This window comes from Rhinatrema bivittatum, chromosome 1 (assembly GCF_901001135.1).
Source record: "Rhinatrema bivittatum chromosome 1, aRhiBiv1.1, whole genome shotgun sequence".
Lineage (NCBI taxonomy): Eukaryota > Metazoa > Chordata > Amphibia > Gymnophiona > Rhinatrematidae > Rhinatrema > Rhinatrema bivittatum.
Window position 1 is genome coordinate 618,172,834 of NC_042615.1, and position 288,358 is coordinate 618,461,191.

Here is a 288,358-nt window from a genome sequence, read left to right on the forward strand (position 1 = left end):
TCCATCAACTGTTAAATATTAGGGACGTGCATTAATTTAAAATGAAACTGCAAAATGTGATGAATAAGGCTAATTCATTTCATTTGGGGGCCCCTGAAATGAATCGAGGGCTCCCAAATGAAACAAACCTTATTCGTTGGTTTCATTTTAAACTAATGATTTGGGCCTAGGGCCATGGCCTTTGCCTGATGATGACATCGGTGTCTCAGCATAGGAAAGAAGCCGAGGCCTTGCTTAGGGCATTAGCCAAGGGCCGAGAGCGACGCCGGGGTCTCAGCAGAGGCATGGGCCAACACCGGGGCCTCAGCCAAAACCCTCCAAAAATGAAACAAATAAAAAAAAACTTACCTTATCCATTGAGTATCCAATGAAGGCTGGGTCCCGATGCTGGGGCCTCGGCACGGACCCAGACCTGATGCTGCAACCTGACCCAGAGGCTGGGTCTGAATGATGGGGCCTGGCCCAGACTTAGGCCGGACCCTGCAACCTGACCCGAAGGTCAGGTCCAAATGCCATGGTCTCAGCTTGGACCCGGGTCTGATGCCGTAACCTGACCCAGAGGCCGGATCCTAATGCCAGACCCTAGGCACAGACCAGGCCCGATGCCGGGTCTTTGGCCAGGAGGCCAGGTCCCGATGCCTTGGCCTCAGCTCAGGCCCATGCCTCAGAGCCTCTTCTTAGACCTCTTCATTCTTTGGCACTTGCAAGCCAATGCCATACACATTGCCGTACATTATAATGGCTCCATCTGCTGGGGTGAATTTGCCAGAGAATGGCATCATTTGGCCTCGGGACCCAGCCTCTGGCCAGGTTGTGGCATTGGGCCTGGGTCCAGGCCTTGGCCATGGCATTGGGACCCGGTCTATGGGTGAGTTTGCGACATCAAGTCTGGGTCTGGGCCCCAGCCTAGGCTGAGGCCCCTGCATTGGGACCCAGCCTCTGGATCGGGTCGCTGTGTTGGGCCTGGGTGCAGACCAAGGCCCCAGCATTGGGTTCTGGCCTCTGGTCTGGGTTGCGGCCTTGGGCCTTGGGCCTGTGTCCTGGCTGAGACTCAAGCATCAGGTCCTGGTCCGAAGCCTTTGCCTTGAGTAGGCCGAGGTAACGGCATCCTACTTCTCCCTCAGCCTACACAAGGCTGAGGCTTCGGTCTGGGACTAGGCCAAAGCCAGTGGATCCCCACCAGACTGGGCTGGGGGGGTGGGGGGGATCCTGGCCCTGGCATGTTTTGGGCGGGCAGGAAGCCCCATGAGACCTTGCTTTCATTTCTTGGTAGATTTTTATTTTTTAATTGTTTGATTCATTTTTTTCTCATGAATGAAAGCTAATCAAACAATTTACAAACTGAAATTCATGGAAATAAAACCTCCCAAAAACAAAACGAAAACAAAAATGAATTTTTTTCTTCTGCACATCTCTATTAAATATGTAATCTGAATAAGCTAGGGCTTTCCTTTTTTGTATAGGTTTTAAAATACAGAATCCTCAATAACCCCATCTTTCCCTTCCCTTATAAAGTAACCACCAATACCTCTTCTAGTAGCTTGCATTGGGTAACCAACAAGGCATGATGGTTTGTATTCATCAACCGCATAAAGAGATTTTTGTGTATGTTTCAAGCCCACAATGTTGTTGTTATACCCACTTTTCCCCAACTAGAGGGACCCGCTAGTGCTTGAGGGGTGGTTGACGCTGACTAGTGAGCAAGCCCACTAGGCACACCTCATTGACTGGCAGAGAAACCCTGTGGTGGGACCAACTGGAGCTTCACCTATACCAGCCCCATTCTCTCAGGATAAGCCTTGGGTTCCAGTGGCCAGCAGAACTTAGATGGATCTCCAGGGCAATCCAAGAGAAGAGTCTAGGCAAATGTGGGTCAAGGTAGGTGGCTGACAGCAGAAAGGGTAACAAGCCAGAGGTCAGGGCTGGCAGCAGACTGCAGAAGGACGGATGCCAGGCCAGGTAGTCAATCTGAAACAAACAGGTCAGACAAGACCAACAGGCAAGCAAGGAAAGGGATAAGCAGGACCTGGAATAAGTGCATATGGGCAAGGAATTGGAAAAAGGACAGAACACAGAGGCACTAGGAATAAGGCAAGGGACTATGACAAGAAACACAGAACAAGGTACAAGGCAGGAACAAGCCAAGTATAGCAATATGCACTAGAACACAAGGAAACCAGGGGACCTGTTGCTGGGACACTGGCTGGTTGCAAGAGACTTCCTTATATACTCCACTAGGATGTGACATCATCAGCCAGTGCCACAGAAAATCCCGGCTAGGGGATCTATAAAGGCAGACCAGAGTTAGAGGAAGTTGTATCCTGGCTTCTTGAAACAGCATGCTACCAGAGTACCAGAAGCTATGCCGGAGTCACTTTGGATCAGAGGTGGGGGAGTAACATAATCATTATACAGTTTTTCTCACTTGGCAGTTGATACGAGAGGTTGTCTGTAGTTTTTAATCTTTTATCCCATATATTTTCATTAGGCTACTAGATGGCTTCATGTAAACTGCAGCTCTCATTATACTTGCCAGTGAGGTATAATTCTCAGAAGTAGTTGTGGAATCATACCATGTAGCAAGATGAAAGGGTTTTTTTTCTTTGTCAAAATGATGCCACTGTCCTTCCTCCCACTTCTGAACCTATTCAGAATTGTGTGACCCTTTTTCCCCTTTTGATAAGCGGCACAAGGTGACAGGCAGCTGTATCTCCTGCCTCTTTGGAAGAACACTTACAAGAGGCAGGAGTGCCTGGTGAAGATGCATTGGAAATAAGTGACTGAGAGATGCTGGTCTACACCAGACAGATATCTGAGGATGTCAAGGGGATGCAGGCAGCAATGGAGTAGCAAAGTCAATATCTGGGGTCCATAGCGAAATAACTTCAGCTATTGACACAGCAACTGGCCCACAGAGCTGAGTGGCAGCTGCTCATCTGCAGTAATGCCCCACTTCTGATGCCTCTCATCTAACAACAACAACCATAGAGTCTGCCTTCAGAACTGAGGCCCTCAGTGGATATTCTTAAAGCACTGGGATTGCTGATGAAGGGCTTGAAGAGAGCACCATCTTGAAGGCTGACTTTACATAGAAGCACAAGAACTATATGAAGGAGTTACCTGGAGGGTGGTAATGGGAGAAGATTTAAAAAATAGTTGGCATCTAATAATGTATATCCTTATTTAGAACTGGTAATGAATATGCTGTAGTCACCTCAAAGTGTTCTTGATTCAATGATGTTTTCAGAGAGAGAGCTCCAGCTGGTGATTGTGTCAGAAAGTCAGTAACTTCTGAATCAGAATCACTATATGACTGAGTCTCCCCTTCGGGTGATGCAATGCCTCATACTGTAACTATGTTTTGGAGAACACAGAAGGCCATGAAGATCTGACAGACTTTGAAGATGTCCTCAGTCTTCTCCAAATATCTAAACTGGGATTGCAAAATGCCAAAGGTTTATTCTATGACAGACCTTGTGCGCAGGTGAGACCTAATATTTATTTATTTATCATTTATTAATCGCTTTCCAGATAAGAATCTTATCGCCCAATGCGATGTACAAAATAAAACAAATAATACAAAAATAATCAAAACATAAAATACATGAAATCACAAACAGTAAAGCAATACAACCACAATAGGCAGCAATTTAAAAATTTATATCCATCCTGAAAAGAAAGACAATTTCTTGAAAGAGTGAACCAACACACCCTGTCCCCTATAAATATTTAAAACAGCCTAGTTGACATAAACCAAGTTTTTATTTTTTTATGAAATCTTAACAAATTGTCCTCCCCTTTCACTTCCACTGGCAAACTATTCCATATATTTGGGATGGCATTTACACAAATGACCTGAGGCCCAAACATGAATGTTTAAATTTTCTCACTGAAGGAAGTTGTAAATATCGTCCTCCTGAGGAACGTAAATTTCTTTTAGGGACATTCCATTCCAAAGTACCCCTTAAAGAAGGAGAGCCCAAGCCATTTAAGACTTTAAATGCCATCACCAAATTCTTAAACACGGATCTATCCATAATAGGTAACCAATGTAAATTGTATAACAAGGTTTGGCAGAACTCTACGAGATTTGCCTAGAATGATTCTTGCCACAGTATTCTTGATCACTTGTAGTTTACAAATTAATTTACCTTGTAAAGAATTGCATTGCAATAATCCAGAGATGAAAGGATCAAAACACAGGCAACCACCTTAAGATCTGTCAACCCCAGCTATGGTTTCAATTGTCTCAACATTTTCAATTTGGAGTAGGCATTATGTACCAAATATGCGACATGTTTTTCAAAAGAAAATCTGCATTAGAGATGTGAATCGTGTGATCGATCGTCTTAACGATCGATTTCGGCTGGGAGGGGGAGGGAATCGGTTCGTCACCGTTTGGGTTTTTTAAATATCGTGAAAATCGTGTAAATCGAAAACCGGCACACTAAAACATCCCTAAAACCCACCCTGACCCTTTAAAATAAATCCCCCACCCTCCCGAACCCCCCCCAAATGCCTTAAATTACCTGGGGTCCAGTGGGGGGGAGGGTGGGAAAACCGGCACACTAAAACAACCCTAAAACCCACCCCGACCCTTTAAAATAAATTCCCCACCCTTCCAAACCCCCCAAAATGCCTTAAATTACCTTGGGTCCAGAGGAAGGGTCCCGGTGTGATCTTTTACTCTCGGACCTCCGGTGCTTGTAGAAATGGCGCCGGCGCTACCTTTGCCTTGTCATATGACAGGTCAAAGGTAGCGCCGGCGCCATTTTGTTTTTTGTCCCCCGAGGTCAGGAGCATAGGAGATCGCTCCCGGACCCCCGCTGGACCCCCAGGAACTTTTGGCCAGCTTGGGGGGGCCTCCTGACCCCCACAAGACTTGCCAAAAGTCCAGTGGGGGTCCGGGAGTGATCTCCTGCCGCAAATCGTTTTTCCGTATGGAAAAACGATTCGCATGCAGGAAGTCATTCCCGGACCCCCGCTGGACTTTTGGCAAGTCTTGTGGGGGTCAGGAGGCCCCCCCAAGCTGGCTCGAATCGTGTTGTCTACGGCCGGCGCCATTTTGCGCAAAATGGCGCCGGCCGTAGACAACACGATTCGACTGCAGGAGGTCATTCTGGACCCCCGCTGGACTTTTGGCAAGTCTTGTGGGGGTCAGGAGGCCCCCCCAAGCTGGCCAAAAGTCCCTGGGGGTCCAGCGGGGGACCGGGAGCAATCTCCTGCCGTGAATCGTTTTTCCGTATGGAAAAACCAAAGGTAGCGCCGGCGCCATTTCTACAAGCACCGGAGGTCCGAGAGTAAAAGATCACTCCGGGACCCTTCCTCTGGACCCCAGGTAATTTAAGGCATTTTGGGGGAGTTCGGGAGGGTGGGGGATTTATTTTAAAGGGTCGGGGTGGGTTTTAGGGTTGTTTTAGTGTGCCGGTTTTCCCGCCCTCCCCCTTCCCCTCCCCTTTCCCCCGATTTACGATTTTTTGATGATAAATCGGGGGAATTGTTATTGTATCGTGGCTCTAACGATTTTTGACAATTTAAAATATATCGGACGATATTTTAAATCGTCAAAAAACGATTCACATCCCTAATCTGCATCAAGGATTACCCCTAAAAGGTGGGCCCGGCGCCGATGTACGGAGCACACCTTTAACGGCAGCCCGCCCATCGACGCCGGAGGCCAGGAATGGGGGAGGGGAGAGGGGCCGCGCGCAGGGACTCATTTTTCTTCCCCCTCTTCCTAGGGTAAGCACACACACCTACCTGACCGAGCGCGGCCCGCTCGAGCGCAGCCATGGCGACGTCAGCGGGAGCGTCGTCAGCAGGAGTGCCGGCGGCGCGACCCAGTGACGTCAGCGCACCAGTTATAAGGACACAGCGAGAGGAGCACGCTCTTTTCGAGAGCGCCCGCAGCACCGGACCCACCCACCCACCCATGGAAAGTGGGTGGGTGGGTGGGTCCAAGAGCAATTGGGACATTTGTTTGGATCAATAATAGTCAGTTTACGATGTTAGTTAGCTACGAGGATGATTGAATAATGTTAACACGTTTGTCGCAGCAGTGAGGCATGCGGGCACCCGGGCCGGTTGGACAAGAATTGGAAGTGGTGCTGGTGACACCACAGAATGGCATTGTAGCCGGTGGCGCCAAAAAGGCGGATAAGCGATGGCCCCCTTGCTAGGAGTACGGCGGGGGGCTGACAGAGACAGGCTGCCCTGCTTGGTTTACGGTGGCGGGCAGCGATACAGGGAAGCCACCGGCTCGGGTAGCCGAGAGAGTTATCTTGCTATAAGTTCAAATAAAAGCTGCGGCCATTTATTTACCAAAAATGGAATTAGACTGAGTTATTACACAAGGGGCAAGGGTAAATTGGCATGCGAGGGGGGATACTATGAAGTGGATGGAGGACGTCGGAGCAAGTGGCCGATGCAACGTTAAAGATTTAACATGGTCTTTTGGCACTAACTGGGGTCCATTCAAAGTAAGACCCATTGGAATCTCCCCTAATCCAATTTTCAACAATTCTGTCTTTTCTGAATTGAGAACCAATTTATTTTCTACAAACCACTGAGCTGTAGTTTGAAGACATAAATTTAAATTATTTATAACATCTATAGGTAAATTTCCTAAATGAGCCAAAATTTGGATGTCATCAGCATAAATAAATGGAATAAATCCAAATGACCTTATTATATTCCTTAGCGGTACAATAAACAAATTAAAAAGAAGAGGGGAGAGGGGAGAGGGTCGAACCTTGAGGGACCCTCAACCTTGTTTTGTATGAGGAGGAAGACCTGCCTCGAAAAGCAACTAATTGTTCTCTAGTTTGAAATTTGATAAGCATTTTAAAACCTGGCCTTTGATTCCCACAAGTTTACAATAATGCAATATAAAATCAAATGATCAACAAGATCAAATGCACTGGACAAAGCAATCAAAACTAACAAAGATGTTTCACCCCATCTAAAGCAGAAAGAAGTCTTTCTCCCAAAGAGAACAATATTATAAGTGTCTTCAGCACGTGTCAGTGGCTGTCTTACATGGGGTTAATAGCCATGTTTCAATGGGTATCCTCTATCACCTGTAAGAGGGAGAGAGAGTGAAAGGGTGGAGAATAGCAGTATCTAGGATGCCAGGAGAAAGCATGGTCACAAGTATAGCAGCATGAATGTGAGTCCCAAGAATGTAGTGTGTGAGTGTATAGGTAGGTACCAATGTTATTGGAAAGGTAAATAACGTAATACAGCATAAAGGTTGTCCAATAAATGGATGCTCATTAAGATCTGCAGCAACTTATATCAGTGAGGGTGAGAAGCTTTCTGCACAGATGGCCTTGAAGGTCACCTATTCAAATTAGGAAGTTTATGTCATTGAAATAGCAATCCATATATGAAGTCTGGCAGCTGAGACTTATCTAGGAGCCAGACCCTGGATAAAATCCTCAGCCAGTCCAGACTATGAGAGAATATATGCATCATGGCAGGATCCTGGATACTTAGCAAGGACATCTGTGATGATGCCCCGGTCATTACAAATAACCTGCATATTCATAGAGTCACAACTTTTCTTGATCCTATTTGCTCTTTCTTCCTGCATTGGAGGCCTTACAGCCACATATGTGCAATCAATTGCCCCAATCACAGAAGGTAGATCCTCCTTGTTAAAGAAGCCCCTAATAGTTTCTTCTCTCTGCTGTCTTGTAAGTGGAAAGGATATAAAGTCATTTGTTCTTTTCACAGAGCTGTAATAAATTGATGTATTCAATGGGATGTAGCAGACTAAGTAATGGGAGCAGTGTTGACTACAGTAGTTTGGAAATTGCCAGTGGCTAAAATGGCCAAGGCAGTGGTGACTTTTATGTGTTCTGGCAAAGCATGGCTTCTCGGCGTGGTTTTCTCAAGATCCTCTTTCACCAAAATACAAAGATTCAATATAATTTGCTTATTGAAGTGATTCCCGGTGAACACTTCCTTTTCAGATAGGTCAAACTACTTTATTCTGGTTCTTGTACCCTTTGTGGGTGATATCTCCTTCTTAACTGGTGCCTCTGCTGCTGAGTCTGTCTCTTTCGCTGCCACTGGTGCCACTGCCACAGAATGGGAAGCATGCCGCGTCTTTGAAAGTGTATTATATCAGATATAATAGTTGTCACAGCTGTTTAAAACGGTATCCGGACAAAGTTACTTGGATATTGTGAAAGGGCCACTGTTTCAGCCATCTAAATAGCTCTCCTAAGTTTAGCTGGATACACATCATGAGTTATGTGCCTCTGAGAAGCTTAAAATTTGACTTATCTGGCTATGTTCTGGACACCTCCCCCCGAAACACCCTTTTTTTCTATCCAGCTAACTGGTGCAGTTCATCTACTATATTCGAATAGCCGCTGATAATCTTCTATAGCCAGATAAGAACAGTGAGGTCCACATTCCACTGCTGTGTATCTCGGCTAGTTAGACGGATTAACTTATCCGGCTAACTTAGCCTATATAGTCAGCATTGTGGCCATGCCACTGAATATATCCAGTTATCTTAAAGTTAGCCGGATAAGTTTATCAGGCTAACTTTAGGACAGGTGTGCAAGTTGACAAGAGCTAGCAGGATATGTTATCAGGCTAACAGCTCCTCCCAGTTACACCCCCAGAATGCCCCTGACTTATCCGGCCAAATTTTAGTTGGATAAAAAGTTATCCAGCTAGAATTTATCCAGATAAGTTCCCAAATATAAATTTAGCCAGATAACATCTGAGTTATCTGGTTCTGAATATGGACCTCTATATAGCCGGCTAAGTGCCTTTTTTTATCCAGATAAGTGGTGCTTAAGTTTTTGAAAATGGATCTCCATATGTGGGGGTTTTTTTCCACTTTATTTTTCTAAAACTTCCGCTAATACAAATGAGTTTATATGCATGGTTCAATACTTTGGTGCTGCTATACTTTTGTAGTCTTTTTTTTATGCTGCACTTTCTCCATTGCTTGCTATACAAGTGGTTCAGAGCATATTTAAATGAGAACAAGCAATGGCTGCAGCGTGAGAAAGCATTTTTATTTCTTGCCCTCAAGATGGCACCAATGTCATGCAGTGAGCATACTCTGTGCACGTCTTATACCCTATTTCAGATTTTGTTGCCATCACCAGAGCAACTTTCATATCCAGAAAGGAATAATGAGCCTGATCCATATTATAATGACATTCATAATATAGTCCTCGCCAAGGAGCAGGGCAAGTCTAAAAACCTGCATAATGGGGTTTTACTTTGGTTTGTGCAGTCGCAGAGGGCCTCTCAGTTGCTATCCTCATGCTCAGGATATGATATGGACGAGGCAGGGTCAGAAGCCAGAAGTCAGAAGTCCAAAGCCAAAACCAAGGGCGGAAGCTGAAGTCGGAGTCGATGGACGAAGCAGGATCCAGAATGCACCAAAATACTTTCAATACTTTTCAGGATCACACATCAGATCTTTCAAGGCATGGTTTGGCTACTCATTGTTAAGGAAGTCTACTTCCATCAGCCATCTTCAATTATATAGCACTATGAGTAGTCATGAATTTCTGTTCCAGTCAGGGTCACCAAGTGCATGTGAGGGGCTTGTGCTCTGAACTAAACTAATCATAGCAAACAGTACTTTAAACACACCCTCTCTACTCTCTGTACGCTTATACTGATCTTCCTCTACAAACGGTTCCTGGGGCTCTATGGATTTACTTGTTTGCCTTGCAACTACAAGAAATGTAATATATGAAAAAGCTACAAAGAGCACAAATGAGTTGTCACTCCTGCTCCTAACTTGGGTAAATTCATTGAAAAAAAATGCATTTGAAATTTGCCCTGCACCGTGCAATGAAGGAACTAATGAGCCACTCTGTGCACTGACTGTCAATGTCTGTGCACTTCCTAAAGCACCTGCAAAAAATAAGACAAGAACAGCTGATTTTTTTAATTGCAGGAAAAAAGGATTGCCCTGGAGTTTTTATAAACAAGCTGAGATAAGCTTCTTCATTTGCATTTTAGTCTCTAGCAGTTGTCTGCATGCATCCTAAATGTCAAGATATCATGATGACATATGCCAAGCCTGGGGAAATACAAACAACTGATACTATGGCTTATTACTAATCACAGTTTAAAGACAGCATTTTAAAATGCTCTCAGGATATTTTCACATTCAAAAATCACTGTCTTTGATATTTGTAATGACATTTATATAGGAAATATGAAGAAGGTAACATTTTTGCAGGAAGCAGGATTGCAATTATTTAAAAAAAATATATGAGATCAATATTCACAGCTGGCCATTTAAGTAACTTGGCCGGATATAACTTATCTGGTGAAGTTACAAGGTATATTCAGTGGCACGGCTATGTTGCAGAATATACGTGTATATACTCACACTTAATCATATAACTTATAACCAGCTAAGTTTATACCAGCTCTATGGCACGTCTGACTTAGGGGGTCATTTAATCAAAATGCGATAAGGTGTTTTTGCATGCGTTAAGGGTTTATCGCATGCAATTGCACCATATCGTATGGTGTGATGCAAATTCAGAAAATAGGAGGAGTGTGGGCTAGCCTGTTTGCGAAGAGCTATCGCACGGCCATAATGCCAATTTTAACTACACCTCTTTGGATTGCGTTAGGCTGTGCAATAGCTGCCATGATTGTGTGGTAAGTCCTATTTCAGGTGAATTGACAGGTGTAGAGAGAGAGAGAGAGAGAGAGAGAGAGAGAGAGAGAGAGAGAGAGAGAGAGAGAGAGAGACTGGCCATAATACCATGGCCCATAGGTAGGTATTTCTATCCCTTTGGTAGGCCCACCTAGTAACTCGAGGTGGGGTTTAGGTAAGAGTGTAGGGGCCACTTTGACGTACTACGTGACACCTACGAACAAAACAGTGGTCTCTTGTGAAGATTTGCTGGCCTTCGGAGTGAGGAAACTCACTCCAAGATGAGATTTGGGCAATGTTCTCTCAACCTAGCTTGATGTTACCCAGGTAGAGAGTCCATCAAGCTAGGTTGAGAGAACACTGTGTATAGGGATACAAATACCTACCTATGGGCCATGATATTATGGCCAGGCTTGCTCTCTCTCTCTCTCTCTCTCTCACCATTAACAATGGTCCCCTGGTGGTTGAATGACAGAAATACAACAGGTCTGGCACTTATCGCAGAATCTGAAATGGTATCACAATTTGCGCTAACTTAGCTCTTCGCACAGGTAATTAGCACAAATTGCTATAAATGCTGTGTCTTTCTATATGTTCTGTGATTTTGATGTTTAGAATACTTTCCACTATTTTTCCTGGCACTGAAGTCAGGCTAACCGGTCTGTAGTTTCCTGGATTGCCCCTGGAGCCCTTTTTAAATATAGGGGTTACATTAGCTATCCTCCAGTCTTCAGGTACAATGGATGATTTTAATGACAGGTTACAAATTTTTACTAATAGGTCTGAAATTTCATTTTTTAGTTCCTTCAGAACTCTGGGGTGTATACCATCAGGTCCAGGTGATTTACTACTCTTAGGTTTGTCAATCAGGTCTACCACATCTTCTAGGTTCACCGTGATTTGGTTCAGTCCATCTGAATCATTACCCATGAAAAACTTCTCCAGTAAGGGTACCTCCCCAACATCCTCTTCAGTAAACACCAAAGAAAAGAAATCATTTAATCTTTCCGCGATGGCCTTATCTTCTCTAAGTGCCCCTTTAACCCATCGATTATCTAATGGTCCAACTGACTCCCTCAGAGGCTTTCTGCTTCGGATATATTTTAAAAAGTTTTTACTGTGAGTTTTTGCCTCTACGGCCAACTTCTTTTCAAATTCTCCCTTAGCCTGTCTTATCAAAGTCTTACATTTAACTTGCCAATGTTTATGCATTATCCTATTTTCTTCTGTTGGATCCTTCTTCCAATTTTTGAATGAAGATCTTTTGGCTAAAATAGCTTCTTTCACCTTCCCTTTTAACCATGCCTGTAATTGTTTTGCCTTCTTTCCACCTTTCTTAATGTGTGGAATACATCTGGATTGTGCTTCTAGGATGGTATTTTTTAACAATGACCACGCCTCTTGCACACTTTTTACTTTTGTAGCTGCTCCTTTCAGTTTTTTTCTAACTATTTTTCTCATTTTATCAAAGTTTCCCTTTTGAAAGTTTAACACGAGAGCCGTGGATTTGCTTACTGTCCCCCTTCCACTCATTAAATCAAATTTGATCATATTATGATCACTATTGCCAAGCAGCCCCCACCCCCATTACCTCTCTCACCAAATCCTGTTCTCCACTGAGAATTAGATCTAAAATTGATCACTCTCTCGTTAGTTCCTGAGCCAATTGCTCCAAAAAGCTATCATTTATTCCATCCAGGAACTTTATCTCTCTAGCGTGTCCCGATGATACATTTACCCAGTCAATATTGGGGTAATTGAAGTCTCACACACTAGAAACAGTTATGATCAAACACAACGAATACAAATCTTCACTAAAAAGACGTCATGTAAATATGATTTTGCTTAATGTGCTGTTTACTTACAGAGCCATCATAACACCTGCAGGCATACCAGCGTTTTTTGCTTTGAGGTCTTGCCACTTCAGGTCACATTTAATCATTGGCTCTAGTCCTTTATTCTACTACTTGTATTTTTTAGGTTTTTGAATTTTTCCATAAAATTCTGTGTCGGGGTTAAATCTTCCTTGAAGTGACTCTAAATGTCAGAATTACAAATCAGTCCGACGCGCGTTTCGCATCGCTGCATCAGGGACTGAAACACACTCCGCTTCAGTTTTTTACGGATTGCCCCGTTACTCAGATTACTTGCTTGGCTATTATTTTTCTGCAAAGGACAAACAACTTGTAGTTACTTAATGGAGCACATTATATTAATGTAAAAATTGTTTGGCACATACCTTGGTGATGCTGAATAAAGGCAACAATAAACTCACCCAACCTTGCCGCCGTTTCCTCTTACCGGCGTCTGAGCAAAGTTGCCGCGAGAAGTCCACTGAATTTAAATGATTTTTCAGCTGTGTGAAATCAGTTCAATTCAGCTGTGTGTGGAATCAGTGCAATTCAGCTGTAAAGATGACGTTTACATAAAATGGACCCACTCAATTTCTTTATTGAGTCTGTGAGGATGCACTGTATTTAATGTGAAAATCCATCGTTGCTCACTTTGGCGAAGACGCTGTACTCTGTCACCCCGCCTCCAGTGTTGAGGTATAATTTCCAAGACTGTCCATTTGATCTCTGTGAACACATGTTTATGTTCCAAAAAGTGTGTGACCAGTGGTTCCTCGGTTCTTCCTGTTTTTAGACAGCACTTGTGTTCTGTTAAGCGGGTACGAACGGGGAGCTTTGTCATGCCCACATAGATTAAAGGACAAGGGCAGAATATGGCATAGACAACATGTGATGTTCTACATGATAATTGGGGTAACAGCATAGTACGTCCTGTTGCAGTGCAAATTGTAGTCTGAGATGATTTGAGAGTACAAAACATACAACCAGTACAACTAGTTGCTGTGGTGTGAGAAATTGATAATTCACGTAGGCTTGAATGCACCACCTGATCCTTAATGTTCATGCCTCTAGAGTAGGCTATTCGTATGGGTTCATTAAACATGGGATGAAGATCCTGCAAGATTGACCAATGTGTCTTGATGGCTCTGCTAATAGAAGGAGACGCCAATGAGTGTCTCATAACCAAGGTTTGCGGGTTCGAATCTGACAACCTCCTAGGAAGGAACAAATAGTCTCGATTGGAATATAATGTGCGTCGATACGCCTTCTTCACGCAAGACAGTGGGTACCCCCGTTGCAAAAATCGTTTTGCTAAATGTTCAGCCTGTGATTTGAATTCTTCCTCTTCAGTACATAAACGTCGAATGCGCATAAATTGTCCCACAGGAAGGTTGGATTTGAAAATATGCGGATGGAAGCTGTCAAATCTTAAAAAATTGTTGCGCTCATTCTGCTCCCGGTAGAGCGTAGTGATAACGATGTTTGCCCTTCTGGTTATAAGAATATCCAGAAAAGCCACTTGATGTTGATCGTAATTGATTGTGAATTTTAGACATGAATTCAAATTATTTAGCCACGAATGAAACTCTAGTAGAGATTCAACAGAGCCTTGCCAAATTATGAACACATCGTCTATATATCGTTTCCAGTGTTTAATCTGAGCAACCCACTGGTTATGATGTATGTACTGTAACTCGAATGCAGTGACAAATAAATTAGCCACATCCGGCGCCATGGCTGCGCCCATGGCGGTGCCACAGATTTGTAAGTAAAATTTGTCCTGAAACATAAAGTAATTCTTACTTAATGCTAAATGTAACAGTTCAATCACAAATGATGTTGGAATGTGTTGTGAAGGGGTGCGATTATTTAATACTGTGGAGATTACTGTCAACAGCTCTTCTTGTGGTATGACTGTGTAGAGAGATTCTATGTCCATGGTGACGAGGATACTATCATTAGTCAATGTGACTGTAGAAAGAAATTGCAACATTTCAGACGTGTCTTTAATATATGAGTCAGCTTGGGAAACATAAGGCTGTAACAATTTATCTAAAAAAATTGAAATTGGTTCCAACACTGATTGTTTGGCAGAGACGATGGGTCTACCAGGAGGTTTATCTACATTTTTATGAATTTTGGGAACGATGTATATCACCGGAATGGTGGGTTGTTTGTTGATGAGGAAGTCTCGCTCACTGCTGGTCAAAAATCTTGAGTCATGTCCCCTGTTCACCACTTGGGTAACTTCCGCAAGTATTTCATCAGTTGGATCTGATTGCAACTCCTGATAAAACGATGTATTTGAAAGTTGCCTCTGTATTTCCTCAATGTATGAGGTATAACTCATGATAACCACTGCACCCCCCTTATCTGCCGGTTTAATGACAATGTCCTGTCGGTCACGTAGATGTTGAAGTGCCTGATGTTCTTCTTTGGTCAAATTATAGTAACTATGTTTTCTTGTTTTTTCAATTTGTTCCACTTCGTGCATCACGAGTTGTTGGAACGTAGTAATAGCTGCGTCCCTGGGAGGCGGTGGACTCCACTTTGATTTATTTTTGACAATGGACGTAATAGATGTCGGGGGGAGTCTCGAAGGGACTAAGTGACAGATAAACTTTATGCTGTAATTGCCTGATAAACTTGTAAAAATCACAACGGAACTGAAAAGGATCATGACGTTGGGTAGGTACAAAATTTAGTCCTTTATTTAAGACACTCTCTTCAATGGCTGTAATGGAGCATCCTGATATGTTGATGACAGCAGATCTTATTTCCATCCTTTTTGGGTCACCAAGGGAGGATTGTTTGGTTGGTACTGGGACCTTGTTCTTGGGCGATTCCAATCTGTGTTGTGGTAATTTCGGGACCCCCGTCTTCTGCCTCTGCCTGTTTGTCCACGTTGGGGGTCTTGTTTGAAACCGTCCCCCGATGATGTCTCTTCTTCACTACCTGAGGACTGGTCAGATGTATTAAAAGTGACTTGTCTTGGTTTTGCAGTACGGTTGAGCCACGTGTAAATGGGACCTTCTTTATAATCGCCCTCATCTCGTTGAAATTTGCTGATCTTGGCTAACTTAGCATCAGATTTAAATTTTTCCATGTTGCGTTTAAACTCCTGATGGGCATTATCAAAAGCCTCTAAGGCTGCGTCTTGCTTCAAGGATTCCAACATGGCCGTCGATTGGTCTTGTAATTCTTGCATAATCGTATGGGTTTGTTTAACAATTAGCAACATTAAGTCCATACTGCATTTGTTCAAGATGAAAGACCATTGTTCCAGGAACTCAGGATATTCTGTATAAATTTTAGGTTCCTTAACCATCCTGAGTCCTCTGGGAATACGATGATGTTTTAAGTATTCCACCATAGTGGCTCCATGAAGTTCCGTACGGATCAATCTTTTATTTAACATAGTAATTTCAGACCAACTGGAGACTGATGGAACGGGTTGATCATCAGAAAACAAAGATTCACCTCGTAGTGCATCGTTGAGTTGGTCCTGAGAAAAACTCAGGATGTTGACCCAAGGTGTATGTGCCATATTGTAACACTGTAATTTTCGTGGAAACCACACACTATAAACAGTTATGATCAAACACAAGTCTCCCATTATTACCACACTACCAATTTGGTTAGCTTCCCTAATTTCTCTTAGCATTTCACTGTCAGTCTCACCATCTTGACCAGGTGGACGGTAGTATACTCCTATCACTATAGTCTTCCCCGACACACAAGGGATTTCTACCCAGATTCAATTGTGCATTTAGTCTCATGCAGGATGTTTATCCTGTTGGACTCTATGCCTTCCCAGACATAAAGCACCACACCGCCTCCCGGGTGCTCCTCTCTGTCATTGCGATATAATTTGTACACCGGTATAGCACTGTCCCATTGGTTGTCCTCCTTCCACCATGTCTCTGAGATGCCAATTAAGTCTATGTCATCTTTCACTGTTATACATTCTAATTCTCCCATCTTACTTCTTAGACTTCTGGCAACATTTGTAACCTATCATTAAAATCATCCATTGTACCTGAAGACTGGAGGATAGCTAATGTAACCCCCATATTTAAAAAGGGCTCCAGGGGCGATCCAGGAAACTACAGACCAGTTAGCCTGACTTCAGTGCCAGGAAAAATAGTGGAAATTGTTCTAAACATCAAAATCACAGAACATATAGAAAGACATGGTTTAATGGAACAAAGTCAGCATGGATTTACCCAAGGCAAGTCTTGCCTCACAAATCTGCTTCACTTTTTTGAAGGAGTTAATAAACATGTGGATAACGGTGAACCGGTAGATGCAGTGTACTTGGATTTTCAGAAGGCATTTGACAAAGTTCCTCATGAGAGACTTCTAGGAAAAATAAAAAGTCATGGGATAGGTGGCGATGTCCTTTCGTAGATTACAAACTGGCTAAAAGACAGGAAACAGAGAGTAGGATTAAATGGACAATTTTCTCAGTGGAAGGGAGTGGGCAGTGGAGTGCCTCAGGGATCTGTATTGGGACTCTTACTTTTCAATATATTTATAAATGATCTGGAAAGAACTACGACAAGTGAGGTAATCAAATTTGCAGATGATATAAAATTGTTCAGAGCAGTTAAATCACAAGCAGATTGTGATAAATTGCAGGAAGAACTTGTGAGGCTGGAAAATTAGGCATCAAAATAGCAGATGAAATTTAATGTGGACAATTGCAAGATAATGCATATAGGGAAAAAAAACCTTGCTATAGTTACACAATGTTAGGTTCCATACTAGGTGCTACTACCTAAGGAAGAGATCTAGGCATCATAGTGGATAGCATGTTGAAATCATCGGTTCAGTGTGCTGCGGCAGTCAAAAAAGCAAATAGAATGTTGGGAATTATTAGAAAGGGAATGGTGAATAAAATGGAAAATGTCTCAATGCCTCTGTATCGCTCCATGTGAGACTGCACCTTGAATACTGTGTACAATTCTGGTCACCGCATCTCAAAAAATATATAATTGCGATGGAGAAGGTACAGAGAAGGGCTACCAAAATGATAAGGGGTATGGAACAGCGCCCCTATGAGGAAAGACTAAAGAAGTTAGGACTTTTCAGCTTGGAGAAGAGACGGCTGAAGGGGTATATGATAGAAGTGTTTAAAATCATTAGAGGTCTAGAATGGGTAGATGTGAATTGGTTATTTACTCTTTCGGATAATAGAAAGACTAGGGGGCACTCCATGAAGTTAGCATGTGGCACATTTAAAACTAATCGGAGAAAGTTCTTTTTCACTCAACGCACAATTAAACTCTGGAATTTGTTGCCAGAAGATGTGGTTAGTGCAGTTAGTATAGCTGTGTTTTAAAAAGGATTGGATAAGTTCTTGGAGGAGAAGTCCATTACCTCCTATTAATTAAGTTGACTTAGATAATAACCACCGCTATTACTAGCAACGGTAACATGGAATAAACTTAGTTTTTGGGTACTTGCCAGATTCTTATGGCCTGGATTGGCCACTGTTGGAAACAGGAGGCTGGGCTTGATGGATCCTTGGTCTGACTTAGTATGGCATGTTCTTATGTTCTTATATGCCATATTCATTGTATTCGTGGGGGTCACGAAACATATGGCAAACCCACACGAATACAACATACCACTAATGAATAAACCCCCCACCCTCCTGACCCTCCCTAAGACTTGCCAAAAGTCTCTGGTGCTCCAGCGAGGGTCCCTGAGTGATCTCCTGCACTCGGGCTGTCGGCTGCCGGTATTCAAAATGGCGCCGATAACCTTTGCCCTTACTATATCATAGGGGCTACCGGTGCCATTGGTCGGCCCCTGTCACATGGTAGGAGCACAAGATTGTGCCGTCTGTCCATTGCTCCTACCATGTGACAGGGGCCGACCAATGGCACGGTAGCCCCTGTGACATAGTAAGGACAAAGGCTATCGGCGCCATTTTGAATACCGGCAGCCGACAGCCCGAGTGCAGGAGATCGCTCCGGGACCCCCGCTGGACCACCAGGAACTTTTGGCAAGTCTTGGGGGGGGGGGGGCAGGAGGGTGAGGGGTTAAAGTTATTAAATTTAAAGGGTTTGGATGGGGTTTTTTTGGGGAAATGAATACATATGTAACTAATGAACGAATTGGGGTCCCCCGAGAACGGATGGAACAGATTTGGGTCCCGACGAATACCGAATGGGACGAATCCGTCCCTGCTGCACCTCCCTACTACAAGCCTTTGCACCTGTTCTTTCTGTGGGTACTTTCTGAATGGCAAATAATGCCTGTAGATTTGAAAATACAATCATCATGCATCATTTTCCTCCCTCAACATAACCACGCCAACAGGAATGCCTCCTTCTAAGGAAGCTAAAAGTGCCCACGTTGTGGAACCCCATGCATGCTGTTAGCTGGTTTAAGAGTGGGGCTTTTCCAGATAGATATTTTACCTTGCTAAATCAGTATCCACCGAGGCAAACTGCATTTGAAAATTGCCCTCTTATTTATTTATTTATTTTAAACTTTTTTATACCGACATTCATGTGCAAAAGAACATATCAGATCGGTTTACAGCGAAACGGGAAACAGCATTAAACGTGCATATGTGGGGAGATGGGGGTGGGGGGGATTTCCATGGTGATAAGTTTTTAAAAGAAGTGACTCCACAGATAAACTCATGTTTACCCCCAGAAAAACCTTTGGAAAGGTGCTCTCCCATTTTTATCCTTAAGGCGGAAATCACGCTATGTTACGAGTTGGTGTTTCCATCCAACCTATAGCCACATCCCTCGTTTTCCCACAGCAGATTTTTCAAGATTCTGTGGCAATAATTAAATTCTGTGGCAGATGTTTCTAAGTTCTGCAGCAATTATATGCTTATTTATTGTATTTATTTAAAAAAATGTATGTATAGCAAATTTGCAGAATTTTTCATATTGTTTTACTATGCAAGAAAATCCTAATTTCTACAGGAAACCTTTCACATTGTTTTTAAACAATATTTTAATTATATACAAATACAAAATTTACCATGTACATAAATCAACTATTTATCAAGTATTTAGTTCTGTTGATGCTATTAAATATGCCTTAAGGTCTATTATAGCAAGTCTTTATGTGTAATCTATTTCTATATGGTTGATACTGCCTTCGCCTCTTTGTATATACAATATTGGCATACCCTGGTTCATATAGATTACCTGGAGGGCATTCAAACGTTTTCTTATTATATCCAAGTATTCAAGATCTTTTTAGAGCCTATGGTTCCAAAACTGAAGGAGAGTGCAGGGATTGCAAATTGATTGATACTTAATAGTTTTTATTCTATTATTCTGTTAATGCACTTTCCATTATCACTTTCAGTCTCCTATAGTAGTCTTGGCTGTCTTTTCTCTCAGTAATTTATGCTGGATTGTTGCATCTTTCTCTGCCCCTAGATATTTAGGAGGTAATTTTCAAAGGAGTTACACGAGTAAATGTACCATATTGTCATAGCAACCTTCAAAAGCCATTTACTCCAGTAATGTGCACTTACACGAGTAAGTCCTATTGACAATTCAATGGCCTATATTGTAGCAATTTTCAAAAGCCCATTTACTCGAGCAAAGTCCATTTACATGGGTAAAACCCAGTTTTAAGCATGTAAATGCTTTAAAAATCAGGCCCTTATAGTACATACATCTTCCTGGCATCGGACCTGGATCTGGGCCTAGGCCCTGGTGTCAGGACCCGGTCTCCAGGTCAGGTCACGATGTTGAGCCTGGGCTTGGGCTCTGGCCTAGGCCGAGGCCCCAACATCAGGATCCAACCTCTATGGCAGGTTGCAGCATCAAGCTCGGGTCTGTGCTGATGGCCCAGCATCGGGTCCCGGCTTCCAGTCCATGCCATGGCATCGGGCCTGGATCCAGGCTGAGCTATGACCTATCGCAGCCTTGGCCTATGCAAGTCTGAGGGTTTGGCCTAGTTCTAGCCGATGGATCCCCACTAGACCAAAGTAAGTGGGGGCCAGGGGGGATCCTGGCCGAGACATTTTTCGCAGAGGGTGGGAGGGAGGCTTGGTTTTCATTTTTTGACCATTTTTATTTTTTGAAATTGTTTGATTCATTTTTTCACGCAAATGAAACAAATCAAGCATCCACGAACTGAAATTCATGGGAAAAAAAAACTCCCAAAAATGAAAACAAATTTTTTCCCCTGCATATCCCTATTACACAGTAAGGTCACCACAAGTAGGCACTTAGAGTAAATTTCTTTCACCAAGTTCTACTATTTTCTCCCCATTGTACATGCATAGCAATTGTTAATCACTGACATCACTGCAGACTCTTCCTGTGTAGAATCTTCAAGAGACCATCTAATTTACCCTTCTGCCTCCAGGAAGGATCAAAATGACACGACAGAGATGGAATTCAAACCCATTCAAATACTAAAACATCCAGTGCTGGGAAGAGAAAGTACCCTAAAGCAGGGGTGGGAATCCTTTTATCCTCGAGAGCCATAAATTGATCAGGTTTTCAGGTTATCCCTAATGAATAATCATGAGAGAGATTTGCATTCAATGGAGTCTGCATACATGCAAATCTCTCTCATGCATATTCATTAGTGATATCCTGAAAAGCCAATGGGTTTATGTCCCTCGAAGACCAGAGATTCCCCTCCTCTGCCCTAGAGAACTTAACTAACTTAGCAGGGCATTTTCAAAATGTCCCTTTTTGAGTGCGATCGCTAAATGGGGGCAGAGTCAGGATGGCGTCGGCACCAGAAGAGGAGGAGTCGGGACAGCACCAGGGTGGACGCCGCGAATACATCGCAGATGGCAAAAAGGTAGGAACCCTTTTCGCTGCCACTAGCGCGCCCAATAGCACCACCTTTTACGATGGCGCTATTGGGTGCGAAAGCCAGCAGCGATTGCACCGCGGAAGTGCGATCGCTGCCGGCTTTCACAGGCCCACCTCCCGCTTCACCACCCAGCCTCCCGTTATCGCCGGATTTTCTAAGGTCTGTGACCTTAGAAAATCCAGGCCTTATTTATTTATTTAGTTAATTATTATGATTTGTTAACTGCTTTTTAAAAAATAGATTCACCCAAGGCAGTATACAGCAGTTTAAATTAGTAAGTACAATAGCTTAAAATAGCTTAAAATGTCACATTTTTAAATCATGCAAAACTAGCATCTAATATATAGATATACAAAATAAGTGGAAACTCCATTAGGGGTAATTTTGTTACTTTCTCTGCTTCTCTCCATTTCACTCCTCTTCAAAAGAAGGGCAGTGTCTCACTGTCATGCTAGACTGCGGGCCTAACATGTAGAGCACACCGAACAGCTCCTTCTCCTTTGAAATCCAAAATATCCTGTCACTATCTAGTCTGGATTCGCCCCTCCTTCTTCCTCAAAGACTCCCAAATCCAGTCTACTACTGGGGAGGTGCCATAGAGAAGGGTATGCCCCTTTATAGCTCTGTGCCCGAGTGCTAGGTACTAAGACCATCTAGTGGAGATCACTGGGGATATGTATATAAGGAGAACACATATATAATGACATTGTTTGGCATTTACCTATTTCATTTTGTAGGGGAGCATGCTGAGGAATGTGCTGGTCCTGCACCTAGGGGTCCACAAAGGCCATACCATCATTTTCAAGTCATGTGTGACACCTCTGATGAAGAGAGTGAGGAAGAGGGAGTCCCTGTGGTGCAGCAATGGCCCATGGTGTTGGAGAATGAGGAGAAGCATCTGGAGTAGGAGGATGAGCAGCCAGAGGAGGAGGAGCAGGAGGACCCAATGGCTGATTTCATAAGACATAAGAACATAAGATATGCCATACTGGTCAGACCAAGGGTCCATCAAACCCAGTATCCTATCTGAAATAGTGGCCAATGCAAGTCACAAGTAAGAACAAGTACCCAAACATTAAATATATCCCATGCTACTAATGCCAGCAACAAGCAGTGGCTATTTCCTATTAATTAAAAGCAGTTTATGGACGTCTCCTCCAGGAACTTATCCAAACCTTTTTTAAAACCAGCTATACTAGCTGCCATAACTACATCCTCTGGCAACAAATTCCAGAGCTTAACTGTGCATTGCGTGAAAAAGAATTTTCTCTGATTTGCTTTAAATATGCTACTTGCTATCTTCATGGAGTGCCTTCTAGTCCTTATATTATCCAAAAGAGTAAATAACCATTTCACATTTACCCATTCAAGTCCTTTCATGATTTTGTAGACCTCTATCATATCCCTCCTCGACCATCTTTTTCCCAAGCTGAACAGCTGTTCCATACCCTTCTCTGTACTTTGTCCAGTGCAACTATATCTTCTTTGAGATGTGGCGACCAGAACTGCACACAATATTCAAAGTTTAATTCTGCTCTCACCATGGAGCAATACAGAGGCATTATGACATCCTCTGTTTTATTTGTCATTCCCTTCCTAATAATTACTCACATTCTGTTTGGTTTTTGACTGCCACAGCACACTGAGCCAACAATTTCAATGTAATATTAACTATGATGCCCAGATCTTTTTCCTGGGTAGTAACTTATTCTGTGTTACAAAAAGGTGTATCACTTGTTACAGCAAAATCTTATGTTCCTTTTCAAATGAGGATAGATTTAGCAGTTTATCAGGTTTACAGTTGAAATTATTTTTTGAGAAAAATGTCACTCGACAGAGAACCATCCCTTGTTCGACCAAAATCAACTTGGATACCAGCAAGAGTGGTTGAACCTATTTTGCATACCTATAAAGAATTAGTAATGAGAGATATATACATCATGGAGAGTAAGAAGAGATATTTACCTTACAACTTGACAAAAGCTGAGAATGCCGCTATTAGAGATCTACAACAATATACATCTATTATCATCAAGCCGGTTGATAAGGTAGGTGGGGTAGTCATAATGAACAGTGAGGATTACATACAAGAAGTATTGAGCTAATTGTCTGATAAAGATTGTTATAAACCTTTGGCTCTTGAGCCGACCAGAAGATTGCAATCTACAATTAAACGGATTACAAGTACAGCATTGGAAGCCAATTTTCTGACCCAAAAGGAGTATAGATGTTTGAATGTTTAACATCCACATATGGCTACAATATATGGGCCGGATTTTAAGAGCTACGCTTGATTTTATAACATGCGCGCGCAGCCGCGCGCATGTTATAAAATCGGGGGTCGGCGCACACGAGGGGGTGCACACTTGTTCACATTGCATGCGCCGAGCCCTAGGGGAGCCCCGATGGCTTTCCCCGTTCCCTCCGAGGCCACTCCAAAATTGGAGCGGTCTTGGAGGGAACTTTCCTTCCGCTTCTCCCCACCTTCCCCTCCCTTCCCCTATCTAACCCGCCCCCCAGCCCTACCTAAATCCCCCCCCTTCCTTTATTTTTTAAAAGTTGTGCCTGCATCTGGGCAGGTGTAGGTTGCATGCACCAGCTGAGTGCCGGTGCGCGATCCCCTGGCACGGCCGCTGTGCCAGAGGCCTCGGTCCTGCCCCCGCCCCCGGACTTCCCCACCCCGCCCACTCCCTGCCCCTTTTTTCAAGCCCCGGGACATACGCGCTTCCTGGGGCTTGTGCACATCACCGGGCCTATGCAAAATAGGCTTGGCGCGTGCAGGAGCGGGTTTTAAAATCCGCCCTTTTTAAAATCCTCCCCTATATGTTACCCTAAATACGTAAAACATTAGTAAGTCCTCTAGGGAGACTGATAGTCTCTGAAAAGAAATCCATATTAGAATCATTGTCTACATATGTAGACATATTTCTCAAACCTTTTGTGACTCAGATGCCGACCTACGTGATAGATAACAATGCTCCAAAAATGCATTGTAATTCAATGAAGATTGATGTTCATGACATTATACTAGTCACATTGGATGTGTGTTCTTTATATAAGAGCATTCCACAGAGGCATTGGCAGTAATAGCAACAGTATTAAAAGAACGCACTCGATCACACACAGTTCCTATATCCTTCATTTTAAAATTGGCAGGTATTATACTACAAGATAATTTTTTTTTTCAAAGACAAATATATTTACAAACAAGAGGTACAGCAATGGGTTCAATGATGGCACAATCGTTGGTGAATCCGTACATGTCCAATTTTGAAAGAAATTGGATTGATGCTTCTCCTTTTTCTTACAAAATAAAACTGTAGGTAAGATATATAGATGATGTATTTATGCTGTGGACTGGGTCATTAGAAGATCTATATAGTTTTTTTTTTATCATTGGTTAAATACCTGCATTGATAATATAAAATTCACCATGGAACATAGTTTCATGCAGCTAGAATTTCTAAATGTTATGGTACATGTGGGAAACAATGGAGAATTTTCCACGTCTCTGTGTAAGAAATCAATGGATCATAATACATCTTTATATTATGATAGTTTTCATCTACAGCTACTTAGGAATAATCAGTTTCTGAGAGTTGAAAGAGCATGCACATCTGTGAAAATTAGGCTGAGTCATTGTATATTACGTCATATAACTCTCAATCTGGTAAAGCAAAATTTAGGGCCTTATTTTCTAAAGGTATCGCACGCGGTAAGGGACGTTTCGCAGGCGAAATGTCCCTTTTCGCGTGCGATACCAAAATGGGGGTGGAGTAGGCCCTGGAAGAGGAGAAGTCAGGGCGTCACCGGGGCCGACTCTGTGAAGACACTGCAGATGACAAAAAGGTAAGGCCGTTTTTGCGTCCGCGTTCGCTCCCAATAGCTACACCTCCTATGGTGGCGCTATCGGGTGCGAAACCGGCAGCGATCGCATCGCGACGGTGCAATCGCTGCCGGCTAGTGCAGGCCTGACCCCCGTTTCGGACCCCCGCCCCTCATTTCCTAAAGTATCGCAGGCCTGCGATACTTTAGAAAATGAGGCCCTTAGTTTGCTAAATGTAAATATATGGTAAGAAATCAGCAAAGAGAAACAATATCATAATGAATATCAATATAAGCACACAACACAGTAGGCATTACATAGATTAATCAAGTAAATAAGATTTCAATCACAGAGATAAGAATAAAGAAAAGGTATTATACAAAGAATACTCTACTCATAGGACCTCCCTGATATGGAATTATGTATTCTCAAAATCAAAAGACTATACGATGCTGGGAACTCCACATATTTATTTATTTAATTTATTTAGGTTTTTTTATATACTGGCATTCATGATACAATCACATCATGCTGGTTTACATATGAACAGGGGTGCATAATAACTTCAAACTTTAACTAAAGTACAGAGAAAAACAGTTACAAATAACAAGGCATATTGAACTGGGCGAAGAGAGAAATGAAAGGAAAGAATAACGTCAGTAAGGATGATTATACATTCCTGGAACTAGGATGACTGAGCTAGATATGATGATATGACGAGAGATTAAGTAGGGTCCGGGAATGCTTGCTTAAAGAGACAGGTCTTAAGTCTTTTCCTGAAGGTTGGGAGGCAGGGCTCCTGTCTCACATCTGGGGGGATGGAGTTCCATAAGTGGGGACCAGCTGTTGAGAGGGCTCGATTCCTTAAAGTGATGTGTTTGGTGGTTTTGATGGAAGGGACCTGGAGTGATCCTTTGTATGTGTCTCTTGTCGGTCTTGAGGAGTTATGTAATCGGAGAGGGATTTGTAGGTCAATTGGAGCATGTTGGTGGATGATTTTGTATATAATGGAAATGGACTTGTAGATGATTCTGAAATGTATTGGCAGCCAATGGAGGTTTTTTAGGATTGGAGTGATGTGGTCTCTCCTCCTGGTGTTTGTTAGAATTCGTGCTGCCGCATTTTGTACCATCTGAAGCGGTTTGGTGTAAGAGGAAGGGAGACCTAGAAAGATTGAATTACAATAATCTAACTTTGAGAAGGTAATTGCTTGAAGAATTGTTCTGAAATCTTGAGTGTGGAAGAGGGGTCTTATCCTTTTCAGCACTTGGAGTTTGTGGAAACAGTCTTTGGTAGTTCTGTTGATGGTAGCTTTCAAATTCATGCGATTGTCAATAATCATTCCTAAGTCTCTCACTTGTGTGGTTGGTGGAATGGTATGCTGAGTAGTGGGGGTGCAGCTGTTCTCAAATAGAAGCTATTTGCTCTCTTGTTCGAAGATCATTCAATGACTCACTATTGCACACAGCTTTATATATCTTATTCTCTCTGACTTTAGTCTGGTGTCTGCAAGTTAGGTGTTCTGTTGCACTTTGACTAAAGATTTACAACCACCTTATTAGGAAGGTATTTCAGTACTAGTCTCTGACCTTCCTCTGCTTTATTTCTTTACAAAACAGTTGTTAAGAGACACCAGATGTCTTTTGAGTTTCTTAACTCATAATCAGATCATCGGTGCCAGGGAGTCTCAGGAATGAAGGGAAAACAAAGACGGTGACAATGTCCTTGTTCTTAAATCATATGTAATATATATATATTTGGGTCCTGTTCTTATCCATAGCTCTCTTCACATCACAAAGTCTTCCGGGGATCTAGCTATGCTGCCTAACATTATCTTCTTACAGTATCCATTTCTGATTTTAAAAGACATTTGAAGAAAATATCTGATTATTTTTTACAGTATGAATATCCATTCAATATAGTGCGTAGAGCATATAAGCGCACATTATATTATCCTAGAGTCAGTTTACTGTAGGAACATTGAAGAAGGTGACTATAATGAGAAGGATGAGGAAGCCATAGCTTGTATTATGTGATATAACTCAGAATCTGGAGAAATTAGGACAATTAAAAAAAAATTCAATATTTTGCAATTGCACAAACAATTTGATAACAAAGGCTTACACCGGAGGAAGGAATTTGAAGGAGTTTATATTTCCAACTTTTTATCAACTACAAAAGAAAAGATAACTTCTTTACACGGTCATTTCAAATGTGGACATTGTCAAGTATGCCAAATTACCATCAACTTATCTGAATTTATGCATCTGAGTATCAACAAATGTTATAAGTTGAAATATTTTACGACCTGTGTTTCCTCTTTTATAGTATATGTTGCTCTCTGTCCATGTGGTTATATATATGTAGGTAAAACCACTAGGAGTCTGAGGATTAGGATATCTGAACACCGCAATTGTTTAAAGAAGAGAAGACTAGAGGCACCCTTGTGTTAATCTTGGCCATACATTTGAACAATTGAAGTTTTTTGCTTTAGAAATGGTCTCATCATCCATGCATGGGCAACAGAAATAAGCATCTTACACAGCAAGAATAATGATGTATTTTTGAATTTGTGAGTGTGGAATCACAAGGCTTGAATATTAATATAGAATGGGGACAATTTTTATGATTGCATTACATTGCATTATATGCAGTAGTGAAGATCATATGCAATATTAGTGGGACATAACTTGGGAGGTTCAAAGTTTCAGTGTGAATAATATCTTGAGCAAAAATTGTTAAAGTTTAGTTCATTGGGGCATTTTTACAGATAACCATACAGAGTCATTCATAAAAATGTGTTAAGCAACAACATCTGTGATGTTTATTGCAATGTATTCAAAAGGATGTGAGAGAAAGAGTGAGAGAGAGAAAGAGAGACTCTTTATAAGGCTTTCATAGTAGTCAACTATTTATACCACTATAGGAGAGTCATCTAGTAACTCGAGGTGACATTTTGGTGGTGTTTAGAGTTTTGGTGCCAGTTTTATATGCACAGTGAGACGTACAAACAGCACAGTACATATCAGTGAAGATTTGATGTGATTTGGAGTGAGGAAAGTCACACAAAGATGAGATTTCTACAATGTCCTCTCACCCTAGCTTGATAGACTCTCTACCAAGGTACTATCAAGCTCACATAGGAAGTTAATAAATAAAGTGAGAAGCTTAGGAGTGGTTGCCAAGGTGGTGGAGTGGATTACAAACTGGTTGACTGATAGGAGACAGCATATAATGGTAAATGGAACCTACACTGAAAAGAGAATGGTGTCAAGTGGAGTGCCACAAGGATCGATTTTAGGACCGATTCTGTTCAATAAATTCATGGGTGACATTGCGGAAGGGATAGAAGACAAAGTATCTATTTGCTAGGGGTGAGAAGGGAGAAAATTTCATTTCATTTTTCTCCCAAGAATTTTGTTTTGTGGAATGTTTATTTTGTTTCTTTTTTAGTTTTAAAAAAAAAGAAATAAACATTGAACTTCCCCAAAAAATGGGAAAAAAAAGAAATGAGGTCTCCCAAGGCCTTTTGTGCCCCTTACCTATTCCTCCCAAATGGAAAAATCCCGGTGCTGGGATATGACCTGTACCCCACTTACCCGGTCTGGGGGGAATCCGTAAATGAGGCCTAGGCTCCCACCTACCATGGCCTAAGCCTATGGAAGGCTGAAGCTTTGGCTTGGGCCTAGGCATTGGGGCCAGCTGGTCCCAAAGTCTCAAGCTTGTGTAGGCCTAGGCAGCGGTAGGTCATCATGACCTAGATCTAGCTCCTATGCAAGACGCAGGCTTGGAGACCTGGACCCGATGCCTGGACCTCAGCCAATGCCATGGCCCAGTCCAGAGTCTGGGTTCCAATGCCTGGGCCTCAGCATAGGATAGGACCCAGACCCAGGCCCGACGCTGCGGCCTGGCCTGTAAGCCGAGTACCGAGCCTGGGGCCTTGGCCCAGAATCAGGTTAGATGCTGGGGTCCAGCCCAGAGGCCAAGACTATTTGGATAATAATTTGAATTCTAATATTCAATGGTCTTACAAAGTCGGCCAACAGGATTTTACCCTTACGAATACTGCTCGTGACCTAGAGATTATTATTGATACTGAATTGAACTTTAAGAAAAATATTAATATGATAATTAGAGATGTTTTTTATAAATTGCATGTGTTGAAGAAATTAAAACTGCTACTATCATTTGGAGACTTTAGAACAATTCTACAGGCCCTACTTTTTTCCAAAATAAATAAAACAATTAAGACAAACAAATAATACAAATAACTCAATTTAACATGAAAAGATGAAGACCAGCATTAGTTCAATTCCCACATTTTGGCTTTAACAGCATGCTCTCAAAATATGCCAGCTGAAAGAGATGGGTTTTTAATTGTTTCTTAAAAGTTTTACACCAAACCTGTTTGCGTAAAGCTGCAGATAACGTTTATTGTAATTAACTTAACACAATTGCTCTGATATAACAGAATATAACATTTTTTAAAATAAATATACAGCCATGCAATAAGTATATGGTTTCAGGCTTATACAAATATTTGCATGGGTGTATGTGTGTGTTTGGCAACAAGCATGGATCCATGTGCTATCAGCTTTGCTCTCAAGCCAATCTGCTGTGGGTAAGTGAGAAGTTTTCCTTTCAGAAACGGATGGAATATTGTAAGTATGATAGATATAGTTAAATGTGTTGCTTTCAGTCATAAATTTTTAAATAGAGACACAGATGTTTCCATGAGAATGTTTTCAAAGCCGAAGCAAGTAATTTAAGACTTCAGTTATCTAATCAATATATAAAAGTGAACTCTTGGGATTTTAATATGTCTTCTCTATAATACCTTGAATGTAGCTCTATATCAGAGGTTCTCAACCTTTTAGGGAGTGTGGATTCCTTTTCAGTCTCCAAAACTTTTGTGGATCCTTGCATGCATCTCTTTAATTTTTAACTACAGTTAAATGCCATATGGAAAACTGATTAATATAATAATAACAATCATGTCAGAATGATTTGTAATGTATTAAAATGAATATTAAATAAAGAAGAGTTGCTAAAATAACTGTGCTCTCCCTTCTGCCCTCCCCTTACGGGCCCCTTCATAAATATTTCTCTCTACCTCCACCATAGCCCCTTCCCAAGTGCCTTCCCTCCACCTTCCCAAGTGCCTTCCCTCCACCTTCCCAAGTACCTTCCCTCCACCTCTACCTCCACCATAGCCCCTTCCCAAGTGCCTTCCCTCCACCTTCCTGAGTGCTCTCCCTCCTGCTCTTTCCTCTCTGCAGCCCCTTCTCTGGTTCTGACCCACCTGCCTTTCTCCTGTGACCCCCTTCCTCAATGCTCACCCTCCTGCCCTTTCCCTTCCACAAGTGCTTTGCCTTCCGCCCTGCTTGCTCCTACCCATTGCGTCTTCCCTTCTCTTCTCTCCTCCTGTGTGCCTTCCCTGGTTCTACCCCTCAAGGCCTGAATGTTTTCTTTCCTGTGCTTATTCCTCCCTCCTGCTCTTCCTCCACGGCCTCTTTGAATGCTGCATCCCCCAAGGCTCCATCCTTCCTCCTTGACTCATTCCTGAGTGCCTTGCCTCTTGTCCTTTCCCCCCTATGGTCCCTTCCCTGGCCCTCCTTCCCTCTCCCCATGGCCCCATGCTAAATGTTCACTCATTTATTTATTTGGATTTATTACCAGCCTTTATGAATAATAAATTCACCCAAAGCAGGGTACAACATATTTGGAAGGTAACATACAGTCTGAAGGAGACTAAATAGTTCTAATCTGAAGGAGACTTCAGTAAGGAGGACTAATCTAAATATCCATCAATGACAGGACCAAACTAGGTAAAATGTAGAATAGGACGAAACTCAAAATAAATCAACAGGATTAATAATACAGCACATCTCAGTAAAATCAACACAAGACTAATTAAGTAATACAAACATCTCAGCACAATAGGTTGTAGCAGCATTTTCAAGGCACTCCTATAAGGTGCCAAGCAGTTTATAACACTCCCCCTTCCCTCTTAAGGCCATTTCCAAATGTTTTCATTCCTGTTCTGTCCCTCTTGTCCTCTCCTCCCCGTGACCCCCTTCTCCACATCTTTCTGAGTACAGACTCCACTATGGCCGCTTCTCTCCTACCCTCTCGCTCCTACAATAGCAGCTTTTTTTCCCTGTTTGCCAGGCCAGCAGGATAGCCAGAGCACGTGCAGCAGTGGCTAGAAATGCTCCTTAGGGTTATCACCATGCTTGCTGCTGCCTCTGGTTATGTGGAACAGCAGCTGGTGAAGGCTCAGGTGGCAGCAGCATGCTTCCCCTCTCCCTCTTGGCATCGGTTGGTGACAAGCAGTCTTCCCCGCCTCCTCTCCGCACCAGTTTGAAATTCTTAAGGCTGTGATTTTCCTCTCCTCAGCGATGGGATCAGGAGCCTTACAAGAGAGCTCCTCAGAGATGAGGTCAGCCTGCTCTGTTTCTCAGTGGTTGCACTTTGGTTACCTCCCTTCTGACAGACTACCCCGCCCCCCCCCTCGAGATGGTCTCATGGAATCCTAGGGGTCCCCAGAGCCCAGGTTAGAAATCAATGCTCAATATACTGTATTTGTATTCATCAAAGCATTGCAGTATGCACAATTCCAGGTACTGAGAAATACAATTATGCATTTTTGCTTGTAGTATAATACATTTCTTTGGTTGATTAATAGGCAGTGGAATGGGGTGGACCACTAGGGCCATGGTCTGACCAACTTTTTGCACACATGGCATCAGCAACTGAGGAACTTGGGGGGGGGGGGGGGCAGAGGTTTGGTCCCCCCCAACCACAAAGATTTTCTACTGCCCCTGGGTTGAGTCACTAGTTATTTGAGGGAGGGGAATTTAACATGTGATGACTCATTAAAGAAAAATTACACTTGTGCCCAATACATCTGATATAATTATATGTAGGTACAGGATATTTTTCAATACCCTATTCTATCTTTAGCTCCCAAGATTAGTGTACTTGATGATTTTTGTCTGTTACAGAATTCAGAGTAAATCTGAATCATTGGCCCAAAGATCAGAACAAAATCTCAGTCAAACAAGGGATCCCTCCAGCTTGTTCCAGTCATAATGCTCATTTCTCCTTGAGTTTTATTTCTCTTGTGCATTTTGGCTTCTATTGCTGTCAGCTCTCTGTGCTTCTCCGAGTCATATTATCACACAGGATTCTATTCTTACAGAGAGCAGGTGTCTGGCAAAGTCTAACATGAGTATTTATTTTTCACGCAACTACATTAAAACCATTTTAGAATGCATGGAGCCAGTGATGCGCTGCCAATTTTGTATCAGGGAGCCCTAGCCAACTTTGTTGTACTTGATGAGTTGCCTTTGTTTCTCATAAAATAATTTAACAAGGGGGTCCCAAGAGTTCCCTGCAACACAGCATTTTTTTGAACTACAGATGCAAACTGAATTGCTAGTGAGGAGATAATCCCTTCATAATGACTTCATGTGAAGGTTGCCTCTCTGCGTGGTCTGTCAGTTTAAGAGTAGAATGACATCATCAGTAAACTTGCCAACCTTTTAAAAATACATCCTGGCAGCAAAGGTGAAGGTTCTAAGCTTATAAGGCTGGACAAAAGGAAGGATTTTCTGTTTATAATCCTCCCAGTTTCTAATATTGTATCTCCATGAAATGGACAGCAAAATACTTTATTTGAGCCAGGACTATATAGATTTGTTACCCTAGCATTGAATATAGATGCACTATTGCTGAATTCATAGATAGCAAGCTTAATTTTCTTCTTTAGCTTTTCAGCAATTAGTTTACGCTTGAAAAGTATTTTTGGCATTAATAATATGCTGTGTTAGGAGACGTAATTTACATTGTTATGACAGGATATTTTGTATATTAATGCCTACTGTTGCTGAAAACTAACACTTCACACTGGGCTAGTACTATGGGCATGCACAATTAACATTCACTGACAAGCAAATATAACACAACATATTCTTATGCATCTTTGAAATAACATCTATTGATAGAGAAATATATATCTTGCACTCAGAAATAAATTGCACCTGGTACACATTTCATCTGCTGCTGACAGCAACACTTCTGGCTTTTTTCTTTTTAAGGCAGCTCATTTTACAAGATTGGATAACATTAATTTATTTTATTTATTAATACAATTCTTATAAGTCGCATATTCCATAACAGTTCACAGTGGTTTACAAAGCATACATACCTAAATTAAATGTTAAAAAAATACAAATTAAAAACATGCAAAGGCAATAGAAAGAACATCCAGATCTAAGTTTGAATTTTCCCAGAACCAATCTCTAGTATCTGCTATATGCAGTATGTGCTACAACCTTCATGTAACACCTGTGCATTTCTTCAGAGTTGGGAAAGCCCAGTGCCACCCTGTAAGTAAAAGTCTTGAATTTGCAAGCTATTGATATGACAATATAGCCTGGCTGGTTTCAAGTGAGGTAGTTCCAATGAATTATCTCTTCATAAGAAGAAGCCCAGAGGCTTTTAGAGTGAAGATAGTTAAGGATGTACTTTCTGAAACTTTCATTTAAATACACTTCATTCTGAATTAAAGTTGCAGGGGCTACTGACAAGATTCTCCTACCACAGGATTTCAAAGATGGATTTGCAAAGGAGTTTTCCTGCAAAGCCAGAAAGACCATATAAATAACTAAAGAGAAAAAAGAGAATCTGGAAAATTCAAGTCAGTTTTCTGACCATAAGGAGATTAGTAACAGCATGGATATAAAAATGTGACTTATGTAAAAATAGAAATTCTTACTTTGGGAAAAGTAACTAATCTCTATGAGTGTGTTACTATGATGGTATATCTCTGTTCAAAATCACACTCAACATCCAAATTGAGTTGTCATTCCTGGGATATTGAGCAATGGCAGATCTTAAAGACTATTAGGGTCTCTAAGGTGAAGAAAGATGAACCAAATATAGAGATCCACTCATCTCCACTAGATGGCCCTATATTCCTGCCCTGGGTTTTTCCAGCTCAGTGGAAGATGCCATTTATGAACAGCACCTCCCCTTGAGGTTGGCTGTAAAAGGTAGCTCCTTAGTTCACTCGGGAGGGGGGGGGGGGGGCGGGTGAGGCTAGTGACTTACAGAATGTGGTCATTTTGAGTTGGCTTCTGGAGAGTAAAGAGCTGGTTTAGTGAGCTGAAAGATTGGTTTGAGGAGATTTCTTCAGTTCACCCCTAGTCTGTGAGGGTATATCTCCAGTTGAAAGAGAGAGAGACTTACATTTTGGGGAGGTTTGTCTGAGTTTTCTGAGGTGATACACTGATCCAGTTTGGTGAGGGAAAAGCCCTGAATCCAGCAACCAGAAGGAAAGAAGACCTTTGGGCCATTTCCTCTGAAAAGGAAGGGAAGTAGTGACTCTTCATCTCCAGAGAGTTTTGGACTATGAAATGCTTTTGCTCCTTTTTGGGTATTGAGGAGGTTTATATGTGTCATGCCTCTTCACAATTGAAGGTGGGCTATATTAACCTGATTTTCCAGTACAGACCTTTCCTACAAAGAGGATTCCGAGGAGCAGAGGAGACAGGGCCTTTGGAAACCCAGAATGTGATCTTTACTTTTGGAACACAAGACACAGGCTGGGGAAGGACCGGACTCGCAAGGATCTCAGATATGATCTTGAGAAGACAGGAAGCAGAGCCCACTCTTGTAAATAAACTAGTGAAATCACAGATGTAAGAGAACATTATTGTTATGATTAGACATTGATTTCATTTTTGAAGAATCATCAATAAATTATTTTCAACACCCAACACTATTTGATCCCTGAAGTACCATGACAGAGAGAGAGAGAGAGAGGGAGAGAGAGAGAGAGAGAGCGAGACAGACATCATACACATCCAGGAAGAAACAAATATCACACCATTGCCAGGAGCTACCTTCGGGAAACAGTAACTTCCTCTGAAGAGGGTTACACAAATATTTGGCTTAAGTCCAAAATTCAAGGTACAATGTGATTGGTATTTATTTGTAAGGCTTACTTAAGAAGAAAAAGACTTTATATGCCTGAAATATTTACAGCATAAAAAAATACAAATCAACAAATATGATTAAAAAATATATGTAGGGAGTTTCTTATTTTTGCCTTTTTCCCCCCAAAATCTGGGAACATATTATAAACCAGATTGATGTAAAGTACAGTTGGAGGAGTTAGGAGGAACGATGTAGTGTTTGGAGGGAATCCTGAGTGTTGCTTGGAGATGCAAAAGAAAGCAGTCTGGTCTGTGGAAAGATCTGCTCTTTTAACACAAATTTGTTGTTAATCCAGACTGGAACCCATTAGCAGGCAAAGAAAACCTATCTCAGTGCTTCTGACACAGCTAACAATAGGAACCCATTTTCTTGACAGGATCAAGACTAAAGATTCTGGAAATAATGAGCTTTTACTTCTATCAGCCTGCAAAACAACCATCCAATGGGCTCATCAGCAAAATCTAGTAAAGGGATGGGTCTGAATAATATTTACTTACAAAATTACTCCCACTACTAAGTCAGAAAAAATGTATGATGCACTTCTTCAACTACGTAACCCAACAGTATTTGCATAAAGTTTATATATGTCACATTAATCTTATATTGGCAAATTGAAACCAGAAGAAATTGAGATTATGTGGCAAACTGCTAATAATACCCGTGCATTAATTTAGCGCGAAATTGCTGAATATGGGTTTGGTCACTCTTAATCATAACATTTCTGCTACGATTTCACATAAGAACATAGGAACATAAGAAATTGCTTATTGGGTCAGACCAAGGGTCCATCAAGCCCAGTATCCTGTTTCCAACAGTGGCCAATCCAGGCAAGTACCCAAACACTAAGTAGATTCCATGCTACTGATGCCAGTAATAGCAGTGGCTATTCCCTAAGTCAACTTGATTAATACAGTTAATGGAATTCTCCAAGAACTTATCCAAGCCTTTTTTAAACCCATCTACACTAATTGCACTAACTGCATCCTCTGGCAACAAATTCCAGAGCCTAATTGTGCATTGAGTGTAAAAGAATTTTCTCTGATTAGTTTTAAATGTGTTACTTGCTAACTTCATGGCATGCCCCCTAGTCCTTCCATTATCCAAAAGAGTAAATAACTGATTCACATCTATTCGTTCTAGACCTCTCATGATTTTAAAGACCTCTATCATATCCCCCCTCAGCCGTCTCTTCTCCAAGCTGAACAGCCCTAACCTCTTAAGGCTTTCCTAATAGGGGTGCTATTCCATTGCATTTATCATTTTGGTTGCCCTTCTCTGTACCTTCTCCAGTGCAACTATATCTATTTTGAGATGCGGCAACCAGAATTGTACACATTCCTCAAGGACTTACCATGGACCAATATAGAGGCATTATGACATTTTCTGTTTTATTCACCATTCCCTTCCTAATAATTCCTAACATTCTGTTTGCTTGACTGTCACAGCACACTGAGCCAATGAATTCAATGTATTATCCACTATGACGCCTAGATCTTTTTCCTGGGTGGTAACTCCTAATATGGAACCTAACATCATATAACTGCAGCATGGGCTAGTTTTCCCTATATGCAACATCTTGCACTTGTCTTTATTAAATTTCAACTGCCATTTGGATGCCCAATCTTCCAGTCTTGCAAAGTCTTCCTGCAATTTATCACAATCCGCTTGTGATTTAACTACTCTGAATAATTTTGTATCATCTGCAAATTTGATAACCTCACTCATCATATTCCTTTCCAGATCATTTATAAATATATTGAAAAGCACCGGTCCAAGTACAAATCCCTGAGGCACTCCACTGTTTACCCTTTTCCACTGAGAAAATTGACCATTTAATCCTACTCTCTGTTTCCTGTCTTTTAACCAGTTTGTAATCCATGAAAGGATATCACCACCTATCCCATGACTTTAAAAAAAAAATAAAAATAAAAAAAATAATTAGAGTTATTGCAAATAAAACCAGGGTAGAAAAACATTACTTATCTCTGCATAATTATGAAACGAAGAGCTCAGTTCAACATGACACTATGTTTAGCTTATTGCTGGTTCAGGGGAATCTGGTAAAATGTGCTGCTTGACTTTCAAGTGAATGTAATTAAAGTTGAACAGACATGCATAAGTAAGGGACTGTTACATAAGATAATTATCTTCAAGTATTTCCAGTAAATGCCAAAAATACCCTTGACCCCAATTGTAATGGTGAACAAGCATCAATATGCTCCACCATCACAATTGAATGAATGACAGTGTTCTATGATTGGGCTGTGCTTTTATGTCATTTGAAAAGTGATGAATCTCAAAATAATTTGTGGCACTACAATATAAACTGTTCAATACATATATCTATTGCTTTATTTGTTTAAAGGCCAACAGGAAAGGACACTTGTTTGAACAATATACTCTTATTCTGAAAAGATACAGACACCCCGACATGGCCGTGTTTCACACTAAGGCTGCTTCAGGGAGAGCAATGAGTATTCATATCAATTAAAGACAAAAAGCATTTTCTGGGCCACCACAGTAACTCTGCACTATGAGAACTGTATATGGTTTCTTGAGTGGAGACAGCATTATGGAAGAAGCTTCCAACAAAGGGGGACCACAAGGGGTCAGGGATTGATATCATTTGAATACAGCGTTCCAAAAGTAGATTAATGTTGCAGGAACCAGCATAGGAACTGTGGAATCTCAAGGATGTGGTATCTTAACAAGATACAATACAATTTACTCTGAGCTGGTCCGTCAGTGAATTCTCTTTGCAGGAGGCAAATTGAACATCTAAGAGCAAGCGGGAACCAGCAAATATGTATTTTACTTGTAAGGAATTAATGCTGGCAGTATTTCCTGCAGCAGTGTGCAGAATGGGCTCAAAGGTACTTCTGGTGTTTACTGTAAATACTTGAAGGTAATTATCCCATGTAACAGTCCCTTACTTACATGTGTCTGTTTATCTTTAGTATAATTCACTGGAAAGTCAAGAAGCAACTTTGACCAAATGCCCCTGAAGCAGCAATGAGTGAAACATGGTGCCATATTGGGATGAGCTCTTCATTCATAATTATGCAGAGGGAAGTAATGTTTTTCTCCCCTGATTTTATTTTCAATAATTCTAAAAAAAAAATGTTTTTCAAAAAATATTGAACAATAATATAGTGGCACAATGTTATGATTAAGAGTGACCTGAAGAATATTCAGTAGTTAAGCACTAAGTTAATGCATGGGTGTTATGAACAGTCTTGTTATAATTAGTGAGGTTTGGGTGGACCCTTGGACATTGTGGCAGCTGACCACGCCCACAGGGGGCAGTCCCATGAGGGGCCACAGGTCAGGCTCAGCTGAGGACACACAAACACAGAGATTGATTTTTATTTAAACAATGTTGTGTAGCCACCAGAGGTGGCGGTGATTAGTAGTTGAAGTAGCCCGGCTGGGCTAGTATCCCTCAGGTGCTGGAAAAGCGACTCCTCTGGTAGCAGTGCTGTAGTTGTTAAAGACCAGCTCCCGGGTCTTGAGGAGTCAAGATGGCCGCACGGAGTGAACCTTAAGCTGGAGGTCTTGTGCAGACTTTGCTTTTTTTCCTTCTTTTGAAAATGCCTGCTAAGAGGAAGGGGAAAGTTTGGACTTATCCGTCCGTGATGACCCCTTCAGCAAGCTTTCAGCCAGAGATAACCGGCTTTATGTGTCCAGCAGTTCAGAAGGAGAGAACCAAAGAAACTGGTGAGCATGGCAGCGTGGGAGAGCTGAACATGCCTGCAGGGGAGGTGTCTCTAAGTCCCGAGCAGAGGCAACCGCCTGTTCAGAAGGCAGAGGAGGAATTACGGAAAGTGGAACCGGTAGTGTTTCAAGCCGGTTCCAATCCGGAGAATACCTCATGGACTCCTGCTAGCACAGAACCGGGACCCTCTACATCGAGTCCGGTGGAAGGACAATGGTCTGCGGGGTCACCAGGCACCAGTATATTGCTGGAAAGAGGAATGAACGTAGAAGTTGCTAATAGCAGAGAGTTGTTCGTTATTCCAACGCGGCCCACACAGGTGACGCTTGACTCTTTATGGGATTTCAAGGCTGGGATGGTTGCTGCTATAAACTCTCTGAATAGCAAAATGGATCACTCTAGTTCACAATGTTTGCAAAAATCTGCAGATTTACAAAACCAAGTCGATTCCTTAAGGAGTAAAGTTTCCGGATTGGAGAAAAAAGGGGAAGAGCTTCAGCAGTTTAAGATAGCTGCAATTAAAGACAGTGAAGTTTTGTCCCGATGTATGGAATTTAAATCTGCGCTTGATAAATTTTCCGAAAGTAGCTGGGGAAATTCCCTATACTACTTTAAAGAAATTCTTATTGGAAAAACTGGAAATAAGCGAAGGGAACTTTCCATCTATTAAACTCCTGCTTCTTTCTCCCTCCATCAAGAAGAATGGGGAATGCCAGTAATGTTCCTTTTCAAGGAAATTTAACTGGTTTCCTAGAGGATTCTACATTAGAAGTAATTAATAGAGGAACACTTCTGGTTTCATTTATTACCACTAAGGATATCCGATTAATTTTTATGAAGTTGCGGTGAAAAGTTTTCCTGATTTGGCCCCAGCCACCCAGGCCAGGCATCGGGGTTTTTTAAACCTCAGGCAAGAGGCAGTGGGGCTGGGCTATACTGTAAAAATGTTATTTCCTTATCTAAAGGAGTTGAACGTAGATAGTGAATCCTTCCAGGCAGAGAGTCAGGGCCCCCGTTAGCATTAAGAGTCCAAGATAACCTGAAAGGAGCAATAATTAAACCTTATTATTGCTCCTTTCAGGTTATCTGGTAGGGATCCTTCCTCTAAGGATAGGTTTATGATCTTTGTTAATGTGGGGGAGACTATGAGGCTTTTTTTGTGCAGCAGGGAAACTTCACATGCTGAGAGAGAGAGAGAGAGAGAGAGAGAGAGAGAGAGAGAGAGAGAGAGAGAGAGAGAGAGAGAGAGAGAGAGAGAGAGAGAGACTTGCTATAATGTCTACTCCCTAGACAGGTATTTGTATCCCTATGGGAGGCCCACCTAGTAACTCGAGGTGGGGATTAGGTATGAGTGTAGGGGGTTGGGGCCACTTTCACATTCAACATGAGACATACGAACAGAACAGTGGTCTCTTGTGAAGATTTGATGGCCTTCGGAGTAAGGAAACTCACTCCAAGATGAGATTTGGGCAATGGTCTCTCAAACTAGCTTGATGGACACTCTACCTGGGCAACAACTAGCTAGGTGGAGAGAACATTGCCCAAATCTCATCTTGGAGTGAGTTTCCTTACTCCGAAGGCCATCAAATCTTCACAAGAGACCACTGTTCTGTTCGTATGTCTCATGTTGAATGTGAAAGTGGCCCCAACCCCCTACACTCATACCTAATCCCCACCTCAAGTTACTAGGTGGGCCTCCCATAACTCTCTCTCTCTCTCTCTCTCTCTTGTTGTGAACTGTGATAAACCTTTACTGGCCTCTAGCACACATGATAACTTTACATATACTCTGCCCCCTGAATTACAAATTTGCAAATCGTGTTAGTGCAATATGTGGACTTATCTCCTGCGGTAATGTTTGCTAATTTTTTAATGTTGTTTATTGGTAGGGTGTCAATTATATGTGGAGCTGTGTTTATCTTTTTTAGCATAGCTTCTACTTCACTTTTGTGTATTTTAATTTCTTGTTTTGTTGTATTTGGAATTTTGGTTTTTAGGTTTCTAATTTTGTCATGGAAGAACTGTGCTATTTCATTACATTTATTTTCAGGTAAGTCTGTGGGAGCTTCTGTTCTATCGTTTGCTAGTTTTTTGACTATGGTGAATGACGCTCTAGGATTATTTGAAAAATTTTCAATTTTTGATCTATAGTATTGTTTTTTTGCATCAAGGATTATTTGCTTGTAGTAAGCTAGGTGTTTTCTGTATCTAGTTAGGTTTTCATTTGTTTTGTGTTTTTTCCAATCTTTTTCTTTTTTTCTCAGATTTTTCTTGGTTTCTTTTATCTTTTGGTTGTACCATAGATTTGTTTGTTTTGGTTCTCTGATGAGAGTGTGTTTCATTGGGTTAATTTCGTCTGCTAGTTTGTTCGTTGTTTCTATCCATGTTTTTGTTGCTGAGTGGCAATCCTAGCAGATAGTGGAACTCAATCAGCTGTTGAAAGAGATGCATCGATCACATCTTCCTTGTATGAAAGGGCTGCAGGCATCGTTGAAGAAATTTCATGAGTGGTTAAATCATCTGGATACTCTGCTGAGATTCTCTCTTTCATCTCACCAGGAAGATATTTCATTTCTAGACAAATTTATTCAAAAAAACATCATCAAGTAATAATAATATCATTGTATTGAAAGCCAAAAGAAAGAAATAATCTCATTTTTTCTAGCTTTCACCCAAATCATTTAAAGAGGAATTTATTGGTGGGCCAATTCCTCCACTTGAGATGGTTATGCTCTGATATCAGCGATTTTAAAGTCCAAGCCAAGATTATGGCTCATCAATTTTTGTAATGGGGATATTCGAAGTCATGTATTAAGCAAGCATTTCATCGGGCCTTATTTAGCAATCGCAATTTTTTTAGGTCATCCATTGAAAGGCAAAAACCTGATTGCCAGATTTGTGAACATAGACATACAACTGTATTCCTCAGATATGTGAAATTAAGAAACATTGCCCTATTTTACGAAACCATTCAATGTCAGGAGAAGGTCCCATGCTTGCTTTTTCACAGGGATGAAACATCATGGAACAGGTGATTTGAGCATTTCCAAATTGCACTGGCAACAGTTGTGAAGTAGAATTTCTTACATGCAGACAATTTTTGTAAACAGATCTAACAGTCAAAGCACATCTGCAATAGATCAAAGGATTGAGGTTCTACAAAAGGAAACCTGTCAAACTACATTTGTTATTTACATGATCATATGTCCCTGTAATCTGTTGTACCTTGATAAGACAAAAAGAAAAATCAAGACCAGACTCATTGAACATATAAGTTGTTTATACACACGTCACTTGAACGCCCCTTTGGTTCCACATTGTTGCAAAAGCAACATAACTTCAGTGAACTTAAATGGTACATATTGGATGATATGCATAGATTGCTGGGGAAGAGATAGGTGAAGGCTTTAAGTAACAAAAATACAATCATGGATCTTTCTTTGGAACACTACACAACCTGGTTGGTTAAAATTAGATATTGAATGGCATCTGTTTTAAAGAACATACTTTACCTTCAATATCCAACTATTGGCATGCTGGATATGATTGCATGATGACATTAAACATAGAAACATAGAAAATAGAAATGACGGCAGAAGAAGACCAAATGGTCCATCCAGTCTGCCCAGCAAGCTTCGCACTTTTTTTTTTCTCATACTTATCTGTTACTCTTGGCTCTTAGTAACCTTTTGGTTCTATTTCCCTTCCACCCCCTCCATTAATGCAGAGAGCAGTGTTGGAGCTGCATCTAAGTGAAATATCTAGCTTAATTAGTTAGGGGGTAGTAACCGCCGCAATAAGCAAGCTACACCCATGCTTATTTGTTTACCCAGACTATGTAATTCAGTCCTTGTTGATTGTTGTCTGTATATAGATCCACTTTTCTTCATTCCTCCTGCCACTGAAGCAGAGAGTTATGTTGGATATGCATTGCAAGTGAAGTATCAGACTTTCTCCCCTGCCATTGAAGCAGAGAGCTATGCTGGATATGCATGAAGTATCAGTCTTTCTCCCCTGCCGTTGAAGCAGAGAGCTATGCTGGATATGCATTGAAAGTGAAGTATCAGGCTTATTTGGTTTGGAGTAGTAAGCGCCGTAACAAGCAAGCTACTCCCCGCTTTTTTGTGAATGCAAATCCTTTTTTCCACATTCATTCACATCCTCTAGACTTTAAGGATCCACAGTGTTTATCCCATGCCCCTTTGAAGTCCTTCACAATTCTGGTCTTTACCACTTCCTCCGGAAGGGCATTCCAGGCATCCACTACCCTCTCCGTGAAGAAATACTTCCTGACATTGGTTCTGAGTCTTCCTCCCTGGAGCTTCAAATCGTGACCCCTAGTTCTGCTGATTTTTTCCGACAGAAAAGGTTTGTCGTTGTCTTTGAATCATTAAAATCTTTCAAGTATTTGAAAGTCTGTATCATATCACCTCTGCTCCTCCTTTCCTCCAGGGTGTACATATTTAGATTCGCCAATCTCTCCTCATAAGTCATTCGATGAAGACCTTCCACCTTTTTGGTCGCCCTTCTCTGGACCGCCTCCATCTTGTCTCTGTCTCTTTGGATATATGGTCTCCAGAACTGAACAGAGTACTCCAGGTGAGGCCTCACCAAGGACCTATACAAGGGGATAATCACTTCCCTTTTCTTACTCGATATTCCTCTCTGTATGCAGCCCAGCATTCTTCTGGCTTTAGCTATCGCCTTGTCACATTGTTTCGCCTCCTTCAGATCATTAGACATTATCACCCCAAGGTCTCTCTCTTGCTCCGTGCTCATCATCCTTTCTCTCCCATCGAATACAGTTCATTCGGATTTCCACTCCCCATATGCATGACTCTGCACTTCTTGGCATTGAATCTCAGCTGCCATATCTTCGACCACTCTTCCAGTTTCCTTAAATCCTGTCTCATTCTCTCCACTCCTTCTGGCGTGTCCACTCTGTTGTAGATCTTAGTGTCATCCGCAAAAAGACAAACCTTACCTTCTATCCCGTCCGCAATGTCGCTCACAAAGATATTGAACAGGACCGGTCCCAACACCGATCCTTGCGGTACACCGCTTAACACCACTCTCTCTTCAGAGAGAGTTCCATTTACCATCACACATTGTCTTCTGTCTGTCAACCAGTTTGCAATCCAGGCCACCACCTTGGCACTCACTCCTAAGCTTCTCATTTTATTCACCAGTCTCCTGTGCGGGACCATATCAAAAGCTTTGCTGAAATCCAAGTAGATGACATCGAGTGCTCTTCCTTGATCCAATTCCTTGGTTACCCAGTCAAAAAAGTCAATCAGATTTATCTGATAGGATCTTCCCCTGGTGAATCAATGCTGCCTCTGGTCCAGCAATTCTCCCGACTGTAGATAGTTCACTATTCTCTCTTTCAACAGTGGCTCCATTACTTTTCCCACCACCGAAGTGAGGCTAACTGGTCTGTAGTTACCAGCCTCTTCTCTGTTCCCACTCTTGTGAAACGGGACCACCACCGCTCTTCTCCAATCACTCGGCACCACTCCCGTTTCTAGGGATCTATTGAACAGGTCACACAGCGGACCCGCCAGCACATCTCTGAGCTCTCTCAGTATCCTGGGATGAACTTCATCAGGCTCCATGGCTTTGTCCACTTTCAGTTTCTCCAGCTTCCCATATAGTTTCTACTGTGAATGGAGTTATATCTACTCCACTCCCCTCCAGTTTCTTGTTAACTAGTGATGGTCCTTCTTCAGGGTCCTCTTTAGTGAACACAGAACTGAAGTATTCATTTAATATTTCTGCCATTTCTTCGTCTCTCTCCACACATTGATCCTTTCCACCTTTCAATTTCACTATACCACTTTGAACTTTTCTCTTTTCACTGATGTATCTGAAAAATGTTTTGTCACTTCTCTTTACCTCCTTGGCAATCCTCTCTTCCGCTTGACATTTTGCCGTCTTGATTAATTTCTTCATCTCCCTCAGTTCTACCAGATATTCTTCTTTGTGCTCCTCCTTTTGGGATCTTTTATATTTCTTGAATGCTGTTCTTTTAGCCTTTATTTTGTCAGCCACCTCCTTTGAGAACCAGATAGGTTTCATTTTTCTTTTGCTTTTCTTTACTTTTCTAACATATAGATTAGTTGCCTTGGTAATTGCTCCTTTTAAATTGGTCCACTGTTGATCCACATCTCTCTCATTCTCCCAGCCTTTTATTTCTTCCTCCAGGTACTTCCCCATTTCATCAAAGTCCGTGTTTTTGAACTGTAAAACTTGGGTCTTTGTGCTTCTATTCCATATCCTTTTTGTGATATTAAACCATACTGTTTGATGATCACTGGTGCTGAGGTGGGCGCCCACCTGGACATCAGAGACATTATCTCCATTAATGAGCACTAAGTTGAGTATAGTTCCTTCTCTCGTGATTTCCATAACCATTTTTTGATCAAAGCTACTTGCAGGGCATCCACTATTTCTCTACTATTATTAGATTCTGCAGATGGGATTCTCCAGTCTACATCTGGCATATTAAAGTCTTTAACGATCACCACTTCTCCCTTCTTTCCTATCTTTTGAATGTCTTCAACCAGATCTCTGTTCAGCTCTTCCTTTTGATTTGGATGCCTGTAAACCACTCCAATAAAAATGGATGTCCCATCTTTTTTTAGGTCGGCCCATAGTGCTTCTTCATTGCCCCATCTTCCTTGCAGCTCACATGCTTGGATATTGTTTCGGACATAAAGAGCCACTCCTCCCCCTTTCCTATCCTCTTTGTCCTTCCTTAACAAGTTATAGCCTGGTATTGCCGTATCTCAGTCATGAGATTCCATAAACCACGTTTCCATGACAGCAACAACATCCAAGTCTGCCTCCACCATTAGGGCTTGCAGATCTGGGATTTTATTGCCCAAACTATGAGCATTTGTGCTCATAGCTTTCCAGCTTTCTTCATTCAGGTTTCTGCTGTTCCTGGACTCCTTTTGTGACCTCTTTAGTTGAGTTTTGTTATCCACTTTTCCCTTTGTATTTGTGCAAGGAAAAAGATTAGTGCTTCTGATGACAGAGTCATCCATCACAGTGAGCTTTTTTCTTCGGTTTCTGATCTGGAATTTCTGTATGCATTGGGTTTCTTCTCTCTTTTCAGATAACACTTCAATCTTTTTCTCAAGAACTTCTTCAGTATTTAATACAGAGAAAGCATTTTGTACTTGTTGCACTTGATACAATGTGTGTCTGCGGATCACAAGTCTAATTCTACCAGAACCCTCCTTAATGCCCTGTGTGAGTGTGTGTGTGTGTGTGGGGGGGGGGGGGGGGGGGGGGAGGGGGTACAGTTGTGGGCTGCACAGCTGTCAATAATAGGTGTCTGTGGGTCACAGGTCTTATCCTACCTGAGCCCACAGTAAATCTCTTTTTCCTTGACTTTTGGTTATTCTGTGGTAATGGGAAATTAATTCCTGAATAATGTAAAGTGACTGAGACTTTCTTTATTGAAGTTAATTCAGCTTTAACTTCAGCCAGCTCCTTTTCCAAGGTAGAAATTTCTGAACAAATGGGGCAAGTCTTAAGTTTCCATATGATTGCCCTCAATATAAAGGCTCCACAACAATTGCATTGGATAGTCCTCATTTTGGTAATTTGTTTGATGGATAGCAATTAGGGAAATACTAATTTACCTTGTTGCCAATTATGAATTTAGGCAGACTATATTAGAAACACAAACCTAGGGGTGGGTGTTAAACAGTTAAACCTTGGTCAAGCTAGTTACAACCGGACCTTTCTGGAATTTAGTTGGTCCTTTGTTTTAATTTGATAGCCTGCTCTTTATGCTACAATGTTCTTATCTAAACAGAGATTATATGTGACACTAAATCTAACTAAGAAATAGATTCTAACAGATAAAAAAAAGCTGTAATGTTTTCTTTTTGTTTAAATCTTGAACATAGCAGAGATACCCAAAAAAACAGCTCAATATACACTTTTTATATCTGACTATAATGAAAAGAAAGCAATTATACTTATCACATAAAGAAAAATTCAATATTATAATATAGACACTAATAATTTAAATGTAATTATATCAAATATAATAATTCTTGTGGACTGCAATCTATAGGCTTTTCCCTGTAATGGGCTTCAATCAGTATCATATATCAAGCGATTATTCATATCATGTACCTTTCCCAAAATATTCCTAAAACCTCAATAAACTTATTAACTTTTACAACATTAAAAAAAACCTATTTAGCTTATTATCCCTCTCTCTTCATGAAAAATTAAATCCCATTAGGTCCTGGCACTGCCAATGTTTCAGCATCCTATGATGCCTGCATCAGGGGATATCATTCAAAAATCCTGCAACAAAGAAAGAAATACACCATTAAACATATACAAAAACATCATAAACAACCAAATGATAAAATAAGACAACTACCTAGAGGAAATCCATCTCCAGAAAATGGCTGCACAGGCACAAAATAATTCAAATAATGGCAGATTGCTCAAACACCACTACTGTCAGTAATTGAAAGAATGTCTTGGTTTCAAATTGAGCCAACCACATTCTGCCACGTCAACATGTGCTAAAGAAATAAGGACCAGTCCACTTCTTTATTTAAGCCAAAAGGGGCAATAGTATTTGACATAAAAGTCTAGGTTTTTTCACATTGGAGAAGGCTCTGTCCAAAATTGCCTCCAGATACATTCATTCTTAGTTCTTCAAATTCTGTAAAAAAGAGATCTTCAAAACATTGATTAAACTGCAAGCAATGCTCTACTAGTGACGCCTCCTGACTTTGGAACTTTAAAGCACTACGATGTTCTACCATAAGTGTTTTTACCATCCAGACAGTTTTCCCAATATATAACAAACTGTAAGGGCACCAAATTAGATACACAACTTTGCTGATATTACAAGAAGTTCTGGCTTTAGGTTTGTATGTGTGGAGCTTTTCGAAAGGAAGATTAACATTTGTATGAGCTTGCGCACACAAGGAACAGCCCTCTCATGCAAAGTGACCCTTCCCAATAACAGAGGTATCCTCACTTGGCTCAGCAGAGTATTTAAACTGGGATCTAACAGTTTGATCTCTTATATTCGTCCCTCTGTGATATGCTATTAAGAGTCTTTCTTGGAATATTGAATGTAACTGCAAAACATGCCAGTATCTATTAATGCTGTTAGCAACTTTATAAATAGACTAGGAAAATGGAAGAACACAGGTTTTGCATGAAGGACCATCTCGTGGTCTAGAGTGTAATAAGGCATCCCTATCATTCCACCATGAACAATTTAAAGCTATATTAATGCAGACACTGGATACCCTCATGCTATGAACCTGTTTCACATTTCACGAGCTCTCAGTTTGTATTCATCAGTTGCTGAACAGAGCCTACGTAATCTTAAAAACTGACCAAAGGGTAAATATCCTGGAGCCAAATCAGATGACAACTTTTATATCTTTGAAGTGTATTCCGATCATTGGGGTTTTGAAAGATAAAGAAAAAAACTCTTCTTCACATTTTGTAATAGTGATATCAAAAAAAGAAACAGTTCTCTCATTATGGGGTGTGGCACCTGCCGACAGCCTGCCGGCATGCAATCCCCTGGCAGAGCGGCAAATGGCCACTGTGCCGGCAGCCTCTGACTCTGCCCCACCCTGCCCCCTGGACCACCCCACCCCGCCCCCATCCCGCCCCTTTTTCAAAGCCCTGGGACATACGCGCATCTCTCCGATCAAAAAGGGAGAAACTGCAGACGCTGGCAACCTTTTAACCACTGAAAAAAAGGCACCAAAGAAGTTGTCCATCAAGAGAAGAGGCGTGGATTCGAAAATGCCCGTATGTACATAGTGAATGAGTGGCTAAGGCTTGCCATTGTAACAACTCATCGCGTTTTAAAAGGGCAAACGGGTACATATTAACTAACAGAGACTAAACTTTAAAAAAAGGAAAAAATGGGGTTAAGAAAGTGAGAAAAAAGATACTGAAATAAAAAATAAAAAATGAACACGGGGTGAACAAAACATGAATAAAATAAAATAAAACCTCATCTGGAAAATAAGCTAAAACTCAGCCTGAGTCAGGCTAGTCTAAAGATATTTGTCTCTGTCCAATAAAGAATCCAGATCAGACATTTGGCTTCTAATTCTGTACTGTTGCCTCTATGATATAGTTGGTACTTCTATCAAAGCCTCTCAAGATCGTTCTTAGAAGCCCTGCTGCTGTTAAGGCTGCCCAGCTGGTTGTTTATAGTCATAACTGCTACTGCATGCTGGTTACCCCCATGCTTTCTGGTTCAGGTTGTAACTGGCAGAGTGCACCAGAGATCTGTATTGGAACCAGTGTTGTTTATCATATTTATTAATGATCTGGAAAAATGAGCAATGAGTGAGGTGATTTTTGCAGATGACATAAAATTATTCAAAGTAGTTATAACAGGCACAGATGGGGAGAAATTGCAGGAGGATCTTGTGAGACTTGGGACCTGGGCATCTCAACAGCAAATGAAATTATAATGTGGACATGTGCAAAGTGATGCACATGGGAAAAAATAATCCTAAATATACTGTATGTACACAAGGTTGGGTTCCACATTAGGCGTTACCGTTCAGGAAAAGGACCTGGGAGTCTTTTGGACAATATATTGAAATCCTCAACTCAAAGTGCAGCAGTGGCCAAAAAATAGCAAATAGAATGGGAATAGGGAATAAAACTGAAAATATTATAATGCCTCTTTGAAAATATATACTGCAGTCACACCTTGAATATTATATGTAGTTCTGGTCATCTCATTTCAAAAAAAGATATAGCTGAACTAGGAAAGGTACAAAAATGATAAAGTGGATGGAATGGCTCCTTTATGAAGAAAGGCTAAATAGGTTAGGGCTCTTCAGTTTGACAAGAAGATTGGGAAGAAATATTATAGATGTTGATAATATCATGAGTGGTATGTAATGAGTTAATAGAGTATAGATATTTACTTTTTCAAACAGCACTAGGCAGGGCCGACAGAAGGGGAGGGTAAGACGACCACCTGGGTTAACAGGTCTGTAGGGCAACAACGCTCCTTGTCGGGGTGGGGCACTGGTGCTCTATGCTGCTGCTGTTATAATGCCTTTAAGTCCTAGCACACTAGTGGTCACATCATCGAAGGATGACGCCCTTCCCCTATGGCCAGCTGAAACGTTGGAGGTAGAACCCCCACCCACCCTGGACTGCTCTGGGTGCTGGTTAATCCGCCAGGTTTGGCACTAGAATTAGGCAACACTCCATGAATATAAAAGCAAATACAAAAACAAATTTAAGAAGGTATTTTTCAGTCAGCCCACAATGAAGCTGTTGATTTTGTTGCTGGAGGATGTGGTCAAGGCTAGTATTACAGTAAGATGTGAAAATAGTTTAGGCATTTTCTGGTGGTGAGGTCCATTAAAAGTAAAGTATGAGCTTGGGGAACACATTTGTTTACTTACTTATTAAAATCTGATATTCCGCCTTTTCCCAAAGTTGTTCTCAAGGCAGATTACAATGAATTTAAATGAACAGAGGCATTAGAACACCTTACAATTGAATCAGAATTTGCAATTAACGTAACTTTGGGATCCAGCATAGGAAAATCCATTTGTAAATAGTTTCAAGACCCAGTTCTGTCCCTTATCAGAAGTTCAGGAAGTTGGGCTGAAGACATGGGTCTTAAGGGAAGGCCTGGCTGAAAAGCCATACCATAGCTTTTTCCTGAACTTAAGGTAGTTTGACTCTGGCCACAGGATTAATGGTACTTTGTTCCAAATATTTAGTGCATGACAGCTGAAAGTACGGAGTCTCATGCAAAACAAACTGGCAGCGGTGAGTGGAGAAGACGAAGGAAGAGTCATTTTGGTGGACCTTTGTTCCCTGGAGGGCATGTGAGGGGAAAGAATTTGTGAGAGGTATTGAAGGACCTATTTATTCAAGCATTTGAAGACAAAGCCTTCTGACAGGAGTCCCCACTCTGTTGAAATCTTAATGTCTTCCACTAAAAGATAAACTTTTCCTTCTAACCCCTCTGCAATATCTGCAGCAGAGTTAAGAAGCCAAGGGTTCTGTAGACATTCAGAATCCTTGGCTGCAGTATTGCACATCTTTATGAGCATTGTTGTTGAGCGTGAGCCAGAGCAGGCAACTTTCTTAATTAGATATTTGAATGCAATAATGAAAGCACACAAGCATTATGGTGGTTGGGCTTAGCTTAACTATGATGCAAAGTTTAGGAGAAGCATGGTGGAGAACAGCACAATATTGTGGCAGCATCAAGCAGAGCTGTAGGCATGCCTATGGCCAATATGGACTTGGCCATAGGCACCGCTATCCAAAGGGTGAAATAGCACCGCCAGTGCAGAAGGGAAGATGTTGCATGTTGCAGCCGTCAAAAGCAGCTTGGTCCCACCAGAACTGAAACATGGACAGTGAGGCCTAGGATGAAGATTAAATGCGCACCAGCAGGGCTTAGAAAGAGGAGGAGCTGCACTGCATTGTGCTGCCCAACCGGAAGTGGCCACATCGACAGCAGGGCCTAAGAAGAGCAGGAGCTGCACTGTGTTGTGCTGCCCCACCATAAGCGGCAGTATTGCTGGCAGAACCTAAGAAGAACAGGAGCTGCAGCCTTGCTGACAGGGCTTAGGAAGAGGAGGAGATGCGCTGAATCCCCTGCAGGAAAGAACACACAGACACAGAAAGGTTGGCCCTTGTGGCCCAAAGAAGTGGTCCTGTTGGCCACAGGGGAGGGGGGTTTTGAAGAAGAAGACTACTGCTGCTGCTTCGAGTGAATGAAAGAATGGAGGGGGTGAGCATGGTGGTGTGAGAAAGAGCATCTGCATGAGTATATGTGTGTGTGAGAGTAAGAGAGTGCCTGTGTGTGGGAGTGAGGGAGAGCACATGTATGACAGCATGTGTTTGTAGGTGAGAGTAAAAGCTTGTGTGTGTGAGAGAGCATGCATATTTTATATGTGTGCGAGAGTGAGAGAGCACATGTGTGTATGTATGAGTGATAAATGCGAGTGTGTATGCGAGACCGCATGTGTATGCGTGTGAGGCCAGGCACCTGTGCATGAGAGAGAACACGTCTGTATGTGAGAGAAAGAGGGAGAGTGTGTGCGCATGTGAGTGAGAAAGAGAAAAGAACATCTATACAAAACAACCTCTCTTCCCCCTGCCTGCTAATCCATGACAATCTCAAGGCATCTGGAAATCAAGAGTTCCCAGGTATGGAGAGTGGGGTATTTTTTAAAATTCTTATTAGTATTATTTATTAGGTGTATCTGTTTTGAAATATTTTATTGGTGTTTGAAAAATGTTAATATGAGTTTTTAATTTTTGAATATTATTCTGTACCTTATCTGTTTTTAATTATTCTTTTTATTAGTATGGCTTTACTACTGTTCATTATAATTATATTTCTTAATTTTATTGTTTTATGAGGAATGGTGATGTTTCTGTTTTTCCATTGTTGCACTGCATACGGAATTTGGCTTGTAGTTTCCAGTTCAATTTTTGTCTGCATATTTCTATTTCTATTTTATGATCTCTTTATTCTGTATTTGAGGGTCTATCTGTGTTTTGCATGTGCGACTAAAGTGAGGTATTCCAATAGAGGCCAATTTTTAATTCTACGCGCGCGGGGTACATTTGTGCGCGCTACCCGGCGCGCACAAATGTACACCCGATTTTATAACATGCGCGCGCTGCCACGCGCATGTTATAAAATCCGGGGTCGGCGCATGCAAAGGGGTGCCCACTTGTGCACCTTGCGCTCGCTGAGCCCTAGGGGAGGCGCGATGACTTTCCCCGTTCCCTCCAAGGCCGCTCCGAAATCAGAGTGGCCTTGGAGGGAACTTTTCTTTTGCTCCCCCCAACCTTCCTCTCCCTTCCCCTATCTAACCCACCCCCTAGCCCTACCTAAATCCCCCCTACCTTATTTTATTTTTTACGCCTGCCTCTTGCAGGAGTATCTTGTGTGCGCCGGCCGGCTGCCGGGTGCCATCCCCCGGCACAGCCATTGTGCCGGACAACTCGGGGCCACTCTCGGCCCTGCCCCCTTCCCGCCCCTTTTTCAAAGCCCTGGGACATGCGCGTGTCCCGAGGCTTGCGTGCGCCGCCGAGCCTATGCAAAATAGGCTCGGCGCACCCAGGGGTAGGTTTTTGGGGTTACGCACGTATATTACGTGCGTAACCCTTTGAAAATAGTGTATAGTTTCTATTTAGGTACCTATGGCAGCTTGACTTGTTCTGTTTTCCTAACAGGGAGTGTATTGGTGTAATACTTGCAGTGTTGCTTTTTGATTGGTAGGGTTGTTGCTCTTTGAGTGCTGGGAGTTAGTGCTATTTTGATATAGAAAGTTTATTGCTGTTCTGGGACCACTGCTTTTTAATATATTTATAAATGACCTGGAAGTGGGGACAATGAGTGAGATGATCAAATTTGACAATGACATCAAATTAATCAAAGTTGTTAAATCACAAAAGAATTGTGAGAAATTGCAAGAGGTCCTTGTAAACTGTGAGACTGGGCAGGCAAATAGCAAATGAAATTTAATGTGGACAAGTACAAAGTGATGCACATAGGGAAGAGTAACCCAGATTATAGCTACATTATGCAAGGTTCCACATTAGGAATCACTATTCAAGAAAAGGATCTAGGCATCATTATTGATAATAAGATGGAATATTCTGCTCAGGCTGCAACAGCAGCCATGAAAACAACTAGAATACTAGGGCTTATTAGGAAAGAAATGGAGAATAAAACAGAGAATATCATAATGCTTCTTTATCGCTCCATGGTGCAACCTCATCTTGAGTATTGTGTGCAATTCTAGTCACCACAACTTAGAAAAGATATAGCAGAATTAGAAAAGGTACAGAGAAGGGTAACCAAAATAATAAAGGGGATGGAATGATTCCCCTATGAGGAAAGGCTAAAAAGGTTAAGACTATTCAACTTAGAGAAGAGACGGCTGAGGGGAGATATGATAGAATTTAAAAAAATAATGAGTGGAATAGAATGAGTAAATATTAATCAGTTGTTTATCTTTCAAAGAGTACAAAGACCAGGTGTACAGACAATGAGGTTACTAGTTGGCACATTTAAAACTCATAAGAGAAAACCTTTTTTACTCACTGTATAATTGAGCTCTGAAATTCATTGCCAGAGGATATGGTAAAATGTGTTTGTGTATCTATATTTAAAAAAAAAAAAAGATTTGGAAAAAGTTTCTGGAAGAAAAGTCCACTGCTTATTCTTGGGATAAGCAGCTTGGAATCTACCTGCCTCCATCACATGCAAATTTTCTTTCATGCATATTCATTGTGGATATCCTGAAAACCCGACTGGCTGGGGGGTCCCCAGGACAGGGTTGGGAACCACTGATCTACCCCTTGGGATCCTGCCAGGTGCTTGTGACCTGGATTGGCCACTGGTTGGAAACAGGATACTGGGCTTGATGGACCTTTGGTCTGACCCAGTATGGCAAAGTCTTATCTTCTTATTGTATTATAACTCTGTTTTCTCGTTGCTTTCTGACGGCCAAGCACATGCCCAAGATGTGTCAAAGTTCCTAGTAACATTTAATTTTTTGCAGGGTTTTCTGGTTGGCTCCACAGCAGTGCCTATCAATATAATATTCATATTGTAAATGATATATTTTTGTTTTTTTCAAAACTATTTTTATTGACAGCAAGAATATGCTTCCATGCGCTAGACAAGGCAGTAACATGCAGCCAGCGCCAACATGGCACGGCACATGCATGTATAATAGATTTTACATGAACAATTATATTTAAAATAGTCTTCTGAGGTAAAAACATCACTTATTCAATATCTATATAAGTAAGTGATGTTTTTACCTCAGAACTGTATTTTGAATATCATTTTTCATGTAAAATCTATTATAAATGCATCATTTTTAATTGTGTGCGAGGAGAACATAACGGGGATGAGGCACAAAGTTGTAAGATTCACCTAGGGCACCTAATACCTTTGCACCGGCCTTGGACATTGCTGTACAAACATTTTCTAGAGTCTCCCAACTTGTGGTGTCATTTTGTGTGTAATGGATGAGGGTGCATTTTTTCCCTTGGCCATAGTTGTTATGGGAGTCTCTGTTTAGTGGACCCTTGGGCCGACCTGCTGGAGACTGGGAAATATGGTCAATGTCTCTAGTGAATAGCAGGCCGGGAGGCAGATGTTCAGGCAGGACGTAGATGCTCTTCACCCTGGAAGCTGGTACTCCTCCGGGAGGAGCCCGTAGGAGCCCAACTGCTGGGACTTAGGTGGCTTCACCCTTGGAAGCCGAAGCCCCCCCGGGAGGAGCCCGTAGGGGCCCGGCCGCTGGGACTTAGGCGGGTTGTGGATCAGGACAGGTAACAGGAACCAGACTAGGACAGTAGCAATACTGTAACTGGGCTCGGGTTCTGGAACCAGGCAGGAACTGTAGCGAGACTCGGGTACTGGAACCAGGCAAGAACTGTAGCAGGATTCGGGTACTGGAACCAGGCAGGATTTGAGTACTGGAACCAGGCAGGAACTGTAGCAGGCAGGCTGGAACCAAGCAGGTACTGAGGCAGGCAGGCAGGAACCAGCAGGTACTGTAGCAAGCAAGCAGGAACCAAGCAGGTACTGTAGCAGGAACAGAGCGACGAAGCAAAGCGAGTCACTCCGGGGCACAGTGCAACAGGAAACCGGGAGGCTAACCCGTTGCAAGGCAAAGGCTGGATGGCCGCGGCCGGCTTATCAAGGCCGCGGCGTCTGACGTCAGGAGTTGGGCGGAGTCACCACTGGCGGGAAATGGTCTAGAAAGCGCCCAAATGGCGCGTGCGCACACGCCTAGGAGCCAGGCGTCCATGGGAGAGCTTGCAGCGGCGCAGCCCCAGCGGGGACGCCGCCAACCAGGCCGCCAACCAGGCCTCTGGAAGTGGGAGCAGGTCTGGGAGCCCGGAGGTAAGGGCCTGGCCGCGGTGCTCGCGGCCAGAACCACAACAATAGTTGCCAAATTGCCTGGCTATGACTGACATCAAGTGATAGTCCTGTGGCTTGATGAGATGACAATGCAAAGACCTTTCTCCTCAGATAGGTCCAGCAGTTTCCTGCAGAGGGTGGCTAGGGTCAGGGGAACAAACATTTCTGGGGGGAGGAGTGACAGCCACAGGCAACATAACGTAGGATGCTGCATCTGGGCACACTTTAAATTTAGGCACAGCTACTCTGTGTGTGGCGCAGGGCATCCAGTGACCCAGTGTACTTCCCCAAAAGAAAGACACCAACGGGCTATACAGTTCCCATGGGGCAATGATGGAGTGAGCCCCTACCCCAGTCAGCACTGAGGTTATGACCCCTTGGTTAGAACAATACCCAATGCAGGTACCAGGACAGAGAGATAAAAATGGGCTTCACTGAAGGTTATATCATACCATGCAATAGGCCCCATGACATCAAATCAAGCCCCGTTCACAATGCAATGTCTCTAGAAAAGCACAGAGAGATAGCTAGGGAAAAAAGATTAGACAGGAGGTCACTCTAGGTAGGAGAGCTGGCCCTTTTCAAAACCCACTAATCCTGAATTTGACCATATCCCCACTAGGGCTGGACCCCAAAAAAAGAACCAGGGAAATGTAGATTAATCTACAGTTAATCCTACCCGGAAGTCCAGTCAGGCAATGACTAGATAGAGCCTCACTGGTATGCTGTTACTTGTGCAACGTTTGATCAGGCATTAGACTTCATTCGCAGCCTTGACCGGCGGGCACGCTTGCCAAAGACCGATATTGAATTGGCTTTCCGTTTGCTCCCAGTGCATTCTGCTTCCATTCATTTGCTCAGTTTTAGTTCCTAGGGGAGTATTATGTGAATTGGGTAAATTAAAAAAAAAAGTAGTTTAATTACCTGTCCTCTGGATGTCGCTGGGTTACTGGGAGCTGTGCCCGCTGCAGTGAGGGATTGGGATGTCCAAGTAGACTGGCCCCTTTTTTTTTTTTTAAATCAGGAGGTCCAAGGGGATTGGGGCTGTTTGACAGCACAGCTGCAAAGTTTTTTTTTCTTAGTTTTTTTCTTTCCCAAGAAGAGTAGGAGCCGGGTTCTGATTCAGCGACGTCAACCATGTTTAAACTGAAAGCAGCAGAGTGCCGCAAGAGGGAAGGAGGTGGCCGGGCATCAGGGAATTCAGAGCAATGATTGAGCTGATCACTGCTGCTCTGGGCTTCCCCGATGCCATCGCTGCCTTGTGGGGGATGGGCCCTTGCACCGCAGGAGCCTGGGGAGCTCCCGGTGGCACTAACTGAAAGGCCCTCATGACTTGGGACAGGAGCGGAATAGCAGCTGAGACTGCCGTGACTGCTCCGGATCCCGGGTGGGCCACAGAAATGACAGTGAACAAATAAATAAACAAAAGATGGAAGCGGTGGGGATACTGCTGTTGCGACAACTGGGGAAATTGCGGCGGAAAGTCCCAGTGCAATACAGGTGGCAGAAGACCTGCTGATGACGTCATCAGTAACATCAATGAGTGGGTGAGCAGCACAATCCTGAAGGCCCAGTTTTAAGTAAAAAAAAAAAAAATAAAGTTAAGGGGGGGGGGGGGGCAATGGCCATGTGTGTGAGGGAGGTCCGAAGAAGGAGGAAATGTTTGTGTGTGTGTGTGTGGGGGGGGGGGGGGGGGGGGGGCTGCGACTCAAGTTGGGCCGGCAAGAACTTCAAAAGGAGAGGTAGGGATCAGGAATCCCTCCTTTCCTCCAGTGGCCTGATCTGAAAAGGCCCCCACTCGTTCCCCTCCACGGTAAGGGGTTAGATGACAGGATTCCAGATTTGTGGCAGTACTAATGGGCATGGCAAATGCCCGCAGCCGCTTGTCAGCCCGCTAGGAGCGGAGCTCATTAGACTTGTTCAACATGCACTCAACTGCTTCGATTTGTAATCTCACTTTTTCTTAGGGAATGCACTTGGGAAATGAAAACAAGTCCCTGCATGCAACAAGACTGGATCAACCTATCCTGAAAATCTGGAGCCAGTTGACAAGCCTATGCATGCACCTGCAGCAGAGAAAGTTAACAGAGTGTGGTGTGGCTTGGTGCCTGGTGAAAGGAACGTTGCTGCCATTGTGAATGCGGAACGGATTACAACTGATTTAGATAGATAGGCTTCTGATAGTGAGGAGGACGAGGAAGGTCTTTTCTGCCTCCATCCTCTACATTATGCTGAGCTGATAACTTACTTCCAATTCCAGAATAATGTATGGAATGTGGGAGGGTCTCCCTCTTGGGAAGAGGTTTCTTGCCCCTGGCATCAGAAGGCATTGCTGTCCATAACTATTTCTCAAGATCAGGGGAAACAGTGTTGGACTGGCTGAGGTTGGTGGAAAGCGAGGTAGGAGGCATGCTTTTTGATACTTGTGAGGTTAATCAACTGGGGACCTTGTGTGAGGACCATAGATTAGATTCTCAGCTAAAGAATGAAACTGTTGAGGCAGGTGCAACTGGAGCCATAGCCTCATTTTCCCATATCCTACACACCTGTGGTTTTGCATACCTTGAACCTTCCTTGTGGCCACCCTATCCTTGCTGAAACATTGGTCCTCCTTGGCAGAAGCTATCAGAACATTAAAGATTTTGGCTCTGATGGATCATGGTTCCCTTGGCAGTGATTTGACCACAGCATGTACTCACCCGGTTGACTGCAACTTATTACACTGTCTTAACCAAGTGCTACACCCCCTATGTATGATGGGCATCATGCAAGTCCTTGGTACCACTGCCCCAACTAATCTTATGACATGATTGATGCTTTGATGTGCTGGCAGGAGGTGGAAGCCCCTCCCCAGTAGATTTCCCCTGAAGGGTATCACCCACCTATACAGCACCAGGTCATTATTGCCCTGCAGAAGGAGATTATATTAGGAAATGACCTTCTTAAGCATTTCACAATGACTCTCAGTCAGGGTGCCGGGAATTGGCCACAGAGGACTATAGAATATTTCCTAGCCCCCCACCTACAGAGATTGTTCATATGCCCCAACATAAGACCTGTGGTGGTCAGGGGGAGATTCAGGCAGTGGTGGATGACTTTCTGGCTCAGGGGACGATACAGCCTGCTTTCCTCCCCTTTCAATAGCCTGGTTTGGCTGGTGAAGAAGTCAGATAGAAGCTGGTGAATGAAATTGATTACAGACAGCTGAACAAAGCTGCACTGCCACTTCATTCTGCGGTCCTAGATGTCCCTCATCAGCCAGATCCAGGGACATCAGGGCATTTTTTATGCTGCATTGGAGTTAGAGGTCTCCTGCACACCAGACTCTGCTGAGTGGAGTCTGTGGCTACGCAAGAATTAGCATTGACTTCCCATTGGGTTTTGATGTTGCAAATGGACCCCTATGGCTACCTCCTACATACCATTTGAATAAAAGCTCCTGAATTCTTACTGAGCCCTAGTGGAAACTAACCAAATGACCAGCAACAAGCCTGTACAGCTTGACCCAAATACCTACCAAGTCATGGGTTAACAGCAAGGCTGCTGTGGCCCAAAGCAGCTCTGCCCTCCATTCCTCAATGTCTCCATTTTGAAATGGAAATGGTACATTGCTGCCTGGGTCTAGTCGGCCCTTGGTGCTCCCTCTCGCTTGTATGAGTTGATGATGGACAGCCCGACTGACAGAATCTTGGCCCCCGAATCAATAGAGCCCTTGAGACAGATGTCTTTGAAGGTGGACTATTTGATGCATTCTGTTCTCACCTGCAACAGTTTGCCTGGTTCACCGATGGTTCCTGTCACTATGTACAAGGCCAATGTGGATGGAAAGCAGCTACCTATAACCCCCAGGAAGATGTCCTCCTCGTGGATGAGGGGCTAGGTAGGAGTGGTCAGTATGATGAACTCTGGGCGGTGCATCTGGCCACCTCTCAGGCCAAAGAGCATCAGTTTCCTTATTGCATCATCTACATGGACTGCTGGTCCGTCTATAAGGTCCTGGTGGATTGGATGACCTGATGGCAGAAGGTTGCCTGGCAAATACAGGGAAAGCCTCTCTTGGAAAGAGATCTGGGTTCTCACACAGGTTCTTCGTACACAGTCCCATCATGTGGATGCTCATTCATCACCCGCTATGGAAGAAGCACATCATAACACTATCTTGGACCAAGCAGCACAGATTTATTCTGTTTCTCTTGCCTTAGAACTGTGGATACATCAGACCTCAGTACATTTAGGGGTGGAGGGATATCAGAATTGGGCTTGACAATGATGCCTGCCAGTCAGCAGTGATTCCCTGTTGCTCTCCTGTCAGCAGGTCAAACACTATGCCCTGCCCCCTTTGGAAGACCCTGGGAAAATAAAGAGTGTGACTATCCCATGGCAAGTTCTCCAGCTTGATTACATTGGCTCTTTACCTTCAGGCCCTGGAGGAATCCGGTACATGCTGTTCACAGTTGACACCTTTTCTGGAGAGCTCCATTGTTTTCCCTATAAGACTGCAAACCAGATGCCACCATAAAGGCCCTTAAGCAAGCAGTTCACTTTCATCGGGTTTGCAAAGAGATACAAGCAAATAATGGAACACACGTTACTAGGTGTTGGGTTAAGTAGTGTGAGAAGAGCATGAAATACTTTGATTGTATGGATGTTTTAGATAGCAGTGGTACTGATGTTTGTCACAATGGTGAAACTAACCTGTTTGATACTGCTTCTCCAGTCTATTCACATTTCCCAAGACTGAAAATTTGGGCATTTTACCTGCAACCAACATTCCCCCCATTACTTGCTGAAGTTATTGCTTTGGGACAAGGTCATACTGTGCTGGTGGCCTTCCGATCATGTCTGTTGACCACGTATTTGCCTCTCATGAGACACATCCACCATGAGCAATGACTGCACAGACTGTTGGATGGAAACTTGCTACACATAGGGGTCAATTTTTAAAGCAGCACACGCCCCACCATGTACGCATGGTTCCCGGCCCGTACACAAGGACTCACCAATTTTATACATAGACCATATGAGAGGTTACAAATCTTTATTATCAAAACTTTTTACCAAATCACATAAAAAGTATGTCATAAAACTCACTCACTCATTCACACACATTCACACTATTAAAATTGAAACATAAAATCTGATGGACACGTGCACGTGCAGGGGAGGCAAATTTTCGCTAAATATGAGCGGCGACACAATCAGGCCTCTTCCAGTTCCCTCTCAGTCCACGCCAATTAAGGAGCGCACTGGGAGGGAACTTCCTTACTCCCCCTACCTAAACTTCCTCCCTCTTCCCCTCTCCTAAACTAACCTAATTTTCCCCAAATTTTTTATTTTATTACTTACTGCTCCTCTGTGGCTGCTGACATGCGCTTCCCCGGGACAGCATCGAATGGTGCTGTCCCAGCCCGCCCCCCCAGCCAGCCCCTTTGGAGAGGCCCGGCACTTGTGCACGTAAACCCCGGTATTTGTGAGCACAGGCCTTTGAAAATTTACATGATATTTGTTTATAGCTTTCTGTATTTTCATTGCCTTTGTCTTGTTCATTGTTTTGCCATATTTTTGTTGCTTATCAAGCTTTTACTCATCAGACTTTTTGCTTCAGCTGCCTTTCGCATTACAATAGTTTGTGTTCCACTTTCCATAGAAAATGGGGATGGAGTATATTAGGATCAGGGAGAGCAGACAGGAAAAGATCTAGATATACATGTAGGGACAGAATAGCCCTCCTGAAAACTGAAAAACTGACAGCAGGAAATATAATTTATAACTTAGCTTGGGACAAACAAATCTGAGCTGCAATGGCTGTGACTGCACACAGTATAAAGACTTTGTTCCCTGCTTTGACTGTTGAGACAGATGGAAGACAGCTAAAAAGCAAGATTTGTTCTCCTGCACAGTTTCATCCTCATACCTTGGGGGAGAATTTCTTAAACTTTATGCCAACTCCTTGGAAGGACAAGACTGGAATTCTACTACTTATCTTGCAGGGACAAGATAAGGGAAGTAAACTTATGATTTAGTATGTTATCTTATCTTTCTGTTTTTCTATTCAGTACATAAGTGCGTTATTAGAAATAGTTTTGTTTTTACTCTATTTTCTTATATGCACATATGCTGTAGACTGTGTCACTTACTAGTGTGATTTCCACCATCCTGATATCTAGCATATATTTTTATATTACAATACTGTTTAATAAAGTAACTTTTCTACTGATCTCCTGTATCCGTGTTTTCTTCTCCACATGATTTATGATCATTACATTATTGTCCTTCTCAGCTATGTGATATGACATTTTCATTTGCTGTTTTTGTCTGCAAACTCTGGCATAGTGATTTTTCTTACCACAGTTTCAACATGTTGTTTCATAGAGTGGGTATTCGTCAGCTTCATGTTGGGCTACACACTAGCCACAGCTTTCAGAGCAAGGCATACTGTCTCTCTCACTATGTTGCTTTTATGCTTTCTGCATTATTGGTAGACTCCTGCAGTTGTGTTTGCTCAGATGATGCACCATTTCAGGATCTGATGTGCTCTGCATTTGAATCACAGTGAATGCTCTTTTACTTGCTTTGAACATATCTAAAGTCTATTGCAAGGTTATGATAGGAGTTCTGAGCATTTGCATCTAAACTCCCTTGTCTTTGATGCCTATGACTAACTGGTCATGGGGCTCAAGTCCACTTTTAAAATCACATTCTTCAGTCATTTTTTGCAGTATATTGCTCTACTGTTTCTGCAGATGTCTGCACACATTTGTAGAAGAGGAAGCATTCATATATCATATTTCTGATGGGCTGAAAATACTTCTGAAGTGCATCTAAAATGTTGCAGGGATCTTTGCTGTCTGATGGTGGCATGTAGAGTTTCTTCTGCAGCATATGACAGTCTTAGGTCTTTACTCATTACTGCTAGCAGGGTCAGAACCCTTATTTTCTTATCTTTTTCAGTGCAATTATATCATTCTCCGACTGTTCTCTGAAAAACAGTCAGTTGTTGAAGATGTCACCTACCATGTACATGGGCCCAGGGATAAAAATCAGATTTGCAGTCATGTTTATTAAATTATGCTGCTTCTTTGTTTAAAGTAGTACACGGACTTCTGCAGAATCCAAACAGACTCATCGGCTTTTTGACAACTTAAATTGTTCTTTTCAGGTTCTATAAATAAGGCCTGCAACTGTGGTTGCTCACTAGCACTGACTGCTTTCTGTAGCTTGTCCTTTGACCTAATGCTGGTCTATTGGAGGACTGCTGTAGAGGCTATTACATTGCTATGTTCTCTGCAAGTCATTACTGCATTTACGCTTAGAGGAGGGGAGACTATCCTAAAAGTAGTCACACATGTGGCTATTGTGTTGCACTATCACATGATTTTCCTCATTGCCTAACTGATTCTGCAAACATTGCATTCCTGATTATATAGGTGCCAAGGCTGCCTCTCCTTTCTCCAGCTGCTGCTTAGAGATCAGTACTGGTATCAAGTGAGTCATTACCCCTATTACATGGAGGGGAAATGACCCACCACACACCACATGGTAGAGAAAAGGGCCATTTTGAAATATGGCACCAACCAGGCCCAGAGCTAGACTCTGTGCCCCCACTGAACACCAATGATGAATTTGAGTTATGGGAGAATTCAGGGAGTGGGGTGAGGGTCTGACTGCCCCCACTAGACCACCATACCTTTTTTCAATTTGAGGGTGTAGGAGGGGCTGGGGACCATTTGACCCCAGAATATGAATTTATTTGGACCAGGGGGTGCTGAGGTGGGATGATGCTGGGGTGGGATGTCATTTAATTGTGGGGGTTCACATTGCATCTACAGGCGGCAGGGGTGGGGTGGCCATAACACAATTCGTGATCAATTTTTGGAATTGCATTTTGTAGAGAGAGAAAGGGAGAAATCGATATCTCCCTGGATCACATATCACCAGTAAAACTGAGGCAAAAATATCTCCAACACAAAACATCTGATGAAAACTCCCATTAGTTAAAAAATGTTATAAATTTCCCCAAATACCAATAAAATATTTCAAAAATACAAGAAACATCAAATAACATTCAATAATTAAAAGTGATAAGGATTATACAAATCTCCTGCTCTCCATTCCTGGGATCTTTTGATTTCCAGTCACCCAAAGATTGTTGTGGACTAAGGGAGGTGGGCTGCACAAACTTTATCTTTTCTCTCTCACACAATCCTTCGCTTATGTTAGGCTGGTGGATCCTTGGCTGAGACAAGGTTGATGCTACCCATGGGGGGAAGCCCCCAGAGGTCCTTGTCATCGGCAGGCGGTGGTGGTTGATATGGACACCCAACAGGACTTTCACCAAATACCAGCCCTCGTGCCCCGCAGATTGAGCCCTTGGGTACTGGAGCCAGATGGACTTAGGCGGGGGTCTCTGTTGATGACAAATCCCATGACGAGTAGCAAGGACATAGTTGGGCAGGCCACAGTCGAGACAGGTGGCAGTCAGTGGAAGTCCAAGTCGTTCCAAGGTCGTGACCTTTGCCTGTTTACCACCTGCCCCAAGGCGTTCCGAGGTTAGGGCAGGCAGATGACAAGCTAAGATCCAAGAGATGAGCCGGGGTCAGAAGCCAGAGGACAATCCAAGGGGGTCGAGGCAGGAGCATGGAGGCAGGAGCACGGCAACCAGCAGCTCCAACAGAGTTCGACCAGTTGCTGAGGAGTCTTCAGATTGCCAGGGCCGGGATTAAATAGGCCCCTTGCTCTGACATCATCACTGAGGGCCACGGGCATTTTCCCGCTGCTGGCCCTTGAAACATAGGGAAGCGGCACGCATGTGCCCATGGGACCAGGTGCAGGCCGTGCGGACAATGTCCTTGCCATGCGGTGGAACTGGAGCTGGAGGAGGCCCCCCCGAAGACGCTGGTGGGGATTCCCCACCTCCAGGAGAGATCCCCCAGGAGGTCACTGGTGTGGTGATAAGTGGCGCCGGCCTTTTAAGCCTCCCTCCTGAGGGTCTATGTTTCTGAGGGTGGGTGGCATGAAACTGTCGTAGGAGATCCTTGTCCAAAAAATGGGACATGGACTCCCATGTGTTCTCCTCCGGACCGAAGCCTTGCCAGGAGATGAGGTATTACCAATGCCCATGTCTTTGTCAGACTTCTAGAATCTCTTCAACTTGGAAGATCTGGTCTGCTTCTGCTGAAATCTTTGAGAGCTCAGGGATCTTACGGGATGGCCATGAAAGTATGAAGGGTTTAAGTAAGGAAATGTGGAATACATTGCCAGCGTCTCTCAAGATTCACAATCGCAATTGGTAGGATACCAGGCCCACCTGTCGCGCGACTGTGAAGGGACCAATGTAGCGCGGTGCTAGCCTCATGGAGGGGACTCTGAGGTAGATATGCCGTGTGCTCAGCCAGACTTTTTCCCCTGGTTTGAATTGGGGGGCTGCTCATCTGAGGCAGTTGGTTACCTTCTTTGCACAGAGACCTGCTTTCTGGATTAGACTTTCGATCTGCTGTCAGAGGTTGTGTAGTTCCATGGCCATTAACTGGGCAGCTGGGGAGCCAACTGAGAGAGGTAAGGGAAGCGGTGGTGCTGGTTGTCTTCCATAGACCAACAGAAAGGGAGAGGAACCAGTGACCAAGTTAATATGCAAATTGTGAGAGAACTAGGGCCATGGGAGTAATTCTGCCCAGTTATCTTGATGGGCATTGACGAAGGCTCGTAAGAAGGTCTTGAGTGTGCGATTGGTCCTCTCGACTTGTCCATTCACCTGGTTTTGATACACACTGGTGAACCCCAGGCAGACATTGAATTTTTGGCAGAGGGAATGCCAGTGCTTTGCTGTAAACTATACTCCACGGTCAGAGACAATGTGGTGCGAGAGACCATGTAACCGGAAAATGTGGGTGGTAAAGAGGCGGGCAAGTTCCAGTGCAGAGAGGAGACCCGGAAGCACCACAAAGTGGGCCATTTTTGAGAATCTGTCTATTATCACCCAAATGATACTGCAGCTATTAGAACTCGGAAGGTCCACCATAAAGTTGGTGGGCAGGTGAGTCCATGGTTGTTTGGGGGCTGGCAATGGCTGTAACAGTCCCTAAGGTCATCCCACCACTGACTTGTGTTGGGCACAGGTGGGACAAGATTCCACATAAGCCTTGATGTCGTGTGCCAAACGAAGCAACCAGCAGTACTGCTTGAGAAGATTCAAGGTATGGTAATGAGTCCCCTCTAACCAGTGTCACCATTCTTCAGGATCCAACTTTATGACAAGTAGTTCTTTGTCCCCGATACTATAATTTCATTTGGCAGGAGTGAATTTGTGTGGGAAGAACGAACAGGGATGGAGAGTTCCGGAGTCAGCTACTTGACTTAACACTGCTCCTACACCTATGGATGAGGCGTCGACCTCAAGGATGAAGGGGTGATTCAGGTCCAGGTGTTGTAGGCAGGGGTCCCGGAGGAAAGTTTGTTTGAGGTTGGAAAAGGCTGAAACCACTTCAGGTGACCAATTCCTGGTGTCGGCCCCGTTCTAAGTGAGCGTGGTTAGAGGAGCCATGAGCTGAGAATAGTGCGGGATGAACTGGAGATAAAAATTCACAAAACCAAGAAACCTCTGGAGTCTGCGGAAGGTTGAGCCCATTCCTGGATGCTTCAAACCTTTTCAGAATACAATGTACCCTAAAAAGGGTAAACCTCCTTGCTCGAATGAGCATTTTCAAGTTTCGCGTACAGTCAGTGATTGCGGAGACGTTGCAGGACTACCTGCACATGTTGGTGATGGGTCCAGATGTTTTGGGAAAACACAAGAATGTCATCCAGGTAGACTACCACTGAGACATATAGGAGGTCATGGAAGATCTCGTTCATCATGTGCTGGAACAATGCAGGAGCATTACAGAGACCAAACGGCTTCACGAGATACTTGTAATGGCTGTCCCGGGTGTTAAAGGCAGTCTTTCACTCATCTCCCGGCCAGATACGGATGAGGTTGTAAACTCACGCAGGTCCAGCTTTGAGAAGACCTTGGAACTCCTGATGTGATTGAATAGCTCCAAGACAAGTGGCAGGGGATATCTGTCTTTCTTTGTGATAGCATTTAAGCCTTGGTAATCTATATACAGGGGCATAAGATCCTGTCCTTTTTGGCCACAAAGAAAAACCCCACTCCTGCCGGTGAGGTAGAAGGTCGAATAAAGCCTTTGGCAAGTTTCTCCTGAATGTATTGTGACATCGCTGCACATTCTGGAGGAGAAAGAGGGTATACCCTGCCCCATGGGGGGATGGCTCTGGGAAGAAGGTTGATGGTGCAGTTGATGCGCTGATGCTCTGGCAAAATTTCCTCCTTGCTTTTAGAAAAGACTCCATGAAGTCTTGGTATTGAGGTGGAAGGCCCAAGGGAGTGGTAGCCAGAGGAATGGTGGTCGCAGGCTGGACCCGTCATAGGCAATCTTTGAAACAGTGAGGACCCCAACTGATGAGCTAGCAGGTATTACGCTCTCCTCCTCCAGAGGGGAGGAGTTAGCAATCTGTTATCACTCACCCCGCCAGGAGGGCGGGGTTAGCAATCTGTTCTGCTTTTCTCCTGAAAAGGGGAGGAGTAGCAATCTGTCATGATCTGCTCCTCCAGAGGGGAGGAGTTAGCTATCTGTAGTGCTTTACCCCGCCAAGAGAGCGGAGTTAGTAATCTGTTAGTGAACTGCTGTTAGATGCTCCTGTAAGGAAGGAGGTAGCAATCTGTTATGGATCAACTCCCCAGGGAAGAGGAGTTGGCAATCTGTTCAATGATACTCTTCTGAGGAGAAGAGCTAACAACAGGTATATTGTACTTCGCTACTGAGATAGCAATCTATCATGCCTCCGCTACGGAGTAGCAATCTGTTATATATAGGCTGCTGGCAAGTCCCATAGAAAGAGAAGGTAGCTATCTATATAATACTTCTGTAAGCGGAGTTAGTGGTCGGTAGTGGTTAGCTCCCACAGAGTGATAGTAGTGTAAGGAATGACCACTTGGAGGAAATGGTGAATCCCTGGGCCGATGGCAGATGACAGCGCCCTCAGGAAGAGATCCTGAGAGGAACCACCGGCTAGGCTTGAATATGAAATAAACGCAAATAATTCTTTATTAGGCTGGAAGCTGAACCACCAGTGGTGGCAGTAGTGAATCGATGTGTCTGGTAGAGCTGAAGTCCTTCTAATACTGGAATATAATCTCTGGGTCGCTGAGCTGTAGAGAGAGACTAGAAGTAGTGAGTAGACAGGATATACTGGATACAAGGTGGTACACTCACAATAGTAGATGTCTGCAATGGTCTCTATGCCACCAAGAGTCTTCAGTATATTCAGTAACAGGAGCCGTAGGCGAGCACTGGTTCCTCTAAACGGTCTGTAATAAGAACTCACAATAGCTGTATATGAAATGGCTTCTAGAGTAGAAGAGAGTCTGTAAAGGATTCTAGGAACATGGGCCCTCATGGAGTGAGTACCGGTTCCTATCTGCAATCTTGCCAATATAACTCTCAATCTCCGTTACCTGCGATAGCGTCTTGTTCGGAAGGGAGTCTTCAGAGCTATAGGAATGTAGGCCCTCGTGGAGCGAGTACCGATTCCTATCTACAATAGAACTCACTGTATTCACGTCTGTGATTGCTTCCAGGCAATGAGGAGTCTTCTGAGTATTCAGGGACGTAGGCCTTCGAGGAGCGAGTACCGGATCCCATCTTGGCAATCTGAAATCAAGAAGAGAGAGTGGAGCCCCCGTGGAGCAGGTACTCCTGATAAGTTTGAAAAGGCCGAGCAGTGGAGAAGGATTCCCCTCGCTGACTCGGAGCGTTGTTGCAAGTATCGTGGACTGCCGAAGCAAATCCTGTTGGAGTTCCTTGCTAACTCGTTCGTTGTTAGCAAACAAAGGCCTTTTAAAGTGAAAATGGATGACATCACTATGGTGGGGACGTCCCCGAGGTTCGCGCCCTTGCTGGTACAAAGACTGGAGCACGCGCGCCCTTACGTCATCAGGAACATGGCAGATCCGTAGCGTCAAGCCAGCACGGGGACATCGGAATCAAGAGGCAGGGAGAAGCCGCGGCTGCATGTGTCTGTCAGAGCCTAAGGGAGTTGCTCCCAAGGTAGAGAGGGTGGAGCAAGGGGAGAGAAGAGGCACTAATGCAACAGCAAGTTCCCCCGTCAAACTGGGGCAAATGTAACTGGAGCCAGGGCAACCTCAGGCGTATGAGGTGCACAACCTTCTCTAGAACATAAAAAGGTGATGTGTTCCTCATGCAGAAGGCCTGTACGGAGTTGTAGAGGGTTAGTCATATACCCGATGTGTCCCAGCAAGGGTTATCCATAGATGGAAGAAATATACCGTGGCTTGGCCGATCTCAGGCATTCATGGGCAGTTGCAGTTCCTTTACTAATGCGCGGGTAATAATGTTCCCACCAGCCCCTGAGTCCACAAGGGCAAGTGTAGAGAACTATCAGCCCTCTTCCCCAATGGATACTGGAAGCATCAGTGGGGCTGTGTTGGTACTGCCTAGGATCGTATCCACTTCAGCTCCTAGGCTGGTTCATTTCCTGGCTTCTGTGGGCAATGATCCACCAGATGTCCCCTCTCGGTGCAGAAGAAGCAGAGGCTGAGGTGGCGGTGGCAGTGGTGAAGTTTCTTCTCAGCTGAAATATGAGTTCAGCCCAGCTGCTTAGGTTCTTCAGGATGTCCCATGGTGGCGACTTCATGAGCCATTGGGAGGAGAGGTTGGGAAAATGTGGATGCTAGGGGTATGTGCCTGTGAGGACCCCGAAGTTCCTGGGCTCGTTGTTGGAGACTCTGGTCAATCTGACCAGAGCCTCTAGGGACTCTGGTAGTTCTTTTGCAGCAAGTTCGTCCTTAGCCCTAGTAAATTTTTAAAAGAGCCAATTTAGGAGCCTAAACCCTTTAAAAATTGGCCCCATGCATATAGGTAATATGAACACTGAAATAACTAAATGCAAATTAATTGAAAATAAACTGTATTTTCCTCATGGTGCTATTCTCTCCTTTTTGTCTCTTATGACTCTTTTTTTCTTGCTTTTCTTTACGTATGTCTGTCAGTTCTCCCTTTCTCCCTCTTTGACATCTTTCTTTTTTAAGCTACTTCGTTCCCTCTCCCTTTCTTAATCTTTCGTCCTTCTGTCGATCACCACCTTTTCACTTTTTTCCTCTCCATTTATTATTTGTTTTATTTGATTTGTAGACCAGCATTCCAGCAAAGGTTCTGGGGGGGGGGGGGGGGGGGGGTGTAACAGAACATTCAACAGAAATATGTAATATAATAAAGGCACATACAAATAATCACATCATTATAAAACATACTATACTTTACAGAATAAAAATAAATTAATATTAGCCAAAAAGGAATACAATGAAAGCAAATATGAATATGAACATTATGTAAACAATAGATTAAACAATATTAAAAAACTATTGATTATAGTCAGTCAAATGCAGATACCAGCAGCCATGCTTTACATGCGTTCCTGAAGTTAAGATAATTTCCAATAGCACAAATATCAATGGGCAAGGAGTTTGAGATAAAAAGCTCCATGCAAGAGAAAGCCTTCATTGTGCTTTCAACCAGTTTTGTCTCCTTTAATGCAGCTATCACTTCTTGAGAAGAATGAAAACTACATTTGGGGACATACCGTAGCAAGCGATCTCTAATATACTGACAACCTTGATTCTGTAAAAATTTAAAGATAGTGGCAGTATCTTGAATCCTAAATGAAATTGGCAATTCATACACAGAACTCAGAGCTGATGAAATATGGAAAGGAAGTCTGAGATTTAATAAGATATGGGTTGCGATATTCTTGACTAATTGTAACCTATGAAGTTGGAATAAATTTAAGCGAATTGCAATAATCCAAATGTCTTGTAATCAGCACATGAATTACTGTCCTAGATTATCATAGGAAAGATAGGGATGCAGTCTGCATATCACATGTAATTGGGCAAAGCAAGCTCTGATTATGTTTGTCTGTGAAAAGACAGCTCAGAGTTTAAAATTACCCCTAAAATTAGTGTTTCTGATTTCAGAGGCAACCTAGGATTAAATGTGGTACAGAAAAAGGAATTGTTTCTTGATCCAAATGTAGTCCCTCTTTTGATATTATCCTGGAAGGCAGGGGTCATTCTCAGTCCTGGGCTAAGTCCCTGCACCGCAGTCCCTAAATCTGTACAACCCTGGGATATGGATTCTCCGATAGAAGGGAAGGACAAACCAACGGGGCCCAAAGCTCAGGGGGTGACTCTGTGGGTGCAACCTGGATGAGGGTAGGTACACAAATATAAAGCCAGATACTCTGGCTGGATGTTCGGACTTTCCTATAAATCTTACAAGGCACAGATCGGCACGAGACATACTTGATTCTAGTTACATCCATATCCAAACATTATTCCAATCTCAACTCTTCCTCTAAGTGTCCCTCAAGGCTGGGTCCTAAGATCGTCTTACCATCCAGGGCTTGGAATGATAATAAGTATCTCAAGTGGGGCAAGGTAACTGAGATGTGGCAGAATCCCTTCCCAAACAATACCCGAGGTCCAGCTGTGCTTCATATTCTCCAGAATCCTCATTTTCTTCTTCTCTTTCAGGGCGGATACTCTGGTGCATGTCTCTAGATGAAAAAAAAACCCCCTCTCTCTCACAGTTCTCCTTTCCAGATGGTACATTTAGATCTTTCAGACTAAAAGGTGCAAGCAGTAAGGAAAGGGTCAGCTCTTCTCCTTTCCCCAGCTCTTGGACAGGAAGAGTGGCAGCAAAACCTTCCTCCCTAACCAAAAAAATCTTCCAAAAAAAAAAAAAATGGGGCTACTTTGCAGCAAGTCACCACAGTTCCATCCAGTGGATATGAGATAGAATCAGCAGGTTTTCTCTACTCCTATTCTTTCCAGGGCAGGGACTTTCTCTCCCTGATTCATAAGAAAGCTCCAAAAATAAATTCCAAAATAATCTCTTAATTAAGCTTTGAGACAACCCTATCAGACAGGTTGTATATTGGAAAGGTATCTGCTTCCCTCCTATTCTGTATTATTGGGGAAATGAGGCTTAGCAGCACCCAGGAAGAGGGGAAAACACAGAAACAGATTAGAATAGCCCCTACCCCTTCAAACGCCAATTCAAAATGCCTCACAGTTCTCTCTGCCTGCCTTTGTGCAGGCAGGAGCTCATCATGCCATAATCTTGTAAGAGGTACTACTACGAGATGGTACTCTCCTCTCTTAACTCCATGTCTTAAACTAAGGTAATCTAGTAGTGATCCCAAGGGATCATCACACAAAGTATGCTTGTTTTCTGTGGGAGTGGACTGACAGTGAACCAGATCCTCAGGCGATAAGGGTCGTTGACTCCTCATTGGCCTCTAACCACCCATCCGAGGCTAGGGGAGAGTGCTGTAGGCCCTTGGACACTGTTCTATTGCACATAAGGTCAGTGTGTGATGCCACCCTGGGGTTCACTGCCTGTCCCTGTCTTCTGGAAGTGTGGCCTAGGGGTGCCACAGGTAATAATTTACTTGTCCAGGGTAAGTCTCAAATGTCCTCCTGACCAGGTCATTATTGAGAAGTGAATAGGATTTGAAAACAGACGCTGCGAGAACATCAGCCTACAGCCCCTCCCTCCCCTCTCCTCATGGTAGCCTTCAGTGCTGCTGTCAGACCAACGCCACAAGCAAAGTAGCCTCTACCACCTCTATCTTCTTGGTCTTGGGGGCTTTGGGGAGGGGGGGGGTTTCAGGTGAATCAGAATGGTGGAGATGAGGGCAGAGGAGAGCCTGGAGCCATGGTCTTTTATTCAAATATATTGGGGAGGGAGGGGGCAGGATTAGGAAGGTAAACTGGGGAAGAACCTTTTTCTCTAGCATTGAAAGGGTGAGTGAGGGGGAAGGAGCCATGATGTCTCACATTTTCATGTATTGTTTGGCCATAAAGAAGTGGTAATCCCATGGAAACGGTTGTCAGGCTCCCTGCATTACCAGCTAAACTTGGTGGCAGGGAGGGGGATCCCACAAGGAGATGCTGGACTTCCCCCATGCTACTTTCTAAATTTGGCAGAATGGAGGGAGATCTCACAGGTGCTTTCTGATCCCTCGTAGTGTCTTTGAAAATGAGGGCAAGATTCAAGAAGGTGGTGAGCCGGTTAAGTGGTTTAACTGCTTAACTTTAGGCCTGCAATTTCTTTGACCAGACATAATCGGGCAAGTTTATTTGGCTAGCTCTGAATATCAGGGCTAGCTGGATAAACATAAGCCCTGCCCCCAGAATACCCACCCACACCACCTCCTTTTTATCTAGTTTAATTTTAAATGGGTAATGACTCACCCGATTAAAATGTAACTGTAGAGAGAGATGGGAAATTCAGAACTCTGGGTTTGTCTTGCTGATTTCAAAGTTAGCCAAACAAATCCTTTTGTATATTGACTTCTGAGTGCTTATCTTAAGCTTTTTTTCTAAAGTATTCAATAACTAATTGAAAGCCTACTTATAATGTATCAATCAAGTGAATAAAGAGCCCAGTTTGCAAGTGCACATCTTTTACATAGGAGAGAAATTTAAGGCCAGATCCCCTAATCACTTAACCCAGATACTAAATAAAATAGGGGAAAGTGCAGATCGTTTGGAAACACCATATTTTAATTCTCAGGCAGGGGAAAGGGTGCATCTCTCCTTAACCCAGATAGGGCACTTAGAAAAGAATGAGGCAAACCAGGCTAGCATAGTGCTCTCGATACCAAGGACCCCCAGACACTGTAAGCAAATGTCAGGATTCCGGGTATCAAAAGACTACCGCTAAATCTACAGTCTGTCAAGGCTCCTTTGCAAATCATCAGACATGGCCAGAAGAGAGGCCTCGGTGGAAAATCCATTCCATAAACTAGACTGAGCAGGGTCCAGAAAAGATTACGTCAGCCAAGTCAACAGAAAGTAAATGAAACTCCAGGGAGGACGACTCAGAACCAACGTCAGGAAATATTATCTACCCGGAGAGGGTGGTGGAGGCCTGGAATGCCCTTCTGGAAGAGGTAGTGACGACGATAACAATGAAAGAATTCAAAGGGGCATGGGTTAAACACTGTGGATCCCTAAAGGTTAGAGGATGAAAATGAGATAAGCGTTCAGGGGGGTAACTTGCTGAGCCTGCTGTTACTACCCTTAACCAATAAGCCTGATACTTTTGATCCAACTCCAATATTGCTTTCTGCTTCAATGGCAAGAGGTAACGGGAATTGGACTCAGACAGCAACCAACAAGGTCCCTGACTTTTATGGTCTGGGAAACTGATAAGTATGGGGGTGACCTGTACAGCGCCAGCAGATACCACCATAAGCTTGCTGGGCAGACTGGACGGACCGTTTGGTCCTTTTCTGCCATCATCTCTATGTTTCTATGTTTATGTTTCCAGTCATCATGGTCACCTGGGATTTAAGTAGCCCTTGTCTGTGGTGCCTTCTCTTCTTGCATGCTTTGAATCTTTTTTTTTTTCAAGCCATGATATTTATTTAATTTTTTGCAAAATATCTCCAAAGAACCAGTTTTTATGGCAATTCCTATATGGAGTTTTGGTTTTCTTTTTCTGCTAGAGGCTAAAAAGAGTTTAGATGAATGAGCCCAGGGTGCTGAACTGCCGCAACAAGAAGAAAAGCCAAAAATCAACTCCCTCCCCCCCCCCCAAAAAAAAAAAGAAAGAAAAAGAAAAACAAAGACAGAATTGTTCTGCAAAGACTTCACGGTGTTATCAGCTAGTAGACAAAAATCCTGTTATAAATCAGGAAATGAAAGCACATTTAATTACAGTGCACCAATCTTAGGCCTGGAAAAGAAACAGTAAGGCTGGTGAAGATCTGTGAGGAAAGAGGGGGTGATTTAACAGCTGTACTGTACGTGTCCCCAAGGAGTTTCCCACACACACCGCAGGTGCTTTTATTGCTGGGATAGTCCTCATCACTTGCTGCCAAGCTCCAAAAACTGCACAGCTTCCAGCATGATGCTGTATTCTGCTGCACAGCACTCTGCTTCAGAAACAGCTTGATTAAACTACACGGGTAATGATTGCAGGACTGGAGGTCAAACACAACTCTGAATAGCTTTTCTTCATACAGGCACAATTCTGAAAACAATGGAGTTGACTCACCCATCTTTTGTTTGGCCTCTGGTAGGTAAATGAAGTCAAAAAGCCATATAGCAAACTTTCCTAAAAGTAGATGGTCAGGAGGTATTGACAGAAGTATTTATTTATTTATTATTTTTATATACCAACATTCAATCTCAATATCACACTGGTTTACATTCAGGTACTGTAGGTATTTCCCTATCTCCAGAGGGCTTTCAATTGAAGTTTTGTACCTGAGGCAATGGAGAGTAAAGTGACTTGCCCAAGGTCACAAGGAGTGATAGTGGGACTCAAACGCTGGTCTCCTGGTTCATAGTCCACTGCTCTAACCACTAGGCTGTTCCTCCTCTGAATGCTGACCTGGCTGCACTGCTCCTATTGCTTTCTTTCGATGCTAGTTTGGCACTCAATATTTTCTTATGCTTAAGTTAAAAATAGGAAACTAGCTGAATCGAACCCTCTTCTTTCATCTTCTCACATAACACTGCTAGAAAAATGTTAACATCATTCCCTTAGTTTTATTTATGAAGTTTTAATTTCAAAAGGCCAGTGCCACTTTTCCTGCTGGGGATTGTGGTGTTAAACTTTTGAAAATATCTTTAGTCAGCTCTAACATCTGGAACACATTCTGCAATATACACGTCATCTTTTTTATCCTACTCAAATCTTTAACGAACATAGTAACATATATTGGCAGCAGTGGCCATGGATGAGCCTCTGAGGCCTATGCTCCCTCACTTTTGGATCAAGCCCCTACCCTGGGCTTCTTTGTTTCTGCATTCCCTGGTGGGCCGGTCAGCCAGACAAGGTGTGAGAGGCAAGACAATGCAGCCGTAGCATTAGAGTCATGTTCTGTCTGAGTCAGTCTCTTAAAGGTGCAGAAGTTAAGAGAGCCAAGAGGCATTGAAATCCCTGCCAGTCCATGATCATTGTATAATTTTATGTTTATTTTATTGTGCATGTTTTATTGTACACTGCTTAGTATGGAAGCTCCAATATAAGTGATATATAAAAACCTTTAAATAAATACATGTAAAGCCCCATTGGGATCTCTACTAGTGAATTTGGCCCAGTGGTTAGGAGCAAGCAGTGTAGGGAACTGGAGTTATTTGAAACTGTTTGAGCAGATGGTGTAGTGGACCAGGCTCAGAGAGTGAACTTAACTGGACAGGGAATCCTTTCCCTAAAGTGGATAAATGGATTTCCTCTGCGTGTATGGTGTCCCTTTACCAATGAAGAGACTTCCAGAGGAGATTTTGGCCTAGTGGTTAGAGGAATGTACCACCTTGCCACAGAACCCCCTCTGGATGTCGTTGCAAAGATAGCTTCCTGCCTGCACATAATCAGGTGATCCCCAGAGTCAGTGTGGCATTTTGTTTTGGAGTCTGAAGGAAAAGGCCTGATTTTTATAGTTACCCTACTCTTTGTCAGTATTGGCTCAACCCCTTTGGTGGAAACATAGTCAAAACCCACCCCTCTTGTGATAGTGACCCTCCTGCTATGGTGAGTGAGGTGGCTATATGTAATGGGGTTTCTGATGATTACAATAGAGTCACGAGATGTTATTGCCAATAGTTGGAGCTAGAAATGAGAACTCTCCTTCCTACTGGGCCTCCTAAAATAGGAGATAAGAAAAAAAAACAAACTAGCAGCAAGTGATCACATGAGATAAGTTTGTATTAATAACAAGTAATAAAAAAAACTCTGAATCAGAGTCCTTTAATTTTCTTTCTAGTTTCTTTGAAAAAGCATAACTGGTTCTGTATCTTTTTGGATGGCAATCTCAGATAAGTATACCAGTTTTTTACTTTTGACATTAATATCGCAATATGATGTTTATGTAAAATGTTATAAAATAATTTGATTATGTCTGAGCTCTTATCCACAGGTGTTATTGCAGGAGTCAAATGTTGCTGGACTGTACCAGATACACAAAAACCCAAACCCTAAAAAGAATGGTAAGTATAAACAGCACTGAGTTTTATGTTTCTCCTTTTCTTTTCATTGGTTTAAGTTTATTTATTTTCTTTGGTAATATCTGATTCTTTTCCCGTTTTCTTTTCCTCTGTATGTTTTGTCCTATTGTTTCTGTCCTGTGTTTTTTACGATTCACATATTTCTACCTGGAACATTGTTGAAAAAGCAGTCTATATATAGAAGAATTAAATGTAAAATTGAAATTGAAATTTAAAAGGTAGTGAGCCACATAATTAGTCTAGGCACTGCTCAAAGAACAATTAGATGCAGTTGCTCCATTAGGAACAGAAAACACAATGTAGCTGATGCTGGTCTCAGCACCTGACATGGCTCCGAGATCCTTAACTAATATGATCTTCAGTTTTTAACTCACTGCTCAGGGTAGTCTTCCGTTGTATTTTTTTTTATTTTTTATATTTATTGAATTATTAATTTAATAACTCAAGACATTACATCTCAGTTAGAAAAAGACAAACAGATCCAGGGTAATAAAGTAGAATAATAAAGAATACAAGGCATAGGAAAATAAAACATATAGGCCTATATCTTTATTTTATATTTGTAGAACCCTTCTGGGTCTCTACTAAGAAGAGTGTACTATATCTGCAGGGGGAACAGAAGCAGATTTGAGTGGGTATAGCTATCCCATGTGGAAAAGCTTCTATAAAAACTACTGACAGCATTTTAAAGTGTGGATTTTTTGTTAGCCCTTAGAGGGGTAGGCTGTCCCTATTCCTGCTTCTGGGTTTGTTGTGTTTTCCTTTGGGAAAGGATCTTTATGCCTCATGGACGGAGACCACGAACTGGAATAGGAGAAAAGTTGCTTTTTCCCACATTCAAGGATACCTGTTTTTGCCCTTTTCTTTAATTGGGTGAAGGAAGTTTTACCCACCCTTTCTCAAAGTGGTAGACCCTTGTGTTAGAGTGAGGTTGACACCACCTACTGGGAAGGCCCAGTAGGTCCTCACTGCCAATGGGCAGAAAATGTGCTGAGATTTTACTGGAGCTTCATCTATACCAGCCCTTTTCCCATGGGTTGAGCCTTTGGGTTCTGGGGGTTGGTAGATCTTAAGTGAATGTCTCTGGTGAAAGTGAAGAGAGGTTCTGTAATCAAGCTGTGGTCAAGGCAGGTGGAAGAGAAGGATGGTTAGGTCTCAGGCTATGGTCAATACTGTGGGCCAGTCCAAAGGGGGGGGGGGGGAGCATGGCAAGACTGGAGCTGTGAAGGCAAGGTAAGACTGGAGACAAGGAGGCAAGGTAAGGCTGGGCAAGGCTGAGGATGAAGAGGCAAAGCAAGGCTGGATGAGGCTGAAGACAAAGAGGCAAGCCAAGGCTGGATGAGGCTGAAGACAAAGAGGCAAAGCAAGGCACCAAAGCAGTAACTCGCACCACCTGGATGGTAGTCAACCCATTACTGAGCAGGGAGGAAGAGGCAGAGAGAGCCCTTTATAGGCTAGGCATATGATGTTATCTGAATGCAACATCATACGTGGGTGCTTTAAATTTCCCTGAGTTCGGCATGCACACACCTGGTGTGCATCAGAAAGCTGCAGGAGCAGTGACATTCTACCGTGCTTCAGGGAGGTCCTCATTGAGATGAGCGAGCTGGCTTGTGGCCTGTCCCACACACCAGCAATTGTAACACTACTCCCCTCTTAAGCCCCCTCCTCATGGTCTGAGGCTATGGTTTTGAGGGAATTTGTCTATGGAAGTCCCTTGTCAGATGCAGTGCTTGAAGGTTGGTGGCAGGTTCCCCAGTGATTTCTTCTGGGCCAAAGTTTTTCCTAGTGATAAGTTACTTGAATTTGCCCTTCCACCTATGGAAGTCCAGAATTTCTTCCACTTCGAAAACATCCCACTACATACATGGCAGTGGGATGTTTTCTGGAAGGCGAGGAGAGGATTAATGATTTCATCAAGGACATGTGGAACACATCATGGATTCCGAGGGTTTTGGGGAGCTTTAGTTGAAAAGTGATGGGACCCATATATTTTCAAATAGGGTATGGAACAATGAAATGTGGGGCCAGGAGAAGGGAAGTAACCTTGAGACATAAATGTTGAGGGTTCAGCCACACCAAATCACCCTCCTTGAGTTGTGGTGCTGGACGGCATTTGGCATAATCATATTTTTTAGTCATGCAGCAGCCTGTGATATTAGCAGGTGGTCTAAATCCAGAGGGCATGGAGTTCCTGAGCAGTGAGATGGGCTGCTGGGCAATCGACAGCAAGAGGTAGTGGGAATGGTATCCACGGATGTTTTCTGTTCACGATCTGAAAGGTTGAAGAATGGTGGCACTATTGACATGATTGTGGGAGAATTCTGCCCAGAGTATCAAGGAGGCCCAATCAACCTTCCTTTTGTTGACATATGCTCTGAGAAAGGTTTTGAGGCTCTGATTAGTTCTTTTAGTCTGTCCATTCCCTTGGGGGTGATAGGCCATGGTGAAGTTCAGAGAGATGCCGAACTTACAGCAGAGGGCTTTCCAATTATGGGCAGTAAATTGAACCCCTCTGTTGGAGAGGATATGAGACAGCAAGCCATGTAGCTGGATGACATGTTGTACAAAGAGATGGGTTAGTTCAGGAGCAGAAGGGAGCCCAGTAAGAAGTATGAAGTAAGCCATTTTTGAGAATCTGTCCATGATGACCTACTTCACCATGGAGCCATGTGAGAGGGTAAAATCCACCTCAAGGTCAGTTGATATATAGGTCCAGGGTTCCCTGGGGGCTGGCAATGGCTGTAACAGTCCCCAGGGTCAGGCATAAATCATTTTGTTCTGTGTGAAGGTTGGGCAGGATCTTTCATAGTCTTCTACATCTTGCTTGAAGTGCAGCCACCAGTAGTGGCTGCAGGAGTTCAAGGGGTCTAGATACTCCTAGGTGCCCTGCTATATGGGAGTTGTATGTCCATTTCAACACTTTTTCCTGGAGTTTGTTAGGAACAAAAAGTCTTCCTTGCTGAGACAGAGGTGGTGGAGGCAAGAAGGACCCTTGCTGGATCGATGATGTGTTGCAGTGCTTCTGTGATATCTTCAGAAAGGAATAAGATAAGACAATTACTTAGAAGTTCTTCTTGGCAGGACAGAAGCTGAGCTCAAAGTAAAACTGAGAGACCAGCAGGTCTGCTGAAAATAGAGACATTGCGCCTGTGGAAGGTATTCCAGGTTTTTTTGATCAGTGTAGATGTTGAGTTTGTGTTGGGAGCCTTCCAGAAGCTGCTGTCACTCCTCCAGGGCAAGTTCTATATTTCTGATAATATAATTATTCTCAGCTGGAGAAAATTTTTGAGAATAGAATGAACAAGAGAGAAGTTTCCCTTCTATGATGTGTTGAGTGAGGACAGCCCCAACCCCAAAGGAAGAGGCATCCATCTCAAGCACAAAAGGACGAGAAGTGGAGACAGGGTCCTTGAGTGCAAGCTCTTTGAAGACAGAGTCCTTGAGTGCAAGCTTGTTTGAGCTTCTGAAAGACTTTAATTGCTTTTGGTGGACTGTTTCTGGTATTCACACCCTTTCAGGTCAAGACCTGAGTGGAGTGGCCAGAATGAAGTATCCATGGATAAATTGCTGGTAGTAATTGATGAATCCAAGAAATCTTTGTACGGCCCGCAAGCCCACAGACTGGGGTCATTCCAGGGTGGCCTTTTGTTTTGCAGGGTCCATGTTGAGTCTGGTAGTGAAGATGATGTACCCAGGAGAGCAGGCTCTCTTGTTTGCAAAGACATTTCTCCAACTTGGTGTAAAGATGATTTTCACATAAGCATTGGAGAACCTGTTTTACCTGGGTCCTATGAGCATACAGAGAATGAGAAAAGATGAGAATGTCATTGAGGTATACTACCACAGAACAGTATAACAGGTCCCAGAAAATGTTGTTCACCATTTTTTGGAAGACTGCCAGGGCGTTGCACAAGCTGAGGAGCATGACTAAATATTCATAGTGTCCATCCCTTTTATTAAGGCAGTCTTCCATTCATCCCCATGTTTGATTCAGATGAAATTGTATGAGCTCAGAAGATCTAGCTTAGTGAAGACTCCTGTAGTCAGTCGAACAGCTTGGATATCAATGGCAAGGGAGAGAGATCCTTTTGGTGATAGCATTCAGGCCTCTGTAATCAATACAGGGTCACAGTGTTCCATCTTTCTTCACCACAAAGAAGAACCCTACATAAGAACATAAGAAGATACCATACGGGGTCAGACCACCAGCAGGTGAGGAAGATGGGCGAATAAAGCCCCTGGCAAGATTTTCTTGGATGTAGTTGGTCATGGTCTTGGTTTCCAGTCCTGAGAACAGGTACACTCTGTCTTGTGGAGAGTCCTTGCCTGGGAGGAGCTCAATCCTACAGCTGTAAGAGCAGTAAAGAGGCAATGTCTCAGCTCTCTGTTTGGAGAACATTTCCCCAAATTCCCCAAATTCTGAATATTGTGGCAGTAGCCTAGTCTGGGTATCAGCAATGGTGAGGGCAGCTGGAGGAGCAACTGGGGCAAACGAGAAACACCAGGGCAGCTCCTGGTGGGCTAGTTCCAGTGTGGACCAATTAATGATGGGTTGGTGTTTTTCCAGCCAAGGAAGACCCAGGACAATTGGATGGATCACTAGCAGTAGGACATTGAGAGTGATCGACTCTGAATGAAGTACGCCGATGTGGAGGGTGAGTGGAACCATGTGTTGTGTGATCCTACCTATTAAGGGGTCTCTGTAGATGGAGGAAACAATAAGTCGTTGCTCCAAGGAAAATGTAGGTAAATGGCAGTGTTTCACCAAGGTTTGATCTATGAAATTTCCCCCTGTACTGGAATCCAAAAACACCTGGGAGAAGAAATGGGTCTTGTCTTGAGTGATTGCTATAGGAACTAGAAGTTGGAGAGCAGAGGAAGTCTGGCCTAGGGTTATCTCTCCAGTTAATCCTAGGCATGGAAGTTTCCTGATTTCTCTGGCAGTGGGCCATCAGGTGCCCTGGAGCAGTATAGTACATGCACAGGCCCTGTTTTCTATGGTGTGCCCTGGGCTTTGGGCTCAAAGGATTGAATCACTGGTGAAGAGAGAGGCTGCTGGAAGTTGTGTGGCAAGGGGATGGTGCATCAAAACTTGTACTCATACATCCTCTCTTGGAGTCTGTAGTCTAGAGACCTGACCAGGGTGATGAGACCATCTAGTGAAGTAGGAAGTTCCAGGACTGCAAGCTCGTCTTTTATGTGGTTTGCCAGATCTTACAGAAAGATGGCTGTGAGGCTGTCTTTGCCCCAATTCAGTTCCAAGATGAGCATCCTATACTCAATGGTGTACTCTGAGAGGGTCCAAGAGTCATAGTGGATCTGTAGTATGTCAGTGGCTCTGGTGATATCCTTTTCTGGCTAGTCAAAACTGAGGTGGAACTCCAGGAGAAAGCTAGCCAGGTTCTGGAGTTTGTGATCCTCATGCTTCCAAAGAGGGGAAGCCTACACCAAGGCTGTGCTGACCAAGAGAGAGAACATAGGTAATTTTGATCCAGACATCAGGGAACATTGCAATCTGTAGCTGGAAGTGCATCTGGCACTGGTTTATAAACCACAGCATTGTCTGGGATCCCCCATGAAATGTTGGGGTGGTGGTAGCTGAGGTAAGGATTGGGTGGTTGTCAGTGGTACCTAAGGAGGAGGAGTCGTTGGTTTTGATGTGGGTTCTTGTCTCAGGGTGCCAACTTTTCCAGGGCTGCAGGGCCCATATTGAGCAACTATTGCTGCTCCAGCAGGCGCTGTGCCAAGGATGGACAAGGCTGAAAACTAAGAAGCAAGGCAAGGCTAAATGAGGCTGAAGATGGAGAGGCAAGGCAAGGCACCGAAGCAGTAACTCACACTACCTGGATGGTAATCAACCCGTTGGTGAGGCAGTGAGGAAGAGGAAGAGCGAGCCCTTTATAGGACTAGGTATGTGATGTCATCTGAGGGCGATGCGGGTCTTTTCCTGCCTTGGGCCTTTTAAATGTGCCTGAGTTTGGCACATCAGAAGGCTGCAGGAGCGGCAGCATCTGGCTGCACATCTGCAATGTCCTGCCATGCTTCAAGGTCTGTCATGTGAGCCAGCAAATGTAACATCTTTCCTTCCTTATTTTGGGTTGCATTGTGAAATTGATTTTACTTTTATCACCTGTCTGTGTTCTCTAAGGATCTAGGGACTCAGTGTGCAACATCATGAAGGAGTTTAGAGGACTCTTAGCCAAAGAGATTCACTGACCTTTGGAAGTTCAGTTTCATAGAAGACCAGTGGCATCCATCCAGTGTTAATCATGAAAATATTATCTGGATATTGAGGAAAGGAGTGGGAAGGTAACCTCCAGGTACAAGCAAGGATAGCGACGAGGATGGATAAGAAGTCAGAAATAAATTCTGCATATCCAGATAAAGGTATGCAACATGGAACTGTAATTTATGTCATCTAAATTGGTTTCATGAATCCTATCCATCAAATCTTGGGAGGCAGCTTTAAAACTACACCTACAATTGGAAAGGATCAGAAATGAAGGAACATATTAAATCAACTTAAAGAGTCACAGATGTTTTGCAAAAGCTATAAGTGTAAATGAACTGTACTGGAGTGAACAAGGATTTGTAAATGAACATTTTCATCAACTCTCAATTAATTATCATTAAAATAAAGTTGAAACTACTATCAGTTTTCTGTAGGATTATTACTGTGAGGTTTAAAGATTGGTTTAACAATGCTCCAGTCCTTGGAAAGAAACCTCCTCTCCTCCTCCTCCCCCTCCTCTCCCCCCCCTTGGAAATAAGTGGGCTTAAAGAAAGTACAAGTAGTTAGCAGTGTGAGTCCTCGATTTCAAAGGTGAACTTTGGGGTCATGTATTTAGGACATCAGCCTGGGGGTTACACGTTTGGAGCCCAAACAGGAACTCCGAGGCACTGGAAATGTGACTTTATGTGAAAAATCACATTTGAAATTGTTTAAGACATTTTTGCTATGATCAGAGTTGAAACCATGATGTGTATTAAGAACTGTGACATAGATTTAAGATGCCCAACGTATCCTGCCAGAAGAGCATAGCAAAGCAAAAGGGCACAAAATGTAGTCAAAGAGGGCAAGTTAATGTGCATGTCATATCATCATCACTGAACGTAGTTATTCTGCCACCCAATGCAAGCAAGACTGTAGGGAGCAATGCCATCACTTAATCTATGCATCTGATGCCTCATGCAGCATGTGGAAGGCATGAGACAGGGTGTGGTGCTGGCATGTGTGATAGTTCTCTGTGTTGTTCTTGGCATTGCAAAGACAAAAACAAGCTACCATTAATCTGACTGCCGCCACTAATCAATGTCCTAAAACCATGATCCCAGCAAGGGGCTGCTTAGAACTGAGAGACTGCAGCCGTGCTGATCTGGGAAGGGAGGCACCATTGGGTACCACATTCTGAAGGCAAGTAAAGACCTGCAAGAAGCAGAATGCCTGAATGGCGAACCATCAGGAAGCTCCCATCCTGTACCGTGTCTGCAACCACGTACGGTTGGGGCTGGAAGATACCTTACCCTGCATTAGCTATGAATAAGTACCGATTATTCTCCAGTGTGAGGCTTGCCGTGAGAAACTGTTTGCCAAAGAGTTGGTAGAAGATTTTTTGCCACCCCCAGCACATTCATTACTCTGGAGGAGACTAGACAACCACCCGTGGATGCACCTGGGGCTAGAGTGCTGTTTCTGAGCAGGACCTCTGGATCCTCAGAGAGTGCAGCCTGCTCAGTAAACATGAAAGTGGTCACGTCAGCCCTAAAGAGCTCAGTGGGACTGCTGCTGGCAACATGAATACAAGACCTGTTCCTTGTGAGCTGAAAGCTGCAGGCTCCTTACTAGGGGAACCTGAAAGAATGTCAGTTTGGGACACGACCTGAACCTCATGGAGAAGTGAGGTCTTTGTATGCATAACAGTCACTGAACCTTATAAAGCCAGTAGCTGAGACAGATAAGTATATTTGTCATCTACAAGAAGTACCTCAACTCAAACCAAGTCAAATGAACTAAATTAAGAAATAGTGTATGGTTTAAGAAGGAGAACATCTAAGCATGACAAGATATTTGGAGCTCTGGTGAGGAATCATGTTCTGAAGCGTTACCTGTTACTTGCCATGACAGGAAACTGTTCTATTCAGCTCAATGCTATTTTTTTTCTTTCTTCCCTTTGTTAGGAAAAAGATGAAATGATAAGGAGGCAATGGAAAACCTTGAATAAGACCCACAAAGAAAAGTGAAGATGCTCCATAAGACCAAGTATTTACCAGTACTTTCTTTCACAAGCTAAATATTTCTTAAACATGTCTTTAGCAAAGAATTTCCCAAAGTTTCCAGTTTATTCAAAACTACTTGATTTAATTATTTTATTTATTTTTATTATGAAGTTCAAGAGTTTGTTCATCTTCCTGAAGCTGATCCACCCTCTTTTCCAGTGTATCCAGACAGGTCCTATCAGCCTGGGAGTCTTCCTTAATTTTCTGAGTCTTAGGTGATAAATCTGGTATAGTCATAGTCAGTTTTGAAACGTGGGTAACCAAATACAAAAGGAACGTTAAAATATCGTTCAGCTTAACTTCTTGGGGTGTGATGGGTGGTGGTGATTTTGGGGCACCTCACACACGAATCCAAGAATGGCAAAATGAAGGACTCTTGGCACTATTCATGAAATCAAGTTTACCCATTCTCATAGCCAAAGACAGTGTTGCAACCCCAAGCCCTACTTCTGCTATACCTTCAGTCTTAGTGGAGGGAGGAAAAGATCATTCTCCTTTCTAATCAGCTACACCAAAACTCAGCTTTCCTGTCACTGCTCCCACCATCGTACCAGGGTCCTTCCCTTGCTGATCAAGTCGAGACTACTGTATTATAGAGATGTGAATCGTGTCCTCGATCGTCTTAACGATCGATTTCGGCTGGGAGGGGGAGTGAATCGTATCGTCGCCGTTTGGGTTTTTAAAATATCGTTAAAATCGTTAAAATCGTGAACCGGCACACTAAAACACCCTAAAACCCACCCCGACCCTTTAAAATAAATCCCCCGCCCTCCCGAACCCCCCCCAAAATGCCTTAAATTACCTGGGGGTCCAGCGGGGGTCCGGAACGACCTCCTGCAATCGAATCGTGTTGTCTTCGGCCGGCGCCATTTTGCGCCGCCATTTTGCAAAATGGCGGCGCAAAATGGCGCCGGCTGAAGACAACACGATTCGATTGCAGGAGGTCATTCCGGACCCCCGCTGGACCCCCAGGTAATTTAAGGCATTTTGGGGGGGTTCGGGAGGGTGGGGGATTTATTTTAAAGGGTCGGGGTGGGTTTTAGGGTGTTTTAGTGTGCCGGTTTTCCCGCCCTCCCCCTTCCCCTCCCCCTTCCCCTCCCCCTTCCCCTGATTTACAATTTTTTGACGATAAATCGGGGGAATTGTTATTGTATCGTGGCTCTAACGATTTTTGACGATTTAAAATATATCGGACGATATTTTAAATCGTCAAAAAACTATTCACATCCCTACTGTATTATGGCCTCTGTGGCTGGAAAAAAATCACTGGGAGAAGGTAGTGGTAGTGTGTGATCCCCCAGAGCTTAGAGTGATCTTGTTGGAAGACAGACACGGCTCCACATGGCCCAATTCCATCACCATGGGTGTTTTCTTGGGGGCAAAAGCACTTGCTGGAGAAATGGTAAATTTATCAATGAGACCTGAAATGTTATTGGTGCAGAAGGGAACACACATGACTTGCCCCTTTGCTTCACCATGGCTTGAAGCATAATTCCCTCTAAGATAAGAGTGTGAGCAATTGCTCATACATTTTAGTGTAGCTCACAGGTTTTACATGATTGCTCACATGCTTATTTGTAGCTTCCGGTCTGAGGTTGAGTCTTATCATACTGTGCTGTGCCTGCTGTCTATTATCTGTGTCTCACCCTCAATATGGTAGGTAGGGTTGTCCGTAGCATTGGGTTGAGACTGGAGTGGCAGGCATAGGCGTAAGAACTGGGGGAGGGGGGTCCGCAGGGGCCATGGTATTATTTCCTTTCTGCTGCAGCCTCCTCACTGCTGCAGGGTTGCCATGGTCCCCATACTCATGCCACCCTGCTCATAGGAATTGAAGGATTGCAGCCTTGCAGTGTGGGCTGCTTACTCCTTCATGGCTGATGGCACCTGAAAGATGTCATCAGGTGCTGACAGCCGAGGAAGAAGAGGATGCAATGCTGCAAGGCCATGATCCTCTGACCGAAGTATGGAGAGTGAGTGAGAGGGGATTATATCAGCACTGGGATGAGATGGACCTACTGTGAGTGAGGGCTTTGTGGGGGAGCATGAATAGTGACTTAGTGAGGAAGTGTGGAAGAGAACACTAGATTGCTGGGGACTGGTAAGGGAGAGGGGACTGGGAACATGATTTCTGGGAAGTAGAGATTCTGGGAGGGGAAAAAGGACTGGGAAGCAAGACTGCTGGGGAATGGGAGGTCTGGGATGGGAGAGGGGGTTTGGGAGCAAGACTGCTGGGGAGTTTGTGCATGTGTATGAGAGCCAGAGAGCCTGTGCATGAATGCATGCATATGAGAGCCAGAGAGCCTGTGCATATGTGTGTGTATGAGAGCCAGAGAGCCTGTACATGCATGTGTATGCTATGAGAGCCAGAGAGCCTGTGTGTCTGTCTGTGTGGGTGTGTGTGTGTGCATGAGAGCCAAAGAGCCTATTGTGTGAGAGAGAGAGGTTATGTGTGTGAAACAGAGCCTGTGTGTGTATGTGAGAAAGAGAGAGAGAAGGGGTATGTATGAGAGTCTGTGTGTGAGAGAAATGTGTGTGTGTGTGTGTGTGTGTGTGTGTATGTGTGAGAGAGAGAGAGAGAGAGAAAGAGAGTATCATATTAGTCCTCTTAAATTTTCGATACTTAACATTAAATATACAATACACAAATAATCAATAATGCATTTTTCTTTGTGCTACATACAGAAATGTATTGCTAATATTGGCATTCAAGAATTCTTGGTCTAAACATTTGTTGCTCATACGAAAAACATTTGCATACACCTTAGTCACTCTTTGGAAGGAAACATTGTCAACCAGGTAAGGAAAAAGAAAGATTTTGCAGGGAAAAAAAAATAGCCCCTTTAGGATACTATTTTGGCAACCCCACCCCATTTTTGCACAAAGAATGAGGTTCCAAAGCTATTTAACCTTATTAACTACATTCGCAGACTCAAGGTCCATAGAAAAACAGTGGGTGGTTACTTTTGATTTTAAAATGGATAACATCCTTGAACTGATTAAATTCACTTATACAAATGACAAGAATCCTTTCTGTACATTGTACCAGTACTCAAATTCCAACTCTCACATCCTTATTGGAAGGACCCCGTGGCACTCACTCAATGAAGCACCATTATTAGAATGGAGAGTCCAGAAGGTGGTGTGCATGTACCTGAATAGGGACTTTAAAGCTGCCCACTAAGGAACGGGAACTTTTGTGCTGTCTTCAAGTTGGCGGCTGCTATTGACAGACTGCTGCAACCACGCCGACTCTCTGGCTAGTGTACACTGTCTGATTCTTGGACCATGCCCAGATCATCCCAGACGGACCATTTATAGTCCCAACCCAGGATTTACAGGAAGATACGAGTGCAATTAGTGACACGAGTTTATAGTCCGGTATAAAATGAAATTCTACAGCACACACCAACATGGGGCATTGAACCATAAAATGCATAGTATTGCTTGGGTATTCTGTATGTGGAACCAGTACGACCCACAGGAACTAGCTGACCTTCTTGCAACACTCCTGCCTTTTTATTATTGTGTGGTAGACAAAATCATTTTATTGGACATGTGCTCCATCTTGACCTCTGTTATTTTTTCCCCTTTTGTCTGAAACGTTATACAGTTTTCTGTGCATGCAGCAACTCTAAAGAATATGCCACCCTCAAAAGTACAAGTTCCAATTTCAGATTTTCAAGGCAACAATGTTCTTTGCCAAAGTGACAAGAAATCAAAAGCATGACTTGTGATTCCTCATGGAGTTACCTTCCCACACATTGTTGCATTCATTATCTTGCCTAATTATGATTTCAGTTCAGGAGCAAGTAACTTGAGTATAGCAGCAGCACACAGCTTTCCTGCTTCCTGTGGATCCACACTGCACAGTGAATTACATTGTTAGAAGAGTTAAAGATGAGGTCATAGCTCAATGTTGCCTTGCACAAAAGCAGTAAATTACAGATGCTGGTTTTTGAGGGTCGCAGCTGTGCTCTATAATTTATGCACCGGGAAAGGGAAAGCCTTTGCACCTCTGGTGCTTTCTCTGATTGCTAGTGTTCCACTTATAGCACATTCCCTGAGAGCAGCAGCTTCTAAGAGAGAAAAATGAACTGGAACATTAAGAACAATTATTTAAAATGAGGAACAACAGAGTCTTGGAATGCAAAGGAATGAAAAAAAGCTTGTGCAAAGACACTTATTTCAGGGCGCTATTTGATTTTCATGAACTGAGGAGAGAACTGTGCATTAATAGATTTTCAGTTCCAGGGATAGGTCAGAAACAATCTTACTTAACAACCACAATGAAAGCTTGGACTGTTGGGGACGAGCACTGGCATCTGCTGATATACAAGTATGTGTGCTCAAGTAAATAATGATTTACCATTTGTATTTTTTAAATCAGCAAAAAAGAGCCAGCCTGAGGGCTCAGTGGCAGCTGTGCAGTATGCTGCCTAAACCAATGTTTGATTGCCAAGCCTGACTTTTGTACCTTGGGCCAGTTAAGACTGGGGATGCTGCCAAGGCAGTGTTCACGGCTCCTGCTGCGGGGAGGGGACGGGGTTATCTCAGTCATGCACACTAGTGACACCTAGTGGACAGATTCCTCTGGCTGAGGACTATCACTGTGATGCATGAGCTAGCTGGAAGGCATAAGAACATTAAAAGGAGGGGAAACCTCCAGGGTAGTACAGAAGGAAAGCTACTGGCACCAGTAATAATAGATGGCAGGTCCTATTGATCTGGAAGCCAAAAGGAGTAGAAGAAATCTGGCCAAAACATAACGATTACGTATATTTTTGGAAGATATTAGGGATAAAATAATAATCAAGGAATAAACAGATTCTTGCTGCAGGTTGGGGGTGGGGGTGGGGGGGGGAAACACTAGTCAAAACATTTTAATAGTTTATAATAGGGCTAACTTGTATGCACTTCTGTGAACTTTGGAATCTAACTCTGCTGAGCCTAGGTATCAAGGTATCAACAAGACAGACTATAAGATAATGTCATTGCTTGGGTACTTTTATGTACTAGATTAAGGAAACCTCCCCCTGCCTCCCCCACCACACACTGAGTCTATTTTGCATAGGCTCGGTGGCGCGCGCAAGCCCCAGGATGTCCCGGGGCTTGCAAAAAGGGGCGGGTCGTGGCGGGGCGTGGCCTGGACCTCCAGGCACAGGGGCCATTTGCCGCTGTGCCCGGGATCGCGGGCCGGCCGTCGGCTAGTGTGCGTAAGTTACGCCTGCCGGGAGGCAGGCGCAACTTCTTCAACAAAGTTAAGGCGGGGTTCTAGGTAGGGCCGGGGGGCGGGTTAGGTAGGGGAATGGAGGGGAAGGTGCGGGGTGCGGAGGGAACGGAGGCAGGCTGCGCAACTCGGCGTGCGTAAGTTGCACAATTGTGCACACCCTTGCACGCGCCGACCCTGGATTTTATACCATGCGCACGCATGTTATAAAATCGGACGTAGATTTGTTCACGCCGGGTTGTGCAAACAAATCTGCGCCCGCGCACAGGTTTTAAAATCTGCCCCTAAATGTGTTAATCCATATTTAACTTGCTTATTAGCTTTGCAACACTAACTTCAGTTTAAATTTTGTTCATGCTGCATTAAAAGACTTTAATAAGCTACAGAAGAATGTGAATTTGTCATAACTTGGGCACGCCGTAGCTTACGGATGCCCGCCCCTCCCACCCTTGACCACACGACAGCAGAGTAAGGTAAACCATGATATCTTTTATTGAGTGGAAGAAAACGGCCACAGCCAAAATAACATTATAACATTATTACTTTATATTGCAGCAGCTTAAACGCAATTGGCATTAACTAAAGCCAACGCCCTCACCGGTACCTTCCTTGTTCTTCCCCACCCCTCTGTTTTATGGAGACAGCAGCCCTCCATCCTTCCGCTCCGTGAAGGTGGTACACCATTGGCACCCCGCTCCGTGAATGCCAATCCGCCTTCCGCTCCGTGAAGGGGAACACCCGCCACTGGCATCCCGCACAGGTTTTAAAATCTGCCCCTAAATGTGTTAATCCATATTTAACTTGCTTATTAGCTTTGCAACACTAACTTCAGTTTAAATTTTGTTCATGCTGCATTAAAAGACTTTAATAAGCTACAGAAGAATGTGAATTTGTCATTATTTTCACAGTGAATTAAGTCATAGGGGTTTCAGACTAACTCTGCCAATAATATAATGTGATAAAAAACATGAACCCTGCAACGCATCCTCTTGATAAAATTCCCATTCCAGCACTAAAAGCAACTGTACATTTGATTTTCACTCCCATAGTAAAAATAATCAATCTTCCCCTTCAGGAAGGTCATTACCCCCAAATACTCAAAAGTGCAATAATTAAACCAATTCTAAAAAAAACCCCCTTGCTTGATCCTTTACTACTAAACAAATACCGTCCAATCTCAAACTTATCTTTCTTAGCAAAATTATTAGAAAAAGTAGTACAAAAACCAACTTACAGATCATCTTGAAAGCAATAATATATTATTTCCCTCACAAATCGGCTTCAGAAAACACCACAGCACTGAAACACTACTGCTTGCACTCACTGATACAATTCTCAGAGGATTCAACAGCGGACAAAAATATTTCCTTATATTGTTGTTATGATTTTGAAGAATTAGTGAATCCCGGGCCGAGGAGAGAGGTGTCTCCGCCTACAGGGAGGAGCCCCGTGGGCCTCACCGTTGGTAGGCGTGGTCTCAGCGAATTAGGAAACAGCTATGAGAGAGACTTTATTAAGGAGAGAATAATGTACATAACCCAAGGAACAGGAAATGTAATAAAACACAGTCTTACTGTTACGAGCACGCGCGGGCGCGGTCGTCGTAAGCGGGTGGTGAGCCCTTGGGCCACGGCAGGACTCAAGGAGGAGTCCCAAGCCACACCGTGGGAGGTGAGCTGAGCAGGCATGGAGAGCCAGGCAGGCAGGAACAGAAGCAGGGAGTCTGACCCTCAGCCGGACCTGCACGCCCATGGTAGCCAACACGGGGAAGTTGACTAATGAACGGTCCTCCGACTGTTCCTGGCCCTTTTGGACCTGCCGCTGGGAACGGCAATGGGCAGCAGGCCGGACAGAGGCGAGGGCAGACAGAGTCCTTATACAGAAGGCGTCAGACGGGGGCTGAAGCAGACATCCAAGACAGGCTGAAGCAAGACACTGAAGACATCAGGGCAAGGGCTGAAGCAAGAAGGAAAGGTCCAGGCGAGCAGGAACTCCGATGCTGGGATACTCACATCCGAAGCCCCTTCGGCTGGCAGAAGCTCAAGAGCCCATGGGACGAATCCCTCCTGTTGGCCACTCCAGGGCCCAACAGGACTGAAGGCTCAGGAACCAGACGAGGACGTAGGTCAAGGCAGAGACAGGAAGACATCCGGGCAAGGGCTGAAGCAAGACACTGTAGACAAGGCTGGACGGAAACATTGCACTGTCCATCAGGGCGCCCTACTCAGCCCACCTGTGGGACTGAGTCGCGGACCACCCTGTCCCAGACGCGCCCTACACAGCCCAGGAAGGCTGGTCGCGGACCACGCTGAGAAGGAGGGTGCGGGGAAGACCCAGGCAAACAGGAACTCCGATGCTGGGATACTGACATCCGAAGCCCTACGGCTGGCAGGAACAGGATCAGACATCAAGGCAGAGACACTGGACAGGGATCCATCAAGCAAAAGAGATCACGGAAGACCTGGATCAGCACGGTTACAGACGACTGTAGGACCTGATCCGAAGGCCAACAGGAACTAACAAGCAAGTCCTTATATACTGGAGGTTGAGGCAACTCCCTGGGCGGAGTTAGACAGGACCGCCCCTTGCTGGCCCTATAACTGGGGAAGAGAGCTGCGGGCCAGCCCCTAGAGAAACGGGCGTGGCTGGAAGCAGGAAGTCCAAACACAGGCACGACGCCACAGGAACAGCTAGGCCTCTCAGGCCCTGGAGCAAGTCCCGGATGGAACACAGGCGAGGCCCTGGCTTCAAAGCGGCCTCTGGAGGAAGGTAAGATACCTCCTGTAGCGCAGCAACAGGGGGGATCGCAACACTTTAAGTAAATGCTGTAGTCAGGGTGATGATGTAGATACAAGGGTCCTGTAGTGACCCGCAGCATGGGGTACACCCGGGCATTCCTGTAGGCTGATGTAGATACCTCTGAGCACAGATCCGGTAGTGGCCCGCAGCGCGGGATATGCCATGGAAGCTGAACTAGATGACAGAGGTCAGTGATACAGGAATCAGGTCGCAGATCCCGTAGAGATGGTAATATCCCGAAGTACAGATAGAGTAGTGAGAACAGACTGAAGAATGGTAGTGGCCCGAGGAACGGGGTACACCATGGAATCTTCAGTAAGGTTGATAGAAGTTGAAGAATGTACTCACACAAGGAAGTCCCAGCAGAGATACCTGAGGAGCGGGTAAAGAAGTCCCAGGCAGGAGGGCCCTCCGAGGAGGGGATAGCCAAGATGTGAGAGAGCCCCCGAGGAGCGGGTATTCAGTGCGTCCGAATGCCAGGAGTAGAGTCTGGAACAGAAGATTCAAGTTAGAGCGGATTTAACAAGCGAGGTAACTCCTTGCTAACTTGTCTTCGCAATGGGCCAGTCAGTATGAGTACACAGCGGTGTTGACGTCATCGGGAGGGGATGCCCCCGAGGTTCTCGCCATGACGTATTCATAAGGAGACCCTGTGCACGCACACCTAAGTGATGCCATAAGAAAGATGGCGGTTGGCAGCGCCCAAACTGTCTCAGGGACGCTGGAGGAGTCGGTGTTGATTGGCAGACGCTTGCATTCTCCCAATGATTGATGGTGCAGGGAAAAAAGAGGTGAGCATGAGAGGTCGCAGCCATCTGCGACCGACAGGCGCAACAATTGTTAGACCTCTCTGCAGCTTTTGATACAGTGAATCATTCAGTACTTATTGAAAGATTAACTGAAATAGGGTTGACTGACTTCACAATCAAATGGTTCTCTTCTTACATTAAAAATAGTTATTTTCAAGTTAAAATTAAAAATACACTCTCAGATAAAAAAGAACTGAATACAGGAGTCCCACATGGATCTTCCCTATCAGCCACCTGTTGCACTCCTCTCCATTGTTCCGGTCCTGATGTCTCTATTGTTCCAGTCCTGATGTCTTCATCTCGTCGTAGGTCCTGAGTACCTGTGTCTCTGGAGGATCCTTGCCTTTACCTGATCTGAGATTCCGGTTCCAAGTTCCATGGTTTTAAGACTGTTTCCTGTACCTGTCTCCGGAGGATCCAAAGGGTAACTTGTCCTGATCTGTCCCTTCGTCCAGAACTTGCCCACTCCTCTCTTGGTCCGCGACCGGCCTTCTGGCTGGTAGGGCGCGGTGAGGACAGAGTGCTCCATGACCAGCCTATGGACTGTGTAGGGCGCCTGAGGGACGTTGCTCGCCCTGTCTCGTCCGCTATGTTCCAAGCTCCACGTCTTGTCTTCAGAGTTCCAAGCCCCAGTCCCAGACTAGGCTTAGTCCTACCGCATGGGCACACTTCCCTCATCCCACGCTGGGGAGTGCTCCTAGCGCTCTCCACCACCGCAGCGCAACAGATTCGCCACGGCCTCCAAGCGTCCCATGCTCAAGGCCACCCGCAGGGCAACAGAATTGCCAGGCCATGTGTCCAGTGGGACTATCCTGGTCCCGGGTCTTATTTATTTGTTTATTTGCAGTTTTTATATACCGACATTTGTTTAGTAACCTCACATCTGTTCACAATTAACAGAAACATTGCAGCTGTGCCAACTAGAACGAACATGTGCAACAGTGCTTTACAATAAACAATAAACATTTGGGGAGGAGAAATAGCCTAGTGGTTAGAGCAGTGGACTGTGAACCTGTAGTCCAGAGGTCAAGTCCTGCTGTCACTCCTTGTGACCTTGGGCAAGTCACTTTACCCTCCATTGCCTCAGGTACAAAAACTTAGCTTGTAAGCCCTCTGGGGATAGAGAAATACTTACAGTATCTGAATGTAAACCAGTGTGATTTCTTAATTGTCAGTATATAAAAATAAATAAACTTGTTAACAAACATATGTAATAGTGCTTTACAATAAACTTGTTAAGCAGGGGAGAGAACAGGGGAAAAATAAAATAAAATTATATTCCAAATAACAGAATATAAAATTTTATAAATAAATAAATAAAATAAATATTATTCCACTAAGATACAGAGCACTATAGGACAGGAACATGAAGGACATATTACTCTAGAAAGAGAGCCAAAAATATATTTTGTCAAACATGTAAAGGAATAAATTAAGGGGTAGATTTTCAAATAGCGCGATTTGGCGTACTTTTGTTGGCACATCAGGCGCAAACAAAAGTATGCTGGATTTTAGTAGATACGCGCGTAGCCGCGCAAATCCGGGATCAGCGCGCGCAAGGCTATCGATTCCGTATAGCCGGCACGCGCCGAGCCGCGCAGCCTACCTCCTCCGAGGCCGCTCCGAAATCGGAGCGGCCTCGGAGGGAACTTTCTTTTGCCCTCCCCTCACCTTCCCCTCCCTTCCCCTACCTAACCCACCCGCCTGGCCCTGTCTAAACCCCCCCCTTACCTTTGTCGGGGGATTTACGCCTCCCGGAGGGAGACGTAAATCCCCGCGCACCAGCGGGCCGCTAGCGCGCCGTGACGCAACCTGGGGGTGGGTCTGGAGGGCGCGGCCATGCCCCCGGACCACCCCGGGCTGTAACCACGCCCCCGGGCCCGCCCCCGAAACGCTACGTCCCACCCCGAAAACGCTGCGCGGATCGGGCCCGCCCCCCGACACGCCCCCCTCGGAAAACCCCGGGACTTACGCGAGTCCCGGGGTCTGCGCGCGCCGGTAGGCCTATTGAACCGGATTTAGGCGAGCAGGGCTCTGAAAATCCGCCCCTAAGTGTATCATTGCTCATGTGCCAATATGTGTACACTTTTTAGGTTAGGGAGTACCTGGGAAAGATACAATTACCTAGGAACTCTGATAAGCAAAACAAATGGCTGAGGGCACCTCTCACTCTAGAGGAGATGCAAAGATCAGTGAAATCACTTCTGCTGATCAAGAGCCCAAGGTTGGATGGATTTCTGCTTGATTTCTAAGATATTTTTCTCAGATATCACTTTGCCAATGGATAGAGCATTTGACCACAATGTCAACACAGACTAACAGAGGCTTCTATTGTGTTGATTCATAAAAATGGCAGAGAGAAGATAGATCTGGGGTCTTACAGACCCATTTCATTGCTGAGCATGGATAGCAAAGTGCTAGCAAAGGTGTTGAAGTTAAGACTAGAAAATATTATCCCTCAGTTAGTGAAGAACGATCAAATAGGGTTTGTTAAGGGATAACTATCCACTGCTAACACCAGGAGGGCTTTTCAAATCATTTCACTTGCTCATACACAGAAGATTTCAGGACTGGTTATGAAGATGGACACTGAAAAGGCCTTTGATAGGCTACATTGGTCTTTCTTTTTTGAGGTGTTGCATACCTTTAACCTCGATCCGGTGTTCGTGGAATGGATTCCAGCTCTATACGCACATGCAGCGGCTTGGGTTTTGAATATTGGCAATAGTGAGGGCAAAGGTAGCGCCGGCGCCATTTTGAATATTGGCAATATGGCGCAAGTGCAGGAGGTCGCTCCCGGACCGCGCTGGACTTTTGGCAAGTCTTGTGGGGGTCAGGAGGCCCCCCCCAAGCTGGCCAAAAGTCCCTGGGGGTCCAGCGGCGGTCTGGGAGCGATCTCCTGCACTCGTGACGTCAGGTGACAGGAATCAAAATGGCGCCAGCGCTACCTTTGCCCTGTCATATGGTAATGGCAAAGGGCCACCGGCGCCATTTCTATTAACGCAGCCGTGGCCCGATCGCGGGAGATCATGCCGGGACCCCCCCACTGGACCTCAGGTAATTTAAAACATTTTGGGGGGGTTCGGGAGGGTGGTGGATTTGTTTTAAAGGGTTGGGGTGGGTTTTAGGGTTGTTTTGGTGTGCCGGTTTTCCCGCCCTCCCCCGATTTACGATTTTTTGACGATAAATCGGGGGAATTGTTATTGTATCGCGGCTCTAACAATTTTTGACGATTTAAAATATATCTGACGATTAATTTAAATCGTCAAAAAACGATTCACATCCCTAAGAATTTCAGGAAGCTCGTCAAAACCTCTCTCTTTAACTTAGGTTATTTTTAGAAGCCTAGAGCGTTTTAAACTTTTGATTTGTTTTAATTAGTTTGTTTTTTTTCTTTTACTCTTTGTTAATTTTAATGTTGATGATATTAGTTTTTATTTTTGATTTATTAATATTATTTTGAGTTATTTTATACTGTTTTATACTGTTATTTTACTTATTTTCCTGTTTGGTTTTCTCTAGTTAACTAGTTTGTTGATTTCCATGATTATGTGTGTTTACTTGTTCATTGCCTAGGTCTTATGTGTTAGGCGATTCATAAATTTTAATAAATGTAAATGTAAGGGCCTTACAAAGGCTTCTCCATGGCCTCCCTGAGGTCTCCTCTGGGCATTCCTTGGGGTTCCCCCTAAAAAATACTTGCCGAGGCTTGAGACCTCCCCAGCTATGCGCCTCTCTGATCCTCTATCCCCTCTCCTTCCCCTCCCACCCTTATGAAGAAAAAGGTTAAGAACCATCCAGGCCCCCACTTAACCCTTCTCTGGATGTCCTATTAATGAAAAAGGCAGGAAGAATGCCCACTCAACTCCTGCCCTTAGGATGTCCATTTAAAAATGGCACTTGCTATCTCTTGCTCTTATGAGAAATTTGACACCTCCTGAACTTTTACTTCTGTATTTTTCTGTTTCAATAAAAAGATTTGAACTGAAAAAAAAATGGAACCTGACAGCTCTGACACCGAAACCAGTGACTTCAAAATGGCACATGTCTCAGGACCAGCCAGCACCATTTTCTTATCTGGCTATACAAACATATTGCTGGACAACTCAGAGATCATCTGCATTTTGATGTTGCTATAGTGCCAGTCTCAGGACTGGCCAGTGCCATTTTGAAGCCACATCCAGGGGGGCAGGTGGTGAGTGGGCATTTTCCTGCTCCTTTCACTAATAAGATCTCCTCAGAAAGAGTAAGGGAGACCCAGGGTGTTTCCTGGTCTCAGCAACTTTTTCAGGGAGAAAGGAGGGAGAGGTTTCAGAGGGACCCGGAGAGGGCCTGTTTTACTTTTTTATTTTGTTTTTTTTATTTAATGTTTATTTCATTTCAGCTAATGACCTGAATCAAAATAAACATTAAATGAACCAACCTCCCCCCCCCCTGTAATAAAGGGGAAAAAACTGTAGGGAAAATTTAGTGGAAGTAGAAGAGCAGTGAGCAAAATTAACAAATTCACTGACAAAAATGAGTGAATGTCTTCTTACTCTCAATTCCTAGATGACTACAATTAGATTAGCCTTAAAAATGGACAAAACAGAATTAATATATGTTTCTCATTTTCAATGCTTGATTTGCCATTTTTTTATAGTGAATGATGCTAAGATACCCATCTCTAATCAAGCTAAGAGTTTTGGAGTAATTATTCACTCTTCTCTATCTTTCTGCCCATAAGTAAGATTGGTCGTGAAAACTTCATTTTTCAAGCTATGTTTTTTACATAAATTGAAATTTCTTCTTTCTAGAGAAAATTCTCATACTGTTCTTCAAACTCTCATGTTGACAGGTTTAGATTATTGTAATATGCTCTATCTTGGACTCCCTGCATTGACACTAAAAGCTCTGCAAGTACGGTGGTCCAAAATACAGCCACTCAGATCTTGACAGAGTTTCCTTTGAGGGAGCATATTAATCTTGTGTTAATTAGGCTACATTGGCTTCCAATGGCAGCAAGGATAACATTTAAGGTTTTTTCCCTTGGTGCATAAAGCCTTGAATAACAGACTGCCTGTTTCTCTAAGCATGATATTAAAATCATATAAGCCTATTTGATTATTGAGGTCTGCAGGGCATAATCTTTTAGATGTTTATTCATCAAAGACAATTTAGTGAGTCAAGTCTCGCAATAGAATGTTTTCTGTAGCTGGCCCTGTGTGGTGGACCATCCTTCCAGAAGAATTAAGAGCTGAGTTTTCAGTTTAATGATTCCATTTTAACACCACCTCATTGTGCATATCATTACTTCCATATATCCTGCATTAAAGTGGGATATAATGCCCATGTTAGAACCAGTGAGTATCATGCAAGCATTACCTGTCGTTTCTAAAGCAGATTAATATATAGATGATCCCTTGTGATGCTCTCAAACATTGTGATTGCTGCCTTGCCATTGGATGGTTTTGACTATCACCTAGCATTTTATTGTCATTTCTTACCACACTATCATTCCTGCTGCTGCTGCTACTTCCTACCTGGGGATTCCCTTCCCGAATCCCACTCCAATCCACCAAGGGAAAAAATAGCCTTTAAAACACATCTATTATACTGGTTGTTTCATTGACTCTGCAGCCATGTGTCTCAGATAGATGATGCATTCCTAAAGAGGTGAAGCACACAGGTTAGAGTCCCATGCCATTATGCTCCTAAAGGCCTGTCTTACTAAGGTTTTTCTCCTTTTCTTTGTCTTATGTGTGTGGGGGTGGGGGTGGGGGAGGGAGAGTTTGCTAGATTGCAATTATTGACTAAGACCAAGAGGCTTTTTGATGTACCATGCATTCATTCCTTGGCAGTAATTACTTAATCATTAGGGACCAGTTTCTTCAAGAAATATTGAAATTAAATATTTTCATCCTATCAGCAATTTCTTTAAAGATTATAGGTCAATGTAGTTTTATGTTGACATAAAAAGAAACACTATTAGCTAAATACAATAGCACTTCAGCCTAACTAGCACATTGAGCAATTAACAAATAACTACACTGTAATTCTAATGTCAGCTGTGTGGACTGACACAGTAACTTCTAGATGAGTCAACACTTTGATATCTGAATGGCTGTGTAGTTTATATTTTAATCAAAATCTGTGTTAACTGTTCTGCTATGATCAATTGTGTATGCTATTCTTATTTTCTTAAAGATCGATTCCCCAAAATATTTTTGGCCTCTGAAGGGGTGAATATTGGAAAATTGCAGTTGTAAAAGGGGATAGTTGTCTGATAATCAACTGAAAAAAATAATTAAGTGATGAAAAATTGTATTCAACTCATGAAGTAGGAAGAGACATCACAGACACTGTTAATGCCTTCCACTCTGCCTACTGACCTTCTCACAAGGATTGATTCACACAAATGCATGCACACCTTTTATCTATTTCCAAGAGTCCTCAGACAGAAAGAATACCAGCCCATACAACCACATTCATTTCCATGAGTGCTCTTTTAATACTTTAAAATCTTGGTTTCTATTTTTCACAAACATTTACAATAGTGCAACATTTGTATAGATCTTAATGTTCACAGACAGAAGTTTCTCAAGTTTGTCATTCCCTCTGAATTTATAAATTGTCCTCCATTCTTGTTGTGTATGGGTGGTTTTCGTGTGCCCATGGGCCTCAGCCCAACCCCGGCCATCCAGGGCCGAACCAAGGGTTGACGGTGGCTCCGCATGGCTGGACGCTCTACCCTCTGCCAGGCCGGCAAGCTCCCATGGCCAAACATCCGAGGATGTTGGAAGGTGAATGGTCCTCCGACCATTCCGGGTCCTTTCGGACCTGCTGCGAGCAGCATGGAGCAGCAGGCCTGGCCTGAGGTTGAGGGCAGACGGGCCTTGGCATAGAAACACTGGAGTTGATGCAACGGCATCACATGACACGAAGACACTTGGCAGAAGACGTGACACCAGGGCTGTGGATACAAGACACCAGGATCGATGCGGACGGCATCGCAGACGAGACACTTGACGAGGTTGATGCAGACGGCATCCAAGACGAGGATTCATGGCTGGGATGATGCGAACGGCATCCGAGGCAAGACACATGGCTGGACAAGGCAGACGAAGACACATGGCATCAAGGCAAGACACAAGGCAAGGACATTGGCACTGTCTCTCAGGGCGCCCTACTCAGGCCACCCGCGGGACTGAGTCGTGGACCACCCTGTCCGTTACGCGCCCTACACAGCCCCAAGTCTGGTCACGGATCACGACAGGAGCGGGACAGCGCAGGAACACACATCAGGCTTCACGGCTCAGGAGCACAGGATGACCGTCCACCGGCAGGCTAGTCCACCCAGGAATACTGCATCTGAGGGACCCCCGGCCTACCGGACCAGAAGGCTCCAGAGCGAGGACGAGGCGGAGTGAAGGCAAGAACATCAGGAAGGCAGGAACACCAGGATGAAGACGAAGAAACCTGGACATGGACCTCAGGCGAAGACGTGGAACATAAAACAAGACATCAAGGTGCGGCGCTCCGAAAAGAAGACCTTACATGGGCCCTGGCAGGCGGGAGCCTCCAGGGTGAAAACCAACGACGATGCAAGGCAACGAAGAACTGACGGAGCAGCCCCTTTATAGGGCTGGAACCAGGAAACAGTCATTAGGTGGGGCCCAGACACTTCCTGTGTCTGGCCCTTTAAATCTTGTAGAGAGTCGCGGCCGCGACTCTCTACAAGAGTTATCTTCGCCGAGGCGGCTTCCTGCCGCCTCGGCGAAGATAACGCTGCGAGGTGAGTCCGTGCCTGCTCGCGGGGGGGGGGGGGGCCCGCGGGCAGTGCATTCATAACAATTCTCTTCTAATATTCTTACTCTGACCTTTGTGTTTGGGAGTTTCATCATATTTATGATACTATCACATCATCATAATTTCTTCTCCATTCTCTGCCAAAACAAGACACCTATCTTCTATCCAAGCTTCCCGAGGTTCATTGGCTATCCTGCTTACCTAGGAAATAAGATACTCTTGCAGTCATAAAGCATTCAGTCACAAAACATTCAAAAATATACAAACAGAATACATATTCTTAAATTCTCTGCCTTGGGCTAATGCAATAGTGCAGGCAAATAACCCTGCAAGAATTTTACGGTCTTCTCAGAGGACACTGCTTGATGTTCCTCGCACCAATCAGGCAAAGCTATCTGCAAACAGATAATGTGCATTTTACATCATAGAATAATACCCTTCCTCTGGAAATTATGGTAATAGGATGCCCAAAGATGTTTAAATCTGTTTTAAAAACATATTTTTTAAGCAGGCTTTTAATTTATCTTAGCCAGGATCAGATCCTATCTTAGTTGATGACTTTGTCTCAATTTTTGAAATGCTATTTTTGTTTTGCTTTTTAAGACTTTGCCCAGTTTTGATTTTATGTTTTATTTATTGTGAGAAATGTTATTATTTTAGCTGGATGTCTTGTTTTATATTGCACGATGTATGTTGACCTGTAAGCTGCTTCAGGCCAAGGCATTAGTGGCCTATAAGCGCCAGTAAATAAATATTGAGGGAAATTTGCAAAAGGAGTTTGGTGGGTAAAACATTGTTTTGTATGCATAATTGGCCTTTTAAAATATTGCCCACCAGCTATGCAGGTAAACATGAGCATATGTTATGTCTGCACTTAATAAGAACATAAGAAATTGCCATGCTGGGTCAGACCAAGGGTCCATCAAGCCCAGCATCCTGTTTCCAACAGAGGCCAAACCAGGCCACAAGAACCTGGCAAGTACCCAAACACCAAGAAGATCTCATCTTTACTCAGACTGACTAGAAGCATTCCTAGAGGAGGGATTTGCATTTCTAAGCATTCTTTTGGAATTTAAAAAGCATGTACATACATTTTTCCAAACATTCTACACACATTTTAGCAGGATAAAGTATCTACAAGTAGATTTGATGGGATAATTTTCAAAGTAGGCTTGGAAATTGGGGCAACTTATTTATTTATTTACTAGCTGTGCCCGGCCACGCGTTGCAGTGGCAGAGTCAGGTTCTTTTCCCCCCTTCCCCTTGCTCATATACCTCAGTCACACATCGTCTTCCCCCTTGGTCACTCATCCCCCCTTTCCTCCCCTGTCCCCACTCCAGCTCTCTCCCCTCACACTCACCCCTCCCCTTTCGGTCAATAACCCCCCCTTCACTCCCCTGTCCCAACTCCAACTCTCACCCCTCACACTCACCTCTCCCCTCTGTGTCTCTCCACTGACACTCACTGCCCCCTTCATTCACCCTCCCCTCACTGTCACCTCTCCCTGCCTACTCCCTACCCTTTTGTCAGTGACACCGCACCCTCTCTCAATCTCCTTCCCTGATTCTGATCCCCTCCGGCTCGCAATGCCCTCCCAGCTGCCCCCCCCCCCCGTCCCCCTCCCTTGTGTGCGGTTCTGAGTGGACCGCTCCCGAGATCGCGAGGTCAGCGAGGATCCCTCCCTGTCGTGCACGTGAGCCGTACCAGATCGCCGCCGCAGCTCCTCCCAGGTGTCGAATTTCGGCCGGCCGACACCACCACGCCCGATATTGCCGCTGGTCCGTCGCTGCTGCTCCTCCCAGCGCCATGTTGGTCCCGCTGTGCGCGACGTGCACCGCTGCTGCCCCTCCCAGCACCATGTTGGTCCCGCTGTGCCCGACATGTGCTCCCGCCCGCACATGCGCAGTACAGCAGCTTCATTTCCCAAGGTAGATAGCGTGTGTTGCATGTCTGTCCAACAGATGTCGCTGTTTTCCCCACACACATGTAAAAACATGTTTTTTTCTGTAACTGTGTGACATCTATGTAATCTAGATAGAGAAGAACCTTGCCGAAAGTGAAAGCAAGATTGTGTCCAAATTTGAAAGCAATTGGTGCAGTAGCTGAGCCTGGTTAAGTTGTAAAAACAGAACTGAGCAGTAAAGGTTAAAGTTTGTGGTTTTTTTTTGTTTTTTTTAACCCCAAATGAACAGCACCAGCAAAGAATAGTTTAAATATGCAAGCACGCCTTCCTGACCCCCCCCCCCCCCCAACCCGGTGAAATAGAGCAACCCACGCTACAGCTTCCCTCTCGGGAGATATGGAGAATCAGTGGCCCCCCCTGTGAAAAACGCGCGGCGGAAAATAAGAACGGTCCCCCACCGTGCTCCTCCCCGGCTACCTGTGTAAACTGCCAGCCGGTGGCGAGGGTGTGTGCTAGGGTTTGTTCCACCGGCTGCCATGTCGCAAAACTTCACCGGTGAAAGGGATGCGTCATGATTCCTGACCTAGTAAAGGCAAATGTCCGCTGAGGATATGGCGCTGATGGGCTGTTGCCCTTACTATGTCACATGGTGTACCGACGTCATTGTTGTCTCCGTATAGCATAGTAAGAGCAAGGTCCACCGGCGCCATTTTGGTTGCTGGCATCCGACGGCCCTACTGAATGCGATGTGTCCCAGACCGTTCCTGTGGTGCCAGCGGAGAAGCACGGACTTGTATCAGGTGTAGTGTGTGATCGGAGTGCAGTGTGAGGGTGGGTGGAAGAGGGTACTTTAATTTAAATTCGGAGGGTGTGTGAAATGCGTGGCTTCCCAATGTAGCAGGCAGGAATTCGTGTTTTGGTGTGTTTTGGGAGGGTGAATGAAGTAAATGACATTGGCAGGCATGTGGGTGGGGGTGTGTGGTGTGATGAGTGTGGATTTCTGTGTGTTATGAGGGAGTGTGAATGAAAGACAATAGCCCTGTGTGGGGGTGGGGTGTGGTGTGTGAGTGTGTGTGAAAGGTGTAAAAGGTTGCGCTTGCGCTGACGGCCACCAGATGTCGCTGTTTTGTGTAAGCAATTTTTAAACTTGTATTACCTGTCACAGGTGTGACCTATATGTAATGTAAGTGTATAAGATCCTTCCCATATGGGAAGTGAATGTTGTGTGCAAATTTGAACGCATTCGGTTAAGCGGTTGGCGAGATTAGCGACGACGTACAAACTATTTAACATTTTTATTTATATAGATTAGCATTCTTACATTCCACAAAATCCAAACATTTTGTACAATACAGATTACAATTTTAGCAATCACATTTTAACACAATGATAAAATGATAAAAATCCAACCTGCAAATTAATAACTTTTTCTCTTTACAGCAAGAAATAGCCTAATTTCATGCTTGTCAAAACAGCATTGTCTTTACTAATTTTCTAAAGGTTAAGTAATCAACTTCAACTCTCATCTGTGCTGGTACTGTGTGTGTTCCACAAACTTGGGGATGCTACTGAAAATGACTTTAAGATTTTTTCTTCCAATCTTAAATCACTGTGAGGAAATGTGCATACTTGCTAACTAATTCATCCGCAATGTTACATACTTACCCAATTATGTTTAACTTGCCCATCATTTCTATATAAACTCATTCCGGTTTCTTCCACATAAAGTCTTCTTAATGATATTGACAAGAAACTAGCTATTATGGACTGTTTCCATGTACTTGTAGATCAATAGGTTATAGGAGTGAGCACCCAGTATCAATAGTTTTCCCTCACATTTATTTATTTATTTATTTATTTATTTATTTATTTCGAATTTTTCTATACCGACATTCTTGAACAAAATATCAAATCATATCGGTTTCCATAGAACAGAACAGTCGCGGCTATGGCGTTACATAGAACATTTGAGCAATTGAACATTTGTGCAATGCACATAGAACAAGTCAACAATAACAAGTCAACAATAACAGGCAACAGTAAAATAATTTGTCAGAGAATCTAACTAGATAAACGAAGCTTGACCGACGTGCCGCAAATGCGCAGTAGAGAGCAGCTCTACTGCGCATGTGCGGCACAGAGAGCTCAGGCAGGGCTCATCAGACAAAATCTCTCATCGCGCGAGGCAGCAGAATAACTCAGGAAGAGTCAGAGGAGGGAGAAATCGAACGCGCGACGCGGGCACAGAGTCAGAGCAGGGAGAAATTCTTCTGAGACCTAATCCACAACCCCTTCCCGCTTTCTCAACCCTTCTAAACTGTTTTTGTTTTGACTATCACCCAGGGGCATGCGCGGGGGGGGGGGGGGGAGGGGACTAAAGCAGTGCATAAACTTACTTACTTGCAGGGATCCTGGTTCTCGCAGGGAGAAATTCCTGCTCTGACTCTGTGCCCGCGTCGCGCGTTCAATTTCTCCCTGCTCTGACTCTTCCTGAGTTATGCTGCCGCCTCGCGCGATGAGAGACCTCTGGCTGACGTACCCTGCCGCATCGCTTTCTCCCTGCTTTGACTGCATGAGTTACCGGGCTGCCTCGCGCGATCTGTTTCTGCATTCTGTGGCCCTAAATGACACCGCCGCCGCCAGTACACGCATCAGAAGGCTGGAAAAAAAATGACAGCCACAGCGAGAACCGGGATCCCTGCAAGTAATTAAGTTTATGCACTGCTTTAGTCCCCTCCCCCCCCCCCCCCGCGCATGCCCCTGGGTGATAGTCAAAACAAAAACAGTTTAGAAGGGTTGAGAAAGCAGGAAGGGGTTGTGGATTAGGTCTCAGAGGAAAGAAACAGAAGATGACGGTGAATGGAAGTGGAATGACTCAGAAGTTTTGCTGAAGAAAAAAAAAGGAAGAGGAGTAGGACTGAGGGAGACGGAAGTAGATGTGGATAAGGTGAAAAGGAAAGGGAAGATAAGAGGGAATCAACCTAATAATTGAAGGTTGACCGACGTGCCGCAAATGCGCAGTAGAGACCAGCTCTACCGCGCATGTGCGGGCGAGCACATCGGTCTCAGCCAGCATCAGAAAAAAAAAACATGGCGGCGTCAAGTGGCAGCGGCGGCGGGTGGCAGCGGCGGCAGCGGGTGGCGGCCAGTATCGAGGGAGGGAGGAGAGAGAGAGGGAGGGACGGAGTGGGAGGGAGTGACTGAGTGAGAGGGAGGGACTGAGTGAGGGGGGAGGGAGGGACTGAGTGAGAGGGAGGGAGGGATTGAGTGAGGGGGAGGACTGAGTGGGAGGGAGGGACTGAGAGAGAGAGACTGAGGGAGGGACTGAGTGAGAGGGAGGGAGGGGGAGGGACTGAGTGAGAGGGAGGGAGGAGTGGGTGAGTGTGTGGGAGGGAGGGAGGTAGGGGGTGGGGAAGAGTGAGGGGAGAGGGAGAATGAGGGAGAGGTGAGAGACAGGGATGTGAGTAAGTGGAAGGGTAAGAAGTTGTGGAGCAGAGAAAAAGGGAGTGGAGGAGGGCTGAGGGGGAGGGGATGGGATTGAGAGAGGGTGGGAGTGACTGAGGGAAGGGGAGAGAGGTGGGAGTGACTGAGGGAAGGGGAGAGAGGTGAGAGTGAGGGGAAGGAGGCAGTGGGAGACAGGGTGAGTAAGACTGAGTGGAGGAAAGGGGAGGAGTGAACGAGGGGAAGGGGGAGAGAGGGAGAAAAAGTGTAGAAGGGTGCTGTGTTAGAAAATGGACTGAAAAAAAAATGTAATGTAGCCCGTTTTAACGGGCTTAACGGCTTGTAATATAATAAATAGAGCCACATAATAACATAACATATAGAGCCGCAGCAACTGGGGCGGCTGTGGGCGTAACATACAATAATACGTTTAATGGAGTATCATTATGGGACTGCATCATGGGTAGGGCGTGGCAGGGGCTTTAAGGTATGGGGTAGCAATTAGAATTTGGCTAGAGGATGGCGGGAAGGGGGAGGAGGGAGGAGGAAGGAAGTGGGGCATAGAGTCATGATCGGAGGACTATGTTAAGGAAGTAATGGATGGGCAAGTATCTCTTTAGAGTCCTGATGTGTCTTAAGTCTGGAGGTTCCCTGGTAGCCTGTTTTTGGATGTAGCATGTAAAACCATTTGGATGTAGCATGTAAAACCTTCCAATTTCCATAAGACTTTGGCAAACAGTCCTCTATTAGCAATATTGCATACAATGTCAGCCATTTTTCATGGGGTCTTTGTTAACAGTAGGGGTGTGAATTTATTTTGAAATGACATGAAAACACAATGAAATGCTCTATTTTATTTCATATCATATCATTCCAAAATGAAATGAAAAGAAAAACCCAACCATATTCATTGAGTTTTATCCTTTCCTTTCAGTAGGCCTGGGTTCTGATGTCGGTGAGGGATGGGGGTGTCAGAGTTGCCTGGAAAGGTTCCAACTGGGCTTGGCTGTGCCTGGCTGAGTAGTCCTTGGTCCTGCCATTATAGTGGTTTTTAAAAATTTCTCAGCAAATACTGTGTGCTATTTACTAATAGGAAAACTATTTGTAGAAATAAAAGCCACCAAAAATTTTCAGGTTTTTCATGGTCCTGTGCATTCAGTTTAGGTAAAATTAATTGAAAGAAAAATGGGCCATTTTGGTTCAGATTACTCATTTGGTTTAAAAGAATGCACATTCCTAATGAACTAAAATTCCAATGTTTTAAAAAAATTCCATCAAGAAGATATTTTTTATTGTCTCAAATGAATACAAATATCAAGTCCTTATGGTTTAAATTCTTATTTTCAGCAGATATCCTCCACATATGACAGAAAATAAAAATAAACAGCCAATGTGGCTATTCAGCTCTCTCCAATTTGTATTTTCCCCCATAAGCAGGACATGGGTAGGTATGTTGCATGCAGTAAAGTCCTCATTTAACGGTGTCTTGAAAGGGTTTAAAATCCATTTCTAGTCGAGTATGAAAGTCATTTGAGGTGAATTACAAAATGCTTTTCTCTCTCATTGAACAACTCACTTCTAATGTTTATGAATCTCAATGGAAAATGCAAACGAACCTTTTTTAAGAGAAAGATAATTGAGAATGAAAAAATAAATGGAATGCATTTCAAGACTCACTGTATGGAAAGTTAAATGAAGACTATTTTGTAGTGACAAGTTCATCTTTTTCATGAAAGGTTGTGTGCAACTGGATACTGAATGGATACAATATTTATGATCTATGATCTAAGCACAAATGAACACTGTTAACCCATGATTGGACGCACGTTTTGGACGCGCTAGCTTTACCCCTTATTCAGTAAGGGGTAATAGCGTGTCCAAAATGCGCGTCCAACCCCCCCGAACCTAATAGCGCCATCAACATGCAAATGCATGTTGATGGCGCTATTAGGTATTCCCTCGTGATACAGAAAGTAAAATGTGCGAGCACCACAGCCAGGCCCTTACCTCTTGATTCCCGGACCTGCTCCCGCCTCCGGAGTCCTGGCTTGCGGCCTGTTTGGTGGCGTCCCCGCTGGGGCAGCGCCGCCGTGAAGGTTCCGGGGGATGCTCTGTTCCTAGGCGCGCGCGCGCCACTTGGGCGCCTTTGTAGTCTGTTTCCCGCCAGTACTGACTCCATCCAATTCCTGACATCAGACGCCGCGGCCTTGATAAGCCGGCCGCGGCAATCCAGCCTTTGCCTTGCAACGGGTTAGAATTCTGGTTTCCTGTTGCGTTGCGCCCCGGAGTGACCTGCTTGGCTACGTCGCTCCGTTCTTGTTACAGTACCTGCTTGGTTCCTGCCTGGTTCCAGTACCTGAGTCTCGCTACAGTTCCTGCCTGGTTCCAGTACCCGAGTCTCGCTACAGTTCCTGCCTGGTTCTAGTACCCGAGCCTGCTACAGTTCCTGCCTGGTTCCAGTACCCGAGTCTCGCTACAGTTCCTGCCTGGTTCCAGAACCCGTACCCAGTTACAGTATCACTACTGTCCTAGTCTGATTCCAGTTACCTACAACGCACCGCAGGCCCGAGAGTAAAAGATCACACCGGGACCCCCGCTCTGGACCCCAGGTAATTTAAGGCATTTTGGGGGGGTTCGGGAGGGTGGGGGATTTATTTTAAAGGGTCGGGTGGGTTTTAGGGTTATTTTAGTGTGCCAGTTTTTCCGCCCTCCCCCTCCCCCTTCCCCCGATTTACGATTTTTGACGATAAATCGGGGGAATTCCTATTGTATCGCGCTTCTAACTATTTTTGACAATTTAAAATATATCGTACGATATTTTAAATCGTCAAAAAACAATTCACATCCCTAGTGGATAGAATACCCGGGCAAACTGAATGGTCCAGTGTCTTTTTTCTGTAGCCATCTGCTATGTTCAACGGTATAAATCTAATGATGTTATAGGCCTTACATTAACAGTAAACATTTTGCAAACATTTTTTTTAATGTCTTGACTAAATGTTAGAAGACACAGGCTTTGTTTTCAATTGGGTCCTGAAGGCACAGGTAGATAAAGGGACCTGCCCATGACAAAGGTGACTACTGAAGATGTGTCAGAGAAACTGTTCTGATTCATTCAATTCTTTAACCAATTGATCACTCAACTTTTCTCATAATAACATCATTAAGTTCATCAAGAAGATGGATTTGATGTATAAGAATTCATTGGATAGGCTTGGATTGTTTTCCTTGAAAGAATAATTTTAGAGGAAACAGGATCTCGTTCTGTTGATATTGATTTATTCAAAGATCTATCAATGTACTATTCATTACTGTTAGGATTTTTGTAGGTATGTGGGCCCTGGGCCGAGATGAGAGATGGTACTGCCCACAGGGAGGAGCCCTGTGAGCCTTATCGTCCGGAGGTGAGATCTCAGCTGACATCAGACACAGCTATGGAATAGAGTCTTTATTAGAGAAATAGAGAAGCACTGCCCATGGAGCGTGGAGTGCCAGAGAAAGTCACAGAGTTTGTGAGGTGGGGTATACCCAAGGAGAATACCTCTGTAGTGAAGATACGGCAATGGTCCACAGAGTGGGGTACACCAATGAGGCTCCTCAGTAGAGGTGATACGGTAGTGGTCCGTGAAGCAGGGCACACAGGTGAGAGGTCCTCAGAAGAGATGATTATGGTAGTGGTCCGCAGCACGGGGTACACCGATTAGGGTTCCTCACTAGAGATGGTACTGTAGTGGCCCGCAGCGTGGGGTACATTGAAGAGGTTACACACTAGAGATGGTACGGTAGCGGAGGTACTCACAGTAGATGAAGGTTCCAGGAGAAGCCCCAGGAGATGGGGCAAGCGATAGTCCAAGGCAATAGGCCCTCTGAGGATTGGATAGCCAGAGATGAGGGAAGGGCCCCTGTGGAACGGATACCCAGAGCATCTCACGCCAACGAAGCAGGAACGGGAGATCCGTAGTGAGCAAAGCAGATTTGGCAATGAGGGAACTTGTTGCCAAATCATTGGTAGGCAGGGCCAGCCGGCATATCGAAGAGGAATGTCGTCATCAGGAAGGGATGCCCCCGAGGTTCCCGCCATGATGTGCTTAAGACTGGCCCATGCGAGCATGCGCCTAAGGGATTCCAAGGGCAAGATGGCGGTTGGCAGCATCCGCGGCATCCAGGGAGGCCTGGGAGTGGTAGCCTGGCCAGCGATAGCTGACTGAGGCCGCAAGTCTTCCCAAAGGAGTCAAAGCTGCAAAGAAGGAGGTGAGCAACAGTGGTCGCAGCCATCTGCGACCAACGGGTGTAACAATTAGAACAGTAGTTCCCAACCTTTTTCGTTTCTTGGCACACCTAGTAGAGGGGTCAATTCATTGTTGCACACCACTCACTTCCCCATCATCACTTTCTCTTCTCGCCCCTCTCCCCCTGTTGTGATTCTGCTCGCAGGCCTAGCCGCGAGCAGTCTCTCACCTTCGTGGCCTGGACGCCGCCGACGCCATTGCCCTGTGTGGCCCAGTGCCGCCGTCCTCTCTCTGCGGCAGGCAGAGCCGCTGCCACCTGCTCTTCACGGCAGGCAGAGCCGGCGTCGCCGTGCTTCCTCATGACGGGAGGCTGCCGCTTACCTCCTTATGTTTCACGGCCTTGTGCCGCCTCCAGCCCTCTTCTTCGCCGCAAGGATGCCGCCACCGCTGTCCCTGGTACTGGCCTCTCTCTAGGTGCATGGCCGTGCCTCTTCTGATTATTTAAAGGGCCCGCGGCAGGAAAGGCCCCGTGGCCCCACCTGATGACCACATCTTGGCTTCTCCTCTTCAGCTCTATAAAAGGCCCCTTGCTAGTTCCTTGTCGCCTTCGTAAGGAGCCAGTTCGCTCCTGAATTCCTCGTTTGTTCCAGCTCTTCATTTCAGGAGGCTCTGAAGTCCATCTTCGCTTCTTCAAGGCCTTCTGTTCTTCGTGGGAGCTCCCTTGTCTTTGTCCATGGTTCCTAGTCTCTCGTCAGATCCTGCATCCTCATCCGTCCTGCCTTCAGATGTTCCTGTCTCCAGATGTTCTAGTCCTCTCCGGTTCCTCTTTGGATGTTTTTGACCTCGGATGTTCCAGCCCTTCAGTTCCCGTCTCCAGTTATTCCAGTACTTCTGACCCTGTGCCCAGTGGTCCCTGATCCTTTAGTTCCTGGCTCCGGGTTTTAAGCCTAGCTTCTCTAGCCGGACTCAGTCTCCAGATGACCATCCTGTGAGTAATTCCGTATCTGATCCGGTGTCTATTCCCAGTCATTGGAGCCCCGTTCTGGTTGGATCCTTCTGCGAGTGCTGCCTGGATCCCTCCTTCATCCTGAGCTTCAGTCCTGCCTATGTCTCGTCCTAGTCTCCAAGTGCCTCGTCTCATCCAAGTCTCCAAGTGCCTTCATCTCTTCTAAATTTCCTAGTGCTTATGTTTTGTCCTTGTTCCAGTGTCACCGCCTGTCCTTGACCTCTGTCCATCCTGTCACGCCTGCAGTTCCAAGGCAGCGGGTCCAAAAGGGCTATCGAGTGGCCGGAGGGCTACCCCAGAGTTGCTGGGTCTCTTCTGGTGTATCGGGTTCAGCAGAGGTAAGGGTCCTGAGTCTCTAGCCTGACTGCCCATGCTCGGATGCATCTCGCCTGCCTCGGAACTTCTCCAGAGTCCTCCTCTGGGGTTGTGCCATGGCCCAAAGGCACACTTTTTCTTTTGAATCAGGACCGCTCCTTAGCACTCCTGCAACACCCCCCACCCCTTGCCATAATCACCCTCTCCCTTCCTTCTTCCCCCAACATCATTATCATGCCTCTCCCCTGGCATCATCATCTTCTTATCTTCCCTATCCCCCATGCCCCTGGCATCATCACCATCACCTTCCTTCTGCCACCATCTTTTTCCCTCTCCCTCACACCCTGGCATCAACTTTACCTTCTCTCCCCACTTCCTTACCCCTGGCATCATCACCACCACTTCCCTTTCCTTCTACCTCTCTCTCCCACCTCCTGGCATCATCACCTTCCTTCTTCCTCCCCTCTCCCTCACCCCCTAACATCATCAATTTCTCCCTCTCTCCATCCCCTGGCATCATCACTTTCTCTTCATCTCCCTCCAATCTCCATGCCAATCACCTTCTCTTCCCTTTCTCTTCACCCCCTGGCATCACTTGCCCTCTCCCTGGCATCTTCATCATCTTCACTCTTCCTCACCCCATCACCTTCTCTCGCCACTCCTTTCCCCCACTGACATCATCAATCTTACATCTCCTGCATTTCCTGGCATCACCTTCCCTCAACCTCACTCCCTGGCACAATTATCACCTTCCCTCTCCTTCCGCCTTTCCTCCCTACCTCCTTGAATCATCATCAACTTCCCTCTCCCTCCACCTTCCACCCTTCTCTCCCTACCCCTGGCGTCAACACTTTCCCTGCCCCTCATCTCCTGGCATCATCACCTTTCCTTCTCTCTCCTCCCCCCATACCATGTGACACATTCATCCCTTTCCCCACTCCACCCCCAATCCTTGAACAGCAAAATTCTGGGAGCAGGCTTACCGAGTGCTGCTTTTTCCTCCTTTTCCAGCTTCCCTCTGCAATCTGAACTGCATGGGGACAGCAAGTCTCACAAGTCTACATAGCCCCATTCAGTTTCTGTTGCTGGGGAGAGCCAGCAAAGGGGAAAGCAAGAACAGCTGCAGATAAGTGCTGCTCTTCCATGTTCCCTGCTGGTTGGGAGGACATCCTGCAGGCCAGGAGTGAAAGAGAAAAGGAGAATGAAACTGCAGCACACCTGCCACTTCATCCAGGGCACACTAGTGTGCTACGGCATGCCAGTTGGGAAATACTGCATTAGAATACAATAGATAAAGTTAGCTAGTATGAAAAAAATGTAGTATCTGGTGCATGTACTCTAGGACGTCGGCACCTCAACATTTTATTTTGTTTTTTGTCCTGGGGAAAGGGGAATAGTTTTTTTGGTTTGTTTTAATGTTTATTTTAGTTTGATTTGTTTGCTGAACCAAAATAAACATTTTTTAAAAATCAAAATGAAATAGGACTCACTAAACCCCTAGGTATCTGCTTCCACTTTCCAGGGCCTCTCAGGGCCTTCAGACTCCTCACCCCCCCTGTCAATATGTTGGGGCCTAGAACTACTCAGATAGATTGAGCCAAGCCAAGCCCAACTGAGGCCATCTCAAGTCCATCTGAATTCCTCCCTACCCTCCTTAAATGAATCACACAGAAAAATGACACCAGCTGGCCCTGAGACTGCCGATCAGCCAGCTGTTACGTTAGGAAAGGAGCAAATGGGTATTGCTCCTGCCCCTTTCTTGTTGCAGGACCCCCACAGAAGATGTAAGTGGGGCCAGGGAGGTCCCCAGCCCTGGTTCATTTAAGGGACCTGGATAGAGGGGAAGACTTGTTGAGGTCCTGGGAGGCCCTGGCTTAGTGGAGAGTCTGCATTTTTTGCTTGGCAAATAGTGTGCATTATTTGTTAATAGCATGTACTAGTTCCTGAAATAAAAACACTAGAAATTTTTCAAGGCTTTCAGAGGTATGTGGGGTTTGTTTTGTTTGAAATGATCTGAATCAACAATGGCCATATTGGGTTTGGATTCTTTGTTTGTTTCAATTAAGTGTACTTCCCTATTGACTATCAATTTGTAGTTTTTCCTTTTGCTCCTCATCTCACAACATATACCCCCCAAACCCGCCCTTGCAAACGATTCTGCCTGTAACGCCTTTCCCATGCAGCCTTGTGCACAAAACCTCGGGGTTCAGATTGACCAGCAATTGAACCTAAAAAAGCATATCAACACAATCCTCAAGGAAGGTTTCTACAAACTCAATGTAATGAAAAAATTAAAACCCTTACTTCATTCCAGTGACTTCCGCACCGTCATCCAAGCCACCTTCTCAACAAAAATGGACTATTGTAACTCCCTCTTCCTAGGCCTCCCTTACTCTTCTTTAAAACCTCTCCAAATGCTGCAGAATGCAGTAGCGAGAACCATTTCTAACGCCCGTAAATATGACTACATCACTCCTATCCTTAAAGACTTGCACTGGCTCCCGATCCCTTCTCGCATCCTCTATAAAACCCTTACCATGATCCACAAAGCCATAATAACTCATAACTCTAACTGGCTTGATGAGCCATTCCGCCCCATATGCTCCAACCGCCCCACCAGAGCCTCCAATAATGGGACCCTTCATGTGCCTTCCCTAAAGAAAGCATACCTGACCTCCACGAGGGAACGAGCCCTTTCCATTGCTGGGCCTACACACTGGAACTCTTTACCTACCAACCTCTGGCTTGAGACATGCACTTCTAAATTCAGAGCTAACTTAAAGAGTTGGCTCTTCAAACAAGCTTACCCTCAATACCCCCTCTGCCCCCCTTTTCTCTCCTGTCCCCCTTCTGCCTCCCCTTTTCTCTCCTGCCCCCTTTCTCTCCTGCCATTCCAGCATATAACTGAATCCATGCACATAGTTTTGTCACAATTGTTATACAATTATTTTGCTGTTTATGGGGTCTCACTTGTTTTCCAAGCAGCCCGACGCGTTTGTACTCTTACATTTCATTGCTACTTCTCTGTTCCTATGTAATCCCTCCCCCGATACCTGTTTATTGCAATTTCCACCCTATAGTTCTGCTGTAAACCAATATGATGTCACCACTAATATCGGTATAGAAAAGTTTATAAATAAATTTCATATTCTGCTTTTCACACTTTTAATTCAGGTACTGTATTTCCCTATCCCCAGGGGGTTTACAATCTAAGGGGGTCATTTATCAAACTGCACTAAGGCATTTTTGCATGTGTTACAGTTGTATCACATTGTCTCCTACAAAGCCTGTTTTAGTTGATTTGAAGCTCCCAGAGCACCAGGCTAGCTGAGTGAGAGAGAGAGAGAGAGAGAAGCCATGATGTCCTCTCCCTAGACAGGTATTTGTATCCCTATGGTAGGCCCACCTACTAACTCGAGGTGAGGTTTAGGTATTAGTGTAGGGGGTTAGGGGCCACTTTGACATTCAATTTGAGACATACGAACAGAACAGTGCTCTCTTGTGAAGATTTGATGGCCTTCGGAGTGAGGAAAGTCACCCAAAGATGAGATTTGTGCAATGTTCTCTCAACCTAGCTTGATGGACTCTCTAGAGTATTTTTATATTCCTTTACCTTAGCTGCAGCAGCTTGCAGACTCTGTAGGGTTCAAAACCGCTTTTTGACAGGTCAAAAACATATCACTCAGAACCCATGCAGCTTGGTCTACATTGTAAGGCTCCAACACATAATAAGCTCATGGAGGCATGAACCTGGTTTATAGTAGCTTGCTATACACAACAAACAAGAACATAAATCATAAACTAAAATTGATAACTGTGAAATCAATAAAACTAAAAACAAGTTCTGTTTCAACCTCCAAAGGTTTAGGTAAAATAAAAAGCTTGAAGCTAAAAGTATAATAATAATCATCGATTTCATGAATCACAATAGGTAATGTATTTTACAGCACATCACAAGAAAGTCACCTTCCACCATGGGAGGAAGTAGCTGCAAGCTTGCAGCTTGGGCAGTGCTTCATTGGAGAGTGCATCATCGGAATGTGGCTGCCAGAAAATGACCATCATTGGAGGCTGTGCAAATAGAAACCCCTCTGTTACTTATTATTTATTTGTTACCAAATTTATTTCCTGCATTCTCCCAATGATCAAGGTGGGTTACAAGAGAACATCCATAAGCTAAAAAAAATATTAAAGATACAAACATTATTCAAACAGAGAAAAAAACCACACAAATTAAATATCTACAAAAGAGCAATACTACCACTTGAATCTTTAACTGAAAGTCTCACAAAAGATGTATGTTTTTAAATCTTTTTAAAATTGTTTAACATGTGTAAGAAGACAAAGGTGTACTTGTCTGCTTATCCTACTTTTTTGTCCCACCACTGCTGCCACTACGCATTCTAACTAGATAGAATTGACTGCATCTTGGAAAAATGCATGGAGAATATATCCGGTGGGAATATAGATGATCGAGGGGTTAAAGGGGCACTTAGAGAAGGGGAATATAGATGATCGAGGGGTTAAAGGGGCACTTAGAGAAGATAAAGCCATCACGGAAAGATTAAATGATTTCTTTGCTTCGGTGTTTACTGAAGAGGATGTTGGGGAGGTACCCGTAATGGAGAAGGTTTTCATGGGCAATGATTCAGATGGACTGAATCAAATCACGGTGAACCTAGAAGATGTGGTAGGCCTGATTGACAAATTGAAGAGTAGTAAATCACCTGTAGCGGATGGTATACACCCCAGAGTTCTGAAGGAACTAAAAAATGAAATTTCAGACCTATTAGTAAAAATTTGTAACCTATCATTAAAATCATCCATTGTACCTGAAGACTGGAGGATAGCAAATGTAACCCCAATATTTAAAAAGGGCTCCAGGGGCGATCCAGGAAACTACAGACCGGTTAGCCTGACTTCAGTGCCAGGAAATATAGTGGAAAGTGTTCTAAAACATCAAAATCACAGAACATATAGAAAGACATGGTTTAATGGAACAAAGTCAGCATGGCTTTACCCAGGGCAAGTCTTGCCTTGCAAATCTGCTTCACTTTTTTGAAGGAGTTAATAAACACGTGGATAAAGGTGAACCGGTAGATGTAGTATACTTGGATTTTCAGAAGGCGTTTACAAAGTTCCTCATGAGAGGCTTCTAGGAAAAGTAAAAATTCATGGGATAGGTGATGATGTCCTTTCGTGGATTGCAAACTGGTTAAAAGACAGGAAACAGAGAGTAGGATTAAATGGACAATTTTCTCAGTGGAAGGGAGTGGACAGTGGAGTGCCTCAGGGATCTGTATTGGGACCTTTACTTTTCAGTATATTTATAAATGATCTGGAAAGAAATACGACGAGTGAGATAATCAAATTTGCAGATGACACAAAATTGTTCAGAGTAGTTAAATCACAAGCAGATTGTGATAAATTGCAGGAAGACCTTGTGAGACTGGAAAATTGGGCATCCAAATGGCAGATGAAATTTAATGTGGATAAGTGCAAGGTGATACATATAGGTAAAAATAACCCATGCTATAATTACACAATGTTGGGTTCCATATTAGGTGCTACAACCCAAGAAAGAGATCTAGGCGTCATAGTGGATAACACATTGAAATCGTCAGTTCAGTGTGCTGCGGCAGTCAAAAAAGCAAATAGAATGTTGGGAATTATTAGAAAGAGAATGGTGAATAAAACAGAAAATGTCATAATGCCTCTGTATCGTTCCATGGTGAGACCACACCTTGAATACTGTGTACAATTCTGGTCGCCGCATCTCAAAAAAGATATAATTGCGATGGAGAAGGTACAGAGAAGGGCTACCAAAATGATAAGGGGAATGGAACAGCTCCCCTATGAGGAAAGACTAAAGAGGTTAGGACTTTTCAGCTTGGAGAAGAGACTGCTGAGGGGGGATATGATAGAGATGTTTAAAATTATGAGAGGTCTAGAACGGGTAGATGTGAATCGGTTATTTACTCTTTCGAATAGTAGAAAGACTAGGGGGCACTCCATGAAGTTAGCAAGGGGTACATTTAAAACTAATCGGAGAAAGTTCTTTTTTACTCAACGCACAATTAAACTCTGTAATTTGTTGCCAGAGGATGTGGTTAGTGCAGTTAGTATAGCTGTGTTTAAAAAAGGATTGGATGAGTTCTTAGAGGAGAAGTCCATTACCTGCTATTAAGTTCACTTAGAGAATAGCCACTGCCATTAGCAATGGTAACATGGAATAGACTTAGTTTTTGGGTACTTGCCAGGTTCTTATGGCCTGGATTGGCCTCTGTTGAAAACAGGATGCTGGGCTTGATGGACCCTTGGTCTGACCCAGTATGGCATTTTCTTATGTTCTTATGTTCTTAACTGCAACAAATACAAAGAGGATGAAGACAGGTGAGGAAAGGGGGGGAGGGAGAGGAGACATACTGCAAGGAAGGCATGATACTGGCGGAAGGGGAAAGCAGATGTATGAGAAATAAAAAAAAAAGAAATAATTTCTTGCATAACTAGGGGAGATGCTGTTTATTTATTTTATTTTTTTATAAGCATTTATATCCACTGATGTGCAAAATTCTGTGGGTTACAACATAACATACATAAATGAAATGAAAATTTATTACCAGAGGATGTGGTTAAGGCAGTTGGTATAGCTGGGTTTAAAAAAGAGTTCGATAAGTTCCTGGAGGAGAAATCTATAAACTGCTGTTAATTAATAGGGAATAGTCACTGCTTATTGCCAGCATTAGTTGTCTGGGATTTATTTAATGTTTGGGTGTTTGCCAGGTACTTGTGACTTGGATTGGCCACTGTTGGAGACAGGATACTGGGTTTGATGGACCCTTGGCCTGACCTAGTATGGCATATCTTATGTTCTTATAAAAGGACGACACCACAACAAACAAAATATAGACATTAAAGTGTCAACAAAGAGAACTAGTTAGCCCTTGAGATCTGCTGTCCTACCTCTCTCTTTGGGATGCTAACCCTGTATCATTACTAATAAATGTGGCAGAAAACAAAAGAGAGACAAATTTAGAAAAATAATTTTTTTTTTTTTGCAAAGCCAAAATTTTTGCAAAACAGAAATAACTGATCATTAATTTCAGAGGGAATTCCGCCCTCCCCCACTCAGCAAGCTCTGAGGGGTTCCCTTCCATTTCATTTTATGGTTTGAAATATTGTGTGTCCCTTTTCTGAGAGGTCTGTCGGTCTTACTGACCGGCAGGCCAAAGTAATGCAGGCCCAGGCTCGCTCGGGGAGCTGGCCTGGTCCGCGGGGTGTGCACCCCTGGGGGGGGGGGGAAGTGAGGTTAGATTAGGGTCAGGAGGTTGGAGGGAAGTCAGGGCTAGGTGGGGACAAAGGTGATTGGTCGGCAAGCAGAGAACTCCTACTGTGCTGGCCGGTCAGGATTGGTCGGCCAGCAGCAGTGGGCAGTCTCTGGGCAGTCTCGGAGCGGTGTGACGCGGCCGGCATTTTCGGCACGCCTGCTCCGGGAGCGTAGACGGCCGTTTTCCCTCCCACCCGCCCTTATTGCTTCTGTTATTGTTGTGTGTGCGAGTTATTTGTCGCAGCGGATGGCCCGAGCCTGTTCTGCTTAATACACTGGTTACCTGTTAAGAGGGATATACCTGGCAATTGGAAATGTTGGACAACTGGAAGTTGTTGGTTGCGGGCTCCCTGCTGGCAGGTGAAGGTAGTCATTTGGCAGGCCTGGTTTCTTGCTGGTTGGCGGCGGAGGCCCACTGGGTTGGCTCCTTTGCTGGCAGGCGGTGGGAGTCTGAACTCGGTGCGGAGGCCAAAGGGCGAGCCGTGAGGCTGGAATGAATCGTCTTGCTGGCGAAGCGGCGGATTGTTCGGAAAGTTGTTGATTGAAATTGTAATGTTAATAAAAGGGGCCTCCGGCCTCCAGGTTATTAAAGCTGCGGCCCTGTTAACCCAAACTTCTTGTCTGTTGGATTATTTGTATTGTGAAAGGACAGATGCGAGCGAGTGATGTCCTGGATGCCTGTATTACTGAAACTTTAGAGGATTCCTGAATTAACATTTAATTGTTCCTGCTATATTCTTTAATTTCTTTTTTAAATGTACAATTTTGCATGGAGAAAATGGAACAGTGATTCATGTTATTGCTATTTACTGGCCTCTGGAGCAAACAAGTTAGAGTGTGTGCCTCACTTGCAGCAGGCTATGGCAAAGTTTCCTGTGCAATGATGCTTTCAATATCTCTTGAGATCAAAGCTCTCGTGTGTTTAACCAAGAATGATTTTAATATGCTCTCCTATCTCTGCCACCTATTAATTAATCTCTAAGGGAAAATACGCACAGCTAACTGAGTGATCTAAACAAATGCTGATCCTCAGTGTTATAAGTATAGTTTTACTATGACAATTTTGTTTAATAGATCTGGTTTTCCTAAGACAGAAAAAACAATGTTTTCCAAATAAAATATTATCTGAAACAGCTTTAAATTCACTTGTCTCTGAAACAAAAAATTCTGCTTAAGCAAAATAATTTGTGGACATTAAAATGATCACAGACATTAAGAGGACAATTTTCAAAGGTGCTTACCCACGTAAAAATGTTCTGACTGAAAATAACCTTCAACTGAAAAGTACATACAAGTAATGTAGTGTGACACTGTCAAGAAAGTGGACCCTTGTGGCTGCAGCGTGGTTGGCGCCACCTAGTGAATGAACTCACTGGGCACACGCCGGCAGCTTGCAGAGAATCCCATAGGCAGGACTGGCTGGAGCTTCGCCTACACCAGTCTCCTCCTCCACAGGTTGAGCCCTTGGGTTCTGGCAGCCAGCTGGACTTAGGTGGATCATTGGGACTAAGCTGAATGAGAGTCCGATCTGAGCAAGGGTCATGGCAGGCAGCAGACAGCAGAATGGATAACAGGTCAGAGATCAGGGCAGGCAGCAGACAGTGGAAGGTCAGGGGCCAGGCCAGAGTCAGGATCCAGGTAGTCAGTCCAAGGCAAACAGGATAGACAAGACAGACAAGGCCAACAGTACAAGCAAGGAAGGGCAACACAAGGAAACAAAGCAGAAACACAGAACAAGGCACAAGGCAAAAGCAAGACAAGGACAGCAACACACCCTGGAACACAAGTGCACCAGGAGACCTGTTGCTGAGGCACTGGCTGGTAGCAAGAGACTTTCTTATAAACTCCTGGAGGTTGTGACATCATCAGCAAGTGCCACACGAAGTCCTGGCTAGGGGACCTATAAAGGCAGTCCAGAGTTGGAGAAAGTTCCATCTGGGTCCTTTGAAAAGCATGCTGACGGAGGCTTTGCGGGAGTCACTTTGAGTCAGAGGTGAGGAGCTTAACAGTACCCCTCCTCCAAAGCCCCTCCCCCCCAGTGTTCTGGGCATGGGCTTCAAGGAGAACCTGTGGTGGAATTCTGCCACCAGCTGGGGAGCCTGAAAATTGGTGGCAGGTTCCCATGATTTCTCCTCAGGGCCGTAGTTCTTCCAGGTGATGAGATACTGCAACTTGTTTCAGATTCTGCGGAAATCAAGAAGTTCTTCTACTTCAAATTGGTTGTCCTCTTCCAGAGTGAGTTCAGGCTTTTGGGATGGAGTTCTGCCTGGCCAGGAGAGGATGGCAAGTTTTAATAAGGAGACATGAGAGACGTCATGTATTTGTAGGGAAGCAGGAAGCTTGAGTTTATAGGCAACTGGGCTTAACTGTCACTCAATGGGAAAAGGTGTCATGAATCAGGGTGTAAATTCTTTGGATGGCATTTTAAGCCTCAAATTTTTGCTACTGAGCCACACTAATATAATAGGCTGGAGAGTGGGCACAGGGCGCTATTTCTTATCAGTTTGGGCTTTAGCACAACGTGCAACGTGGTCAATGAGTTGGAAAGTTTTTTCCCATAGACTCTTGAGTTCTTGTCCTACTAGGGTGGCATCTGGGCAGGTTTCAGGCATAGGAACTGTTGCGTCTGAGGTGGACCCTTGGGCCGAGGTGGGGTTGACGCAACCTGTAGGTAAGGACCTACGTGTCCCCACCGTCGGCAGGCAGAGTGGGCTGATAGACAGAGGCCACTGGAGCTTCACCTATACCAGCCCTTGTTCCCCGCGGGTTGAGCCTTTGGGTGCCAGGGCCGCAGGACTTAGGTGGGCCTCTGTTTGTAGTTGCAGTAGGAGTTGGTTCATCCCAGAGACGGCAGGTGAGAGATGGTACAGTCTTACTCCGGACTGGGTGATATCCTGGAAACTCAAGCACCAATGGAACAAAGGCAGACAGGGGGCGCTCGAGCAAAAGCAGGCCGAAGCCTGAAGAAACCACGTCCAGGGAGTAAGCTGAAGAGGCATCCAATGGTAGGCTTGAGTCAGGGCTGGCAGCGATCCGAAGGCAGTGGCAAGCAAGGCTGAGGTCTGATCACGGAGATAGTCTAGAGCATAGTCAAGCAAGGCAGAGGTCTGATCATGGAGATGGTCAAAGCGTAGTCAGGCAAAGAGGAGTTTTGGGTCTGGAGATAGGCAATATGAAGTCAGACAAAGCAGAGGTCTGGGTCTGAAGATAGGAAATGCGTAGTCGGACAAAGCAGATGTCTGGGTCTGGAGATAGGCAGTAGCGTAGTCAAGCGAAGCAGAGGTCTGGGTTTGGAGATGATCAATGGCAAGGTCAGGCAAAGCAAAGTCAAAATCCGTGTAGTCAATCCGAAGCATAAGGCAGGGTAGGAACGAAGAGGCAGGAACCAGGAACAACGAGGAACAGGAACGCAGGGAACCAGAGGCTGGAGTCACTATAGAAAGGTGAGGAGGCCGTGCTGCGGGTCTGCCGCGGATGGCACATGTAACAGGAACAGGTCATGGGGTCTGTGGGTAGTGGTAAAATAGTGACAATCAAGTGGAGCTGTTGAGATTGTTGTTATGGGCAAATTCGGCCCATGGAAGCAAGGAAGTCCAGTTGTCTTGTCTCTTACATTTGAGCGCAGAAAAGTTTTGAGGCTTTGGTTGACTCACTTGGTCTGACCATTGCTCTGTGGGTAGTAGGCTGAGGTGAAGTCTAGGACAATCCCAAATTACTGACATAGACTTCTCCAGTACTTCACAGTGAATTAGATCTCCCCCCCCCCCAATCTGAAAGAATGTGGAGAAGAAGTCCATGGATTCTGAGTATGTGCTGAGTGAAGAGTAGAGCAAGTTTGGGTGAGGATGGGAGTCCAAGGGGGAGGAACAAAATGTGGCATGTTCAAACACCTTTCCGCAACCACACATATGGTGATGTGGCCATTCGAAGGAGGGAGATCACAGATAAACCTGGTGGTCACATGAGTCCATGGAAGCCGGCAGCAGCTGTAAGAGCCCCCACAGTCGGGTTTGGTCACTCTTCTGAATGGTATAAGTAGGGAAGGATACCACATAACATCGAATGTCATTCCTCATTTGGGGCCACCAGTAATGGTGTACAATGAGTTCCAGGGTGCAGGTGATGCCGGGATGCCCCAAGAGATGGGAATCATGGACCCATTCTAGAACCTTTTCTGTAAAACGCCAGGGAACCACAGACTTACAAGGAGGAACTGTGAAAGCTGCCATGAGTATAGTCTTGCCTGGGTTGAGGATGGGCTGAAGCAGCTCCAGTGCACCTTCTGCATCAAAGGAGTGGGATAGTGCATCAACTCGAAGGTTCTTCTCAGCAAGGTGGTAGCACAGCTCAAATTTGAAGCTGTTAAAAAATAGACCAGCAGGGTTGTCTTGGGTTCAGTCTCTGAACTTGCGCCAGGTGTTCGAGATTCTTATGGCCTGTATAAATGTTTATAGGATGCTTGGCTCCTTCCAGCAAGAGCTGCCATTCTTCCAGTACAAATTTGACTGCAAGCAGGCTCAAGCTACATTTCATGCATTAAAAGAGGCTTTCTGTTCTGGTCCCTGTCTGCGACATCCAGACCCAAACTGCCTATTCGTCATTGAGGTCGATGCATCCTCCATCGGAACCGGGGGTACATTGGTACCATGCTCATTTTATTCCCACAAATTTTCACTAGCGGAGCAAAATTACACAATTGGAGATCGTGAACTTCTCGCTGTCAAGCTAGCACTCCAAGAGTGGTGTCTATGGCTGGAAGGAGCAAAACACAGGTTTACCATATTCACAGATCATAAAAATCTTGACCATCTAAAAAAAGCACAATTGTTGAACCCAAGACAAGCCCAATGGGCATTGTTCTTCAAACGAATCAATTTCAAGCTGCGCTACCGGCCAGCGTCGAAGAACATCCGCACAGATGAATTTTCGCGTTCCCTCGAACCAGAAGATACACCAGACTCCTGTTTTATTATTTTTTTGTGCCATTAGCTGTTTCAATAACTCCCCAAGACACATAATCAATCCAGCCTGTGTGTCCCTCGTGGTTACTACCACGGTACCCGCCGGAAAGACAGTCATCCCACGCTGACTACGTGAGCGCGTACTCCGCTGGGCCCACGACTCAAAGCTAGCCGGACACCCTGGCCAAGCTAGAACCCTCGAGATGCTGAGGAGGTTCTACTAGTGGCCCAGTATGGTAAAAGTTTCACGCAACTATGTTGATTCTTGTCCTATATGTGCTCAATAGAAGCCCCCAACTGGTCGACCATGGGGACTTCTCCAACCGCTTCCAGCACCCACCGAACCCTGGTCTAGTATATCAACTGATTTCATTACTGACCTACCTCCGTCTCAAGATAACACTGTCATCTGGGTCATCATCAACCGCTTCTCTAAGATGGGTCATTTTATTCCTCTGCGAAGTCTTCCATCAGCTCCACAACTCGCCAAGCTGTTCTTGAAACACATCTTCCGCTTGCATGGCCTGCCCAAGGAAATAATTTCAGACTGAGGGCTGCAATTTGCCACTAAGTATTGGCGATCACTATGCCAAAAGTTTAACATCAACCTGAACTTCACATCGGCCTATCACCCTCAGGCAAACGGCCAAGCGGAGAGAACCAATCGTATGCTGAAAACCTTCCTATGGTCATATGCAAATGACCAGCAGGATATCTGGGTAGACCTGTTACCCTGGGCCAAGTTGTCACACAACACACACATTGCCGCTGCCACTGATGTCTCTCCATCTCAGTGATGTTTGGCTGCCAGCCATGCTTGCCTCTGCCTGTGCCTCTCTCCGTGCCTTTGCCAGCGGCTCAGTTCACAGCACAAACCATCAGATGCATATGGAATTAAGTCAAAGAGTGTCTAGCTCAGGCCACTGAATGGTCCAAGAGAGTAGTAGATACTCACCGACAGTTGGCCCCACTCTTCCGACCAGGACAGGTTGAGTACCAAACATATCAGGTTGCGATTACCCTCTCAGCGCCTGGCACCTAAATTTATTGGGCCATTCCCAATTCTCCGCCGTGTCGGAGCAGTAATGTACTAACTCCAGCTACCTAGATCCATGGGTATCCACAATACCTTCCATAGGGGAGGAGGAATAGCCTAGTGGTTAGAGCAGTGGACTGTGAACCAGGAGACCAGGGTTTGAGTCCTGCTGTCCCTCCTTGGGCAAGTCACTTTACCCTTCATTGCCTCAGGTACAAAAACTTAGATTGTAAGCCCTCTGGGGATAGAGAAATACCTACAGTACCTGAATGTAAACTGGTGTGATATCTCAATTGAGATCGAATGTCGGTATATAAAAATAATAAAAAATAAATAAATAAAATATTTCCTTATTGAAATCTCTCGTACTATCGTGGCCATCTCACAGGACTCCTCCTCCTCCTCAAGTCTCCGCAGAACCAGAAGAAACCTTACAGGTACGAGAGGTCTTAGATGTCTGCAAGAGCCATGGCCATTGGGAATAGCTCCTGTCATGGGAGCCCTCCCACCACATCTATGACAAACAACTCCTCCAGGACTTCCACAGAGGCCACCCTGACAAACCAAGGCCAGTAAGGGGGAGGCCTAGAAAGGGGGGGGGGTGTTACTGTTGCGCTTCCCGGCTGCGTATGCTCCGTGGCCGGGACTGCTCACCTCGCTAAGCCTTCCACCAGCTCCAAGCACATCCCCTCCACAGCCTCTCCCAGCTCACAGCGTCTCTGGTCTCCCTACACTCCCACTCCTGACCAGACCTCATGGCGGGGCTCGGTGTCCTCTGTAGCATCGGCCCCGCCCCTAGGCACTCACACGCAGACCGCCCGGCCTCTTAAAGGGCCAGGGCGGGATCCAGCTCTGCAGCGTACCCTGATTGATCTCTGCCTTGGCAATCGGGTCGATCACATTGCGATAGCTAGTTTGCCTTCATGATCCAGCATCCTGTTCCAGTCTCCTGTTCCAGCATCCACCCAGGTAGTATCATTCAGACTGTCTTCTCGGTACTGACCTCTGCCTGTTACTTTGACTACATTTGATCGCCGCCTGGATTTGACCTTTGCCTTTCTATTGACCACATCTGCATGCTGCCTGTACCCAACCTCTGCCTGATCACTGACCACATCTGACCACCGCCTGGAACCTGACCTTCGCCTGACTGACTATCCTCAGACTGACCACTTGTATTGACCCCTGCTTTGGCTGATCACGCTATCCTTGACTCTGGCCTTGATCCTCGCTCTTCATTCAGAGACTCTGTTCTGGCCTTCTCTGGCTCCTGGACTCCCTGAGCTGAACATCGACCACACACCCTTGTTCGTGGTGGGCAAACTCTTGAACTTTATCTCTTGAAGATCCTGCGAGGCCCACCTAAGACCAGGCAGCCCAGGTACCAAGGGCTCAACCTGAGGGAATCCCGGGTTGCTATTGGTGAAACTCCAGCTAGCCTCTGTCTCCTCCTGTGCTCCGCCTCCTGGTGGCAGGTGCTCTCTGGGTCTGACCAGGTTGCCTACCAATCCTGCACCAGGCCAAGGGTCCACCTCCCAGTGCATCAACAGCAGCATTATGGTGCAGCTACAATTACAAACCATATACATAAACTTACTAATCTTAGCTCAAATACCAACCTCACAAAGCATCTGAATAAAAAACTACTCACATGGATAGTATCTAAATCCAAGCTCTCTTCCATTATAGCTTCACAAAATTAATTTTGTCATGGCAGTCTGGCTCCAACCGATGCTTCTACGGTGTCTAAGTACATGAGTCTCAAAATGTCATCCTTATATTATCCAAATCAACCTATCTGCGAATGCCAAGACACATTCCTTACTCATCTCTTTCAATAGCAGGCAAGAGTTACAAAACCAACCATGGACGTATGATTCAACATCCAAACGCGTATCAAATATACAGCAAAAGGGCTTCTCAAAATCATTCTCTCCCTCAATACCTCTAAACCACCCATTTCAAAACCAAAAATCCCTTCAACACCAACCTCTATCCTTGATATCTCAAAACCCACCAACGTTGCCACGAGAGCCTATTATTTGCCCTCCATAACATCCATATTAACTTCCAATAGCCATCCAAATTCACGATCAAGTATACAGATATAAACTATATCTTCAATGTCCATCACATGTGTATTGACCCCATTGTCTACTGGCTGGCTATGTCTCTGTAGTGTACCACGGTTATAGAGTATAATAGTTCTTCCAGCAACCTCTCACAGTGTGTGAAAAAATGTCTTACATATACTCACAAACTGAGAAAGAGAAAAAAAACAGATAAGACTCAGGATGGTGTTCACTGCAATTTATCTCTGGGGATAATAGTAACTAGGGGTGGGTATTCATTTGCAACAAAATAGGAAATACAAATGATATTTCCTATTTCATTGCATTTTGGGAATTTAAAAACCATGAAATTTTGTGTGGTTATTCCTATTCTTTTCTTTTTTTTTTTGGAGGGGGGGGGGTAAAATCATGTTTACAAAACAAACAACCTCAGAACCCCTACAACCCTTCCCATTTATTAAAAGACGAAGCCCCCTCCCCCCTCAACCCATCTTCCTGACCAGACCAGGACTCACCCAAAATCCATAGCTGTCTAACAGGGAGTCTGGGAGTGACCTCCTGTCATGTGGTAGGGGCAATGGACAGCCCACACCATTTTTCAAAAGGCAAAGGAAGGGAAAGTGGCAGCCACACAGAGGTATAAGCCATAACAAGCATGTAAGTACTGTTTTCCATCAGAACTTTCAGTCTCTCTTGCACCTGTTGCTGTAAATAGTGCACAGACTGTAACATTTCTGCTTTCAGTCCCTTCTGATCATGAAAACCTCTAATTTCTTCTTCAGAATATTTACCATGGGGATGACCTCCACCCAGGGGAGGTGCTTCAGGAACTCATATCTTCTGTGGCAACCCTGAAGGGCTGCAGGATTTGTATCAACTGCCTGATCACTACGAAATCATGATGAACCAGAGGGCGATACCCACCTATATCTGTTTCTAGAGACAGATCATGAAGGGATGTCTGCTGCTCCACTAACCTCTGCAGCATCAAACAGGAGGAATTCCATCAGGTGCCAACATCTTGAATCATAGCCCAGAAAACATCATATGTGGAAACTGATTTTATATTCTTATTCTTTTGTGAGTGGAAACATCATAAACATTGAGAGCTTTCTCCGTTTGGTTTTTTGTTTTTTTTTTACAAAAAAGCTCCCGTACTGCTTCTTTGCAATTCTCAATTTGCTTTTTTTGCAGTCAAAATTCTATTATATGACTGTGATAATGTTTTAATCATTGGTCTCCAAGCACACACACACACTCAAGAATGCCGATATTTATAGGTTTTTTTGAAATTTTTAATTTTTTGTAATTAGCCAAAGGACACATCATTTCAGTGTTGCAGAACATTGGAGAGTCTTAGGAACAACCCGACATGGCTCGTGTTTCATTTACTTCTTCAGGGGTAGTCAGTATAATTTTTCAAATATCTAAGAGACAAAGATACAAATATTTTGCTTATTTTGGAGATCTATATAAGTCTTGAATCAGCCATTTATGAGGTATCCCATCTTCTTCCTGCTTCTCATAGAGAAGCTGACTACCCTTCACGCTATGATGAAAATGCTCCACTGTTTTTCTCTTTATCAGGACCTCCCTATCGGGTTCTTAAGGACTGGAATCACATTTTCCATGGGCCCCAGTCCCAGGGTATCCTTTATTGCCAGGTTCAGCAAGTGTACAAAACAATGGATCTAGTGAGAGCTCCCATTTTCCAGTTCTCTTTTTATATTTGCACCACTGTCTGTCACAAAAAAAAAAAAAAGAACATTCCTGCCTCCCTTGTCTAGCTGCCAGCTATCCAGCATCTTTCTTATTGCCGTTAGAATATTGTATGATGTTTAAGTGGTATCTATTGCCTAGGTGCACTATGCAGCACAGCCCACCTCCACTCTGATTCTTGGTCCCTGATAGAGTTACTATGTGTCCCTGCCTCAGCCAGCTCCCGCCAATGTACCATCAGGGAGAGGTAGACTTACATAGCATTTGTACTGCTCCAGATGTTGCTGGTGAATTGCATTACTCCCCTCTGCCTTGGCCAGCTGCACCTGCATGCGACTACAGAACTGATTATACAGGGTGTAGATTACCTGTCTACTGAATGTAGTTCAGGAGGGCAATTTGTAATTGAGGCAAGATGTGCAGCAGACACTTAAAGCCCAAGGTCTTCACTACTTGCAGAGTCTGGCCATCCAGGAAAGTCATTTGCCCAATGCACCTCATCACAACTTTTGATGCTGCCTGCTTCTTGCCGAAGGACAAACATATAGAACTCTACCTCATCTGCTCTATGATGGCTTGCCACTACTGATGTCCTGCCACCTGCCTGGTGGAAAGGGATGTGAAGATAGCTTGGAAAAGGCTTCCCTTTTTCATCCCCTTTTTCTACTGCTTCTACCTTGAGTAGCAAAGTGGCTCCCCAGGCTAGTACTGCTGTCTTCCTCTAATGCCAATTTTAGTGGGTGCTGCCTAGACCTAGGCTAGGCAGCACCCACTGGGATGAATGCACCATAGTTTATTAACCCTGTTACAATGCCAGTGGATGGTATCAGACAAGTACAACAAAATGGAAACAGATACAAAGCCTGGGCTCTGGGCTTGGGCCTGGACTGAAGCCATGGTGTCGGGACCCAGCCTCCAGGTAAGGTCATGATATCAGCTTGGGTCAGGTCCGATGCCCCAGCAATGGGACCTGGCCTCCAGTATGGGTCACAGCATTGGGCCTAGGTCTGGCCAATTCCCCAGCATCAGGATCTAGCCTCCATGCAGGTTACAGCATCAAGCCTATGTCTGGTCTCTGGCCTAGGCTGAGGCCCAGGTGTCAGAACCTGGCATCTGGATCAGGTTGTGTATTTGGGCCTGGGTCCAGGCTGAGGCACTGGTGTCAGGACCCAGCCTTTGTGCTGGGTCACAGTTGTGGGTCTGAGTCTGGGCTCCAGCCTAGACCAAGGCCCAGGCATCGGGACTCAACCTCCAGATTGGGTCACAGCATCTAGCCTGGGTCAGGGCGGAGGCCCGGCCTTGCCTTTGGATACCTGATGGATCAGGTAAGAACTTATTCAGGTCTCGGCTGAGGCCCTGGCATTGGGCTGGGCCTAGGACAACACCCCGGAATCGTGCTTGGGCCTAGATTGCGACCCCCTACTTTGGACCTCAGCCTATGCCCTAGGCAAGGCCCCTGCTTCGGGCCTAGGCTTAAGTCGAGGCATCAGTGTCATGCTAGGGTGTAGGCCATGGCTCCTGCTTTAGGCCTCAGCCGATGCCTTAGCCGAAGCCCTGGCTTTGGGCCTAGGCTTAGGCCCAATGTATTCTTTTCAAACAAATGCAACAAATAAGGTTTGGGGCCCTCAAATGAATAGAATAGCCCTGATTTATCATGTTTTTGAAATTCATTTGAAATGAATGTATATTCCCACTGGCAATTACCTAAACATTAAATAGATCCCATGCTACTAATGCTGTTAATATGCAGTGGCTCTTTCCTAAGTTAACTTGACTAATAGTTTATAGATTTCTCCACCAGGAACTTGTCCAAACCTTTTTTAAACCCAGATAAGCTGTCTGCCTTTACCACATACTCTGGCAATGAATTCAGAGATTTTTCTTTGTCTATAATCCTCAAAGGAAAAGGTATGCAGTCAATGCACCTTTATATCATGGGGAGCTTTGGCATGGAAATCTGACTAATAATAATTGTAAATTAATTTTGACATACCTGTTTTCAACAAATTAAAAATGGTATACAATTAAATATAATTATTAAAATAACAATAGTTAAATAATACACAATAAAACTATAACACAAACAAATCTAAGATAAATACATATAAATATAAAGGAGACAGAATAGCTTCTCAGGCAGATTAGTTAATTGTCATACTAAATCACCTTTCAAGAACAAAATCAAAGTGATATGCAAAACAAAACTATTACACATAATAAAATAACAGATGTAGCAACAAAGATCAGCTTATAAAACATCATAATAAACATCTTAATAAATAAACTTTTTAAAACAACAAGGTCACATCTTCCTTATAAAATATAAGCCTAATAATGAAAATAAAACTAGCAATGGAGAGAAAATATAATAATGATATCACAATTAAAATTATAAAACTTGATACACCTATTGAGAAAGTCAGATTTTTCACTTTTCCTATGTTTTGGGTAAGTCATTTCTTGGCATATGTCTAATGATAAAGTTTTCCAGAGCAAAACAATGTTGTAATGTTCCAGTCTAATTCCTACTGGAGATGGATTTTGCAGCAAAGCTAACTGAGAAGATCAATGTGTTCTGGCTAGTTTATAGTAACTGAGCAAGTTGAAAAATAAGTGAGATGGCCCCAATGAATAGTTTTAAAAGCTATTCATTGGGTTAGGGTTAGGGTTGGGTTAGGGTTAAGGATAGGGTTAGACTTCACTCTGCACCCAATTGGCAACCACTGGAGTCAAAGATTAATTTAGCCATTATATTTTATAAAAGTTGCAATCTAATAGTAGTCAGAGACAGTCACTGAAAAAGAGTACTGCAATAATCTAAATGACTAAGCACTACAGCATGTACAAAAGTATGAAGATCCCAATAATCTAAAAATGATCTTAAATGGCATATATTACAGAGCTAATAAAACAAATGCTGGACTAACATAGAAATGTGGCTCCTAAAAGTGAGATTTTCATCCATTTTAATACCCAAAGTGGTAGCTGCCTCTTTAGGTAATATGTTAGTCCCCACTCATCTCTGGAGAAGACTTGAGGATTCAGTCTTCCTTGTCAACCATAATATTTTGGACTTTCTAGGGTTAACTTTCAACGTGAAAATGAAGCTATGCAACAATCAGGTTGAGGCATTCATTGAATTTAAATAATTATTCAGGGCATTCAGCATCTAAGTATACAGTGTCCTGAACATCATCTATGTATAAAAAATAAGTAAAACCAAGATCCTCAATTAAAATTACCAAGGGATTAAATAGAGATTAAATAAAGCAGAAGAAAAAACAGAATTTTGGAATTCTCCACATAATAATGGATGAGAATAAGACAATTCCATATTCTAATTTACTTGGTATGAACATCTCAAAAAGGAGATAAACCAGTCTAAAACAGTTCTCTGGACTCTACGTTCCTTAAATCTTTGAATCAATAGCAAATGACAGAGTGTATCAAAGGCTGCACATGCCTAAAAAGACAATGAGCTCAGCTTTTTTTATGTCACTTTTGGATCGTACCTCGTTCATCAAGGCAAACAGGGCAGATTCTACAACTTAGCCTTGACAAAAACCTGATTGCCTAGGATGGTATGCCAAAGTCTTGTCTAAAAAAATTTTGAAAGTTGACTAAGCACTACTTTTTCCAGAGCTTTCAAAAGAAGTGACAAATTAGAAACTGGCCTAAAATTGTTAATATCTGCTGTGTTCAGGGATTGCTTCTTCAAAAGAGTATGCACTTTCACTTTTTTCAACACTTCAGGAACATTCCCCTTCTTTAGGCTTGAATTCACTGTTGATGCTGCAATATAACCAACTTTGGTTGTACAATGAATTTAGAGGATAGTGGAGGATCAAGATGTGAAATACTGGTATTCATCAGACTCAAAGTTTTAGTGATTCCCAACGGTCAAAAATTTACTTTATATAGAGAATGTATCAGTGGATCATTTTTATCATCTTCAGAACTAAAAGGCTGGGAGAATGTGAGAGATATGGATCAACAGTGGACCAATTTAAAAGGAGCAATTGCCAAGTCAACTAATCTATATGTTAGAAAAGTAAAGAAAAGCAAAAGAAAAATGAAACCTATCTGGTTCTCAAAGGAGGTGGCTGACAAAATAAAGGCTAAAAGAACAGCGTTCAAGAAATACAAAAGATCCCAAAGAGAGGAGCACAAAGAAGAATATCTGGTAGAACTGAGGGAGACGAAGAAATTAATCAAGAGAGCAAAAAGTCAAGCAGAAGAGAGGATTGCCAAAGAAGTAAAGAGAGGTGACAAAACATTTTTCAGATACATCAGTGAAAAGAGAAAAGTTCAAAGTAGTATAGTGAAATTGAAAGGTGGACAGGATCAATGTGTGGAGAGAGACGAAGAAATGGCAGAAATATTAAACGAATACTTCTGTTCTGTGTTCACTATGGAGGACCCTGGAGAAGGACCGTCCCTAGTTAACAAGATACTGGAGGGGAGTGGAGTAGATGTAACTCCATTTACAGTAGAAAATGTATGGGAAGAGCTGGGGAAACTGAAAGTAGACAAAGCCATGGGACCTGATGAGGTTCATCCCAGGATACTGAGGGAGCTCAGAGATGGGCTGGCGGGTCCGCTGTGTGACCTGTTCAATAGATCCCTAGAAACGGGATTGGTGCCGAGTGATTGGAGAAGAACTGTGGTGGTTCCACTTCACAAGAGTGGGAACAGAGAGGAGGCTGGTAACTACAGACCGGTTAGCCTCACTTCAGTGGTGGGAAAAGTAATGGAGTCACTGTTGAAAGAGAGAATAGTGAACTATCTACAGTCAGGAGAATTGCTGGACCAGAGGCAGCATGGATTCACCAGGGGAAGATCCTGTCAGACAAATCTGATTGACTTTTTTGACTGGGTAACTAAGGAATTGGATCAAGGAAGAGCACTCGATGTCATCTACTTGGATTTCAGCAAAGCTTTTGATACGGTCCCACACAGGAGACTGGTGAATAAAATGAGAAGCTTAGGAGTGAGTGCCGAGGTGGTGACCTGGATTGCAAACTGGTTGACGGACAGAAGACAATGTGTGATGGTAAATGGAGCTCTCTCTGAAGAGAGGGAGGTTTTAAGTGGTGTACCACAAGGATCGGTGTTGGGACCGGTCCTGTTCAATATATTTGTGAGCAACATTGCGGACAGGATAGAAGGTAAGGTTTGTCTTTTTGCGGATGACACTAAGATCTACAACAGAGTGGACACGCCGGAAGGAGTGGAGAGAATGAGACGGGATTTAAGGAAGCTGGAAGAGAGGTCGAAGATATGGCAGCTGAGATTCAATGCCAAGAAGTGCAGAGTCATGCATATGGGGAGTGGAAATCCGAATGAACTGTATTCGATGGGGGGAGAAGGGCTGATGTGCATGGAGCAGGAGAGAGACCTTGGGGTGATAGTGTCTAATGATATGAAGTCTGCGAAACAATGCGACAAGGCGATAGGAAAAGCCATAAGAACGCTGGGCTGCATAGAGAGAGGAATATTGAGTAAGAAAAGGGAAGTGATTATCCCCTTGTACAGGTCCTTGGTGAGGCCTCACCTGGAGTACTGTGTTCAGTTCTGGAGACCGTATCTACAAAAAGACAAGGACAAGATGGAAGCGGTACAGAGAAGGGCGACCAGGAAGGTGGAGGGTCTTCATCGGATGACATACGAGGAGAGATTGAATAATCTAAATATGTACTCCCTGGAGGAAAGGAGGAGCAGGGTGATATGATTCAGACTTTCAGATACTTGAAAAACTTTAATGATCCAAAGACAACGACAAACCTTTTCCGTCAGAAATAAATCAGCAGAACCAGAGGTCACGAGCTGAGGCTCCAGGGAGGAAGACTAAGAACCAATGTCAGGAAGTATTTCTTCACGGAAAGGGTGGTGGATGCCTGGAATACCCTTCCGGAGGAAGTGGTGAAGTCTAAAACTGTGATCGACTTCAAAGGGGCGTGGGATAAACACTGTGGATCCATCAAGTCTAGAGGGCGTGAATAAAGAGGAGGCATTCAAACACTGCACGGAGCGGCAGTAGCCACAGAGGCATTCACGGAGTGGGATGCCAGTGGCCAGTAGTTGGTGTTCCACCTTCACGGAGCGGAAGGATGGAGGGCTGCTATCTCCAAAAACAAAACAAAACAAAAAAAAAACAAACAAAAAAATAAAAACAGGGGTGGGTAAGAGTATGGGGTAAGGGTGTGGCCTGCTTGTGACAGCGGTTGCTACCCCTAATTGAGCTGGACGTTCACTTGGATGCAGATACGGCACTGCTCTCTAAATTGGTGCTGGGGTGGAGGGGAATTAGGGCTGGAGGGTACTGGAAGCCAATAGTAACAGGTGGGAGAGAAAAAAAAAAGGGAAAAAAATGGATAAAGTGCGTAGCTTGCTGGGCAGACTAGATGGGCCGTTTGGTCTTCTTCTGCCGTCATTTCTATGTTTCTATGTTTCAGATATTAGAAAGGATTAAGGAGAAAATCCAGCCTGAGATTTTTTAATTTTAAGATCAAAAGCATTGGCATATGCTTCTGCAGAAAAAGGAATGATCTCTGAATTGAGCTTCATATACTTATTGGAAAATCAAAGAATAGGTCTGAAAAGTTGCCTTGGTCTATTTCCAGCCAATTTGAGATTCTTGTATAGATGTTCTTTCTTAGCACATTGAATCTCTTTTTGAAAAAATGCAGTGCTGGATCTGCAAAGGGCTTTATTTGATTTAGACTCATGATAGTGCCATAGTCTCTCATAGTGTCTGACTTTTCTTTTGAGCAGCTTTAAACCAGGGTTGCCCACTTATCTCTCTCACTGGATGAAGGACACTAGAGGCAGGTTTTTCAAAAGCTGATTTCAGAATATTATCTCAACTACTAATTTGAAGATCAAGAAGCAGTTCATCAAAGTCCCCCTGAAACTGGTCCAGGTCAACTGCCAAGGCTATGAGATCAATAGCTTTGCAGTTTCATAACTCCACTAACAGCTTGAACTTAAATGAAGAGGGGGTAACTGAACTCTTAAGAGAGAAAGTTAATAAAATATGATCTGTCCATGATAGAGGAAAATAGTAAAGAGAGTTATGCATAAATTAGTCTTTTTCTAATGAAATATTTGGATCCCAGGAATGGCCAATTTGATGAGTGGGCTTGTAGATTCATTGGGTCAGATTGAGGTCAGTCATTGATTAGCAGCTATCTTAGTAAGGTTCTCAGCATGTACATTAAAATTCCCCATGATGAATAACTGAGAACTCCTGACTGTATATGCTCTGTAGATTCTAAACGCCACTAAATAAATCAGGAGGGTTACAGATTAGTTGAAGGTTGAGATCTAAATATGGATCAATATGAAGCAAAAGTGCCTCAATACCAAAACATGGTTTAAGACACAACTCTTTGATTTTCAAAGCCTTCTGGAAAAAGAATACCCCACCTCTACCTGTTTTAGAAATCCTTAGCTTGTAGAAAACCAAGAAGTTTGGTGAGCATGCTTGAATAAGACATAAGAGAATTACCTGGTTTAAGCCAGGTTTCTGGGTTACACAAATTCTGGATTTTTTGGAAATAAAAATCTAATCATAGATGAAGAGATATTTGGTAGTAATAAAGCATACATTAACTAAACCAGACTTTATAGACAACAGAGATAAATTAGTATTAGAATGTTTAAATTAGGATAAATCAGGCTAAATTATTTTAAAATATCTTGGTCTAAACATTTGGTCAAGTTGTGTTTTCTTAGTTAAGAGGCCATATCTTCCACTGCCTGTACAAACTGAAATGTGCTGTTCCTTTCCCCTAAGCGACATAAATCAGCTAACATATTTTGGAGGGGGGGGGGGGGGGGAAGCAAACAGGCTTTTCTTATTATTCTGATTGTCTTTCCAAAGTTCATTGGAAGGTAACATAGAAATGACAGCAGAAAAGGACCAAAGGTCCATCCAGTCTGCCCAGCAAGCTTATAGTAGCATAAAAAGTATCAATATTGGAGATATATCAACAGTACAAAGGCTTATTGTTTAAGGGTAGTAACCACCACACCAGCAAGTTACTCCCATGCACTTTTTTCTTCATTTCCATTCTTTAGTCTTTAGGGATCCACAGTATTTATCCCATGCCCCTTTAAAATCTTTCACCACCTCTTCCGGAAGGGTATTCCAGGTGTCCACAACCCTCTCCATGAAGAAATATTTCCTGATGTTGGTTCTGAGCCTTCCTCCCTTGAGTTTCATTTCATGAACCCTAGTTCTACTAATTTCTTTCCAATGGAGAAGGTTTGTTGATTGTGCATCATTAAAACCTTTCAGGTATCTGAAGGTCTGTATTGTATCCCCCTGCACCTCCTCTCCTCCAGGATATACATATTTAGGTCCTTCAACCTCTCCTCATAAGTCATTTGATGGAGATCCCCCACCTTTATTGTTGCCCTTCTCTGGACCACCTTCATCCTGTCTCTGACCCTTTGAGACATGGTCTCCAGAACTGAACACAATACTCCAGACAGCAAATCTGTATATTTAAATATTACAGACAAAATGGAAGACCCCATAAAGGGTCAAGTCAAACATGACTTACCTATATTTTTCTGAGTGACATTCATTAATTTAGGCATGTTTAGAATAAATAGGGCCGGCTGTTCTCAAGTGAACACATATACAGAAACACACATCATTTTATATACATTACATGAAAGACTCGTAGTAAAAGCCCATCCAAGGATGGGGCAAGTACTGCTACCCTGTTCCTGTATATTTCCCCTCCCCTGACCACCTTAACTAATGTACATGTCTTTCGCTAAAATGTATGACATATGAATGCATCAATTGAATGTAATTGGCTACCTATAATATTTGAGTCATGATGTAAACTGTTGTGATCTTCACTTGGAATGACAGTATATAAAATGGCTAAATAAATAAAACAAATAAATAAGTGTAGGAAGTGCATAATTGAGATGTGTGGTAGTAGAGAGTAGAGATGTGAATCGTGTCCTCGATCGTCTTAACGATCGATTTCGGCTGGGAGGGGGAGGGAATCGTATCGTTGCCGTTTGGGTGTTTAGAATATCGTGAAAATCGTTAAAATCGTGAACCGGCACACTAAAACACCCTAAAACCCACCCCGACCCTTTAAATTAAATCCCCCACCCCAAAATGCCTTAAATTACCCTGGGATCCAGCGGCGGTCCATAGCTAAATCGGGGGAAGGGGGAGGGCAGGAAAACCGGCACACTAAATCCACCTAAAACCCACCCCCGACCCTTTAAATTAAATCCCCCCCTCCCGAACCCCCCCCAAATGCCGCGAATCGTTTTCCGTACGGAAAATGGCGCCGGCAGGAGATCGACTGCAGGAGGTCGTTCAGCGAGGGTTCCGGACCTCCGCTGAACGACCTCCTGCAGTCGATCTCCTGCCGGCGCCATTTTCCGTACGGAAAACGATTCGCGGCAGGAGATCGCTCCCGGACGCCCGCTGGACCCCCAGAGACTTTTGGCCAGCTTGGGGGGCCTCCTGACCCTCACAAGACTTGCCAAAAGTCCAGCGGGGGTCCGGAAGCGACCTCCTGCGGTCGAATCGTGTTGGTCTATGGCCGCCGCCATTTTGCGGTGGCCATTTTGCAAAATGGCGCCAGCTGAAGACAACACGCTTCAACAGCAGGAGCCCGTTTCGGACCGCCGCTGGACCCCAGGGTACTTTAAGGCATTGGGGGGGGGGGTTCGGGAGGGGGGGGATTTAATTTAAAGGGTCGGGGGTGGGTTTTAGGGGGATTTAGTGTGCCGGTTTTTGGCCCGTTTCGGACCGCCGCTGGACCCCAGGGTACTTTAAGGCATTTGGGGGGGGGGGATTTAATTTAAAGGGTCGGGGTGGGTTTTAGGGGGATTTAGTGTGCCGGTTTTCCTGCCCTCCCCTTCCCCCGATTTAGCTATGGACCGCCGCTGGACCCCAGGGTAATTTAAGGCATTTGGGGGGGGGGGTTCGGGAGGGTGGGGGATTTAATTTAAAGGGTCGGGGGTGGGTTTTAGGGGGTTTTAGTGTGCCGGTTTTCCTGCCCTCCCCCTTCCCCCGATTTACGATTTTTTGATGATAAATCGGGGGAATTGGTATTGTATCGTGGCCCTAACGATTTTTGACGATTTAAAATATATCGGATGATATTTTAAATCGTCAAAAAAACGATTCACATCCCTAGTAGAGAGTGCAGACTGAAAGAGAGAGAGAGAAACTCAATTTCAATATGTGATAGTAGAGAGTGGATTGGACAATACAAAGAGGGTTGGGCAGAACTGGAAAGTACAGGTAGAAAGAGGAGAGAAGCTCAATTTCCAACAGAGATGGAGAGGGGTGGAGCTGGAGAGTACAGGGTAGGATGGGCAGAGCTCAATTTGTATACTGGTGATGCACACGCAGGGCACCTTTCCACTTTATTATAGTTAGATATTACTACACAGTTTAAGTAGTCTTTTCTAATACTGGGCAATACAACACACAAAGATCATCATAGCTTGACAACACTAAAAAAACATCAAATTGGAATTCTTCCACTGAACATAAGGCAAAACTGGATTAATATATTGATTACTTACATGAAAGAGTAAAATTTCAGTAAACAATAACAAAACTCATAGTAACATAGTAACATGGGGTAGATTTTCAAAGAAGTGATAAATTTAACCAGTTAATTTTAACCGGTTAACTTTTTCTGGATATTTAGTCACAGCTGACTGTTTAAAGTTGCTACTGAATAGCCAGTTAAATCTAACTGTTCATAACTTGTATGGCTAAATTTAGGGCAGTCATTTGAGAGGACATTCTTAGGGGGACAAATTTAGCTGAATATTGTGCTAACTGCTAAACTTGCAAACTCCATCCATGGAACACTCCAACCTAGGTTCTATTTTGCACCTCTAAATCTGTGTACACAGATCTCTTACTTGCTTGATTCCCATCTCACTCACCATCATGTATTCTTCCCTTGGATTTCTGCATTTCGAATGTTTGCACTGAATAATAACTCTAAGCATATAATCACTTCTCACTTTTCTTATATATTTCCTCTTATTGTTTACTGTCTCTGGAATGTCTACTGTTTTACAGTTTTTAGCATCCTCTTCAAAAAGACAAACCTTTCCCTCTGTAATATCATTCATAATATATTGAACAGAATCAATCCTAGGACCTAATTCCTAGGCTCTCCACTAACAGTTCATCTTTTCTCAGAGTGATCTCCATTTACTACTACTGTTCTCTGTCATCTATCCCTCAACCAGTTTCTACTCCAGTTAGAGTTTACTCCTAAGCTTCTCATTTTATTTATTAATTATTTGGATTTGTTACCCATCTTTTTGAATAAAATATTCACCCAAGGTAGAATGCAACAAGTAAAGTGGCAATATATAATTTGGGGTTATATGCAACCTGATATAGAATTTCTAAAATTTAAATCACTATTAATGCCTAGATAAATACATAACAACACCTTAAACTTAATTTTAACGGGATAGAGTTTAAGATGACGGCTGAATGAGAATTCGGAGAAGGAGCTGCTTGCCACCTTAAACTTATTTCCTAAAAAATAGCCGTTCATTCAAATTCCCTGATGCCGCATACTAAACGCAAGGCTTAGGCTTCGCGAAAGCCTTGCGGTATCTGAAAATCTTGATGGAAAGCAGATGTCTATACAGACCTTTTTCGCCTCCACACCGAAGGAGCCGGGGACGAGGGCCGCGGAGGGTCAGGACGCTGAGCGAGCGTCCTCACCACTGGCCCAACGAGATGTCGGTGAGTGCTGGTGCACCAAAGATGTCGTCCCCACCTCAGCGTGAGAGGCAAGCGGGTGAAACAGAGGCGAAAACTCTACCAGAGACCTCGGATGAGTGTGGAGCTCTAAAGGAGGTAGAGCTGGGAGTCGCATCAAAAGTACAAAGACTTCAACTGGGATCATATTTACCTTCAGCCTTGAAAAACAACAGTCTCGCTGCTTCTTCGCTGGAATTTGAAAGGGACTCTGCTGCTGTAGCCGCAAAAAGGGGTGACTCATTACAAGTTATATTCCCCTTTCTTGTTAAGCCGGCTATCGTTACAATAGACTCAATATGGGATGCGCTGGCTGCCATTGAAACTGCGATTATTAATTTATCCAGATTTATTTATTTATTTATTTTTAGGTTTTTATATACCGGAAGTTCCTGTATACAATACATATCACTCCGGTTCACAATTAACAGAGAAAACTATCGCCGGGAAGGCGGTTTACATGGAACATACATGTAACATACATGGAACATACAGATCCGTCCTAGAGATGAGTAAAAGAAATATTTGCAATGAAGAAAAAATTCTGACTCAAGAAAGGAAATTAAATGCTATAGAAGAGAAGATAAAAGCTGTAGAAACCCTACAACAGCATATGATACAAAATGAAAATGTGAAAAATAAGAAAATTGAGATTATCGAAAACTCATTGCGTAGTTTAAAGGGTAATCAATTTTCCAATAATAAATCAGATTTTACCGATGGACTTGTTCAAGAAATATATGAATGTGGTTCTAAAAATACCTATGGAAGCGACACCTTTAATTACAAAGGTATATTATTTGCCACAAAAAAGATCAGAGATTGAGTGGGGAAGTCAGGAAATCCAGCAACAACAGATGAATCTCACACATTTCTTGGAGTTATCCCATGAAGATGACATTACTGTGAGAGGAACATTGTTCATCACATTTGCTTTCCATACTGAGAAAAATAATATATTGAGATTATTTTTTCAAAAAAGAACTGAGCTGTTCTATGGGCAGAAACTTTGGCTATTCCCAGGCATCACAAAGGCAACACAGGAAAGAAGAAAAAGATTTCTAGAGATGAGAGAGGAAGCAGTGTCAAAATGCTCAAGATTTACATTACGATACCTGTTGCGCTCCGGGGTGGACCCTTGTCCTGGAGCAGTGGAGAACGGCTCCCTGGTAGGGACCAGGAAGCACCTGCCCCCAGGGGGCAGAGTACTGGAGGAGACAGAGGCTAGGATGAGCTTCACCACTGGAAGCCCGCGATCCCCCCGGGTGGAGCCCGTAAGGACCAGGGCCGCTTGGACTTAGGTGGGCCTCGCAGGGTCTCCTGGAGAGATAGTAGACAGGCGTGCCCACAGACAGCAAGGGAGCGTGGTCGGACTCGAGGCTGTAGGTCTGATGGACCAGGGAGGACCAGAACAGCGAAGGCGATGACAAGGCAAGGGACAGAGCCAGAATCAGGAGGCATTGTCAATCAGGCAGAGGTCAGGTTCTGGAGGTCAGACGAGGTCACAAGGCAGGCAGAGGTCAGGAGGCAGGCAGCAGACAGAGTGGTCAAGGAACAGGCCGAGGTCAGTACCAGAGAGACTGTCCAAGGGTACTACCTGGGAGACGGACAGACAGATGCAGGAACAGAGGAACGCTGGAACAGTAGGATGCAGGAACAAGGCTGGAACAGTAAGATCCTGGAACGAGACTGGAACAAGACTGGAACAAGGCTTAGTATGCAGTGATAATCTAGCACACAACACAATGCCGACCCGATTGCCAAGGCAAGAAAGTGCAGGCAGTGACTTCCTTAAGTAGTTCCTTCAATCAGGGCGTGCCGCGGAGCTAGGACCTGCCCCTGGCCCTGCAAGAGGCCAGGAGGTCCACGCACGCAAGCGCGCGCGTAGGGGCGTGGCCAACACCACGGAAGACGCCGATCTCCAGCGCAAGGCTTGGTGCGCAGTGGAAGGCCCGGCGACAGCCGCTGCAGGATGCCTGAGGCCTGGAGGAGCTCGCGGCTGCCGCTGGGGAGGCTAACCCAGGACCTGCAGAGGAGCCAGAGAGGTGAGCAGGACCGTACGCGGGCCAGACGCGCAACAATACCCTTGTAAATGCGTTATAAAATTTCAAGATGCTATTTACATATTTTTTGAGCCAACATAGTTCCAATATTTCCTTGACTCACACTCTATAGCGACATAATTAGCACAGAATGGCATGAGTAGGCTTTCTTTCAGCCCCCTTATATTTCATTTTGCTAAAATTGATATTTAAATCTTCACACCAACCCCCTGGATTACTTAATTAAAAGTGGCATAAATTTAAATATTTCTTTATTGTATAAGAATAATAATGGTAATGTGGAAATTAGTAAAATTACTGTTTATACTGCTTATTTTTTCCTATCACAATGTTTATTGTATGTAATAATTAAAATGCAATAAAAATAAAATTTAAAAAAAACAAAAAATAATTAATTTTAACTAAATATATAAGCATTTCAATCAAATACTATGTTTTAGCAGCATGTTCAGGCAACCAAAGTAGTGCACTGGCAGTTTATTACAGTTTTTTTTAATGCATGTTTCCACAGGTGTAGAGTTTGACATTAAAGGCCTGGCAGAAAAGCCAAACTTTTGCATGATTCCTATTTATTTGGCAGAACTCTTGTGGGAGGAATTTCCATAAAACAGGTGCCGCTCCCAAAAACGATCATCATCTTGTATCTGCACTTTTGAATTCTTTTATTTTTAGCATTATAGAGGAGGTTTCATGTGAAGACCGTAATGACCTGGGGGCATGTATAAGGATAGTCTTTCTCTCAAGCAGTTTGGTTCATCTCCTCCTAAAGCTTTGACAATTAGTGTCGGGCATTAAATTTGAATCTGAAGTGGACTGGAAGCCAGGGTAATTTGTGTAGAACCAGCATGATATGATCAGGAAGCTTGCATCCTTCTATCAGCTGTGCAGTAGAATTTTGAATGATCTGCAGCTTATGGAGGGCATTATAGGTAAAACCCTTGTATAGCATATTAAAGAACTGCAGCCTTGTGGACACCATTGCATGGACTACTGTGATTAGGTTTGTCTTTTCAATGAGAGGTTCAGAGACTTCATAGTCTGTGTAGTTTGAAGAAGCAACTCTTTACTGTCATCTGGATTTTCAGGAACATGGCTAATTCCGAATCCATCTAGACTCTGAGGCTTTTTACCTGTGTTTCTAGTGAGGGCTTATAGGATGCTGTGAGGCAGTGCCCCTGGTGTTCCTCTATTTACTTGTGCAGGACTGGGCTAGACTCCTAGTCTACCTTAAATTCTTTAAGGAGAGTCTGCTCCTTGGACGGGATCCTGCAGAGCAGGTAGAGCTCAGGGGCATAAAGAGAGATTGGGGAATAACAGCTGGGAACCAGGTGGGGATAACCAGGCCAAGCCCAGGTCTCCAAAAGGAAGGCAGCTCCAGTAATGTAACACTGTCCAAACACTGACCTGAGACGAAGCTGAAATGTGAGTACTGTCTTCTGAAGGGAAGACAGTCTACTGTTGTGCATGTGTGAAGCTATAATAAAGATATAGGGGTAGATTTTAAAAGAGTGCGTGCGGGCGTACATGTGCGCGTGCTACCTGGCGCGCGCACATATACACCCGATTTTATAACTTGTGCGCAGGCGCATGCACGTTATAAAATCAGGAGTTGGCGCGCCAGGGGGTGCACAATTGTGCACCTTGCGCGCACTGAGCCGCACTGCCTTCCCCCGTTCCCTCCCCCCTAGCCTGACCTTCCCACCCCTTCCCCTAACCTTTCCCCCCTAGCCCTACTCTAACCCCCCCAAATGTTATATCATGCCTTTTGCGCCTGCCTCTGGGCAGGCGCAAGTTGCACGTCCGGCAGCCTGTCGGCACGCGGTCCTTCAACACAGCAGCAATGGTCACTGTGTCAGAAGCCTCTGGCCCCGCCCCCTATCCCGCCCCCTACCCCGCCCCTGGAATGCCCCTTTTTGCAAGCCCCGGGACTTACACACGTCCCGGGGCTTTACGCGCGTCGCCGTGGCTTCTTAAAATAGGCCCGGCGCACATAACGCCCCCCTACACACGTAAATCCAGTGGAGCTCAGAATGTATGGATTCTTGTCTGGAGCACGTGGGCCCTCATTGCTCCATGGCCTTGGCCACAACCCTTCAGTCTGTATTTTGGTGATGTTATGACAATTGGAGATAATCCAGAATCAGTTTGGATCTTTGAGAAGACCTCCAGCTCTCCAGAAAATTTCTTAAGAAAAAGTCCCAAGCATGGAGTGCAAAGAATTTAGTGGGTATCACTTTACAAGTGAACCACAACTAAACCACTTGTATTAAGGATATCTCATACTGGCTGGCAGAACTTTGAACATTCATTTGCAGACAAAGCATTGATACCTATGCTTAACAGAAACCCTATTGAATTCAGTCCTAATCTGCATAAACAGCTCTCTTGAACAATGGCATTGCCTAAAACCATTCATCAATGAAATATTTTGCAATGAGTAGAAATTCAACTTTGTGTGCTGGAAAAATGAGAGGTCAGCATAGGACCCCTTTTAAATGGGACCATAATCTGCAGAATAAGCGGTGGGAAAAGAAGACCTTGACTATTTGTGCCTAGTATTTCAGAAAGGAGTTACAGATGAGTATAGAAAGCTTACTATCAATGTGAAATAAAAGGTTTAATTATTTATTTACTTATTATTTAGGTTTCATAATGGGATAATAAAAAGAAAAACCAAATACAGTAGGAAGCCTGCAGCTGTCAACTAGTTCAACTTCCACTTCAAACTCATTATTTCTGAATCCCTCATCCTTGTACCTCGGGACTTTCTGGTTTCACCCAGAGATACAGGTTCTTTTTGTATTAATTATTGGATCTCCAGAGAAACACAGGAACTTTCTGGGTGCCAGCTGAATCAATTTAAGGCAGAAAGAAGAGTCATTGGTCTGTGTGGACTGGAGGGAGAAAGGAGGTGTCATTGGCCCATATGGGCCAGAAAAACGAGGTGGCAGCAGCACCAGCAGAACAAGTAGGTTAGATGTTAGCTGGGTTGGGCTTTGAGGGAGGAAATGGGGAAAGTTTGGGGATAGGCTTAGGGAGAAGGGAAAGAGAGAGAGAGAGAGTGTGTGTGTGTGTGTGTGTCTGTCTGTCTAAGAGAGAGGCAAAAGGATGGAAACAAACCACTGGAATAACCTGTGGTAAATTTTCTGCATGGAGATAACCTGAATGGAGCAGGAATTGCAACCCTAAACAAATGGCAAGTGGGTAACCTGCAGTAGTCTTTGCCATGTGTCTAATCTTCTTCCTTAAATTTTGGAAGTCTCTCTATACTGTATGGATATCATTTCTAGCAAGTAATGATAACACTGATATCAGAGTCCCTTCTTTCTTCTATCATTGCTTTGACTACCTGGTTTGCATTTCTACTAGCCGAGGATCCTGAAAGGCATTTATCTTTTGTGTCCCCATCAAAATGAATTCCCAAATTGATTACTCTGATGACCGAGTCTCCCAGCAGAAGAAACGTTTTTTCTATGACATTCGATAATGTTTCAGGGTTTCTGGGTGCATTGGGTGACTACATCCCTCTCAGACATCACTTCATATTCATTGCTGGAGCTTCTTTGTTTTCCAAAGCAGAAAAGTTGTTATAGAAGGGTAAAAGCCGGGAGAGTGGGGGTCTTTTCAACAAAACCCTTATTCTCTCAAGCCCACTGTAATCCATTTATTCCTCGGCTCCTGCATCCTAGATATCTGATTCCTCTCTTGAAATAGGGGCTGATATACAGGATGATGCACAGTTGGGGAAATTGTGTATCTTTTTTACCACAGGTCTTGTTCTACCAGAGCTCACTGTAAACCATTTATTCCTGGGTTTCTGAATTCTCTGTGAGAGTTAGGGGAGATATTCTGGATACTGCAAAGAAGGGAAGGTTATTTGAAACCTGGACAATTCCTCTTTCAGAAGAGTCAGCTCCTTTTTTATTGCAGACAACTGAAGGCAATGAACTGTTCCTTAGCCTAGAATTGTTCCTGAGGATGGAGCATTGTTAGCTGCGCATCTTTAATAAAATACAAGGTGGCAAGTTATATAGATAAATACATTTAAGAAAAAGGGGTCATGATTTGAAATTGCAGGGAAAAATACTCAGAGGAAAAATAAGGAAATACTACTTTACTGAGAATGTAGTAGATGACTGGGATAACCTACTGGCAGAGCTATTAGTAATCAAAATCATAATGGAATTTAATCTGATAGAAAAATACATATTCCAGTGGTAAAAACAGGGGGTGGTGAAGTGGTATAGTTCAAAAAATGAGGCACCTGGGTTTTGGACTAGGTAAGTAAATTTAGAGATCAATTTTAAAAGCATTGCTCGTGATTCAATGCTCCCATATGCACGTATGTGGGCAGCACGCGAGCAAAGCAGAGGTTAAAAGCTGTGATTTACATGCACAAGCAAAAGGAAAAGGGGTGGAGCATGGGTGTTGTGAGATGGGACCAAATGTTACACGCACAACTCCGTATTTTAAAACCGGAGACCGCAGCATACGGCAGTTTGTTGGCCATGTACCTTTACTGCTGCTCCTGATGAGATTTAGGGCTTACACAACAGGGTGAGGAGTCTGGGTCTACAGGGGGTGTGCAAGATGAAGAACCAGAGGGGTTTGAATGACCTCTAGATTGACTGGGCAAACTGGTAGACTAATTGGAAAAACTGGGAGCGTCCCTCACACAAACATGTTTTTTTTTTGTGTATTATATTTTATTGAGAGTCAATAAACCATATACATAACAATGAAACACCTACAACAGCTCTCTATTTATTAATATCCCCAACAGTCCCCTTCCCTCCCCCCTTCCCTAGTCAGTCCTCAATAGCCTGATATGTTACTATATTTCAGTGATACCATTGTCACCATTGTGTCTGATCTGATCTGGAATAAATGTCCATTTTGTGTATGGAATAGTCTATATGAGTACATTCACTGGTGTCTGAATTCTCAGCCTAGATCAGACTCCCGAGGCGCTATGTGGGTCTGCATTCTCCAGCTTTTGGGGCTACTAGGCATGAGTAAGATCTCGTCCTCCCATCTATTCTGGTGCTGCCACAACCAACAGCTCTTTATATCTATATAAGCAAAGGAATGTTGAATGAAAAAAATAATAGAATAATGAAATCTACCGGTACATGAGGGCCTGACAGCCTTAGTACCTCAGGGAGCCATGATTCTAACAGAGCCCCAATCGCCCGGTCCTCCACCGTCTCCGGGAACCCAAGAAATCGGAGGTTGGAGTGTCTTTCTCTATTTTCTAATTCATCTACTTTGGCTTGTAAATCACTGATAGTTTTCCCTTGCTCCGCCATCTTTACAGCAGACGATGTGGCATCATCTTCCAGCAGATGAATGGTCAAGCCGGGGGTTCAGTTCGGCGAGTGCTGTTTTCACCTCAGTGATTTGGGAGACGATGGTCGCTAATTTTTCATCTAGAGCCTCATGAATACATTTTTTTATATCTGAGAGCGTCGCAGTGGTAGCGGGGAGATCTTTTTCAGAGTCAGGGCCCGGTGCCATCTTGGGATCGGGGCCTCTCACTTTCTCCTTTTCTTTCCTTCCTCCCTTTGTTGACATGTCTGGGGATGGTCGTTGCATATATTGTACAATGGACATATGCTCTAACAGATGGAGGTAAAGAGGGGACTGTGTCCCTTCCGAGAGGGTAGGATTGCAGATGATTTGCGGGGTTGTCCCTCAGAGCTCAGGCACGACCTTCCTGCCCAGCTCACCACATCATGTGACTCCCACAAACATGTTTTAAAATCTGCTTACATAAACTTGTTAAAGCTGGCAAAGTCCTATGGAAGATACATGAAGTAGGTTTGCTCGAGTAACCTCTTAAAATTAGGAGCATACTTAAGCATGGTAGGTGTATTTTAAATCTTAAGTGCGCATGCATGATTTAAAATTCTAGTATATCTCCAATTACACAAATACATATGTGTATGGGCACACGCATGCTTTTTTTTTTTTTGGCCTGTTAGAGGGTACTGGATAAAACATATGAGATGACAAACTATTTTATTGTCAAGCTCCCAGGACGATAATGCCAGGTCAACTGGCAAGCATTACTAGAAGGGCTTTAGTACATTTTCAGATATAATCAAGGGAAGATTGCAAGTTTCCTAGCATGAGCAGCAGGCTGACTTAGCTATAATTTCCAGCTAAGGACAAAAGGAAGATGAATGATTTCCTGCAGGCAGTTAAGCTTGTGTGACTGACAACTTGGAGATATCCATAGTGCAGTGAATGGTGGTAATGACAAGGAAAGGAGATGACAAGAGTTGGAACACTGCAAGCAGTGAAACTTGTATGGCTGATAGTTGAGAGATGTCCTTATATAAAACAATCTGGATAGGGACAACTAAGAATGGTGAAAGGGCCAAATTGTACTTATTTGCAGCCATTTACTGTATTAATATTTGGGCCAATATGCTAACCTGCGGAACTTTGCAAAGGGTTTTGCAAAGGCTTTCTATAGATGCAAATGAACTACATAGTACATTTTTCTACTGGACTTGGCCAAAAAACATAACTACAACTCTTTGTGGTATAGCTATCTTTTTTGTAAAAACCGGTATGCAAAAATATCTTTGTGTGCCAGTTTTCACTTGATTCTGAATTAATTGGCTGTTTTCTATTATATTGCTTTGCAGCAGTTCACTAATTCAGAATTTGAATAAACTTTCAAGCACAGTCAACTATCCACAAAAGTTAACTACTTGCAAGGATGGGAATTTGCAATTTTATTTTTCAAACAGGATCTACATGTAAAAAATGCACAAAATGCCAACATAGCAGTGTTGCACATTTCATGGCATTTGCACATTTTTTTAACATAGATTCTATCTACTAAAAATTGCACACTTTATTACATCGACCTCTATATATGTTACTGTATTATGTCGTTAGGTCCACCTTCCCACGGGTTAAGAGTAGGTTGTACGATTCCCCAACACAGCCAGTTTCTGTAACCACTTCTCCTCTGCAGGATTCTTCTGTGCAGCATGGCAACCTCAAAACACTGCCATTGCCTCCAAGGATACTTTAACCCTGCAGGGAGCTTAAACAACAGGGAGTAAATACTTCCTTCTACTGTCTCCCTTCCAATTCGTGGCAGGCTTATTGTAAAGAGGTCCGGCCTTCTCTGCACAGGCCAATCTGCAGTTCATGAAGAGAACTGCTGAGTGATCAGTTTCTGTTTTATGCCACTGGGTTCAAGTCTCTACTTCAGGCACAGTCTCTGGCTTCTGCCACTGGGTTTAAACCTCTCTATTTCAGGCACAGTCTCTGGCTTCTGCCATGGGGTTTAAACCTCTCTGTTTTTGGCAGTCTCTGGCTTAGACCAGACTTTTCAAGCACCGATTCCAGAACTTGTGGGCTTGGTTCGAGGCAAACCAAGACCTTACTGCCACCACCCACCGTATCTTGCAGAGGGAAATTTATACAATTGCCTTGCTACAGCCTCCCCCACGGCAGTTTCTCCTTGTCAGACTCTAACCTGTTTACTGTTAACGATCCAGGTCTCCTTGCAGGGTTTTTCCACCATTCATCTCCCACCTCCGTCGGCATTGGTCCCGGCTCTGGATTCTCTAACACTTCCATCTCCTCCATGTCTCTCTCTGTCTTTAGCAGTACTTCTTCCTGTTCCTGTCTAGCCCCCCTCTGCAGGCCACTTCCCCTTCTCCTCCCAGTCCACCTGGATGTCCCCCTTCCCCTGACTGAGATAAAGGCTGTGCAGCTCCTCTTTCTTTGTTCTCCAATCTTCCCCCTCTCTCAGTGCCTCTCAGAGAAAGAGCTTTCCCCCTAACCTGGGGGTTCTTGGGGTTTGAAGGTTTCACCCAGGTTTCCTCTCTTGCACAGATTCCCCCACTGGCCTCCTCATCCAGCCTCTCCCAGGGTATATAATAACCATCTCAGTTATTGATGGTTTTAGAATACAGCTTACCATAGACCACATTATGTGGATACCAGAGGAACCTCTTATGACCTGTCAACATGCTTTATTTTTGCATTCAATGAAGCAACTAATCTATGTGCACTTACAGCGTTGCACTTTGTTCATTTATCTGTTTTGCTATCCTGAAAATTGATGAGTATATATGATGTGCTAGCTGTTGCCTGTAAAATTTGTGGCCATTTCCAACACTATTACAGCTTGGCAAAAAGAAATGTGCTGCAGCAGCATTCATTCAACCAAGTTTTTCATATCACTACATTGGGGTCCGATATTCAGCGTCACTTAAGTTTTATGAGTGTAATGGCTGTTATAAAATCGTCTTGGAATCGGTGTACATAAACGAGCGTCTGTAACCTGGTTTTCCACATACTGTTACCCACCTTGAGAAGATGCATTGGGAGGTTGAAGCTGGGGGTCGCACTGGGAATTATGTGCATACTTTTTTCTTTTTAAGAAGTATGTGCGTTGGTTACCCTGCACAAGTTTTGAACTGTGAAAAGCTGAGCATATGTAATGTTCTGCAAGATAATTTGTGTGCATACCCAAGCAATTACCCACACACTTTCGAACTGAACTTATGCATATAAGTTCACTTTGAAAATAGTGGCTAAAGTCTGTGTGTATAACTTACATACACACTTTAGTCGTACCTGGACAGATATAAAATTAACCTCCCTATTATATTGATCACCATAGTACACCTACTGTATACTTGGCTTAATACAGGAAAAATAGAATTTAATGATCTGAAATGGTTTACTTGTTTATCCCAGCTGTACTGAGTTTGAAGAGACTGACTATATAGGCAGGAAGCCCATTAGAGACATGTTGCTGTAAGAGCATTCCCAAGATGCACATCAACATCGTCCACATCTCAGACAACAAAAGCAATGTATATGTTAATGTTTTCCATTATCCTGTAGATTTCACAAATGAAAAAGAAGCTGCCTTCTTAAGAACTTGAAAAGCTGTATGCCTTTCTACAAACAGCATTGTATTTTACATAAGGAGTTGGAGACTAGGAGAGAGTAGTGGAGGCAAACAAGCACTTTTTCCTATTAAGGCTTTTATAGTTAAAAAAAATAAAAATAAAAAGGAAAAGAACAAAAGAAGAGTTAATTTCCTCTTGCTTCTCTCTCTAGGGACTATGAACAACATCTATGGGTTCATTGCAAATTGTCTTTTTATGCTCCTGGCTTTTTATATACCTTGTACTAGCAATGACAGCTAATGCTACTGGTATTCTTGAGTTTAATTGTAAGGGTTGTTGGTTTTTTTTTTTTAATTAATGAGCAATAATGTAACCATAAGGAAAAAATGGCTTTCAATTATTGGCCAAGTAATTGGAATACACACTTTAATCAAACAGAGTACTTTCTATTCCATTCCATATGTCAGTTTGTTATTTGCTTCTCTTGCAATGACTCAAAGTATCTAACATCAAAGTACAATAAATACAATACAATACAATGCTTATTTTATGTATGTATATGGATTTGTTTGATTAAGAGATCATTTACATATTAGACAATCTCAACACAAAGATGAGACTGAAAATGTAAGACTTGTTTATAAGAAGGTAGGATGAGTTGGTCATTCCAATACACTCCTAGACAATTTGGTAGAGCAGCAATGATATATGGAATTGAAGTTAACATTGTATGGAAGTAGCCTTTTGAGAATTGTAAAGATTCTTGAAGAAATTAAGATAATTAATTTCATATTTACTATGTAATTAAATGAACAGTTAAATTCAACTTTTAGGTCTACCCTTTTTTTAATGATCTAAAAGCAATTGGGGTCAATTTAAAAAACCCACTGAGTGGGTTGCTCTAGATAGCCTGCCAACACTAACCATCTAATTTTTTGGCTGAATATCCAGCTAAATCCAACTGCACAAAATAGTGCAGCCATTTTCTTACTTTGAAAGCCCTTCTCATCTCTTTTGTAAAGATAGTAGAGCAGTGGTTCTCAGCTCATCCTGGAGGCACATCTAACCAGTCCAATTTTCAGGATTGCCTGAAAATTGGACTGGTTAGATGTGAATTACTGTGAATTTCTACTCTGACATACTAATACAAGTGAAGTCCCTTTAAAAGTTTCACAGACCTTTCAGTCAGCACTAGGGATCTGCCTGTGAGTTAGTTGCTATGGCAGATAAGTAGAGGTCTGCAGTAGAAGCCATTCCCAGAGCTAACTGATTTCTGAATAACAGCTTGTGGAAAGACCCTAATATTTGTTTTGAAAAAAAAGGAGAGCAGCTTATGTATATGCTGTACTGTAGATTAAAAGTTGATGATTCTTGCATAATCAGTGACATGAATGCATTTATTGTTAATAAATTTTAGTGTTAAAGTGAGGCTTTCTAGATCTGGTGGGATCCAGGTGCTCACAATGATGGTATCGAGGCCACTTCTTGCTCCTGTGCATAGGCAGTCACTTGGGGGCTATTCCAAAGAGTGGCCCAATATCACAAGAGACAAGTGGATTCTAGAAGGCCATCCAGCAATGACATGCATTCAAGTCAGCTGCTCCTATTTCAGATGCTTTCGTCTTGTACTCTTGCAAGTGACCAGCAAAAAGGTTGGGCATTCAGGCAACAATAAACCATGTGCTTCAACTGGAAGCAGTGGTGCCCATTTCCCCTTCAGAAGAGGGGAAAGGATATACTCCACTTATTTCATTGTTCCAAAGAAGGAAGGGATTTCTTGCCTAGTGCTAGATTTAAAACAGGTAAACATTTCTCAGGGTTTCCCATTTTCACATGGAAACATTGAGGTGATTATGGCAGTAAGAAAAGAAAAGTTTCTAATATTTTTGGATTTGCCTAAGGCATATCTTCATATCCCTACCAAGAAAGACCATCAAAAGTATCTAAGATTTGCAGTACCAGAAAAACATTATCAGTTGAAAGCACTGCTATTCGGTCTGGCCATGGGACCACAAACATTTACCAAGATAATGGAGGTAGTGGCAGCTTTTCTCTACAGAGAAGGGAATTGTATGTTCCCTTACCTAGACAATTGGCTGATCAGGGCCAAATCCTGATGGGAAAGTTGGCAGTCCACTCAAAGTCCTGCAAGTACTAGAAACTTTGTCCTGAGTGGTAAACATGTCCAAGAGACAACTTCAACACTCTCAGTCCCTGGTTTACCGACGAACATGCTTTAATATGAAGGCAAGGAATGGTATTTATGATGGCTGAAATGATTGTCAAGTTAAAAATAAAGGCAAGGAAGATACAGGCTATCAAGTTCCTCAAGTTTGGTCATATCTGCAGATCCCAGAATTGATGGCAGAAGCCAAAGATTTGGTTTCCTAGGTAAGATCCTATCTGCCTCCTCTGCAAAGAAATGATTCTCCTTATCATGGGACAGGTCAGGAAGAGCAAGGCATAGTTGTTAGACAAAACCAACCTGATAAAATTTATTTATTTTTATATACCAGTGTTCAATTTTACATATCACATCGGTTTATATTTAAACAAAATTTGCAGGAACTCATACGTTACCTTTGTCAAATACATTAAACATTCAACTATGGGGATTGTTAACAAGGGATATAAAAGAACATGGGGAACAGCTAACACTACGGGATGCACGAAGGGGTGCACAAAGGGGAGTCAATCTGAGCCATAGAATGGGTTACAGTCATGACAAACATGAGCCTTCTGTGCTGGGGGGGGGGGGGGGGGGGGCCCATTGTGGGAGACAGATGGCACAGACTTGGTGGGCCTTCATGAAAGCAGCATGGTCAATCTGATTAGAGATAAGAGTGGTAAGATTAGTTCTAATCAGTAAGATAAATGGGTGGCCAAAGTGTTGTCAGACAACACCATGGTGGTTGTCTAATGTGAATAAGGTAGGGAGTACCAAGAGTCCCCAGGTGGCAATGGAAGCAAAGCTGTTAATGGCTTACATGGAAAGACATCTCATGGAGCTTTCATCAGTGCACATTTCAAGGGCCGACAACATGCACATGGACTTTCTGAGCTGGCAGATCCTGGATCCAGTTGAGTGGGAGTTAGCTTATGAAGCATTCACACAAATCATAGACAAATGGGGCTGACCTCTGTGGGATCTGATGGTCACTCTTAGGAATGCCAAAGTGGAGAACTTTTTCAGTCACTGGAAGGAAGTAAGATCCAAGCAATTGGACACATTATTACAGCCATGGCCACAGAACAGCTTCTTCTATATATTCCTGCTTTGGCCGCTGGTAGGAAGGGTACTTAAGAGGACTGAGATCAGACCAGGCTGGATATGTTGGTGGCCTCAGAGTAGTCCAAGTGGACATGGAATGTGGATCTAGACAGACTTCAAAAAGGGGACCCTCTCAAATTTGTTCAGGTTAGAGGTTTACTTCACCAGGGCCCAGTAGAATTGGAAGCCTTAGCCTCCACTCCATCCTGTCTTATGATTTGGCTCTTGAGCAGGCAAGGATACCCTAATGAGGTTACTTGGAAGCAGTGATGTAAATATTGCTGAAGGTAAGGGAAGTATTACATCCCTGGCTTATATCAGGGAGTGGAAATTTTGAGGTTTGATGTTGAGAAAAATGATTGACTCTGTTTAAAGCACAACTGTATTCAGTCCTGGAGTTTCTTCAAAATGGATTAGACAACCTATTAACCATGAATTCTATGAGGGTACAAGCAGTAGCCCTAGCTTGTTAAAGGCATCACATTAGAGGAGGCTCTGTAGCATCCCACCCCAATGTGTTTTGCTTCTTTAGGGGAATGAAGCACATTTCCCCCCAATCTTGTGATTGGTCCAAGCATGGGATCTGAATTTGGTATGGAAGGTGCGGATAGCAGCTCATTTTGAGCTTTTAGAAAGAGACTCACAAAATGACCTCACACTGAAGACAGTGTTCCTGGTAGCTGCTGTTCAGCTAGAAGAATTTCAGAGCTTTAAGCACTGTCATACCAGGATACCTACCAAGAATTTTCAAGACAGACGGTCACAATTCACCTGGGGCCATATTTCTTGCCTAATGTGATATCATACTTTGATCTGAATCAGGCTATTTGTCTTCCTGCATTCAGGTCATCAGACTATGTAGGGGTGGGGGGGATGGAAGGATCTTTATTTTCTGGACATATGTAGGGCACTGCTATGTTACCCGAAGGTCACAAATGCATTCCAAAAGTCAGACTTTTTATTTTGTTTGGTAGCCCACGGAAGGGAGAAGTGTGATCCAAGGCATCCATCATCTGTTGGATAAAGAGAGTGATCACATTAGTGTTTAAAGTGAAAGGTAGACAAGTCCCAGAATGTTTGAGGTTATATTCTTCTAGAGCACTGGCCATGTTGTGGGTTGAGTGCAGGTTGGTCTCACCGGAGGACATTTGCAAAGCAGTAACTTGGTCCTCCTTATATTTGTTCATGAAGCTTTACAGGCTGGAACTGCAGATCAAGAAGGATACAGCCTTTGGAGTAAGCATCCTTGAAGCAGCCATGGCTTCCCCCACCCAGGTTAGGCACTGCTTGGGCATATCCTATATGTCTGGATTGGACTGGCAGAACAATAAGGAAGGTGAAATTAGAAATCTAACTGTTAATTTCATTTCCTTGAGTTCTGCCAGACCAATCCAAAGCCCACCAAGAAACCAAGTCGGAAGTCTGTTCGGACGATAGTTACTTGAGGATTGGAAAAAAATGAAAATTTAAGACTGTCTCTAATAAGTATCACAAACTCAGACTGTGCAGTTCAGGGGAGGAAGAGATGGTTATGTTGCTCATTGCCTGTTAAAAAAAAAGATATTTATTATCAAGATATTCTAGGGAGGCTCAGTCAGTAGCTTGGGCAGTGGTCTAATGATGGCTTTACCTGCTGTACCAGGCTATAAAGAGGAAGAGCTCATCAGTAAAAGGTTTTGCTCTCTGTCTCCATCTGCTGGTAAGGAGACTATAGCCCACTTGTCTAGACTGGTCTCATAAGACTTAGAAAAAGGAAATTAACAGGTAAGTTTCTAATTTCACCTTTTATTACTGTATCTTTCATATTTCCTGCTCCTCATAGTTCTTCCTTAACATAGTTATTCATTTTCTTGAAGTCACCATGTAAAGGAGTTTACATAAGACCCTTCTTAAAAGTTAAAGACCAGACTTTAGCCTAGCCCACCTTAAGACAGCAACAAAGGAATCCTATTTCAGGGCATTTCCCTTGGGGAGAAGAATAAGACTCCAGGTGCCAAAGGGAAAGGGAGGCCCCAGATGAAAGAAGAAGAAAGCTAGAATTTTACTTCATATCTGTAAACTTCTACATTTCTGTTGCCAGCACTGCTGGGGTAAGTAGGCTTTTGATTATTTAATTTGCCTGTAAATAAAGTCTGTAGAAGAATAATGGAGTCCAATTTCCTCTGTCCTCTGCTAAGCTAAAGACTGCTCACTCTGTGTTACATACCTATTCTATGTTCTTGGTTCTGGTCCAGTATTTATAGTGAACCACAAGATACAGTGATCATTGGTTCCATGTGGTCCCATACCATAACCTCAGTCTCCATTTGTCAGTACCAAGCCCATTGTCTCTTCATAATGAATGGGCTTCTCAACTAGCTGCTTGAACAATACTTTTGCAAGGATTCTAGTATCCTCTCCTACTTATAGTTGATCCTGCAGCTGAAGCTCTTCATCTGGGAGATTTCAGTCACCCATTAATAGTGCCTTTCCTTTGCATGCTATTCTTTGGATGGCTTCTTCCTTTTGAGATAGTGAGAGGTAGTAGGTGATAATAGCCTAACAATTATTCCTACATAGATATTAGACCCTTAAAGATAAATTTTGAAAAATTGTGTGCGTAAAAATTAGCACTTATGCATGTCAAATTGCTTATAAATGAGTATGTTATTTTAAAAACCTCAACATACATGTGCAAATCAGGGTCCGCAAGTAAATTTATGCATGTAAAAAAGAGGTGGAAAACGGGTATTCTGGGGAGGGGCCGGCATTTACTGTGTAAGTAGATATTTTATAAGCAATTTGGCATGTAAATGTGGCACCTTACTCACGTACATTTATTCCTGCTCAGTATCAGGAGTAAGACTAGGTTCCCGCCGCGGTCCCTACTTAAGAGTCAGTGATGCGCACGCACCTGGGGAGGGGCATGGCGCGAGTAGCAGCGACTCTCTGCGGGCCACACGGAGAGGCCCGACAAGTGGTGGAGGCAGGACCAGAGACCCTGGGGACTGTGGCAGAGCCGGCGGCACCGGGGGAGGCCCAAGGATGAAGCTGACGGCCTACCACAGCCAGCGAGGAGGAACCAGAGGCTGGAGTCACTCTAGAAAGGTGAGGGGGTCGTGCCGCGGGTCTGCTGTGGACGGTACACGTAACACTCCGGGCTGGTAAGAGGCCTTGAGAGCCATGATGTTTTCTCCTTATCTTTATGGTTTCTTATTTTGCAGGTTCATTGCCGAAGGAAGCATTTAGGATTCCTGATAAACCAGTGGTAATAACTTTAGAATCATTATGGGAGCTAATGGAGAATTTCAGCAGGATTCTGTCTCTGTCTCCAAAGTGGATTCTGTTGTTTCAAGATTAGACCCCATTGTTACCCAGCATGAAAATTTAATTCAAGAACACTTACCTCAAATTGCTGAGGTTAAGCAAGATATTGTTAAAACACAAGGGGTCCAATCAATGCTAATTCAGAACAGAGGCCTCTTATCTTGTAGGATTGTTGGAAAATGCTCAACCTTAGGATTCAAAATTTTTTAAAGATTATAGGAGAACTTCCTATTGTTACTCTGAAGAAATATTTTTTGGATGTCCTAAGAATTTCATTTGAAGATTTCCCTTCCATCAACACAATAACCTTTTTGCCATTATCTCCTCAAGTTTCCTTGCAAGGTCTCGGACCGAATAATTTGCATTTGTTGAATTTAACAGATTTCCTGGAATCCTCAAGGCCTGAGATTATTGAAAGGGTGACCTTACTCGTTTCCTTTGTCTCTGATTCAGACCTATCTAAAGTTATGTCTTTATACATATTCCTTTTTATGGTCAGAACATGAGAATTTTCCCAGATATTTCTAGGCTTACTCAGCTGAGAAGAAAGTGGTTGCTATCTCTTAGGAAGGATACTGTGGAATTGGGTGCTTTGTTTCTTTTGTGTTATCCCCGCAAATGTTTTGTAAAGTATTGCTCAGACAGTTTTGTTTTCTTTTCACCTGAGCAGTTAAAATCTTTTTTAAATGCTAGGAAGGTTCTATAATGTTCTAAAAGGTCTTATATTTGCAGGACCGGTACAAGGGGATTAGGCACCCTAGGCACCTTCGCGCTAACACCCCACTGCCCCGCCCCCGGTCGCAGCCCCGACTCCAGGGGAAGACACCACATGCTGCTGCTTCCCCACCCCCTGTGCCTTCTACCCAAATTTAAATAAAATAACCCCTCTACCCTCCCAACCCACCAAGACTCATGAAAACACCTGGTGTTGCAGTGGAGGGTCCGAAAGCGATCTGCCACTCCCAAGCCATCAGCTGCCACTAAACAAAATGGCGCCAGTGGCTTTTAGCCCCTTCATGTGACAGGGGCTACCGGTGCCATTGGCCAGCCAGTGTCACATGGTAGGGGCAAAGGATGACCTGTGACATTTAAAAAAGTGGCACAGCCCATCTGTGAGAGGGCCAGTTCAGGACCAAGGGCTTTAATAAGGAGCCATGAAATGTATTGTGAAATCCCATGGAAGTGGGCAGCTGTAGCTGATACATTACGGCCTCGATGCGCCGGGTAACAGGAAATGTCCCTATGAACTTGGGGGCCAAGCATTGCGAAGTTAAACGTACCTTAATGTGTTTCGTGCTGAGCCACACTTTCTGGCCTGGCCAGAATAGTGGAGCAGTGCGACGGAGGGCATCAGTAAAGCGTTTGGCTTTCTCAGCGGCTTGGCCCAGTCTTTCTTTGACTTGATTCCAGAGGCGACAAATCGTCTGTGCGGTAGACTGGGCCGCAGGTGATGGTATAGAGAGAGGTACAGGCAAAGGCAGACATGGTTGGCGACCAAACACCACAGAGAAGGGAGACATCTCGGTGGCTGAAGCAATGTGGGTGTTGTGGGATAGTTCAGCCCAGGGCAAGAGATCGGCCCAATTGTCCTGTTGATCGTTGACGTACATCCTTAAGAATGTCTTCAAGGACCTGTTGGTCCTCTTGGCTTGGCCGTTCGCCTGAGGGTGGTAGGCTGAAGTCAGATTTAATGAGATATCAAATTTTTTGCACAGGGACTTCCAGTATTTGGCAGCGAATTGTGGCCCATGATTGGAAACAATCTCTTTGGGAAGACCGTGTAGACAGAATACGTTCTTCAGGAAGAGCTTTGCCAGTTCAGGTGCCAAAGGAAGACTCGGTAGTGGAACGAAGTGGGCCATTTTGGAAAAACGGTCGATGATGACCCAGATGACCATGTTGCCCTTTAATGGGGGCAGATCGATGATGAAGTCAGTAGAGATGCTTGACCAGGGTTCAGTGGGAGCTGGAAGGGGTTGAAGAAGGCCCCAAGGATGGCTAGTGGGAGGTTTGTGTTGTGCACAGATGGGGTATGAGTCCACATAACTGCGGGAGTCCTTGACCATGTTAGGCCCCAGTAGTATCTTCTTAACATCTCAAGTATCCTAGCTCGGCCAGGATGGCTGGCCAACTTCAAGTCATGAGCCCAGCGAAGGACACATTCACGTAGATGGCGTGGAACCACCGTCTTCCCAGATGGCATAGTTTTGGTGACTGTGAGGGTTATGCAAGTTGGGTCGATGATGTGCCTAGGAGTGTCAGGTGTATCCTCTGGTTCAAGACAGTGGGATAGATCATCCGCTCAAGTGTTCTTGGCTACGGGACGATACCGAAGTTCAAAATTAAAACATTCAAAGAACAGTGCCTAGCGGGACTGTCTGGGGTTCAATAATTGGACTTCCTTCAAGTGCTCAAGGTTTTTGTGATCTGTAAAGATCGTGAACTTATGTTGTGCTCTTTGTAACCAGGGGCACCACTCTTGAAGCGCTAACTTCATCGCTAGGAGCTCACAATCCCTGATCATATAATTTTTCTCTGCAGGGGAAAATTTGTGCGAATAGAAGGAGCAGGGTACTAAGGCTCCCTTGGAGGAATACTGGCTGAGAACTTCCCCTGCCCTTTGACGACGAAGGGGTAGTTAGGGTCTGGGTGACGTAGACAAGGTCCAGTGCAGAAGGCCTCTTTCAAGGCGTGGAAGGCGGATTGAGTCTTGGGACTCCATACTTGGTGGTTACTACCTTTCCTAGTCATGGCAGTGAGTGGAGCAGCTAGTGTAGAGTAATTGGCGAAGAAGTTCCTGTAATAGTTTGTAAATCCAAAGAACCTTTGTAGGGAATGGAGGCCTACTGGTTGGGGCCAATCTCGGATTCCTTGAAGTTTTTCAGGGTCCATGGTAAAACCACAATTAGAGATAATGTAGCCTAGAAATGAGAGACGAGTCTGTTCGAAGATACACTTCTCTAGTTTCACATAGAGATGGTTGTCCCTGAGACGTTGAAGGACTGTCTGAACATGTGAACGGTGGCATTTCAGGTCCTTGGAAAAGATCAGTATATCGTCTAGATATACCACGACAAACGAGTATAGTAGGTCCTGGAAGATCTCATTCATCAAGCACTGAAAGATCGCAGGGGCATTACAAAGTCCGAAGGGCATCACTACATACTCGTAGTGGCCGTCTCTGGTATTGAAAGCGGTCTTCCAAATGTCCTCTGGCTGGATCCTTACGAGATTATAGGCCCCTCGGAGATCTAGCTTCATAAGGATCTGGGCTCCTTGGAGGCACTCAAAGAGTTCGCTGATGAGTGGGGGAAAGGATAGCGATCCTTGCGGGTTACGGCATTTAGCCCACGGTAGTCAATGCAAGGACGTAAACTGCCATCTTTCTTCTTCACAAAGAAGAATCCGGCTCCTGTCGGGGAATCGGAGAGTCTTATGAATCCCTTGTCCAGATTATTTTTAATGTACTCAGACATTGCATTAGTTTCCGGTAGTGAGAGAGGGTAGGTCCTTCCTTTGGGAAACGTGGTACTAGGTAGGAGCTCAATGGGACAATTAAACTCCCGAAGTGGAGGTAGGATGTCAGCATTCTGTTTAGAGAATACATATTGGAAGTCTGCATATGGAGCAGGTAACCCAGTCAGGGTTGTAGAGTTCAAAGCGGTGACTGCTGAAGAGACTTGACAAAGGCAGTGGTTTTGGCACTGGGATCCCCACTGAATTAACTGTAGGGATTGCCAGTCGAAGTGAGGTCCATGCACCTGGAGCCATGGAAGTCCGAGGATTACAGGGTGTATAGAATGCTTCAGAGCATATAGGGAGATCTCTTCTTCATGGAGGGTTCCCATGGAGAGATGGAAGTCTACAGTGCGATGCGTGATACGTCCAGGAAGATGCTCTCCCTGGATGGACACTATGCATAAAGGTATGTCCAGAGGCTGGAGCGGGATCTGGAGGAGAGTGACAATATCATTCAGAATGAAGTTGTCACCCGCCCCGATGTCCACGAGGGCTGTTGTGACAAAGGACCATGACTCTCTGTAGATAGACACAGGAAGTAGTAATTGGGGGCCAGTAACAGTAGCGCCCAAGCTGGGCTCAGGCTCTGCAGTTTCCCAGATGAAGTGGACAGGCTTGCAGGAGATGTCCGGAACCGCCACAGTACAGACAAAGGCCTTCCTTTTTACGCTTGTCTCTTCAGGAGACAAGCGTCCGCGGTTGATCTGCATCAGCTCCTCTGGTGATGGAGGAGGCACCAGTAGGGCCTTTAACTGAGGACTGGTGACATGAACTGGGTGTATGGCAGGCGGCCGAGAGATATTTACCTCCTGATGTCGCTGACATAGTCGGTGATCGATCTTGCCAACCAAAGAGATGATATCATCTAGAGATGTAGGAATCTCGCAAGCAGCCAGCTCATCCTTGAGGGCAGGAGATAAGCCATCCAGATAGATTGCCCATAGGCAGTCCTCTTGCCATCCCAGTTTTGTGGCTAGTGTCCTGAATTCTACCGTGAATTCAGTAAGTGAATGGGAGCCTTGATGGAGATGAAGAAGCTGGTGATCCGCAATGCCTGTCGGCCGGGGTCCTGGAAGGTCTGCTTGAACCCGGAGATGAAGTGAGAGAGATGAAGGAGGATGTCATCCAAACATTCCCAAAGTGGGGAAGTCCATGCCAGGGCCTTTCCTTCAAGGCGTGAGAGGATGAAGGTGATCTTGGTATTTTCACTTGGAAACAACTCAGGCAGTAGAGCAAATTGCATAAAGTATTGGTTGAGGAAACCTCGACAGAGGTGCGAATCCCCATTGAAACGGGTGGAGCAGGAAGGGCCAGAGATGCCCTTGAAGGCGCGGGTTGAACCCAGCCCCTCGAGTTGGCCTTAACATAATCCTCAAGATGAGACCGTAGTCTTTCCACAGACGAAGTCAAATCTTCTAAGGTTCGCTGTTGTTTTCGGACATGAGCGGCTAGGCCAGGAATGGCCTGCAAGGCGGGAGACTCCGCCGAGTCCATGGCCTTGGCAACCTGTTGCGCTGGAGGTGGGCCCTTGGCCTGGTGCAGGATTGGTACGGCCGGTGAGACTCGGAGAGCGCCTGCTACCAGGAGGCACAGCACAGGAAGAGACAGAGGCTAGCTGGAGCTTCGCCAATAGCAACCCGGAGTTCCCTCAGGTTGAGCCCTTGGTTACCCGGGCCACCTGGTCTTAGGTGGGCCTCCCAGGGTCTCCTTGAGAGAAAGTTCAAGGGAGTGCCCACCACAAACAAGGGTGAGTGGTCGGTGTCCAAACAGGGAAGCCCAGAGGTCGCAGGAAGCCAGAAGAGAGTGTCTGAATGGATAGCGAGGATCAAGGACAGAGTATCAGTCCCGAGTTGTCAGCCAAAGCAGGGTCAGTAACAAAGGTCAATCTGGGCATGGTCAGGTCAGGCAAAGGTCAAGTTCCAGGAAACGATCAAGAGTAGTCAGAGTTCAGGCAGAGGTCAGGGCAGGCAGCAATCAAAGAGTAGTCGGAGAACAGGCAAAGATCCGTTCAGGCAGCAATCAAGGAGTAGTCGGCATCGGAGGGTGAGTGGGGGAACCGGGTCACCGTGAACTTGCTGCAGCAGCAGAGGGAGTGAGCCTGGAGCTGGTAGATGGACGGGAGAGGTGAGCAGGACCAGCCGTGGAGCGCACGCGGCTGGGAAGCGCAACAGATGGGGTATAAGTAATAAAACAAAACAAAAACTAAGCTAGTCAGTGGAGTTTTAAGTGTTGGGGCTAACAGGGGGAAAGGGAGGAAAGTAACCTAGGAGGGCTTGGAAGTCATATCCCTTACTGGGTGAACTGAGAATGAACTGGGAAAACTAGTAATGGTGTCAGTGCGCATATAAAATCATGTGTGCATATATCTGCATATGTTATAAAATGGCTGCATCCTTTGGCATAAGCCAGCATACGCATGTACATGTGTGCTAATGCATCGGAGATTACTGCGTCGTTTGTTCCAAGTTTGCAGGCTTCTGAAGGCAGTGGACGGCCCGCACCATTTTTAAAGATGGCGCCGGCCATCCACTGGATGACCCACACCATTTTTAAAGATGGTGCGAGCCGTCCAGTGCTCCTACCATGTGATAGGGGCAGGCCAATGGCACGGTTACCCTGTCACATGGTAAGGGCAAAGGGCCATCGGCACCATTTTTGTTAGTGGCAGCCGACAGCCCGAGAGCGGGAGATCACTCCCGGGGCCCACTGGACCACCAGGTAATTTTAAAACATTTTTTTGGGGGGGGTCGGGAGGGTGGTGGAGGCTAAGGGAGCAGTTTTAAAGGGTAGGGTGGGTTTTTAGGTTGTGTCCTGTTAGTGTGCACTAACCCGATTAACGATTTTTTCACGATAAATCGGCGGAATTTATATTGTATCACACTCTTTAACGATTAATGATGATTTAAAAAATATCGGACGATATTTTAGATCGTCAAAAAACGATTCACATCCCTATGCTTTTTACTATTTTCTTCGGATGGATCCTTCCATTTTTGAAAAGATGGGGGTTTTTTTTTGTAAAAATAGCCTCTTTCACCTTACCTTTAAACCATGTCGGTAATCATTTTGCATTATTTCCACCTTTCTTAATGTGGAATATATCTGGACTATACTTCTAAGACTGTATTTTTAAACAATGTCCATGCCTGTTGTACACTTTTAACCTTTGCAGCTGCACCTTTAAGTTTTTTTCTAAATATTTTCCTCATTTTATCAAAGTTTCCCTGTTAAAAATCTATTGTTAGAGCTGTAGATTTACATATTGTCCCTCTTCCAGTCATTAGTTCAAATGTGATCATGTTATGATCACTGTTGTCAAGTGGCCCCACCATCATTACCTCTCTCATGAAATGCAGCATTCCACAATGCATTAGATCTAAAATAACTCCATCTCTCTTTGGTTCCTGAACCATGCTCTATGCTCCATGCTCCATGCTCCATGAAGCAGTCTTTTATTCCATCCAGAACTTTACATTTTTTTTAATATTCTGCTTTTTGGCACTTCAAAGTGTACATCAAAGTAGATTACATTGAGGTACTATAGGTATCTCCCTATCGCCACAGGGCTTACAATCTAATTTTGTACCTGAGGCAACAGAGGGTAAAGCATATCCTGATGTTATATTTACCCAGTCAATATTGGGGTAATTGAAATCTCCTATTATTACTGCACTGCCAAATTGGTTAGCTTCCATGATTTCTCTTAGCCTTTCGTCATCCATCTGATCATTTTGGCCAGGTGGACAGTAGTAAACTCCTATCCCTATACTCTTACCCAATACACATGTGATTCCTACCCATATAGATTCTACTGAGCATTTAGTCTCTTGTATGATCTTTATCCTGTTGGACTCTATGCCCTCCTGGACATAAAGTGCTACACCCCCACCAAGATTATCCTCCCTATCATTCAGGCCGATACAATGGAGCGCACTGTTAGCCCGCGATTGGCCGCATTTTCGACACACTATTTTTACCCCTTATACAGTAAGGGGTAATAGCACGTCTAAAATGCACGGCCAACCCCCCCGAAACTAATAGCGCCCGCAACATGCAAATGCATGTTGATGGCCCAATTAGTTATTCCCGCGCGATACAGAAAGTAAAATGTGCAGCCAAGCCACACATTTTACTTTCAGATTTGGGCAGGCTTTAATTTCTGCCGGCACCAGGAAAGTGTACAGAAAAGCAGAAAAAACTGCTTTTCTGTACACCCTCTGACTTAATATTATAGTGATATTAAGTTGGAGGCCCCAAATTTAAAAAAAAATCAAAATTAAAAAAAAAAAAGTTAAATCGGCCGGCGGCCTAAGGGACAGAAGACAGATGCTCAATTATGCCAGCGTCCGTTTTCCAAACCCGTGGCTGTCAGCGAGTTTGAGAATCGATGCCGGTAAAATTGAGCGTCGGCTGTCAAATCCGCTGCCAGCCGCTGCTCCTGTCAAAAAGGAGGCGCTAGGGACGCGCTAGTGTCCCTAGCACCTCCTTTTACTGCAGGCCCTCATTTGCATACTCGATCGTGCGCCCAGGAGAGTGGCCTGGGCGCGCGTTGGGAGAGAGGGCGCTCGCCTCGGAGCGCCGGCTCTCCTGCGAAGTTTACTGTATCGGCCCGAATATGATATAATTTGTACCCTGATATAGCACTGTCCCATTGGCTATCCTCCTTCCACCAGGTCTCTGAGATGTCAGTTATGTCTATCTCATCATTCACTGCTATACACTCTAACTCTCCCATCTTACTTCTTAGAGCTCTGGTATTGGCATACAGACATTTCAAAGTGTGTTTTTTGTTTGTATTAACAACCTGCTTTTCAGTTGATAGGGATAATTTGGAATCCTTTAGCTCAGGTGATTCTTTATTTATAGACACATGGACAACTTTTTCTTTCATTGGAATCTCTCTGTTGGGATGCCATAACTCTCCTGTTTCATTAATATCCTTCAAGGATACATTCCTCTGAACCATACACTGCTGAGTGACTGTCGGCTTTCTCCCTTGTTCTCATTTAAAAGCTGCTCTATCTCCTTTTTAAAAGTTGGCGTCAGCATCCTGATTCTACTCTGGTTAAGGTGGAGCCCGTCCTTTTGGAAAAGTCTCCTTCTTCCCCAAAAGGTTGTCCAGTTCCTTACAAAACTGAATCCTTCTTCCCTGAATGTTTGTCTCATCCACATATTGACACTCCGGAGCTCTGTCTGCCTCTGGGGACCTGCACGGGGAACAGGAAGCATTTCAGAGAATGCAACTCTGGAGGTTCTGAATTTCGGCTTTCTATCTAAAATCCTAAATTTGGCTTCCAGAACCTCCCTCTCACATTTTCTTATGCCCTTGGTGCCCATATGTACCACGACAGGCAGCTCCTTCCAGCACTGTTTAAAATCCTATCTAGGTGATGTGCGAGATCTGCTACCTTCGCACCAGGCAGGGAAGTTACCAGGCGGTCCTCATGTCTACCCAGCTTTCTACATTTTTAATAAACAGATCACCAGCTATGATGGCCGACCTAACCCTTCTTTGATGGATAGGATTATCTTTTCCCAATTTAAGTGTACTTAATTAAAGTCCTATTTTTTTATGCCTTAGTCCATTTGCTCGGTTACTCTCCTTATCCCTTGTTGGTAACAGAAGGGTACTGCCATACTTCTTTCTTCAACTTCTTGAAGATATAGATGTGGTTTTCACCAGATGGATGCCATAGATCTTCTTTGATGCCCCTTCCCCCCAGGAATGAAGTCAGATTCATCCCTCCAGCAGGACCTCCCATAGTCCATCCATAGTGGCTGAGAGACACCGCGTCTCTTAGATGGCGTAATGCTGAGCCCCTGGGCCCCGGGATACTTAGACATGTTGGAGAAATAACAATCTAAATTAAAAGGGAAACTGAAACTACTTTACCCAGGTCTCATCCCTGAGATCCAAGATTCCCTTCCTAAAAAAAAAAAAGCAAAAAACAAAACAGGAGACAGCAAGCCCATACAAGAGACAGACAAAAAGTCCAGCCCCCTAAGATGGTGACAGGGAGTTAAAATATCACTACTCTTGTCCCCCCCCCCCCCCCCCGTTCTTCTTAGTAGCCATCTTTGAGGCTCTCTACAATATGTTCTAAAATCAAGTAATGAATAATCACCAATTCAAACAGTGCATATAGCTGCATATTAACTAAATAGCTCTTATGCAGCGGCAAAGCCTAACATTTACCAATTCGATTGAGGCAGATTTTTCTGCTATGAGACTTTATTGTTTTGCCACCGTATGATTGGGAAAACAGTTTGTCAGGCCCACCTACAATACATTGCAATAAAATTTCTCCATTCCCAGAATTCATCAATGCACTTTTAACTCTTGCTAAGGCAACCGGGTAAAGTTCAAGTTTCAAAACCAGAAAGGAAACTAAATGGTTCTTGTAGGTCCTTGGTGCATTTCTAGTTGCAAAAATAGAGATGCGATTACCCTGTTAAAAATCTGCCTTATATTGTATATTGCAAGGTCAAAATTCTGGGCTGTACAATGGGGAGAAGCAGGGGGATAACCTTGAATGACAGCTCTTCAGCATTTGACACCTATATTACAATGCATAATGACATACTATGTATCAAAAATCTCACATCATTTCATGGTACATTTGGGCTGATGAAACTTGGTGTAAATGGCCATGCATTCTAATATTAAGGCCAGTTCTGCTGGCTATATTTAATCAACAAAACTTTTATTTTTCACTTCTGAGCTGTAGTTTATAGGATTTAGATTGTACAACAGCATAATATAATTTAATCTGACATGTTCATCATACCTCAGATTTAGAGAGGCTATTGTTTTATTCTTGGACAATCATTCATTATCCATGTATATGAAATTATTTATTTTTCATCATGAAAGCTCTGCCCTGTGCCTCCTGAGCTTGATTAACTACCTTGTTTTCTGGACTCCGGAGGGCAAGAGGATATGGCAATATTTATGTATTTGTTTAAAAACATTTATAGCCCGCTTATAACAAACCAGTCGAGCTAAGCATGTTACAACATAATAAACAATTAAAATAAATGAAGAGAAGAAGGGCCCAGGATGGAGTTAGATGGCTGCTGCAGGGCCTCAGATATCTGCTATCTATAGACTGGGATAATGGCAAATTGCATTTACATGGCTCTGGGCATCCAGCTACCAGCTACAGAGGTTCATACTGTGAATCACTGGTTACTCTTTCTGTAGTCATACCATTTGTAAAAGGGGTGTGAGTCTCCTTGTAATGTCCAACTCTAGTCAACTAGCCAATATTCAGAACTGGTAGCCATTGTGATTAAATCTAAAAGTGTTTATTGATTAATGTGTGTATATATTGTACTCCACCAAGATTTCTGGATTGGTGGAATATAAATGTAAAAACCAAATAAATAAATAAGATAAAATAAATTACACTGAAAATCATTCCTTAAATCAAAATTAACATTCAAATATAAAACAATATTAGATCTAACAGTAAAACATTTTGACTCACCAAAGTCTGACTCACCAAAGGCTTCTTTAAAAGCTTTTCTGAAGAGGTGGGCCTCTTCAGAAAAGCAGCTTAATAGCATGTAGTGATGAGGGTAAAGCATTCCACATCACTGGGTCTATTACAGAAAAAGCCCAGCTTTCTGGATTCTTATAGATGAACTGATTTAACAGAGGAAACTTCTAAATGAGAATATAAGGTTCTGGTAGGGGCATAAGGTGTCAATAACTTTCCCAAATAACAAGGACCTTAACCATTTTGAAGACTAAAACCAGAACTTTGACGTGGATATGTTGCTGGGGGATTTTCCAGAATAGCAACTGTTGTAAAAGAGGATAAATCTTGGAAGATGGCACTGGATGGTTTATGCATTTATTTGCCCCCTCAGGTACAAAGGAGTTCATGGACTCAAATGGCACCATTTTCCAAGGTAGCATCAATGGGTCAGGATTGGGAGGAGATTGCTCCTTCTTCCAGAAGACCATACCATCTATGGGGTAGGCTTTGGTGGAGGGACAGAGGGGTGAAGGGGTTCCCAAATTGGAGCTAGCAATTATTTTTTAGGATGTGGCAGAGCTTAAAGGGAGTGGGGATTAAGATAGCATACTTTTTTTTTTTGTTACTTTTACGGCTTCCGAATGAGTCCAAGATCGGAATTGAAGGTGGGATGGCCCAAATGGACTAGCAGTGATTTTTTGGAAACATGTGAGAGGGAGGCCTTCAAAAGCATAAAGACTAAGAGATATTCAATGAAGTTAATAGGTGACACATTTAAGACAAATAGGAGAAAACATTTTTTTACTCAATGCATAATAAAATTCTGGAATTTGTTGCTGGAGAATGTGGTGAAAATTGTTAGTGTAGCTGGGTTTAAAAAAGGTTTAGACATGTTCTTGGAAGAAAAGTCCATATATAAACATTAAGGTGGACTTGGGGAAATCCACTGCTTATTCCTGGGATAAGCAGCGTGGAATCTATCAACCTTTTGGGATCTAGCCAGATAATTGTGACCTGGATTGGCCATGTTTGAAACAGGTTATTGGGCTTGATGAACATTTGGTTTGACTCAGTATGGCAAATCCTATTTTCTTATGAAATCAGGCACCATATTGAGGAGATGGAGAAAAAAATGGAGGACTATGGTGAGTAGATGGAGCAAACGAGAAAGCTGACTGCTTACTGGAAGCTTTTAATATGGAGCTGTCTGTAAAGATAGAAGACTTGGAGAATCATTCCTGAAGGTAGAATATTAGAAGAGAAATTAGGGAAGCTAACCAAATTGGTAGTGCAATAATAATGGGAGATTTCAATTACCCCAATATTGACTGGGTAAATGTAACATCGGGACATGCTAGAGAGATAAAGTTCCTGGATGGAATAAATGACAGTTTTATGGAACAATTAGTTCAGGAACCGATGAGAGAGGGAGCAATTTTAGATCTAATTCTCAGAGAAGCACAGGATTTGGTGAGAGAGGTAACAGTGATGGGGTCGCTTGCAATAGTGGTCATAATATGATTACATTTGAATTAATGACTGGAAGGGGAACAGTAAGCAAATCCACAGCTCTAGTGCTAAACTTTCAAAAGGGAAACTTTGATAAAATGAGAAAAATAGTTAGGAAAAAAACTGAAGGGAGCAGGAAAAAAGGTAAAAAGTGTGCAAGAGGCGTGGACATTGTTAAAAAATACCATCCTAGAAGAACAGTCTATTGCGCTTGGGGGTGGACCCCTGACCTGTGGCAGTGCAGGAACCGACCACAGGGGGTGGAGCATGAGAGGAGACAGAGGCAGTGTTGATCTTCACCACTGGAAGCCCGCAGTCCCCCCGGGAGGAGCCTGTAGGGACCCGGGCCACTGGGACTTAGGATGGCCTCACAGGGTCTCCTGGGAGTGTCAGAGTCTGGCGTGCCCATAGAAGCAGGAAGAGTGCTATCGAGTTCGAGGCTAGAAACAGGTTGGAGATAGGCGAACCAGAAGAGTGTTGATGACAAGGCTAGGGACAGAGCCAGAATGAAGCAAGGTCAGACGGGCAAGGTCAAGTCCAGGAACCAGTCTGAGGAGTGGTCAACGAAGCAAGGGTCAAGATCCAGAGGTCAGGCAAGGTCAAGAACAGGCTAAGGTCGTAGGCAGGTCAGGAACAAGCCTAGATCTTTGGCAGGTGGCAGGCAGGCAGACAAGTCAGGAACAAGCTGTGGTCTTTGGCAGGCGGCAGGCAGGCAGATGAGTCAGGAACAACTTGTGGTCTTTGGCAGGCAGCAGGCAGGCAGATAGGTCAGGAAAAAGCTGTGGTCTTTACCAGAAAGGCAGTCCGAGGTAAGATCGGGAAGATGAACAACGAAAACAGGAACAAGCAGGGCAAGGAAGCAGGTACAAGCTGGAATGGAACTGGAACAGAAGGATCCTGGAACGAAACTAGGAACAGGCAAGCAGAGACATGAGCAAGGGCAATCTCAGAAACAAAGCGACCCGATTGTCAAGGCAAGGAAGTAAGGCCAGGAACTTCCTTTAAACATCCCTTCAATCAGGGTGCGCCGGGGAACTAGGACCCGCCCTCGAACCCATATCAGGGTGGCTGGTCCGCGCGCACCTAGGGGCGTGGCTAGCTGTTGAGATGCCGAGGCCCGAAGTGGGGTCTGGCATGCGAGCGAAGGCCTGGTGACTGCCGCCGCAGGACGCCGGGGCCTAGCTGGGCTTGCGAGGGCTGCGAGGGAGACAGGACCGGGACCAGCTGGATGACCCTGAAGGTGAGCACTCCTGCGGGCGGGAAGCCTGCAGGCAGGGTGTATAATATAGTCCAGATGTATTCCACACATTAAGAAAGGTGGAAGGAAGGCAAAACAATTACCGGCATGGTTAAAAGGTGAGGTGAAAGAGGTTATTTTAGCTAAAAGTTCTTCATTCAAAAATTGGAAGAAGGATCCAACAGAAGAAAATAGGATAAAGCATAAGCATTAGCAAGTTAAATGTAAGACATTGATAAGATAGGCTAAGAGAGAATTTGAAAAGAATTTGGCCATAGGCAAAAACTCACAGTAAAAACATTTTATATCTGAAGCAGAAAGCCTGCGAGGGAGTCAGTTGGACTGTTAGATGATCGAGGGGTTAAAGGGGCACTTAGAGAAGATAAGGCCATCATGGAAAGATTAAACAATTTCTTTGCTTCAGTGTTTACTGAAGAGGATGTTGGGCAGATACCTGTTCTGGAGAAGGTTTTCATGGGTAATGATTCAGAAGGCCTGAACCAAATCACGGTAAACCTAGAAGATATGGTAGGCCTGATTGACAAACTGAAGAGTAGTAAATCACCTGGACCAGATGGTACACACCCCAGGGTTCTGAAAGATCTCAAAAAAGAAATTTCAGATCTATTAGTAAAAATTTGTAATCTATCATTAAAATCATTCATTGAACCTGAAGACTGGAGGGTGGCTAATGTAACTCAAATATTTAAAAAGCGCTCCAGGGGCAATCCAGGAAACTACAGACCAGTTAGCCTGACTTCAGTGGCCAAGAAAAATAGTGGAAAGTGTTCTTTTTTTTTATTTATCATTTTCAACATTATATCTTACAGATATTTTGCCAATAACAGATATGTCATAAATCAAACCATATAAATTTCTCTTCATATCTGTAATTTCTAAGTAATCCATGGGGAAAATAATTGAGTGGTTATTAAATTACAAATAATTTCCAACATTTATAACCAACACGCCAAATGAATCAACAGGTGACAAACTTAACTTGTACTGGTCACACAACTGGACTATTAGGGGTTAATGGTTCCAAAAGTTTTGCAATTGTATGGGTTCCAAAAATATATATTTGGAATTTTGATATCTTATGATATACCTGCTGGGATATCTAAGATTAAAACTTGCTCCTCTGGCCATCATTTCTGGTTGCATAGATAGACATTTTTTCTGCCTTTCTTGTGTAGGTCTAGATATATCCAGGAAAATCCAGATTTTCCTGCCATGAAAAAGTTCTGTGCGATTGCGCAAGAATCTTTTCATTATCAGCTCTCTGTCTGCAATAAACGTGCATGAAACAAAGTTGTTCTATTTGTAATTTCAGTACCTACAGACATTTCTAATATTTGAGTTAAATTTAAATCAATATTCAGTTCTTGATCTTCTTCCTTTTTCCTTTCTTTTGATGGTAAATAGTAGATTCTTAAAACAACAGGTAATCCTTCTTCTGGGAACTTTTAATATTTTAATCAAGTAAGCCTTGAACATTTCATAAGCAGAAATTTCTCTCACAAATGGAAAATTGAGAACTCTTCAATTCAGGAGTTTTGTCTGGTTTTCCAAGTTCTCTAGCCTCTTTAAATTCACAACACCAACTCTTAATATCTCAGTCGTATTTTTTCAACTCTCATGTCTAATTGCTGGATCTTATTCACTTGAAAATTCATTTCTTTTTCAATATTCAAAAATATCACATTTGACTCAAGAGTTAATTTTGTAAGATTTAACATTGCTGTTTCCAAGCTCTTTATTGCATACCAGAGAATATCCATATTTATGACCTTTGGTTTCTCCATCGGAGTCAGCATGTCAGTGACTGTTTTGTTTGCCATAACTTCCCTTCCTGAAGTGCTCCCCAGCACTATCTCCTCGATGGCTTCCATTTCCCTCTCCTCACTGCATCTAGATGAGTCACCCCTCAGAAGTTCAAATCCAAGTTGCGAAACAGGTAAAGTCATAATTCCAAATCTTTGGGGACTCACCTCTAATGACGCAGTGACAGGTGGGATAGGAGATAGCGGGGTTGCTGGTGCGCCAGGGCTCAGAGTGATTTCATCAGCGATCAACACCGCTGCCCGCTCTGCCTCAGCAGTTGTAGTGGCTGCTTCCTCCAGTTGGTTTCCTGTTATGGTGGCAAAGAAATTCTCAATTCTCGTTTGTTGATTGTTGGATACTGGAGACGATGTAGCTACTAGGCATGTGCATTCGGATTGACCGCATATGTAAAATGCAACTCATATTTTTTTTTTAACTTAAAAAAAAGATGAGGCGTATACGAGCAGATTTCCGACATATTGAACATAGATATGTCGGATACGGCGAATCGCCATCCGCGCGCTTTCTCGCCACCATTACCTGCGGCTCGAGCTCGGAGCCCCGGATTACCTGAAAATGGCGGCGCCCCTGCGGTAACCATGCCAACCTGTCTGACCCTGTCCTGTGAGTCTCAGTGACTCACAGGAAAGGGTGGGACAGGTCGGCATGGATACCGGAACGCAGCGAATCTGCGTTCACCTTTTCAGAGAAGCACTGAATGCAGCGAATTGCGCTGTCATTCCGTGCTTCTCTGAGGATTTCCTGACGAGCCAGCACTATAAAAGCAGCAGCAGCACGAGGACTGACGGACATTGTCAGCGATTCAGTGGGGAGGTGGGATCGGGATCGTGCAGGGTGGGCTTAGGCAGGCTGAGGCAGAGAAGATAGCAGAACCAGATTTGATAGACAACACAGAACAGAACCAGATTTGATAGACAACACAGAACAGATTCTTTGTTAGGGAAAAAAAAAAAAAGAACATTGTTATTGAGTGAGTCTGTACATTTTATCCTGGGCAGTGCCAGGCAGGGCTGGCAGTACTCTGCCTCATATTTGCTATTTTTAAACAGACTTAAAAGCATTCTCCTTGAGTGGTTCAGTGCTGGGTGGGCACTGGGCAGCAGTTCCAGGGCTGGGAGTACTCTGCCTCATATCTACTTTAGTTCTATGTGCACTGCAGTGCACACAGACAGACACATTCCGTGCATTGCCAGGCAGGCAGTGAGGCAGTGGGCATTGTAAACAGAGTGAACATTGCCCTTCAGCGAGTCTGTTAAATTTGCTATTTCTAAACAGACTTAACCGCATTGTCCTTGACTGGTTCAGTGCTGGGTGGGCAGTGCCAGGGCTGGCACTGGCAGTACTCTGCCTCATATCTACTGAAAAGGAAGCTTGTTCTCTGTGCACTCACTGCACACACACATAGACAGACACATTCCGTGCATTGCCAGGCAGGCAGTGAGGCAGTGGGCATTGTAAACAGAGTGAACATTGCCCTTCAGCGAGTCTGTTAAATTTGCTGTTTCTAAACAGACTTAACCGCATTGTCCTTGACTGGTTCAGTGCTGGGTGGGCAGTGCCAGGGCTGGCACTGGCAGTACTCTGCCTCATATCTACTGAAAAGGAAGCTTGTTCTCTGTGCACTCACTGCACACACACAGACAGACACATTCCGTGCATTGCCAGGCAGGCAGTGAGGCAGTGGGCATTGTAAACAGAGTGAACATTGCCCTTCAGCGAGTCTGTTAAATTTGCTATTTCTAAACAGACTTAACCGCATTGTCCTTGACTGGTTCAGTGCTGGGTGGGCAGTGCCAGGGCTGGCACTGGCAGTACTCTGCCTCATATCTACTGAAAAGGAAGCTTGTTCTCTGTGCACTCACTGCACACACACAGACAGACACATTCCATGCATTGCCAGGCAGGCAGTGAGGCAGTGGGCATTGTAAACAGAGTGAACATTGCCCTTCAGCGAGTCTGTTAAATTTGCTATTTCTAAACAGACTTAACCGCATTGTCCTTGACTGGTTCAGTGCTGGGTGGGCAGTGCCAGGGCTGGCACTGGCAGTACTCTGCCTCATATCTACTGAAAAGGAAGCTTGTTCTCTGTGCACTCACTGCACACACACAGACAGACACATTCCATGCATTGCCAGGCAGGCAGTGAGGCAGTGGGCATTGTAAACAGAGTGAACATTGCCCTTCAGCGAGTCTGTTAAATTTGCTATTTCTAAACAGACTTAACCGCATTGTCCTTGACTGGTTCAGTGCTGGGTGGGCAGTGCCAGGGCTGGCACTGGCAGTACTCTGCCTCATATCTACTGAAAAGGAAGCTTGTTCTCTGTGCACTCACTGCACACACACAGACAGACACATTCCGTGCATTGCCAGGCAGGCAGTGAGGCAGTGGGCATTGTAAACAGAGTGAACATTGCCCTTCAGCGAGTCTGTTAAATTTGCTATTTCTAAACAGACTTAACCGCATTGTCCTTGACTGGTTCAGTGCTGGGTGGGCAGTGCCAGGGCTGGCACTGGCAGTACTCTGCCTCATATCTACTGAAAAGGAAGCTTGTTCTCTGTGCACTCACTGCACACACACAGACAGACACATTCCGTGCATTGCCAGGCAGGCAGTGAGGCAGTGGGCATTGTAAACAGAGTGAACATTGCCCTTCAGCGAGTCTGTTTAATTTGCTATTTCTAAACAGACTTAACCGCATTGTCCTTGACTGGTTCAGTGCTGGGTGGGCAGTGCCAGGGCTGGCACTGGCAGTACTCTGCCTCATATCTACTGAAAAGGAAGCTTGTTCTCTGTGCACTCACTGCACACACACAGACAGACACATTCCGTGCATTGCCAGGCAGGCAGTGAGGCAGTGGGCATTGTAAACAGAGTGAACATTGCCCTTCAGCGAGTCTGTTAAATTTGCTATTTCTAAACAGACTTAACCGCATTGTCCTTGACTGGTTCTGTGCTGGGTGGGCAGTGCCAGGGCTGGCACTGGCAGTACTCTGCCTCATATCTACTGAAAAGGAAGCTTGTTCTCTGTGCACTCACTGCACACACACAGACAGACACATTCCGTGCATTGCCAGGCAGGCAGTGAGGCAGTGGGCATTGTAAACAGAGTGAACATTGCCCTTCAGCGAGTCTGTTTAATTTGCTATTTTTAAACAGACTAAAAAGCATTCTCCTTGAGTGGTTCAGTGCTGGGTGGGCAGCAGTTCCAGGGCTGGGAGTACCCTGCCTCATATCTACTTTAGTTCTATGTGCACTGCAGTGCACACAGACAGACACATTCCGTGCATTGCCAGGCAGGCAGTGAGGCAGTGGGCATTGTAAACAGAGTGAACATTGCCCTTCAGCGAGTCTGTTAAATTTGCTATTTCTAAACAGACTGAGCATTGTCGTTGAGTGGGTCTGTTAAATTCTGTTATTTTAAACAGACAGAGCATTCATCTTGAGTGGGTCTGTTCATTTTGTTATTTTAAACAGACTGAACATTATTATTGTGGGACAGTGGGCAGTGTTACCACTAGTACTCCTTGACATTAAATCCATAATGTCAGGGAAAGAGAGATGCAAGCGACTTTGTGGGAATGGCAGCGGAGGCACCGCAAAAGACACCAGTGCAACACCACCAGTACAGCTAAAAAGGCAACTGTCGCAATCAAACGTCTTTGTAGGGGATGGCAGTTCCATGGCAAAAAAAAAGAAATCAGACCATGAAACTTTGCAATCGCCACCACGTGTTTCTGGCCCTGTAGTTTTGGAGGAGAGTGAAGAGGAGGCAGAGTCTAGCCAGACAAAAGTTACACACCCAAGAGCAGCCAGGGGACATAAGTGTCCTGCAAAAATTCGCGCTGACAAGGTAGCGCTGGCACTGTTAGCTTCTGATTCAGAAGAAGAATCTTCTTGGATGGGATTCTCATCAGAAACGGAAGATGTAATACCTGAGGAATCTTTGGTAGAATTGTCACTTACTCCTGTTTTAGCCTCCACCTCCAGAATTCTGCAGCCGTGGAGACATTCCACTGATATCGAGGAGGAGGAAGAGCTGTCAGAAGGGAGACAGAGGGTGACTGTTGCCCCCGCTGGCATTGCTTCGCCGGGTGCAGTGGGTGCACCACCCACACCCAGTAGTACCTCAACTCCAGTGCCACCATCCACCCCCAGGGCGGGAAAGAGAGGAGGATCACAAAAGAAATCTGCGATCTGGGCACATTTTAAAGTGACAGAAGACCCGCGTTATGCTCGGTGTAATTACTGTGCCAGGGATATTAGCAGAGGCAAGCAACTGGGACATCTGTCAAATTTTGGCATGGAGTATCATATTAAGAGGCAACACCCAACAAGATTACTGCCATCTGGGGATGGTAGCATTTTCCGTCAGGGGACCCCTTCCCCTTCCAACCAGGGTGCAGTGGTAGGAAAGCAGCAGAGTCAGCCCACGCCCTCATACCCTTCTAGCAGTCAGGCGGCAGGCCAGAAACCCACTGACATGTGGCAGAAGCGACAATGCACCATGGAGGAAATGGGGTGGAGTGCGGTAACGCTATCCCGGGGTAGGAGGCAGGCAGCCGCAAAAGTAGTAACCAGGAGCATTGGGGAAATGATTGCCCTTGATGACCAGCCCCTGCAGTTAGTGGAGAATGTGGGTTTCAAACGTTTCTTGAAGGTCGTACTTCCAAATTACAAAGTCCCCTCCAGAACCACATTTAGTAGAAAGGTCATCCCCAGCCTGTACAAGCACTGTGTCAGTCGCGTGCAAGCACTGCTAGGTAAGGCAGACGGAAGAGTGCATTTCACCTGCGATATCTGGACCGCCATGAATGCTGCACACTCTTACCTCTCTCTGACAGCACACTGGTGGGACATGGCAGAGGCAGGGGCAGCCAGCAGCTCTATTACTGAACAAGCATCAGGGTGGAGGTGGGCTTTACTGAACACCCACCTGACGGACCATTCCCATACCGCTGCCAATATTCTAGCATGCATCAGAAAGATGCTGGCGAGCTGGAAAGTACACCAGCGAGACAGTAAAACGCGGGCAGGCTTTTTTGTCACAGACAACGGTGCAAACATGGTTATGGCAATAAGCGATGGGCGGTTTAAGAACATCCGATGTTTTGCACACACTCTGCATCTGGTAGTGAAGTCAGGTTTGGGCTTGGAGTCCAAGGACAAGGAGACTGAATACCTGCGTAGGTTAATACACAAGTGCAGGAACATAGCAGCACACTTCCACAGAAGTGTCAGGGCGGGGCAGGTTCTCCGAGAAAAGCAGACTGATTTGGATATGCCTGAGAAGCGTCTCATTCAAGACGTTCCCACCTGGTGGAATTCCACCTTTATGATGCTGGAGAGGTTATTGGAGCTGCAGACACCCCTTCATGAACTTTCTGGTACAATAGACATAGGTGTACAGAATCCCCTAGGGCATCACGATTGGTTAGTCATGAGTCAGCTGTTAAAAATCCTGCAGCCCTTCAAGGACGTCACGGAGGAGCTGAGTTCCAGAAGTTCCACCTTGGCTGACATCATCCCTATTGTGAAATTCCTGGATGACCATTTGGAAGGCATTAAACGGCAAGAGGGAATGACTGCTGAGGTGCTGCAGTGTGTGGACGTTTTGCAGCAGCAGGTGAAAGACAGATTAAGGCCTTTAACAGAGGACAGCACATACATGCTCGCCTCTGTCTGTGATCCCCGTGTGAAAGGTAAACTCGCCCTACAGACCAATTGTCTGTCATTTGTGAAGGAGCTGTTGTTAGCACAGGTCCGTGAACAGGAGCACCATAGGCGGAGACAGATTAGGCTTGAAGCACAGGTGGAAACAGCAGGCACGTCACAGAGTTGTGCTGCTGCTAGCCCTGGCAGGAGAAGGACTGTGTCAGTGACAGATACTATTATTAGTGCGTCCACCTCAACGTCAGAACGCCCAAGGCATGTTGGCCATAAAGATACATCAGTTGTGCAACGGGCGAGAGAGAAAGTAACTGGATTGAGTGACTCTCAGCCCTCCCAAGCACAGGAGGAGACAGCAGCAGAGCTGTCAGTGACACGGTATCTCTCAGAGCCGATAGAGAACACGCAGACAGATCCGCTGGCATATTGGGCACACAAGTCCACTGTCTGGCCACACCTAGCCAAAGTGGCTGAAGGATATCTGTCATGTCCACCAACCAGTGTGCCCAGTGAACGTGTTTTTTCAATGACAGGGGATATCATGAGCCCTCACCGCTCAAGGCTGTCACCGGTCTTGATGGAAATGCTAGTGTTTTTGAAAGTAAACCTGCCATTGCTTGGCTTTCCCGATTTTCCTTGTGAATGGCAAGATGAATAAAAGCTATTGAAAGGAGCCTTGCAGCAGTTCCAATTGCCTCCTATGTTCAAGATAATGTAAGCACTGCAGCACATGTTCTTGACATGAATCGCTGTGCCTGACCGGCATATACTGTGCAGCCCTTGTGTTCCCACAAGTGTTTTAACTCCGTTGCTGTTCCTGCCTGTACCTCCAGGCATTGTGTTCCTACTGGTGTTTTAACTCCATTGCTGTGCCTGCCTGTCCCTCCAGGCCTTGTGTCCCTAAGCCGGGATTGACCTCTGTCCTCCAATGATGTGCCTGTTCCTCCAGGCCTTGTGTCCCTAGCTGGGCAGTTCCATTTTGTTATTTTAAACAGACTGAGCAATCTTCTTGAGCGGGTCTGTTCCATTTTGTTCTTTTAAACAGACTGAGCATTGTCCTTCAGAGTGGGTCTGTTGATATTGCTATTTTAAACAGAATGAGCATTGACCTTCAGAGTGGGTCCGTTAATTTTGTTCTTTTAAACAGACTGAGCATAGTCCTTGAGTGGGTCCGTTAATTTTGTTCTTTTAAACAGACTGAGCATGGTCCTTCAGAGTGGGTCCGTTCATTTTCTTATTTTAAACAGACTGAGCATTCTTCTTCAAGGCCGAAGTGGAGAAGGGTTCCATGTGAACAGCAGTTCAACATGGGTCAGCCGGTCCTAAGAGATAGGCGAGCGCCGTTCGGAAGGGACGGGCGATGGCCTCCGTCGTCCTCGGCTGATCGAAAGGGAGTCGGGTTCAGATCCCCGAACCCGGAGTGGCGGAGATTCGGCGCTGGGCTCTTCCCTCTTCACTCGCCGTTACTGAGGGAATCCTGGTTAGTTTCTTTTCCTACGTGGCTTGTGTCCCTAGCTGGGATTGACCTCTGTCCTCAAATGATGTGCCTGTTCATCCAGACCTTGTGTTCCCACGCGTATTCTTATTTCTGAGAGATTTTCCGATTCCTTTGTCATCAGCTAAAGTGCATAAGATGCGTTGATGAATAGTTTTGAAGATGACACATATGGCTTTATAGATGATACGGAAGTGGACGGGTAGCCAATGTAACTCTTTCAGAATGGGAGATATGTGGTCTCTCTTTCTTGCGCCTGTTAGTAATCGGGCTGCTGAATTTTGAACCATCTGTAGTGGTTTGGAATAGGATGAGGGCAGACCTAGCAATAGGGAACTGCAGTAGTCTAATTTCGCAAAAATGACTGCTTCGATGATCGTTCTGAAGTCTTGAGCATGGAAAAGAGGTCTTATCCTCTTCCGAACCTGGAGTTTATAGAAGCAGTCTTTGGTTGTTTTGTTGATATGTGCCTTGAAGTTTAGCCGGTTGTCTATTATCACTCCTAAGTCTCTAACTTGTGTGGTAGGTAGGTTGGTGGGAAGAGTAGTGTTGGAGATATTGTTTTCAGGAGAGATGAGTAGGATTTCTGTCTTGGATGAGTTTAAGATGAGGTGTAGGTTGTTTACTACTTGTTTGATTTTCTGGTGGCATGTTTCCCAGTACTCAAGAGTTTTACAGTATGTGTCTTTGATAGGGATGATGATTTCAATATCATCTGCGTAAAGGAAGTACTTTAGATTGAGGTCGGTAAGAAGTTGGCAGAGAGGAAGAAGATAGATATTAAATAGGGTCAGAGACAATGAAGAACCTTGAGGGACTCCTATGACAGAGTCAAATCTTGAGGATTCCTTGTTTTGGAGTTTAACTTTGTAACCTCTGTAATTGAGAAACGTTTTGAACCAGGATAGGACGGTGCCGCTGATTCCTATGGACGAAAGCTGGTTTAGGAGGATGGCGTGGTTGACCGTGTCGAACGCTGCGGAAAGGTCTAACAAGATCAATAGGAAAGAGTTTCCTTTGTCGAGGCCCATTAAGATATAATATTATATCTTATAGTTGTGGTTTGGATCATATTCTTTAGGTGAAGATGGTTGTCTATAATTACTCCCAGGTCTCTCACATGGTTGTGGGTGAGAAGGTGTTTGTGATGGATCTGAGATGGGAGGTTTTCTTGCTTGTAGGAAATGAAGAGGAGTTTAGTTTTAGAGGCATTGAGGACCAGGTTTAGACTGTTGAGGAGATTAGTGGTGGCTTGTAAGCTGTTGTTCCAAAGTGCGATGGCTTTGTTAATAGATTCTGTTATAGGAATAAGAATCTGAACATCGTCTGCATAGATGTAGTGAACGAGGTTAAGACTACTTAACAGTTGGCAAAGGGGAAGGAGGAAACGGCGGGGGAAACGGCAAAGCTGTTGCCAGGGGGGGCTATAACACGTGCCGCCGGAGCGGCGGGCCACCTGCCCCCCCTGGGCCTTCCCAGCCGACACGGAGCCGGTTGCGGCGCTCCGCCACGGAGGAAATGCGCCCTGCGGCCGTCCGGGAGGCGTTCCCCGCCCCCCCCGCGAAAGGGGTGGGGGTTCCGCCGAAACCCCGGTCCCACCGAACCCGCCGGGTTCAATCCTCCAGGCGGACTGCACGCACCCCACCCGTTTAACTCTTAACGGTTTCCCGCCCTTTTGAACTCGCTCTTGAAAGTTTTTTTCAACTTTCCCTTACGTACTTATTGATTTTATTTATTTACTTTATTTTTTTATTCCTGGACGGGGCCGGGGCCATCCGGGAGGCGTTCCCCGCCCCCCCCCCGCGAAAGGGGTGGGGGGATCCGCCGAAACCCCGGTCCCACCGAACCCGCCGGGTTCAATCCTCCAGGCGGACTGCACACACCCCACCCGTTTAACTCTTAACGGTTTCCCGCCCTTTTGAACTCGCTCTTGAAAGTTTTTTTCAACTTTCCCTTACGTACTTATTGATTTTATTTATTTACTTTATTTTTTTATTCCTGGACGGGGCCGGGGCCGTCCGGGAGGCGACCCCCGCCCCCCCGCAAAAGGGGTGGGGGATCCGCTGAAACCCCGGTCCCACCGAACCCGCCAGGTTCAATCCTCCAGGCGGACTGCACGCACCCCACCCGTTTACCTCTTAACGGTTTCCCGCCCTTTTGAACTCGCTCTTGAAAGTTTTTTTCAACTTTCCCTTACGTACTTATTGATTTTATTTATTTACTTTATTTTTTTATTCCTGGACGGGGCCGGGGCCGTCCGGGAGGCGTTCCCCGCCCCCCCGCGAAAGGGGTGGGGGATCCGCCGAAACCCCGGTCCCACCGAACCCGCCGGGTTGAATCCTCCAGGCGGACTGCACGCACCCCACCCGTTTAACTCTTAACGGTTTCCCGCCCTTTTGAACTCGCTCTTGAAAGTTTTTTTCAACTTTCCCTTACGTACTTATTGATTTTATTTATTTATACCGGCATTGCATCCTCTGTAGGCTTCCCTGGTGGGTCTTGTGCATTTGAATAAATGAAGAGGAATTTGTAGGTCGATTATGGTATGTTGGTGAATGATTTTTTATATCAAGGTGATGGATTTGTAAATGACTCTGAACTGAATTGGTAACCAGTGGAGGTCTTTTAGGACTGGGGAAATGTGGCCTCCTTTCCTAGTGTTTGTTAGTAGACGGGCTGCTGCGTTTTCAACCATTTGGAGTGGTTTTGTGTATGAGGAAGGGAGTCCAAGTAATGTAGAGTTGCAGTAGTAGAAAATGAGGGCTTGGAGGATGGTTCTGAAGTCTTTGGCGTGGAAGAGTGGTCTTATCCTTTTTTAAACTTGCAGTTTATAGAAGCAGTCTTTGGTGGTTTTATTGATATGGGATTTCAAGTTCAGTTAATTGTCGATTAGCACACCTAGATCCCTCACATGAGTAGTTTGTAGGTTGGTTGGGAGACAAGCTGTGAGATTGTTGTCAGGAGTTATGAGTAATACTTCAGTTTTAGAGGAGTTTAGTACCAGATTTAGGCTTTTGAGGAGGCTTTTGATTTCTAGGTGACAGGAATCCCAGTATTCGAGGGTTTTTGTGTATGATTCTTTGATGGGGATCAGGATCTGGATGTCGTCTGCATAGAGAAAGTGTATTAAATTGAGGTTGGTAAGGAGTCGGCAGAGTGGTAGGAGGTAAATATTAAAGAGTTTAGGGGATAAAGAGGAACCTTGTGGGACTCCGATGGCCGAGTCGTGGCGTGGTGATTCTTTGTTCTGGATTTTTACCTTATAACCTCTGTTGGTTAGCAACAATTTGAACCAGGCGAGCGCCAATCCAGAGATTCCGATTGCTACTAGCTGTTTCATCGGTCTCGTGCCAGTATTCAGCCTTACACGGAGTTTACCACCCGCTTTGGGCTGATTTCCCAAAGAACCCGACTCAGAGAAGACCCGGTCCCGGCGCGCCGGGGGCCACTACCGGCCTAACACCGTCCGCGGGCTGATCCTCCATCAGAAGGACTTGGGCCCCCGAGCGGCGCTGGGGAGGCGGTCTTCCGTATGCCACATTTCCCGCGCCCGCCGGACAGGCGGGGATTCGGCGCTGGGCTCTTCCCTCTTCACTCGCCGTTACTGAGGGAATCCTGGTTAGTTTCTTTTCCTCCACAGCTTGTGTCCCTAGGTGGTCCCTGCGGGTCGGTACGGCAAGAGCGGTATTCAAACAGCAAGCACTGGGGTATGAAAATACAGACCCCTGTGTACTTACTTGGTAGAGGTTTTGCTAGGAGTAAGAATTTGTTGAGGATAATGTCAGTTTCTTAATAAGATCTCATGCTTTGACTGTTGAGGAGATTAGTGATGGCTTGTAAGCTGTTGTTCCAAAGTGCGATGGCTTTGTTAATAGATTCTGTTATGGGAATAAGAATCTGAACATTGTCTGCATAGATGTAGTGAATGAGGTTAAGACTAGTTAACAGTTGGCAAAGGGGAAGGAGGAAACGGCGGGGGAAACGGCGAAGCTGCTGCCAGGGGGGGCTATAACACGCGCCGCCGGAGCGGCGGGCCACCTGTATATACAATATATACAGCTTCTGAGCAGAGAATTTATTGATGGTGCGTGTTAGGTGGAGTTCGGGAAGGCTTGCCTGAAAAGCCATGTCTTGAGTCTTTCCAGAAAGGTTAGGAGGCGAGGTTCATTTCTGAGATCTCCCCGTGTACAACATTTTGAATTAAACATGCCACTTTATATTGTATGCGATATTGGATGGACATGCACAGCATTCCAGGTCAAACCCTTTTAGAGACGTCAAGCCTCGACAGACAAAGTAAAGAGTAAGAAATTGTTGAACTTGGAGGTGGACCCTTGTCCGGGGGAAACGGCGAAGCTGCTGCCCGGGGGGGGGGGGGGCAATAACACGCGCCGGAGCCGGTATTTACCCTTAGATGGAGTTTACCACCCACTTTGGCCTGCATTCCCAAACAAACAGACTACGAGAAAACCCGGTCCCGGCGCGCCGGGGGCCGCTACCGGCCTAACACCGTCCGCGGGCTGAGGCTTGATGAGAAGGACTTGGGCCCCCGAGCGGCGCCAGAGAGGCGATCTTCCGTACGCCACATTTCCCGCGCCCGCCGGACGAGCGGGGATTCGGCGCTGGGCTCTTCCCTCTTCACTCGCCGTTACGGAGGGAATCCTGGTTAGTTTCTTTTCCTCCGCAGCTTGTGTCCATAGGTGGGATTGACCTCTGTCCTAGAATGATGTGCCTCTTCATCCAGGCCTAGTGTTCCTACTGGTGTTTTAAGTCCATTGCTGTGCCTGCCTGTTCATCCAGACCTTGTGTTCCCACACGTATTATTATTTCTGAGAGATCTTCCAATTCCTTTGTCATTTTCTGAAGTGCATAAGTAGGGTAGCTAAATGAGGAGAATATTGGAGGGGCGAAGTTCCATATTCAAAGCTGAGTAGCTGTACTTATCTAGTGAAAGTTTGAAGGATCAGGGAAGGCTTGTAAGAATAGCCAAGTTTGTTAATAGATTCTGTTATGGGAATAAGAATCTGAACATCGTCTGCATAGATGTAGTGAATGAGGTTAAGACAAGTTAACAGTTGCCAAAGGGGAAGGAGGAAACGCCGGGAGGGGGGGCTATAACACGCGCCGCCGGAGCAGCGGGCCACCTGCCCCCCCTGGGCCTTCCCAGCCGACCCGTAGCCGGTTGCGGCGCACCGCCGCGGAGGAAATGCGCCCTGCAGGGGCCGGGGCCGTCCGGGAGGCGTTCCCCGCCCCTCCCCCACCCCCCGCGAAAGGGGTGGGGGTGGGGGATCCGCCGAAACCCCGGTCCGACCGAACCCGCCGGGTTGAATCCTGCGGGCGGACTGCACGGACCCCACCCATTTACCTCTTTACAATTTCACGCCCTCTTGAACTCCCTCTTCAAAGTTGTTTTCAACTTTCCCTTGCGGTACTTACTTATTTATTTTATTATTTAAGGTTTTTTTATACCGGCATTCATGAAATCAGTTCACATGATGTCGCTTTACAGAAAACAGGGGTGCAAAGAAAACAACCTATAACATAAATACACGTGGTGAAGAGATGCAGTTACAATTAACTGGGGCTATGAACTGGGAGTGTAAGAAATAAAGAGGGATAGAGGAGGTTAATTATATACATGTGTAGAATATAAAAATATACAAGAGTACATTACAAATATGGCGTCCAATATATACAGCTTCTGAGCTGAGAATTTATTGATGGTTTGTGTTAGGAGCAGTTCGGGAAGGCTTGCCTGAAAAGCCATGTCTTGAGTCTTTTCCGAAAGGTTAGGAGGCAAGGTTCATTTCTGAGATCTGGGGGGATGGAGTTCCATAATGGTGGACCTGCTGTGGAAAGGTCTCAATCTGTAAAGGTGCTGTGATAAGTGGTTTTGGAGGGTGGAACAAGGAGGCATCCTCTGTAGGCTTCCCTGGTCGGTCTTATGCATTTGTATAAACGGAGAGGAATTTGTAGGTCGATTATGGTGTGTTGGTGAAAGATTTTGTATATCAAGGTGATGGATTTGTAAATGACTCTGAACTGAATTGGTAACCAGTGGAGGTCTTTTAGGACTGGGGAAATGTGGTCTCTTTTCCTAGTGTTTGTTAGTAGACGGGCTGCTGCGTTTTGAACCATTTGGAGTGGTTTTGTGTATGAGGAAAGGAGTCCAAGAAATGTAGAGTTGCAGTAGTCTAATTTGGAGAAAATGAGGGCTTGGAGGATCCTGGTTAGTGTCTTTTCCTCCGCGGCTTGTGTCCCTAGCTGTGATTGAACTCTGTCCTCGAATGATGTGCCTCTTCATCCAGGCCTTGTGTCCCTAGCTGGGATCGACCTCTGTGCTCGACTGCTGCACCTCTTCATCCCGGCCTTGTGTTCCCACAAGTGTTTTAACTCCGTTGCTGTGCCCGTTCCTGCAGGCCTTGTGTTCCTCTGGGGATAGGAAAATACATACAGTAACTGAGTGTAAGCAAGTATGATTTGCATTGAATACAAGAATGTCAGTATATAAAAATGACAAATAAATATAAAAATAAATGAAGTGCTATAAACTTTTTAAAAAAAAAATATAAATCCATAAAAAAAAAATTGTACTATCCGAGTATCAGTGTTCATCCATGTTCCTACTGGTGTTTTAACTCCATTGCTGTGCCTGCCTGTTCATCCAGGCCTTGTGTTCCCACAGGTGTTTTAACTCAGTGGCGGTGCCTGTTCATCCAGGCCTTGTGTTCCTCTGGGGATAGGGAAATACCTACAGTACCTGAGTGTAATCAAGTATGACGTGCTAGAAACGTTTTCGAATAAGAATATAAATACATTAAAAAAACACATAATTACTATCCGAGTATCCGTGTTCATCCAGGCCTTGTGTTCCCACAGGTGTTTTAACTCAGTTGCTGTGCCCATTCTTCCGGGCCTTGTGTTCCCACAGGTGTTTTAACTCAGTGGCGGTGCCTGTTCATCCAGGCCTTGTGTTCCCACAGGTGTTTTAACTCAGTGGCTGTGCCTGTTCATCCAGGCCTTGTGTTCCCACAAGTGTTTTAACCTGGTTGCTGTGCCTGTTCATGCAGGCCTTGTGTCCCTAGCTGGAATTGACCTCTGTCCTCGAATGATGTACCTGTTCATCCAGGCCTTGTGTTCCCACACGTATTCTTATTTGTGAGAGATCCTAGGCTCCAATTCGTTTGTCATCAGCTGAAGTGCGTAAGTACAGTCTGAATTCACTAGACGCCAACGGAATTCACTGGACGCCAATGTAAACACCGGGTACACACAACTCTAGGGGTGGACCCGTTCCAGGGAGTCCTTCCCTGAACAAGCATGAGGGTGGAGGTGGGCTTTACTGCACACCCACCTGACGGACCATGCCCATACCGCTGCCAATATTCTAGCATGCATCAGAAAGATGCTGGCGAGCTACCAGTGTTTTAACCTAGTTCCTGTGCCTGTTCATGCAGGCCTTGTGTCCCTAGCTGGGATTGACCTCTGTCCTCGAATGAAGTGCCTGTTCATCCAGGCCTTGTGTTCCTACTGCTGTTTTAACTCCATTGCTGTGCCTGCCTGTTCATCCAGACCTTGTGTTCCCACACGTATTCTTATTTCTGAGAGATCCTCCAATTCCTTTGTCATCTGCTGAAGTGCGTAAGTACCGTCTGAATTCACTAGACGCCAACGGAATTCACTAGACGCCAACGATATTCACTGGACGCCAATGTAAACACCGGGTACACACAACTCTAGGGGTGGACCCTTTCCAGGGAGTACTTCCCTGCACAAAGGAAAGGGAACTCTCTCCTGGGCCAATTGATAAGAAAACCACAATTCTGCAGCCAAAAATAGGCTGGAAATCCTTCCCCCATTGACTTTAATGGGCGACATATGTACATATACCCAACTCATTGAATTTTTTTTATGTCCATATTGACCGCAAGTGGGACCCCCTTTCGGACATAAGAAATATGAACATAAAATTTTGCTCTGCACATCCCTAGTAGCTACTTCCCTTAGCTTAGCTTTTCTTTTTGAATGAGGCATTCTTCTTCGATAAAGGTAGGAAATTCTAGGAAATGAGGAGAGAGCGTCTTGCTGACCTTTTCATGCAGCAGCCATCTTGCTTTTCCCCCGAGGTGAAAAGTGTTCTAAAGATCATCATAGAACATATATGCATGGTTTAATGGATCAAAGTCAGCATGGCTTTACCCAAGGCAAGTCTTGCCTGACAAATTTGTTTCACGTTTTTGAAGGGATTAATAAACATGTAGATATAGGAGAACTGGTAGATGTAGTGTATTTGGATTTTTAGATGTCATTTGACAAAGTTCTTTATGAGAGGCTTCTAGGAAAAGTAAAAAGTCATGGGATAGGTGGCGATGTCCTTTCGTGGATTACAAACTGGTTAAAATTAGGGATGTGCATCATTTTTTTTGACAAATTAAAATATTATATGATATTTCCTAATTCGTCATGTATCGGTAAAACCAACAAACAATTGCATTTTCCTCAAATTTTCGTGAAAAAATCGTTTATCTTATTAGTGCGCATTAACGGGAGTTACTGCGCGCTATATAGCTCATAGTGCGCAGTAACACTGATTAGTGAGCGCTGTTTCGTGCCATCACAGTGTGCTGTAATGTCCCATAGTGCGCATTGATGCAGAACTTACTGTGCACTAACAGCAATTAGTTCGCAGTTTGCTCGGGAACTGTACTGCACGCTAAATTTGTGGTAGTACGCCCTAAGTCTGCGATAGAGCGCACTAACCGCTGTTAGTGTGAACTAAGAGAAAATTATGCTAATTTGACACTTTTTGGTCAATTTAGGAATGAATATGTATTCCTATTGGCTGTCTTCTTATTATTTATTCATGTTACCAAGGTTCCCACTGAGGTGCTGTTTTTATATATGGGGGATGGGAAATTGAAATGGGTTGTAGCTTGACAAAAAGTAATGTCATCAGTCATGTTACTAGAACTTGTTTGTTTATTATTTTTGTTACTAGGCACTGGCATATGAAATGCTAGTGCATGTTTTGAATTTGCCAATCCCTGTGCATTTTTGAAAGGGGATCCTGGAATTATATATGCATTATGCACACACTTCTAATTTTCCAATCCTGCTTTCTTTTTTATGAGATTATATGGTAATTGAAGTGAAGACTTTTTACAAAAGCCTTCACTTAAAGGTCTCTCCCTAGGGTTGATTCACTCATTTCATACCCCATCACGTTAGAACTATAACATCGTAGCCCTTAATTCTCCTGTTTGGCTCCACTTACTTCAATCTTCACCCATGTTTATTAAGTCTGTTGTAATTCTGACTTTGTTGATTGTTGTTTATTTATTTATTTATTATTTGTAATAATAATGTTAATTTTTATCCTAAATCGTCTTCAGCTCTAACTATAAGTTCTCAGTGTTAGCTGTAAGTTCTCATGATGTTAGACCTGTTATTTGTACCCTCTTGTTTGATATAATGTTCGATTGTTTGATGTAATTTCCAATTTTGGTTTTATGTAAACCGACATGATATGTACCAGTACATGAACATCGGTATATAAAAGCTTTTAAATAAATAAATAAATAAATAGATAAATAAATAAATAATTGGTAAGTGTATTTTTGAATTGGCCAGTACGTTTATTTTCCCTCCTAATTTTACTCACTAGCTAAGCTATATAATAAGGGGTTCTCTGCTTGTGTATTGCTTTTGATTGGTGGGATTTGAGAGGTGTTTAAAATCATGAGACGTCTAGAACGGGTAGATGTGAATCATTTTTTTACTCTTTCGGATAATAGAAAGACTAGGGGGCACTCCATGAAGTTAGCATGTGGCACATTTAAAACTACTCGGAGAAAGTTCTTTTTCACTCAACGCACGGTTAGACTCTGGAATTTGTTGCCAGAGGATGTGGTTAGTGCAGTTAGTATAGCTGTGTTAAAAAAGGATTGGATAAGTTCTTGGACGAGAAATCCATTACCTGCTATTAATTAAGTTGACTTAGATAATAATCACCACTATTACTAGCAACGGTAACATGGAATAGACTTAGTTTTTGGGTACTTGCCAGGTTCTTATGGCCTGGATTGGCCACTGTTGGAAACAGGATGCTGGGCTTGATGGATCCTTGGTCTGACCCAGTATGGCATGTTCTTATGTTCTTATGTTCTTACATCAGCTCTATATTCAACCATTAGAGTTCTGCTAGATTTATTATATCAACCTACTCGATTTATTATTGATTTATTATATAGGTCAATCAATAATTAATTACTAGCTGGTGATAGATACTAAATATTAAATAATATCAGTCTTTCTTGTTAAGGGGAAGCTCCTAGCTATAGTGCTACTAGCATAGGTAGCTAGCTTAGGCCTGGGGCGTGTTTTATGCTAATAGACAGTTTATGGCAATTTGCGCTAATACCTATGCAAAGAGCTAAATTAGCGCAAATTGCAATAATGTTTTCCCACTTTGCAATAGATGCCAGACCTGTTGTATTTCCTGCATACAACCCCTTCTAATGCATGTGAGGATGTAGAAGCGCAAGGTAACTTGCAGGACAAGGAAGGAGAAAAATCAGAACAATGTGAGGGAAAGTTCAAATCTGTGCAGCATACTTCATTCTTAGATGAAAGAACAGTGGCAGAGAAAGTCTTGAATGAAGAATCAGATTTTGATGATAAGGAGGAGGATGACAATGTTGATGATCGATGTTTCTTAGCTAGTAAAAATTCTGAGCAGGAGGAGGAGGAGGAGAACACTACCAATAACAATGTATGGTCAGATGGTGGTAATGGTAGTCCGACTGCAAAAACCACAGCCAGTGCCAGTATCATCCCTAAACCATTTGAACATCGGCAAGTGAATACAACAACAACTACTTCTTCTTCTACTTCTTCTATTACTACTTCTACTATGAAAATGACAATAAGTGTCCAGCCTAGAGTAAGGGACAGTAGGAAGACATAAGAACATAAGAACATAAGAAAATGCCATACTGGGTCAGACCAAGGGTCCATCAAGCCCAGCATCCTGTTTCCAACAGTGGCCAATCCAGGCCATAAGAACCTGGCAAGTACCCAAAAACTAAGTCTATTCCATGTTACCATTGCTAATGGCAGTGGCTATTCTCTAAGGGGTAGATTTTCAAATACCGCGAATAGGCGTACTTTTGCTGGCGCATCAGGCGCAAGCAAAAGTATGCGGGATTTTAGTAGATACGCGCGTATCCGCTAAAATCCTGGATCGGCGCGCGCAAGGCTACCGATTTCGTATAGCCGGCGTGCGCCGAGCCGCGCAGCCTACCCCCGTTCCCTCCGAGGCCGCTCCGAAATCGGAGCGGCCTCGGAGGGAATCCTCTAACGCCCTCCCCTCACCTTCCCCTCCCTTCCTCTACCTAACCCACCCGCCCGGCCCTGTCTAAACCCCCCCCTTACCTTTGTCGGGGGATTTACGCCTCCCAGAGGGAGGCGTAAATCCCCGCGCGCCAGCGGGCCTCTTGCGTGCCGGGACGCAACCTGGGGGTGGGTACGGAGGGCGCAGCCACGCCGCCGGACTGCCCCGGGCCGTAGCCATGCCCCTGGGCCCGCCCCTGGAACGCTCCCGACACGCCCTGAAAACGCAGCGCGGTTTGGGCCCGCCCCCGACACACCCCCCTCAGAAAACCCCGGGACTTACGCGAGTCCCGGGGCTCTATGCGCGCCGGTAGGCCTATGTAAAATAGGCTCACTGGCGAGCAGGGCTCTTAAAATCCGCCCCTAAGTGAACTTAATAGCAGTTAATGGACATCTCCTCCAAGAACTTATCCAATCCTTTTTTAAACACCGCTATACTAACTGCACTAACCACATCCTCTGGCAACAAATTCCAGAGTTTAATTGTGCGTTGAGTAAAATAGAACTTTCTCCGATTAGTTTTAAATGTGCCACATGCTAACTTCATGGAGTGCCCCCTAGTCTTTCTACTATCCGAAAGAGTAAATAACCGATTCACATCTACCCGTTCTACCTCTCATAATTTTAAACATCTCTATCATATCCCCCCTCAGCCGCCTCTTCTCCAAGCTGAAAAGTCCTAACCTCCTTAGTCTTTCCTCATAGGAGAGCTGTTCCATTCCCCTTATCATTTTGGTAGCCCTTCTTTGTACCTTCTCCATCGCAATTATATCTTTTTTGAGATGCGGCGACCAGAATTGAACACAGTATTCAAGGTGCGGTCTCACCATGGAGCGATACAGAGGCATTATGACATTTTCCGTTTTATTCCCCATTCCCTTTCTAATAATTTCCCAACATTCTGTTTGCTTTTTTGACTGCCGCAGCACACTGAATCAACGATTTCAATGTGTTATCCACTATGACACCTAGATCTCTTTCTTGGGTTGTAGCACCTAATATTAAATATAGCATGGGTTATTTTTCCCTATATGCATCACCTTGCATTTATCCACATTAAATTTCATCTGCCATTTGGATACCCAATTTTCCAGTCTCACAAGGTCTTCCTGCAATTTATCACAATCTACTTGTGATTTAACTACTCTGAACAATTTTGTGTCATCTTCAAATTTGATTATCTCACTCGTCGTATTTCTTTCCAGATCATTTATAAATATTTTGAAAAGTAAGGGTCCCATTACAGATCCCTGAGGCACTCCACTGTCCACTCCCTTCCACTGAGAAAATTGTCCATTTAATCCTACTCTCTGTTTTCTGTCTTTTAGCCAGTTTGCAATCCACGAAAGGGCATCACCACCTATCCCATGACTTTTTACTTTTCCTAGAAGCCTCTCATGAGGAATTTTGTCAAACGCCTTCTGAAAATCCAAGTATACTACATCTACCGATTCACCTTTATCCACGTGTTTATTAACTCCTTCAAAAAAGTGAAGCAGATTTGTGAGGCAAGACTTGCCCTGGGTAAAGCCATGCTGACTTTGTTCCATTAAACCATGTCTTTCTATATGTTCTGTGATTTTGATGTTTAGAACACTTTCCACTATTTTTCCTGGCACTGAAGTCAGGCTAACCGGTCTGTAGTTTCCCGGCTCGCCCTTGGGGCCCTTTTTAAATATTGGGGTTACATTAGCTCTCCTCTAGTCTTCAGATACAATGGATGATTTTAATGATAGGTTACAAATTTTTACTAATAGGTCTGAAATTTCATTTTTTAGTTCCTTCAGAACTCTGGGGTGTATACCATCTGGTCCAGGTGATTTACTACTCTTCAGTTTGTCAATCAGGCCTACCACATCTTCTAGGTTCACCGTGATTTAATTCAGTCCATCTGAATCATTACCCATGAAAACCTTCTCCATTATTTATTTATTTATTTATTTATTATTTTTAATATACCGAGTTTCATGATAGGAATCACATCAACCCGGTTTACAATTAACAATGTGAGTAAAGGCAGAGAGTAACAAAGTAAAGAACATTTCCCAATTCAACATCAAATATAGTATGAAACTTAAAAAATATTATAACAATATTCAGGATGTGAGAAAGTTACAATAAACAAGGAAAAATAACTAGGATATGAAAGGGGAGGAAATTGAAGAACGAATATTAACCTTTTAGCCAGCTGTATCAATTAATAAATATGTATAATATTATAAAATATAAAATATAAATGTATAGCAAACATGAACAAATATGATACTGTTGTGAAGTATAATAAAATGTTGCTGTGACTGCGTGTGAGGTTAGTTGGTTTTTTATTACAGTTCACTAACTTTTGTGTTTGTGCTGATGAGTGGAGAATTTAATCCAGTTCTGGGAAAGCTTTTTTAAAAAGCCAAGTTTTTAGTCTTTTCCTAAAAGTTGGAGCGCATGGTTCTTGTCTTAAGTCTGGTGGGATGGAGTTCCAAAGGCTTGGACCTGCTGATGAGAGAGCTCTTGAACTGTAGGATTTATGTTGGTAGGTTTTGGCATATGGAACCTGAAGTGATTCTTTGTAGTGTTCCCTGATGGGTCTGTCTGATGTGTGTTTTTTTAAAAGGGATTTGTAGGTCGAGTTGAGTGTGTTGATGGATGTTCTTGTAGATAATCATGATGGTTTTGCACATAATTCTGAAGTGGATCGGTAACCAATGAAGGTCTTTGAGGATGGGGGAGATGTGGTCGATTTTCCTGGAGTTTGTAAGGATTCTGGCTGCTGTGTTCTGTACCATTTGTAGAGGCTTGGTGTAGGAAGCTGGGAGGCCTAGTAGTAAAGAATTGCAATAATCTAGTTTGGAGAAGATTATTGCTTGCAGGATTGATCTAAAGTCATGCGTGTGGAAAAGTGGCTTTATTCTTTTCAGAATATGTAATTTGTGGAAGCAGTCTTTGGTAGTTCTGTTAATGAAAGGTTTGAGGCTAAGACGGTTATCTAAGAAGGCTCCTAGATCTCTTACATGGGTGGTTTGTAGGAGTGTTGGAGGCTTAGAAAGTGTATTGTTGTTTTCAGGTGCTATAAGGAGATATTCCGTTTTCGACGCATTAAGGACTAGGTTTAGGCTGGTGAGGAGGTGTTTGATTTCTAGTAGGCAATTATCCCAGTATTCCATTGTTATCGCGATTGATTCTTTTATAGGGATCACAATCTGTACGTCGTCAGCGAAGAGGAAGTGTTTCAGGCTTAATTTTGTGAGTAGTTGACAAAGTGGTAGAAGGTATACATTAAATAGAGTGGGTGAAAGGGATGAACCTTGTGGCACCCCTCTGGTGGAGGGGTGATATTGGGATTCTGTATTATGTATTTTGACCCTATAACCTCTGTTTTCCAGGAAGGTTTTGAACCATGTTAGTGAAGTAGCTGTCACTCCAATATTTGCCAGTTGTTTTAGAAGGAGGTAATGGTTGACGGTGTCAAAGGCCACCGAGAAGTCGAGGAGGATTAGTAAAAATGCTTTGCCTTTATCGATTCCGGAGAGGAGGAAGTCTGAGAGTGAAAGAAGTAGTGTTTCTGTGCTTGCAGCTTTTCGAAAGCCATATTGGTTTGGAGATAGAATTCCGTGGTCTTCCAAGTAGTTGGAAAGTTGAGTGTTCACCAATTTTTCCATTATTTTGGCTATGAATGGAAGGTTGGAAATAGGGCAGAAGTTGTTGGGATCACTTGGATTTAGATTCAATTTTTTTAGGAGGGGTTTGATTGAAGCTGTTTTTAGCTCATCTGGGTAGATACCCTGGGACAGGGAACAGTTTATAATTTCGGCAAGTGATTTTGATATAGTATCAGGAATGAGAAGTAGCATTTTGGAAGGAATTTGATCAAAAGGGTGAGATGAAGGTTTCATTTTCTTCAGCACCGATTGTATCTCTGTAACAGTGATGGGTTCGAATGTGTTAAGTTGGATATCTTTGTTAGGGAGAATGTATGTATTATCTTGAGTGCTAGTGGTTAGTGGCAATTGATTGAGGAGGTCAGAGATTTTTTTGCTGAAATGAAGAGCCAGTTCGTCTGCTTTGGTCTGAGAAAGTTCGGGTGGTATATCAGGAGTGATAGGTTTAGTGAGATTGGAAACGAAGGCGAATAGCGCTTTTGAGTCATAGATGATGTGATGAACCTGACGGGCATAGTAGTCTCTTTTTGTTTTCTGTGTACTGCTTTTGTATTGGTGGAGTGTGCGTTTGTAGTCTGAGAGTGAGGCCGGTGAGGGGGCTCTACGCCATTTTCTTTCTTTCTGCCGAAGTAGTTGTTTGAGATTTCGCAGTTCATCATTAAACCAGGGTTGTCTTTTGGATGCCTTTGAGGAATGTTTTTTGGTGGTCAGTGGGCAAAGTGTGTTTGCTACTTCTTTTGTTATTTTGTACCAAGATTGTAGGGCGGAATTAGGTGTAGAAACATCGATGGACGTTAGTTCTGGGGCTAAAACTTTGCTGAGGATTTCAGAGTTACATGTTTTTCTGTAGAAGAAAGAGGGTCTTGAGTCAGGCTTGAAATCTGGTTGTGGTAGGGAAAAGCTGGTGGTGATTAAGGAGTGGTCTGACCATGGGACTTGTTGACAGTCAGGTTGATTTGTTTGAGAAATGCCGGCATTAGTAAAGAAGAGGTCGAGTGTGTGTCCTGCTTTGTGGGTGGGTTTGTTGATTTGTTGTTTGAAACCCATTGCGGACATTGCGGTGAGGAAGGCTTCGCAGTTCGTTGAAAGGGGAACTTTGTCAACATGTAAGTTGAAGTCGCCCAAGATTATAGCTGGGGAGTCAAGGTTTATGTGTAAAGTTATAGTTTCTAGAATGGGAGAGGTGTCTGACTCTAGAAGGCCTGGGGCGGCGTAGACTAGAAGGATTTGGAGATCTTCTGATTTGAACAATCCTAGTTCTAATTTAGTATTTGTGTTGATAGGATAGAGTGTGAACCTCAGGGATTTTTTGGCAGCTAGAAAGATACCCCCTCCTCCTTTTTTTTGTCTTGGGATAGAGAAGAAGTCATAGATCTGTGTTGGTAGTTGGTTAATGAGTGCGATGTCAGTGGGTTTGAGCCATGTTTCTGTTATGGCGCAAAAATCCGGAGTTGAGTCCAGCAGTAGGTCGTTAAGTATTACAGTTTTGTTGGTCAGTGATTGTGCGTTAAATAGAAAGATGGTAAATATGGTGAGACCTAGAAACTGTGTGGTAGGGGAAATCATGATTGGGATAAGGGATTTGTAGGTGCATGGGCGGTAGAGCATTTTCAGTTGAATGAAGGCTTGTTATAGATACCAGGGGAATGGCAGTATGAATGCTGCTGTGGGTTAGATGGGTGCTGGATGAATGCTGTTGAAGGTCAGATAAGAGTTGGATGAATGCTGTAGTGGGCTGATTGGTGCTGGGTGAATGCTGCTGTAGTTTGACTGCTTGTTGGGTGAATGCTGCTGTAGTTTGGCTGCTTGCTGGGTGAATGCTGCTGTAGTTTGACTGCTTGTTGGGTGAATGCTGCTGTAGTTTGGCTGCTTGCTGGGTGAATGCTGCTGTAGTTTGACTGCTTGTTGGGTGAATGCTGCTGTAGTTTGGCTGCTTGCTGGGTGAATGCTGCTGTAGTTTGACTGCTTGTTGGGTGAATGCTGCTGTAGTTTGGCTGCTTGCTGGGTGAATGCTGCTGTAGTTTGGCTGCGTGCTGGGTGAATGCTGCTGTAGTTTGGCTGCGTGCTGGGTGAATGCTGCTGTAGAATGGCTGTGTGCTGGTTGAATGCTGCTGAAGGTTGATTGTGTGTTGGATGAATGCTTCTGTGAGCTGCCAAAGTGGGGACAGGTATACTACTGAAGGGGCCTTGGATCTGGTTCCTGGGTCTCTCCAAGGGGCTCGCTAAGGGGTAGGCCCCTTAGGTCGCGCCCCTTCGGGAGCACGACGCCCGGCGGGAGTCACCGCGATTTAAAGGGCTTGTTGCCGCCTTCTGATTGGCCTAATGCCTTTCGAGGGGCGCGGCTGACTCACCGGGTGTGCTCGGAGCAGGAGCTTCCTTCGCCTTTTTTTTTCTGTTTTCCGTTCTGTTTAATTTTTGTTTCGTTTAATTCGGTGGCCTCCTCTGCACGGCTCGCGGTGGGAATGAGCGGGCTCTTACCCCGATTGGGCCTCGAGAGCCCCGACAGAGGAGGAGGAGGTAAGCGGGTGCCGAAGTCCGATGAGGAGAAAAGGGCTGCCGTTTTTACTGAAGAGGATGTTGGGTACTTCCCCAACATCCTCTTCAGTAAACACCGAAGCAAAGAAATCATTTAATCTTTCTGCAATGGCCTTATCTTCTCTAAGTCCCCTTTTAACCCCTCGATCATCTAACGGTCCAACTGACTCCCTCACAGGCTTTCTGCTTCGGATATATTTTAAAAAGTTTTTACTGTGAGTTTTTGCCTCTACAGCCAACTTCTTTTCAAATTCCCTCTTAGCCTGTCTTATCAATGACTTACATTTAACTTGCCAACATTTATGCTGTATCCTATTTTCTTCTGTTGGATCCTTCTTCCAATTTTTGAATGAAGATCTTTTGGCTAAAATAGCTTCTTTCACCTCCCCTTTAAACCATGCCGGTAATCGTTTTGCCTTCTTTCCACCTTTCTTAATGTGTGGAATACATCTAGACTGTGCTTCTAGAATGGTATTTTTTAACAATGACCATGCCTCTTGGACATTTTTTACTTTTGTAGCTGCTCCTTTCAGTTTTTTTCTAACAATTTTTCTCATTTTATCAATGTTTCCCTTTTGAAAGTTTAGCATGAGAGCCTTGGATTTGCACAGTGTTCCTCTTCCAGTCATTAAATCAAATTTGATCATATTATGATCACTATTGCCAAGTGGCCCCACCACCATTACCTCTCTCACCAAGTCCTGTGCTCCACTGAGAATTAGATCTAAAATTGCTCCCTCTCTCATTGGTTCCTGAGCCAATTGCTCCACAAAGCTATCATTTATTCCATCCAGGAACGTTATCTATCTAGCGTGTCCCGATGATACATTTACCCACTCAATATTGGGATAATTGAAGTCTCCCATTATTACCACACTACCAATTTGGTTAGCTTCCCTAATTTCTCTTAGCATTTCACTGTCCATCTCACCATCTTGACCAGGTGGACGGTAGTATACCCCTATCACTATAGTCTTCCCTGACACACAAGGGATTTCTACCCATAAAGATTCAATTTTGTATTTAGTCTCATGCAGGATGTTTATCCTGTTGGACTCTATGCCATCCCGGACATAAAGCGCCACACCTCCTCCCGGGTGCTCCTCTCTGTCATTGCAATATAATTTGTACATCTAAGATTTGGAATCATTTTCATGTTGTAGCTGATTGGAGATTTTGCGAATGTATCCATTGTAAAAAGATGGTGAGCCGTGGAAGAATTATTGGACATCTTACTAACAGCAACATGAAATATCACCTTGAAAGAGAACATAGAGCACTGTTGCTTGCAGAAGAAGCTGCAGGGAAGCCACAGAAGGAAAGTAGTTCAGAAGATTGTGTGCATGTGAAGCAGAAGCAGTCTCCTCCTCCTCCTCTTCCCTGGCAGCAGCGGCAAGCTACCATTGAGCAGATGGGGTGGTGTCCTTCTGCAATGTCACAGAGTAAGAAGCAAGTAATATCCAAAGGGATGACATGACAAATTGCTGTAATGATTGCTGTGGATGATCAGCCACTGCAGATTGTAGAGAATGATGGATTTAAGCAGCTGATCCATCTTTTAGCCCCTGACTACAAAATTCCTTCAAGAACTACATTTAGCCATTGGGTGATTCCTTCCCTGTACACACAATGTCATGCTCAAATGCTGCTTGGGAATCTGAACATTCCCTGTGACTGGGAGGAGAAGTGAGCCTCTTGTCTAGACCCGGGATGCAAGGTCGGTTGGGGGCATAGCAGGACGGAGCGTTTATTAGGGATGTGAATCGTGTCCTCGATCGTCTTAATGATCGATTTCGGCTGGGAGGGGGAGGGAATCGTATTGTTGCCGTTTGGGGGGGTAAAATATCGTGAAAAATCGTTAAAAATCGAAAAACCGGCACATTAAAACCCCCTAAAACCCACCCCCGACCCTTTAAATTAAATCCCCCACCCTCCCGAACCCCCCCCCAAATAACTTAAATAACCTGCGGGTCCAGCGGCGGTCCGGAACGGCAGCGGTCCGGAACGGGCTCCTGCTCCTGAATCTTGTCGTCTTCAGCCGGCGCCATTTTCCAAAATGGCGCCGAAAAATGGCGGCGGCCATAGACGAAAAAGATTGGACGGCAGGAGGTCCTTCCGGACCCCCGCTGGACTTTTGGCAAGTCTCGTGGGGGTCAGGAGGCCCCCCACAAGCTGGCCAAAAGTTCCTGGAGGTCCAGCGGGGGTCAGGGAGCGATTTCCCGCCGCGAATCGTTTTCGTACGGAAAATGGCGCCGGCAGGAGATCGACTGCAGGAGGTCGTTCAGCGAGGCGCCGGAACCCTCGCTGAACGACCTCCTGCAGTCGATCTCCTGCCGGCGCCATTTTCCGTACGAAAAATATTCGCGGCGGGAAATCGCTCCCTGACCCCCGCTGGACCTCCAGGAACTTTTGGCCAGCTTGTGGGGGGCCTCCTGACCCCCACGAGACTTTCCAAAAGTCCAGCGGGGGTCCGGAAGGACCTCCTGCCGTCCAATCTTTTTCGTCTATGGCCGCCGCCATTTTTCGGCGCCATTTTGGAAAATGGCGCCGGCTGAAGACGACAAGATTCAGGAGCAGGAGCCCGTTCCGGACCGCTGCCGTTCCGGACCGCCGCTGGACCCGCAGGTTATTTAAGTTATTGGGGGGGGGGTTCGGGAGGGTGGGGGATTTAATTTAAAGGGTCGGGGGTGGGTTTTAGGGGGTTTTAGTGTGCCGGCTCACGATTCTAACGATTTATAATGATAAATCGTTAGAATCTGTATTGTATTGTGTTCCATAACGGTTTAAGACGATATTAAAATTATCGGACGATAATTTTAATCGTCCTAAAACGATTCACATCCCTATTTATCATGTCTTGTGACTCCCGAACTGGCTTCTTCATGAAGCTCCGTCCTGCTGTGTCTCTGACACCGCCCTTTGGGGCACACCACAGCCTGCCAGCAGTCAGCCCTGCTCCTGCCTCCTGTCCAGGCCTGAGATGCAAGGTCAAGGGCTGGAAGAGAGGCTTTGCTCTGTGCAGCTGTGCTCCCAGCACCGCCCACTGGGGCACCCGGCAGTGCTGCTGACACCACACTGCCGCTGCTGCCTCTTGTGTCCCCCCAGAAGAAGCCAGTCCAGGAGTCACAAGGCATATGAAAATGCTCCATCATGCTGCACACAGGCTTCTGACTCCCACGCTCTCGATCACCCACAGGCACAACACGCACACAGGCTTCTCACTCCCACACTCTCTCTCACCCACAAACACAACACGCAGACAAGCTTCTCACTCCCACCCTCTCTCTCCCCCAGCGTCCACCTCTGAGGCTGGACCCAGCAGGGTTCCTTCCTCTGCCTCCTTTCCCCCAGCATCCACCTCCGAGGCCAGACCCAGCTGGGTTCCTTCCTCTGCCTCCCCCAGCGTCCACCTCCGAGGCCGGACCCAGCCGGGTTCCTTCCTCTGCCTCCTTTCCCCCAGTGTCCACCTCCGAGGCCAGTCCCAGTCGGGTTCCTTCCTCTGCCTCCTCCAGCATCCACCTCCGAGGCCAGACCCAGCCTGGTTTCTTCCTCTGCTTCCTTTCCCCCAGCGTACATCTCCGAGGCCGGACCCAGCTGGGTTCCTCCCTCTGCCTTGCCCAGCATCCACCTCTGAGTCCGGACCCAGCTGGGTTCCTTCCTCTGCCTCCTTTCTCCCAGAGTCTCATACTCTTTTCCAAAACAAAATAATTGTGTGAATGAAGTATGAAAGAATTTCATGGCCAATGCAATAAAGTAAGTGCAAAGACCTTCAGAAATAATAATAAAAAAGAAATATTAGAAAAAGAAAAACTGAGCCCCCAGCAGTTGTGTATTTCTGAAGGATTTTTTTTTGGTGATTCTGCTTTTTCTTACTCCTACTTTAGTATAACAAACATTACATTTGCCACTTTAAATGGCTGCCTTGGTCATGCAGTGTACTCATTGCAATAGCTTGAATGCAGTGCAGTGCACAATATTGCATTGGCTAGTTTGAAGGACACGCCCCTGACACCTCCCCAAGCAAAGCCCCGGGACTTACGCGCGTCCCGGGGCTTTGCACGCACTGGCGGCCTATGCAACACAGACGCACTGGCGCGCAAGTCCCCTGCACACGTAAATCCGGCTGGATTTCCTTGCGCAGGGCTTTTAAAATCTGCCCCTTTCTGAATTGTTACTTTTAAACCTTTAAGTAACATTTTTCAGTAGTGCACACTATCGGGCCTTACTGCGCACTACCGACGAGGTAGTGCACGCTACCACGGGCGCAGTAGTGCGCACTAACTCGTTGGCAGTGCGCAGTAAGGTCCGATAGTGCACGCTAACGTGCTTCATGAAAAAACCACCAACAAAATTTAGGAACCACGGGAAATATGAAATTTCCCCCGGTTCCACAATAATGAAACCGGAAACAATTCCAGCATCCGATTCACAACTCTAGTTAAAATACAGGAAACAGGATTAAATGGACAATTTTCTCAGTGGAGGGGGGGGGGGGGTGGGCCATAGAGTGCCTCAGGGTTCTGTACTGGGACCCGTGCTTTTCAATATATTTATAAATGATCTGGAAAGGAATATGATGAGTGAGGTAATGAAATTTGCAGATGATACAAAATTATTCAGAGTAATTAAATCACAAGCAGATTGTGATAAATTGCAGGACAAGCTTGTGAGACTGGAAAATTGGGCATCCAAATGGCAGATGAAATTTAATGTGGATAAGTGCAAGGTGATGCATGTAGGGAAAAATAACCCATGCTATAGTTACTCGATGTTAGGTTCCACATTAGGAGCTACCACCCAGGAAAGAAATCTAAGGGTAATAGTGGATAATACATTGAAATTGTCAGCTTAGTGGGCTGTGGCAGTCAAAAAAGCAAACAGAATGTTCGGAATTATTAGGAAGGGAATGGTGAATAAAACGGAAAATGTCATAATGCCTCTGTATCACTCCATGGTGAGCCTGCACCTTGAATACTGTGTACAATTCTGGTCGCAGCATCTCAAGAAAGATATAGTTGTGATGGAGAAGGTACAGAGAAGGGTAACCAAAATGATAAAGGGGATGGAACAGCTCCCTTATGAGGAAAGACTAAAGAGGTTAGAACTGTTCAGATTGGAGAAGAGAGCGATGAGGAGGGATATGATAGAGGTCTTTAAAATCATGAGAGGTCTAGAATGGGTAAATGTGAATTGGTTATTTACTCTTTTGGATAATAGAAGGACTAGGGGGCACTCCATGAAGTTAGCATGTAGCACATTTAAAACTAATTTGAGAAAGTTATTTTTTACTCAACGCACAAGTAAACTCTGGAATTTGTTGCCAGGGGATGTGGTTAGTGCATTTAGTATAGCTGGGTTTAAAAAAGGTTTGGATAAATTCTTGGAGGAGACGTCCATTACCTGCTATTAATCAAGTTGACTTAGAAAATAGCCACTGCTATTACTAGCATCAGTAGCATAGGATAGATTTAGGGCCTTATTTTCCAGACGGATCGCACGCGATACCAAGATGGGGGCGGAGTCGGCCCCAGAAGAGGAGGTGTCAGGGCGTCACCGGGGCCGACTCCGTGAAGACGCCGTGGATGATGAAAAGGTAAGGCCCTTTTCACATCCTAGTTCGCGCCCAATAGCTACCTAGTGCAGGACCGCCCCCCGTTTCGGCCCCCCGCCCCTCATTACTTAAAGCAGGGGTCAGGAACCTATGGCTCAGGAGCCAGATATGGCTCTTTTGATGGCTGCATCTGGCTCGCAGACAAATCTTTAATAAAAAAGTAAAAATCTAACAAAATCCCCCACCCTCCTGATGCCCCTCAAGACCTCCAAAATTAATTTACTACAACCCCCACCCTCCTGACCCCCCCAAGACCTGCCAAAAGTCCCTGGTGGTCCAGGAGCAGTCCGGGAGTGATCTCCTGGACTTGGGCTGTCGGCTGCCAATAGTCAAAATGGCGCCAACGGCCCTTTGCCCTCACTATGTCACTGGGGTCGACCAATGGCGGCGGTAGCCCCTGTGACATAGTAAGGGCAAAGGGCCGTCAGCTGCCAGTAATCAAAATGGTGTCGACGGCCCTTTGCCCTTACTATGTCACAGGGGCTACCGCCGCCATTGGTTGACCCCAGTGACATAGTGAGGGCAAAGGGCTGTCGGCACCATTTTGACTACTGGCAGCCGACAGCCCAAGTCCAGGAGATCGCTCCCGGACCCCCGCTGGACCACCAGGAATTTTTGGCAGGTCTTGGGGGGGTCAGGAGGGTGGGGGTGTAGTAAATTAATTTTGGAGGTCTTTGGTGGGCGTCAGGAGGGTGGGGGGTTGTAGTAAATTAATTTTGGAGGTCTTGGGGGGCATCAGGAGGGTGGGGGTTTTTGTTAGATTTTTCCTTTTTTATTAAAGATTTGTCTGCGAGCCCTGGACTCCTGTTGGATCACCAGGGACTTTTGGCAGGTCTTGGGGGGTGGAGGGTTAGGAGGATGGGGGGTTGTAGTAAATTAATTTGGCAGGTCTTGGGGGGTGTCAGGAGAGTAGGGGGTTGTAGTAAATTAATTTGGTAGGTCTTGGGGGAGTCAGGAGGGTGGGGGGTTGTAGTTAGTATGGCTCTCATGGAATTACATTTTAAAATATGTGGCGTTCATGGCTCTCTCAGCCAAAAAGGTTCCCGACCCCTGACCTAAAGTATCGCAGGCCTGCGATACTTTAGAAAATGAGGCCCTTAGTTTTTGGGTACTTACCAGGCACTTATAGCCTGGATTGGCCACTGTTGGAAACAGGATGCTGAGCTTGATGGACCCAGTATGGCATGTTCTTAAGTTCTTATAGAATTTAAGGTGTTTCAGAAACTACTATGTTGATTGAGCAAATTTGAGTAAATTTATCTGGCAGTCTTAGAATCTGAGTAAAATTCAACCAAGGGAGAGCCAATAAAGAGAGAGGGTGTACAGATCATTGGGGCCACAAAGGGGTAATTCACCCATTTGAGGTGTGCCTCCTCTTTTTTTCTTCCTTTTTTCATCCTCTCTATTTGATAGAATCAGCGTATGTTAACTGAAGGCATGGTGAGCGGTTGTTGAGAGGGGGTGGGGGAAGGGGGTGGGGGAAGGGGGAATAAATGGTTGGCTGGGTTTGTTACAAGGCTAATGTGAGCACTTTTGAGGGGTGAGGGGGTTTGGAATGGTAACATATATGGATTGTGGCATCTTACTTTAAAAGTGTTTCGCTGAATATGAGCTTTATAAAAAGGCAACTTAAGTTCAGAGAAGCTGCTAATTTAAAGACTATTTGTGCAAGAAACATGTCTGAGGCAAAGAGATTAAAAATTACTTTATAATAAGGAATATTCTCTAATTTTTTTTATTCATCTAATATGGAGAAAAAGAGAAGTCCTGGGGTTGCCATCTTATTCTCTAAGGATAGCTGCATAGATGTAAAAGAGTCTTTAGGAATAAAGGGGTTAGACATTTATCTCCTACTGAAAGCTCATATTAATGTTACCACAGTTACATAGGCTAATCTGCAAGCTACAAATTCCATTCAAGAGGAATTTTTGTTTGTCTTTTATTCTCTCGTTTTATTCTCCATTCCTTTCCTAAATTCCTAGCATTCCATTTGCTTTCTTAGCTGCCGCCACACATTGAGCAGAGGATTTCAAAATATTATCCACGATGATGCCTATCCTTTTCCAGGGTGATGACTCCCAAAGTGGAACCTTGTATTGTGTAGCTATAATTTCGGTTGTTCTTCCCTACATACATCACTTTGCACTTGTGTACATTAAGGGGTCGATTTTAAAAGCAGCACGTGGCCGTCCATGTGCACGTGGTTCCCAGCATGTGCACATGGATGCACAAATTTTATAACATGCATGCACCGGCGTGCACATGTTATAAAATCCGATGGCTGCACGCACATTTGCAGCGGATTTTAAAATCCACGCATGCATGTGTGGGTGGCCCGCGACTCATGCATGTAGTGGACGATTTTATAAGCCATGTGTGGTGATGCAATCGGGCCTCTTCCAATTTAGGACCGGACTGGAAGGGAACTTTCCTAACCCTAGCCATAACCTTCCTACCTTTTCCCCTCTCCTCCCCGACTCTTATACCCTTCCTACCTACTTACTTTTTTTTTGATTGATTATTTACTGCCGGAGCGGGCTTCCCCAGGGCAGCAGCTAACGGCACTGTCCCGGCCAGCCCCCCCCCCACTCTGCCCAGACCATGGCCCCTGGGCTGCTCTTTTCTTTTGGCCCAGCACACAAGAAAATACCGGTGGTTAGGCATATGGCCAGGCCCTTTAGAAGAAGTGCGCAGAGCGCACAGGGCCCGGCCATGTGCCTAACCACCGGTATTTGCTTGTGTGGCCCTTTGAAAATCAACCTTTAAATGTTTTTCAGGGCTTGGCGGCTCTCTGTTGGTTCCTGGTGGTAGCCCTCTGGCCACTCTGAAGCCCTTTTGGACTGACAAAAAGGAATAGCGAATGCGTGAGCCCCAGTGCCATGGTGCAAACTCTAGGCAAGGTCCAAGGCCTGTGCTAATGGGAGGCAAGCATGTCCTGACACAGACCAGAGTCCACAAGTCTGTACGAAGGCAGGATGTATAGCTGAAGGCTTGACAAAGACAAGCTGAAGTAGAGAACCAGCAAGGGAAGGCCAATAGCTTGAGACAAGACTAATGACTTGTAACAAGGCTGATGGCTTGCACAATGCACACCTAAACTGGAGCAGAACTGAAGACTGGAACCAGGCCAAACTGAAGAATGCAGCAGCAGAGTCCAACAAAAGGGCCTGGGTCCAGCGGACGGAAGGCAAATGAGATCCAACACAATCCATGGTCAAGACAGGCAGCAAGCAAGGAGAATCCAGTAAACACTCTGGGAGTAAAAGCAGGCAGCGAGCAAGGAGAATCCAGTAATCAGTCTAGGGACAAGGCAGGTAGGTAGCAAGAAGAAGCCAGTAACCAATCCAGGCCAAGGCAGGCAGAAGTCAGAACAGTCTGAGGTCAAGGCACATAGCAAGCAAGCAAGCAAGCAAGCAAGCAGAATCCAAAACCAGGCACGCAGCAAGCAAGGCAAGGGCCAGGAACAGGCTAAGGAACCTGTTACCAAAGCAAAGAGTCCAGGTTCAGGCAGACTAAGTAGTCTGGAGCATGTGACATCATAATCAGGGCAAATGCCCAGCTCTCCTTCCTCCAATGTGCACAGAATCATGCATGCCAATGCACACATAACCCTGTGTATTCCTCCACTGGGTCTTAGTGGTGTACGTGTCAGGGAGCCCACTGGCGGTTCCTTGCTGTACAGTGAGCATCCGAAGCTAGGGATTCTGGGAAGGCAGCTGGATTCTAACATATCAGCTGCCGTTTGTATGCCCACCCTCTAAATCTTGCAAGGTCCTCTTGCAATTTCTCTCAGTCCTCTTGTGATTTAACAACTTTGAATAATTTTGTATTATCAGCAAATTTGATCACATCACTCGGTTATGAATATATTAAAGAGCAGTTGTCTTAGCACAGATTCCTTGGCCATTACACTATTTACCTTTATCTATTGAGAAACTTGAACATTTAGCTTTCCTGTCTGTTTTCTATTTTTTAATTAGCTTTCAGTCCATAACAGAACATAGCCACTATCCCATGCCTTTATTTATTTTATTTATTTATTTATTTGTTTATTTATTTTATTTATTTATGTGTTTCATATACCTTCATTCCATGTGAAAATCACTAGTTCATAACGGTGTACAGGTTTGACACTCATAAATAAATAATGGAAATTGAGGTAGACATACATACAGATAATAACCTAAGTGCATTTCAAAGACAGATACTATTAGGAAAATATAACTGGGTTATAGAGGGGTTAGGGGAGGGGGGTAAAAGTCAGTACATTTTAGGTTTTCTGACTCATGGCGAACTGGAGGCATCGTGTCAGACAATAGGCTTAGTTTTTGGGTACTTGCCAGGTTCTTATGGCCTGGATTGGCCACTGTTGGAAACAGGATGCTGGGCTTGATGGACTCTTGGTCTGACCCAGTATGGCATTTTCTTATGTTCTTATGTTCTTAGGCATTTTTAAATAGCCATGTCTTCAACTCACACTTGAATTCTTTGTTGTCTGTAATAGTTCGCAGGTCCTCTGGCATGGAGTTCCATAGTTTTTGTCCAGCGACTGAAATCGCTCTTTCTCTAGTTTGCGTTAGATAAGAGTTTTTTATGGTCGAGATTTCTATGAGGCCTTTGTTTTGTGATCTGAGTGTTTGTGGTGGAGTATGTAGTTTAAATGTTATTCCCAACAGATCGTTATTCGGATTAAAACTGTTGAAAATTATGGTGAGTACTTTGTAGATTATTCTTGATTGTACAGGGAGCCAATGTAGAGCGACCAGCGTTGGGGTAATGTGGTCGTATTTCCATTTTCCAGACAATAGCTACAGCAATTTGCAGTAGCTAAAGGGGTTTTAGGTGACTGGATGGGAGTCCCAGAAAAAGGGAATTTTGTCAAATACTTTCTGAAAATGCAGAAACACTATCGGGCGGATTTTAAAAGCCCTGCTCGCGTAAATCCGCCCGGATTTATGCGAGCAGGGCCTTGCGCGCCGGCGCGCCTATGTTCCATAGGCCACCGGCGCGCGCAGAGCCCCGGGACGCGTGTAGGTCCCGGGGTTTTTCGAAGGGGGCGTGTCGGGGGCGGGACCAGATGACGCGGTGTTTCGGGGGCGGGGTGGGGCAGGACCGGGGGTGTGGCGCCGGCCCGGGGGCGTGGTCCAGGCCTCCGGACCAGCCCCCGGGTCGGAAGATGGCTCGCCAGCAGTCCGCTGGCACGCGTAGATTTACGTCTGCTTCTCGCAGGCGTAAATCTAGGGACAAAGGTAAGGGGGGGTTTAGATAGGACCGGGGGGGTGGGTTAGGTAGAGGAAGGGAGGGGAAGGTGAGGGGAGGGCGAAAGGAAGTTCCCTCCGAGGCCGCTCCGATTTCGGAGCGGCCTCGGAGGGAACGGAGGCAGGCTGCGCGGCTAGGTGCACGCAGGCTGCCCAAAATCGGCAGCCTTGCGCGCGCCGATCCAGGATTTTAGAGGATACGCGCGGCTATGTTTGCACAGCAGGCTAAGCGCCTGCTGTGCAAACAAAAGTACGCGATCGCGCTTTTTTTAAAAATCTACCCCTATATCAACTAGCTCACCACATTTTATTCATGCCTTCAAAAAATGTAGCAAATTGATGAGACAAGGTTTCTCTTGGCTAAATCCATGTTGACTTTGTCCCATTAAACTATGTCTATCTATATGTTCAATAATTTTGTTGTTTAGAATTCTTTCAACCATTTTTCCTGGCACTGACATCAGACTCACCAGTCTGTAGTTTCCCAGATTATCCCAGATCCCTTTTTAAAAATCAGCATTACATTGGCCATCCAATGTAAATAACCAATTTACAATACATTTTTCAAGTCCTTCCATGATTTTGTAGACCTCTACCATCTCCCCCCTCAGTTGTCTCTTCTCCAAACTGAACCGCCTTTCCTCATAGGGCAGCCATTCCATGCCATTTATCATTTTAGTCACTCTTCTCTGCACTTTCTCCAATGCAACTATATATTTTTTGATATGTGGCGACCAGAATTGCACACAGTATTCAAGATGTGGTCTCGCCATGGAGCAATATAGAGGCATTATGAAATCCATTGTTTTATTTGCAATTCCTTTCTTAATAATTCCTAACATTCTGTTTGTTTTTCTGATCACCATAGCACACTGAACTGACGATTTCAATATATTATCATCTATGATGTCTAGATCTCTTTCCTGGGTGGTAACTCCTAATATAGAACCTAACATTGTGTAACTACAGCAAGGTTTATTTTTCCCTATATGCTTCACTTTGCACTTGTCCACATTAAATTTTATCTGCCATTTGGATGCCCAATCTTCCAGTCTCACAAGGTCCTCTTGCAATTTATCACAATCCGCTTGAGATTTAACTAATCTGCATAATTTTGTGTCATCAGTAAATTTGATCACCTCACTCGTCGTACCCCTTTCCAGATCATTTATAAATATATTAAAAAGCAACAGTCCAAGTACAAATCCCTGAGGTACTCCACTGTTTATGCTTGATGTGAAAACAGACCATTTAATCCTACTCTGTGTTTCATGTCTTTTAACCAGTTTGCAATCCATAAAAGGACATCACCACCTATCCCATGACTTTTTAGTTTTCTTAGAAGCCTCTCATGCGGGACTTTGTTGAACACCTTCTGAAAATCCAAATATACCATATCTACTGATTCACCTTTGTTCGCATGTTTATTCACCCCTTCAAAAATATGTAGGAGATTTGTGAGGCATGACTTGCCTTGGATAAATCCAGGCTGGCTATGTCCCATTAAACCATGTCTATCTAAATGTTTTGTGATTTTATTCTTTATAACAGTTCCCATGATTTTTCTCGGTACTGAAGTCAGGCTCACTGGTCTATTGTTTCCCAGATCACCCCTGGAGCCCATTTTAAATATTGGGGTTACATTAGCTATCTTCCAATCTTCAGGTACAATAGATCTGAAATTCCTTTTTTTAGTTCTTTTAGAACCCTAGAGTGTATGCCATCTGGTCCAGGTGTTTTACCACTCTTTAGTTTGTCAATTTGCCCTAGTACATCTTCCAGGTTCATTGAGATTTGTTTCATTTCCTCTGAGTCACCTTTAAATATCACTTCAGGCATGGGTATCTGCCTTATATCTTCCTCAGTAAAGATCGAAGCAAAGAATTCATTCAATCTCTTTGCTATAGCCTTGTTCTCCCTTAGCACCCCCTTTACCTCTTTATCATCTAATGGTCCAACTGAGTCCCTCGCAGTCTTTTTATTTCAAATGTACCTGAAAAAGTTTTTATTATGAGTTTTTGCTTCCTCAACAAGCTTCTTTTGAAATTCTGTTTTCGCCTTCCTTATTAACACTTTGCATCTAACTTGTCAAAGCTTTCTGTTTCTTGTTTTCTTCATTTGGATCCCTTTTCCATTTTTTGAAGGATGTTCTTTTGGCTAAAATAGCAACTTTCAGCTCACCTTACCTTTAACCAAGGCAGTATTCGTTTGGTGTACTTTCTACCTTTTTAATGCATGCAATACAACTGGTCTGGGCTTCCAAGATGGTATTTTTAAACAATGATTCAAGAAAGAAAGGATTCACCACCAGAACAATGACAAACCAATGCTTCTGAACATCAAAACATTTAATATTAGTAGGAGGAAAAGACTTTGGAAATGCATTGATGCCTTCCTGTAAAACAGTTAACCAGGTAAAGCTTATATATTCTTATAATGACCGGTCAGAATCCTCCAGCTAAACCGCACTTTATTATAAAAAAAAATTATTTTTGTATATTTATGTTTTCTTATTTTTTAGTTTTTGATTATAAAAAATGTTAGCCTTGAGAAAGAGGTCTTTTCTTTTTGCTGATCGCTTGCTTTGCAGACAACTGCCAAAACAAGCACAGCCAACAATGGCCAGCATTTCATGTTAGCTGATTCAGGTTGATATAGCACTGACATATTTTAAATCACATTGACTTTTAAATGGAGCACTGCTCTCAATGGAATTTAAACAACGTCCTTGCTTGATGTGAACTCTTGACCTTTGCAGCTGCTCATTTCATTTTTTTAGTAACCATTTTTCTCATTTTCTCATAATCTCTCTTTTGAAAGTTAAATGCTATCGCAGTAGATTTCCTTAGTATCCTGCCTCCAGTTATCAAATCAGGTTTGATTACTATTACCAAAAGGCCCTAACCCCATTACCTCTTTCACCAAACCATGTGTTCCACTAAGGATTACGTCTAAATTAGCTCCCCCCTCCTTGTTGTTTCTTGTACCAGCTGCTCCATGAAGCAGTCATTTATTTTATCTCGAAACTTTTCCTCCTAGGCATGTGACATTTACACAATCAGTACTGGGGTAATTGAAATCATCCATTTTAACTGTGTTGATATTTTTAGTTTCCCTAGTTTTGTTAGCATTTCATCATCCAGCAATTTGATCTATCCTATCATTGCGATATAATTTGTACCCTGGTATTACAGTATCCCACTGGTTAACCTCCTTCCACCAGGTCTCTGAATTGCCAATTATATCTACCACGTCATTCATAGAAATGAAACATAGAAACATAGAAATGACGGCAGAAGAAGACCAAACGGCCCATCCAGTCTGCCCAGCAAGCCTCACACATTTTTTCTCTCATACTTATCTGTTTCTCTTAGCTCTTGGTTCTATTTCCCTTCCACCCCCACCATTAATGTAGAGAGCAGTGATGGAGCTGCATCCAAGTGAAATATCTAGCTTGATTAGTTAGGGGTAGTAGGGGTAGTAACCGCCGCAATAAGCAAGCTACACCCATGCTTATTTGTTTTACCCAGACTATGTTATACAGCCCTTATTGGTTGTTTTTCTTCTCCCCTGCCGTTGAAGCAGGGAGCTATGCTGGATATGCGTGAAGTATCAGTTTTTCTTTTCCCCTGCCGTTGAAGCAGAGAGCTATGCTGGAAATGCGTGATGTATCAGTCTTTCTCCCATGCCGTTGAAGCAGAGAGCCATGCTGGATATGCATCGAAAGTGAAGTATCAGGCACATTTGGTTTGGGGTAGTAACCGCCGTAACAAGCCAGCTACTCCCCGCTTTGTGAGTGCGAACCCTTTTTTCTTCTCCCCTGCCGTTGAAGCAGAGAGCTTTGCTGGATGTGTGAAGTATCAGTTTTTCTTCTGTCCTGCCGTTGAAGCAGAGAACTATGCTGGATATGCATTGAAAGTGAAGTATCAGGCTTATTTGGTTTGGGGTAGTAACCGCCGTAACAAGCCAGCTACTCCCCTCTTTGTGAGTGCAAATCCTTTTTTCCATATTTCCTCTTGCTGTTGAAGCTTAGAGCGATGTTGGAGTCACAGTAACCATGTGGAAGTTTATTGAATAAGGGTATTGTCTCCAGGCAGTAGCCATCATTCTGCTGAGTCCCCCACTCTTCATTGGCGGCCTCTTGAATTTATGGATCCACAGTGTTTATCCCACGCCCCTTTGAAGTCCTTCACAGTTCTGGTCTTCATCACTTCCTCTGGAAGGGCATTCCAGGCATCCACCACTCTCTCCGTGAAGAAATACTTCCTGACGTTGGTTCTGAATCTTCCTCCCTGGAGCTTCAAATCGTGACCCCTGGTTCTGCTGATTTTTTTCCTACGGAAAAGGTTTGTTGTTGTCTTTGGATCATTAAAACCTTTCAAGTATCTGAAAGGCTGTATCATATCACCTCTGCTCCTCCTTTCCTCCAGGGTGTACATATTTAGATTCTTCAATCTCTCCTCGTACGTCATCCGATGAAGATCCTCCACCTTCCTGGTTGCCCTTCTCTGTACCGCTTCCATCTTGTCTTTGTCTTTTTGTAGATACGGTCTCCAGAACTGAACACAGTACTCCAGGTGAGGCTTCACCAAGGACCTGTACAAGGGAATAATCACTTCCCTTTTCTTACTCGATATTCCTCTCTCTATGCAGCCCAGCATTCTTCTGGCTTTTGCTATCGCCTTGTCGCATTGTTTCACAGACTTCATATCATTAGACACTATCACCCCAAGGTCCCTCTCCTGCTCCGTGCACATCAGCCTTTCCCCCCCCATCGAATACAGTTCATTCGGATTTCCACTCCCCATATGCATGACTTTGCACTTCTTGGCATTGAATCTCAGCTGCCATATCTTCGACCACTCTTCCAGTTTCCTTAGATCCCGTCTCATTCTCTCCACTCCTTCTGGCGTGTCCACTCTGTTGCAGATCTTAGTGTCATCCGCAAAAAGACAAACCTTACCTTCTATCCCGTCCGCAATGTCGCTCACAAAGATATTGAACAGGACCGGTCCCAACACCGATCCTTGCGGTACACCACTTAAAACCGCTCTCTTTTCAGAGAAGGTTCCATTTACCATCACACATTGTCTTCTGTCCGTCAACCAATTTGCAATCCAGGTCACCACCTCGGCACTCACTCCTAAGCTTCTCGTTTTATTCACCAGTCTCCTGTGCAGAACCGTATCAAAAGCTTTGCTGAAATCCAAGTATATGATATCGAGCGCTCTTCCTCAATTCAATGCTACGTATTCTAACTCTTCCATCTTATTTTCTAGACTTCTGGTATTTGCAATCAGACTTTTCAAAGTCTGCATTTTGTTTGAATTAACAACCTTCTTATCAGTTGACAGAAGTAATTTGGAATCTTTCTGCTCTTTACTTAATGGCATCTAGGATATTTTAGCATTTATTGCAACTTCTCTCTTGGGATGCCCTAACATCCCTTCTTTGTTGGTATCCTTCAAAGATACATTATTCCGAACCATGCATGCCTGAGTGACTGTCTGCTTTCCCCCATCATCTGGTTTAAAAGCTGCTCATGTTCCTTAACAGTTGGCTCCTCCCCAGCACGCTCTAAAATCTTATCTAGGTGGTGCATGAGGTCCGCTACCTTTGCACCAGGCAAGCAAGGTACTAAGTGATCCTCACACCCACTAGCCACCCAGCTTTCAACATTTCTAATGATTGGATCACCCTCTATAATGGCCAATCTAACACTTTCCTCCTTGGCACATTGGCCCTGGAGACACATCCTCAGTATGAGAGGATAAGGCATCACCTGAAGGGCAGGTTCTAGTTAAAAGATCACTTCCTCCCACACCAAGGTGTCAGTTTTCTGTAAAGTGACCTTCACCCTCCAAAGCAGCACATATGGGGGCGGATTTTAAAAGGCCTGCGCGCGTAAATCCTTCCGGATTTCCGCGCGCAGGGCCCTCGCGCACCGGCGCGCCTATTTTGCATAGGCCGCCGGCGCGCTTAAGTCCCGGGACTTTCGAAAAGGGGAGGGAGGGGGCGTGTCCGTGGCGTTCCCGAAACGACGTGGTGTTTCGGGGGCGTGCCCCGGCGTTTCGGGGGCGGGCCGGGGGCGTGGCGCCGGCCCGGGGGCGTGGTCGAGGCCTCTGGACCAGCCCCCGGGACCGGAGGACGGAGCGGGGCTGCCGGCGACGCGCGCAAAGTTACGCCTGCGTAACTTTGCTGACATAGGTAAGGGGGGGGGTAGATAGGGCCGGGAGGGGTGGGTTAGGTAGGGGAAGGGAGGGGAAGGTGGGGGAAGGTGGGGGGAGGGTGAAGAAAAGTTCCCTCCGAGGCCGCTCCGAAATTGGAGCGGCCTCGGAGGGAACATGCAGCTCACGCTGGGCTCGCCGCGCGCAGGTTGCACAAATGTGCACCCCCTTGCGCGCGCCGACCCCGGATTTCACAAGATACGCGCAGCTACGCGCGTATCTTATAACATCCAGCGTACTTTTGTTCGTGCCTGGTGCGCGAACAAAAGTACGCGCTCGCGTATTTTTTAAAAATCTGCCCCATACTGCTTGACAGGAATTGGGTTTACTCTACCATGTCCCTGATGGTATCCTCTATATATCTCTCTGTCTGCCTCAGCTTCTCCAGTTCTGCCACTCTGGCCTCCAGAAATTGGACTCATTCTCTGAGGATCAGGAGCACTTTGCACTGGGTGTAACCATAAAACATCTCACCAACAGGCAGATAATCATGTATGTGGCACTCGGTGCAAAAGACTGCATAGTCCCCAACTTGCAGATCATATCAAAAGTAAATTCATGGCTGTGGGAGAAAGGGTAAAACACATAGATGCATAGGTGGTATTTTCCTCTGTCCTCCCAGATAAGGATAAAGGCCCAGGCAGGGAAGCTTGCATTCTGGCTATGAATGAATAGCTGCCTATATGATGGTGATGTTGGCTTCCTGGATCATGGGATGATATTTCAAGGATTGCTGAGCAGAGATGGGATCCACTAGTTCAAGAAGGGGTGCAACATCCTTCAACACAGAATGGAAAACCTACTGGAGAGGGCTTTAAACTAGAATCATTGGGGATGGGTGAACAAAACCCTAAGATAAGTAAAACATTACTCATATAGGGCCTCATTTTCCAATATCGCTTGGTATCGCATGCGATACCAAAAAGGGGTGTTACCTTATGCTAAGAAGCATGTGTATTGCAAATTGTGATAACAGCTATGCAACACACTCAGTACAAGTTGCACTGTTAACCCAATTTGGGCTACATTGCGGTTCACAATGTTTCTGTATGAGGAGAGAGAGAGAGAGAGAGAGAGAGAGAGAGAGAGAGAGAGAGAGAGAGAGAGAGAGGAGAGAGAGAGAGAGAGAGAGAGAGAGAGAGAGCGATCGCGAGAGAGAGAGGAGAGAGCTGCTATACGTGCCTCCTCCCTAGACAGGTATTTGTATCCCTATGGGAGGCCCACCTAGTAACTCGAGGTGGGGATTAGGTATGAGTGTAGGGGGTTGGGGGCCACTTTCACATTCAACATGAGACGTACAAACAGAACAGTGGTCTCTTGTGAAGATTTGATGGCCTTCGGAGTGAGGAAACTCACTCCAAGATGAGATTTGGGCAATGTTCTCTCCACCTAGCTTGTTGTTGCCCAGGTAGAGTGTCCATCAAGCTAGGTGGAGAGAACATTGCCCAAATCTCATCTTGGAGTGAGTTTCCTCACTCCGAAGGCCATCAAATCTTCACAAGAGACCACTGTTCTGTTCGTACGTGACATTATAAATAGGGGAAGATTTTCAAAGGGTTATGTGCATAACATACGCGTATAATTCCCGAAAAGCTGCCCCTGCCTGCCCCTGCACGCGCCAAGCCTATCTTGCATAGGCTTGGCAGCGCGCGCAAGCCCTGGGTCGCGCGTATGTCCCGGGGCTTCGAAAAAAATAAAGGTTAGGAGGGGGTTTTAGATAGGGCTGAGGGGCGGGTTAGATAGGGGAAGGGAGGGGAAGGTGCCGGGGGGGGGCGGAAGGAAAGTTCCCTCCGAGGCTGCTCCAATTTCGGAGCGGCCTCGGAGGGAACGGAGGAAGGCTGTGCGGCTCGGTGCATGCAAGTTGCACAATTTTGCACCCCCTTGCACGCGCCGACCCTGGATTTTATAACATGTGCACGGCAGCGTGCACATGTTATAAAATCGGGCGTAGATTTGTTCGCGCTGGGTTGCACAAACAAATCTATGCCCGCTTTCAGGTTTAAAGATCTGCCCCATAAAGAACAGTATTAAAGCAACAACATTGCTGGGCTTATGAGGTGAGGATGAGCCATTGTGGGTTAATCTGGAAAGAGGAAATGGAACATCTAACTATATTGTTGTAATATACAGACCTCCATCATGAACAGAGGAAATTGATAGAGAGATTTAATGGAGGATATTCACAAGAGTTCTGTGAAAGGGGAGATGCTGCTGCAAGGGTATTTTAATCTTCAAGATGTTGATTGGGACATCCCAACTGCAGTTTCTTCTAGAAGGAGGGAAATCCTGGATTCTCTGTAAGGAGAACTGTTCTGTCAACTGGTAACAGAACCTAGATGGGGAGGGGGGTGGGGCAATACTGGACCTGGTGCTTACCAACAGGGACAGTATTTCTGATGTTGTAGTGGATGATCTTATTGGAACTAGTGCCCACCGGATAGTGTGGTTCAGTAGAAGGACACAAGAGATAAAAGTTCATTCTAAGGCGAGGGTCCTAGACTACAGGAAAACCAACTTCCTCAAAATGGTAGAGTACCTCAAGGTACTGGATGGGAAAATCTAGGGGAAACAGAAGGGCAGTGGGCAAAACTAAAAGGAGCTATAAGGTCAACTAATCTATTTGTTAGGAATGTAAATAAAGGGAAGAGAAAAAAGAGACCATTATGGATTTTTAAAAATGATATCTTTATTGATATTTCAAAATCAATACAATGATGATCACATAAACAATAATAATAAACAACTACAAATCATCAATCCTATAATATGGGGAAGAAATAAAAAAAAATTACTGTACTTTACGATGGAAAGTAATAAAGGAAATAGCACTAATATTCTCATTAATCTTACTGACCCTCCCCAAATTACTTCCAAATCATGCTCAATATTCTTATTTGCAATATGTTTCTAAATGCAGTGGATCTATAAATACAAATTTCTCAGATTGATATGTTACAAAATAACTGCAAGGAAACTTTAAAAAAAAGGAAGCTCCTAAAGCAATGACTTTACTCTTTAGTGATAGGAAATGTCTCTGACGAACCTGAGTAGGGTGGGAAACGTCAGGAAATGCTAGTATTTTTTGGCCATAAAAGAGAAAGTGCCTATTCTTAACATATTTAGTAAAGACCAGATCTTTATCCTGCTCAGCACAGAATGAAACAATTAGAGTAGCCCTATTAGAAACTATATCCAAAGATTCTTCCAAAAAGGTAGCATCCTCGGGCTACTTACAGAAGGGAACTGATTATCATGACCAGAACTTTTTTGCCTAGGTATATAAAATATTTTTGAAATAACAGGTAAACTATTTTCAGAAAAGGCCGGATTTTCTTACAGATATTTTTTAAGCATTTCATTTGCGGATAATAGCTTAGTAAATGGAAAATTAACAAAATGCATATTCTTAATCCTAGTCAAGTTTTCCAATGCCCGTATATTATTATGCAACTTTAAACTGTCTTTAATGTGTGCATATTCAGCATTTAACAATAAAGAAACCTGTGAAGACAAAACAGAATTAGATTTTTCAAGGTCCTGTAATCTCTTCTGTTGTGACTATAAGGATGATCTGATCTTGGCCATAGAGGAATTAAATTGTGAGATGGATTGGGAGACATTATTGTCCTTCTTAGTAATCAGTTTCCACATATCCATGAGTGACACATTAGATGGTTCAGCAGAAACTGTCCCCTTATCTATTAAATTTGTTCCAGATTTTAATTGAACAGCAGAAACTGCATTACAGAGTACAGAAGGGTCAGAAGCAGTTATAGATGGTGTATCAACTACAGCAGTATTACCTTCTTGATGGCCACTACCTGCTAAAGTGTCACCAGCATGTGGAAAATCAAATTGTTCAGCCAAGGTCAAAAAAGCTGAGGGTTGAGAAGGGAGTCTACTAATTTCAGGACTAAAGGAAGCTCACGAAATGGGGCTTCCAGTGCAGTCACAGGGATGCAACTCACCAACTCGCTGAAGGTGATTGTCCATCGGGCCTCGCAGAACTGGAGCAGAAGATGAGGAATAGATTTTGGATTTCCTTTTTCTTACCCATCGGGACAAAGCTGCACGCCCCTTTGGCACATGTGGATTCAGCAGGACACCGACGGTTCATGCCATAGGCCCCAGGATTTTATTGAGAAGCCAGTGATCGGGTGGGGAGGACCACTGCCGCGGTTCCCTCCGTCGGCTGAAATGGAGTTACCAGCTGGACACTTGATCTTCCAGGGTACTTCTCCGTTGAATTTCCCCAACTTACGCCGTAAGCCTCAGGATTTTATTGAGAGGCCAGGCGCCACGTGATGATGTCAGTGTTCGGGTGGGAAGGAGCGGAGACTGTTATGGCTTTTGTAAAGAAGTAGCTGAAAAAGTAAGGGAGAAAAAATTAGCATTCATAAACTACAAGAGATCACAGAAAGAGGAAGACAAGCAACAGCAACTAGAAAAATTAAGAGAAACTGGGAAAGTAGTCAGGAATGTGAAAATTCAACTAAAATAAAAATAACAAATACAGTAAAATGGGGGGGGGGGCAAGACTTTTTAGGTATGTTCATGATAGAAGGAAGTGCACAAGTAGCATTGTGAGACTCAAAGGTGAAGGGGAGGAATATGTAGAAGCTGATGAGGAAAAAGCAAAATAGCTTATCAAATATTTCTGTTCAGTGTTTATTGTGGAAGGGCCTGGAGCAGGACCACGTAAAACAAGCATCTACCTTATAAATGGCCTGTGACCGACGGCCCGCAAATGCGCAGTAGAGCGCAGCTCTACTGCGCATGTGCGGGCAAGGATGTCGATCAGAAAAAAAAAAATGGCGGTGGGGCCGCAGGAGCGGGAGGAGAAGCAGCGGCGCCGCGCTGCGCGCGCGGTGCCGCTGCTTCTCCTCCCCAGATCTGCCGGCAGATCTCGGGGGGGGGGGGGTTGTCACTCCCGCGCCCCCCCCACCGAGATCTGCCGGCAGATCTCGGGGGGGGGGGGTGTCAACTCCCGCGCCCCCCCCACCGAGATCTGCCGGCAGATCTCGGGGGGGGGTGTCACTCCCGCGCCCCCCCCACCGAGATCTGCCGGCAGATCTCGGGGGGGGGGGGGTGTCACTCCCGCGCCCCCCCCCCGAGATCTGCCGGCAGATCTCGGGGGGGGGTGGTGTCACTCCCGCGCCCCCCCCACCGAGATCTGCCGGCAGATCTCGGGGGGGTCACTGCCGCGCGCGCGGGAGTGACCCCCCCCGAGATCTGCCGGCAGGAGCGGGAGGAGTTAATGGAGCCGGGTGAGGGTTGCGGGAAGTCGCGCTTACGGCGCCGGGAGGAATGGAGGTGGGTGAAGGGAGGGAGGGAGGGAGAGGGGGACTGAGTGAGTGGGAGGGAGAGGGGGACTGAGTGAGTGGGAGGGAGGGAGGGAGAGGGGGACTGAGTGAGTGGGCGGGAGGGAGAGGGGGGGACTGAGTGGGAGGGAGAGGGGGACTGAGTGAGAGGAGAGGGAGGGTGGAGAGGAGTGGGTGGGGGAGGGGGGTGGTGAAGAGTGAGGGGAGAGAGAATGAGGGGGAGGTGAGAGACAGAGGGATGTAGCCCGTTTTAACGGGCTTTACGGCTTGTAAATAATATTGGATGTGAGGTAAACCTCAATTGATTTTCAGAACAGTGGGTTCTTGAGAAAATAACTAAACTTAAAGTAGTTAAAGTGATGGTGCTTGATGGGATACATCTGAGAGTACTAACGCAACTTAGAGATGCCTTGGCATCCTCACCTGACTGACTTTTTCAATACTTCTTTAGAGTCTAAAGTAGTTCCAGAGGACTGGAAAAGGGCGAATATGATGCTTATTCATAAAAATGAAAGTAAGGAGGAGGCTGGGAATTACAGGCCAGTTAGTCTGACCTTTGTGGTGAACAAAATAATGGAATCGCTGCTAAAACAGAGGATAGTGAGATTTTTGGAATCCAATTGACTACAAGATCTGAGGCAACATGGCTTTTTACCAGAGGTAAATCCTGTGAGACAAATCTGATCAACTTCTTTGATTGGGTGACCAGAGAGTTGGATCAAGGGAGAGCAGTAGACATAGTGTACTTGCACTTCAGCAAGGCCTTTGCCACAGTTCCGCAAAGAAGACTTCTGTGCGCCCTTGGTATGGATCCTAAAATGACTGACTGGGTTAGAAACTGGCTGAGTCGGAGGTGACAAAGGGTAGTAGTAAATTAAGTTTTCTCTGAGGAGGGGGTTGTTATTAGCAGTGTGCCTCAGGGATCAGTCCTTGGACTGGTTCTTTTCAACATTTTTCTAAACGACATAACGGGTTGTCGGGAAAGATTTATCTTTTTGCCAATGATACCAAAATCTGTATCAGGGTAGACATCCAGGAAAGAGTGGAAAACATAAGACGGGATCTAGAGAAGCTTGAGGAATGGTTTAAGGTCTGGCAGCTAAGATTTAATGCTAAAAAATGCAGAGTAATATATTTACAATGCAAAAACCTAAGGGAAAGGTACAGTAGTGGAGGTGAAATTCTTCTAAGCACAAAGGAAGAGCAGGATCTGGGGGTAATTGTATTTGATGATCTTAAGGTTTCCAAATAGGTGGATAAAGCGATAGTAAAAGACAGAAAGATGCTTGGTTGCATGGGGAGAGGAATGGTCAGCAGTAAAAAAACAGGTGATATTGGCCCTGTTTAGGTCCCTGATGAGACCTCAGTTGCAATACTGTGTACAGTTCTGAAAACCGCACCTTCAAGAGGATATAAATAAGGTGGAGTCGGTCCAGAGGGTGGCTACTAAAAAGGTCAATGGGCTTCATTCTAAAGCTTATGGGGATAGACTTAAGATCTAAACATGTATTTCCTAGAAGAAAAGCAAATAGGGGAGATATGATAGAGACATTCAGATATCTCAAAGGTTTCCATGCACAGGAGGTGAACCTTTTCAGTGGAAAGGAGACTCTAGAATGAGCGGTCATGAGATGAAGTTGAAAGGGGCTAGACTTTACGTGAGAGATATTTCTCTCCATATACTAAGGTAATAAAACATATATCTGTAATGTTGTTATATTCCATAGATGGCAGCACCTTAGAAATGCTTATGTACATAAATAGTTATTTAAACTGTGCATGCGCAGGGGCTGTGTACTCAAGGAAAACGGCTGCCGTGTTGACAGATTTACGGTCGAAGAACAACGTGCTGTTGTCCTATTTTTATGGGCTAAGGGCTTAGTGGCAAAAGACATTCATAGAGAAATGTATCCAATATATGGAGAAAAATGTCTCTTGCGTAAAGCAATTTATAACTGGACCGATAAATTTGCACAAGGACGTGCCAACGTGAACAACGAAACCAGACCTGGTCGACCTGTAGAGATTGCGACAGAGGCAACTGTGAAGCAGGTTGACGAGATGGTTCACTCTAACCGGAGGGTAACAATTAACGAAGTTGCCAAAGAAATTGGGTGTTCTCACGGATTAGCATATTCCTTAGTGCACGATGCATTGAACTTTCGCAAAGTCTGTTCAAGATGGGTTCCCAAACAGCTGACCGAAGACAATAAGAACAACCGGATGGGTGCCTGTTTGGAAAATCTCTGCCGTTATGCAAACGAAGGTGAATCAATGATGGCACGTATTGTTACTGGTGATGAGTCGTGGGTGAACCACTATCAACCAGAAGCGAAACGCGATTTCATGCAGTGGAAGCATCCACTATCACCGACACCGAGAAAGTTCAAGCTTTTGCCTTCTGCAGGAAAGGTGATGTTGACTGTGTTTTGGGACCGAGATGGGATACTCTTAACCATTTTTCAGAAGCGTGGTAAATCTGTTAATTCGGCTTCCTACTGTGCTACTTTATTAAAGCTTAAAGGAGCTATTCGTAGAAAACGCCCAGAACTGGAAAAAAGAGGAGTGCTGATTCTTCACGATAATGCCAGACCTCACACTTCAAATGAGAATCATCAGACAATTGTGAACCTGCACTGGGAAGTTCTTGAACATCCACCATACAGTCCGGATTTGGCACCCAGCGATTTTCACTTGTTTGGCAAACTGAAAAGCCATCTCGGTGGTAAACATTTCACCAGCGATGAAGAAGTGGAACAAGAGGTGAAGCGCTGGTTACGATGCCAGCCAAAAGACTTTTACGCAGAAGGTTTTGACGGAGTTTTCAAATGCTGGGACAAATGTATAAATTTTCGCGGCGATTAAGTTGAAAAGTAGTTGGTTTTTCCAGAAAAATTGTTTGTGACTATATTCTGTATATTTCACAGTAAATAATTCATCTTTTGCATTTAAATAAATTTCATGAATATTAATCCCATGTATGTTTGTGACTTACTTACTGACTTACCCTTGTACAATCACTAAGGGCCTTATTTTCCAAGGCTATCGCAGGCTTGCTCTCACAGCGCAAGCCTGCAATAGCTAGCGAAGGTAGCGCACGCCTGCGCTACCTACATAGGGGCGGAGTCAGCCCCGGAAGAGGAAGAGTCGGGGCATCACCGGCGCTGACTCTGTGAGGACAGCGCGGACAGCGAAAAGGTAAGGGCCTTTTCGCTGCCTATTTCGCGCCCAATAACTACACCTTCTATGGTGTAGTTATTGGGCACGAAACCGGCAGCGATCGCATCGCCTGCGGTACTTTAGAAAATGAGGCCCTAAACTTGCTATAAATTTAACAGAAACATTAAAAAGGAATTCCATACATACTGTGCTTGTAAACATCATACATAAACATGTGCAATTCAGAAACTTAATTTTACCTGTACACAATCTGGGCATTTTCTTAACATATCTACCCTGGATCAATTTTTATTATTAGACTTTATGACATTTCAAAGAAGGAGTTATGAAACTTTCACAATTAAAAAGGCTATATGATATCAACCTAAGCAGTTCAAATACATCTAAAAAATCAACTAAGAAAGATCCATTCGTTGTTGCCAAATACATTTAAGTCATGACTCTTACCCAGCAGTAATTGTCATGCTGGTACTGGACATCCTACAGCTGTAGTTACCAATCATTATCTTAAAGGACATCAGCCAGAATAATTCATATGTGCCATATGCTGCTTTTGCTCAGTACTGCAGTTTTCTTGGCACTTTCTTACCTTTTCTTAATGTCATCTTTCAAAAACATTTATCTAGAGTTATTTCTTGCTCAGTGACATTTAAAAAGGAAAAATAGGTGATAAAAAGAATTCGACATCTCCATAATAGATAGTTGTTAGTAGATTATTTTGATGCATGACATTGCTTGCAATAATTGCATTTAATATACAGTGTCATCAGCCTGAAAACAATTCTTTGCTACAATAGTTACTATATAGTGAGAGAGTCTCAAATTCTAAGAGCTTCTATCTATAGGGGCTGCATGCTCCAATTTTGCAGTTATGGAAGGGTATATCAGGCAACTTAAACTTTATATTTTTTTTCTAATTTAATAGTATTTGTAATGAAGTCTCAAGTTATTATTATTATTATTATTATTATTATTATTATTATTAATAAATCAAATTAAGACATTTACATGAAGAGGTGCAGTTATACTTGTAACCCAGACCACGTTTTGGGTTACTAATAGGTCTTGCAACAGTCTGGTGCAATTAGGGGGAGTATCCGTTCATGGACAGCCCTCCCACTGGCGGAGCTGTAATGGATACCCTTGGTCCTGAGGTTTTATAGCAGTATTATTTAGAAGATAGTTTTTTTCCTGTATTGGATTTTGGGCCTACCTGGAGTCTCAGAAACCCTCCGAGACCTCTCCAGGATAGGCCAAAGGGGCTCTACTACTGTACTCTCTCCATGAGGTGCAGAGTGGCTGCTCTGGGACTGATTTTTGGGATTTTGAACCTTTTTTTAGAGGAGCCCTGCTGAAGGCCTGGGCCTTTCCGAAGCCCAGGGAATGGGGAAACCTTGGCTGAAGACACCCAGGGTTTAGGGAAGATCTGCCCAACAAAGGCGGTGACCTGTTGTAGCAGATTCCTGCAGTTATCTAAGTTAGGAAAGAAGATTTGTTTTCTAGCATCTGGGAGGAAGTGTTTTTCTGACCCTCTTCCTACCCATCAAGGGGACTGGCAAGAACTGCATTCCAGAAGGATTCCTTCCACCAGGGATCCCACCAGAAGATTAATCTAGTAACTGTGAGTAAAAGATCTACATCCAAGTGAGGACACCTGGCATCTACCAGAGCCCTCAGGAAAAGAGACATTAGCTCTGTGCCAAGATAGATTTTTGTTCCAACGGGAGGTGTATCCTGTTCATCCAAGGGAGCCTAGCCCAGAGCAATCACTACACAACCTAATCCAGAAGTGTGGATGGATTCCTGGCCTAATAAAGATTAATGCACAGATAGAGGAGAAAAGGTCTGTAATTAAGAGAGAAACTTCAGATATTGTGGTGTGGGATTTATCATATTCAATTGTGCCATTCAACAAAACTTTAGCAGTAAAGCAATATTTTCGACACTGCCTACGTGGCACAAGTGTGGTTTGTTTGGCACACAACACACAGTGCACAGCAGAATGAGGGAGCTCCAGCACAGCTCACTAGTCAGCCTGTACTGGGTCCGGAGAGACTCCTTTCCACCCATAGTCCAAAGGACCTACACTTTGGGATGGGAGAAGAAGTAAAAGCTAATCAGGGTCCATGCCCCGAAGAACTTATAAATAACTTTATGCTCCCCTGCATACTCAATTTGTACCTTAAAGAGGGGTTACAGTCTAATGTACAAAAAGGCAAGCAGCCATCTTGTGCTAAAGATTCTTATCAGGTAATAGGGATATACAGTACATTCATTTGAAATGAACGGGTAAATTGCAATAAATGAGACCATTTTTGTTTAATTTGTGGATCCCCAAAACAAATGGAGGCTTCCCATGAATTATAAAAAATGCTTTTTTCATTTGTTTGTTTCCTATTCAAGTCTATGGTTCATTGAAAAGTGCTGCAGTGAGATTGGTAAGTATAGCAATCTAGAAATTTCTGAGTGAGGTAGTAGCCAGGACAGAGCCAAAATGGGAGAAGAAGTCAAGTAGACTGATGGAAGATCAAACAAGATGAAGCTAGCCTGCTTCTGACGCTATACCTTGTGGATCTTACTGCCATTCTGCTTAGCTGCCATGCCTCTGGTTCTACACTTGGGGATTTTGCTGACGCCCTGCCTTGTTGCTAAACTCTTATGCTAATCCTGGGGGTCTTGCTGTCACTCTTCCTTGCTGCTATACTCTTTATGCTCCACCTTGGGGGTCTTGTTGCCACTCTGCTTTGCTGATGGACCCTTTATGTTATACCTCGGTGGTCTTGTTGTCATTTTGCTTTGCTGAATTACCCCAGACTCTGCATCTTGGGGTGTTCTTGCCATTGTGGGTAGCTGGTTTGCACATCTCATGTTGCTTTGGGGTCTTCATATCACCCTTTGTGCTGGTTTGTCCATCTGTCAGTGCCTGGGTCTTTTTTCTGCATCTTTGCTGGTTTGTTCCTCCTTCATAGTACCTTAGGATGTTCATGCCACTTTTGGTACCACTTTGCCTCTCTCATGCTGCCTTTGAGGGTTTATGCCACTGATGTTTGTGCCCTCTTTTGGAGCCTTGGGGTGTTCTCACCACTCTTGCTGCTGCTTTACTCCTCTGGCATTGCCTTGGAGAACTCCTGCCAATACTGGTACCCTTTACTGTGCCTTAGGCTATTCATGACACTATTGGTGCCAGTTTTCCCCAGTCTTGGTGCCTTAGAGTTCTCGTCCCCTTTTTGATGTCTACCCACCAGTTTCATTAGAAATGATTAGAAACCCCATTTTTGAAACTCAAAATAAGCTGCATTAGTCCCCCCCATTGACTTTAACAGGAAACATAAAACAAATGGTATGAATAAACAAGGTCTGGTTATCAGGATATCCAGAATGAATGTATATGCATGAGATATATTTGTATACAGTGGAGGCAGGGCAATCATATTCATTCTGGAGATCACTGAAAATGAGGCCTGTTTGTGGCATTCGAGGACCAGAATTCAGACTAAGAGAACTATGTTGCTAGTTACTTTTGCTGTTGGCACTGCTCACAAGTTTCAAACTTGTGCTAATTCAAGCCCTTTTGTATGTGATACCATGTGTTCAATGTATGCATACATATTTCTCTTGCAAAAGAATTTCTAGTTAGACTTCTTGTAAATGTTAGTTAAAAATAATAGTAGGTATATTTTGAGGTCAATATTCAGCTGCACAGCAAGAGGAAAATTTATCCAGCTAAAATAGCCAGATAAATGTATCTGATTATCTTTAGACAGATAACTTGTCCACTCACTGTCCAGTATCATGCACTTTAAGTACTAGGGATGTGAATCGTGCTTCTGATGATTGAAAATATCATACGATATTTTCAAAGTCGTCAGAAATTGGGGGCTCCCCGAAACCGATAGGAAAACCCCACAAAATTGTTCGTGGGGTTCTCTTATCGTTTTGGGGGAGGGCAGGAAAAACGGCACACCAAAACAATCCCTAAACCCACCCCGAACCTTTAAAACTGATCCCTTAGCTTCCCCCACCATCCCAAACCCCCCAAAACGTTTTACAAGTACCTGGTGGTCCAGTGGGAGTCCCGGGAGCGATCTCCCGCTCTCGGGCCGTCGGCTGCCACTAATCAAAATGGCGCCAATGGCTCTTTGCCCTTACCATATGACAGGGTATCCGTGCCATTGGCCAGCCCCTGTCACATGGTAGGAGTAATGGACGGCCGCAGCAATTATCAATAAATCTCTCGAAGAAGGCGAGCTTCCTACCAAGCTAAAAATCACAACAATCAAACCAATACTAAAGAAGAAAAACCTGAACCCAGACGACTTGAACAACTACCGTCCAATATCAAACCTACCCCTCCTTGCAAAAATGACAGAGAAAGCGGTCCTGAAACAACTCAATGAACACCTCAACAACCACAAAATACTACTTCCCGGATCCAAGATGGCCGCGGAGAAATGAACGGTTGACGCCGAGCTCCGGAGAGAAATTACAAATTTTAGCTCAATTTCCTGGAACATTTAATCTTTATACTTAGCTTTGACGGCAAGATGCCTCACACGAAACGGAAAGCTAAAATTTGAGAAATTACATCTACTCCGATTACCTCTACTAGGCAGCTCCGAATCGAGGAAGTCTTCGCCGGACTAGTGCATGAACACCCTGAGGGAGGAGCCGCTGGCGGTTTAGACGGAGAGCAGATGCCGAGCCCCCTGGCTCTAGAGACATCATTAAGCCCGGGTGCGCCTTCAACGCCAGACCTGCCGCTCGGGAAGATGACTTCCGAGCAGAATTCATCTGCTTCGCCACAAGAAAGATCTGCTGAGGGGGCCGTTGTCCAGAGAAGGAGTGATGGAAGTTTACCTCCTTCGGTGAGCCAGATATAACTGGCTCCAGAGACCGACCGGACCCAGCATGGAAGCGAGCTGAGGAGAAAGGTGAGCCCTTGGATGAGAGAAAGGGTGACGAGGGAATCCATGTTGTCTGTGGTATTCCTGAATTTAATCCAAATAATATAACATTAACTGAAATTATGAAAGCTATAACTTCTATGGAGAAATCTATTATGTCCTTGACTGCAACGGTAAAAGAAAGCATCGAGAAACATCAAGATACTGAAAGAAGAGTGGGAAATTTAGAAAATTCTGTTAAGGGAATCGAGGAAAAAATGGTAGAAGTAGAAAAAATTCAAGGCAATCTGATAAAATCTGAAAATATACAGATGGTAAAAATGGAAAACTTTGAAAATCATCTAAGAAGAAACAATATAAGAATATTGAATTTTCCTAAATTAAGGTTACTATCTCATCGAGAATTATTCAAGAGTTATGTTCAGAATTTGCTTAAAATTCCTGAAAACGAGATTCCAAAGATTATTAGAATTTACTACTTGCCTCAGAGGGATAAAGAGAAAATTTCTGATTTAAAAGAAAATGCCTCGTATGATTTAACAGATATATTAGAACAATCACATGAGTTAAATGTGGAAGAAAGAGCTACTCTTTTTATCCAGTTTGCAACACCGACTGATAGAGATTTAATTTTGAGAACTTTTTTCCGTAATCAACAATTAAAATTTTATGGACATCCATTAAAGATCTTCCCGGATATAACGAAAAATACTCAAATCAAAAGGAAAACATTCATTGCCATGAGGGAAGAAGTCATCGCTAGAGGTGCAAAGTATATCCTCAGATATCCATATTATTGCTTAATAACTTATCAGAACTCACGATATATATTCAGGGAACCAGAACAACTGAGAGTGTACCTCGACTCCCACTCTGTTTAGTTCCAAGGGTTTAGAAGGTATTAAATAGAAGTCACTGGTTAATTTTGAAGCAACATGTAATTATATATGTTAATATTACCTAGTTTACTGCTTGATCTACATCATGGATCCACAATTTCCTATAATCATAACACAGGGTAAAAATGTTTAATATTTTTCTTTGTAGTAATTTTTCATTTATATGTAAATTTATTATTCACTGATCCTGGTGTTTAATTTCTGAACGATATGTTCTGTATATTTGTTTTTGAAAATCCAATAAATAAATAATTTAAAAAAAATACTACTTCCCACCGAACACGGCTTTAGGAGAAACCTCAGCACAGAAACCCTACTGCTCAACCTTTCCAATAATATATTAAGAGGATTCGATAACAAAATAGCCCACTTACTGATCCTCCTTGATCTTTCCGCAGCATTTAACACAGTTGACCACAAGAGTTTAATATCTAGTCTAGAAATCATTGGGCTCATAGGCAAAGCTCTAGACTGGTTCACTTCTTTCCTAAAAAACAGGTTTTTCAAAGTCTCCATAGACAACAACTAATCCGAAGCCATCCCCCTTGAAACAGGAGAGCCACAAGGTAGAGATGTGAATCGTGTCCTCGATCGTCTTAACGATCAATTTCGGCTGGGAGGGGGAAGGAATCGTATTGTTGCCGTTTGGGTGTGTAAACTATCGTGAAAATCGTTAAAATCGTGAGCCGACACACTAAAACCCCCTAAAACCCCCCCCCGACCCTTTAAATTAAATCCCCCACCCTCCCGAACCCCCCCCCAAATGCTTTAAATTACCTGGGGATCCAGCGGTGGTCCAGAATGGCGGCGGTCCGGAACGGCCCCCTCAATTGAATCCTGTTGTCTTCAGCCGGTGCCATTTTGCAAAATGGCCGCCGCAAAATGGCGGCGGCCATAGACAAAAACGATTCGACACAGGAGGTCATTCCGGACCCCCGCTGGACTTTTGGCAAGTCTTGTGGGGGTCAGGAGGCCCCCCCAAGCTGGCCAAAAGTTCCTGGGAGTCCAGCGGGGTTCAGGAAGCGATTTCTTGCCGCGAATTGTTTTCCGTACGGAAAATGGCGCCGGCAGGAGATCGACTGCAGGAGGTCGTTCAGCGGCGGTCCGGAACCCCCGCTGAATGACCTCCTGCAGTCGATCTCCTGCCGGCGCCATTTTCCGTACAGAAAACGATTCGCGGCAAGAAATCGCTTCCTGAACCCCGTTGGACTCCCAGGAACTTTTGGCCAGCTTGGGGGGGCCTCCTGACCCCCACAAGACTTGCCAAAAGTCCAGCGGGGGTCCGGAACGACCTCCTGCGTCGAATCGTTTTTGTCTATGGCCGCCGCCATTTTGCGGCGGCCATTTTGCAAAATGGCGCCGGCTGAAGACAACAGGATTCAATTGAGGGGGCCGTTCCGGACCGCCGCCGTTCTGGACCACTGCTGGATCCCCAGGTAATTTAAAGCATTTGGGGGGGGTTCGGGAGGGTGGGGGATTTAATTTAAAGGGTCGGGGGTGGGTTTTAGGGGGTTTTAGTGTGCCGGTTTTCCTGCCCTCCCCCTTCCCCCGATTTACGATTTTTTAACGATAAATCGGGGGAATTGGTATTGTATCGTGGCCCTAATGATTTTTGACGATTTAAAAGATATCGGACGATATTTTAAATCGTCAAAAAACGATTCACATCCCTACCACAAGGGTCTGTTCTCTCAGCCACACTCTTCAATATTTACCTGCTACCTCTATGCCAACTCCTATCAAGCCTTGGCATAACCTACTATATGTATGCAGACGACATACAACTCCTCATTCCAATCACCTCCACCACAGAAGATGCTATGACTCTTGCAGCCTCACACCTTGATGCAATTCGAAACATGCTAAACCACCTAAAATTATGTCTAAACATGAGCAAAACCGAATGCATTCTAATTGAAAGAAAAAACTCAGGATCAAAAAACACACCTTCTAGGGGTGTGCATTCGTTTTCGCCGTATTGGCGATCCGCAACGTATATTGCACTATTCGTAGTACTCGTGGGGAAGCGAAACGTATCGTGATTCCCCACGAATACACAAATCTTTGCCGAATTATATGGCCCCCTAAATAAAAATTTAAACAAACCCCCCACCCTCCTGAACCCCCCCAAGACTTACCAAAACTCCCTGGTGGTCCAGCGGGGGGTCCGGCAGCCATCCCCTGCACTCACACCCTCGGTGCCGGTTTCATTATGGCACTGATAGCCTTGTCACAGGGGCTACCGGTGCCATTGGTCAGCCCCTGTCACATGGCCATTGGCGCCATCTTGTGCTCTTACCATGTGACAGGGGCTGACCAATGGCACCGGTAGCCCCTGTGACATAATATGGGCAAAGGCTATCGGCGCCATTTTGAGTACTGGCATCGGCCGGCCGGAGTGCAAGAAGTCACTCTGGGACCCCTGTTGGACCCCCAGGGACTTTTGGCCAGCTTGGGGGGGCCTCCTGACCCCCACAAGACTTGCCAAAAGTCCAGCGGGGGTCCGGGAGCGACCTCCTGCACTCCGGCCATCCAAGCCCATTATATTTCTGATACCCCTTGGACTTTAAGAAAAGACAGAGCCTGATATTTTCTTTATTGAATTGTTTTCTTTTAATTTAGTCTCCACTGCATTTACTCTTTTAGGGAATTAATTCTACCAGGTAAACCACCATTCTGTTGTGTCTGTCGGTTCCCAACGCCCTCTCTCCGCCCTCCTCACCTTTTTGGCGCCTCCCTCTTCGCCCGCGGGGAGATTGGCTGCTGCGGCGTTCTTCTGCCATGGTCCTCCGGCTTCCCCGGACCGGCTCCACGCTGCTGACCGCCATGTTTCCTGGAGGCCTAGGGGCGCGCGCGCGGCCCCAACTGAACTGCCGGCGATGGCGCAAACCTCGGGGGCGTCCCCCGAAGATGACGTCACCCGCGACAGATAAGGTCTTAGAATTTGCTAACACATCGAGTTAGCAAAGATAAGGAATGACAACGGGTTTGGATTCATTCTATCTAAGCTACTCTGTCTCCTTGGACTAACCAGGAGTACCCGCTCCTCGGGGCCTCGCTCTCTCTCTTACTTTGTAGATTGCAGTCTGGAACCGGTACTCACTCCTCGAGGGCCCTTGTTCCCGGACTTCTTCGAATTCACTTCTGCCTGGAAGTCAGCACTGCCTACTACATCTATGAGTTACTATCACTCTCTCAGAGCTTTCCCTGGAACCAGGTACTCGCTCCTCGAGAGCCTATACATTCCAGCTCCTGGGCTTCTACGAGACATTGTGTGAGTCTTACCATCAGGTTCGATACATGAACTCTGCTTACCCTACCTACTCACTATATTTCAGTTTCTCTACAGCTCAGCCTCCAGGGATCGCTGTTCCAGCTTCTGAGGGACTACAGCCCAGCCGGGCATTCCAGCTCACTACTGCCACCTCTGGTGGTTCAGTATACTGTCTAATAAAAGAACTAGTGTGTGTCTGTCTCCATACTCTGAGCCTGACCGGTGGTCCCTCTCGAGGTCTTCCCCGGGGGCATGGTCATCTGCCACTGGTCCAAGGATCCACCCACAACTCTCCTAAATACTACAGATTGCTAACTACTCACGGAGAACACATCAGATTGCTAACTCTTATCTGATTGCTCTTCCCATCAGATAGCGGTTTCATTATACATTCCTAGTCTTTTCTCAAGGTGAACATGATTTTCTGGTGGCTTCATTTGAAAAATTGCTGGGATTTTGACTGGGTCTGATGAAAACTTTCACTGAGATTAGCTAACCAAGGAGGTCTTTTACTAAGCATTTTTTCCATAGACACAGAATGGGAGAGAACATAAGAACATAAGAAAATGCCATACTGGGTCAGACCAAGGGTCCATCAAGCCCAGCATCCTCTTTCCAACAGTGGCCAATCCAGGCCATAAGAACCTGGCAAGTACCCAAAAACTAAGTCTATTCCATGTAACCATTGCTAATGGCAGTGGCTATTCTCTAAGTGAACTTAATAGCAGGTAATGGACTTCTCCTCCAAGAACTTATCCAATCCTTTTTTAAACACAGCTATACTAACTGCACGAACCACATTCTCTGGCAACAAATTCCAGAGTTTAATTGTGCGTTGAGTAAAAAAGAACTTTCTCCGATTAGTTTTAAATGTGCCCCATGCTAACTTCATGGAGTGCCCCCTAGTCTTTCTACTATCCGAAAGAGTAAACAACCGATTCACATCTACCCGTTCTAGACCTCTCATGATTTTAAACACCTCTATCATATCCCCCCTCAGTCGTCTCTTCTCCAAGCTGAAAAGTCCTAACCTCTTTAGTCTTTCCTCATAGGGGAGTTGTTCCTTTAGTAAATAGCCCCCAAAGTACTTGACTTATTCCTTCAGTAAATAGCCCCCAAAGTACTTGACTTCTGTTGATCAAATATTGCACTTCTTTAGTTGAGTTTGACAATATTTTCTCTGGATTTTTCCTTACTACGAGCAGATTCTCTTCTATTACATTTACTTATCATTTCAGTAACACTGATAGCCATAGGTAGCAGTGCATAGATACACACAGACACATCAACATATGCTGTATCTCCTGTGTGCAGGCTTAACTGAGCTTTTTCAGGAGTACATCCTGGGTGGAATGCCAAAGGGTGTGTAGTTAAGTGATACCTTGCTTACAAAGTGTTGAATGTAGTGAGCACAGAACTTTATGATCAAGCTTTCATTGCTGATTTTCTAAGCATAACCACTGAGTTCACACATTTAATGGGCTCATTAATTCTGACTCTTATACTTTTTACCTTGCAGATTTTCAATAATATGCCAAAAAAATGCAAATTTGATACAGAAAACAAAGCACTATATATACAATAGAAATCATAAGCAAAATATTGAGGAAACATAACAGCCAAAAACAATTTTCATCCATAGAGAATGATTCATTAAAACACAGTAATCTGCTCTGCTGTTAATTGAGTTATTATGTGTATTACTTGCCAGAAGTCTCATTATTTCCAAGGGGCCAATTCACTAAATGCATGGTAATAGAAGCGTGAGTTATCACACTTCAGAGAATCAGCTTCTTAAATTTAGAGAAGGGTTCTAAAGAGTAGAAGGAATGAGTAGGAATCCACCAGCACAAGGGGAGAAAGCAACAGAATTTGCAAAACATGAACCCTCTTGAAAGAGTTGGATCAGCAAACAAGAAAAACAAGTAGATATTTTACACATCTATCGGTGTGCGACTCATCACCCCTTACTATAAATTTACAACAACTGGGTTGATACACAGAATTATTTCAAAACAAGAGTCAATAAAGATGTGCAACCAGGACTTTCTCATTTCTTTCCACAGGTACCAGAAGCTGCAAACAACTGAAGTATAGACAGGAAATATTGTGCCACCAAAGCTGTTGCCACTATTACCACTTCTGCTATTGTCTGTGTCCTGATCCACAGAGAGGGCCTGGCTCAGTGTGAAAGACAGAGGGAGGATGGCCTATCACGGCTTCGGGCAAGCGCCGGTGGGCAGTGCCTGCCAGCCAAGCATGTGGCTTGTACTGGTCCTAGCTGCACCATGCATGCAGGGCCGCACCCCAGGACCTCAGCCGCACTTCACCCATAGCGGGAGTCTCCTGTGACACTCTCCCTCCCTAACTTTTCCAGTGGTGGTGGTGACAATAGCTCCTCAGTCCTCCACCCGCTGCTCTCTCGGACCTTCTCACCCCATCTTCAACTGTCACCTCCCCTCTCATTGGCTTGCATGCTCTCTTTCCCTGCAGAAGGCAGGCAGGCTGGCTTGCACTGTTGCCTCTCCGACAGCTCCAAGCTGTCTGCATCTCTGCCATAGACCCCCCTTGCCTTCAGGCTGCAGCAAAACTCAAAACAAAACAGCCTGCCCTTTCCTAAGCCAAAGAACAACTCTTCCGCAGAAACAAGCTGAGACTCTGCTATCCATGAATTTTGTTTGATTCCCCTAATCATCAATGTGAGTAGAAACCTTTTTTTTAAGTTAACAGGTGGCTGGTGTACCTTCTTCATGGGTGGGGTAGCAGGATGAAGAGAAAGTGTGTGAATGATCCAGAGTCTGAGAGTGTGTGTGACCACTGACTATATGAGACAGAGCATGTGACTCAGTGTAAGTGTGTGTCAGCATGTGAGAAAGAGCATTTTGCGTATGTAAGTGAGCATGTGAAAAAGTGTGTCAGTTAGTAAGCTTGTGTGACCTGTGTGTATGACTAAGCATGTGTGCGTCAGTGAGCAGGTGTGATTAATGTGTGTGCATGACTGGCTGTTTTGTGTATATAAGTAAGTGAACATATGAATGTGTGTGCTAGTGTGACAATGTTGTGTGTGAGTGAGCATGTGAGTGTGTGTGTGCATTAAGGGGTATATAGCGCGTACTTTTGTTCGCGCACCTGGCGCAAACAAAAGTATGCCGTATTTTAAAAGATATGCGCGTAGCTGCGCGTATCTTATAAAATCCGGGCTTGGCTCGCGCAAGGGGGTGCACATTTGCGCGCACCGAGCCCTACGCGTGCTGCCCGTTCCCTCCGGGGCAGCTCCAAAATTGGAGCGGCCTCGGAGGGAACTTTCCTTCCACTTCCCCCCACCTTCCCCTCCCTTCCCCTACCTAACCCACCCCTCCAGCCCTGTCTACACCCCCCCTACCTTTATTCCCAAAGTTACGCCTGCTCGAGGCAGGCGAACTCGCAAATTTAAGACTAATTGGAGAAAATTATTTTTCAATCAATGCATAATAAAGCTCTGGAATTTGTTGCCAGAGGATGTGGTTAGTGCAGTTAGTGTAGCTGGGTTCAAAAAAGGTTTGGATAAGTTCTTGGAGGAGAAGTCCATTAATGGCTATTAATCAATATTACTTAGGGAATAGTAGGGGTGTGCATTCGGTCCCTACGTATTGGCAATCCGCAACGGATGTGCCAATATTCGTTGTATTCGTGGGGAAGCGAAACGTATCGCGATTCCCCACGGATACAACGAATTTTCACCGAATTATTCAGCCGCCAATTTAAACAACCCCCCCACCCCCCTGATCCCCCCCAAGACTTACCAAAACTCCCTGGTGTTCCAGCGGGGGGTCCGGGAACCATCCCCTGCACTCTCACACCCTCGGTACCAGTTCAAAATGGCGCCGATAGCCTTTGACCTGCTATGTCACAGGGGCTACCGATGCCATTGATCAGCCCCTGTCACATGGCCATCAGCACCATCTTGTGCTCCTGCCATGTGACAGGGGCTGACCAATTGCGGCAGTAGCCCCTGTGACATAGTAAGGGCAAGGCTATCGGCGCCATTTTGGTTCCTGGCACCCGATGGCACGAGTGCAGGAGATCGCTCCCGGACCCCCGCTGGACCCCCAGGGACTTTTGGCCAGCTTGGGGGGGGGCCTCCTGACCCCCACAAGACTTGCCAAAAGTCCAGCGGGGGTCCGGGAGTGACCTCCTGCATGCGGGCCATATTGCGGGAGGAAGCGAAGGTGGAGCTTATATTGCCAGTATTCAAAATGGCGCCAGCGCTACCTTTGCCCTCAGTATGTCACCGACCGTCAGCCCCTGTGACATAGTGAGGGCAATGTCACTGGGTAGAGGTACACAGCCCTAGATTTGTCAATAGGCACCCTTTATGTATGTGCCTAGAGCAGCAACCATTTAGGGGCAGCAGGCCGACTAAGATTTGCCACCTTCCAGCGCTGCTGAATCTCATTCAGCAGAGAACATCCCTCTGCTACCCTGGAACAGACTCTTACAGAAGGTGCATGGGTGAAAAAAGCAAAAGTGCCTAGGGGCAGCAAAATCCTAAATCTGTTCCTGGAGACATCATTTGGGTTTTGGTGGCCAATCTAATTGATGAGTTAGAAGTATGAGGAGTGAAAATATCATAAAAGGAGGGAGCGCCATTTTGTCCTCATGGAGTTGGGTGTTGGTGAGTGAGGGTGAGTAGTGTGGGTGATCAGAGCAGGAAGGTGCACACTGTGAGGTTTCTGAAGAAAGCAACCATCCTTCTTTGGATAGTTGCCTCCAGAATTAGAGAAAAGAGTTGCAAAACTGTGAGTTTCCTATTCTGGGGAAAGCTGCCCACATGAAGATTGGAAAGTGAGGAGGGAGGAGTCTAAGGCCTCTATTTCCTAAACCAGTTCTTGGTTAAGTAAAGAAAAAGTGGATCATGGAGCTGGAAGTAAGCTCATGCTTAGGATAGAAGGAGGGCAGCTAGCCATCTGACTACAGTGCAAGAACTGTGGTCCATGCAGTCCCCCTCTCGGCCTTGGGTTCACTTGTTGGCAGTGCAACGAAAGAGGCTGAAGAACAGGAATTGTTAAAAGCAGCGGAGGTGCACCGGTTGAGAATGGCTAGTGATGAGACTGTAAGAGGAATAATGGAGAGGACCCACCTTATGAGAAGGCATGCAGGACCCATACAGAACAGAAATCAAAGGTTGAGTTAGCACCGTGGAGGTCAGGACTACCTTGGAGCTGGTGAGTACCCAAAGTAAAATAACTAGGGCTGGGGTATGGATCAAGGAGCCAGCTAGTTGAGGCGCAGTAGAGGTTACGGTGAATCCTAAAGCAGCAGCATTGCCTATGATCACCATGGAAGAGTTAGCTAGGGGTGTGCTATAGCATTTGGGTATTGTCAGAGCAGGAGAGTCAGTGGAGTCTTGGGTATTGCTGTCGGGAGTGAACACAGTACTCATGAGTAATGTGCTAGATGTCATGGACATTTGCAGGTAATACACGCTTCTGAATGGGCCTTTGTCTAGGAGTGGCTCATGGGAATATTAAAGGCTCATAATCTTTGTTTGACCCTTATGGACATGCCTCCCCAGTGGTTTTTGCCTGGGTCCAAGCTCGCCTACCTTGTTTGTGGTGGAGCCTGTCCCTTCAGAGGTCCCTAAGGAAGTGATAAGTTCACCCAAGGTGTCATCTGGGATTGTTCTGGTGGTGTGAATGTTGGACAATATGGGTTGTCCAAAGAAACTTCAAATTCATGGGAGCTTTACCTTGTTTCAGCACAGCAAGAATGGAAAATTCTGCTGTGAAACCTCACGAAGAGGACTCCATGAGTGCGGATGAGAACAGTGATCAGGGAGATGATCAGGACATTAACAGCATGTTCTGAAAAAAGTGTCTATCAAGACCCTGTGAGTCTTACGTGGGCAATGGAACAAAAATAAAGCCATGACCAATACCTGCAAGGTGGAGAGGTCTGTGAGGTAACAAGTTAGAAATATTTGGACAGAACAGTATCTGTATGTCCCCACCTGGCTCATGGAAGTCATAGAGCAAGATTGAGATGATTGGATTAAAGAGAAGACATTGGCTATGCTGAAGAAGGACCCAAGATTCAAGTGTTTGGACCCAGAGGATCCTATTTTGCATTCAGCAGTTCAGGAGGTGGGGAACAAGTGGACTTACACGAGGACATAACAATTAACTATGTGGAGTACAGTAAATGTGGACAGAGGACTGAAAATTAACTCTGTAGCTTTCAGACATCTGGTGAGCTAGTACAGAAATGAGACCCAGATCATTATGATGGATGGATCAACAAGAGGGAGTAATGGAACTGGTGGAATAAATCTGAATGATACCATTCTCCTCAGTTGGGCTGAATCCAGTAAAATAAATTATGGCCTGTGTTTCCTTTTCAGGTTTGAGTTTGTCTTCAAGATCTTTTCAAAACTTTTCCTCAGGACTGTCTCTGCTGCAGTTTGGGTTTGAACTATGCCTTTGGCCTAGCCTTCAGGACAGCTTCTGCCCCTGTAGAACTCAGACACTAGTTATCTCCATAGAATTAAATACATTTAGGGTATTCTTATACTTTATTAATGTGGAAGTGTATTTGTATGACTCTAATAATTATTGCTATGGATGAGAAAATGAAGTTATATACCTCAGGAGACAAGGAGGTGTGTTCTTATCGATGTCTATCCGGTCCAGACTAGTTCCTGATGCTGGTAGGAAGTGCTGAAGAAGAAGTGGAACAAGAAGAAATGTTGCAGGGTTAGCCTAGAAGGAGGCCTGGTCCCATTAATCTTTTGGTTTGTAAATTCCAAGCTGGAAACCTATGGCCAAACTGCTGGTTGAAGGTAGTTCTCCCATGTTAATGTGTAACTGAGGATAGTGGTTGATCATGAATGTTAATTACATGACCCTGAGTTTGGAGATCTGGAGTACCAAGACCATGTTTGAGTGGGGAAGAATGTAGAGGAAACACTCCCTCCGCCCCCCCCCCCCCCCCCCAAGCGTATCATGCTTTATTTTAGCAGGATAAAACAGATTGGGTTGGAGAGACTTAGGAGTTATTGTTTAATATTCTTATATTATACATTGCACTTGTAATAATGTTGAGTGACCACTGGATGACATTTTGTGAGAACTGAGCAATGTGCTGTGTTATTACTGTTTGTGTTTAAGGCATGGTGCATTGGTCCCCTTAACAATATGGGCTTACATGATTGGTGGAAAAAGGTTTATTGGGAGGTATACATTTGGGAGGATTTGGCAGAAGTTTGCCCTGTCCCAGGTTGGAGTTGGTTTGAGAGGGACTCCAGAATATAGTAGCCTGGAGCAGCCAGTCTGTGGGCTGGTGAGCCTCAGGACCACCCCAGTATGGGAGTGGGACTCACAGGGCTCTTCCTCTCAAAGAAAGATGCCCAAGGCCATGAAGTAGAAGAATAATTTCCTCCCCTAAGCAAACAAACTAGGTGCTAGGGGTGGAGAAGAGGCACGTCTTCCCCTTGAGGAAGAAGCCAGAAGGAAGGAAAAAAGGGGCTTTTCTGAGATGAGGCATGCCCTGTGAAGAGGCCAGAGTGTGAAGGATACCAAGGATACCTGCATGTTGCTGAAAAGAGGAGGAATGGAGAAATAAGAGTGAGGGGTCAAGCGAAGAGGGAGTCCTGAGTAAATCCTAAGGGTCTCAACCTCATTTCCCACATGGGTTGGAGTCTGGAGTTTAAAATTAAGAGAAATATGGGGGTGCTGTCCATGTCCTTTGTGGCTTGGGAAGTGGCTTGAGAACTGGAAGGGAAAGAATGCCTACTTGTGCGAAAATGAGGGAACTCAACAATGAGGAATGCGACTGTTACATTCTTGTAAAATGTTTGGAAAGTGGAGTTGAGAGATTTAGTTGATGTTCAAGTAAAGACTGAGAGATTGGTGCACTGCTCTTATCCTGTGGAGTACAATAGATTTACTCTGACTGTTTGTATCCCATGAATTCTGAGTATTCAGTATTTGTATGTCTACTCTACACTATTCTGGTATATAATCAGAGTAACATAGTAAATGACAGCAGAAAAAGACCCAAGTGGTCCATCCAGTCAAACCAGCAAATTTTGTTTTCTTTTTCTTGTTTTGTTTAATAATTGTCATTCTATGCAGGTTACCCGCAAATGTTCTGTTAAGGGTAGTAATTGCTATTCCATGTAAGTTATTCCCAAGCCGGTGACCGACGATTGTGGAGAGAAGGGGCTGCCACCAACCTGCCTGATTGAACTGAGAGGAGACCGATTGAAATCCAGGCTACACCTGTGTCGACTCCCTTGAGTGACATCATCAATCAGAGACAGTGAGCACAAAAGCCCATGGTGCTGTGGTGAGTGTGGGGCTGGCGATTGTGGAGAGAAGGGGCTGCCACCAACCTGCCTGATTGAACTGAGAGGAGACCGATTGAAATCCAGGCTACACCTGTGTCGACTCCCTTGAGTGACATCATCAATCAGAGACAGTGAGCACAAAAGCCCATGGTGCTGTGGTGAGTGTGGGGCTGGCGATTGTGGAGAGAAGGGGCTGCCACCAATCTGCCTGATTGAACTGAGAGGAGATCAATTGAAATCCAGGCTTCACTTGCGGGACTCCCTTGAGTGACATCATCAATCAGAGACCGCGAGCACAAAACCCCGCGGTGCTGCGGCGCACCACTGCCGCTAGCGCACTGCCTAAGCCACGCATGCCAAAGGGGTGTGTGCGCGGCTTAGATCAGCTTTGATCACTTTTAATCGCCTGTTGAAATTATTGGAAATATATGGAGTGCAAAAGAAAAGCTAAGTTTGTGACATCCTCTCCGGCACCGCAAATAACCAGTCCCATGGATGCGCACCTGAGCAGGAGAAATTTGCCACAGAAGGACTCTGACAGAGACATATCAGATGACTCTTTAAGTCCTGGCATGGGACCAATGCCTCTGCAGCCCCCAGGAAGAACATCAGGAGGAGTCTCTGTCGTTGAAGAAGACGCAAATGTAAGTGGCTTTGAAATTTGTTCACAGTCACCAAAAAATGTGATACCTCCCTGCTTGGAGCTAGAACAGCATGAAGCAGGTGAAGGATCTTTAATGATAAACATAGGCAGTACATGCTCAACACTGTTGATGAGTCTAATGTTACTATGGATGGAGGATGCTGACAAAGCTGGACTCAAATGTTACACTGATGAGTTCCTCCCTTTCAGCAACTGTGAATGGGAATAAAATTGCTATTCAAGAACAGGGGGAAAAAACTGAAAGATGTAGAGATATCAGTGGAAAATATGACATCAGAATTACACAATGTAAAAATGTTGGAAAATCTTCATATAGCTGATAATATGATATTACATGCTGAGCTGGAAAACATAGAAAATATTATCAGAATTAAGAATTTACGCTTTCTAAATTTCCCTATTACCAGATTACTCGCACCCTATGAGATGTTTACGAAATATTTAAGGGAGAATCTGGCATGTGAGGAGATACCTCTAATTTCTAAAATATATTATTTTCCTGTCCCAACTAGTAATACACCTGAGAGGGGGGAGGAGAGTACTCCAGGTGTATCTACTTTTTTGGAGGAATCCATCGATTTAATAAATAAGAGAACAACATTATTTGTATCTTTTGTGATAGAAAGGGTCAAAGAAATCATTCTAGATAAATTCTTTAAAAATAAAGATATTTTATTCTGCAGGCAGAAGGTTTTCGTATTTCCTGATGTTTCCAAGCCTACTCAGGCAAGGAGAAGAAAATTTTTACTCTTGAAAAATAAAACCTTGTATTTTGGTGCAACTTTTTATTTGAAATATTCTAGCAAGTGTTTTATAAATTTTCAAGGAAAAAAATTATATTTTCGGAACCTTCACACCTGGAAACCTTTTTAAAGGATAAAAGTGAGGTCATTTTGGGTACAGCTATACCAGCAATAGAAAAGTCTGATAAAATAGAAGCAGCCTCTCCTCTTTGATTTTTATTTGTAAAAGGAGTTTTTGTTTTCGGCTCCCATCATTATTGTATTAGTGTGATGGCTGAAGTGTTATGGATAAATGGGAATTAATCCGTGATTTTGTTAAATGATATGCTGTCATACTGAATTGCCTTTGTGATGCACAGAAATATGATTTTGTAATTATAAATGAGAAATATCTAATAAAGAGTAAATTAAAAAAAAAAGTTATTCCCAAGCCTTCTTTTAAGGGCAGTAACTGCTGTTATATGTAATCGCTGGATGAAACCCAGAAATAAAGTTAAGAGTTTGTGTTTGTCTAAAAGTGGTTTAATGTGTTCTTGGTGCTAACACTATAGAATAGCTTTAGGGGCCAGAGTTCATGTTGGTGCTCCCTGATGAGTCTAGAGAAATGTATGCTAGCCCTGCTGTTTCCATCTGGGTCCACTTCACCATCTGAATGACCCATAATTTTGAATCTACTAAAGAAATAAATTTCGGAGATGGACCATTATTAAATGGCATTGGTAGCATGAGATGTATTTAATGTTTGGGTATTTGCTTGGTATTTGTGACTTGGATTGGCATATTTTATGTTCTTATGTTATGACATATTTTATGTTCTTATGTTATGTTCTTATGGGGAAAACTCTCCCACCATTTTATATGCCCTAAACTGAGGTTACACATGTTTGAATACATATACATGTACACCATTTATAAAATCTGTAAATGTGTGTGTACTCCCAAACTCCACTGCAAAACATCTTCAAATGCCCCTTTCTATATACATATTTTTCTGTGCAGCAGCAATACTATATGGAGTAGATTTTAAAAACATAAGCACGCGCACCCATGTGCATGCGCTACCTGGCGCGCACACATGGATGAGCAATTTTATAAAATTCCGGGTCGGCGCGCATAAGGGGGGGTACATTTTTCAAATACACATGGCGATGCGTCGGGGCCATCCCCAGTTCCCTCCCAAAATGCTCCAATTAAGGAGTGGACAGGGAGGGAACATCCCAACCCCCTACCCTAACCTCCCTTCCCCTTCCCCTATCCTGCCCCCCCCTCCCATCCTTATCCTAGCTACCCCTGGTGAAGCAGGAAGTGATCCTGTAGCAAGGACCTGCTTGCCAGGTGATGTATTGTCCTCTCGCACTAAGGACAAGTCTCCCCGGGCTACTGCCCAGGAGGGAAGGGTTAGGCCGGCCATCATAGTTGGTGATTCGATTATTAGAAATGTTGATAGCAGGGTGGTTGGTGGATGTGAGGATCGCCTGGTAACTTGCTTGCCTGGTGCGAAGGTGGCAGACCTCACGCGTCACCTAGATAGGATTATAGACAGTGCTGGGGAGGAGCCGGCTGTCATGGTACATGTGGGCACCAACAACATAGGAAAATGTGGGAAAGAGGTTCTGGAAGCCAAATTTAGGATTTTAGGTAGGAAGCTGAAATCCAGAACCTCCAGGATGGCATTCTCTGAAATGCTTCCTGTTCCACGTGCAGGTCCCCAGAGATAAGCAGACCTCCAGAGTTTCAATGCATGGATGAGATGATGGTGCAGGGAAGAGGGATTCAGTTTTGTAAGGAACTGGGGAAACGTTTGGGGAAAGGGGAGACTTTTCCGAAAGGATGGGCTCCACCTTAACCAGAGTGGAACCAAGCTGCTGGCACTAACTTTCAAAAAGGAGATAGAGCAGCTTTTAAACTAGAACAAGGGGGAAAGCCGACAGTCACTCAGCAGTGCATGGTTCGGAGAAATGTATCCTTGAAGGATACTAATGAAACAGGAGAGTTAGGGCATCCCAACAGAGAGGTTCCATTAAAAGCAAACATAGTCCATGGGCCTATATGTAAAAAATCACCGAAGCTAATGATGTCCGAATTATCCCTAACAACTGAAAAGGAGATTGTTAATACAAACAAAAAACACACTTTGAAATGTCTGTATGCCAATACCAGAAGTCTAAGAAGTAAGATGGGAGAGTTAGAGTGTATAGCCGCAAATGATGAGATTGACATAATTGGCATCACAGAGACTTGGAGGAAGGAGGATAACCAATGGGAAAGTGCTATATCAGGGTACAAATTATATAGCAATGATAGGGAGGATCAACTTGGTGGGTGTGTGGTAGGGGTGTGCATTCGGATTGACCGCATTAGTAAAACGCTACTCATATTTTTTTTTAACTTAAAAAATTGATTCGACATAAACGATCGGATTTCCCACATATCCAACATAGATATGTTGGATATGTGGGAAATCGCGATTGTTGAGCCAAAATAAAAATATAAACCCCCTCACCCTCCTTAATCCCCCCCCCCCCCCCGACTTACCACAACTCCCTGGTGATGGAGCGAGGAGTGAGGACGCCATTTCTGCAATCCTTGGCGAGAAGCATGTGACGTCGGCGGCACGTCGAGTGACGCCGGCGTCACGTGATTCCCGGCGAGTTCGCGCCGGACGGCTCGTTCGGCCCAAAAAGAACTTTTGGCCAGCTTGGGGGGGCCTCCTGACCAGGGCGAGGAGCCCTGACCCCCCCAAGCTGGCCAAAAGTTCTTTTTGGGCCGAACGAGCCGTCCGGCGCGAACTCGCCGGGAATCACGTGATGCCGGCGTCACTCGACAGTGACGTCGGCGCCACGTGATTCCCGGCGAGTTCGCGCCGGACGGCTCGTTTGGCCCAAAAAGAACTTTTGGCCAGCTTGGGGGGGCCTCCTGACCAGGGCGAGGAGCCCTGACCCCCCCAAGCTGGCCAAAAGTTCTTTTTGGGCCGAACGAGCCGTCCGGCGCGAACTCGCCGGGAATCACGTGACGCCGGCGTCACTCGACGTGCCGCCGATGTCACCTGCTTCTCGCCAAGGATTGCAGAAATGACGTCCTCACTCCTCGCTCGATCACCAGGGAGTTGTGGTAAGTCTGGGGGGGGGATTAAGGAGGGTGAGGGGGTTTAAATTTTTTTTTTGCACATATGTACATATACCCAACTCATCGGATTTTTTTTATGTCCATATTGGCCGCAAGTGGGACCCCCTTTCGGACATAAGAAATATGAACATAAAATTTTGCTCTGCACATCCCTGGTGTGTGGCACTTTATGTCCGGGAGGGTATAGAGTCCAACAGGATAAAGATCATTCAAGAGACTAAATGCTCAGTAGAATCTATATGGGTGGAAATCCCATGTGTGTTGGGTAAGCATATAGTGATAGAAGTATACTACCGTCCACCTGGACAAAATGATCAGACAGATGATGAAATGCTAAGAGAAATCAGGGAAGCTAACCAATTTGGCAGTGCAATAATAATGGGAGATTTCAATTACCAAAAATTAGTGGAAACCAAAATAATTTTTAGTATAGCCCAGAAGGTGTCAGCAAGCCAGGCGTTGTGAAATTTAAAAAGTAACCAACCGGTCTACTAATTCACCTTCAAAAATTCTTTTTAATGAAAATGTATTTTTTTGGTTTGTTGAAAATGAGTGTTGAAGAGTCTCTCACTGTATTCTCGTCTTGAAAAATTGAGGACTTTTTAACAAAATTTAAAAAAACAAAAAAATACGTTTTCATTAAAAAGAATTTTTGAAGGTGGATGATTAGTAGACCGGTTGGTTACTTTTTAAGTTTCACAACGCCTGGCTTACTGACACCTTCTAGGCTATACGAAAAATTAGTTTGGTTTCCACTAATTTTTGGTGAATATACATTGTGTGGTTTACCACTGACTCTTTTTGATTTAGCTAGATTTCAATTACCCCAATATTGACTGGGTAAATGTAACATCAGGACTTGATAGAGACATAAAGTTCCTGGATGTAATAAATGACTGCTTCATGGAACAATTGGTTCAAGAACCAACAAGAGAGGGAACTATTTTAGATCTATTTCTTAGTGGAATGCAGGATTTGGTGAGAGAGGTAACGGTGGTGGGGCCCCTTGGCAACAGTGATAATAACATGATCAAATTTAAACTAATAACTGGAAGGGGGGCAATAAGTAAATCTGCAGCTCTAACACTACACTTTCAAAAGGGAAACTTTGATAAAATGAGGAAAATAGAAAAAACTAAAAGGTGCAGCTGCAAAGGTTAAAAGTGTTCAACAGGCATGGACATTGTTTAAAAATACAATACAAGAGGCGCAGTCCATATGTATTCCACACATTAAGAAAGGTGGAAGGAAGGCAAAACGATTACCGTCATGGTTAAAAGGTGAGGTGAAAGAGGCTATTTTAGCAAAAAAAAATCCTTTAGTAATTGGAAGAAGAATCCATCTGAAGAAAATAGGATAAAACATAAGCATTGTCAAGTTAAGTGTAAAACATTGATAAGCCAGGCAAAGAAAGAATTTGAAATGAAGTTGGCCATAATAAACTCATAATAAACTTTATTAAATATATCCGAAGCAAGAAACCTGTGAGGGAGTCAGTTGGACCATTAGATGACCGAGGGTTTAAAAGGGCTCTTAGGGAAGATAAGGCCATTGCAGAAAGACTAAATGAATTCTTTGATTCTGTATTTACTAATGAGGATATTGGGGAGATACCAGTTCCGGAGATGGTTTTCAGGGGTGATGAGTCAGACGAACTGAACCAAATCACTGTGAACCTGGAAGATGTAGTAGGTCAGACTGACAAACTAAAGAGTAGCAAATCACCTGGACCAGATGGTATGCATCCTAGGGTATTGAAGGAACTTAAAAATGAAAATTTTGATCTATTAGTTAAAATTTGTAACCTATTATTAAAATCATCCATTGTACCTGAGGACTGGAGGGTGGCCAATGTAACCCCAATATTTAAAAAAGGCTCCGGGGTGATTTGGGTAACTATAGACTAGTGAGCCTGACTTCAGTGGCAGGAAAAATAGTGGAAACTATTCTCAAGATCAAAATCGTAGAGCATATAGAAAGACATGGTTTAATGGAACATAGTCAACATGGATTTACCCAAGGGAAGTCTTGCCTAAAAAATCTGCTTCATTATTTTGAAGAGGTTAATAAATATGTGGATAAAGGTGAACCAGTAGATGTAGTGTATTTGGATTTTCAGAAGGCGTTTGACAAAGTCCCTCATGAGAGGCTTCTAAGAAAACTAAAAAGTCATGGGATAGGAGGCGATGTCCTTTCATGGATTACAAACTGGTTAAAAGAAAGGAAACAGAGAGTAGGATTAAATGGTCAATTTTCTCAGTGGAAAAGGGTAAACAGTGGAGTGCCTCTGGGATCTGAACTTGGACCGGTGCTTTTCAATATATATATAAACAGTCTGGAAAGGAATATGACGAGTGAGGTTATCAAATTTGCGGATGATACAACATTATTCAGAGTAGTTAAATCACAAGCGGATTGTGATACATAACAGGAGGACCTTGCAAGACTGGAAGATTGGGCATCCAAATGGCATATGAAATTTAATGTGGACAAGCGCAAGCGGTTGCATATAGGGAATAATAACCCTTGCTGTAGTTACATGATGTTAGGTTCCATATTAGGAGCTACCACCCAGGAAAAGGATCTAGGCATCATAGTGGATAATACTTTAAAGTCATCGGCTCAGTGTGCTTCAGCAGTCAAAAAAGCAAACAGAATGTTAGGAATTATTAGGAAGGGAATGGTTAATAAAACGGAAAATGTCATAATGCCTTTATATCGCTCCATGGTGAGACCGCACCTTGAATACTGTGCACAATTCTGGTCATCGCATCTCAAACAAGATATAGTTGCGATGGAGAAAGTACAGAGAAGGGCAACCAAAACGATAAAGGGGATGGAACAGCTCCCCTATAAGGAAAGGCTGAAGAGGTTAGGGCTGTTCAACTTGGAGAAGAGACGGCTGATGGGGGATATGATAGAGGTCTTTAAGATCATGAAAGATCTTGATCGAGTAGATGTGAATTGGTTATTTACACTTTCGAATATTAGAAGGACTATGGGGCATTCCATGAAATTAGCAAGTAGCACATTTAAGACTGGAGAAAATATTTTTTCATTTAACGCACAATAAAGCTCTGGAATTTGTTGCCAGAGGATGTGGTTAGTGTAGTTGGGTTCAAAAAAGGCTTGGATAAGTTTTTGGAGAAGTCCATTAACGGCTATTAAACAAGTTTACTTAGGGAATAGCCACTGCTATTAATTGCATCAGTAGCATGGGATCTTCTTAGTGTTTGGGTATTGCCAGGTTCTTGTGGCCTGGTTTGGCCTCTGTTGGAAACTGGATGCTGGGCTTGATGGACCCTTGGTCTGACCCAGCATGGCAATTTCTTATGTTCTTATGTTCTTACCCCTAATTTTTTAATTTTACCTTTTGCTCCTGGAAAGGAGTAGAAGTAAGTTGTGTGCGCTGGCACCCTGCCAGCGCACGATCCCCCAGCACAGCGGCAAATGGCTACTGTACAGGGCACCTCTAGCTCCCCCCCCCCCCTGGCCTGCCCCTTTCAGGAAGGCCCACACTTATACGCGTACTGGCCTTTACGCGCGTGGCCGGGCCTTTTTGAAAATAGTCTTGGCGTGCACTAGGCCCGGCCACGCGCGTAAAGGCCGGATTTTACGTGCGTGGCCTTTTTAAAATTCGCCCTTATATGTACTCTTTTCCTTCTGAAAATGTGCTTACCATGCACAGAGGCAAATTTTACACACACAGCTCTCATAAAACACATTTTAAATATGTTTATTTAACAAAGTGTTTCTTTTAGCCGGCAAAAAAACCCAAACTCTATTCAGAATATTTTTCCATGGAGCTAAAGTATAAGTGGAAAACCATAGGAAAGAAAATATTTTCAAGTATGAGGGACTTACCAAAATCTCACTCCTATGCTATATCAGTTGAACTAGTAGGAATTATTTATTAATATGATTTATCACACATTACTGACAGCAGATGTACCAGATGTGCATAGGCAGATTTAACTAAGTCATTTTAATAATGCTATCATAAAATATTCATGGACATTAATAGTTATGCAATTAGACTTTACATGGAGAACTCACTTCATAAGCACAACTTTGATAACCCCATGAAATTCAAGAACATTTTTCTAATTTTCATCAAGAAGAAAACTTGGATTATTTTATTTTACATCAGAAGGCATTTATATAAAAGCTGGCATAAAACTGTATGCCTATGTGACTATCACAACTTAGCCCAAAAACAAGGTGATAATATACACAAAATTTAAAAATATTTTGAAGGCTTTCATGTGAGTAGCACAGGGTAATTCATACATTAAGCACCTTTCATCCCTGACATGTGGGCCTGGGTGGGCAGTTGCCCACCCAATTTGGACCTAGGCCCACCCAACCGGAAGAGGCCTTTTAGAGCAATGCTGTCGCAGGATCCCTTCTCTGCAATAGCGAAGAGGAGCACCAGAGCTGCAAGGCCATCATGGGATCCCATCCCCATGACGGCGAAGAGGAGGGCAGGAGATGCAAGGCCGTCACCTGATGCCGTACAGACCACCAATCTTCCTGCTTGGGGGGAGGGCCATAAGGCCCGAAGATAGCAGAAGGCCCTCGAGGCCAAGGTGGAGCTCATCTCACCATGACCCAATGGTAACACCTATGTGTATGTATTTATGTATCTGAAAACCTGGTCATGACGTCCATGACGATCTCCTTGGTAGGGATGTGAATCGTTTTTGAACGATTAAAATTATCGTCAGATAATTTTAAAATCGTCCTAAATCGTTAGAGTGCACGATACAATACAAATGCCCCCGATTTATCATCAGGGGCATTTGTATTGTATCGTTAAATAGGGCACGGGAATTATTTGGGGGAGGGTGGGAAAACCGGCACACCAAAACAACCCCTAAACCCACCCCGACCCTTTAAAACCAATTCCTTACCCTCCCCCACCCTCCCAAGCCCCCCCAAAATGTTAAATTACCTGGTGGTCCAGTGGGGGGTGTCCCGGCGCGATCTCCCGCTCTCGGCCCATCGGCGCCATTTTGGCTGCCACTAATTAAAATGGCGCTGATGGCCCGATAAAAAAAAAAAACCCACCTGACCCTTTAAATCGACCCCACCCTCCCGACCCCCCAAACCTTTTAAAATTACCTGGTGGTCCAGGGGGGCCTCGGGGAGAGAATTCCCGTTCCCAGGCATCAGCTGTTCTAAAAAAAAATGGCGCCGATGCCCCTTTGCCCTTACCATGTGACAGGGTATCCGTGCCATTGGCCGGCCCCTGTCACATGGTAGGAGCACTGGATGGCCGGCGCCATCTTTAAAGATGGCACAGGCCATCTTTACTCATCAGCCCCTATTATAGAGTGTATTATAGAGTATAGTATATGTATTATAGAGTATAGTATAATAGGGGCTGATGAGTGGCGCCGGCCATCTTTAAAGATGGCGCCGGCCATCCAGTGCTCCTACCATGTGACAGGGGCCGGCCAATGGCACGGATACCCTGTCACATGGTGAGGGCAAAGGGGCATTGGCGCCATTTTTTTTTAGAACAGCTGATGCCTGGGAACGGGAAAACTCTCCCCGAGGCCCCCCTGGATTTCTCCTCTCCCCGAGGCCCCCCTAGATCTCTCCCCGAGGCCCCCCTGGACCACCAGGTAATTTTAAAAGGTTTTGGGGAGGGGGTCGGGAGGGGGGGTCGATTTAAAGGGTCGGGTGGGTTGTTTTTTTTTAGCGGCGCGGGCCTCCCTAAAACAAAAATTAGCGATGCGAATTGGAATCGGAAATGATTCCAATTCACATATCTTAACGACCAGATTCCCCCCCCCCCCCACCCCCCAGCCGAATCTGATCTTTAAGACGATCTGGCACACGATTCACATCTCTACTCCTTGGCAACTCAGACCACCTGCATATTGAGAGAGTAGAAGCCCTTACAGTTTCAGTAGATAGTCTCATCGTCCCTTTTATAGGACTGTGAGTGTAATCAATAGCATTCCAAGGCAAAGGGAAAATGTGCAATGTTGTAGAAATCAGTCATTATTTGTTCCTGTTGCTGTCTGCTCTGAGGGAAAAATATATAGTGGTGTGTTTTCCTGAGAAACAGTTAGGAACTGCTCTAACATAGGGAGAAAGCAGATTAGCTTATTCCTGCTGTGACCCCTAAAGAAGTCTGGAAAGTGCTAGTGGTAAAAAATGCCAGGGCAGTATTGACCTTGATGTCTACTGGCAAGGCGATTACTATCTAACCCTTTACACTTCAAGAAATCTTTAAAAACATAGCTGTTTCAGATTGCCTTCAAAATTTCATCAACCAAACAGTAATTTTTCATGTCATATTTTCATTTCAATTTCCCTGCATTTCCCATCCCCTGTTTTACCCCCTCCTCTTTTTTAACTCCCAATAGTTTCTAGGGATGTGAATCATTTTTCTGACAGATGAAAATATCGTACGTTATTTTCTCATCCGTCAGGTATCGGGGGGGGGGGGGGGGGGGGGCCGGAAAGTGATAGGAAAACCCCATGAAATGTTTGTGTGGTTTTCTTATCATTGGGGGAGGGGGGGGGAAGAAAGGGCACCCAGGAAAAAAAAAACCCAAACCCACCCCGACCCTTTAAATCTAATTATTTAGAATACCCCACCCTCCCGACCCCCCAAAAACTTTCCTAAAGTACCTAGTGGTCCAGCGGGGGTCTCGGGAGCGATCTCCCGCTCTCGAGCCGTTGGCTGCCACTAATGAAAATGGTGCCGATGGCCCTTTGCCCTTACCATGGCTATCGGTGCCATTGGCCGGCCCCTATCACATAGTAGGAGCAATGGATGGCCCGTGCCATTTTTTAAGATGCCGAAACCGGAACCAATTCCGGAACCAATTCACATCCCTAATAGTTTCTGTATATATTTTGTACAAAAATTCATCCCTTACCTCAATTTTCTCTATATATTTAGAGGTTATAAGATGGCACTTTGATTTTTGGGTTTGACTTTGATTTAACTAGATTATTTATAATTCTTATTGACTTTTATTTTTATTATATGATTTGTGTAATTTTTTAGTTATTTTTATTATGTTTATGTTTTTTATATTTATGTAAACCATTTTGACTCAACTCTGTTTGAAAAAGCTTTTTAGAGCTTGTGTAAAATGATTTCTAATTTTAAACCTCAACAGCAGGCGATCTATTAATCATAAGTTAATGGGAATCTAGCGAACTCTCCATATGTTCATTCATTAGCCAGGCTAATCCTTAATCCAATAAACAATCAATGGGCCTAGATTTATTAACAATTGCCTTAATTTCTGTTTATTTACAGATAATAGATCAAATGAGTCAATCCTAGGGTTCTGATAAGATGAGTTGGAAACTTTAATACAATCCAGGCTTCTAGAATCTAAGGCCCCTTGAATTTCCTTCACCTTCAATCTAAAGGATTTTGTAAAATAATTTGCAGCTAATGTAATTTATTAGCTGTTCAGGGGTCTTTAATTGCTATAAAGGATGCCTTTGCAGATATTTTGCAATTCTAAATAGCTCCATAGTTTTATTCTTAGCTAAGGGCATCTTTTGAGAAAAATATCTCTTTTTCTGTTTCTAACTTTAGCCTTATATTCTCTAAGGTGCAGCTTATAAATAGTTCTATCTTCATTATGGTAAAATCTATGCCATGTTCATTCCAATTTCTCTAATTTCCTTTTTAAGTTACAAAGGCCTCCAATAAAACAAGGCAATGTTTTATTTGGAAAAAAAAAAGTCCTTAGTCTTTCAGGAGCGATAGCATTTCTGACCTGAGAAATGGATTACAAATAAGTAGTTCCATATGCAGAAATAATGGTCAAAAAATTATATAAGGTGATATCATTTTATTGGACTAACTTAATACATTTCAGGATCAATTTTCAAAGGCTTTGGGTGCCTAACCTTGGTAGTCAGCACATAAATTGGCCTCTTTGCAAACTGACTAGGGCTGAGCCCCTAAATTTATGCATCTTATTTTCACTAGGCACCTAAATTTAGAGAGCAAAATATAAGTGGCTCTGGGGGAAAAAATGCCGCCAGTCCTTTGCCCCTATCAAGTGGTAGCCCCTGTCACATAATAGGGGCAAAGGACTGGCTGGTGCCTATTTTGAAACATACTTGTTTAATCCTAGGAAACATCTCCCAGAAACTAGATATTAGTAATGCTATAAAGGGAAGTCAAATTCAGCATAAAGTTGTTTTCTTGCTTGAGTAAGGCTACTGTAAGAAGGCAGGAGGAATTAAGTGATGAGTAAATCTATGCACCTTTCAGATGAGTTTGCTTGTGAGAAACCTCGATAGAATTCTATATAGCAGGAATGACCAACTCCAGTTCTTATTTTTCAGGATAGCCACAATAAATGCTCATGAAATATATTTGCATATATTCAGCCAAAGAGCAGGCTCATTTACGTATTTTGGCTATCCTGAGAATATCATCTGTTTATGATCTTCAAGGGAAAAAGAGAACCTGAAAAAGCTGGCCCACACAAAAATATCAAAGCGTCAAATAAGTGCCGACAAAAAAGATGTGTAAAACGAGGCGGAAAGCTATGAATATAACTGTAGAGAAATGAACAATTCAGCAACAAAGGGTGTTAGCAAGCCAGGAGCTGGTACAAGACAACCTATAAAGTGGAAGCCCGGACCTCTCAATCATTCACCCAGAAAGAATTTAGAAACAACAAAGTACAAGTAATGAAAAATAATTTTTTTAAAGTATTTTCAATTGCACATAAAATTCAGAGAAATCAATATAAGAGATACAAAACCCCGACGTCATCTGGCATTTCGGATCTCCTGCATTAGGGTGTCTTATCTGATTCAGGTAAGGCTCTTCTTTCACATCAAAACACACCACACTCTGTATGCATCTCCCGATCTCCAAACGAATTAGGAAGGCAGCAAACCGACATAGCCCGACACATACTTTATAAAGATGGCCACTGTTCCAGTATTAACATCAATGACGTGATGGCATCATCATCTGAAACAAAAAAACTTTATCAGCACATCCTTAGTTATTCTAGCAAGAATGAATGCAACATGACAATTATCAAAATTGAAACAGAAAAAAATGAAAAAGAATACAAATCTAAGAAATACAGTAAGGTCTAGTTCAGAATTCAAACCCTCAGGAGTCAATGTGTGTAGCCAGTAAATCCACTGTTGTTCCAACTGTGCCAGGTGGCGAGAAAAATCACTTCCATGCCAGTTATGGGAGATCTGAGCAAGTACACAGAAATGCAGATCACTAAAAATATGTCCCGATTCTAAACAACATTCAACTAAAGGGCAGATAGCTGATGATTTTTGAAACAACTTCGATGTTCAATCATCCAGGGGCAGATGGAATGAATAGTTTTGCCTATATAAAACTTGTCACATGGGCATCTGATGATGTATATTACACCCTTAGATTGACAAGTGGATGAGTGTCGGAGATGGATCACCTGATTTAAATGAGGTAATGTAATGGTGTCAGTATCCATAGAAACTGGAGATATAGAACAATGGCCAAATGGTTTGTGGCCAGGTGTAGAAATAACAGGTCTCAGAGATTCTCACATAAAATCAGAATGTACCAATCTGTCTCTCAAGTTGGTACTACATGTAAAATCAAAACACGGAACATCTTGAAAGGCAGGGAATAGCTATAAAAGATACCAATACTTCTGAACAATTTGACAAGTAGTCCTAACTTCTGGAAAGTAAGAGTGAGAGATTCAGATGTAGCACACTGTCGTGGAATCAAAAGCCATTCTCCATGTGAAAATCCTTGCTCATAGATAGGCTTTCCTAATGCAAGATTCGGGGTAACCTCAGGCAGTGTGAAGTGCTGATAATAAATCTGCCTGAGATTTTAAATCTTCCAGATTAGTAGAAACCCACCAAAGTCAAAAAAACTGTCCAACAGGTAAATTATTTTTTAAACTGGGAGAGTGTGTGCTGGTAAAATGTAAATACGAATTAGTATCTGTAGATTTTCTTTGTAAAGGAGTCTGAAAACTGCTAGGAGTTTTGAGAATGATCTGTTATTTCTATACCTGTTATTTCTAGAATTTATAATGAAATTAAAATTTACTCTCCTCTCCTTCTAGATGTGGGCTGGAATACAATTATTATTTCTTCTGTACAAGTGGTGATGAGTTAAAATGTAATACCTGATTATATCATTTCATTGTAAATGTTATAATTTGAAAAATAAATTAAAAAAAAAAATTACTGTTGTAAATTTGTGTGCTAGCCATTGTAATATCTATGGTGATCTGTTAATGCCAACTGGTATCATGATCCCATAATGATCTGTATGTATTACAATGTAACACAGTTGAATGGGTGCCTGATATTTTGTGATATTTATGTTCAATTAGTCATTATTATGATTATTTCTTTTTCCAGAAAAAATAAGAAACATGCCTTTCATCTTTAATTTCAGTGGCATTTTCATTAGGTGTTTTTCCATAACATAATTCTGTGACTTTTTGGGTTGCATCTCAAAAGAGACCTACCCTTTCCTCATTTTATATTCATTAATAAAACAGAAATTGACTGTTATTAGAATATTTTGGAATTTGATATTAGAGAATGCATTATGGAATTCATATTATTGTAACAACATAGATTTTATTATAATATAGAATAGATGTTATTATGAACTTGATTGATTAGCAGGGGTTACACTATCACATACTGCACTCATACTGCCCAGTTTTCAAAACTGTCTGCATGCCTAAGTGAATGTGTGGAGATTTATGCTATTATTTTATCAACAGTATGGCAGGATCCACACAGTTTATAAAATGTCATGTATTTCCAACCTGAACATACACAGTGTATGTTGTAGTGTGCATGTGTATTTGTAATGCAGGAACACATATACTTTCTCTATCCATTTAAAAAAAAAAAATCCACACATACATTTTACATGTGAAATAATTATAATAAAGTATACATAATAACCAAGAATTAAATGAGAAGACAGGTATTTTATAAACTATGCAGGTAAGTTTCAAGAGGATTTACATGCATAAAACTGAGTTTTATGTGCATAAATGGCTTTTGAAAATTGCTTCGATATATGTTATTTTTACACACGTACAATTTTTGAAAATTACCTCCTGTGTGCATACTTGGATCACCAGCTTGCTGATACCTTCATCTGTTTACCCAGACCCTCTAGCACTTCGCCCTGTACCGCCACTAGCTCACCCAAAAATCCCACCCAAAATCTGCAGACAAAAAGCAAGTTTGATTCCAGTTGCAGAGATCACTTAGCAAGTGTAAAAGTATTAGGACAAGTTTGGTTATGTATGCATGCATATCTCTTACAAAATAACAACTTGCATGCTTACTTATGAACCACATCCTGGAATACACTTTTTTCTCCATTAAAATTTAAATGCTAAACTGCAAGTATGCATGCACTTGTGATGTTTATAAAATATCATATATGCTCATACATGCTACTTATGCAGGTTTATGCTATGTTTTTAAACGTGCAACTCCTTCATAACGCAGAAAATTCACCCAAAAGTGTTCCAGATGTTAGCTTTGAAGCTCTGAGGCTGTACTAATAAACTCTCTCACTGCTGCTGGTGTTATCTCTTTCTTTTTCTCCTGTGTTGCCTTTGTTCAAGCCACTTCTGCTGCTGCTGCTGATCTTGCTATTAGCCATGTTTCTGGAAATCAAAAGTATAATTACATTCAAGCACTTCAAGGGTCACTTACTTCTTTGCACATTACTATAAAATCTTTCAAGTTTATCTCATGAGATGTATACATCACATTTGGAATGTAAGAATATATTTTTTCACTGAGAAAGTGGTGGACCCTGGAGAAAACTAAGAATCCACATTCAGGGGCGAATTCTCAAAGAATTACAAATGTAAAAATTAGCATAAATGTGGAAGTAGAAGTACCCTGTACTTGCATAACCACTATTTTATAAACTTCATACTTTAGATTTCAAGCCTACATATACATTCATAAAAAGGGAGCAGTCTAAAGAATATTTCAGTGCAGTGCCAACAGTTACATGCGTATGTTGCTATCTTAAGAGAGACATATGTGCAATTGTGCATACATTTGGCAACTTAATCGCGTCATTTTACACTTGATGATTACCTTGCATAATTGGTATCAAATGTGTTTAATGTGTGGTATTGGCTGAGTGGGAGGTCTAGATGGACTGGAGGGAGTTCGGGCTGAAGAACCAGGAGGGTCTGGAGAAAGACTGCTTCTGGCACACCTTGGTTGAGGGTGCAAGGCCTGGGTAAGATCATGATGAATGAGGGAAATAAAAGAGAAATATGAGTGTGAATGTCAAAACAAGCATCCATGGTTGTATATGTGGTCTCCCTTGGTCTGGACTATATAAATTACCCCTATGCTTGAGGAGAGGAGTACCACATGAGAAATTACATTTACTAATATGATTTATCTTTGGGTTCGCAGCCTGAATGGGGGATGAGACAGGGTCCTCATGTTATAAAATCGCCGCGGCCATATGCACGTGCTGGAACCCATGCACATGGACGCACAAGCACATTTTTTAAAATCCGGGCCTTAGTATACATGTTCAGTGCTGGGTATAAAATGTATGCTGATAGAATACGCTTACAGCATTATTACCTGAGGAACACTGGAAGCACCCGGGAACACATTCTTTGGGAGGGGTGAGATGGCCGTATTTCTGGTATATTTAATGGGGAGGAAGGGGGGGAGGCCTGCAGGGCCGGGCCTGGCCAGCCCTGACATCTATTTAATTTAGACATTTCAAGGGTTTGAGGGGGGGTACTGGCCAGTGGGTGGCTTTGAACTTTTGTGGTAGGGGTGTGGCAGTTGCCTGCACAGAGCAGTAGTTGCTACTACCCTTAAAAGAAGGCTTGCTGAGCAGACTAGCTGGAACATTTTGGTATTTATCTGCCTTCATTCACTATGTAACTACTTAGCTAACATAGGGCCTCATTTTCCAAGCACTTTACCGCGTGCCATAAATTCGCAAATCGCGTTAACAGGATTTAGTTATTTGGTATTCAGGGGGTGGAGCATATGTAAAGCGGGAACCTGTGTATCGTGTGCGGCGCGGCTAATAACTACAACTCAAACCTCGCGTTACAAGCCTGAAAAGGATTACCACCATAGTTCAGAGAGAGAGAGAGAGAGAGAGAGAGAGAGAGAGAGAGAGAGAGAGAGAGAGAGAGAGAGAGAGAGAGAATCTTACTATAGTGCCTATGCCCTACATAGGTATTTTAACCCCTATGGGAGGGCCACCTACTAACTCGGGGTGGGGATTAGGTATGAGCGTCGGGGGTTGGGGGCCACTTTCGCATTCCACATGAGACCTACGGACAGAACAGTGGTCTCTAGTGCAGATTTGCTGGCTGTCGGAGTGAGGACGCTCACTCCAAGAAGTGGTTTGGGCAACGTTCTCTCTACCTAGCTTGATGGACACTCTACCTGGGCAACAACATGCTAGGTGGAGAGAATGTTGGCCAAATCTCCGCTTGGAGTGAGCGTCCTCACTCCGACGGCCAGCAAATCTGCACTAGAGACCACTGTTCTGTCCGTAGGTCTCATGTGGAATGCGAAAGTGGCCTCCAACCCCCGACGCTCATACCTAATCCCCACCACAAGTTAGTAGGTGGCCCTCCCATAGGGGTTAAAATACCTATGTAGGGCATAGGCACTATAGTAAGATTCTCTCTCTCTCTCTCTCTCTCTCTCTCTCTCTCTCTCTCTCTCTCTCTCTCTCTCTCTCTCTCTCTCTCTCTCCCCTCCCCCCTCCCCCTGAAACAGGCTGTCTGAGACTACCGTGATAAGGGAAACCGGCAAATATCGTGCACTGCGATAAAATTCTGAAAGAATCATCGTGCACTGGGAAAACATCGCATGCGGTGCTACTGTTTTCGTGAATGGCAAAAACATCGCCGCATGCGATTTTTCCCCACTGCACGAAAGAAGCCTCATTTGCATTGGTAACGCCCCCTAATGCGTTACCAATGCGATATTGGAAAATAAGGCCCATAGGGCCTCATTTTCTGCGATACTTTAGAAGATGAGGGGCAGGGGGCCAAAACGGGGGGGAGGGCCTGTGCTTGCCAGCAGCGATCGCATCGTCGCGGTGCGATCACTGCTGGTTTTGCACCCAATAGCGCCACCATAGGAGGTGTAGCTATTGGGAGCGAAAGCTGCCGCGAAAAGGCACTTACCTTTTCGCTGTCCGTGGCGTCGGCGCAGAGTCGGCCCCAGTGACGCCCCGACTCCTCCTCTTCCGGGGCTGACTCCGCCCCGACTCCACCCCCATCCTGGTATCGCACGCAAGGGACTTTTCGTGTGCGAAAGGTCCCTTATCGCGTGTGAGCGGTGTGGAACATGAGGCCCATAGTTTAATCAGTAGGGATCGGCACAAGATGGCGCTGGCCGCATCTTATGCTCCTACCATGTGACGGGGCCGACCAATGGCACCGTTAGCCCCTGTAAGAGCAAAGGCTATCGGCACCATTTTGAATACTGGCAGCCGAAGGCCCGAGTGCAGGAGATCGCTCCCGGACCCCCGCTGGACCACCAGGGACTTTTGGCAAGTCTTTGGGGGGGAGGGGGGGTCAGGAGGGTGGGGGGGTTGTAGTTAATTAAATTTAAAGGATTGGGATGGGGTTGGTTTGTTTTGTTTTCCAACTTTAATGGAAAACGAATACCGAATGCAATTAATGGGCGAATTATGAAAGCGGATGCAACGGATTTGGGTGCAATGAATACCGAATAGCAACGTATCTTTTCCCTCTGCACATCCCTATTAATCGGCTGTCACTCCATCCACATATAAATAGATATTTAGAGTTAGCTGGTTAAGTTTTTGGTTATTTGAATATTCCCCTTCTTTTATCCATTCTTATATTGATGCTTGCATTGCTTGCCAGTTTACCGTATATTGACCTCTCTATGCTAAAAGGGCATGTTATTTAATGTGAGATTGTGAATAGCATGCTAATAGTACACCCGTGCTAAAAACACATATGAATAATCAAATCATTAATTATAATTTATTTATTTAACATGACTTATATTCTGCAATTCTCACAATTCATTTGCGGAGATGTGGGCGATTTTACCATTTCTATGCTATTGGGATGTAGACGTGTGCAGGTGCAAAAATTGTCCTTGTTTTGTTTCCTCTCTTTTGGGGGAGGTTCTTGTATGAATTCCAGTAAACAGTGCACCTAAAAGTGAAAGAAGAAGAAAAAGAGAAATTTTGTGATTCTTATTGTCATTTCGTTGAAAAAAATGACAAGAAATGATGCATGTGACACCTGAATGTAATCTGCTTTGAAGTGTCAGCAAGAAGGAATATAAATCTAATAAATGAAAGTAATCATGTAGGCTATGTCATTGACATTGTCTATGTAGTTCCAAGTGGAAAGCACATGCCTGTCTGATGCAGCTGTTAACATAGCCGCGGTCTAGCCTTAGTGATTACCACATGACTTAATCCACATGCAAAGACTGACACTGTTGAGTGAATTGGTAAAAATAAATAAATCATTAAATAATGCCCAGGCATCGGGGCCTGGCCTCCGTAGCAGGTCCCAGTGTCAGGTAGGTCCAGGCCCTGGCTTAGGCCAAGGCCCAGGCCAAGCTCCAGCATCAGGCCTGGGTCCAGGCCGAGGCCCAGGCATCAGTACCCGCTCTTCAGACCAGGCCATGGCATCAGCCCTGTTCCTGGGCCCTGGCATAGACTGAGGCCCAGGCATCAGTACCCGCTCTTCAGACCAGGCCATGGCATCAGCTGCCATGAGACATTGAAAGGGAAACTCCTGTATGCCTGCAAGTTGTGTGTGTGGAGGGGGCTGAAAATAGCACCCCCCCCCCCCCCGCCCCTTAATGTTTGAAGGCACACATAAACTTACACACCATGATATTTATTACATATTGCCTGCAATGAAAAAGTATTGAATTCTCTTGACAGGATTCTTCTTGGACAGGAATAAGCCACACTGGTAGGACATTCTGTCTTTGGAGGAACATCAAGAAAAGAAATGTACAGCAGCTTGCTTTTCCAGGCTTTACTTTGGAATTCATATCTAATAGAATAATATTTCAACTATTTTTTTTCAAATGCACCATGAATCTGTTATGATCAAGCTTTTTAAACAAAACAGCTTTTAGCACTGAAAAATTATATTTTAAAAAAATGCAAGTTTCTTTCATGAATAAACTAACGATATGAGAGATCATAAGGTTAGACATTCAGCATAATAACAAAATGAAAGATGTTGTCCATTATAATAACAGTAGAGGGCATTCCAGATGCTTAATATATGATTCTACTGGCTTCTATGTTAGCATGAAAGTATCAATCCTGTCAATTTTCTCCACAGCTCAAGCTTCATATCTATAAATCATATATACAATCTTCCTATGGTAGTGTATATTTACTAAAGAACTCTTCTTTCAATTACCAAAATCAATTCTCAGCACCAGCAACAACATGTCAAGCAACCTCAGCTTAATTGCAGGGAGTACAAAAGAAAGAAATTAATAATAAGGATAGATGAACCCTGCCAGCTTAGATCTGATCTCCCACCCAGAACAGAGATGGTTAAATTGTCAAGAAATTCACTTCTGCAAGTTCTATTCTGGATCTAATCTGAAATCTGAAATTAAATCTGTTTTGAAAATTTCATTCATTTTCTCTGACTTTAATGCTTCTGGCATTGAAGGTCACATAATCTGTTTGCAGGTTATGAAAGTACTGTACTTTTTTTTCTATAATGTAATCAAATCAGTCCATTTTTTAATTTGTTTCCGACTGTGTAATATTTGTCTCTATTTCAAATTGTTTTCTAAACTGTATTATCTACAAGGACACTGTTTTTGCAGCCAGCGTCCTTCCTTGCTCTGCTTTTTATCTCTTCGGTGCAGCTGCCCATCACTTTCTGATTCCTATTAAGAAATGTGACTTCTGTTTTTATTCAAGTTATTTTTATCCCTTGGATCATGTCCTCTACTTGCCCTATTTAATCTGTGGTCTTGGAGCCTTTTGGGAATCAGTCTCTCTTATTGTACTTAAGAATAGGAATTAGTGTTCTGTCAGGTCATAAAAAATAAAGAAAACAAATAACCAGGCACCTAATTGATGATAGTTTTTGTCCCCTTTTGCATGTTTGTGAGAAATGAAAGCGTCTATAAGCACAATTTCTTTAGTACTCTCTTTCTAACAACAACAGGGGTAATTTTGTAACAGCCTGAAAAAGGAAGTCATCAAATGCATGTGTAAGTTAAACACATTTTCAAAGTGCACTTCTGCAGGGAAGTTTGCTTTGAAAATTATTCCACTAAGACTACCTGCACACAATTGCACCTGCTGGTTCTTGTATGGAAATGTTTTGAAGAAACTTACGTGCATATGTTTGAAAATCTAAACATATGCATATAGGTGCAAACCCTTCCTTAACTCTGCTCCCAGAAACCCCTCCACTCTGTCTGTGTAAACGTACGTGCATATAGGACAAACTCGCACAAGTCTACCCGCATAATGGGCGGGCAATTTTATAACGAGCCATTTCTGCAGATAAAGCACTGGTTTACCATTGAAATGCCTTTGAAAATTGCCCTCTCAGTGTAAGTAGCTGAATGTGCTGTAATTGGATCATTGTAAACTAGCATATCTTCCTCTGAAGTTAATATCCAGGGATTGGGGAGACGTTTGGATTTAGATTACATTCCTCTAATCCATTTCTCTGACTTTGCACACCAGGACTGATCTAGAACCAAGCCCTGCAGGATGATATTCAGCAAGAAGTGTAAAATAAGATCTAGTGACTTAAATGGAAACAGTGAATAGCCCATTGCCAAAGAAGGGGCTGCTAGAGAATGCCCTATAAACCAAAAGATTACATAGGGCCCACATGCCAGCCTCAGGGACTTTTAACCTTTGAATTTTGCACCAATTTTCAATGAAAAAGTACAAATATACTTTCACTTTGAAACTTGCCGCAACTGCAAAGTATTCATGGACTTTTTTTTTTTACCTCCTTTTGTGAGAGTACTTTTTCCAAAAGGAGGTGAAAAAAATCCATGAGTACTTTGTAGCTGCAGCAAGTTTCATACTGACTTCAATGATGCACAAACCCCTTACCAAACCAGCAGAGGAAGACTTAGGGGGTCATTTTCTAAAGCAGCGGTTCTCAACCTGGGGGTCGCGACCCCGGCGGGGGTCGAACGCCCAAAACACAGGGGTCCCCAACCACCGATCCGCGGACCGGGACTGGGCCGTGGGAGTTTTTTGCCGGTCCGCGGCGCCGCCAAGCACCGGCAGGTGTGTTGCGCGCTCCCGGTCTCTCCCGCTGCCGTTGCGGCCGGGCTGTCAGCACGTTCAAGCCCAGCGGGAACGGCAGCGGCGCTAGAAGAAGCTGTGCACCCGTGGCTGGGCCTTTTCTTCTTCCTGCGCCTGCCCCCCCCTCCCGTGACCCGGAACAGGAAGTGAATCGCGGTGCGCGCGGGAAGGAGAGAGAGCCGCGCCGCGCGAAAAAGTAGCAGCAGCGGCTGCAGCATCGGTCCTTGAGCAATAGAAGTAGCCGGTAATGGAGAAAGGAGACAGCAGCATGAGCCTCCCGCGGCCGATGGGATTCTTCTTTCTTGGCCAGCGGAGGCTGCTGCAGCTCCCATTTGTGCTCGGGGGAGAAGAGGAAGTGAGTGAGAGAAAGAGAGAGAAGCAGCCAGCCAGCCTGTGTGTGATTGACTGGTCAGAGAGCTGATGTGTGTGTGTATGTGAGATACAATGAAAGTGACTGCTCAGGGAGATGACTGATGTGTATGTGAGAGTGTGAGACATTAGTCAGGGAGGTGACTGATGTGTGTGTGTGAGAGAGAGAAAAAGCATGGAAGTGAGAAGTCTGGGTATGTGAGAAAGCATGGGCGTAAGAAGCCTGGTGTTGTGGGGGTGAAAGAAAGCATGGGAGTGAGAAACCTGGGTGAGTGTGCATGCATGAGAGAGAGAGACTGCTTGGTAAGGTGCGTGTGAGAGAAAAAGACTGGTGTGTGTGTGTGAATATGAGAGAATGTGATTCAGGGAATGAGAAGCCTGTGCACGTGGAGAGTGAGCATGGAAATGAGAGAGACTGGTGTGTGTGTATCAGAGAGAAAGTGATTATGGGAATGAGAAGCCTGTGCATGTGGAGAGAACAAGCATGGGAGAGAGAGACTGGTGAGTGAGTGTGTGTGTGTGTGTGAGAGAGAGAGAGACAGAGAAAGTGATTATGAGAGTGAGAAGTCCATATATGTAAGTAGAACACGGGAGTGGGAAGCCTGTGTGTGTGTGTGTGTATATGGCATAGGAGAAACTGTTCAGGAAGGTGACTGGTGTGTGTGTGCCAAAGACTGTTTGGGAGATGATTGGTGTGTGAGAGACAGAAACTGGTCATGGGGGCATGACTGGTATGGTGTGTGTGTGTGAGAGACATGGACACTAAGGAAGAGGACCATAAGTATAGAGCTTAGCTTCTACTGCTGCTTCTGGTGAGTGCCACGGCCTGCAGGGAAGGGGAGTAGGAGAGCTGCTGGAGGGGGTAAGTAAAGGTGGCTTTTTAAGTTTATTTTTCTTGACTGCCATTTTAATTGTGTGATGTCTGCTTTTTTGAAATATTTTATTGGTGTTTGGAGAATGTTTAATAGTTTTTATGAGTTTTTAATTGTTGGATGTTCATAGCTGTTTTGAAACATTTATTCTGCTTATTAGTATAGTTTTACAATTATTTCTGTGTGGGGATCTATAGCTGCTTGCTAGTTCTGTTTTCCTAATAAGAGGTGTATTGGTTTTTAGGACCTGATTTAATATTTGTAGTGTTGCCTTTTCATAGATAGGGTTGCTCCTGTTTGAGTGTATTCCATAATACAGGTGTAACTGTGTGTGGATTAGTTTATGTGCATTACTACAGATCCTGGGAGGTCGGTTCTGTGTCTGTTACCGATATGAGATATTTTGCTAGCATGTAAGCGTTTGTATCGGTCTTATTTGTTGTGTTTTCTCAGAGGACATGCATTGGTGGTAAACTGCTGTCTTTTCATAAGTAGGGCTATTGAGCCTGGAAATAGAAGGAGTTTGAGTTGCTGTTACTGAGATGTCACTAGAACCAGAATATCTTTTTTGTAGGGTGAGTTGTATGGGGAATGTCATAATTCTGCTTTACATCCATTATTGTGGGTCAGGGGGGGTTCCTGTGGATACAAACTGTACTTTTACATCTAGCCCCGTGACGATCATGGGTCAGTGTGCCATGCATGTGAGAACCTATGGTGAGTTGAGTTACATTCACATTATAAATGTCATAATTAAATGATAAGTGTGCACTAAAATCCAACCCCATCCATAACCCCGCCCCCATATGACCAAAGCCCCGCCCTCACCCCACCCTCACGGGGCGAGGGCGGGGCGAGGGGTCACCGCAACATGAGGAACTGTATTGCGGGGTCACGGCATTAGAAAGGTTGAGAACCACTGTTCTAAAGGGATCGCACGCGAAAAGCGACATTTCGCATGTGAAAAGTCCCTTTTCACGCGCAATAGCTAAATCTGGGCAGAGTCAGGTGGAGTCCGTTCCGGAAGGGGAGGAGTCGGGGTGGCATCGGGGCGGACTCCGTGACAACTTTGCTGACGGCGAAAAGGTAAGATACCTTATCGCTGCCAGTAGCGCGCCCAATAGCGCCACCTTTCACGGTGGCACCATTGGGTGCGAAAGCCGGCAGCGATAACACCGCGGTGGTACGATCACTGTTGGCTTTTGCAAGCCCGCCCCCCTGCCGCCCATTACTGCGGGATTCACAAATTCCTGCAGTGTTAGAAAATGCAACCCTAAGTCCCCAGAAGAGAAGAGAAGGTGAAGCCCACTCCAGAAGAAAAGCATATGGTCCAACTGAATGCTAGAATGGTGCAGGAGAGAGCAAGCTTGATATCTAAAGCCTGAAGAATGTTGAAGCCAGGAGACAGGCTTGATATCTAAAGCCTGAAGAATGTTGTCCAGGAGGAGAAGCAGGGTGTGCAGCAGGAGCTGAAGGGCATGCAGAAAGAAATGCAGGCACAGACTGCAGTTTGGAGGAAGATACCACCCTGCCAGTCTCTGCCACCATGGAACACTCCATGGTATCTGATACTTCCCTGGATGCAGCCCTACCAGACTTTCCTGCACCACCTCCCTGGATGATGTCTACCACATGCCAGAGTTCCACCAGCCCAGTTGGTAGCTCCGCTTCTTGCTCGAGCACTTCCCGTAATGGTTCGGTCTCCTCACGTGTCAACACCATCCGCTAGGGATGTGCAGAGGGACGCCATACGTTGCATTTGGGATTCGTATTCATCGGGGGGCAGATACGTTGCATCCAGCAAGGGGGCCCCCGATACGTTTATACGTTAATTCTTATTCGTTTCCCAGCTAAAATTATGGATTAAATTAAACTAACAACAACCCCCCCCCACCCTCCTGACCCCCCTAAGACTTACCAAAACTCCCTGGTGGTCCAGCAGGGGGTCCGGAGCCATCTCCTGCACTCACACCCTCAGCTGCCGGTATTCAAAATGGCGCTGATAGCCTTTGACCTACTATGTCACAGGGGCTACCGGTGCCATTGATTAGCCCCTGTCACATGGTAGGAGCAATGGATGGCCGGCGCCATCTTGTGCTCCTACCATGTGACCATGTGACCAATGGCACCGGTAGCCCCTGTGACATAGAAGGTCAAAGGCTATCAGCGCCATTTTGAATACCGGCAGCCGAGGGTGTGAGTGCAGGAGATGGCTCCCGGACCCCCCGCTGGACCACCAGGGAGTTTTTGTAAGTCTTGGGGGGGTCAGGAGGGTGGGGGGTTTGTTTAAATTGGCTCCTTTAGACGGCCGAATAATTTGGTGAAGATTTGTTGTATTCGTGGGGAATCGCGATACGTTTCGCTTCCCCACAAATACAACAAATATGGCCCTATGCATTGCGGATTACCAATTCTTAGGGAACGAATGCACACCCCTACCATCTGCACAGATGCTGCCTCCAGCAACACTTCTACCACAAAAGAAAGAGCATCCCCCCTCTCTGAGGGCAAAAGTAGGATCCTCACCCTCTTCCATGATGGGAATAGCTTCATCTAGTGTGGTGGCCCACTACTGTTCCCAGTCCATCTCCCCTGTAGCCTCTCATCCCCTCAATGGAGCAACATAGCCCTCCAGGCCCTTCTGGCAGTTTTCAACTTCTTCCACTGCCCTCAGTTTACAGGCCCTCTGAGAGCACAGTCAGCAGTGATTGGACCTTGCTGTGGAGGAGCATGTGGTTGGGACTGGCTAAGGCAGAGGAACTTCCCACAGAATAAGAGGACAGCCAAGAAAGCATTGATTGTAAATATTTTTCTGCACATCTATTACTCCTGTAAATAAATTAACCTTTACCTTCTAAAATATCTGTATCAGAGTGCTCCTTTTCTGTATTGACTGCTTTTGAGTCTAGAGATATATGTCCTGCAATTCCTACTGACTCAGCTTGTATACCTCTTCCTCATCATCTTCATTCAGATGATCTCGTTTCTCTGGAGAAGGCAGGCCCCTGGTTTTGGCAAGGTTATGAATCATGAAACAGGCTAGAAAGATCTCACAGACCTTAGTGGGGTATTACAGAAAGCATCCCTCAGATCTGTCCAGGCAGCGAAATGTGTTTTGAGTAGACCAAAGGTTCTCTTGATGACTGCCCTTGTCTACCAGTGGGCCCTGTTATAGCAAGAATCTGTAGTGGTCAGTGGGTTAGCTAGTGGGATCATAAGTCAAAGTTTGAGTGCATATCTTCTATCACCCGCAGGAGAGATGGTAGAGAAGAGCAGAGTTAAATATTCCTGGGCCAATGCAGTAAATCCACTTAGAGAAAAAAGAAGAGGTTAGTTGCTGTGTGGTTGTAATGAGAGCTGTCTTTCTACCTAGAAGCCAGCCCCAGAGATTCGCCCTTCCTGGAAGTGGTCATGAATTCATGACTGCAAGAGGATGTAGGCTTCAAGACTGGATCCTGGAAACCTGGCCACAACATACATGATGATTCCCTTGGCATCGCAGACCTCTTGTATATTGAAGGAGTGAAAGCCCTTGCAGTTGTGGTAGATGGTTTCATCATTCCTTGGTGCCCTTATAGGAATGTGAGTGCAATCGATAGCTCCCAAGACAGAGGAAAAGCACATGATGTGCTAGAAATGCATCATAATTTATTGTTGTCTATTCCAAGGGAAAGATAGATAGTTATGTGTTTTCATGAGAAATGCAGCCAGGAACTGCTCAATACATGTGGATGTAGCAGACTGGCTTATTCAAGCAATGACCTCTCAAGGTATCTGGAAAATGCCAGTGGCCAAAAATGCCAGGGCAGTAATGACATTAATGTCTACTGGCAAGGCACGGCCCCTATTGGTGGAAGGGTGCAGGTCCTGCTCTAACTGTTGGCATAGGTACAATATGTTTTCCTTATTGAATCTGAACCAGCGCACAACTTGCTCCTTTGACAGATCCAAAAAACTGTCCTAGTCTTGTATACTGTCTGTAAGGGGTATCTCCTCCTCCCCTTCCTTTTTCTCCTCTGTTCTCTTCTTCCTCAACTATTGTGCTGTAAGTATCCATAAGCCTATTAGAGTCATATAAAATTAGTTTCTTGACTCCCAACCTCCAGTATGGGCCAATCTGTCCCAGTCAAACTCCCACTTCCAAGTATGACCCTGTCTGTCCCAGTCATTCTCATTCCCATGCCCTAGCCTGCTGCCTTGTCCATTCACCTGGGGAAGCCAGCCAGCCAAACATAAAGTTGAAAAACACCATGCAAGTTTGATCTTGGTGCATAAAATAACTGTAGCAAATCTACACATGTAGTGTTGATGACATTCATGCATAAGTCATTTTTAAAATAGTGACTTAAGCACGTATGTGCAAAACATGCCCTGACATGCTCCAACATGCTCACTTTTTTCATACATACTTTTACTTGCGAAGGGGGATATATGCTAGTATGTGACCCTTTATAAAATACAGATTATGCATGGGAGCTTTACATACACACATATAAGTTCATTTCTTTGTGCATAACATTTTGAAAATTTACAGCCAAGGAGGTAATTTTCAAAGCAATTTCACATGTAAAAATAGCATATATTGTAGCAATTTTCAAAAGCTCATTTACGTGTGTTAAGTGCATTTATGCAGGTAAAACCTTTGGAGTGAATTTTCAAAGGAGTTATACACATAAAATAGAAGGACTAGGGGGCATTCCATGAAGTTAAGACTAATCAGAGAAAATTCTTTTTCCCTCAAAGCACAATAAAGCTCTGAAATTTGTTGCCAGAGGATGTGGTTAGTGCAGTTAGTGTAGCTGGGTTCAAAAAAGGTTTGGATAAGTTCTTGGAGGAGAAGTCCATTAACTGCTATTAATCAAGTTTACTTAGGGAATAGCCACTGCTATTAATTGCATCAGTAGCATTGGATCTTCTTAGTGTTTGGGAAATTGCCAGGTTCTTGTGGCCTAGTTTGGCCTTTGTTGGAAACAGGATGCTGGGCTTGATGGACCCTTGGTCTGACCCAGCATGGCAATTTCTTATGTTCTTATATTCTTAAAATAAATACTTTTCAAAAGCCCATTTATACGCAAAAAGCATAGGCCCGTAAATCCTTTTGAAAATGATCTCCATATATGCTATTTTATTAGTATTGAGAATTTTTTTCTATTTTGCATGTTGCATATACATTTCCCAGGGATAAAGTGGGTCAGGTTCAGATTTACATGCGTAGTTGCTGTTTTGTAGATCTATGCATATACATTGCCAAACTTATTCATACATTTTTATACCTGTTAATTGATTCACGCAAGTGAAACTGGGCTTGTCTGCAGTTTTTTGTGTGGGAGGTCTGGGTGGACTGGAGGGTATTCAGGTGAAGTGCTAGAGATTCTAAGTGTACTGGGCATGGACTGGGTAAACTTGCGGAAGTATTGGCAGACTGGTGATTTCAAGAATGCATGCAAGTATTTTCAAATTGGTATATGCACATACTTTATAAAATACATGCCTCTGCATATAAACTAGGGTTATTGTGCATACATGTTATTTTTATGCACCTAATATATATATATATGTATGTTTATAAAATAGGTAGAGAAAGTAAGTTTTTTCTTACCCTGCACATGCTGAAACGTACACACCTACTTTCAGATAGCGATGCCAACTGGCTCCAGATTTTCAGGACAGGTTAATGTCTTTACCCCATTGCATGCTGGGATTTATTCTGATTTCCCTATTGCATTCCCTAAGAAAAGCAAGACCATACGTATCTGCATGCAGGTGAATAAAAGCAAGACTGGATCAACCTGTCCTGAAAATCTGGAGCCAATTGGCAACCCTACTTTCAGAGTAGAAATACATTGTATTTTCTATAAACTGTAGAGGTCCTGCCACACAGATAATAAAATACTAGCATTAATCTCTGCACATCCACTTATGCACGTAAAGGCTCCAGTGAGTACATTTTCAAAGGGGTTCTGCTCATAAATACAGCATATATGCATGTAGCTAGCCTGTATTCATGCACATGCTATTGTATAAACGACAAAAGTTCATGCATATTTTATGTTTCATATGCACATTTTATTAGCACAGAAAAGAGATGGTATGGGGCAATCCATGGCAGGGACAAGAAGTATGCTGGTAGTTACTATTTTATAAGAGATTTACGTGTATACATTTGTCAGCTTGTTTGTACAATTTTACTCCTGACTAGTGCAAGTGAAATTGCATTTGTCTATTGTCTGCGATTTTCGGATTTAATGGGGATATAACCAGGATCAGGTCGGCCTGTTCCTGAAGCCATCAGTAGTAATAGGAAAACAAAGTTCCAAATGGTAGACACCCAATCAAGTGTTCCCCCAAGGATCAACACCAGCCAGGATGTTTAATGTGTATTCGGCTCTTCAATTGTATATTATATTAACAGGCCCACCTGGAGAAGGTAAGGGAGCAGGCCATTTCGGTAGCCGGGCCAATCCTGTGGAATACCATACCCGAGAAACTGTGTACACCAGTTGATGAAAAAGCCTTTAAAAAAGAATTTAAAATGTGGCTATTCAAACAGGCATTCGGAGACAGTTAGGCAAGATTAAGAAATGGTATAACAACTGATGAACACCAGGTTAGAATGTTGTAAATGCAACTAATCTCATGTGGTGTTTGTGGATATTTAATGTTTTTATTTTTTATGTTTTTAGTGTGAACCACCATAATCTGTGGTGTGTCCGGTAAAGAAATGATTCTAAATAAAGAAATATATATATATATATATATATATATATATATATATATATATATATATATATATAAATCCTAGTCAATAAGCTGTATATTAGGTGTAAGGAAAACAAGGAATGTGTGGATAACTAATTATCTGAAGTTTTGTACTTCCTTTTATTGGCCTTAGATTTTATTGTCTATAGCTGGTATTTAATCAGAAGGGGAAATATCCTTTATGCACCTATAAACAATGGTCCTGTATATTAAAAGACATCTGGGCATTAGTTTCTACAGGATCTCATTTTCTATATCTACCCTACAAACTCCATTTACTCCTAGTCTGTGCAAGTTGCACTAGCTTCCTATTTCTTAGGGAATACAATTTAAGATTATCAGGATAGTATATTTAAAGCTATACATGGGCTAGCTCCGAGTCCTTTCAATACAGCTTTAAAAATCTATCAGCTAGTAAGTACTTTAAGATTAGTACAGCATCACATGCTTGAAATTCCGTCTATAAAAATGATTTGTTTGACAGTCACTAGATAGGCTATTTTACATAGCTGGACCTTTGATGTGGAATACTTTGCCTGATGGTTTAAAATCTGAACTTGACATCTGTAGTTTCCAGAAATTGTTAAAATCGTATTTATTTAAACAGGTGTTTGTTAAACTTATTTGATGTCTTTATTAGTTTGTACTGATTTGTTTTAACACAGTGTGTTGGAGATGTGTTTTATGTTTTTTTTCCATATATTATATTGTGTGTTTTTATGTCTCAATTTGATGTCATTTTATGAATTTGTTTTGTATCCCACTTAATACTGGAAATAAATGGGCTATACCTTTTCTAAATAAATACATTTAGTGTAATTGATGTCTAGTTGGGAAGCAGCTGAGAGAACTGACAGTTCAGAACCTGCTTCAAGTGTCTGCCCCGAAACTCTGAAGGCCTGCTTTGTCTGGGTACTTCTCCATTATAAGTGGTGCAAGTCAGTGAGAAGACGAGGTAATGAAACATCAAGGAGTCCCTGATAGCTCACAGCTTGGAGCTTTAATGTGTGAGCTCTCAAATACTCCTTTAGCCTACCTGTCTAGCAGAAGACAGGGGCACAGAGGAAATCTGTGTTCTGGCAGGCATGCCTCCATTGGCATGTGGATCTTTCATAAATATAAGAGTGAGCAGCATGGTGATGAAGGGATTTCCAGCTGGATGCTGGGAGCTTTGTAGAAGTAAGCTGGCACCTACTGGGCAGGAGAGCTGGTGTAAGCAATCAGGGAAATACCAAACTCCTGTAGTTACGTCAGATATAATTCTGTAGTACTCTTATGTGGCCATTATCACTGTGGGATAAGACTGATTACGTTCCCTATTACTTTCATTGACATCACCAGCGTTTGGGAGATAGAGGTGAATGGTTAGAACTTGATACATAAAGCTTCTGCACATCTATATGACACCTCTTCTCAACTGGAAGTTTTGTTGTTGGTGAAAAGGCCACTAAATGTCACCTCTTTGTCATCCGTTTGAGTTATGCTAGTAGTGGGGAAGCAGACAAGATGTTTCCCACTATAGGCTATATCAGTGATTGTGGCTTGGTAGCACTCACATCTCTAGCACTTAGAGGAGATAAGACCTAAATGACTTACAGCTCAGATGTGTTGTATCTGATCCAGCAAGGACATTCAAAGGAGCTAAGTATGCAATGCAGACCCAAATAGTCTGGAGAAAAAAAGAGGCAGCTGTAAGGGTAAATTAAAGAAGGATGGAATTTAGATGACAAAGGCACATGCCTAGCTACATGCATGCAAGATATAGGTGCGAGAGTGAGAACAGTAGGCTGTACTCAAAGGGGTTAGACTCTAGGAGGACATGGCCCCTTAGCATACATAAGAAGAAGACATACAGGACATAAATTTTAATGTAACTTTTATAACAAAACATACTTAAAACTTTTAAGTTATTTTTTATTGGCATATAATCATTAGTTGTACTAATGATTATATGCCAATATATATATAGTTGTATATATATAGTTGTACTAATGATTATATGCCAATATAGCACTGTTGCTATTTTCTAATTGTTCTAGCACTGCTGATGAAACTTTGTTGTATGTGAACCGTCATGATGTTACTAAACGAATGGCGGTATATAAAGAACCTCAAATAAATAAAAATAAATAAAATTAACAACAAATGAAATAACACCAAGCAATTGTAAATATATAGATAAAATAACAAAAGAAAACATCCAAGAAATAAATGTAAATATTCAATAGCAAGTCCCCAACTTAAGGAAAAAAGACAGGAAGAAAAGATAAAAAGAACAAAAGAAATAATCAAGGAATAAGCATGGCAATCATAAAAATAAAGAATAAACTGAATTCTGCCAAAGATCTCAGAAGAAAAATCGGGTGGTCACAGTACAAAATCATTTTTAAACATTCTTATCCTTGAGAAAAGTTTCCAAATACAAAGAGACAGAAAATATAAACTTTTTATATGGCATACAACATTTACAGTGAAATTTAAGGGAAAAAATATGGCTCCTAGGGCCAACACACTAGGCCTCAACTAAAGGAAATGCCTCCTTCGTAGCTGAGTCATACAAGAAATTTCAGGAAAAGCCTGTATTTTCTGACCACAGAAAAGAAAATCCTTACTCTTAAAATATCTCTGAAGGTCTATATCTTGTTCAGCACAGAAGACCAATAAAGTAGCTCTTGTTGGTATACCATCCAAAGATGCCTCTAGAAACATACATAAACCAGGACTATCTGGAAATAAAGTATCCATGGCCCTCTCTAAATTGTTCATAATTTTCTTAAACTTGGAAATATAATAAGTCTAAGAGGGGTTAGTTCCTTATCATCAGCCAGAACACTCAAAACGTCCCACAAATACTTTTTAAACAATTCTTGTGTGGATATTAATTTTGTTATAGGAAAATTTAGAAAACGCAAATTTCTCATTCTTAAAGTATTTTCCATAGTTTCCAGCTGAGTATGTAAAATTAAACTGTCCTTAATATGTGAGATGTTAAAGTAGATATTGAGGCCTCAACTTCATTCAAATACGTTTCATGATCACCTCCAGTAAAAGTTCAAGACTGAGAAATTGAATGGGATAAAGTATTCTCCATACATGATAAGAGAAATATTCCCAGGCTTTGCAAAGTCTCAGGCCAAATCATGGAGATGAGATGGTTGCTGGTACTGGGACTTTTGCAGCATTCAAAGAACAAACATTGACTTGGGAACCAGGTTATGCAGAAGATCCGAGGTACAGCAAGAACTCAACAGCTGGGCACCCAGATTCGCCATCTGAGTACAAAACAAGGTGTCTTGCTCTGGGTGAATCCCATGTGGGGTGTCCCTTCCCAGGCCATGATGGCTCCAACCAATCCTCATCAGGGATATCATCCAGGGATCTCAGTTGACTCAGCCTGACTTTCTCCACAGGAATTGTTAATGTAGTTCTGACAACGACAAGGGCCATAGGCATATCCAACGCCCTGCGACTTAGTTGACCTGTCGACTGAAGAGGCAGAACACAGATGCCTGGAATTAAAGAGAACCACAAAGAAAGGGAGGTGTCAGTACTTGGGTCCACATGGGCTTGACTTGCCTGATTCATGGGACCCACACCACTGAAGGATGAGAAGACAAAGTCACCAGCTTCCTTTTCCTCTTCCTGCCCATAGAAACTAAAAAGAGCAGAAGAAAGAAACAGTAGAAGAGAAAAACTACGGTAATGGAAAGAGATCCAGCAAAACATGTCAGGCAGTGGAGGCCATCTTGGTCTCCCTCCATCCAACTTTAAAACTTTAAAACTATTTACAATGTGTAAATAAGGAAAAGGGGGAAGGAGTGAGAAAAACTTGGGATTTAAATATTTAGGCTTTCCACCCTTACAAAATATTTCCCGCTTTCCATTTGCTGAGATATTTTTGCATTTTTAGATCCTTCCCAGGTGTTGGCGATCCTTTTTATTTTGGAATTGGTCAGACTGCCCTTTATATACTGGATTGAGCATACTCAAGGCATGTTTGGCTGTATGTTTTGGATTGGAGAGGACTATAATTTTGTGCTGGTGATTCCAGTAGGCCCACAGCCTACAAAAAGTGATAACAGGGAGAAATCCTATCTTTTGTGCCCTCATGGACCAGGAGGAGTTTTCCCTGTAGGAAGAGAAGCAGAGACAACAGATTTTTGTCTTATAGAAAGTTGGTTTGTTTTTCTCTGACCTTCTCATCCTAGAAGGAAGCCCCCTTCACCTTTCTACCCCAGTTTTTGAAGCATTATACTCCCCTTTTCAACCACTGGGAAAAGGATATTGATTCAAATTTGCAGATGGATAAAAAGACTGTAATATTGGGACTTATCATTCTTTGTTCCTCATAATGATATTTGCAATTGTTGCATGGAGTTTCTTTTTAAAGTTGTAGTGAATCTTCTTTGTTTGACCACCACTCCCAGTCTATTGCCTGATTTTCAATCTCTCCTTCTTGAGAAACCAACTCAAGAGAGCTCCCTTTGTGAGTACTATTGGAAGAGTTGCTGTGAGACATTATGAAATTGTTCCATCTCCAGGCCTGGGGCCCTAGAGGCTAGTCTTCCTCCCTGCCGGTTGGACCCCAGCCTTACCAAGGGTTAACTACTACAGAGAAATTGTGAGAAGCGTGAAAGGTCTGGGACAGTGAGTGTGGCCCTGAGATTGTGTAATCCCGTCTATTAGGGACCTCAAATCAAGGGAGTTAAATTTACATAAATGAAAAGGTTCAATGAACTTCTGTAGACAAAGACCTGATAGGTCTAGAAAGCCAGGGGCTGCGATGGTTGCCTCATGCCTACCAGCTCAAGAGTATCCGTGAAAACCCTCTTGCAGGCCAGAATATGGGGATGATCTTTCCTCCGAGCTGCTCGCCTTCCTAACTCAGAAATGACTGTGTAGTCTCAGGATCTGCATCCAGAGGTCCTGGGGAAAAATGGCAAGGAGGCTCTACCAGTCAGAGGAGAGGAAGCGCCACCTGCTCAGCCTGCCGTGTTGCTGTAGTTCGTGGTGGTGGTGGGAGCTGCTAGCCTCCTGCAGCTGAAACAACTGTTGCTCCAGAATGAGGGAGCAATTGCTGTTTTTTCTTTTCCTCCTCCGAGCTGCTCATGTCTGTGAACCAATACAAGAGTATGCATCAAGCCATCAGCTGGTGTGCACTGGGGAGTGATTTGCAGCATTATGCTAACTATTAGAGTGTAAGCCATTTATGGGAGAGGTGGAGGCAAAGGGAAGTGATCCTAACTGTGAGATATCATCTGTAAAAGGTTGCAAGGCCAAATATTGTTTCCCTGAGATATGCTGGTTCTTTATAGCATGGTACCTAGCTAGTGATGAAAGCTCTGAGGTAGCCCCAATGGCTGATACGTGTTTGAGAATGCCTTGGATTCTAAGCCATCAATGGCCATGATGCTGCCACAAGGCAAAGGGTCCTTGTTAGAAGGGAGGCATTGATAGTCCCTGGTAAGGGTTTTAGGAGTAGGTTCAAACACCATACTTATTTCAACAGTTGGTCTGTCATTGCATTAAAGTAGTGCTTTATGACAGGGTAGCCCATGACCCATGAATTTTAGAAAAAAGAAGGTAATGTGCATGAAAGATTCTTGTAGCTAATGACAGAGGCAGAATTTTATTGAATGGCAGGCAGTAGTGGGGCCTGTGATGAAAGCAGGAAATAGACCATGTTAATATCTTCCTGATGGGATTTTAGTGAATTTATCTCCATCCTCCTCGTGGCTGGCAAGCAATTGGTCTAGTCACTCACCCTCCCTTAGGCACAGCTCCTGCACCTTCTTCTTGAGATCCTAAATCTATACAGAGAATTAGGAATAATTTTAGTTTAATATTGCTGGTTTTGTGGCCTACTTATTTCTATGGTATCTCATTTCCCTGTAAACTCTTGATCCTATGTTATCTTGGCTCTTCACTGTCCCCTAGGGATGTGCATTTGTTTTGAACGAATGCGCAATCCGCAACATATAGGTCCCTATTCGTTGCATTCGTGGGGTTCCGAAACGTATGGCGAACCCCCACAAATGTAACGTATCACTAACGAATAAAACCCCCACCCTCCTGACCCCCCCCCCCCAAGACTTGCCAAAGGTTCCTGCGGGGGTCCTGGAGCGATCTCCTACACTCGGGCCGTTGGCTGCCAGTATTCAAACTGGCGCCGATAGCCTTTGCCCTTACTATGTCATAGGGGCTACCGGTGCCATTGGTCAGCCCCTGTCACATGGTAGGAGCAATTTAAAGTTTAATCTAGGTTTAAAGTAATCTAGGTAAATGTATCCAGATAACCTTAGATTGCTTTCAGCCATGGCCAGACTTATCCAGGCAGGGCTAATTATCAGCGCTACTGGGCTAACTTTAAACCTCACCCTGAAGCATACATGCGCCGCCTCTTTTCTCGTCTATGTAAGTTTTAGCCGGGTTATGACGTATCCTGCCAGTGAAAGCAGGGAGAGAGGAAATATTTAAAATCCCAGGTTTGTCCAAACCTTCTGAATATGGACCTCATAGTTAGTTAAGACAGCACACTGACACTGAATGCTTCCTTAATTTAGATTCTCAGGTTACTGTGGAGCTCTGTGTCCTACACAATCCCTGGGAGGACGTTGGCACCTCTCATTGCCTGTTTGCCCCCTGTTTGTGCCTGCATATGTTTGTAGGTTTTGTTGTATGATGCTGGCTTTGAGTTTTAGTGTTGCAGTGCAGAAAGCTACAATGAAACGTATCTGGTAATAGTTGTTCCTTGTAAGGACTGTGCTATCATAATTCCAGTAAGAGGGGAAAAAAAAAAAAAGAAGAACAGTATCATTCCACCATGCATTCCTTGAGTCTTTTTTATTTTAATTTTAATTTTGGAATCTTTGAAATCATTTCTTGACAAACAAACCCCAGAATAAGGTTTTGGTGAATCATTTCAGCTGGTAAACTTTAATAGAAGTTGAGGCTTATTAGAGTAGGTGTCGTAAGAGCTCAGGTGCAACGCCATGGTTATGAGCCCTGTTACCGGGGTTTTTTTTTACCATATGCTAGAAAGATCTTGTAATCCTAGCATGAATGTTCACAGACACAGCTGTCCGTTTCTGGACATTTTTTTCTTTTCATAGTCTGTCTCTATGGTGGTTCAGATTTCATAGAGATGTCAAAACTCATCATGGACAGCTGCCACACTTGACCAGACTAGGTCCTTATTCTTATTCTTGGCAGGCATTTCCCTCTGATCTGCTAACACATTCACAAATTAAAACCTCATGTGGCATTCCATCAGCACTTCCTTTTATTTGTATTATTGTAAGTACCTGCTATATCTATCTCAAATGAATTTGATATTCATGTATTTACTGTTAGGTTCAATAATAATTATAGCAACCTAATTTGAGTTTTTACTTGATAAAATGGATAAGCTTAACAAGGTGTTTTGGATTTCACAGGTGGGTCAGTTTCCTTTGTTAGAATTCTATTGTTTGTGCTGCCTTTCCATGTATTCAGACACAGTTAAGCAGTGAAAAATGAGCTCCATTTGTAAACCAATAGTTGTTAGGAGCTATAATGTCTTTTTAAAAAGAAGACGATGGCAAACATTTGTGTGTGGCTTTAGTTCTTTAGTTAAATATCGATTGCTTTGTAGATCATAATGAAGCTGAAGGTCATATATACATTATATTTACACTCCAAAAGAGACAGCATCACATTCACATTAAAATATATATATCCTGGCATTTTGTCTTTGTCAAGATTTGCTTATGTGACATATTGTCAATTATGGCTCCAAAATTGTGATGCTGTGCTGGGTGCATGTACACCACAAGTAACAAGGCATCTGCCCGCCCAGATATGGGATGGGAGAGAACCAGGAGCTTACCGGTGCAACATTCGCTGCCACAAATCCTGGGCTTCAAGATGCCGATGGTGGACTTGGGCTGTATTGTCAACCAGAGTGTTGAGACTTTGGCTTGCGGGCCATAGGGCACACGCATGTTGTCACTGTTGCTCTAGCAGAACCTCCCCCAGAAGTGAATCCTTGATGGGTCTAAATATAACGTGTAATAACACTGTTACTGTAAATTTGATTTAAGTTTCATTATAATCTGCTTTGAGACTATCTTTGGAAAAGGTAGCTCTAGAAGCATAAACTGTAAGTAACTTACACTTCCAGTGCTGTTAGAAGCAGCACTGGGGCACTAGGATCAGGTGAATTTCTTTCTCACTCCTGGCAGGGTATTTGTTTTGGTATCTGGGTGTCTGGGGTGTGGTGAGGGGTATGGACCAGGGCATTGGCACTGTGGGGAGGGGGGGGGGGGTCTATGGACAACAGGGTTTTAAATATATGAAGTGATGTTAAGAGGATCAGGGAAGGGGTAGGGGGTGGGGGGTGGGGAACTGAACGGAGGACCCTGGAACATGCTAATTTAATTTGGAAGAGACTGGGGGATGGGGGTGATGGCCCAACAGAGCCATATATTATATTTGGGGGGGAGAAGGGAGAGAATCTGGTACTGGCCCATTTTCTTCTTCTCTTTATTTTTCATGGTGCTATTTAACCAGATCTTTGAAGATATCTGTTATGACCGCCGGCTGCGGCCATCCCAACTCACATCCTGCCATGCCTGGCCCTCCACTCCAGGGGAACTCGTGACTCTGGCCAGCAATTGTCGCTGCACTGTTCCTGGTCATCCTTGCTCCACATGGCGGCTGGATACCGCTGGCCCACGGTCTGACTCTGGGCCTTCCGAGGCGCGCACGCGTGCCATCTCTTCTCTATTTAAAGTAGGGATGTGAATCGTTTTTTGACGATTTAAAATATCGTCCGATATATTTTAAATCGTCAAAAATCGTTAGGTCCACGATACAATACCAATTCCCCCGATTTATCGTCAAAAAATCGTAAATCGGGGGAAGGGGGAGGGCAGGAAAACCGGCACACTAAAACCCCCTAAAACCCACCCCCGACCCTTTAAATTAAATCCCCCACCCTCCCGAACCCCCCCCCAAATACATTAAATTACCTGGGGGTCCAGCGGCACACTAAAACACGGCACACTAAAACCCCCTAAAACCCACCCCGACCCTTTAAATTAAATCCCCCACCCAATGCCTTAAATTACCTGGGGGTCCGTAGCCTTAAATTACCTCCGTAGCGTCGGTCCGTAGCTAAATTGGGGGAAGGGGGAGAGCAGGAAAAGCGGCACACTAAATCGTGTAGTCTTCAGCCGGCGCCATTTTGCAAAATGGCTGCCGCAAAATGGCGGCAGCCATAGACCAAAACGATTCGACGCAGGAGGTCGTTCCGGACCCCCACTGGACTTTTGGCAAGTCTTGTGGGGGTCAGGAGGCCCCCCCAAGCTGGCCAAAAGTTCCTGGGGGTCCAGCGGGGGTCCGTGAGCGATTTCCTGCCGCGAATCGTTTTCCGTACGGAAAATGGCGCCGGCAGGAGATCGACTGCAGGAGGTCGTTCAGCGAGGGTTCCGGACCCCGGCTGGACCCCCAGGAACTTTTGGCAGCTTGGGGGGGCCTCCTGACCCCACAAGACTTGCCAAAAGTCCAGCGGGGGTCCGGAACGACCTCCTGCGTCGAATCGTTTTGGTCTATGGCCGCCGCCATTTTGCGGCGGCCATTTTGCAGACTACATGATTTAGTGTGCCCCTTTTCCTGCTCTCTCCCTTCCCCCGATTTAGCTACGGACCGCCGCTACGGAGGTAATTTAAGGCATTTGGGGGGGGGGATTTAATTTAAAGGGTCGGGGTGGGTTTTAGGGGGTTTTAGTGTGCCGTGTTTTAGTGTGCCGCTGGACCCCCAGGTAATTTAAGGCATTTGGGGGGGGGGGTTCGGGAGGGTGGGGGATTTAATTTAAAGGGTCGGGGGTGGGTTTTAGGGGGTTTTAGTGTGCCGGCTCACGATTTTAATGATTTTCACGATACTTTACACACCCAAACGTCAACAATACGATTCCCTCCCCCTCCCAGCCGAAATCGATCGTTAAGACGATCAAGGACACGATTCACATCTCTAATTTAAAGGACCATTGGCGGGAATCTCTGGGCTGTCCCCGACTGATGACATCATCACCTTGGGATATTTAAGCACCTCCTTTGGCCTATGCAAACTGACTTGGCAACGAGTTCCTGCACCTCACTGGTGCTTGTTCCTATCTCTCCGGACACGTGGTTCCTGCCTTGGATCTCTACCTGCTGTTCTGGACTCTGGCTCAGGTACCCAATCCTCGGGGGCCTGCTTGCACTTCCTTCGGGAGACCTGGTCTCCAGGCTTCCCCACTCCTTGGGGTAGCTCTTGAGCTCCTCAACAGAGGTCCTGCTGGTTCGCTTCTCTGCTCCTCAGGGTTGCCTCAGCACTGCCTTTCAGAGATCCCATCTCTACGCTTCCCTGCTCCTCAGGGCAGCCTCTACGTCACTTCATCAGAGACTTTGATTCTACACTTCCCTGCTCCTCGGGGCAGCCTCTACGTCACTTCATCAGAGACTTTGATTCTACACTTCCCTGCTCCTCGGGGCAGTCTCCATGTCATTATACTAGTAGCTTTACTCTATGCTCCCTGAAGAGGATGTTGGGGAGATACCCGTACTGGAGAAGGTTTTCATGGGTAATGATTCAGATGGACTGAACCAAATCACGGTGAACCTAGAAGATGTGATAGATCTGATTGACAAACTGAAGAGTAGTAAATCACCTGGACTGGATGTATACACCCCAGAGTTCTGAAGGAACTCAAAAATGAAATTTCAGACCTATTAGAAAAAATTTGTAACCTATCATTAAAATCATCCATTGTACCTGAAGACTGGAGGATAGCTAATGTAACCCCAATATTTAAAAAGGGCTCCAGGGGTGATCCGGGAAACTACAGACCGGTTAGCCTGACTTCAGTGCCAGGAAAAATAGTGGAAAGTGTTCTAAACATCAAAATCACAGAACATATAGAAAGACATAGTTTAATGGAACAAAGTCAGCAAGGCTTTACCCAAGGCAAGTCTTGCCTCACAAATCTGCTTCACTTTTTTGAAGGAGTTAAACATGTGGATAAAGAAGAATCAGTAGATGTAGTGTACTTGAATTTTCAGAAGGCGTTTGACAAAGTTCCTCATGAGAGGCTTCTAGGAAAAGTAAAAAGTCATGGGATAGGTAGCATTGTCCTTTCATGGATTGCAAACTGGCCTATATTGTGGAGGATCAGGCCATCTCATTGCCCGCTGTGCAACTCATCAGGAAACTCCCACGCCTAGGCTCCATCGGGGAAATAACCCTAGGCATCACATCGGCTCCCCCAGTAACATTGCAAGTCACCCTGTGTCTGGGAGATCACCAGTTCTCCACTCTGGCTTTAGTAGATTCTGGAGCCAGAGGAAATTTCATTTTACAAGATGTTGTAGAACAACTACACATTCCTACTCATCTATGTCTGAAGCCGTTAATTGTATCTTCCATTCACGGTGATCCTCTGCCAGGGAGGCTAACTCATCACACCGTTCCGATGGAGTGCCACATTGCACCGAATCACACTGAAAAGATTTATTTTTATGTCATCCGGAAAGCTATTCATCCAATAGTCCTTGGCATTCCGTGGTTGCAACAGCATAATCCACAGTTTGATTGGACATCTTTAACCCTTATTCAATGGGGTCCAGCATGCCATAAGACCTGCATTAAAAGAACTAACGGTTCATGTAATTTCATTTGCACCTCCCGTCTTGAAGAATTACTGCCACAATACAGTCAGTTTGCGGACGTTTTTTCCCAAAAAATCCACTGACACTTTGCCTCCACACCGTGAATTTGATTGCAGTATAAATTTGATTCTCGGAGCTACCCTGCCTCGTGGTAGGGTCTATCTATTATCCGCCTTGGAGACCTGTGCTATGACGGAATATATTCAAGAAATTTTTCAGAAGGGATTTATTAGGCATTCTAAATCCCCAGCTGGAGCTAGCTTCTTCTTTGTTGGAAAGAAAGATGGGACTCTGCGTCCATGTATTGACTTCCATGGGCTAAATGCCATTACTATCAAAGATCAGTATCCATTGCCACTCATAGCTGAACTCTTTGACTGTTTACAGGGAGCCAAGGTGTTCTCTAAATTGGACCTTCGAGGAGCATACAATCTCATCAGGATACGAGAGGGGGACGAGTGGAAGATGGCTTTTAACACCAGAGATGGACATTACGAATATCTTGGCATGCCATTTAGATTAACTAATGCTCCGGCAGTATTTCAGAATCTCATCAATGAGATATTTCGAGACCTGCTTTATGTCTGCGTTGTTGTCTATTTAGATGACATTTTGATTTTCTCTTCCGATCTACAGTCTCATCGTGAAGACGTTAAGTTGGTTCTACAATGGCTAAGAGAAAATCATCTCTATGCTAAAATTTAAAAATGCATTTTCGAACAAGAGTTACTACCATTTCTGGGGTATATCATCTTCAAACAAGGCTTTCAGATGGATCCTTCTAAACTGAAATGTATTCAAGAATGGCCCCAACCTAATGGGTTACGGGCACTCCAGCGTTTCCTTGGTTTCGCTAACTACTATCGTAGTTTTATTCAGAAGTTCTCCAAGTTGGCTACACCTCTCATGGCTCTTATTCGCAAAGGAGCTAGCATTAAGTCCTGGCCTGTAGAAGCTGAAGAAGCATTCCTTGCACTCAAGAACTCTTTTCTCAAAAAACTCTGTCTTCGACACCCTGACCCAGATGTCCGTTTGTGGTAGAAGTGGATGCCTCAGCTGAAGGGGTTGGAGCTGTCGTAAGCCAGAATGACTCTACAGGAGTTTCTCATCCTTGCTCCTATTTCTCTAAGAAATTTTCATCTGCCGATCGCAATTATTCCATCAGCAATAAAGAACTCCTTGCCATTAAACTAGCATTTGAATAATGGCAGCAGTGGCTGGAGGGAGCTCAGCATCGTATAACAGTTTACACGGACCATAAGAACCTGGTGTATCTCCAACAAGCACAATGTTTGAACCCACGTCAAGCACGGTGGGCACTCTTTTTCACACGTTTCAACTTTGAATTGTGATATCGACCGGTGATCAAGAATATTATGGCAGATGCCTTATCCCGATTCTTTTCTGCAGAAGACATTGATGAGCCTATTCAACATATTATAGACCCAGCTTGCATTACCCTCTCGGCGACGTTTACCGTTCCACCTGGTAAAACTGTGGTGCCTAAGAGACTGCGTAACAAAGTACTAGCCTGGGGGCATGATTCGCAGTTAGCTGGTCATCTAGGATGAGCTCGGATGCAAAAGCTCCTTCAGCAATATTATTGGTGGCCGTAAATGCACAAGGACATTCGAGCATACGTGGATTCTTGCCTGACCTGTGCGCAACACAAAATTCCCACTGGAAAAACTTGGGGACTTTTACAGCCATTACTTACCCCCAGGAAGCTTTGGACACACATTTCCACAGACTTTATTGTGGATCTTTCACCTTCAGAGGGTAGTTGTGGATCGATTTTCAAAAATGGCCCACTTTATCCCACTACCCTCCCTCCCTTCCGCTCCTCGCTTGGCCCAGCTATTCATGCTCCATATCTTCCGCCTCCATGGTCTTCCACAACACATTGCATCTGATCGCAGACCTCAGTTCACGGCCCGTTATTGGCTCAATCTCTGTAAGAAGTTTCACATTTCTCTGGACTATACCACGGCATTTCATCCACAAGCTAATGGTCAGGCAGAACATACAAATCATACTTTAAAGCAATTTCTTTGGATGTATGTCAACTCCCATCAGGACGATTGGGCAACACTCCTCTCATGGGCTGAGTTCTCGCACAACTGACATGCCTGTACCTCTACGGGGGCCTCCTCGTTCCAGATTGTATTCTGCTGACAACCCAGGCTGCCATTGCCTTTGCCCTTGCTGGTGCCATCATCCGCAGCCCAACTTACTGCTGTACAGTTGCGGCAGCTCTGGATTCATACTCAACACATGCTCCGTAAGGTGGCTCACACCGCCAAGACGTTTGCTGACAAACTTCAGTGGCCAGCACCACAGTTCCGTCCAGGAGAAAAAGTATGGCTTAGCACCAGGCACATCCGGTTGAGAGTTCCTTCCATGCACTTGGCCCCATGTTATATTGGGCCCTTTCTGGTGCTGCGACAGCTTGGTCCTGTGACTTACCAGCTTCGTTTGCCGGCCACATTGCGTATCCATAACTCCTACACGTCACTCGTGAAGCCATTGATCCTCACTTGGCCTACTCGGAAGGTTCCTGACTTTCCCCAACCCAGGGCAGAAGAGGAGACTATATATCAAGTGTGTGAAGTACTAGATGTCCGGAAACGAGGCAACATATGGGAATACCTCCTAGCGTGGGAAGGATTTGGACCTGAGGAGAATTCTTGGGAGCCTGCTAAGAACATCCTGGATAAGACTCTTCTTAAGAACTTTCACAATGAACATCCAGGTAAACCCAAGCCTTCTAGAGGGAGGCCTAAAGGAGGGGGTACTATTATGGCCGTCAGCCGAGGCGGTCCGTGGCCGGGACCAAGTACTCACCCGTGGCATTGGGTTGGCTCCGAGGCTCTGAGGCTCCTGCAGGAGCAGGCAGCCTTTTTGGTGCTCTCCTCATTGCCATGGCCGCTGCTGAAGCCGGCCGCAGGGTCCTGCACAACTGGGATGACTCCTCCCCCTCCTGGCTGACTTATAGCCGTGCGAGCGGCTGAAGATAAGATTTAAAGGGGCCACGACAGGAAGTTGTCGTGGCTTCTTCCCAGGACTCCTCCCTCGCCTCGGGTATTTAAGGCAAGGTCTGCACCTCAGACCTTGCCTTGGTATTGAGGCTTCTGGCTTGGTGGTTCCAGTGTCTTCGTTCCTGGTTCTGGCTCTCTGGTTTCGTTCCTGGTCTTCATCCCGCTCCTGCTCTTCTCCCTCATTGGACAGACTCTTGGCTTCTGATCCTTGGACCAACTTCCATACTTCTCTTTGCTTGACCCTGGACCGGCTTACGACACTTCTCCT